We start from the raw sequence: 265,497 nt of genomic DNA, 5'->3' as shown, positions 1-265,497 counted from the left end.
TGTTGGCATCACACTTCCTGTTGGTTATGTGTGGTTTCCGCTTGCCTTTTTTTTAGGTTCAGTGATTTTTACTGGTGCATTGTTTAGGTGAGTTTTCCGCATGGACATGTGCAGCTTCAGGACTATTTTTAGGGAAAGACTGCGACGATAAATAGAATGATAAATGACAGAGCAGGAAAGGGGCATTGTTACTAGGAGATGTGAGAGATGGAGCTCCGAAGAACCAAATCACGTATAATGTCTTCCATCCAAAAGGAAATGATGTCTGAAATGAAATGTTTTGACTTGAGATATCACCGTGGCAGCTACTTACCCCTGAAATATCTCCTATATTTAATTCAGTGCTTTCCAAAATCCCTCACTAAATCCTCTTTTCATTTAGTGAAGATTTCCACTAATTCTAAGCTTCATATTTAGCCCTTATCTCGAACTACGTCACCACCATAACATGCTTACAGTTGAAGAAATGTTAAAAACTTTATCATCTATGTCTGAACTGTTATAAGTCTGGAGACTCGATTTCACAGCCTGGCCTTTTTCCACTTGGCAGGCCTCACCTCAACAAGACCTCCCAGCATTAACTAAACATTAACTTACACATGATGATTGCATTTTTTTTTTATTGGTAATTTTTTTATTCCTGACATAAAGAGTCCAAACAGGAAAGTGGCAGTTTAACTTTTGAACAGCTACAATGCCCCTGACACTTTGCATATCTTTACATGGAGGCTGATATCAGAGCAGTTCCTCTGACGAGCTTCCAGGTTTTGTTTAGCGAAGAAAATGAATTGGGTGCAATCTATCTGAGGCTGTTGCATGCTGTTGGGAAGATCACCAGAATCACTTCTCTTATATCTCTCGAGGAGTTCTCCCTTTTCCCTTATTATTTCCTGCTCCAGCCATTATCTCAATCGACCTTCTTTGCACGACTTGGACATCACATCAACACAATACCTGCACGCTGCATCCTCCTCTCCTTCGAACCTGCCTCCCCCTCCTCATTAATTTATCTCTGCATGACACCTCCCTTCCTCCTTCTTCCTCCCACTATCAGAATGTTTTATTGTCACAAAACAAATGCACCAAGCAGGCTGATACAGTAAAAGTACGACAGCCTCGATTTAAGACCTAAAATTGTTTAGGTTTTGAGGAAACTATTTAGCCTCTGGCTGACAGACATGCTATAAAACCTTGCTGACCATAAAGCATGGACTTAACAGTTTTATCATTGTTATGCTGATGAACATTAAACTTGTGCGTACAATAGCCGCAGTTGATTGGCTCCACCGTGCCGTGTGGTCATAGGAAACTGTTTAGTTGGAGTAACTCAAGACACGTTCCATAGAAATAAAATGAGCAGAAGTTCTACTAAAAATGTTTAATGTGTGCATTTAGTAGAGACTGAGATACTGCTGCTGGAACAGTTGCTTCCACTGTCGCATGAAGGTTTGTTACACTTAGTGAATTTCTTCTGAAAAGCTCCTTCTACCACACAATGTGCTTCTAATACAAGCTCCTAGCAAACAGGAAGTAGCCAAAGCTGAGAACTTCCTGTATAAGCCCATTTAGGGCCCAGCTTCTGCACTATGGGCACAGGAGGTTCCTGAATGTGTCTTAAGTGTGTGTGTGTGTGTGTGTGTGTTGTATGTGTGTGTGTGTGTGTGTGTGTGTGTGTTTGCCATTCAGTATTCCATCTCCTCTGCTTCCTCCACCCCCCCCCCCCCCCCCCCCCCCCCCCACTAACACACATTTCAGCCTGCTGATGCACGGCATCGTGGGAAAGAGTGAGTCGCACTTCCACACACCGAGCTGGCTCAGTCACCAAACACATAAAACAGCAGAGACGGGGGCAGATTTAGTGGGTGTTGTGAGCCAGATGTGATGCCATGTTGCACAACTATAGTGACATTTTGCTGTGAATGTGCCACCATGAGTCTATATATAGTGTTAATGACAGACAAGTCTGCATGCTGGAGACTGAAAAAAAGAAAGAAAGAAAAAAGAGAGATGAAAAAAAGGCGCTGCGTTACCCGAAACCTTACATTGCTACATTCTTTGCAGGGTGGAGGAGAATGTTCTGGATCAAATTTATACCCCCCAGAAGGATAATGCTACACAGACACACACCATCCCCTCGCTTTGTTTCATCATCTATAGTTTTCCAAAATGAAATTTGCAGCTTCATGCGACAGCAGTGACTGCTTTGTTTATGTGTGTACGTGTCTTGCGCACGTGTTATGGGATTTCTGAACCTTGGCCTAGCCTGTGAGGTGTGTGCTGGACACTTCAGAGGAAGAGGAAGATGACAAGGTCAAGTACGCCGGGGGAGATAAGTTGTCACTCAAGTCGGCCTTCTGGATCAGCTGCTTCCTGTTTATTGCTGCACTGATGCGTTGTTCTACGCGGCTTTGGCCTTTGACTCCACCGGAACAGAAGCACATCCTGCGACGGATAGCCGTACTGGTCACTGCACTGTCACGCCTCGTCACATGACCACTCTGACCTGACATTTACTCACATTTAGATGGTGCAAGTTTATTAGACATCTTTGGAAGCTAATGAGCAAAGATTATTGCATTTAATTAGGATTTTTGGATTATTTTCTCACCCAAAAATAATCACTTTAATTGTTTGTTGTTTATTTGTTTGTTTGATCGATTGTTTTGTTTAAGCTGTGTACGTTTACCCTGAGACAACAGAGTTGATAGATTATATTCACAGCTTTGCCTGTCTTCTTGGAATCATAAACCAGAAACCTAAGGCTACTTTGTGTCTGGAAGTTGATCAAGAAGAAGTCCAAAATCAGCTCTGTAACTCTCACAGCTGTCTGCGAATGGAGCCAGGGCAGAAGCTGGAGATTTCTTTTACGGCTTTCCTTGAGTGTGATTTATACGTCCAGTCTTCTCCTCCTGTTCCAGCTTTCTTTGATTGTTTGTTTCTTTGGAAGCATTTAGATGTCTTTTCCAAAAAAAATAGCCCTCCACAAAAGGACAATAATCAAGATAAGGTAATGCCGGTTTCCCAACTAGTGCCACACACAGTACAGGCCACAATATGTTTACATTATGGACTGCTGTCTGAGCTTTTAGAGGGATTAGGTCCAGGAGATGGAATGGCTCCAACAGAGTTCACATTTGTTCATAAAGATACTGAGGCTAGTCTGGCAAAATGACAGAACTACACAGAGGCTTGGAGAAAGATGGAACGCAATACTGAAGGCATGTAGAGGCGGTACCACACGTGGGGAACAAACTAGAGTAGCTTAGGTTCTGCACATGAGTAAAAATGTAAGGAAGCTGAACGGTGTAGTTCAAAAGTTTATTTTATATCTTCTGGGCTGCTGTCATAGAAAGGACACTGTTAACAGAATATGAGGATGATTGCGTGAGGATGTTGAAGAAACGGGAGTGAAAAAAATCCAGTTCAAATAACAAGCTGAGACTGATTTACTTGTAGTTCTTGAATCCCTCACAGCACCGCAGAACTTCTATATTAGATCTACTCGGGAACATTCGAGGCATGTCAGCCTGCACAGAGGGGTTTATTCATATCATCGAGTCCATCTCTACCAATGTGGAGCCTCTCAACATGTGATCCAGATCTGCATCTCTCAAAGTCTTCTTCAAAAAAGTGGTTTGTAAAAGAGTAAATATGGTAAACAAAGTTAAGTCTAGACTGCACACTGATAAGAGCTGGAGACAGGCACAAGGGTTCCTGATGATGTGGTAGTTTCTTATGACTGCATCGTTTCTTCCTAAAAGTATATTGCTAACGAAACGTAATTTTAAAGTAAGTGCTCTTGTCTCCTTACTTTTTTCTTTTATTTAGCAGATTATTTACAGATAATCAAAGAAAGTTTTGTAATAAAAACTCAACAAGTACATTTAAAAGCAGGCTCACTTTTGAACATATCATAGTTTAAAGATTAGCTTTGTGATATCATGCCAATTAATATGACAATTAGCACTGAGCTCATGTTGTGTTTTGCCCTGTGAGCCAGTCCTTGTGTTCTCTTCTCCAATGGCAGCTGGGCAGTCTGTGAGACCCAAATATTTACAGTGCCTTGTCTGTCATCTAAACACCCTTTCTACATGACACATTTATTCAATTATGCTTCATTTCACAGAGACAAAAACGAGTCCCGGCCAAGTTGTGAGCATTTTTCCACCAACAACTGTATAGTCCCAATGGTTTTGATTCAAAACAGGCCGAGAGAACTTCTGGACCCACGTATGACATTTGTTAAATCCTCCCTGTAAACCATTTTGACTGGTGAGGAAATCATAAACACTACTTTTGCACGATTCGAGGGCCAGGTACGGCGCTTGGAGCTCGCAATATGGTGAGGTGTTTTTTGGAAGCAGGCCTGTGGATTTTACAAAGAGCACTGTATGAGCTACCAGTGATTACCTACCACAAGGGAGGTATTCTCCAATTTACAGCCGTATTTCTCTGTTATTGGACTTTTTCTTTTTTCTTTTTTTTTTTTACCATGCATATATTTTAAAAGTTCAGCCCATAAGTACTGAGCATTCCTCCCTGCAGCATAAAAATGTCAAAATTCACCAAAATATTTATTTACAACCTTGGAATAGGTCCTCCGATCATTGCAACAGCTATTGGGTTTTACACCTCTTTTAAATACAGACAATTACAATCACTGGCCAAAAAGCTCCAACATTGGAAAATGTTTCTTTCAGCCACAGTGCCCTTTGATTATACATGTGCTGTAGGAAAATTATAGTGACTTTAGGTTCATCTCTTTGCATATATCATCTGTTTACATCACAACAATGAGTGTGACTGTGTAGAATTACAGGAAGGTTCTGCCTAGTGTTGCACATTGACTATTCAGATCAATAGGATGAAGTTGCTAGCTATGTTGGATGTTTGAAGCAGTTTTCTATTTTTTGTTAATCCTTCCAAGCTCTCGAGAATTGATTTCCCCCCTTTTGTGTCTTCCCGTGTGATTTCTATAAGGCTTATTTCACAAAACAACTACCACATTCTGTTTGTTTTTCAGTTCTTTGGAAGAAATCCAGCTGTTTCTCAAGCCCTTCCACGAAACATAATGACCCAGTCTTCATTTACCCGTTTTCTGTATTGCAATAATGGTGCCTATCAGGCAGACAGTGAGGTGCCAAGGACCTTTTAGTACAAGGTTGACATCATAATGATTTCATTTTTGCCTGCTCTCTGGTTTTCAAAGTCAGTCAAAGAGTTCTGTAAACCTGGATGCTCAGGGGTGCTGACATTTCTTATACGACCCAATCTCAGCTGGCAAACTTCTCTTTTTGTCTCCCTTTCACTCATTCCCCTCCTTTCTTAACCTAATTGCTGCTTTTCTTTTTGAGTTTGCCTCAAAGGCAAGATTTAATACTTTCTTCTGAAATATCCGTGTGCCTGTGCAGAGGCTGGCTGTTTTATGTTGGTGGAGTGCGTCGGGTGCTGGGTGCAGGGATTTTGGGGATATTGAGGTTGTGGTAAGGGGTGGTGGGGGTGGATGGTACTGTTTTATTCCTAAATTTTCCATGCATTAGACTTATTGTTTTACTGCTTCAAGTATCGTTACACTCACACTCTATACACATGCACGTGCCATGGAAGCAGGTCTTAGCACAGGGACCAAATGGCCACTGTGTTTCCCATCACTTTGTGCGCACAGATAGCCGTAAATTGAAAAGCAAGGTGGTGTGTGTGTCGGTGTGTGTATGTGTGCAGCCACAACCAGAAAATCTGCTACTCTGCTTAAGTTGCCCACGGGCTGTCCACATCACAGTGACCACAGATTCTTGAGCTTTGTAATCATGATACACAGGACTATTTTAGTGCAATCTGACTATGGATTAGACAGCAATTTGCCAGGGATGGTAAATGTTTCCATGGAGAGGGTAGTAGTTGCTTGTAAGGAATAATAAACAGAGATTCAGATTGGACTTGACGATCTGAGAGCAGCAGCAGCTGGCGGAGGGCCTTTATTCCAAGGCATAAAAAGGAGAGCGAGAGGGTTTTACATGGGACACAACACCAGAAAACAGAGCAAAGAAAAAATATTTCAGTATTATACTAAATCATCCCCATTTGTGCATGTCTAACTTGTGACTTCTTCCTTATAAACTATTAATCAGTTGGGCGTAATGACAAGCCGACATAGCCATAAATGTTTATACTCTGTCAAGCTTACACATATGTGCCCAAGGTCCACAAACTTGTCACAAGTCTTCTCAAAGCTGTATTCATTACAGAGTTTGTGGTTGCAGCTGTCAGGAAAGTCAACTTGACCCAGCAATTATGCCCTTTAATGAATAAAAACCCCAAAACTCTGTCAGAATCCCTCCAGTCTTAAACACTCAATCATGTTGCTGAGAGACCAGCATGCGACTCAGCCACACATGCAAACACAACAGCTATAGATGGCATCGGAACATCATGAAAATAAACTATATATCCCGGTTAGACAAAAAAGAAGCATTCTGAACTAGAAGCATGGTTTCTTTGGACATTGCAGTATGTCCTCACAGTTGTTTCCTATTGACTAAAAAGACTCCTCTCTCACAAATCACATCAACATGTTTCAGCGGGAACAATTGAAGAAGACGCACATCTTTTTCTATTTTTAAGTAGAATTTTTTCTAAAGTGGTGATGAAATTTGGTGCTATTTTGCTCTCAAATGTATATAAAGGCATGTCAGAGCTCATTTTCAAGACAAAGCATCCAGAGCACTTGTAGAAAATGTGTGAAAAGCACGTATGCAGATGGTATGTAAATCTTGCCAAAGAGGACAAATCTGCACGGGCTCTCTCAGTGATAGTGGTGTAAATCACTAAAGTTATAACATCACTGTACAATAATTCATGTCAGCAGCAGTGCTGAAAAAGCCAATATGTTACGTTTCTCTCATGAGGTCATTCAGAGAGTTTGTTTTTGTTACTCATCAGTGTCCCAAAAAACACGCACACACACAAAGAAACAGTTTTATCAAATGAAATGCAAGAGTTCATTCCTCCTTTATTAAGTGTTGGAAACTAAAGTAGAACACTGACACTTACTAAACCCCAAATCCCCCCATCCATCTTTTTATAGTTCACTTAAACTGGTCATGAAGCAGCGATGCTGTACAAAAGTCTTGAGTCGCTCTACATGCATTATGCTTGCAAGGAGCCAGGCTTTCTTGTAATTTTTTAAAAGTGGTCTTGAGAAATAGTTCTCCGGGCTTTCTGAAGGTCTTTCAAAGTTTTTCTTTGGACATTGTCTGTTTTTTCACTTTTTTTTAGCCCAGTCCATTTTCAGAGGAAGGTTTTCTTGTTTGTTTAGCCATTTAACACTGACCTATGAATCATTCAAGCACAAAAAGGCATCTCTCTCACGGGATCAATCAGTATCTACAAATAACAACTTGTCAACGAAACTGTATTTTTGCACCAACAAGGTGAATCCCAAAGGGCTATTAGCTAAATTTTGGGCACACATTGGAATGGTGTACCTTGAAAAAAATTTGAGGAAACTGGATAAGTGGAGGACAAAAGAATAATAATGGATTGCATTTATATAGCGCTTTTCTAGGCACCCAAAGTGCTTTACAATTCCACTATTCATTCACTCTCACACACTGTTGCAGGCAAACCACAGTTGTAGTCACAGCTGCCCTGGAGCAGACTGACAGAAGCGAGGCTGCCATATCGTGCCATCGGCCCCTCTGGCCAACACCAGTAGGCGATAGGGTAAAGTGTCTTGCCCAAGGACATAATGACCAGGACAGAGAGAGCTGGGGGATCGAACCGGAAACCTTCTGGTTACAGATGAGCTTCCCAACCACGGTCGCCCCCAGAAGCAGAATCCTTAAATGTAGCCTCATCAGGAATTGTCTCAGTGGACAGCTGGGTGGGAAACTGAGAGAAAAGACTGAGGTACACCAAATTACACAAGAACTGGACTGAAAATAAATGGCAACGTGAAATTTTGTATACATCACTCCATATAGAGAGGCAGCCAAGAGAAAGGTACAACAGTGAGTGCCTCCACCTGTAAAACACAGCAGCGGCTCTGTAAAGATTTGGGACTGCGTTGCATTTCAGCCAGTGGTATTGGGAATCGGACAAGTACCATCAGATCTTGATCCACCATGCAATACTATCAGGAAAGCATCTGATCAACTGCACACATCCCAAACGTATGGAATGCATGGAATAAAAGCATACATGGATAGACAAACACAAAATCTATCATGGTTTGGCCTCCCCAGCGCCCGGACCTCAATTTTATTTAAGTAGCCAGGGATCATTTTTAGAAGAAAGCTTCAAATACCAAATATTGTCTTTCAAGCTCGTTAGAATAATACAAACTATGTTCACACATGAAAAAAAAAGATTGCACCATGTCCCATTTTCCTAGAAAAATACAAAAAATAAATGAGGCGTGGCTCAAGACTTTTGCACGTCATTGTACATGTTAATAATTATGACCGCTGCCTTAGATGAGTGATGAGTGTTTCTTTTAGTTTTTGATCACATTTCCCAACAGCCAGCTTGGCTTCGAAACACTTCTAAAGCCTAAGCAGCGCACGCTCTCACCTGCACTCCAAATGGTTAATTTCCTGAACATCAGAGAAAGTTGGCAACAAAGACAGGAAAGAGTCTGAAAAACTGGGGGGCTTTGATAGTTACGAGGTTATTGTGCTTTGCTAAGCACTCTTTCTGTGTGTGCGTGTATGTGAAATATGGGTGCCATGTGGGGTTGAAGGTGTAAGAGGAAGCCTAGCAGTCCTTCTCATTAGATCCGCTGGCACATGCTGCTTTGATGACTGTTTGTGAACTTCACAGCGAGTTCCAGGTGTTCAGGGTGTGACCATAAAAAGACAGTGAACACAGTAGTGCTTGTTCACACCATGAGAATATCTCAATAATATTTCATTTTGCAATATTTCAATTAGTCCCACAGATTTCCTGTGAAGATTTACCAGGCTACTATTTATTTTCACAGTTGCTATGATGATTGCATTTCAGGGAGCTGAGATTTTTATGAGAGCCTTCACATGGCTTGTGGCTCTTCTTGTTCTTTCTTTCATTCCATCCATCTTTCAACATGCTGTATATGCCAGCATTGTTCAGTTCTGGATTACAGTAAAGGCTGGCGCCCACTGATGTGGGAGTTGTGTGACGAGATCTGGACTGGGGGAACAAGTACGATTTCTGATTGTTCTCGGTAGGAGGAAAGTAAACAGTGACTTTAAGGGATTTTATCAGAAATGTACACTAAGACCCGGAGTAATTCCTGTGTTCTTTGCATGTGCTGCTGTCGTGTGAATGTTAATATACAGCAGTTTTAGTTTTGCACAGTTCCCCTTCTCTGCTGTGTAGCTATCGGTTAGTGTGAGAGAGCCTAATTTGAAGCCGATTCCCTAGAGTAAACATGAGCCACCCGGGGACACTGTGATCAGTCCCAGGCTACAGCGAAGATTTGGGGGTTGCTTCAGTGATCCTTATTTGCAGGTGGTTTTCATTTAAGTGACAGTATCATCTTTAGATTCTTATCCTTAAGTTCTCTCCACATGGCCCCACCCTCTTTTTCCATGTGCCTTAACTCTTGTGTCCCGACTTGACCTCACCAAACTTCTTTTTTTTCTTTTTTGTTTTGTTTTGTTTGTTTTTTTATCCATTTTTGCAAGTCTCTTCCTAAGTCTCTGGCACGGCAGTAAAAGAAGACAGCACTCTTTAGAAGGCAGTCGTGAGTCATCCCAAATAAAAACACATTCAAACGCTTTATCACCTAATTGATGCCAAATGTAGCATTTTTACACAAGCTTATTTTTTTAAATGCTTTTTATAATTACAGCAATTAGAAATAAAGCATAATTACTTTAGTCTTGCTGCTGAGACACTGGCAGTATGTATCAGGCCACTGAATGTGAATTTGCTTGCTAATCCTCAGCCTATCCTGGGAGTGCAAATTTTCAGAACTAATCTAAATATCCATCCATCCATTCGCTTCCGCTTCTCCTTTTCAGGGTCGCGGGGGGCGCTGGAGCCTATCCCAGCTGTCATAGGGCGAGAGGCAGGGTACACCCTGGACAGGTCGCCAGTCTGTCGCAGGGCTAACACATAGGGACAGACAACCATTCGCACTCACATTCACTCGCACATTCACACCTAGTGGCAATTTGGATTATCCAATTAACCTATCCCCACAAGTTGCATGTCTTTGGACGGTGGGAGGAAGCCGGAGTACCCGGAGAGAACCCACGCAAACACGGGGAGAACATGCAAACTCCACACAGAAAGACCCCGGCCTGATGGTGGAATTGAACTCAGGACCTTCTTGCTGTGCGGCAACAGTGCTAACCACCGTGCCACCGTGCTGCCTCTAATCTAATCTAAATAAATAAATAAAATAAAAACTGTGAGGAACTAAAAAGCTTTGTTCCCAGTTTTTTCCTAGCACGCTCCTTTACCTTTATTATTTCCTTCTTTTGATTCAAAGGGATGTTAAAAGGCACCAACTCTGTCCAGGTGCAATACATGCATAGAGATTACAATTTGTATAGTAAATAAAACGAATATGATCATCTCTAACATCAGTGTATGGAAGAGAATGATTATAGCAGGAAGGCAGTTTGCGAAGTCAGCCACATAAAACGTCTTCGTTATTGGTTCAAGGACCTCTTATCTCATGCAGAGCTTCACTTTTAAACCAGATAACGAGGAGATTTTAGTGGTTTTTCAGTGGTTTTTACATCTGCACGGATTAGACACTTTTGGTGAAAACAGCTGAGAGAACACTGAGGAAATCTACCAAGTGATGGGCGTGGGTCTTTTTCAACTCTGTGTCCCAGAGTCAAACTTTCCTTTAAAATGTAATGTGTAAGGCATTTTAATTTGCAGCTTTTCTGATGCCACTGATTACCAACACATCAGGATCACAGTAGTGTTTAGCTGCTCCAGATGTCTCTGCCCTCTTTAAACACCACCATCATCGTTTGAATGATATCAGCAGGATATTATATACCAACACTGATGATCTCAACAAACCTCAGTGCACTTCATATGTAGCCTACGTGTGTGTGTGTGTGTGTGTGTGTGTGTGTGTGTGTGTGTGTGTGTGTGTGTGTGTGTGTGTGTGTGTGTGTGTGTGTGTGTGTGTGTGTGTGTGTGTGGCAGTGGACAGAGCTGTGTGCGCCTGCTATCCATTACACTGCATCAGAGAAAGTGTTAGCTTTTTAAAGCACTCTAAGCACAGGCTGTAATTTGCAAAATCTGTGTTTAGGATGTGTGCTTGAAGCTGGCTCTGTGCATGTGCTGGTAGACTGTTTGGCACACTGGGCTTTTTTTCCCCCTCCTAAAATACAGAGGGACGTAGCAGACCTCATCAAAGCTGGTCTACTGTTTAAAACTCTTGCTGCCTGCTAAAGTATTTCAAAGGTCACATACAACTTTTGGTTAAAGCACAAATTTAACAGTATGGATCTTCCCATTTAACTTTAGGCAAATAAACATATTTTCAACATGTTAAGAAAGAAATTTGCTCAGTTATGCTAAAGATGTCTAACGCCGATTAATAAAAGTTCAGCCCCAGTGAGAGAGGTCACTTGAGCCCGGTCACTAAGTGGAAGGAAATATTTCTGTTGACATTTTGTCCATAAATCAGACAGAACAATAGCATAGAGGACCCTTGGTAGATCTGGATTGGCGACCAGAAGGTACTTGGCTCCAAATATTTCATGGGTTTTCCTTTGCAAAGATTAGGAGTGCTGATTTTAGGAAACCGTAACCATTGTGGAGAAGAGGGAATGGAAAAACCAGTAGCATAAAACACTTTTCTTTTCTATTGCAAAACTGAACTTCCCTTCCCTTATAAAGGTTTTGGCACGACAAAGAGATCAAGTGATTAAAACGGGCTGGTCAGTGTGTTTCACATGGCATTTAATAGCATTTTTTCTCCCTTCAGAAATTCCTCCTCTCTTAAATTTACGCTTTGCTGAAATGTCAGCATTCATTTTACTGCAATTCTCCATTGCAAACTAAAACTAAACAATAGACATGAGGAAGCCAGTCTTGTAAAGAGATAATCAATAAGGTCAAATGATGGTTAACCATCCCTCTCTGCCTCATTTACTAAACATCACAGTCAGCACCACGCAAGCTGTATCACAAATACTGCATCTGGTACTGGTAAGATGATTGAGCCCACAGCCAGATAATATGGGTCACACAAGTTCACATTTCAAAATGGCACCACGTGTAAAGTCTAAAGCTGACAAGCTGCCAGCTTTTTGTCAAGCAAAATATTTCATGGCGAATGGAGGAAAAAAAACAGTTGTTTCTTCTTTTTCCCTTTTTTTTAAAATTAACAAATACATATGCTACTACTGGACATTTCTTATGCATGTAATGTATTGTTTTAGGACTTCTTAGGTATAGTTTTTGATTCGTGTCTCTTAACTTAATCCAGTGTCGTAGTTTCGACTTTATCAGCAAGATTGGTTAAAAAGAAAATTATCAAATTGTCTTTGCTTATGCTCGCTAGCATGACAGTTACCATAAAACCGCAACTTGGCAGAGGCTGCACATTTCCAGTGGCGTGGAAGTGGTAAGACAAAGTCTTGCAGGGAAAGAAACACACTGTCCTCAAATGCAACATTAAAGGTTACAAGAGTAAGTGAGGCAGACTGTGAAAACGATGGAGTGTAAATGTGTTTGCATGCAAGCTTTTATATATCCATCTTGGTTCTCTTGTGCGTGAGGCTGTGTGTGTGTTTATGGTCTGTGAGTATACTTGGAACTTTTGTCTGGCCATGCTTGAAGACTGACACAAATTGGTATTTAACCGGCGCTTTCCTCTTAGTGAAATGTCGGCTGCATCTGTTTAGCTTGGCACAAGGCAAACTTAATGCTATTTATACATGAAGCTGAAGCACTAGAACAGCTAGCATTAAGCAGCAACCGCATGAATACATGCACTTATTGGCCACTTCATTAGGTACACCTTTCAAGCACCAGGTTGAATCCCCTCGTCTTTACTTCTTCATGGCATTGATTTAACAAGGTGCTGGAAACATTTCTCAGAGATTCTGGTCCATATTTACATGATAGCATCACACAGCTGTTGCAGATTTGTCAGCTGCACATCCATGATGCAGATGGCTTGTTATCCTGCTGAAAACAGTCATCAGAAGACACAATGATCCAAAAAGGATGGACATGGTCGGCAACTATACGCATCTTGGCCGTGGTGTATAAATGATCCTCAACTGGTACCGAGGGCCTCGAAGTTTGCCAATAGTATATCCTCTACACCATTACAGCAGCCTGAATCACTGATACAGAGTCGAATGGATCCACGTTTGTCACAGCAGATGTTCAGACTCAAAGGAAAATCAAACCTTTTCTCAATCTTTGGGAAAAGTCCACAGTGGTGATAGTGTAAAGGGTGGTGTAAGGCTAGCTTATGATTACATTTCAGCAAGCAAAATAACTTTGAGGCAAATTTTGATTAGACAATTTGAAGAGCTTTATTTAAGGTTAGGGGTGAGGTCACTCCCTTGTTTGGGCAAGTAAAACAATAAAAATAATTTGAAATAATTTGAAATTTGAGAGTCTTGGCTTTCGATTTTGAGTAAAGTGAAAAAATATTAGAAAAATATATACAATATCGTATAATTCATTCTCAGTTTACCAGCTGCAGTCTTATATTTGACCTGTGGTCTACACAGCATCGGACAAAATCCTTTGTCTTGTCATTTTAGTCCTACTAATGATGTACAAATACAGATGTGCAAGATGACTTAAATGGCTGCAGCCAATAAAGTTATCATGCACACATGTTTGGTTGTCTGCGTGTGCATAGGCGGATGTGTTTTCTGTACTGTAAATGCATATGTTCATGTTCATATGTGTTTGTGTGTGTGTGTGAGATGCTGACATCAGTCACATGGCTGACATGTGAGCGCAGATGTTAGCAGTGTTCCAGTAGACTCAAATAATTCTGGAATAACAGCTGGCAGAAGAAACCTCTGAAACCAAGATAAAGGCAAAACGGCCTCTGGGGCATTATCTGTATCCTGAGACTTTCCATGCTAGTTGGAAGAGTATCTGCATCTGCAAATACTTCAGCTACATGGCCTCACACACACACTCCAGGAGGTTTATGTCACAGTCATTCTCTACTGGTGATGACACTCAGAACAAAGAAAGCCTCAAGGACATCTCAGAGGTTTCACTCCGGCTGTGAGAAATCTCTCATTGTTGGAGAGGAAGAGAGGACAAAGGGAGGACACCATCGGGGTTGCATGGACAATAAATTTGTAATTATATCCTGCTTTTCCCTTCATCTAAACTCCAACAGACACTGTCATCTACCACTGAACCGAAGGTGACTGAGACTTCCTCTCACTTATGTTTGGGTTCACAACAGAGGCCTAATAGACAAAATAAAAGCCATCTCAAATAACTGCCTTCATTAAAACTGTCCAGATGGATCATTTGACTCCGCTGTTAAACATCGAGGGATTTGCTAAGTCAAACAGATGAAAACAAAACAGTAATATTTTAAGGGTCAGTGACAAGGTTGATCCAACAATGTTGGTTTTATGGTGAATACACCACTTACAGAAACTCTCTTAGCATGCTTTTTATGAATTGGATTTCCATGTATAAAAGGACACTGTCAACAGTGAATTTATTTGTCTGCTTAGCCAAAATTTCATATTATTTGTTCTTCAGTGCCATAAAGCTCAGTCGCTGTCTAAATGCCATTAAAGTAAGCCACAAGTTCAACAGAGTGGCATGTTTTCTCATTACCATTAACACAGCCATTTTAGTTTATTGTGTCTAACCCCCTCAAACACAATCCCACATTTGAAAAAACCCCACTAGAGCATGTGCTTTACTCTACCCATAATGATCGTTCACGCAGATAGTTCTATAAATAGTAATAAAGACATTGTATTAAGTCAAATAAACTCAAAAGTAAAAAGACTATATAAAGAGGAGCTACTGAGATCCATTTTTGCAGGAGCACAGCAAAGTTCTTTACAATGTTTGCTATTGCTCAGTGAACACTGAGCATAGTGGAGCACTGAAGCCTCAGATGGGGATGAAAGCAGCAACCCAGCAATTGATTGACTGCCAACCACCTGAGGTTACAGTCACACTGGGGAAAACAGTGGCTGGAGGCGCTGCTCCAGTGAAAGTATTGCAACACTGAGCAATCAAAATGTGATCTCTTGCCTTTGAAATGGTCGCTTCAGACGTGGACCAAGTCCGAGTCCGGTTGCAGCCAACTGCCATCTTGCTACAACTTTAGTGGGCTAAGACAGCGGTAAAATAGCAATCATAGTCGGTGTGCAATCAGTTTTCTATTGGACAGAGTCCATTTGGAAATGACCTGAAATCTGTTTGCGATCACAACTGTGGTAAATCTCAAATCTACTACCGTCTACCTCAGACCTGAAGTGCTGTCCCGGAGCCAGGGGCGGACTCCCTCCCTCCAACGCTCCATTAAGTTCAGTTCAGTTCTGGTCTCTTTCTTCAGTAAAATACCAGTATTATTGTGGAGCAGGAATATGTGGGGCTCAGCTCTGCTCAGTGCTCACTCTGTGTTTTTTAAAGAGTTACAGGATAGAGCCAAAGTTCTGGCACTGCGCTCACAGCTTTGAGCCATCGAGCCGTGCCAATTGTACACTCGTTCTGATCACATCTCCCTCTCTCGTTCCAATTACACGAACACTTCTAGTGGCAACTTTCACACACATATTTGGTGCAAAACGAGTCATGCTTTTCGGTGCGAGTTTAGTGCAATTTATAGGAAACCGCCTGCCACAAACCTCTGTAAATTGGGTTTGTGTTTTTCATTATTTTAAGAGCAGGCGCTCATCGGTGCAGACAGACTCCGACTGATTACAACATGTTGGCAATTTGTCTGCAATTACAAATGAGATTGTGGTTAATTGCAAACCTCAACCATTCTGTTTGAGCGTGATTGCGGCCTGTCCGAGTCAGACCAGGTGACCTGAACAGTTGTCTTGCAATGGACGCCAGCAAGCCAAAAATAAATTATTTCCTTAATTGAATCTCATTTAATAATCAGTGCGGTCAATTGCCAACCATTGGTTTCTCCTGGTTGCATGGAGGTGCCAGCCTATTTTTACTCTAGTGTGATTGAGGCACAAGCTACCACTGCTCTGCTCATTGTATGGATTAGATTTGATTTAAAGCAATTTTTTGCTTTTTATCTAATTTTTCTAAACCACAGTCACCTGAAATTTAAAACAAAAGAAATGAGCAGTCAACAAGTTCTCTATCAATGAAAATATATCGACATTTACCCTAATAAAATGAAAAAATCTAATGTTTCAAAGAACTAGATAAGGCACCCCAGTCATACAATTCATGTTTAAAATGGTTGCTTTATTGCTGTAGAAGAAATAAAGTTTGGCATCTAACCTCTAAGGTCATCAGTTTATCAAAAAACGATTGAAACGTGAGAATAATGTAAAAAGATCCACCAGGGTCTATAGGTGGAATTCAGGGTTGTGGAGGTCAGGCATCGATGTAGGAAAGCAGTGGGAAATATGTTGGCTGAAATACCACCTTATGTTTGGTACACAAGGTGGTCGGGTTGGCTGCCTAAACTAGCTGTCGGGCAATCCAGCATGAAGATAGCTGACTAGATTTTTAGTCAAAATATAAGATTAATAAACTTTCAGAATCAGTATACTTTATTAATCTCTAGGGAAATTATGTGGCTTACACTTGCTCCAGTACAGTAACATTAACAAAAACAGACTATTTAACAATACAATATGTTAAGACATAAGGAATAGCACAATATATACAAATCACCAAATAATAAATATGTACAAGATTGATAGATGTAATTATAAATAAATATCAAGAAAATTGCCAGCACCATTACTAAGAAAAGAGTGTGTGCAAAAAGGATGTAACTATTGCAGTCTTTACGGTGTATTAGATGGAGTTGTAGTACAGGGAGATGGCCACAGGCAGGAATGATTTCCTGTGTCATTCAGTGGTGCTTTTTGGTAATCTCAGTCTCTCACTGAACGTGCTCCTGTGGCTAGCCAGTATGTCATGGAGTGGGTGGGAGGTATTATCCAACATTGTCTTTATCTTGGACAACATTCGCCTCTCCGACACCACCTTAGGAGAGTCCAGCTCCATACCCACAAAATTACTGGCCTTGGATCAGTTCATTAAGTCTGTTAGCATCAGCAACCCTCGACCTGCTGCCCCAGCATGCCCCAGCATAAGGATAGTACTTTATTGTCTGTGTACTCCAAGGTATTTATAGCCCTTAGCTCTTCAGTTTTTTCAAGCATGTTTATTTTGAATACAGTTAGTTTTTAAAAAGCATTTAGATTTTTAAAAAGCATTTAGCCTCAATAACTGGTTTTGGTATTTTGAATGAAATTGGTCAGTTATAAAAAACTATGACTTGTACATTTGGTTTTATTCGTTTCTGTTCTGAGACCAAACGCAAAGGCCAACTAAAATACTGCTAAGACAGAACAAAGTAGCATTATGTATCAACTGATTCTGAACTTTCCACACTGAGGCCATAACACTGATAGTCCTGTGGAAACTGTAATGCAAAGTTAAAATGAGAAACACTCTGTTAATAGACCAGCAAAAAGCCAATGAGGCCAAATGGAGGCTGTAAAAATGAATCTGCTGCAAAGAACAGGAGCAGAGGCTGGCTGAGAGAAAATCTGATAAATACAGATGTGACTGTGTGCTCTCACATCACTCCACACATAGCATGCCGGTTAATTGTTTTGCCCGTGTGGCTAAACCAGAGACTGTATATACAGCTAAACAGAGGGTTTACAGGCTGTGGTTTCTGTAATGTTAGAGTGAAACTGAAGAGCTTCTGTTTTGACCAGAGATACCTCTCAGTTTGTGTGCTAATGTCTTTGTGTCTTTAAGAGCACAGTCTAACCAACTGCAGTGAATGTGAGCACACTTAAGACCCATGTGCACATTAATAAACCCAAAGAGATAATAAAATCTTCACAAGGAAAACTGAGACCAGACAAAGGTCTGGATTCACTAAATGTGATTTTTTTTTTTCTTCTCATGGCTAGGATAATTATAAGAATTTATGGGAATTTCAGGAGGGTCTGCAATGCTGATGGTAATCCCTTCACAATATATTAAGTGTGTGCCCAGTCTATCACTGGTAGCTTTCTTCTTCTTCCTCCATCTTTCCATTTATCAGGTCCTGAGATCTCCCCCACCTTGGGTAGCAGGCTGATTAGTCTGATGCACTGAAGCAGAACCGGGCAGAGTATTGATTGTCACAGTGACCTTTCCTTTGCCACTCTTCTAGAGATGTGGGGGGTTGCATTCTCTAAGACTAAATGGCTAAAGACAGGAACCTTGCTCTGCACAAATGACATTCATGGCTTCCAAGACACTGGATGGTAATCACTGTGCTCTCAGCAGGATGACACAGCCAATCAACGGTCTTCAGTCTGGTCCTCCTGCACAGGGCCTCAACTGGAGCTTTAACAGTGTGGCTGCAATAAGTTTATTGGGATAATTGTGAAAATTGGAATTTTCTTCGTCTGACATTTTATATCCATCAACTTAATTTTGTTTTTCTAATCTTACTCCAGCAATAAATATTAAAACCTGACAGGAAACCCCTAAACTGCAGGTTTTTAAAGTGATACTTTGAAAAGGACACATAAGAATGAACATTTACAGAAATATTTATGCTAATCATTATCTTCAACGATTAAATATGACCCTATTTGATCATTGAGCCTATTTTTTATATCATAGCACCTTAATACGAAACAAGTAGCTTGCATTTGAATTTTGTGTGAAAGGGATATGAAACAGACATACAAGATATCCACTGTAAATTGGACCTTAAACAAGTCTAGAGTCAAAGATAGAAGCTAGGAAAGGCAAAGGGGAGATGAGGGGTCTGTGGTTAAAGCATGTGTCAGTAATAGTGGTTAAAGATCTATTTTTGAAACCTCTTTAAAAAAACAACAACAACTTAATTCTCTTATGTGAAGTAGTGTAGAGCAAATAAGATTGATGAGAAGGGAGGGAGGGGAATACAGGAAATAGTCATTATTGGCAGCTAAGACGGAAGACATCTGTGGAAGCAGTGGCAACCACATGAAGCCGTGGGATCCAGATGTGACAGAAAAAGGTGGGCAAATGTGATTATCTCAGCAATACGAGATGAATCAGAGAACAAACAACAATGCAATACTAAAAATTGGGGGAGCCAAAAATCCAGAACTTGATGTGGATATCGGTTTAGCTTCAAGGGACTAGAAGCCTCACAGAAAAAGGAGTAATTACTGCAGAGGCACAGAACTCAAACAAACATCCATCTAAACACACACACAGATAACATGTGTTGAGCATTGAATGGCCGCAGCAATGAGGGGGGAAAAAAAATCACCACCACACATCATCCACAGCTCGTGGCAGGAGGAAACCAACACAGCTGAGTGACCTTTGTAGAGAGAAAAGGGGTTGGAAGAAAACAAAAGATAAACGTCATACCAGCTGAGGGTTTAGATAACAATAGTGAAAAAGATGTGCTGGTATAACTTCTGCTGTCACCTTCATCAAAGGAATAAACCGAGACTGCAAATATTGAGCTATCAACATGCTTTGTCTCCCTCCCCTCACCCCCCAGGCGGTCGGAGCAGATGTCTGCCCCTCCCTGAGCCCAGTACTGCCAGGAGTTTCTTTCTGTTAGAAGGGAGTTTTTCCATCCCACTGTCGCCAAGTGCTTGCTCATTGGGCAGGGGTGTCTAACATAAGGCCCCAGGTTCCAGAATCGGCCTGGCAAAGACACCAATCTATCCCACTGGACAGCTTTGGAAAAAATGAATTGTCTTCATAAGTTTTATAACTTTTCCTAATGATAAAGATCTCCACCGTGTCCATTTATACAACATCAAAGTGCTTAACCAACATACAAGAAAATTTCTGTTTTTGTCTATTACAGAAGTTAATAATTAATTTTACACATTTATTTCTTACAATTTAAGTCTAAAAAGTTGTCCTGATAGCCTTCTCTCATTATAGAAATTGTACTTTTCTTATTTTAGGATATCTCTGGGATTCAATGTGTAGTTATTCTTCTTTACACTGACTTTTCAGTGCTATACTGAGCATATGCAGTGGATCATGGTGTGAACAAATCATTCTCAGATCATCAAATTGATCTCGACTGAGAAGCCAGGCTGTCCCGCCACCTCTTCGTTTAAATCACGCAAACCACCTCAAATGGGTTTTCATATTATTGTCAATTATCTCCTCCGGGGGACAGAAGGTTGAGATAAAGAGGTCTGCTTGCAACTTTCTGGATCAACATCTGAGATTAGGCTCTTGATCTGATGTGATGTGGTGCGCTGCACATGAGCGTAACTGCTGACTAAGCTACTTTAGAAACCAGAAACCAAAGACCCCGATTCCCTGCCTCCAATCTCAACCAGACTCTGTCAAACTTCCCTTTAATCGTCAGCGACCCCATGCATGCCAGACAGGCTCGAGCCACTACCACGACTGTCTCCCCTTGAGCCGCTTACCCCTGGGAATTCTGCGCAAACCAGTGTTACTCCTCACCACACCTCCGTCTCTAATTTAACCAGAAACCTCATGTTTGGTGCCAAGAAAGCCCTGCCTCAGAAGATTCCCTTTGTAACCTCCGACACAGACCTAATTCATACGCAGTGTCAACATTACCGTACAATCAAGCTGCAGTCACGGACCTCAAGTCTTGAGGATGGAAATCAAATAACTGCGCATTAAGGTCAGACGTCATTTGGGTTTCCACGAATCAAGCCAATTTAAACCGACGTGCCCTGTAGACCAATAGTGAAGATATTGAAAAAAAGAAGGGAAAAGTATATTGAGCGCACTTTAACTGTCATGTTTTACGTCTGCAATTTTAAAAAGCAACAAGATTGTGTTTCTCTTAAGTGCAAGGTGGTCCTCTATATTAAAGGCAGAAATAGCCTGGTCACCACACTGAACATGAACCTCGGTTGTAACATTTCCTGCTCTCATGTGTAAGTCCCATCTCTCAACATAGCTGCAATCAAAACACCCCAACAGCACAAAGGTCCAGTTTAAACTTTACCTAAACTATGTATGTGAAGCATCATGTGTAGGTTAATTAGATTTACATGAAAAACTCTGATAATTGAATTGAGATTCAAGTGTAAGACAAACTGTTTCATATGCATGTCCACTGAGTGAAGTTCTTTCTGTACAGAAGACAAAGAGGGATGGAAATACTGCGTAATGTTTGTTATTAACATCACACTTATTAGAATATTCTCCACATCACTTTGGGAGCATTGATTGCATTAAATGTATCCCAAGACATGATGTGGCTCTTAACAGGTTATCAGATCATTCAGTTAAACCTTGGCTGGACTAACAAGGTAATGAAGTCCATAGTAATACATTCAGCATATATACCGTAAATGAAAAGTTTAAATGTATGAGACGTTCAAAAGAGTTTTTCATTTTTGAAGACAATGCATGGAAAAAGGAAAAAGAAAACAAAGGAACCACACAGTAGTACTGAGATTAATACTCCAAGTTTCAAGCCTGGACCAAGAGTGGCATCTAGTGGTTGATATACAAAAGACATGACACCACTTCACCATTCTTCTGTTGTGGCCCAGAATATTTTTCCAAATGAGTGAGGTGTTGCAGTAACTTCTGTGATGAGAAGGGGCTGATTTGATAGTGACGTTTACTGGACTTCTGCTACTTCCTGGGCTCTGGATACCCCTGACAAGAGCAAGGATTGCGCTTTAAATGCACACCCAAAATCATTACCAAAGATTATTCAGCTTTTGTCCAAAAATTGCACATGCAGGTAAATTAGATCAGATTAGTTTCAATGGGAGGCTGTTGAATATACTAGAGATTTTAGGAAGGCCAAGAACATGTTACTCTTTTATTCAAGTCTGTTAAAATGCTATTAGGGGCTTTCCTTCCTTATAGTTATTCCTTAGAATATTAACACTAAAGAAGAACCATGAACTTTTAAAAAATATTTTAAGAGAAAATAACGATTTCCTCAAAAATCCCTTCTGGCTTATGAGCTGAACTTGCTCCACTTGTTTCCAGGTGTTTTCATGTATACTGTAAATTCTGCTGACAGCTTTGATAAACATAATACATCAACAATGCGCATCTGGTGGATTACATAAATGATTGAGTTCTAGATAAACACAAACTTGATAGGCAAGATTTTTATTTAACATGTATCAAAACAGTATTAACATTAAATCTGATGAATTTTATGCATTTTTGTGAGTTTGTCTCGGTCTTCACCTAGTTCAAATATATTTTATGGTGCACATTAATATTAAATATTAACACAAGTTCATTGTAACTTAAGTTAACCCAACGGCAATCTACATTAGCAACACATGAAGCCAGAAAACAACAAAGACGAATCCAAGAAAAATCTTAGACCAAGAGTCTCAGTTAAGGAGGACTCTGACTAGGACCTTCAAGAGGGTTCTCCTCCTCTAAGATCAAAGGATTTGTCATTTGGGCTTCTTGGGTAACATCTACTTTCATCAGAACCACCGCCCTGAAATGAGAACAAACAGGTGTTAAGCAGAAAAAGGATATGGTACTATATTAGCAGTTCCATCCAACTGTGCATCCATTTTTCCATATCATCATGCTTTCTTAATACATGTGTTCATTACCCTTCTGACAGGCACATGCCCAACATAGCTCCAAGAAACTACCAAAGTATGGCCATTTTTCCAATGTTACAGTAAGACATACATACGAAAGAGAACATCTGGTATATACACAGTGCTGTACACAGTTCACAGGGAACTACAGCAGACAGTTCCACATGTTTGATTTGGCAGATTTTTTTTGTGGCACTTGCTCTGGTTGATGCCTTTTATATAAAGCAGTTTGTCTTTTTCTTAAAAGACGCAATAAAAGCGTGTGTTTTTCATTTGATTTAAGTTATATTAAATAAAGCAATTGGTTCAACAAAGCTCAAAACTTTTGTTAAATAAAATAGACATTATGAGGATACTAGAGATGTATATTAACATGCAAAAGAGGAACTTGACCAGTGAGAAAAAGTTGGATTAGTAAGAGGAACTGAGTCCTCTAATTTCCAAGTGCCCAGTCAAGCAGAAATGCTTTTCTAGTCAAGTTAGAAAGCTTAAAACATTTCTGCCAAGTCGCTCTTAACAAGGAAACTGCCCCTTTTTTGGTTTACTGAATAAATACACCGTGGTTAAAATTCAGCAAACACCTTCAGGTACTTTACCTCAATGACATACTTCTATTGACAAATAATGTCACATGAAAGCAGCCTTGAATGTACCACCGAGTTTTGAGGATGCTACATGTATGTAAAATGCTAAAACATACAGTGACACAGACATACCGTTTAAAGTTTACGGTGATTACAGCCTATTTTTAGATGTCAATCATATACATTTCACCTCTGTAATATTCTTGATATTTAAAATTGAGCTATTTCTTATATTTTGAACTTTGAAATATATTGTATTATTTAATTAGTTCACTCAGTTACTGTTATTGTCTTATAATAATAAATCATTTTGTCACAACTCATGTACATCATCTCTGGTTTTTAGTCAAACTTGCAAAGGCAGTGGTATGATCCTTTGAAACTTTGTTACACTTAAGGCATAATTATTAGCTTACCCAATAACAGACAAAGGGATCCCACAGAGTCCTGCAGACAACAGGAACACAAAGCCAGGGCACCATGACACCGTAGCAGCATAAATACTGTTAAAGACTCCAGTCGATACCTTGTTGCTTATTATCTCCAGAAAGTACAAGAAGGCAAACAGGGCTCCTGTAAAATAAATAACAATCATAACAGTAACAACACCACCATGCTCAGAAGGTGAAAGGGTTACACAAACCCTAAAGATTAAGAGTTTAATTCTGTCAAATCCAACAGAAACTTAAAGTGCTTCGTTTTTAAGTGCACCCACAAGCTTCTGGAATGTGCCATCCTTCAATGGACTGACTCCACAAACACTCTCAGACATGGTTTTGTGGTTCTTGTAAAGCACTAAACTCACTCACCCTGCTCAGACTTTGAGATGATCTCTGACATCATGGCGCGCAGAACAGGGAAAGGCATTTTAGACAGAACCATTGATCCAATTGCTGGAGGGGAAAATGCATAACAGACAATTACTTTTTTATTATGCAAAATACTTCAGCATTATAATATAATTACATTGAAATCTGGGCCAATGAACATTTTAGATTTGTTTAATGTTAATTTCCTGTTCATTGATAAAGATGCACATCTCTTAGACAGCATTAGATACAAGAGGATTATGCAAAACAGTGGTAACTGAGGATTAAATTGGACAAAAACCCATTGGTTACTTCCAGTTAGTAATGCAGATTTATAGTGTTTGAGTCTATAAATCTATACTGTAGGCAAAGACAATTCAGAACTTTGCAGCTATGATGCGTCTGCAGTTGTAATCGCATCTACCTCACTGATTGTGCAAATAGAACAATATTCTACTGGTGTTGACATTAATGCAGTTTTCCTCTTTTTTTAGCTCTGACAAAATGTGTCGACTTGAGAGCTAATAGATTTTGAACAGTTTTACTAAAAACCCAAGATGGCAGAGTTCCAGTATTCTGATTGCCTAGTTAAGAGTGCTAAAATGTAAAGCCGCTCCCCCTCACCTACAAACATAAATAAGGTGGTCTCAGCAAACGCTGTCATCACCATGCTCATCACCAGAGACAGGATCCCAAACAGGACAATGAACAGCTGGGGCACACCACAGCATGTAAATAAGGACACTCCCACGAAGCTAGTCAGGAACACAGTGGTGGTCAGTGCTGAGCCGTAGCCAATCAAAATCTCAGTCCAGCACAGGGGCTTATTGAGCTCATACAGCGTTATCATAGAGACCCCACCAATATATGCAAAGGAAAAGCTGATAAAGATGACAATGAGGAGGGCCAAAGCAATTTTACAACTACGACTAGCCCCTGCAAGCATCTGGTAGACCCCACAGACCATCTGTTTTATGGCTGAGCGCTGAGGTGCCAAATCCATAATAACGACATCTGATGGAGGCTTTATTGTCTCCTCAAGGACAAAGACTGCATAGATTAGGCTCAAACACAGTATCAACGCAGATGTTAGGAAAGGCCAGTTAAATCCTGCAGTTTTCAGGAAGTAGCCTGTTGATATTGAAGCCCCGCCAGCCAACACGCCAATCATCATGTCTACTCCAGCCATGCGCAGAGTCTTCTTGCGACGGGTGTCACACAGGTCTGCTATGTAGGCAAAACAGCCACCCAGAAATGTGCCCAAGCCGCCACACAAAGCGCTGAGGATTGAGGAGCCAATGAGAAGGTAAATGTTGAGCTCAAAATAGGATACAGTCAGGTAGGCCAAGGTATTGATCAACATGCCAATCACAGGTATGATGATTGTGATTTTGCGCCCTGCTCTGTCGCTGTAGGTCACCAGCAAGAGAATGACCAACAAAGATGGGATTGTGCAGAGGACATCTGTGTAAAGGGAGAAGAGAGATGCCTGCTTCTGTACGCCCTAGAAATGCAGAGAGACACAAAACAGACTTAATTTTAACTGCAAAAGCAAACTCACCAAAATACAGCTTGGTAACTGTGTTTTTGGACACAGACATTTTTCAAGTTTTTCCTCTGTATAACCCCAGAGTGGATTTTAAAAATAAAACACAAAGATTGGTAAGTAAAGTCCAACTTTTAAGATTCAAATCATATTAGAACTTAATTTAATAACAATACAAAATTCAACTGTTTTGAAATTACAGCCATTTTTATATATTGCCCCATTAACAGAGGGTCAGAAGCTGACTGAAAAGCAGCTTCACAGCCAGTATTCGAAGGGATGCTCCCTGCAGTTGATTCCAAGTGTTTCAAAGCCATCCATATGGATAAAGCATACTGCAAAAGCAACCCAAGAGTTTCTTAATACCAAGAAATACTGTCTTGAGATATTCTTCAGTCACCTGATCCCTGAGGTCAGAGACCCAAAAACAAGCAACAATTGAAGGTGGCTGCAGTAAGGGGCTAGAAGAGCATCCCAACGTGAGAAGAAACTGTATTTGGCACTCTGTGCTCTACAGTTCTGTCATTCATCATATTATTCTCAGAGAAGTATTAGGAATAATCCTTATTTAAAATTGTTATTGTTCAGTTATTTCAAAGTCTCTGAAATGGAGGACTCTGTATAGAAATGGTTGTAATTCCTAAATCGTTCATGCAAAAAAACATTAAATTAAAGCCAAAAGCAAATTCAGTTGAAGAAACTTTCACATGCACTTGTAAATTTCTAAGTAATGCTAGATCTTATCTGAAATGAGCATTAAATATGAATTTTCCTGCTACAGTATCAATGACAGTATTCAGTGCAACAGTTTTAAGAAAAGTATCATGCAAATGCAGCTAATGCTGATTTGTGTTTTACGCCACTTAACTGATGGCTGTAACTGTGCATGCCCTCATTTTATAGTAGGTCCTTCCATTTTTGGTACCCATGAATCCTACCTTGGAGCCAGAGATTAATGACAAACCTCATAACTGCTTGAGCTGTTGCTTGTTGTACATCTGGATGTGTCAGAGATGGGATAGGTGGTGTTTGTCATCTGCGCCCAGAGTCTCCGGTAAACATACTGCTGCATAAGTGGAGCATTGAGAAAATAGGAAAAAGTGCACAGGGCCATCACAGGCTCCAGAAGCAAGAGACGCTTCATTCTGAGGAGGGCTGGAAAATGTCCTGAACAAGAAACAAGGACAATGATTAGATTTGAACTCAAGTGACAACTAAAACTTGATCACTCCACATGCCTGAAGAAGGCATGGCCATTCTTGTACTATAGTTTAAGAAAAGAAAGCAATCTAAAACAGGTGAAACCAGTTGGTCAGTGATTTTATAGTGTTGCAACTGTACAAGACATAGGATTAAAAACAAAAAAAAACAAAAAAACAAAACAAAAAAGAAAACAAACCCCACAACAGTTACTCTACTCCACTAAAAACTACAGTTCTGATTCAATGTATAAGAAACTGTCTGCATGGGCAATATTTGTTTGATTGAGTTTGTATTTTATTTATTCAAGAAAACTGCATTACATTACGGATCAATTGTATACTGTATCAAACATTCTGTGGTATTCTACTCCAACTGTGCTACTTTAGTGTATATAGCCAGCATTCAGGTTTGTGCGATATTTGGAGATTATATCAAAAAGACTGTCACAGACTCACTGGTATAATATCTAACCAGAGAGCCTGGAGTAATATACCAACATGGTAGAAAAATACTGATTAAATATAGAAATCTTTAAATTATTGCTCTGTTTAAAAAAAAAAAAAAAAAAAAAAGGTACTTAGCAAGATAAGCACAACATGACTGCTTATCTTGCCACACACACACACACACACACACATACACACACAGAGTGTAAAAACAGTTCTTGACTTTTTCAGTACAAAACACAGAACTAAAACAGTTAAATACATTTTTCCCCTAATCATAGAATGCCGTTTTGACTCAGCTTTTCCCCTCAACTTGTGACAAGGCATACACCACACACACCATGCACCAGTGCCATATCAGGGAAACTGAAGAAGCTGAAACAGCACCACAAGAAAGTAAAAGTTCACAACAAAAGGTTGTGAACTTACCCAATGCTGGCTTCCTATAAGCAGCGTGAATGCAAACAAAGCAGCCTTAACATTGTGTTCTTGGAGGAGTACCCCAGTGTGCAGTTGCCACCAGCTAATCCCCAGAACTGACTGGTTTGATGTTAAACAACCAGACTTTAGAGACTAAGAGGACTGGAATGTGCAAAAATTCAATCGTATGTATAACACAACCTCAAACTAGTCCTTCATGAAATACAAGCGGGATATAAAACTAAACAAGGTCAAACATTAACAATTTGTACTATGTATTATCTCCAATATTAAAAGCAATGAAAGATATTACTGAGGAAAAGACAGACAACTATTTTTTCCTTCTGTAAAACAAGACAGATTTATACGAGTTTTTTTTCCCCTCCTAGTAGGAGTTTGCATTTACACATAAAGAAAGCCAGTTTTCCAACATGACATTTGGGCTAGTGATCATCCCAAAAATGACACTAATAGTTTGTGAAAGAGGAAGAAAGCTCTAAATCGCTTCATTCGTTGATTTCACAGGTGTTCAATCAGACAGAGGGAAGCACAAAATAAGTAAATAAAGTAGATCCAGAACGCAGGTTTAAGAACCTGAGTCAAACTTCAATCCAACATGAGAAACTCATTTTCCAGAAAATCTGAGTTTCTTCAGTCTGCCCTGAGTATGTTTAGTTTGTGCTCAGAGTGTGCATGAGTAATGAAACAAAGTAGTCATCAGTGGCGCTCCAATACGAGGATTCACCATGGCAACAAGAAAATAAAGGGCAGAGCTTCTACTTCAATCCAGTCTACAGAGAAATAATAATACATACCAGTGGATCATGACATTTATCTCAAAAAGACCAGGATGGGAGGAGAGAGTGATTTTAATTAGTGAGATCCACTTGATTTTTAAATCTAATCATTCCACTATAACCTGAAGGGATAAAACTCACACAGTAAGTGCAGATGAGGCAGTTTAATTATGGACATAAATTTGCTTCGGGTGCTTTGCAGTTGAGGTTCAGTCTTCACATGTTTGGACATTTATAGTGAGAGTGGGGGAGCAGCTAGATGAGAGCCTGCAGAGGTGGAACTATGCTCTGGAGAGAAGAGGAATCAATGTCTCTCAAACCAAGTCAGAATGTGCGTGAACGAATGAGAAGGAGACCAGTTTAACAGTAAATATGAAAACAATAGAGGTTGTGAAGGAGGACATACAGAGGGCACTTTGAAAGAAAATGCATGAATTAGGAAATGAAACAGCATTTGAGGCAGCTGCTTCATATCAGTTCGTCAAGTATGTGACACATTGACTAAATTTCATGAACTGAGAGAACTCTCAGGAGTGGCAATAGTGAGCAGGTAGGCACCAGCCTGGGAGCGCATTGGGTGTATAGTCTGCTGCCCCGATAAGTGACTCAGTTTAAGATGGCCCTTCTCTGGAGTACAACGCTCATTTCCCCTCATCTCAGTATGAACATACTCAGACTTGTACGCTAAACAGGCTTTTTGGACGAAGTCAACGATCAATAAAGTCAATAGAAGTTGTTCCGTTTGCTCGGACTGAAGAAAAGAATAAAGGTCAAACTAATATTGTTAACACCATCAATAAAAGGTCGGGAGTTCTAGCCTTGGATAGATTTTCCAATATGACTAAAAAAACTTAAACACTCATTCACACGCTATTGTCACGGGGTTGTTGTCACGGGGACATCATAGCAGCTGACGTCAGTGTACTTGCAGATATTTAGCTGTGAGCGGAGTGATTTGTCTGGCTTACTTTATCTAAAGACCGTCAAGCCAAGTGCTGCAAAATTCAGGTTACTTTTGGTATACTTGATAGATTCTGCTTTTGAATTAGAGCTTTTGACCTTACCCTGAGGTCAACGATATGAATTAAACATGGAGTAACTAAAGCACGCGGAAACTCACCTTGTCTAATTTCTAGTAAATATGGCACCGAAGCACAGAGAATGGTGGTAAATCCGTGGCGTTAGGTATCATGAGGTTTAATATGTGATAAATCTATGGTGAAGTACCACACCGATTGAATAAAACACGACCAGAATTTTACCAAGTGCGGCCTTACCTTTTTTAGGACGTTGGAAAATGGACACTGCCAGTGGGCCTCCTGCCTGACAGTAAAAGTAAAAGTGAACCAGGCAGGTTGATTGGCCAGCCAGAGTTTCTGGAAATTAAAGTCCCAATTCAGTTCACCTGTGAGGCCGGCTGGCTGTCTGAAGCTCTCTGACGAGTTTTTTTTTTTCCATGTACTAATTTCATATAGAAAAAACCTAACATCAGGTGACCTAAATGGGACTATGTTAGAAAACAGTACACTTGCAATAGTGGTGTACATATTGGCTATCATATAATTTACAGACATTCAGTAAGCAGGAAAAAGTGATGAACTGCCAAAGCAATTAGTAATGCTTCTATGGTTTTTAAGTGTCTAATATCTTGATTTAGATTGGTAAATAGACTGTAGTCAATACGAATTATGGAGGAGCTATAAAATACAGAAATGGCCTGTTTTACAAGTACTCTGTGTTATTTTACCTACATTATAATTAATCCGGTCCTTTTTGGCCAATATATACAATATATTTTTAAAACTGTGATGTTATATATTACAGATCTCTCTTGAAAAAGACATTTTTAATGTCAATGACACTTTTTACCTGGATAAATAAAGGATGTGTAAAAGTAACCTCCCCCCCCCCCCCAAAAAAAAGTGACAGGAATGTTGAATGAATGAAATGATTTTTTTTCTGCAGAATCACATTGTGCTGGGATTTAGCTAGAAAATTAGAAACGATTTTTTTATGTTTGTTATGAAGGTCACTGGGTATAGAAAACAGTATTGCATTTAAAAATGTTCTTAGCATTTCATCTCCATCAGAAAAAAAATCCTACATATTTATTAAACATCACCTTGTTTGATACAGTTTTAAGAAGATAAATGATGTCGTGCTGATATTTAGTTGTGAATTTTCAGTCTGTATTAAAATACAGAAGCTTGGCCCACAGTGGTAAACATTTTTTATTTTTATTAGACTGTTGCGAATATTGTGTTGACACAATAATTAAGACTATTACACCCAAAATGTAGTAACTTAGCTACAACAAAACCTGAACAGAGGTTGAATCTTACAAACTTCAGGTATGTAGTGGCATAATTGTGCTGGTGCTTTCTTCTTCTGTTTTTCTCAAAAACCAAAGTGTGAAAGAAAATCCCACAACACTTTCCTTTATTTAGTTTGTTGATATTCTCCAGATAATTGGAAAGGTTTTAATTGATAGTATGGAAAACTGAGCTTTTCAACCTGGTCGTACCCCGAGGCAAGCAGAGACCTAATAAGTGACCAATTCAGTCCACAAGGTCTTCGGTTTGGTCATAATACAGAGTGGTGGGTTGTTTCCAGAAAGAACTTTAGTCCTCATACTTTGAAATGATTACCATAACTCTTAGTCCCCTTTACCATTTGTGGCTTGGTCTTTTACCTTTTCCCTGAGCAAAAATGTGATGTCAAGGTCAAATTTTATTTGCTACATTAAAAAAAAAGAAATAATATACATTTAAAATGTATCCATTCAAAATGTTTTTGAAAATGTCATTGTCATGGTCAGACTTCTACCTTCAGACCTTCGAGATTTCTATCAATTTTAACTGGGGTTGTTAAACCTGAGAGGTAGAGAAATCTGTTTACCCATAACTCCAATAAGCACAGCAACAAAGGAAGAAAATGTAACCTATATTAAACACCACATAAAATAAATCACACACACACACAAAAAAACAGAACAAATCTTAACAAGCAAGGTGCTGTTAGTGTTTGGTAGTCCTGGCGTCTCAGGTAAGAAGAGGGCTGTGGTCACTCTGATCTTGGACAGGATTCTCCTCCTCTGAATTGAAACGCTTTGGCCTTTGGACCTCTGTGGCAACATCCACTCCTATCACGCTCACCATGCTGAAATGAGGCGGAGAAAAGGGGGATGATATAAGAGCAAAATAGAAAAGGGAGATACATGTCTGCTAAAGCTCAACATAAACTGGCCAACTGTTTCTGTGTCCGTTTCTTCCATTACATCTCTAGTAGCCCTTCTTAAGATTACATCCATACACTTTCTACAACTACCAACGTGGTGGATATGTATATTTAAGGGGGGGAAAAAAAATCCCATTTTGTACCATCTGCTACATACAAGACTCATCGGCTTCTTTTTAGCAAATAAGCACAACAACAACCAAACCACATCAGTTTCATTTCAGTGCTGACGTGGCTTGAAAATGCTACCACTCTATGCACTCAAAAGGAAAAATATAGTCTCTTGTTGAATTCAATTAGTTGTTCTGTTGTTAGACAAAATTGCTAAACCAGTGCTTTTGTTATTCTATGAATAGCCGCTAAGTAATAGGAAGGAAATGTGACAACAGCTTTATTCACTGAAGGAGTTTTTCACTACACCCCAGTGCAATAAAGTTCAACAGGAAAGAAATTCAACTAAACTTCAGTTGAATTAAAAGCAAAGCCAAGGCTGTAACAGCCCAAAAATCAAATCGAAGGGATACTATGCATGTCATGAGTTATAAGGGAGGACTTCTTTTGTAAAAGGAGTTGGATAACGAATGAGGAACTAATTCTTCCTGCTTAAGCAGAACCACTTCCCTTTTCTAAATAACTGATAAACAGTGACTTGGCAGCTTGTAACTTGCAACTCCATCCACACAGTGCAGAGTTGTGAAGTCTGATCTCACTAGAAATCTGATCACAGATCACCAAAAAAAAAACCTCACATGCCTTCAGTCAAACTGAACATTAACATAATCCAGGACAAACAACATACAGGACAGTGAGTTTTGGTGGTAGATAATGGCTTCTGTGAGCAATGCATTAAAAATACACGGTAACATGAACAAAAGTAGCAAGACCTGAGGTGAGTAACCTTAAACTATGTCATGTGACTGATATTTATGACATAGTAAAATGAATGGAAACTAATAATGTCTGGGAGGTACAGCAGGAAATTAGTTTGGAAATGTATTACTCTACACATCAATTATAACTACCAGCTCAGAGAGCGTAACCCTGGTTACTTTTATAGCTACAGTTCTACAGCTAATTGCATCACAGCCATTAAGTAAGTTTCTGTTTCAAAAATAAAACGGTTATGAAAGGCGCAATGACTAAGGTTATACCTTTATAGCTGGAGACCTTTATTCCCTCCCGACTAAAATTACAGTTGGGTAATTTTAGTTGCAATGGATAAACTTAGGAGTCTGAGGCGTGTTGTACTGTCAATGATTGTCATCACAAAGCCCAAACAACATGCCTGTGTGTGCAGCCCTTCTCCTCTAGGTTAAACCCTGTGACTGAACAACTTTGAACTAAAATGACAACTGCTTATCTGCAATGTCTCAAATTGGACATTGCACTAATTTTCTTCACCATCGGCACAATGTGCAATTCCCTTGTATTCTTATTTATCCCTTTGTATATTCTGTATTTATATATGTCTCTGTAATTCTATCTGTGTATATATGGTATATTTCTGCTCACATTCTGTAACTTCTGTCAGTGCTGCGCTATTAGAAACCGAATTTCCTGGAGGAACCCACCCGAGCGATTAATAAAGTTTTATCTATCTATCTATCTATCTATCTATCTATCTATCTATCTATCTATCTATCTATCTATCTATCTATCTATCTATCTATCTATCTATCTATCTATCTATCTATCTATCTATCTATCTATCTATCTATCTATCTATCTATAACTACAGTTTGAAGTGGATCAGATGAATGGGCTTGAGTAAGGCTAACTGGCTGAAAAGTAGGACAGTTTTCCCAAATTATTAGTAAGATTGCAATTTGCAGTAAAAGATGCAAAAATGCTGGCCTGGCTATTTTAAAGTTGTGGGAAATCCATTGGCCTACTTATTGACTTACCCCAAGGCAGTCAAAGGAATCACACAGAGTCCTGCAGATAACAGAAAGACGAAGGCTGGGCACCACGATACCGTAGCAGCATAAATACTGTAGAACACTATGGACGATACATTATTGGACAAACTTTCCATAAAGGAAAGACAGGCAAACAGGGCTCCTGCAATAGAGAAAAAAAAATCAGAAAAACAGAAAAAAATAAATAAATCTGCAGGTCATAGGGTTACTAAGAACTTCTGGTGTATAGTTTTAAGATAACCCTCTGCTAAATTCAACAGAAACTTGGAGAGCCAAAGCTGCTGGAACAGGCAATCCTTCAATGGACTCTGGCTCTACAAACACACTCAGACATGGTTCTGTGGTTCATGTAAAGCTCTGAAAAGTCACTCACCCTGCTCAGACTTTGGGACAATCTTTGACATCATGGAGCGCAGTACAGGGAAAGGCATGATAGACAGTAGCATTGGTATCCTCACTGTGGCAAATGAAAAACAGAAGATCAGCATTATATAATGCATCACACTGTAGTTTTAATGTAACTGCATAAAACTATACATGAGGAAATTAATATTTGCAAAATTGTTTAGTTACTTATGAAAAAAGTATGTTGCATCTATAAATGTAACAGATGTGTGTTTTCAATTACGTAGATTGTTGCAATAAGATAATTAAAGTAAGCAAATGAGCGATAACATAATTACACCGTTTATAAGTTTACAATGCACTAAAAAAATTAGGAGTCTCTAGTAGTAGTTGTGCACCTTAAAGCCACCATAAAAAGTCCTATTCTGTCAATTAGTAATCCAAGTCACTAGCATGCAATGTATTTTGGGGGTGCCATTTCTCTGTTTATAATGCCTTATGTGCTTTTTCTGCAAAAAAATAAAAAAATAATAATAAAAAAGAGCACACAAGGCATTTCTACTTCCTGCAGCTAAAATTGTCCTTGTGCTTTTTAATATGACACATTCTGCGTTTTTACACCCAACCATTTAATATCGTGCCCACAATGAACACTGAAACGGGCTTTGGTTGATGCATTTTTCCTCTTTTCATACCGCATATTAAGACAAATTCTACAATAGATCAATGCAAAACACTAAAAACTAAATTTGTGTCAGAAACTATATATAAGCAATTTCCTAATTCAGGGTGTTAAAAACAGATACAACTAAACTATGGACTTAGTTCATGGCACACCTTGTTAAAAAATAAATAAATAAAAATAATTATCTAATTATTTTTTTTATTTAAACAAACATGGGTTAAAAAGTATTATCTCTTCATTTTATGTACGAGTCAAAACTACTGTACATTCCAATAGTTGCATTTTCCTCCTCACCTATAAACATCAACAAGGTTGTTTTAGCAAATGCCGCAGTGAGCATGGCTGATACAACAGACAGGATCCCCAACAGGACAATGAGCAGCTGGGGCACACCACAGTATGTAAACAGGGACACTCCTGCAAAGCTGGTCAGGAACACAGTGGTGGTCAGAGCTGAGCCGTAGCCAATCAAAATCTCAGTCCAGCACAGCGGCTCACTGAGCTCGTACAGTGTTATCACGGACATCCCTCCTACATATACAAAGGAAACGCAAGTGAAGATAATAATGAGAAGGGCCAGAACAGTTTTCCACCTGCAGCTGGCCCCTGCAAGCATCTGGCAGACCCCACGGAGCATCTGTTTCATGCCTAAATACCAAGGAGATCCATCTAAAGTAACGGCACTAGTTGGAGCCTTCTTCACAGTCTCCTCAAGGACAAAGATGGCATAGAGCAGGATCAAAACGAGCATCAGTGAAGAGGTTAGGAAAGGCCAGTTGAATCCCACAGTTCTCAGAAAGTAGCCTGACGATAATGCAGCCAGTCCAGACAACAGGCCAATCATCATTTCCAATCCAGCCATGCGATATGTCTTCTGACGATCATCCTCGCACAAGTCTGCTATGTAGGCAAAACAGCCACCCAGAAATGTGCCCATACCACCACACAGAGCACTAAGAATTGAGGAGCCAAAGAGCAAGTAAATGCTGAGTTCAAAGTAGGACACAGTCAGCAAAGACAATGTGTAGATCAATGTGCCAATCATAGGCATGATGATGGCTATCTTGCGTCCTCCTTGATCACTGTAGGTCACCAGTATGAGAGTGACCACCAAAGATGGGACTGTGGATAGGATGTTTGTGTAAACGGAGAAGAGAGATGTCTGCCTCTGTACCTCCTGCAAAAGCAAAAAAAAGAGAGAGAGAGAAAATGTGGTTAATTGTAAAGCCCTTTAAATTCTGTCAGCTTGCATTTATGAGGAATGCTAGATGTCCTCAGCTCTCCTCAACAGCAACTCTTGAACCTAAATTTAATGTTAACAGGAGTCCTGGAAGCAGTGCAGGGGTGCACAAATAGAGGATGTTGAAGGAGAAGAATTTTTTTTTTGGAGCCAGATCAAAATATCTTGATCATACCTTAAACAGTGGAAGAATTAAAAAAAAAATGTAAAAACTAATTATTTTCAGACATTTCATAAGAACTTTAATGTTCAGGACTAAAAGGGGAGGTGGGGGAAAAAAAAAAAGCTTTTTATAATACCACAGGTGCTGTTGTGGCCATTTACAGATAACACAAGTTTTGTCCTGTTGTGGTTTTCACTTCTCTTTTATGTGTAATTCTCATTCTATACATGCATGTTAAAGTAAAATGACATTGTTCCTCATAGAACAATGTCTTGATGCATGCTTAATCATCCTCCCACTGAAAGGACTATGTCCAGATGAACACAATCAACCTTTTGGGGCTCATAGAACAATACTCTTTTACATCCTTGTTACAAAATTGTTTGCTTATTGCAAACATCCTACAAATAAAAAGATTGTACCATCATATCTGTATTCTGTAAGATTATCACTTTTTAGCTATAGTGTAGCTACCACAGTATGTGGGTATCTGTATGAGCACAGACCTGTAGTCATAAGAAATTCTTTGCACGTCACCTTATTGCGCTAAAGAAATCTTTGTAACCCAAACTGTGAAAGAGAGGAAGTTAAAAGTTTATGGGAAAAATGTATGAATAAAAACGTTGAAAATAGACATGGAACTAGTAATGCTATTACAAGTTCTAAGTAGGCAACTTGTTATACCGTACATGTAGGGCTGTTCGATATAAGATATATATCGGATGGCGATATAAAAATGTCTATGTTTCATTTTACGCTATTGTTTGTTTCGTGGTGTAATAAACTGTTTATGGCAATATTTTTTCATTATTTTGATGGTCACTGTAGTGGCTATATTAATTTCTTAAAGTTCTCTCTTTCTCTTACATTTAATATAATCACACTACAGACAGACAAGCCTTTGTGGGTTTTTTTTTTTTTTGCCTTGTCCTTAGCAACAACGAAGGTAAAACCACCGCGTGTCCGCTTGTTCCACATAAACCTTTTACAATAAAGCTCAAGATCCTGTTGAGATTTTTCAAAATAAACTGAATTACGTGAAAGATGCCGAGTGTTTACGGGTAAGAAGCAAAAAAGAGCCGTCAGGTGCTAAAAAATAAACCTTAGACTCAAACGTTAGAACAGGCTTTTCCCCGCAGCACGCTGTGTAATAAATATTCAGAAAGAAAACAGCGCCAGTTACAACTTATGTCTAAAAATGTATAGTTTCATGCATCAGTTAAAACACCCGACTCCAGGTAGGCGACGTCCAGCTGGAAACACTTCACGCAAGTCGAGCTGCCCGAGATTCACAGAATTTACACAAAATGTTAAATTTTTTGTGATTTATATCGTTATCAGATGAGAGATGTCTTAATATCGGGATATGAGATTTTGGTCATATCGCACAGCCCTACGTACATGTACTAGTTATTATTACTAGAGTACTGTGCGAAAGTTTTAAGCAGTTAAAATGTCTCACACAAGACCATCGGAGGCATCTGATTAGTGTACAAGTCATGCAAATTAACATAAACATACGGAGTCATTAGGAACTACCTTCATATTGATAAAAACGTGCAAATAATCCAGAGTCATAGTCATAACATGTCAGTCTGTAATTAATATGTAAGAAACTCACATAGAAGCTCCAGACAGTTTTTTTTAGATGATTGAAACAACGTGCCACCCAATACCATGAAAAGCTGTTGACCTAAAAGAATCTGTGTCTTGGTTTAAAGGTAAATGTTTGCACCAAATATTGATTTTTTTTCATGGCATTCATTCTTAAACAATCCTTGCTATATTCAAAATGTTTTTAGTTTTCAGTGTGGTGGGAAAAAAGAAAGAAAATAAGATACTCCAAATTTCAGGAATGGATAACACGCCTTTAGTGATTAAAGACTAACCTCATTATAGTGAGACTGGTTGCTGCTGTTGCTGTTTGCCACACATCTGGAAGTGTTGTCAGAGCTCAGGTAAGTGGTGTTTGTCACCTGCAGCCAGATTCTCCTGTATGCATACTGTTGCACAAGCGGATAGTAGAGGAAAGTGGCAAAAGCATACAGGGCCACCACCGGCTCCACGAGGAAAAGCCTCTTCATGTTTAAGGGCTAAAAAGTATCCCGTGAGAAGATATGAAAGACAGTTGATAGTTAGATTTAAGCCTGAACACAGGTCACAAAAATTAACAATACACTGCACTGTCAGATATTTAAAACAATCAAATACAGCATAATACACAGCTATTGTTGTGGTAAAAATTCAAATGAGAATATCAAACCCAAACTTCTAAGCACATTTTATTTTGCTGAAACTTTTGGATCTTTAACAGTCGTGAAAACAAGTAAACAGGCACCTCCAAAAAACAACCAAACAAAAAAACAAACAGACAAACAAACAAAACAGAGTCTGGTAACAGAGAGTCGATTTAAATAATAAGAAAGGATCTGCATGGAAGCAAACATACTTTATTTGTTTGGTTGTTTTAGAGACATTGAACTACAACGTCGATAAACAACATATCCTGACAGGCTGAAACATTACATAGAATAGTAGACAATCTAACGACGTTCCTGCTTGACAAGCTGGAGGAGATCCCACCGGAAGATAGCAGATGAGCATTAACCTTCTCTAGCATGTTGTGAAAAACAAGACAGTGCTACCTCTGTTTGACGCCTACCTGTTTAAAAAATCGTCAGGGTCACATACATCACAATTACTTATGCCCCGGCTAATGTTGTTTATATGAGGAAGGTCGGAGCGCTTGTTTTATACAGAAATGTCAGAGGTTATGAAATGCCGACGTCCCACCTCTAGGCACACACGATTGGACGGCAGTGTTCTCTGTTGGACTCATTGGATTAAAGCAGCTGTCAATCATAGGTGGAATTGCTCAAAACATTTCATGGGTTCTTTTTTTTAAGTCGGGTAGTTCATAACTGCATATTAGCACGAATTTAAAATATTGCACGCTTGCAAAACGTTTAATTTACATACTCCAATGCCTTTCTTGTACTAAGGCATGCGCTTTACGTTTCCTTGGCTATTACGGTAACGTGAGGTAGGCGGACGTTTGCGTCGGAATGTACCATTTTGCCAACACACCGGGAAGGATTATGTTGTGACAGCGGAGTTACAACCCGGCGGGGGAGACGGTAAGACCAGATAAATTGTGTTACTTCTACATAATTTCTTTAAAAACCGGTCGGTAGTAAGAATTGCAGAAATGTAAATTATGTTTGCGTGTAAATGTTTTACATGGCCGACTTTGTTAAATGTATATAATAGTAACAGTTTGTCACCCCGGACATGCAGATAAGTGCCACCATCAAAATATTGTAGGCTAGCGAATCATAGCTATCCCTGTGATTCATCCAGCTAACTTGGCTAGCGTTACCAGTTAGCTTTGCAGAGGTTAAAGGCAGCTACTACTACTACTACTTTCGTTTTATACTGTCATCTGTCGTTTTACTTGTCGGTCTAGGATTGCACAAAACCTAACATTTGAGCTACCTCGCTGGTGAACGTTAGCGTTTGTTCTGCCGTTGCATTACGGAGTCGTGACTGTCCAATGGATGGTATTTAAGCCCCCCCCCCGGCCTAACTGTCAAGTACCGTTATCAGTCGCAGTGCTCCTGATACTCGCAATCTTGAGTTACCTGCAGTACTAATTTTTTATATTAGTTAATTATAGGCGTGGGCCTGAGCTGCATCTGCACTTGATCTCACGTTAAGCTTCGGATTTCGCAATGCAAGTTTACCCCCTTTCCGGATTAGGGAATTTAATTATTGCCTAATTATGAGTTTAAATAGAAATTTGAAAAAAATAAATAAAAGAAACCCCGAAATCGTTAAATTCACAATAAGAGTGTTACAAAATTATGGAAACGTTTATGTCTTTACCTTTGGTTTAGTCTGTTAGCTATACAAACTGTAATAACTTTGATATTGAGCCAGACATCTTTTTAAAAAAAGTGATCAGATTTGAGGTCACCTTTCTGATGCTTTCATCGTCATTAAATTGCAGGTGTTTTATGTGAGAATATTTCTTTTCTGATCTATTGTCATTCTTTTTTTAATTTCTCTTGTTTTCCAGGTAATAACATAGGGTTTTTTTCCAGCTTGGATCAATTATGGCCTTCAGCAAGGGATATCGTATTTACCACAAGCTGGACCCACCACCTTACAGTGTCATAGTGGAAACTAGGGCCAGGGAGGAATGCCTCATGTTTGAATCAGCAGCTGTTGCTGTTCTGTGTAAGGCATCTTGTTTGATTATACTATAATAAGATATGATTTACATTCTTTTTAAGCCATTGCACCAAATAAGGAAGCTGTAAAAGCAATGCAACTAAAAGATGAGTATCCCTTATTGTGTAGTGGTGGATGTGATATATTGCAATGATTTTCAAAGGAAGGTGGTGCAATATTTTCCTTAAATTTTGTTGCCATTGTTTGTCTTCTAGCGGCAGCAGAGAAGGATGCTATTAAAAACACATATACCAAGATAGTAGATGCCTATGGAATTCTGGGTGTTCTTCGCCTAAACCTTGGTAAGACGCGAGAATGTGTTTTGCTTGTTGCTCCTAGATGGGTCCATTCCTGATTGACTGTGAACTTGCTCTGATTATTTTCACCATTGCTGCTTTCTTCTAAGCTGCTTTCTCATGTCCTCCATGTGCCCTTCAAGGCTCTTGTTATCACAACAATAAAAAAGCACTGTAAGCAATTAAAGCTGTGATTTGAGTGGCTTGCGATTTTAACCATTTTTTGTCCAGAATTTAATTTTGTAATGTTTCTGTATTTCCTTTCTTAACACTCCAGCACTGCTTCTCCTTCTTTTCTTTATAGTGGATGTAAAATACTTTTTTTTCTGTCATATATATATAATGTTACAGTTGTGGATGCTAATATTAAAATTGTGTTTTAAACAGTGAGGTCAGATTATCAAGTTCTAAACATTTGATATCCAGGAATTTGTTTTCTACTCTTGCATCTTCATGATGTCAGAAAGAGAGAATATCCTTCATATTGTGATATCAGGCACACAACTCTGGCTGTGAGCATAGCAGCCCCACCCACCTGCTGTTCAGTCTGTTTGTTTGCTAGCCCATCAAATGATAGTTGGCTTAAAGGGAATTTGTCCTTTTAAAGGAGAGTAGCTGAAATGGCTTGCTTCAGATAGTGAATGAACTGAGGAGCTTCACCCATACCCAGTATAAGATAAAGAATTATTTTGAAGTTGGAAAGATATCTTAGTAGTGTCAAAGAATAAAAAAAAAAAAAAACCCAATATGAAAACTGGAAATAAGAGAAGGGTGTGCACTAAATATGGTAATTTTTTTTTTCATATTCACATTTTTTTTCACAGGTGACTCCATGCTCCACAGTCTTGTAGTTGTGACAGGCTGTAGCTCTGTGGGCAAGGTGCAGGATTCAGAAGTTTTCAGGGTCACGCAGACAGACTTTATATCACTGAAGAATGATCCAGGAGATGAGGAACGAATTGCTGAGGTGCGAAAGGTCCTAAACTCAGGACATTTCTACTTTGCCTGGTCTTCCACTGGAGTCAGCATGGACTTGAGTCTTAATGCACATCGCAGAATCATAGAAGACACTACAGATAACCGCTTCTTTTGGTAGGAACTTAAAAGCATTACTGTTCCAACATTATAGATATGCTATAATTTATGTTTTTTCTCATTTTGTGATATGGGGAACTTTTGTGATTTGCAAAACTGCTCTCTGTGTTTACGGTTACATCTGACTTTGTGAATCACTAGGAATCAATCTCTGCATCTGCACCTAAAACATTACGGTGTAAACTGTGACGACTGGCTGCTGAGGCTGATGTGTGGGGGTGTGGAGATCAGGACCATCTATGCAGGGCACAAACAAGCCAAGGCATGCATCTTCTCACGCTTAAGCTCAGAGCGTGCTGGCACGCGATTCAATGTCCGAGGAACAAATGATGATGGACAAGTGGCCAACTTTGTGGAAACTGAGCAGGTGAAATCTGTTAAAGTTTTTGGAACCTTATACTTGCCATAAAAATGACACCGTAAAAAGCTGAGGATCAAACATGTGTTGACAGGTTGTGCTCATGCCCTATAACGACACATAGTCTGTTTTATGATTTCTGCTTTACATTACGTTTGCTTCCTGAAAATTCAGCTACAAACCACACACGAGTATACACCTATGCAGATGGATGTTTTATACAATGTGTATTTTTTGTTTAGTTTTTTTCCCATCTTACTTATTTTAGGATTTAATTTCTTTTCATAAAATGTTACATTATACACTAAACCAAATTTGTAATCTTGTTTTGAACAGGTTATTTTCCTGGATGATAAAGTCTCATCCTTCATACAGATCCGTGGGTCCATTTCTCTTTTCTGGGAACAGCCGGGAATCCAGGTAATGAAAGCTAAATGTATCCCATACAACTGTTGATTGTGGTTTTCCTATATTAAGCCACACAGTTAAAAAAAAAATGAAAGTAGGCCTGATCTTTGGGGGGGGGGGGTTGTTTTGTTTGTTTGTTTTTTAAAAAGCTGGTCATTATTATCATTGATGCTGTAGTTATAGATGAGGCTCAGTTTGGCTTGCTGGAACAGTGTGCGTGAATTAAAGAACTGATGAAACTGGCACTGGTCATTTGCAGAACAAGCCAAAAAAAGTTTTACTGTTTAAAAATGGCAGATGTGTCTGTCTAAGACAGTGTGAAGGGAATGGAGTGCATATATTTATCACACACCTTTTAACACATTTTGTTGCTGTGTTCAGAAAAAGTCCATTAAGGGTGTTTTGTTGCAACTGAATGAGAATCGGCACCCTAATAGACTGGCTGAGAACCTCCACCTGGTATAACCTTTTTGTTTGTGTTGTGTTTTTTTGGCTTTGCTGGTGCTGGTGCTTTCAGACTGCAGATATGTGTTCCCCTGTGCAATGACAAAGGATATCTGTGGAAATCAGGGAATCCCTTGATGGAATTTTCTTCCTATACTCAGTATCTGTACAGAGTAAAAATATTTTTGATATTTTGATCAGGAAGTGGAATCACATATTTAATTAGCATCACAAAGAACACAAGTGGGATTTTCTTCCCTTTATCCTGACATTGCACAGTCTGGAATATTAGATCAGATGTGGGGGAGGTTAATGACAGTGATAGTGTTTGGTAAAGGGCATTCTTCTGTTTTCCTCAGCTCCCAGACATCTTTGGTCAGGTGAGAGAACCTGATCTGAAAACATTCCCGAAGCACTTCCCTTCATTGTGTCCGCTGATATTCACCAGGCAACTGGATGAGTATTTAATTTGATAATATGGACAGAGCTTTTCAATTTTGCAGGAGCTCTTAAAAAAAGCTAAGACCAAATTAATCACCTATTCAGTCCACAAAGTCATTGGTTTGGTCAAAACACTGGGTATTGGGCTTGGGGTTGTTTTCAGACAAAACTGTAGTCCTCCTGCTTTAAAGCACTGCCTTAGATCTTCATCCCCACTAGTTGTGGCTTTTAAGCTCTCCTCCTCATACTCTCTAATATCTCCTGAGCAGGTTTTGTACATTTGGTTTATCAATGGTAAAATTTACTGATTTATTTTTTTTCTCAGTTAGTGCACATTAGACATAGATATTAATTAGTCTACAAATCATATTTGTAGTGTAGTATTAAGGCTGTAAATCATTCAAATGATTGGTTGATCCCTCTTAGTTAATTCTAAATAATTTTGAAAATGTTTACTTAATAAGTTACTGCTTTATAGATTAGTAGACGAAATGTGAAAAAACTCTTCCTGTAGTTGGTGACAAAGCTTATTTAGTTAACGTTGCATAGAACAGTAGATGCTTTTGAATTCAGAGCAAGTAAGAAAACTGATTTGACTGCAGTTATTCTGCAGGTCTAAGTTGTACAGCTGTAACCTGAATAGTTTCAGATGCCATCTCAGGAAGTTATAAAATATGCAAAGCATAGACCTGCTCAACAGTAGAGAAAGAGAGGAGTGACAAATGACAACAGCATGGAGCAAAAATGTTAGCCCTTCCACACATGCCCAGGCTCGGCCACATTGGTGCATAGAAGCAAACAAAGCAGATTAATTCTAAGCTCAACACACACTGCAGAATAAAGGGAAATATAAGATTCTTAGGGAAGTAAAAACCTTCCACAACACAATGAAAGTCAATACTGAGGTCTATTACCGAGTACTATCTCCAGAGAAACTACAGTTTTTTTAGACACAGAAAGCATCCTGAGTCACTAGCTGAAATATGAGGGAGTGTTGCTGTATTTTTTCTTGTTTTAACAAGCTGTCACAGACAGTAAGAGAAATATTTGAACACAGAGAGAATCAACTTTTGTTTATACAGGAAGTAAAACTCTGCTGACTAAGAGTCTCTTTTGCAAGAGTGTCCTGGGCCCAGATAGCCAGCCTTAAGATGCCATGTTATTTGATGGTGGGAGAAACCACAGAAAACCAACATAAGCAGAGAAAACATGTTAACTCAACACAGCAAGGGCCCTTCCTGGGTTTAAACCCAGGACTACTTGCTATGCTAACCACTGAGCCACCATGCACAAATGAGAAGAGAAGATGTAAACTCAGAGTGAGGCAGAAATTGGTAGGGATAACAAAGGAACAAGTAGAGACATGCTCTGCAGAGTCAAGAGACTTGCGTAGTACAGTCACAATGCCAATGTCTTGCAAAGCCTATCCAGGTCTACTCGTGTGGTCATGTTTGCCTATGAGACTGATGATTTGCTCAGTATCAGCATACTTTCAAAATGAGAATTAATATGAGAAAAAGAGGCTAAATGTGGGAAAATGCTGATCAATTACAATGTATCATTTATCTGCTGCTCAGTGTCTTTGTTGGAACAAATCTCCCCGTTTTGCACCTATGTTGCTCTTTTCCTAAGCAATTCTCTTTTTGGGCCCTATTAAGAGCTCGTTTCCTCATTTCAGATGTCTACACTTTCTTTCCGAAATCCATTTGTCATCATAGGGTTTTCTGGTCATCTGCAATGTGTGTGTGTTTAGAAAACAGACTTTTTTGGTATCTTTCACCAAAGAAGGACACTGTGACTTGTGTCTCTCCAGGTTGGTTCTCATCGTGTCAAACTCTCAAGGGGATTTGAGGCAAATGCGCCGGCATTTGAAAGGTAATTAAATTGTTTTGTGTGCACAGCTCTTTTTGTGTGTAGCAGTTTCCTGCAGCTTTATCTGGCCTACCACAGATAGCCACTCCTCTGAACCACAGAGGAAATGCTATATTATTCCTGTATATCTCATGTACTCGTCACAGTAGAGGAAAAACTATTAAGGTCTGTGAAGAAGACATTAATTGCAGTGTGTCCTCAGAGGTTGGTTTATTAGTAGCCCTTATTTAGCCATCAGCCTTGATAACCTGTGGTTTACATTAATCACAGGTAGTTCATTCAATTTGGAAGTCATTATTTCAATTAATGAGTGTGTGTGTGCCTGTTCTTGACAGCTATCTTTATTTGTGCCTCATTAAATACAAACATTTTTTGGTTAAATTTAAATATCAAAAAAGTGAAAAATTAAACTGCTCTCAATTTCTTAATGTCCGTCTGCTAAAAATAAATGTTTCTTTACATACGCAAATGTTTTAATAATCATTAAATAAGTTAAGATTTTTCCCAGTAAGAACAATTTGACTTTAGTCTTTATAAAATGAAACTTTTTTTTCTTTTTTCTAGAATTACGCTGTGAACTGGCTTGTTACAGCTGTAGGGTTAACAACAGAACAGAGCTGCAAGTTCCTTTGCTTTAAGCTCAATGCATTGTTGCTGAAGCATACACTCAGGTCATCAAGAACAAAAATGATGACCCGAATCTGTGGGTTACACCTTGCTAGTATGAACTCCATTCTTATCAGCCCACAGCAGCTACCCAACCAGTCTCAAAGTAGCCATGTCATTCACTGTGCATTCCAGCAGATATGTCTTACAGAGTTCTGTCAGCACTTCTTTGATTTCCAGATCTTTTGGATTCTACTCATTTTTTGTGGAGCATTTTAATGGAGTTATGAATATGAATGTATATTAGACTTTAAATCATTAGTACTGTGTAACACATTATTTGTTTTTTCCCTCTAAGTAGTTGTCAGGGCTGCTAATCTTTCTAATATCTATTCAGCTAAGGGATGATGAGTCATCCTTTGTGATATCTGGTTACCGGTAGTTTTTGTTTGCAGCCAAGAATGTCATTGTAAAAGCTTTGCTTTTACACATGTATTCTATTCCATTACCGGTAATATGACTGCAGTCAAAGCTTTTACATATCACTTTTAATTCAGCACATATCTTAACAGTGGTGTTAACAGACAAGCTATAGTAAGATTATAACCCCCTTGTAAGAAATAACCAGAAGAGAATTCCAGGCAGGCTTTAAGGTCCTGTGCAGGCTTTTGGTTGACATGGATAGAAATGTCCTTTTTCTGGATTCTACCCGCATTCATTTGTAGAGGAAATCTCATAAGAGGGGCAAGGTAGATTAAAAGGTAGGAACAGGCCTTACAAGTGACAATGGAACAAGAGAGTGCAGCTCAGAACAGCTTTGAACATTTGCTTGAACAGCTTGAGAACATTTGAGCCACATGTGGATATATAAATCTTAAGCTGTGAGGAACATTAAGATAAGAGGCCTACAGACAATATTAAGTGTCTTAGAAAGTATTAGGCCACCAGATGCTGCCAGAACAGCACCTCAGCAGTTCTCCATAACTCTCAAATATCACTGGAGGGATTGAACACCATTCTTATAAAAGAATCCCTCTTTTGGTGTTTAGTGGTGATAAAGAGCACTGTCTTTGTCTCCTATAGATGTTCAGTAGGATTCAGATCTGTCAATATCTGCAAAGCTATAACAAGTTACTCACATCAGTTTTCAGTCACAGCCTCAATTTTTCGCTGTGTAAAACAGATTGTGGTGGATTGAGCAGCTAAAAAGTTTGCTTTTCTTCACGTTAGTTTGTTGATCAGGTGCTTTGATGAAGGACTACCACGAGCTTTTTCTCAATAAAGGCTTTTCTAGTGTTTACAGGAACAGTGCTGCCGTTTTGGACACTAGGAACACGTTTTCTTTCACAATCTCAGTAACGACTCTGCCACTTTGCACTTCACAGTGTGCAAAGAGGCTCATCATTGCTGCTGCTGTTGTATTATCAGTGTTGTTGTTAAGAACTGAGGGCTGCACGAGTTTAATGTTGTCAGACTATTTATTCATACGCTGCTTCTAAATAAGTTTTTATTACAGGTCCCATTTAAGTTGCAAATGTGGGTGAAGCGCTCGCGTTTGCATCGTTTAACACAACAGTACGCCACAGAGTTGTGTGTTAAGGTTGCTACAGTGACAGGACTTTTGATGCAAACTAGGCTGTTGGTGTTTAATCATAGATGAGTCATTTGTATTTGTCTGTCCTAATTATTGTTACAAAGTATGAATTTTTTATTTTATTTTAAGTGAAATTTGTAAAGGATAAGATAAATGTGCTTAATGTCATTTTTATAAAGTGCTTACTATATCAGATTGTGTGTTTTGCAGACACTTTACTGCACTGAGGCGGTTGTATGGTAAGCAGGTGATAATCAACCTGCTTGGAAGTAAAGAAGGGGAACACATGCTCAGCAAAGCGTTTCAGGTGAGAGGTCAATACATTGTCTGTTAACAGTGATGTGCTGTGAGATATTTATCTGAGGATGACATTCCAAAATACACTAGCAGTAAGCTATGTGTGTTCAAACAGATTCTCTCTGTTGTGTCCACGTAAGCCCACGCCATAAAGGCAGGGAAAAATATTTCAAGTGGGTGGGTACTGCTGCTCAAGAAAGACTACCTCAGTTTCTTACTGTATTTTCTGGTGAATGAGTCAGTAAAGAGCATTATTCATTTGTTTCTATTTTACATATTTGCACACCATAGCATCCTCTATTTTTACCCTTTATCATAAGATCTCGAACCCTGTCTTTTTCTGTGGTCTTGTAGTTGCCCTCAAACCACACAGGAAGTTTACCTAATGAAGTATAAAGCCCCATATAGCTGCAAATGCAAAAGATGTTACATGTTTTGCAGCAGCTAGAAATGTTGGGACTTAAGGTGTCATATGTTAGGGTTAATTGCCATAAATGCTGTTGATGTCATCAGTGAGCTGAGTTTGTGTTTAAAATATATAAAATGGTTTCTGACTATGCGACCGGGATGTTCACACATTACTATGACATGCTTCAAGAATTCAGGTCAATGATTTGCAATGCAAATTAATTTGCCCTTCAGTTAAGGCAACACACCTTACATGCAAAATAGTTTTGCAATAGATTTGATTTTGAGGAAGTCTACCTGTCTCACCATTTTAGAGTCACCTGAAAGCATCAGAACATGCTTCAGCAGTGAAAATGGTGAACTTTGACTACCATCAGAATGTGAAAGGTGGAAAGGCAGACAAACTTCACAGTGTCCTCAAGCCCCAGCTCAACAAATTCATAGAAGAGTGTGGTTTCTTCTACTATTCTGGAGAAACTGGGATATTAAGGTGAGAAATTGGTGCTTGCATGCCTGCGTACCTGACCTCTTACCCCATGAGCGATCTGTAATCTACTGTATAACATTGAAGTGGATAAGTGGAAGAGGATGGATTTAAAAAAAAAAAAATTCTTGTTACTGTTAAAACACAGAATCACTTTTATTTATGCAAAAAATCAAACCCAAAACATTCCGTTGTACCTTTTAATTTTTTTTTTGTTTTTTTTAGTTGCATCTGATTATTATTTGAGTTGAAGCTTCTGTTCATGATATGTTCACAAGTCATGCAGCAATTTTAGCACTATGTAAACTAATAAGTTAAATGCCTTTAATGATACCCTGTGTAGACAGGTGTTTTATTATGCCATTGTCACCAGTGAAAGTTTTAAGTGTACATGATGGGAGGAAAAAAAGCTGCAATAACTCTTTATTGTGTGGTTTTAGGACTCAGGGAGGGACTATGAGGACCAACTGCCTGGATTGTTTGGATAGAACCAACAGTGTCCAAGCTTTTTTTGCTCTCGAGGTAAGAGTACTGCTGAGCTTGTCTGCTCCTGTAGTCTTTAAAGAGGATTTTAGTTTGACCCCTGTCACCCTCCTTTCCTCAGATGCTGCCTAAGCAGTTGGAACAAATGGGTTTGACAGAGAAACCACAGCTGGTGGCCAGGTTTCAAGAGGTTTTTAGGACCATGTGGTCCGCTAATGGTGACTCCGTCAGTAAGATCTATGCAGGCACCGGGGCCCTGGATGGCAAGGCCAAGGTACAGACTTTTACTGCAGTAAAAATGCACACGATACGCAGGTTAGCAGTAATTCACAATTGAAGCACTTCAAATAATTTTTCAATTTCCCTGCCAGCAGCCAGATTATGGCCTACCTGATAAAGCACAGCATATTCCAGCAATCTTTAATTGTTGCTTCTGGATATATGATGATGATGATGATGATGATGATGATGATGATTATTATTATTATTTTTATTACTACTACTACTACTACATAGGTCACAACTTTTAATATTTAAAGCGTGTGACCTTTTTAAATATTAAAAATCTACATTTGATATGTCTGAACTGCAGTCATGTTACTGGATAGACATGCACCGAACCAAAGATGGGTTTATTCTAGTATATAAACAGAGGGGGAAGCATAAAAAGCTGTAATTAAAAATAGGAACGATCCAATTTTAAAATGTTAGTTTTAACTTGGATATTAAAGCATAAATTACAGTTTATAATACAAGTATGGACTTAGTAAGTAATATAAATAATGGGCATGTAGTACCTGCAGTGACAGTTCTGCATGGACAGCTGATCTTCTGTGTGTAGAACTGTGTGCTTCTGTTTCTTAACTCTTGTGTGCTGTCTCTTTCGGCTGTCCTCTGGACCTCTCTACCTGTGTGGTAAGTTAACAAGATAGTTGATGTTTTGTTTTGAGCCGTCGTGGTGAATTATTGATTTCCATGTCTGGGTCAAATGAGGATGGTGATGATGATTGAGGGTTAGTTCAGACCTCTGTTTATTTCTTTGTTGTATTGCCATTGAGGGTTCCCTGTCCTAGAAAAACCTGCTGTGGACACTCCATGGAGATCTCATCACTGATTTACATAAATATGAAAAGAAAAAAATGAATGATCATCGGGCACTGTCTGATATCTTCTTGGAACCTGAAGGAATCAGTCTAGATTATCAGTGTCTGTAAATCAAACGGTCTTGCGCATCAGTCAGTGACATTTTAAAGTTCTTCTGTCACAATCTGTATTCATTTGATCTCTCTGAAGTGGTCCTCTTTTGTTCTCTCCGTTGCTGGAACGGAAAGTACAGGCTCTTCACACCAAATGAGAGCATTGTTAAAAATTAAGGTGGCTTTATGTAATTGTTTTTTGCACTGTGTGTGAATACCTGTCGTTATTGTAGGCGGGGAAGCTGAAAGATGGAGCTCGTTCTGTGACTCGGACCATCCAGAACAACTTCTTTGACAGTTCAAAGCAGGAGGCTATAGACATCCTGAGGCTAGGCTCCACACTCAACAGTGATTTGGCAGACAAAGCTCGGGCTTTGCTCACCACTTCCAGTCTTTATGGTAAATGCTGGGGGGGGTTCATTGGATTAGTGGATGTATCTTGCCTAAAATTTGGGGTGAATAGTTACATTTTAATGTTCATAATATAATTTTATTTATCTGCCATCAAGAGAAAATTATTTGCTTAGATATGTTTTCTGTATGCTCCTGTATGTTATAGCCCTGTTAGCCAAAAGCTACTGTGTCACTAAAGTGGGAAGCTTAATATTAACGTTCTTCCGGCCTGACTGACTGCTTTGCCGGTATTAACTGTTACAGCGCTGGTTAACCCACACTTCTTTCCCTTCTCTCCCTCTCTGCTTTCGCACACAATTGTAGTCACTGAACCTGTCTTACAATCAGGTATAGTAACTGGCAGACTGCTACCAGTGGATGGATCTTTTTCTACCCTGTCATAACCTCGTCCTATAATTTGTTTTACTTTTTATTTTTCATTTGTTTGAAAACCAGTGTTGGTAGTGGTTTAATTGACTATCTGTTGCATATCATCAGGCTTCTTAAACTGTAATTTTTAAAAAAGATGTTTTTAATTTTGCATTGAAATGTAACACGCCTTTAAGTGGAATTTTACAGACAGCAGTGAACCATTACCAAGGTTGATTATGTGAACCTTTTGTTGTATTTCAGCACAAGCTCTGATTTGCATCCTTTTCTCCCATGCCCCATGTTTTATGACATTGTTGTGGTTTTCATTCATAGTATATGAATACCACCTTTCCATTGGTTTTGTTGCTTTTGGTTAGCGTTTCCCATTCTAGTTTTGTTACCCTGAGTGCAGCCGTCCATATATACATAAACTTACTAAACTAACTGTAGAATTACATTTTAATTCAAATCCTTTCCCTTCTGCAGCATCTCCAAGAGTATTGTTGGGAATGTGTCAGAACTACCATAAATACACAAGGCCCAAGCAGATTCGTGTTTGCATCGGTACCTGGAATGTCAATGGGGGTAAACAGTTTCGAAGCATTGCTTTCCGCAACCAGACGCTCAACGACTGGCTGCTGGATGCTCCAAAGAATGCAGGACATCCTGAGTTCCAGGGTATGTCAGTGTTTTGGACTTTTTGTATATATAATCTACAGATATATATTTATATATCTTTTGATTTATTGGGTAAGAGAAATATTTGGGTGGGGTTTTTTTTTTTTTGTTTTGTTTGTTTGTTTTCTGACAGTTTGCACATTTTTTCCCTTAGATGGGAAGAATTCTCATGTCTATACTAAATATGAAAAGTTACTGCTTATATAAGTTCACGAAACTGAGATACCAATTGGAATGGCAAAATAAGTTTGATGTCACATCTAAATCTGATCATTTAACGTTTAGAAAGTACAATAAATTGTAATTAATGCTTCTAGAAAAGGTGGATTGTTATGAATACATTTTCATGCTCCTTTTCTGGTACTTAATGGTATAAATGTTAAGATGCTGATATTTTCTGACTAACTTGTACAGTTATATACTTGCTTGCTGTCCTTTATCCGAACCCTGTAGGTACAGTATAGTTAATCACTTTTGCTGTTCCTACAGTAATTATGCAATACTATGCCAACATAATTTTTATTAGTTAAAATTGAAATAATGCACGTGTAGTTAAAAGACATTTATTGAAATCTAGAAACTACCTCCATATTCTTATGATGGAATATATCAAGGTATTATATTTTTGTCCTTTTTACAGACAGCAGAACAAACCCCATAGATATCTTTGCCATCGGTTTCGAGGAAATGGTTGAACTGAATGCGGGAAACATTGTCAGTGCCAGGTATGTGTGCAAGATCGTGATCTAAGATTAAAGAACTTTGTCTCGTAGTTATTACAACAACACTAGAGCTTCTTTTTTTTCCTTTAAAAAACTGAAGATAAGAAATATAAGCTTCAACGATACACTGATTGCTTTAAAAGTGAAAAATAAAGTAGAAAAAAAAGTTGTTTCCAGCAATGGCTGCGGATTTACAGTTTTGAGTTTGCTAAAACTTGCTCAGGTCATTAGACAATGCCAGAACTATGACATGAACTGCTTTGAGGGTTTTCTAACAGTTAGACAGTTAACATGATAATTTGGTTAACTTTATCATCTGCACTGTAATGCCTCATTTTGTTCCTGTCTCAGTACTACCAACCAGAAGCTGTGGGCTGCTGAGCTCCAAAAAAATATCTCACGGGACCACAAGTATGTGCTGCTTGCCTCAGAGCAGCTGGTGGGAGTGTGTCTTTTTGTTTTCATCCGCCCACAGCATGCACCATTTATCAGGTATAAGCTGCACAGAAACCACATTAGTAGTTATATAATTAGGGGTGTATGGTAGTAGATGTAATCTGATATACGTTGTGTTCCAGGGATGTAGCTGTTGATACTGTAAAAACTGGAATGGGTGGCGCCACAGGTAATAAAGGAGGTGTGGCAATCCGCCTGTTGTTCCATACCACCAGCATCTGCTTCGTCTGCTCCCACTTTGCTGCCGGCCAATCACAGGTCAAAGAGAGGAATGACGACTACAATGAGATCACACGCAGACTCAGTTTCCCCATGGTAATAACCATAACATTATTAAGTCAAGAAAACACCCTGTTGTCTAAGTTAAATGCTTAATAACAGAAATCTTACCCTCCAGGGCCGTCTGCTGTATTCACATGATTATGTGTTCTGGTGTGGAGACTTTAACTATCGTATAAGTCTGCCTAATGAGGAAGTAAAAGATCTCATCAAGCAGCAGAACTGGGATGCCTTGACAGCAGGGGACCAGTTGTTGGACCAGAAGAATGCCGGTTTGGTAAAGCCTACAGCACACATGCATAATTATGCAGATGTTATACTTTACGCATCCATGTTTGAGTGTCTGCTAATTTGTGGGACTGAGCCTGGACATCTGCTAACAATGTGATGATACCAGCAGAGCAGTATTTTTCACTGTTTCAATATATATTGCAATATGTCAGATTTACATAAATAATTTATGTTGTGATTTTTATGATATCAAACTTTTGGTTTGTAAAAAAAAAAAAAAAAAATTGAGTGTTCTGTGTTGTAATGTTAATTATATGAAATGACTGTATAGTATGGTCTCTTACTTCATGTAAATGTACTTTGGATTACAAAAAAGATCCTGTGATGAAGATATTAATCTAAAAATGTCTTCCACAGGTCTTTCGAGGTTTTATTGAGGGAAAATTAGATTTTGCCCCCACCTATAAGTATGACCTCTTCTCAGAAGACTATGACACCAGTGAGAAGTGCCGCACGCCCGCCTGGACTGACCGTATACTTTGGAAGAGGAGAAAGTGGAACTTTGACAAAACAGGTTAGATGCAAAGTCAGTGTGTATAACCTATCTAAACCAAATTATTTTTCCCTTTTATTACAGATCTCTAAAGCAACACAGGAAAAATAGAAATAGGAGCTCAGGATATGCTTGCATTGATATATATTTGTGTTTGTGTATTTTTTACAGCCCAGGAGATGAATATAGTAGCAGCAGCTTCTTCATCTAGAGATAGTGATGATGATGTAGAACAAACCTGGAGCCCTGGCACTTTAAAGTACTATGGAAGGGCTGAGCTGAAGACCTCAGACCACAGGTAACTCACAGCATGCATAAAAGTGTGAAGGTTTAGATTAAACTTTGTAAAGTTAAACTATCTCATCACATAGATTAGAAACAGAGGTGGTTAAAATGTGGCATTTTTTTGTAAATCAAGTGCCGCTATCATTGGAGTGACCTGCGTTCCCTTGTATCTATCTGTAGGCCTGTGGTGGCAGTGATAGATGTGGACATCCTAGAAGTGGACCCAGAGGCTCGGCATCAGGTCTACAAGGATGTCATTGCCCGGCAGGGGCCTCCAGATGGGACCATTCTGGTGTCACTCTGCTCCTCCGGGCCTGACGACTACTTTGATGATGCACTCATAGACGAGCTGCTGGAAAAGTTTGCTAATTTTGGAGAAGTTATCCTCATTAGGTGAGCCTGATATCTTAATACAAAGAGGCAGGCATATCACCTTCAGATGGTTAGTGTGTATTGACAGTGGCCTTGTTTGGACAGGTTCGTTGAGGAGAAGATGTGGGTGACTTTCTTGGAAGGGTACTCTGCTCTAGCTGCTCTGTCTCTCAGTGCTTCCACTGTAAGTCTTCACAAGTATAAAATTATTCCAAAGCTAAAAGACAAAACCTTTAAAATCACTATTAAACTCTCATATAAATGTCTATCAACCCTTTTTTGTCGGTGGCGTATGTGGTAACTACTCTCTTTATTCTGCCTTGCCTGTATCACCTGGTTTACATTTAAGGTCCTTGGCAAGGTGATCGATATCCGTCTGAAGAGTCCAGGCTGGATCAAGAGTCTGGAGGAAGAGATGAGTGTGGAGAGGATCTGTGGAAGCATTCCCACATCTGCCAGCTCCACCCTGCTTGCTGAAGATACAGACGTGGGTGATGATGATTACGACATGGAAGGTGAAGAATGGCTGCCAAGCAATCCCAGTCCTTACCCTGAAAAATGTGCACTATAAATGATGGCTGTAGGGCACTGTTTCCAGTTATTAATTCATGCCCTCTTGTGTCCCGTACCAGGTGATGTGGACGAGGAGGTTGAGGAGATCCTTCCTCAGCACCTGCAGCCTGGAGCAGGGACTGGCCCTGGATCTTCCCCTCTCCCTTCTCCCAGAAGTAGCCCCTGTCCCTCCCCCACCCATGGAGAACCTGCTGCACCCAGCAGACCTAGCCGTGGAGCACAGCCCTCCCGACCATCGCAAGGTAAATACGGCACTTAGTAAAGAAGTGCTTTCATGGCGGTCTGTGTCTGCTGGAATGTAAACTGTAATTTTGTTGTTTGTAATGTGTGGGAGTAGATTGAAGTCCATTGTAACTGAGGAAGGAATATCAGGGAATGTTATACGTGATGATGTAATTTATGTTTAGTGTTGGCAGATGATGTGTATATTACAGTAAACTACTTGTTTTCTTTTTGAGAGATGTTTAAGTGACATTTTTAACATAATCTTTTCTTAAGTCCAAACTAAACAGATGCTTTGTTAGATCAAGAAATTGTATAAAAACCGTTGGGGAAAATGTGCATGTTTTCACAATGTCTCTAAACTGGGCAGGAATACATTTTCTCGACCCATTTGGAAATGTGGAAAAATGTCACTTAATCTACTTACTTTTTTTAAATAAATAAATTTACCTCTTACATATATATCTTTTCCTCACAGGGCCTCCTGTTGACTTCCAGCCTGGTGCCCCCACAGCTCAAGGCCTGGAGCCCAAACGTCCACCTCCTCCTCGCCCCAACGCCCCCCCTGCCAGACCAGCACCTCCACAACGCCCACCACCACCTTCAGGTAGAGTAAATTCTGGAGTCATGCATACATTTCATTGAAGCCTGATTTTTAAGAACAGATAAGCAGGCAACCTTAGAGAAAATAGATGTCACTTTTAAGTGGAAGTTTGTAGATTTGATTTTTCTGGCTGGTATTGCATTGTGGAGTTTAACATTTTCACTTTCTCCCACGCTTTGCCTTATTTCTGAAGGAGGCATGAGCCCTCTGCCAGTTAGAAGGCACTCTGGAGGTAAAGTGATTGCTGTGCAGTTAAATGCTTAGGTTGCTTAAGCATTCCATGCAGTAGGCACTGTTTTATATGCCAGCTATACATCGATAAGCAGCTAAAAATTAACATTAATTAGAAGTTTGGATATATTTTTTTAAATTATTCTGCCTGGTTTTGTGACATATAGGCAGATAATAACATTTTCACCTTTTTTCCATGCTTTGCCTGATATCTGAAGGAGGCATGAGCCCTCTGCCAGATAGAAGGAGCTCTGGAGGTAAAGTGATTGCTATGTAGTTAAATGCTTACATTACGTAAGCGTTTGCTTTTAGCAAGTGCTGTTTTCCATTAGAGCTATGCGGAGAAAATTTGTTAAATAAATCTTTAATTTGAATTGGGATTTGTAGTTTAATTTTTTTCCCCGGTATTGTATGGCATGTAGGCAGATGCTAACATTTTCACTTTCCCGCATGCTTTGCCTTATTTCTAAAGGAGGCGTGAGCCCTGAGCCAATTAGAAGGCACTCTGGAGGTAAAGTGATTGCTGTGCAGTTGATGTGTGTAAGCACTGGATGTAGCAGATGCTGTTTTTCATTTGAATTGCACGCAGACAGGAGCAATGAATCGGTGCTGATTTGGGAACATTTAGTCTGTGTGTGTGCTGTAAAACAAGAATATGCTATGAGATTTCAGATTAATGTAAATATTGAATATTGTCATCATTTTGCTTCTAGAGTTTAATTACAAACAAGCTTTGTAGGAATAACATATTACAAAAAGCTTATTAATAATTACTGGCCATACATGCTCAGCTGTCATAGAGATGCTCTTGAGCAAATAACACCAGATATATAACTTAACATTATATAGTCTGAATTTTTTTTAATTTTGCTGAGAGCTGCTCAGACTTAAATGCATTTTTTTTTTAAATTGGCTTATAGTTAAGTTTAATTTACACACAATATTTTTCTCCCAAATGTATGGGTTTTTTTTGCTGAAACACTAATGCAACATATACCTGAACCTTAATGAATGCACACACATCTGGATGGACTGTGGATTTAGCTGGAGCTTTTCAGCTGGGGTGTCATGAAAACTTGAAATGAGATATTTGGATCTGTTTGGTTTACAGGGAGCAGCTACAAAATTAACTGTGTTTATGAAGTTTGTCAGTTGAAATGTGCTGAAGACCACTTAGGTCAAGTTTAAATGTGCATCCTCCCAGTACTCTCCATAGTGTGTGTGTGTGTGTGTGTGTGTGTGTGTGTGTGTGTGTGTGTGTGTGTGTGTGTGTGTGTGTGTGTTTTTTATTGGTTTGTTCTTTGTAGTTGATACAAATCAGGGATGTCAAGCTCATTTTACATTGCAGTCCACATGCAACCTATTTAGATCCGATATGGGTCAGACCGGTGAAACCAGTGATTTATGTCAGCATAAAGAAGTTTTATTTTCAACATTTTGTCTCAGTTTTGCTACGTTATAATGAAATGCTGGTGTGGTAAGTGAAAGAAATCTGTCCGTATGAATCTTTGGGCGTAAATTCTGAAAAGTAAATGTGTAACATTACTAATTATAATTTATTATGTTGATGTGTTGTGAATGGCCATGGTGGCGGTCTTCATCAGTAAGAAAAGCAGTGAAACTTTTTAAAACGTGGTTAAAAGATAAAAATGTATGACGTCCTTCACAGGTTAGAGTCTTGGCAGGCCAGTTATGGCCCCAAGACCTTATGTTTGATACCCCTGATATAAATTCTTATATAGTCATTAGTGTCTCCCCCTCTGTACTCCCTCTGTGAGTCCTGCAGTATTCTTAGTGTTTTAGACATTGGTTACTCTTTCTTGTATTTATTCGATTTCTGAGTAGTATGTAATATACATATATATACATAGTAGACATTGTCATGATGTTTCAACAACACCAAAACTTAGTAATTTTGGTTTTAATAAATTGGTTATCATGTGTCCTTCTGTGCTTTATTTTCAAAACATCGTTTTCCCTCTTTGACTTTAAGACTGTGTCCAGTTTCCCAAACCACGGCTTGGTAGGAGGGCCAGTCAAGGTAACCAGAGAGGAGTTGTTTTTAGATCCCTGTATTTTTGCGCCCGGTCATCAATGTGAATTAGACTTTTTTATGACATTGATGATTTACAGATGTTTTACTCTGAGTCTTCTTTTTAATCTTGTGTGTGCGTGTTTGAGAAAGAGAGATGTGTTGCAGGTTAGGTTATATTTCTTCCTTCCCATTTAATATTCACTGGCAGTACACGACATCCACCAGAGGTCATTGGGTTCTAGAAATATATTTTACAACTGTATAAAAAGTTGGACAATGAAAATAAATCAGGGGTCATGAGTTCCATACTTTGTTAAAAACCATTTGCACATACTGATGAAAAGGATACCTGACAAGTGTGTCTTTTGTCATTACGGACTAAACGAGTAGTTGTCTGATTGTTGTCGTCAAACCTGGGGAGATGATGTGAGTTGAAGGGAAATCTCTTGGTCTTTGAGGTGGTCTTTAATTCAGTTTGGCTAATCCCTTTTGATTAGTTGGAGGTGGCAGGTGGGTGTTCACAGCATCACATGCTTCACTGCACTGCTGCATTATTGCCAGCATATGCTTTTGCTACTGCTTTTTATACCGTACTATCCTTGGGGGCACGTATATCCCATCAGTACTATTCCAGTTTGTGTATAACAAAATGTGGTTTGGTTTCCTTTGTGCTGCAAAGGACAAAAAAGCCCTGCTCTTCCTCGGCCAGATGCTGCAGGTGAGTGCCTGATAGCATGCAAAGCTTCACTGAGCATCCATATACTATTAAAGACAAGGGAGCTTATCTTTGTGTTGTGTTTTACTTGGGTATGTGTTAATACCCTGATACAAAATACGCCTGTCCTGGGCTGGAGGATAGGGTTTGGATTAATAGCCTATTGGTGACCTGACTCATTTGTATGGTGACTCTGGTTAGCTAAATCTCTCTGTTACATTAAGGGTGCGTGTGGTTGGCAGGGGTGACTGTATAGTTAACGGAGTTAGTTAGACAGAGACAGACATCCAAGTGGCGTGAGAAAATGTTTGCAGGCTCTGAGAGGAGCTCAAGAAGAGAATAGTGAAAGATGAGGAGTATGCTTTCTCTGTGGTAAGCAGTTGGCTCACAGAACAAGGCCTGCCTCTCTCCCAGACCTCCTGCAGCTCAGGAATGACTGAGTCATCATTAATTATGAAGTCAGCCACAGGGAATTTGGTCTGTCATAGGTTCAGGTCAGTTTGCAGTCTGTTCGAATGATATTTAGTGCCGCTTTAAAATTTTCTTTAACTTGAACTTATTAATCTTAAAAGTCCCTGTTCTGTGAATCTCAACCTACAGGGCACACCCTGCATGGTCAGTATTGTTTGGAACAAATTATCTTACAGTTTGTTTGTCTCTCAGGTCGAGGGCAGACAGCAGCAGGAGCACCTGGACCAGGAGGTGCTTCCAGACCAGTGAGTTTAATACTTAAGATTTATCATCATTCTTTCTTTTTTTTCTTCTTTTTTAAATTTTGCCCACCTCCTAATTTCTATTCACTTTTCTTTCTTCACCCTTCAGAATATCCCTCCTCGAGCTGGGGTAATCAGTGTGACACCTCAGTCTCGCCCACCACCTCCATCTCACCCTGGAGCACCAAGGCCCATTCCAGAGGTGCATCCCGGGGCCCCTCACCCTATTTCAGATACCCACCCTGGAGCCCCACGACCTGTGCCCAGTGCCCAGACCAAACCAGCTGACCTGCCTCTGGGTAAAGAAATACGTTTTCATAGAGGTTAATGAATTGTATTATCGATAGTGGGGCATTGCTGAGATATTCCAATGTGAAAACTGTCGCCAAAATCGTTCTTCAAACTAAAACAGCTTCTGGTGTGTTTAATAAATTGCCATTTTGATTAAAGAACAAGATGAATTGGTGAAATCCACCTACCACTGTTTGTTTCTGTAAGGATCAAAAGTCTTAGAGGGGCAGGTTCCTTTTGCGAGCCAGTCAGGACATGTTAGGCTCAAAGGAAGGACAGCTAAAAGAGACGGGAGCTAAAACAGCCCATCTCAGACAGAGGCTACATTTAGAGGGGTTCAAATGGCCAGTTAATTTAATTATACACAGAAAAAAATAAACCTGGAAATTTGATTAATAAGTCTTTTGTTGTCACACAGCAACTTTAACCCTTAACTGTTTTCTGTTTCCTCACTCTTGCCTCACTTCTTCAGGTCCTCAACCCTCAGGAGCACCTCCTGCAGCTCCACCTGCAGTGAAGCCCCAGGTTTCATCACCCATGCAGCCTCCCATGCAGCCTCAGCCAGCTGCCCCTCCAGCTCAGTCTCAGCTTCCACCTCCAATGCAGCCCACACTTCCAGCTCCTCTCCAGCCACAGCCAGCGCCAGCCCCTAAAGCAGCAGGTCCTTCTGCTGCACCTGCTGCTGCCGCCCCCGCCGGGCCTCAGCCGAGTTTAGCCTCTCCTAAACCCCCACCACGTTCCCGCTCCTCTCATGCTCTGCCGCCTGACGCTGCCAAGTCTGAGACTGCCCCAGCTGCACAGGTAGTTGCCAACTTTCTTTTCATTTAATTATTGGAAGTAGTGAACACACACTTATTTAATTAGTACAGTGAGATTATTTTTCCAGATTGCTGTTTGGGTTCGCTTTGACAGATTTTGAACTCCGGTTAATTAAATAAGATGTTGTACACCTACTTATGAAACTGCTGTGGGTTAAAGACTACAAAAATAGAAAAAGATCTTTTTCTGCTTCCTTTTCTGTCAGATGAGCTGAGTGTTCTTTGTCTTTCTTTCTGCTTTACTCTTTCTGATACATTTGTCTCTTTTTCACAAGCTGGAGAAGCCCTCAGGGTGAAAGGTACTTGATATTAAGCCACCTTTTTGTCTCATCCTCCATAGCACAGTCCTGATGTTAAAACCTTTCATACATTAAACCCAGTAACTTCCCTTTTTCTTATTTTGTAATCGATTTTATCTTTAATGCCAAACCTGAATGTTTTGCTCTCCTATAAGGCCTTGCATATTTTTTGTGTTTGTGTGTTAGGCTCATAAAGCGGAGCGTCATTTGTTTTTACTTCTTTTGTCCGTCAACATATCAAACCATAAAAGATTTGAGAAGGATGGGAAAATAAGAAAAACAGATGAAAATGTGATGCTTGCTGTTATCCATTTCCTGTCACTTGTCCTTTCATATGGGTTCACTGTGCTGCAGATGTTGAGTGAGCTCATATCCAATGACATCAGAATTTATTTTGACATTTCCTTTGATTTGTTTTATTTTAACCATTTTTTGTAGTCGTGCGTGCGTGCGTGCGTGTCACACCATTTATGGGTGGGGAAACAAGTTGGAGGGGGAAAAAAAGCTTTGGCAATGTTGTGTTATGAATGTCATTCAAGTCAAGTTTGTTTACAAGGAATAACCAAGGGGTCAACATTTGTTTCAAAATATATGGTTCATTTGATAGTTAAGTACTCCAGTCATAATTGTGCGTGGTTCATATCTTCACAGTGCATTTGTTGTTGAAGCATTTTCTTTGTTTTGTCCTTTCTTAGACAAACGGACTGAATGGGATTCAAGGAGAAGCACAATGGAAGCCCGACCCCTTTGACACACTTACATCTGATTTCTTGCCCTCCTCATCCTCTTGGCACACCACCCAGTCACTGACCAGAGGATCCTCCCGGCGTACGCCAACTGTCTTTTCCTCCACCACTCTCCCATCATCCTTCTCCCACCAGTCCTCCACTCTAGCAGATTTGCAAGCCTTTGATTCATCCTCCTCTTCTTCACTCTCCACCCCGTCACCATTTGCCTCGACGCTGCTCCCTCCTCCTCCGGTCCCGTCTCGCAGTCGCTCTCAGGAGACGCTACGCGCCTCCCCCAACCCTTTCTCAGCTGACCCACTTCCTGCCCGACCTAGCAGCACCAACCCCTTCACTGGCCCACTGGTGCAGCAGCAGCAGCGGCGCCCGCTCACACCTGACTTCACTTTTCAGCTTTCGCCTCCAACAGCAAACCTTCAGAGAACTGTGTCTCTTACTCCACCACTGATACCCACCCCAGCTCAAACAGGAGCTCCTGCAGCTGTACCCACCACCCAACTCCAAAAGACCATGTCTCTGTTTGGACCATCATCCAGTCTTAATCCTGCTCCTGCTTCTTTACTCCCTCTTGCCCTTAACCCATCTCCTCCTCCCACTTTACCCATGGTGGCACCCTCATCTCTTCCACCTGCCGTTGCGCCTCGACACCAGCCACCTGGCCCAGTAGCAAAGCAAGCTAAGCAATGGGTCACTTTCGATGATGATTTTCAACCTCCAAGCAAAACTTCACAAAACCCAGTCTTTCCTTCCAGTTCCCTCGTGCCCCAAACTCAGATGCAGCCTTCCAGCTCTGTGTTTAATTTAGAACCAGAGTGGTTATCTTCCATGCCTGCAGCAATCCCGACCCTCTCTCCTCCCATCCCAAATAGAACTGCAACCAGTAACCCAAAGCTCCCAGAGGGACCCACTGACAACGGCTTATTCCCCAGGGATTCAATGGAAAGATAGAATCACAGTTCATATGTAAAGGGCATATCCAGATATGTATAGATCTATGATAAATGTGTATATGTGTGTATGTACAAAAGAGACAGTATTTAAGAAGTATAGACCAATTCCCTTCTGAATTACAGGAAAGGCTTTGTATCTCAAGCAGTACGATGAGAAGAGTATGAGCCCAAAAGTGTGTTGTTGACTTTACGTTCCCGGATATTAACACTTATTTTACTAAGAATCATTCTGACCGTTATTTTTTATTCATGGCAGCAAACATGTGCCTGTGTCTACAGTATGTTAATCAAAGTATATCTATACGCACAAATCATTTGTGTATTCACTTGTGCAATATCAAAATATTCCTTGGCCGTGCACCACGCTGCACTTGCCTGCGAAGTTTTACCTAAATCTGTGTAACTTTTAAAATTGCACACCACGGTTCATATCCTTCATTTTGAATGAGCTCCTCGCCGGAGTTGATGCTAATCTACTTTTCACAGTATCGTCACAGAAGGTTATGCACTGCAGGTTTACATTTGCCCCGATGTTTGCTGCTGTCCGCAGCAGTTTTCTTTGATTTGCAAATATAGTTAATTGTACGTTTTATTTCTGTTCTTTTGTATGTGAGATAAAAAATTATAGCATTACATGGTATGCTTGCTTTTATCATGAATGTACTTTATTTTGCACTGGAGGTTGTCATCACCTCCTTGCTAAAGCCACAGTGTGGAAAAAGACAGCACAGGTCAGTTAATGTGACTGCTCACCCAGGGAGCCATGCTCTTTAATATCATCTCATCCAGCGGATAGAAATGCATTTTGTTTTCTCTCTGTTCATTCAGGTTTCTTACGCTTAGCTGAACATATTCTGTAGCCCTCTATCAAAACCTATACATAGAAGTTATGTATAAATGTGTGTTTCCAGTATGGAAAATAATTGGGGGGGGGTGTGTGTGTGTGTGTGTGTGTGTGTGTGTGTGTGTGTGTGTGTGTGTGTGTTGACCAGTGTCAGTGGTTTGCATAGAGTAACTGAAATGCACTGCGTGTGCGCTCCTGGCTGTTGAGCCTGAAGACTGAGTGAGCATAAGAGGGCTTTTTTTTTGTTGTTGTTGTTATTTTGATCCTTCTTGATTCATCCAAAGCATCACACTAAACTATTAAAGAATGTGGTGTGTGTGTGTGTTACAGTACAAAGAGGATGTGATCTGTGTTCATGGCAGCAAGCACATGCCATGCATCAACAAGAGGGCACTTTTTTTTCCCACTTTAGTCTTTGTTTAAAATGCTTCTTATTTCTAATAGAACTTATTCTGAATAATCGTAATGTTACTGTGGTGAGAAGTGATGTGTTTGAAGTGCATAATCGTCTCTTATCGTGTTTGACAGTGTTTGTATTTGGATGTGAGTGCGTGTACAGACTTAAGAGTGGAATACCGGAGCTTTTCCCTTTTGAGTATAAGCGGTGTATTTCCTTACAGGCTCTGCACTAACAGCTACTGTATTCACTTTTTCCTGGCTGCAGCTGTGTATGTATTCCCTCAGCCTGCCAGAGGCTACACCCAGGCTGTTACGCAGCAATGTTAACAATACAAGACAGGACTGTTTCGTGGGGGGGGGGGGTCTCATGCCACTCTCCATCTAAATAAGAATGCCTCTGTACAATTGAGTACTCTGAGTACCATCTTGACTGACTTCATTAGACTGAACTACACACTCTGCTCAGACCCAGATGCGTCAGCAGAACACATTTCCAGTGTGGCCCACATTCCAGACAGAAGTTTGATTTGAGTGTTGGGTGTCAAAATCTCAGCTTTTTCTGATCCACATGTGATATCTATCCCTTGGTTGTTTGAGGGTGTTTTATGACTGAGCCTCACTGATATCGTAACCATTCTTCAGGTGTGTGTGTGTGTGTGTGTGTGTTGTCAGAGGTGATGTGTCAGTATTTTGTCCTGTACTACCTACTTCACTTTTTCACTGCTGTTAGTCAGCGTTAACGTTGACGGTGATGATAAGCAATAGATTTGCAGAAGGATGAGCAACAGGTACCATGCCTCGACACATGCCATTTCCCCCAGCCTTCAGGAATTATGTTATTTGAAAAGCATTACAGTGGTTCATGAAAGATGAACATCAGATTTAAGAACGCGCCACCTGACTAATGCTTCTGCTTTCTGTTTAAACACTTGTAAAATACGCAAAGATAATCTTCATTCACTGCAATGAAGGCAGTAGCTCTCTATGTAAGCAAGTGTATCGGCTGCCTCTGCTTACATGTAAGTGTCATCTCTAAAATGCATCTGTGTTATTCAAAGTGTGCAGTAGATACTGTATCTGCATTAACAGTAGGTGACTAGCCAGCGCTTTGTGTCATGTCACAGTTCGAGATGACATTTTATAGGAAATAAAATGCTCCTTTTGTGAGGTTGGTGTCCCTTTTTATGGCTATAATCCATAGTAACTAAGAGTCTGTGTTGTGGAACATATTCTGTATGTATTAAAGTGAAAACTTGGAGCTGTAATTCACATTAATATCCAATGTTCCATAATTTATGTGCACAGCAGACAGCACATTTATGTATGAAGCAGTTTATGTTGTATGTATGCAAAAAATAAATAAATGTATGTTGACATGAGTACTTGTTGGTTTTTGACTGCATAAAAATGCCCCTTATTCCTGGATAGTCTTTTGAAATTTTAGAAACATACAGTACATTGTTATGCCATAATATTTATTTTAAATTAAGGACTTTTAAAAGATCCTAATTATTTCCTTAAGATGCCATCATGAGTAACGAGGAAATTAAAGGATTTTAACGTGACGAGCATGGCAAACAAGGTGAGCGCTTCTAGCCGGTTTCTCTTTGCACAGTGAAAATGGAGCACAGTGTTGCCGCTGTGCTCCATTAGGGGGCAGTGTCACAGCTTTTATAGCACGAAGTGTCCTCCAAATTACAGTCGAAGAAAGCAGCCGGGCTGACCAATCGTAATTGGGAAGTAATGCCACCGGTTGTAAACAGTGTGAGCTGTTTAGTGTGAGCGCAAGTTAAACTGGAGGGACCGAACACAGTGCTTCACGTTTTACTGCATAGGTACGTGTCACCGCTGTAGGTCACTGTGAGAAAATAACAACAGACAGTATCACTGTGTCACTGTGAGCAGCCATAACAGTTAGCTTCCATAGAGCTAACGTTAGCTACGTGTGTTCTGGAAGCATCCGCGACAGGCACGGCTGTCGCTATGGTTACGCACTGTTGTCCTACTGAGGGAAAGTGGTTGGTGGTGTTCAAGTTTCATTCAGGCCCCAACTTTCTTCTCTTTCAAACCTATCTTTCAGGAAGGTGGGGTAAGCAGGTGTTGCTTAGCGAAATGGTGCAACTTCACGTGAAGCGTGGAGACGAAAGCCTTTTTCTTTTTAACACCACCGTGGACACCCCTCTGGAAACTCTGATCCAGCAAATTACTGCCATTTACAACGGAAGGCTCAAAGTGGAGAGACTATGTTCAGGTGAAAACACACCCTCGGTGCTGCCACGACTCAAACCTGCACCTCACTACTGTTGAAACTTAACATCAGTGCTGGTGCACTCTATTTTGACCAGTTTCGTGTCTCTGAGTTCCCCAAATAGCATAATTCAACCCTGTAAGTGGGCCTCTGACAAAGATCTGCTTGTTCCTCTGTGTGCCCTCAGAGATTCCCGAGCTTGCAGACCATGGCATCTCACTGCCACCCAACATGCAGGGGCTGACAGAGGAGCAGATTGAGGAGCTAAACCTGAGGGATGAATGGGGAGAAAAGTGCATCCCCAGTGGAGGCTCTGTGTTTAGAAAGGATGAGATTGGGAGGAGGAATGGACAAGGTGAGACTGTAACATCCGTTTGGGTTTGCATGATTTAATATAGCTCTGTAGTTAAAGCCTGGTTTCCTGACTTTGTGCAATTATATGAAATGATATCTGATAGCACGTAACAGCTGTAGATAATACTACACAAATTTCCTTTACAAAGATGACAATTTTGCAAGCAATCCTTTTTATTTGCAAGAATGCATGTTTAAACCATCCCTTTGCCTTCTACTAGCGCCTAATGATAAAATGAAAGAGGTGCTGATGAGAACGGTGGAGGCTGCAACGGCGCTCATCTCCAAAGTGAGTTATTTGCTTTAACGGTTGATCGTTACTTTTTGCTTTGTTCAAAAAGGGCGTCACAAACAAATTACGTCATTCTCTTTATCATGCAGAAACAAGTTCAAGCCAATGTTTGTGTCACTGTGGAAATGATAAAGGAAGCACTGGATCAGCTAAGGGGGGCGGTCATGATCGTGTACCCCATGGGGCTGCCTCCTCACGACCCAATCAGGATGGAATTAGAGGACAAGGAAGACCTTTCAGAAACACAGGTGAAACAGCTGAAATGGAGGCTGATGGCCACATAAAATTAGGAATTTTTATCTTCCATTTATGGTATGATCATTGGAGGTGTTATTTTAAAAAGGTGTCTTATTTTTAAATTAATTTGAAGCTCATGAAATTGCCTTCGCCCTCTCTCAACTGTTTCTGCTACTTTTCTCTTCATCTCAGGCGTCTCTGCAGGTGATCACAGACGACGAATGCCAGCTGTGGTGGGCTGCCAAAGAGATGCAGAGGGGCAAAAAACTGCAGGACTACATTGGCAGAAATGAAAAGACAAAGCTAGTGGTTAAAATCCAAAAGGTGAGAGCCATTTCAATCTAAAGTATGTTTGAGGCCCGTGACCTTCATCATATGTTTTTGAGGGTTTTTTTTAAACCCTTTTACTATTCACTTTAGAAAGGACAGGGGGCGCCAGCGAGAGAACCTGTAATCACCGATGACCAGCAGAAACAGATGATGATGCACTATTACAGAAGGCAGGAAGAGCTCAAGGTGAGGAAATGTGTCACATGTTATAAACATTTGGCTTTGAACAAACATTCTAATCTTTTCTTTGTCACATTTTTAGAAACTGGAGGAGGCGGATGATGATCGCTACCTGGACTCAGAGTGGTCAGACAGGCAGGCCCTCAAAAGACAGTTTCAGGGTCTCACTAATATCAAATGGGGGCCGAGATGAAGACCAGCAACACTCTACAAACCCAACTCGGAGCCACTTCTGTGATCTGGAGTTCAACAGCTCTGTATTCAGCTGGACAAGTTGCCTTTTCAAAATCTTAAAATGAGCTTCCTCTTGGTCTCATGTGACATCATCCAGATAGTACTAATGATTCAGCCTGTGTGCTCTTATATCTTGGAGTTTCTCCTCCTCTGTAACCGTCCTGAAGTTCAGATCCTGACATAATGTGAAACTGAGGCTGCTGTTTGATTTATTTAAATATAAATTTGCTCCCAGTGTTCCTTTATCAGTTTCACCATGTTGTTTTTTATTGAGTCTGTACGAAAAAAATAAAGTTTATTCTGTGTTTTATATTTTGATCACGTGAACACAAAAATTGATCAATATCAGTAGTTTTACATCCCTGGGAGTGCAAGGACAAGGATGCTACACCTTTCCTCTCTTTGTCTTCTCGGTAATGAGACAAACAAACGCCTGTGAAAGTTGCTCGCAGTCAGGAAGTTTCCACACAGTTCAGGTCATCCCAGCAGGACTGAGAAAGGTGTAGAGTTCAGACTGAGTTGTCATCCCCTTGAACTTTTGACGGAGACGAAGCAGTTATCCAGAGAGTTCTATCAAGTTTCACAAAATGCCTCCAAAAAGTCTGAAATTCTCTTAAAGTTTTTTCTTTTTTGATTGGTCAAAGCTTTACTCTAGAAGATTATATAAACCTCATCACCAAAGGTGCTGTCACTTGCTTTGTATTAAGTCCGCAGTGGATGATCCAATCAAAGAATATCTAATAGGCGATAAGGAAATATCTGTCATAAAATTATCACTAGTCTCAGGGAATACCTTACACTTGAACATTAGTTATTTTTCCTTGGAATGTTATCCCCCTCCTCCTGATTCTTGTTTTTGTAATACATCAAATGGTCTTTACATGCATTTGTATTTCTTAGTTTAGTGATCTCTTTAGATTACAGGATCTGTTCCCTGACATGTTCTTCGGTTTATATCACAAACACAGCCGCTATGAGACTGCTTGATCAGGAATTAGTGCAGTAATACACCCTCTGGCCGCTTAATTAGCTACACCTGTTCAAGAGATGCAAATATCTAATCAGTCACTCACATGACAGCAAGTAATGAATAGCCAGACTTCTTCCAGCTGATAGGAAACAGTAGCTCAAATAAGCATCTTTGAAGGAGAGGGCCACACTGCTGCTCCTGTCAGCTACGAGCACGAAACTGAGGTTACAATTCACACAGGGTCACCGAAATTGGACTGTAAAGACTGTAAAATCACGGTCAGCTGTGACGTTTGGATTGAAGGTGAGAATTTGGTGTAAACATCTTTAAAGTATAAATCCATCATGCATTGTATTAACAGTGATGGTGTAATGATGTGAGGAATATTTCCTTGGCACGGCTGGTGCAAATATTGTAGCTGACCATGTCCGTCCCTGTATGACCACAGTGTACCCATCTTCCCATGGCTGCTTAACGAGCCGTGCCACAAAGCTCAAGTCATCTCACACTGGATCTTGAACTTGACAGTGAGTTTACAGCACTCAAATGACCTCCCTAGTCACGGGATATTAGTCCAATAGATGTCGTGGAACGAAGATTCCACATGGATATGGAGCTGACAAATCTGTAGTGACTGTGTGATGCTATCATGTCAATATGAACCAAATATGGATCAAAATGTCAGCATCTGTGCTGAAGAATTAATGACGTTTTAAATGCAAAAAGGGGACCAACCTGGTACTAGCCTGTGAACCTGATAAAGTTGTTGGTGAATGCTTTTTTGTTTGTTTGTTTGCTGGGGTTGTTTTTTTTATAAATAATGTTTCAGCCTGAAATGTTAAAGCTATATTTAGTGGTGAGTCTGTATAAATACAAAAGACATAAAACTTTGTTGATCATGGAAACTTTTGAAAACTTTTTCTTCGCATATTGTTCGCAAAAATGGCAAAACACAACAAACTGCAATGTTAAAAAAGGAGCTTCTTGTGGTGGTGATCAGTATACCTGATGGGAAAAAAACACCAGATGCTGAGTAGCATCCACAGGTCATGAGTTATTTAACACGAGCTGCCATTCAGATAGGCGTTCATCCAGATCTCCTGCATGATCATCTCTCTGCGCTCAATCCTCTCCGCCCGCTCGGCCGCTTCGCTCACATAAGTCACTTCCTCCCAACCGTATATCGCCTTCCTTTCCGTGGCTGAGAGCAAAGATCTTCCCGTTCCCTCGTGGTCATCTTCTTCTTCATCTGTGTCATCCTCATCCTCGTCATCTTCCTGATACTTAACAGTAGGGCTTCCCGGCTTGGGTGCAAGTCTGTGATCTCTGACCCAGCGTGCCCTGCAGGTCACTCGAACAGATACAGCCAGCAGGGTGAGCAGGAGACCAACGCACACGCTGGAGGTAAACAGCAGAGCTGCCATTTCAGGATGCTCTGTGTAGGAAACAAAGAGGGGGAGTTGCGATAAAGCATGGATTGGGAGTTAGTTCATGAGCGCATGTGTGTCAATACCTTTGATGTAAGCATATGTCAGGAGAGAGTTGCTCATCATCGCTCCTGAGTTGTCAGGCCTTCTTGAGCCTTTAGGAAAGGGCTCCTCCAGATCTGCAGGAGAAAATTGTGAAGATTACAAGTACGATGTGAAGAAGTCACAATAAAATCTTGGAACTGCGTGGACGGCATGACGCTGTTGTACCTTTTTCTGTGCCCACGCTAGGAGATGAGGTGAGGCTTACTATGTTGGGGTCTGCCACCCTTAGTAAACTCTGCGGTACTATTGGGAAAAGGACAGAAGAAGTCTTTGTATCGCTGTGAACAAAATGACTCAGTGGCTCAGTAGACCGTTTTAAACAAGCTACTTCTCACATCCAAACTGAGCCAACAATGGAGTTACACATTCAGATCGAAAATACTTTCCCTACTATTGTATTAATAATAAGCGCCCTTCAAGGCTAACACACATTGTTTTGCTCTATATGGAGCCAACACATCCAGTCAGAAGAATTCTTTCAACACCAGGCTCCAAATTACGATGCATGAATGTGACCTCGATGGCATTTGTGCCAATCACAGGAAGTTTATCAGGATGTCAACTCCAACTCACAAATCAGTTGCTCACAGTCCAATCTTCCCCTGCTATTGCGCTCTTGGGTGTGATGGGATAAGAACAGCTGATGGCTGGGATCAGCTGATAAGAATCCAGAGTAGGAAGTTAGAAATGTTCACCGATGGAGCTACCGCGTAATGAACGAGGCCAAAACAAAAACCTTCCTTTGTGTACGTGCTCCTACTTTAAAACAGCTATGTTCAATTCATCACAGGGATTGCAATTAAGGTGAATGAGGAAACAGAGAGGGTCCTACCACAAGAATAGATCACACTGAGGTACTTCCTGGTTCCTGGAAAGCATGGGTCCCTAAAGGTCTGGTTGCTGACGGGAACAGCACACTTCTGTTTGCTGTAGCAGGACTTGGAGACCAAGTGTACGGCCTCATGGTTCAGACACTCTGCAGGGAAAGAGTCAATTGCAAAAAGAGTTACTGAATAAGAAACATGGATTAACTACAGTTAATCCATCTATTGGCTTCCGCTTATCCATATCAGGGTCGTGGGAGGGGCTTGAGCCTATCTCAGCTATTGTAGGGCAAGAGGCGGGGTGCACCCTGGACAGGTCACCAATGTGACACAGGACTAACATAGTTGTGGTTAAATTTGAATAAAATCAAAAGCATCCAGAGACCTAACTGTATCCTGTCATTGTACAATGTGAAATCAGTCACGTACAGTTTGAATGTCACACCAGGAAATGTTCCAAGAACGAAATGATAACAATGGCTGGGACACACTCCAATGAGCAAATGTATTATTCCATTATTCATGTTATTATCTGCACCTGCTTTTTCATGCTATGGGAAATGTCAAGACAAATGTGAATAGATATTTGTTTATGATAACATCAGAACATTTTCTTCTGCTTAACCAGGTCTGGGAACAGCAGCAATTAAATAAGTATCCCTCCACAAACTGCCACCTTATCACGGTCTCACACACAGAAGTTTCACAAGATTATACAATGAATTATTTAATTCTATTGAGAAGCAATATGTCGCCCTTTTTAAACTTTCACAGTGCTGTACTCTAAATGTAAAACAAACTGTGTCCTCTTTAACTTATTCGTGCATCTTGAGACCTTTCATTGCTGGAATCGTCTGCTAGAAACTCACCAAACGGGGGTGGTCTTGTCAGGTGTGAGGGGCAGGTGTCGGTGTGACCCAGCCTTCGCCCGTAGACAGCTGCATAGATGTTCAGCGCCCTGGGGGGCTTACAGCGCAGGACCATGGTTTCTCCTTCACACACCACATGTCTTTTGTGTTCAGCTGAGTGAGGGGGGGGGAAAAAAGGAGTAAAGACGACTTGGAGGAGGGTCTGATGGTGGTAGGAAACTGACGGCTGAAATTGGGTGTGGGGAGGATTTTTATGTGTGGCTGTGTAGCTATTCGCTTAAGAATGTGTGAGGAAACTTGTGCTGAAACAAAATTTGACCCGATGAACTCACTAGGTTTACACTTGTAGTCCACATGGAGGTATTTGGTAGTGCCGGGGCAGGGGTCCTTCCCAAATAGCAGGTGATTGACAGGCATCTGGCAGTCTCTGTGGCTCTGACACTCCGACAAAAGCTTCTGCACAATAAACATGGACGACAGTCAGCAAACACCATCCACAGTGAAGGAAGGACAACCAAATCAGATGCAAAGAGCCAAGCTTATGCACCGACTGGTTGACATGACGATTTTCAGACTGCGTGAAAGTGACGAGCAGCCACTAAGTAACAGCTGACCCAGTGAGAGTGAAAACAGCTCTTTACCCCACATATAAAATGCACCTGTAGGGCTGTGAAAGCTGAGCAGCTGTGATTGTGTGGAGGGTGTGGAGCTACTCCGCAAAGCTGCATCTCGCTGCTCCCGTAGAAGGCAGACTGGATGGAGATGGTGGAGTGGCGTGGACAGTGGAGCCGCAGAGGTTGCCCATCACACGCGTGGGCAGAGTGGCTGGTAATGATCCTGGACAGGTAGTCTGTTAGACAGAAGACATGTATGCATGCACAGAAGGGAGACTTTGCTAATTTTACACATTACATTCAGAATTTCACCTAATCATACTGAATTAAAAAAAACTAAACTGTAGTAATTTATTAGCTACATAAATAAAACACTCTTTTTCTTGGATCTACTGCATCAGTAGCTGCGGAGCAGGTTGCGTGGCCTCTTTGGCGCTCTTGCAGGTGTCTCAGGTTGCTTTAAAAAAAAAATCACTGTGGTCTTGCCTCACTCACTGTCTTTTTTTTTTTTTTCAAAGTGGCATATTCGGCGAACCGGCATTCAACAAACATAACCGCCCTGTGCTGTACGGTTATACATTACATTACTACTGATTCCAAGGTGTTGAGCTGAAGCTGTGCACAGTGTATCCAAAGATAAATACATTTATAAATCCAACACTGGGGAGATGGTTCAGATAAAACACAAGAATATGAGAAGAAATGCTGCGCAGTCATTTTGTCAGCTTTACCAATACAGCAAGAAGACACAAAATAGAGAATTAAGATGTGTTACATTATACCATCCAGACTTTCTTGCTGTATCATGAACACTAGCAATGAGAAAGAGTACAGCCACATTATCTATAACACCATACATAAAAATGGCAAACAGAAGGTTCACCCCCCACACACACACCCCAGCCACCCAACCCCACTGGCAGCTGTTATTACACACCATATAACAGTGGGGCTCATACCCAACCTGCTGTAACAGAAATACTTCGTGTTCTCATTGTCTGCACGACCACCACCACCACCCCGTAATCCCCCACCCACCCACATCACCATCATCTTACCTGAGAAGTCAGCCAGTCCACTCATGCTTCTGGTCCACAGGAGTAAAGTCAGACAGAGGAGGCTGTGGCTCCAGTCCAGTCCGCGACAACGGGTCCAGCTCATGACTCGCATCCCCCGTCTCACTGATCATATTAAAAGCTGGGACGCTTTAAAAAAAAACCCACCGTAGGACTTCCCAGACTTCACAAGAACCCACGCCAGATGGTGAAGGCGCTCAAAGAGGCCGCGATACCGAGCTTCATCTCTGTGTCGCCTGAGCTGAGATCAAATCACTTCTTCATCCGTCTTCACCTGCAGCACAGGAGAGAGAGAAAAACAGCGGCCGTTTGGGGTTGAGTAAGATCAGCCGCTGTGTGCAGCAGCAGCAGCAGCAATGGACCACAGAGGAGGTTGGGAATAGCAGCTGCGCAACAAGTTGTTCAAAACTGACAGACGAGGTGACGGATCCGAGCGACGCGTGGAGTGGCGAGTCTCCCACGGCGACTTCCCAAACGCTCAAGCCCGCAGATCCGTGAATGGATCCATGTGGAAACTGAAGACGACCCACAGTAACAGCTGAGCGGGAATCATAATGTGGGCGTGGCGCATAAAACTATTTTAAAGGGAAGAGGGGCGACACGCTCGCTGGTAATGACGCACTGGCTCCCTCCCCCTCCGCGAGGCACATGTTTACTTTTTGGAACTTGCTGTTTTATTCTGCCCGTTTCCTTCGCCTTTCTCTACAACTCCTAAGCTTTATTTTATTTTTCCACATCATAGCTTTAGACCAGTGTATTATATTTGGCGGAATATTTCGGCTTTCTTCGCATATTAATCTTACATCTTCACAAAAGTAATAGAAATACTCTCATAGGACATTGTGCAAAGGTTTAATCAGTAGAAAACCTCTTAGAATTAGAAGTGCCAAATTTTGAGGTTTTAAGTGACATTTTGATTCAGTTTCTTCTCATAATCTGACACCCTAACCATGGCGCCTTTCAGTGAAGCTGGGGGCCTACTGGGTAAACTGCTCCCCAGCCCACATCCATGACCCACTCCATGGTAACCAGTCAGTCTCCGTGTCAGACTGCACAGCAGACGTACAACAGTCAAACTGACAGAGACAGTTGGGGTCTCCACGCTCAGCTCCACATAAGTGGGAGAGGCAAGGGTGGGTTTGGATCACAAGGGGGGTATTTTGCATATAAACTGGACAAGTTTGTTGCATTCTCCGTATTTTGGCTCCGGGTGCTCAGGCAGTGGCCCCAAAACCACTTTGACATGCCATTATCCTTCCAAAGCCTGTGGAAGTCTGCTGTCTATCACAAAAGGTTTCCTGCACTTTGTTTTTAAGAGGTAACATAGCCATCTAGGCCAGTCAGTAAAATAACAGAGGCACATGGGTAAACAAGAAATTCATGTAATGAGGTAGTGGAAAGGCTTCTGAAATGTGTTGATGATGCAGTCTTTTTTAAAAGTATAGAAATAATGCTTTTTATTACAATTTCTTTTGTTCAAGACAACTATGTCAACATTCACCACAGGAGACCCATCAGTAATAACACAGACTATAAATCAGGGGTGTCAAACATAGACCTGGGACCCAGAATTGGCTGAAAAAAAGCTCAAATCTGACCCCACTGGGCAGCTTTGGAAAATTTCAAGGAAATCTTTGGATTTTTAACTGTATATTTACATGTTTTACAGCTTCTTCTACAGATAAAGACCTCCACCATGGCCATTTATACTACACCAAAGTAAATAAGCAATAGAAAAATAATGAAATAATATAAAGTTTCACTTTTTTGGGCAGTGAAATACCACAACCTTTCCTGTTATTTTCACACATTTACTTCTTACAATTTAGTTGTGTTGGCAGATTTGAGAAGCTTCTCTGGTCCAGCCCACTAAAGATCAAGGTGGGCTGTATGTAGCCCATGATGCAAGAGGAGTTTGACATTCCTGCTAAAAGTGTTTGGGAGACAAACATCTTTTGCGTGGTTACCAAATCCTGTTTTTTTAAATATGTTGCCATCACAACAAAGCTATTCATTTAATGCCATCTACCGTCTCTGTATTTGGGGAGAAAGATCAGACTCTCACGACATGTTGTTAGTACTTCTTCGGAGGGGAAACAACCCCTCAATTAGACTGCAGTGAACAGAAAATAAAGACAACGCTCTTGATTAGTGTTAATGATGTCTGTAACAAACAGGAAGAGGTGGAGGAACAGAAAACAGATGAAGCCAAATGTTTTTGTTCTCTAATAAATACTCTAATAGGTAACTGTGAAATAAAGAGAAATATAAAGAATAATATTGACAAGACTTTAAAGCTGGAAGTTTTGAAAAAAGTGCCTCTAAGCAGCTCTTACTTTTAGAGCACAAGGAGACTTGTCTCTGCACAGATCTGTTGGGTTGCATAAAAAGAAGCCAGAAGGTGGGTGTCAAAGCAAAGAAATTTAAGTGACTTTTATTATTTAACAAACACAGTAAATAATACAGTAACATTAGACAAATCTTCATTTAAAATCCACATTCATCTCAAGCTGGGAATCAAGTGCAGCCTGAAAACAAAAAAAAGAAATAGGATCAAATTCAATAAATCAGCCACCACATCTCATCCATTATTGAGCGAGTTTTTAGGATGCTTACCAGCTCTCTTTTTGCCTCTTCTATCTTCACTTGAGCCAGAGACGGGCTCTGTTTAGAGGAGGAAAAACAAAATTCAGAAACCCAAATTCAGGAAGTTTGTTTCCACACGTCTGAACACGGTTCAACCCTTTCCTTCAGGTTGGTTTTAATAAAGTCATTTGTGCACAAAAAACATTATCCAAAAGGATAAAAACAGATTAAGGGGTTTGGTCGTGGAGTATTTAAAAGTCAGTAACAGAGTGAAAACAAACATACCGGGCTCAGGTCCATGTAGGGCTCCAGTTTCTTCTTTAAGGGGATTATTTCTTTTTTCAGCTCGGTGACTTCCTGTAGAGAGAAAAATAAGATGACACTTTCAGACCCTCTAAGCAGACGGTATTACATTTTCATTTCCATGGCAATGAATGGGGGCGCATGTGGAAAAGCTGAAATACCTCTGACAGCTGCACAAGAGCCTGGTGGGTGATAGACTTGTCCATGTTCCTGGATACAAGCTGAGCCTGCAGGACAGAAAGAGCAGAATAAAATCAGTGCTCTTTAGAATATCTGCTCCCTCCTGACATTAACAGGAACTCTTGGACCTGTTCTGCAGAAACATCTCTGTTCTCTAAACTGTAACGTGGTGCACACATTATATCTGGGAGATCAAACACTGATGCATAACAAAAAAACTGGAAAACTGGTCATCCCAATGAGGAAAACAGTGCATTTTTCTACACCTTTTCTTATATTTTTTGAAAACTATCTCTTTTTTGTGGTAGTGTCGTCAACACTTCATACCATCCCAAACGTTTTTAAAAAATACTTTTTCTTCTGCATCTTTTCTCCTTTACTATGACCATTCTTAGAGTTTTATATACATAAAATTGATCTTTTTGGCTTCTGATGATGGATATTTTTACTGTAACTGGAGGGTAACTGTACCTCTAAAGCTGCAGGGCAAAAACTTATTTGTACATTTTGTTATAGTTTCTCATCCAAAGCAAACCTCCAATTAATTGAGTCAACACAAAGAAACACAGAGCACTTTTAAATATCTTGATGAGTTCTGCAAAAATGTTACAGGCATTATTATCATTAGCTCTTCTTTCTTTTTCAAACTGCCTCAGATATCACTGCAATATACACATTATTCAGTCTGCCTACTGGAGTACTGGTAATGCAAGTACAAGTAGCCAATCACAACTCAGAGCATCAAGACCATCTGCTGAAGTTCAAACACAGCATCAGAATGAGCAAGAAATGGGATTAAAGTGACTTTGAACCTGGTTGATGGTTGGAGGTGCAGACAGGAGTACTGTATTATTCTAGCTTCTGGCTGAAAACGCCTCATTGATGCCAGACGGGAAGGACCAGACTGCATTGAGCTGACAGGAAGTAACTCAAATAACCACCCATTACAACCAAGGTATTCAGAAGAACCTCTCTGAATATAATACAACTAAGCTTGCAGCAGATGAGCTACAGCAGAAGAAGACTACACTGGGTGCCACTCCTGTCAGCTAAGATCAGGAAACTGAGGCGACAATTTGCCTGGGCTAAGAAAAAATTGGATTTCTAAAAAAAGATATGAAAAATGATATGAAAAAAAAGCCTGGTCTCATGAGAAAAAAGGGGTCCAACCCTGCACTAACAAGGTATACCTAATGAAACACAAACAACATACCTCCCACCGCTCCCGTCTGTTACTGAGCTCGTTCGCCTTTGCTGTCACAAAATCCATTTTGAGCAGCTTCTCCTCAGCTTTAGCGCTCTCCACTGCCTGAGCTTTGACAGTTTTGTTGATATCCCTGAAAATTAAGATTGCCAGTATTACAAAATATGCTACATATCATCCATATAAGAACAGGTGAGTTACCTACTCTTGTAAACTTCCCCGGAGCACCAGAGTTGCCCCGAGTCTCTTTCTGAGGGCCCGGAACTCTCTCTCAAGTCTTCTATTTGACTTCTCCGCTTCCAGAAGTTCACTAGTGAGGTTGTTTACGGCTGGCATAAAGCTGCACACAAGATGACGAGACACGAGCCAGTTTATCTCACCCTGTTTTTTTAACCTGGCCAACTTCATTGAAGAAAAAAAACAAAACAGACCTGCCCAGTGAAGTGTCTCTCACTCCAAGCACCATAGCATTGTCTACTAAAGCAGATAAGCAGTCAGCAACTGGCTTTGACAAACTGGCAGAGGACAGGCCAACACTTTGTAGAAGAACATCCTGGAGATGAGCACCTGAGTGGAGAAAACACTGAAAACTTTAAGGTGGAAGTTAATGTCTCACATAAACAGCACAGAGAAAAGTAAATCATTATAAATAAAGGCTTATTAATATTATTTGTAACAACTTGGATTTTTTTTAAATACTTTTGGCCGATATGCATCAGAGGAAGAGTACCACAGTGCAAAAGTAAAACAGATGAGGCATCAGGCAAACATACAAAGAGAAAACTAAGATGAACAGTTAAATGGTTTTAATGTAGAAATCATTGTATACTGTTTATTACTTCACTATCAGTATCTGTTCACTAGTTTAAGTCTAGACAAATGTGTTTCTGTATTCCAAGTATAATGTAAACACACTTTATAATACACCACACGTTACAGTGTAAAGGTTGTAGGCACTTTGAATTTTTAATTTCTCATCCATCACATAATAGCCATGTGCAAAAGTCAGTCCTGAAAGAGTTTGGAGTAACCATGGTGAACGTTTCATTGCCTGCAACATCATCTGTGAGGAAAACGGGACGCTGGTGGGAGGACCTGCCAGTTCTGGTGTTCTCAGGCGAATGCCAGTTAATCTGCATGGTGTTCGGTTGTGAGCACAGGTCCCACTAAAGGACCTTAATGCCACCGTCATAGTTTGTGTGTTTAGGTTTGGTAACAAAACATGCACATGATTAGCCCACTGGAGGTAATTTTGCAGGGCTCTGGCAGCACTCCTTTTGTCCCTCCTCACACAAAGGGGCCGATACTGATCTCACTGCTCGGTCGATGCCCTTCAACCCTGTCCAGCTCTCCTTGTGTCACCACTGTTTTGAGACCACGATGGAAGATACAGCAAACCGTAGTGATGTACCATCCTGGAGAAGTCGCACACTCTCTGCTGCCTGTGAATGACCTGCATCTACCCTATCAGCAGTTTCTGCCTCCTGCTCGGACAGACTGATATCCCTGAACTTTAACTGTCCTTCTATTACACTGTGACCTGCTAAATGCCTTTAAAATTAGTGCAAGTGCACTTGGATGCTGTCTTAAACCCACAGCATATTTATCTCCCCTCCCTAGATTAAATGAACTTTGTATAACTGCCTGTAAATTACTCACCCTCAGCCTGGTACTCTGCAGCTTTCTGTTTGAGGTCCTCTATAAGGAGGGCTGTGTCACTGCAGCGGGCTTCGCTGGACTGGGCGAGCTGGTACAGGATGTCCACTGTCCGTGTGTTGACTTCAAACTGTGGCACAACCTGCTCACCAAACACGGCGCCGAGCCAGCTGTTCACCTGAGGATGCCACAACAAGCAGGAACATATAAACACGGGGCAGCAAAAGCAGTCAGCGGGATATGCTCCCGAAACAGAAAAATACCTTCTTAATCTTCTCACACATGACTACTGAAAGGTCGTCACAAACCAAAACAAACGTCTTCTCGAAAACTGCAAATGTTTTCGCGCCCCCGAAATCATCCCAAAAACTTCCTGGTTACCGGCCAATGAGAACACAGGGCAAAACCACGTCAAGTAACAAACGAGAGACATATGTTTTTTCTATATTTTCTAAGATATTTCATAATACAAAATTAAATAAAAGATAAACAGGCGTAATCAATCACAGTTGGTAAGTTAAATAAAAATATATATTAAAAAAAACTTTTTCCAAAACACTGTTTCCGGTTCACGTTTCCTGTGGGCAAACAAAGATGAAGAAAAACTTAAAATAGATCGCTTCCATTTCCGTTCAGTTCGACGGAACTAAAGAGACTTGTAGACTTGGATTGTTAGAGCTAACCAAAGCTAAACTCAAAGCTACAACTCTTGAAATAAAACTAAAAATTACAATTTCAACAAATTAACAAAACAACATGAACCTACCTAAATAAAAATGTGGAGGGAATGTCTTAAATTTTTAACTTTTCCAATTTGATCACATTTTTCACAAGTGATATTGGCTCTTTTGTTGTATTATTGTTCTGAATCAGTCTGGATTCAGTCTCACACTCTGACATTTTCTTCTTCTTTCAACTCCTTACTTTAGGGGTCATTACAACAGACCATATGCTTCCATCTCATCCTATCCCTAGCATCCTCTTCTGTCACAACAACCTTCTGCATGTCTTCCTTCACTACATCGCTGAATATTCTCTTTGGTCTTCCTCTTTCCCTTCTCCCTGGTAGTTTCATATTCATCATCCTTTCCCCACTGTGTCCACCATTCCTCCTATGTCCAAATCATCTCAGCTGTGCTTCTCTAACTTTGTCTCCAAAATGTTCAACCTGAACTATTCCTATGAAGACTTTAGTATCTTCAGTTTAGCCACCTCTGGTCTTTTTGGGAGTGCCACTGCCTCCAAACCAAATATCATGGCACATCTCACTAGAATCTTCCAAAGCTTCTCTTTCACGCTCGCTGCTATCCTTCTGTCTTTACATTCATATCCACCATGCTTGCACTGTGTTCTTCACATCTCATGTGTATTGTTTGTTGCTTTGGATGACTGATCCTAGGTATTTATTCTCATTCACCTTCACCATCTCTACTCATCTCTGTGTGCGTTGAGACAACAGGTTTTGTGATTTGGTGCTGTATAAATAAAACAGAATTTAATTACTCTTTGGAGTTTCACTACTTTTAGTAACGTTTTACCTGACCTGCTGTTTTTATTGTTGGTGTCAGATTAATTATAACACAGTGAATGATGAATGTTGGTTAGAGGTGGCCCCTGTGATTTGTTTTTATTTTTCATTTATTTATTTGCCCAGAGACCCAACAGAATCGCCACTGATATACGCTTTGTTCTCACCGGGCTGAGTGCCACAAGCTAATAAATAAATACGTTAACGGCCAACAAACAACAACAAGCTAACAAATATTCATATTTAAAATTATTATTTAAAAAAAATGCATCCGAGTGGAAGGACGAAAGCGGAAGTGCGTGCAGGTTAACGTTTCGTATCGTCGGATACCTCTCGGATGGTTACTTCACCGTCAACAACCCGCCGAAGTTCAAAATAGCTTGTTTGAAAAAGCGAGTAGAAATGGCGACGAGGAAACAGTTGGAAAAATCTTATAGTAAAAGTGTAAATAACTCCACGTTTGACGCGTCCAGCATAGACTCCACCACGGTCGGGGAAAAGCTTTTCCGCCCCACCGAGAACGAGGAGGAGAACGGCGATGACGGACCTGTGGTCTTCATCTGCGCGAAATGCAAGCTGCCTGTCGGCGATTCATTGTCCTGGGATGGAAGTGAAGATGATCTAAACCAAATCAGACTGAAGCGTAAGTTTGGCTTGGGAGATTGTTTGCCCTTTTAGCCCAGAGCCGGCCCAAGTTGTTATGGGTCCAGAGTTTGATTTGGGGCCCCCTTGTAGGCTCAACGCCTACCACCCACCCCAGCACCAGCAATATTAACTATATGTTATCAATGCTTGATTGTTTGTGCATTGTACCCATTTTAGAAAGTTAACTATTTAAACTGCTTCTGAAATTTTCAAAAGGGCAAAACAATCATAAAGAATTTAACAGAAATGTAAATATTATTTTCTTATGTGAACTTCAAATGTAAAAAATGAAAAAAGTTAATAGATTAAATAAGTATTTGAGTAAAAACACCCTCTACTTAAAGTCGGTGTTAATATATCTGTAACTTTGTGCCTCAACTAATGAAAGTGCCCTTCTGACATGCATTTTACCTTTCATATTTATTACTTTAAAAGGAGATACATGTTAAAATGAATGAAAAGACTGATGGCCTGGTGTGCTTATTTACAGGATGTGAATTTACAGATTTCTGAGCTGCGTTCAGCTGACCTATTTTTTATCCTTAGGGGTCACTGACAATGTCATGATTGGAAAGGAGAACCGACTGTACGAAGCAAGTAAAAAGTCTCTCTGGTAAGATGATGCCCAGCAGTAAAATATGTATTCCAGTCCTTTACTACCACCTAGTTTACTACTAGTTAATACTAGTGTAGCACAAAACTTACAATGTTCACAAGTGGATGAAAGCACCAGAACTTGCACATAGGAGTCTTTTATGATTTCTTATTTAATCAAGTCCATTAGGGCAAGGACAGAGAGACTCAAGAGGAGCTTCTATCCCCAAGCCATCCGTGCCCTAAACACACACACCCGCCCTCTCACATCATCTATAATTGACTGAGACAGGACTCTCTTCCAGACACTTAACCAAGGAACAATGTACATTTCAAATTCCTTTAATTTTAAATATATTTATATTGTCTATTCTGTAAAATAGTCAGATGTCTATAATAATAATATTTCCCCCAGGGATCAATAAAGTATTCTGATTCTGATTCTGATATTAATGTACAGAATTCACCTGCTTGCTGCTACCATTGCACATTCACCCAATGTATATACTATATATATATATATATATATATATATATATGTTCTTCCTCTCCCCCCCCCCCCCATTTTTGCACATGTCGAGGAGCGTGTCAGGTTACATTTCACTGTGTGTTATACTTGTATAACTATACATGTGACAAATAAAGAACCTTGAACCTTGAAAACTCAAGATGGTCTCTAATTTCAGTAAAGACTTGGATTTCCCTTTTTTGATTGATGCTAGTGTCAAATTCTACACATCCAACCATGTGGGAGTTGACTTTAGAAGTCTGAAATTACTCATAAAAACTTCCTGAGAGGATTGTGGAATCAGGTTGAACAGATAGTGTTTTTGTTTCAGTCACATCACCTGGATGGACCTCTCACACTCCTCACTCAGTTCTGTGGCCCTTGAAAAGCTTGATGCATAGGTAGCAGGTGATCATCTTCTTGCACTGCTGAGGTGTTCTTGAAGCAAAGGTTGCTTTGATGGTGGCTTTCAGCTGGTCTGTGTTATGGGGTGTTTGTCATCTTCCTGTTGACAAATCCCCACCGATTCTCTCTCTGATTCAAGTCAGGGGAGTTAGCTGACCCATCGAGCACAGCAATAACATCAGGTGATCAGCAGATGGAAGAATGTGCTGTAGATGCTTCAGTTGTCTCTAGCCAAGGAAAGGCTTGATATGTGGAGTACAACAGTTGCCGGTCCTTCGCCGAGGATGTCTGTGTGTGGTGACAGCAACCTCAGAGCACTGTGAAGATCTCCCAAGTTCTTGAATCAACCTTTCTTGACAATCAAGTCTGCAATGATCCCTCCTGCTAGTTCACTTTTTCCTACCACACTTTTCCTCTTCATGCAAACTTTCCATTAATATTCAGTACTCTGTGAACAGCCTTTTCAGCTATGAAAAGTGTTGATAGTTGTCAGATAACTGCAGTGGACTCTGAGATAGATCTACCTCTGAAGCGTTGCAGTTTTAGTACAGGTAGAGCAGTAATACCACATGTGCATGCCTGATTCCACAACGTCCATCGGGGCAGGAGCAGGGTAAGCCATTCTTTTGGCATTTTTTATATATATGTATGTGTGTCCTTGTTGGAGTAAATCTGTTTCTCTGTTTGAATGTTGTGTTTTTTCCTCCTTTAATTTCTCTACAGTTTGGTTGTGGATCTCATCTGTCGAGGCTGCCATTCTGTGCTTGGCATGGTGTACACATCCACCCCTAAGAACCTGGACCACAAGAGGTTTACCTTCTGTTTCAGTGTCGCTGACATCGACAGGTGCGTTTTTGGGACAGACTTTAGTTTAAACAACAACAAAACATGGTTCATGAATTCACTACTTTTCTGATGACTCCATGCGGATAATGCATCACATTGCAAAGCTCAAATCATCTCAATCAAGTTGGTTTGTTGAACCTGACAATGAGCTCAGTGCATTATAGAGAAGCTATAACAGAGAAAATTTGGGATGTGGAGGAACGGAAAATTAACATTGATGTGCCAACAATTCTGCAGCAACTGTGTGATGCCATCATGTAAATATGGACCAAAATATCTGAGGAGTGTTTTCAGCACCTTTTTGAATCTACAGCAAATCTTGTGGCTCTTTTTGAACCTTGAAGGCAAAAAGGTTGTCTAACCCAGTGTACCCAGCAGTGTACCCCCACTTAAAACATGGATCTTTAGTATATACTCACGATGAAATAGAAGAGGAAGAAGTAAAATCTCCCGTGCAACTTTTCACAAAGATTTAAAGAATAAAATATTTTGGTGATTTGTTAAAGTAGATTAATAACTGAGACACAAAGCTTTGACATTTTACATATCAAACAGAAGAGATGAGACATGTTGTATATTGTTATTTTAGAACAAATTTTTATTAATATTTTAGTTATTTTGCAATAAGCTGTACTGTCTCTGGTCATGATATTGTATTTAATACCATTAATCGTAATGTGTTCATGGTGTGAATCCTCCTTTTACAACTTTATTGACAGTGGAAATCTTTTTCAGCTACGTGCTCGGCTCTGGAGGCCAGATGTTGGCAGCAGAGGGCCCCAAAGAGCAGCCAGTAACACTGGAGTACAGAGGCATTGTTGAACAACAGCTGACAGAGGTAAATTACTACTGCTGCTTCTCTTTGTCTGCTTTCCCTGATGATGTCTTGCTTTGGGAAAAACAAAATGTTTCACGTAATGAGCAGATTTTCTGCTCTAAAGCTCACTGTAAACTGATTATATCTCCAAACGCAGGTTGACATTAGTCCTTAAAATTGTATTGTTGCTTTGCAAAAAGTATTAATGTTAAAAAATCAAAATCTGGTCAGCAGGTCTAAACTCTGAAATAGTTTTTCTTTATTGACCTGTCTCTGACATAGTACTTTCTCATTAGCAACAAGCAGCGCTTTCGTTGATGCCCAATGCATAGGTTGTACTAACGGTGACATCAGCTTACTTTTGGGAAACCCTTTGTGCTGTAACTGGCAGGCAGACACTAATATCAGACATTACCTCATCTATCCGTCTCGTCTTATGCAAGCACTATACCATTTTCTCTGGAATAATAGCAGTGATGTTAATATGTTTAGGGTTCAGTGTTGACATCCAAATCTCCTGTTTGCAGTTATCCAATATCTCAATTTTAATTTCCTTACCCTAATTTAGTGTCATCTTATAATTCTCATTATCACTGCTCAGGAATTCTAGTCAGGTTTTTCACGGGAATCGTGGAATGACTCCCAAAGTTGAAGTCTAAATCACCCTTTGTTTAAAATATCCCACAAAACCACTAATTGGCCAGTAGGCGGCGATAGCGCGCAGGAGCGCCTGCCAGCCCTTCCACACTCTCTTGCACCGGGGACAATAGATGTGATACAGACCATGCTGAGGAATCTTCGCTGGAGAAAAACATGTTTTGGTCATGGAGTGTTTTTGTCACGGTAGCTTGGTGTGTGTGCGCGGTGCTCTGCTTTCACTTTGCACCAACCTGTGAGTTTTCATCACAGACCATGTGAACCATTGCATTTTGAGATGTTATCTGTGCAGCAGTATATTAGGAACAGGTTATGCTGATTATGGGACAAGAAAAACAAAGCACGAGCAGCGTATGTCTTTTTAAATATCTAGAAAGACTTGTAGGTGTGTCTAAAGTTCGTTAAATGCTTTGTTAAATTTTTTTGCCCGTGACCTGAGTATTTGTGTATAATTGCCTTCCCTCTTCCTTTTCCATTTTTGTGATCCACCAAAAGATATACGTGAAAACCCCCCCAGTTCATCTGATTAAATTAAACCAGTGTCACTGCTATGAGAATATTACTACACTGTGTGTGACGCAGACAAAGGGATACCCCAGGAAAGTGCATAATGAAGTGAAGATATTTACCTCATACTGGCTTTGGTTAATATTTGGGTTGGATTTACTTCTTAAATCCATCTTGCTTTGAGTGTTTAGTGCTTGTCTATATAGATTACAGATTAATCAGACTATAACTACACAACAGTTATATTAATTTCTGGTTATAGGCAGGTTGTCTTGTTAGCTATTGGTGCATTGTAACAAGATTATAAAGGTTTTTTGATCAGCTCAGATATTAACATCGCCGCTTTCTATTAATACTTGTTTGCAGACAAAACCCTACATCAAGATGATACACTTCAAAAACCCAGTTTCAACTTTAAGGCTTCAATTTTTAAGATATCTAGCTGGGTGTTTTTTAAATCCAAGGCTCATGTAGGTATAAAGTTAAACGTTTTATTGCTCAGTAAAATGTTTTGATAGTAACAGGTCTGAACTTTCATCAGTTGTTAATGTTTTTGAGTTTGAAAAGTGTCATTTTAGTCTGTTAACTGAATTTTGGTTTATGTTTATGACATTTATTGCTAACCAAGTTAAAGTACAGGTCAAGTTTTACTGTTTTCTGGCATTTTATATCAGGATTGCCTCATTATTTGGGGAAATAAATGACAGAACGGTAACTCAGATTTTCTACATGTGCCGTTATCGATTCTGCTCATAGAGCCTAGCCTTTATCGAGTCCTAAATAGTTTTCTGCGTCAAGCATCCCATAGCTTTCCAACAAACAAAAACCACAAACAAACAAAGAAACAGAAAGCGTAGGAAAAAACGGCTGGCAGGTAACTCAGGTGTGCAAAAGCTCCATGCTTAACGAGTTTGACATCATTGTCTTCCACTCAGTTAGAAAAACAGAAAAACACGTCCCTGTGTTTGCAGCACGGAGTGAATAATTTGGCGTCTGTTTTTGTTTTACCAGTTCTCGTACACTGACTATGAGATAAAAAAAACAAAACAAAAAATTGTTGCGTGCGCCCATTTTGTTAAATGAAAGGAAGGTGTGATAGGAGGATAGTTTTTATTCTCTTTGCAAAATGTAAAACGACAAACAAAAATCGTGCAGCAGTTTTGGTAAACACAGGTGGCATTCGTGCTCTCTCTCCGAACCCTTTTGCTCTTGGTCTTTGTTCTCAGCTATCTGATGATGCTCGTGGCTCCTGATGCCATGCTTAATGTATTCTGTCTGTCTGCCTCCCTGTCCCTCCGTCTGTCTGTCTGTGACTTGCAGACACTTGTTTGGGTTTTTAATCTTCTACCCTCAGTGACCTGTCTCCCCCACCCCTCCCACTCTCTCACTGCCCCTCACACCCGTCTGCCCCTGACCACTTCCTCTCTGGGTTACCTCATTCTTCTTCACTGTCTCCCTGTACCAATTATCTTTACTCCTCCTCCCCACTTTCTTCCTCACTGCTGCTCCCCGCTGCTCCCTTCATTTCCCACCTGTTCCGTTTCCCCCTTTGTTTCTTCCCCGCTCTGAATCCCTCCCTCCTCTCTCTATCCTCTACCTGCCCAAAACGCAACACAATTTCTAAACCATCCTTTTCTCTCTTTCCATGAACCCCCCCCCCCCCAATCTTTTCTAGATGAAAATGCTGGTCATGTCCATGGCACACAGGCTAGAGGAGATCGAGATTGGCCTTCAGGAGGGATGCGATGACGCCTGACAGCGATGTTTAATATCCACACCCCTCAGCTGTACCTTTACATTAACGCTTTTATCTGTGACATATTCCTCGAGTTATATGAGTCGTCCTGACCGCAACACCTAAAAACACACACACACACACACACAAAGCTTCCACTCTGCTTTGTCCTGATTACCAGTGGTGAAACAAAGCCTCCCTGCACTTGTAATCAATCACGTTGCCAGCTCTCGCGGCTCATGGCACCGTCTTCCCTGTAGGTCGTAGTGCAGAATGAATGCGCGCTACGAGCAGAATGTTTATTTGTTCGGGATCTCATCAAACAGGCTGCTCACTCAGCACAATGCTGTATTGATCTGGCCACTCGACTCAAGGCCACACACACTTTTTCTTTGTTCTCTCCCTCAAGTGTGGAGCCTTGAAATCAGGCTCGGATACATGCTTTTAAACGTCCAGTCGTCGCAGGAACTGATGAGTATTTGCATTATTCTGTTCCAATGATGACTGAATTTTCCAGAATGGGTGGAAATTACCATCTGTTTCTCTGTGCGTTTACTCATTGTTGGATTGTTCGTTTTGTTCTCAAAGTTACATGTTTTTCTCATCTGCGTAATAAAGCATTGAAGTTTCAAACATGTTCCAGCATTGTCAGTTTCACATTGCAGTTTAAACCAAGCGAGACAACTTTAAACTGTCAGGATAATCTTTTTAAATGTTTCTTTTGCACTTAAATTGTTTGGGGATCAGTGGCTTATCCTGCTTTGTCTTTAATTAGACGTATTTCTTGGATTTAAGAGTTAAACAACCAGTTTAAGACCATCAAAACTGGGAAGGTTGCTTAAGTCGGGGTCAGTGGGTTGATTAAATGTTAGAGCATTAAAAAGTGTTTGTTTGTCAGCTGACCTCTAATGTGCCTAGCAACACTTTCTACCAAAAAGCAGCTCCACGCCGTACCGCTTGCCCTCCCTCACCCACGAGGTTTCATCAGCCTCACACAACAACAACAGTGAGAAACGGCCAACCAGCACGCTGTATCCAAGGGCAGGTTGCGATGGCAACTGAGAGCACGTGCTACGCTGACTGCCTGTTGCCATCTCGTCATCGTGTTCACCGCCGGAGGAACAGCCAGCCAGCTCGCTGGCCAGCATGCCTGTCAACAGACGTTAACCCCCCCCCCCCACTCGTGTTCAACCACACACCACACACAAGGGAAGAGTCGTGAATGAGCTCACCCCTCCAGCCCCCCAACCTTAATCTCTGTGTGATGTTTTTCTCTCTCTCTCTCTCGTAACTCCACCCTTGGTTCTTTCTCCCTCCCCCTCCCTCTAATTCTCCCCACCCTCTACTGTTGTTGTTGGTAGTGGGGGCGAAGTCAAAACAACAACAAACAAACCGCATGGTTTTTGTTGTTTCTGGTAGCGGTGGTCGCAGCAGAAGTGTTGTCTTTATCCAGCTCTCGCTTAAGGATGAGTTGCCTGTTCGCATCCTGCGGATGGATGATGCAAGCCAGCCGACCAGTCCAGATGTGCGCTGTTGCACCCTGTTACACAGGGTGGGTAGCAGGCTCGTTTTGGAATACATTTCCCAGTTTGCTTTGTTTTTTCCCCATAGAATGAAATGAAGCTTAAAGGCTGTTACCTCTGTTTAAAGTCTGCATCTCAGGGAACGGCTCAGTGGATCGCCTCTGAACTCATCTGGCCGTTTTTATATATAGACTTGGTGTTGGTGGATGTGTTGCACTACTGAGTGCAATTATTGCACCGATTTCACCCCGTTCACCTCTTACTTCTGAACCAATCGTTACCACCCAAACCAGGACCAACATAGAAACACACGTCTGTCAGTACCTCTCATTCTACAAGCACTCGGGGACAAAGGATGAATAATGCAGAGGTAGCGTCTGAGTGAAAGTCGCCTCCCCTCTCTCCCCTGTTTTCACCTTCCCTAAGCAATAAGGAAGCAATGTTGCCATGGAGGCAATGAAGCCTCGGCACGGCAGCAGCCAATTGAAGCCTTTTCTGTGTGAAACAGAGGACCAATGGCTGCTCAGACTGATGCTGTTATTGCCACGGACTCTGCGAGCTGATTGGCTGTGCTCTGCTCTTTGATTGAATTTCTGATCTTGTTTTTGGAGAGGAAAAAATATCTCAGGGAGTGCCACCTGTGCCAACTTTGAAAATATGTTTGGTTTTTTTTCGATGGATAGAAAAGGATTATCTTGTGAGAAGGCAAATGTTTCAGTTTTATTGGTTTTGAGAGCATTAAATGATGCTTCTTGTAATTTGGTTCTGATAATACTTGAGGGATGAGGGTGAGAGTGGTAATGAGATGGTTGTGTGTCAGATGTTTTGTTAAGGAAAACATTGAAAACATTATATCTGTACTATTTTTTTCAACCTGCGCAATAGATGACTTTATTTAATCCTCGTTTCTGCCTTTTCCTATCCTGGTATTTGGTTTTCCTCCGACAAAGGGACCACACCCCACCAGTTGCTCACAGCTGGTTTTGGACCATTTCCTGGTTTAACCCTTCATTTTACACAAAACTGTGCATGTTCACTGTGCCTCCTAACACTGAGTGCTTTAAAAATATTGTTTAATAAATAATAATAATAATGATGATGTAATAAACAGATAATTATTAAAAAATAAATTAAATATCCCACTGGACTTTTGCCGTGGCTGATTGCCCCTACTTTTCCAGCGTGGTGGACTGACCAACAGTATGCTTGAACAGAATCTTTTTTTTTTTTTTTTTTTTTTTTTTTACATTTAAGTCATGGAGACAGTCTGGAGCCATCTTTGTCTTTGTTTCCCACAGATTTGTTGGAAGGTCGGTTAATAAACGTCTTCATCTGGGAGGTTCCCAAATGTAGGATGATCTTAGGTCTTTGTTCAACTTCACCCAGTTCAGATTAACTAATAAAACGTCTCTGCCCTCTCAAGGTTGATGACCTTCCTCTGTGTCTGTGATGGAACTATATAACCGACCAGTCGGTGACTCGTCTGACGGAATAACCCCAATCCCCTCTGAGTGCTCAAACAAAGCCTCCTACTTCATTAGAAACATCTGCTTGTTTATTTCCCCCTAAGTCTTTGTGTACAACCGTGGCTGCCAGGTAGTCTAGCTGCCTCTCACTCTCTCCTCCTCTTCCTCCTCCTCCTCCTCTGCTGGTGTGAGCGCTGCTGAGGGAGGCTGCACTGGTCTGTGTGGCTGGACCTGGATGTTCAGGTTGTCTATGTGCAAACATCCCTGGTGTGTGTAGCAGGTTAATCGTCTGTTTTTCTCAGACACAAAGCCTCGTCCCTTTGCCAGTGACACCCTGGTGAGAGTGTGTGCGTGTGTCTATCTGTATATGTGACGAGCAGGGGGCTGAAAAAGGGATTAGTGTCATCAGGACCTAAGCCTCAACAGACTGACAAAACTAAATTCCTGCTGGACAGTAAGTGGTCAGTTTGGCCACACATTAAAAGGATGCCAGCCATCTGACTAATCAGAATTCTTTTTTTTCCAAAGAGAATTATTAATCATGCACAATTTTGAATATTGACAGCAAAGTCACAATTGTTCAACTTCTGTTCTAAATCTGGCAGGATAGGGTTTTATTAAATTCAATTTCGGTATCTGCTGTGTAACCAGACAACAAGAAGAAGTGTTACAATGTCTTCATATTTATAAATGTAATGATATGTAACAAGCTGCAATGTTAGCATTCCTCTAAAGTGATAAAAATATCCACTTATGCTCCATTCATATGTTGGTGGGGTGTTTATCACAAGCTTGTTATTGCTACTTGATCCTTTTATACGCAGATTGATTTGAATAATAATCCGTTTTTCCAATAATGCTTCCTGAGACTACATAGATTAATGGCTCTATAGTCAGATTCTTACAAAACGCAGTCTGAAGCTTCAACTCACCAAATACTTTTATTAAAACTCTGCTATTCTTTGCATAAATTGTTCAACCTTGAAAATGTGAGAGGTTAAAAATCATTTTCCTCAAAGTTACATAGGGACTCACAGTCTGGTCCTCCAATATTTGGATGATACTGGGTTTTTTGCCTCTGTTCACCACAATAATGGACATGTTGCAATAACACTTTACAGCCATTTTCGCAGACTGAACAGTAATTTGAGAAACAACTCTGGTCAGTCTGAAAATGATGGACACCAAATGCTGAGTTTCTTGCCATGCATTATCTTCAGTTGCTGTTTGTTTCTGGGTTTTCCCGCCCTGAGTTTTGTCTTCAGTAGATAAAGAAAGGTCTAATCGGGTCACATCACTGGCTCAGCTCAGTCAGCTTAGAAACAGTTGATAATGTGTGGAAAATACAAAAAACCAAAACAAGAAGCACTCCAAGAGGACGGGGTTTACTTTTAAGGGAATAGTATTGTAGTTTAAATACATTTATTTTGTTTTCTGCCTTCTTGTTAAACATTAAGTTTGCAGTGCAGTAAAAACAAGTGGAAAGTGCAAGATTTTGTTATTTGTCCTCTTAAAATTGAATTTAATATACTTATAATAATAATTTTGAACATATTTATTTATTGGTTTTAATTTATCTAGAATTCTTTTTGTCTTGACAAGATTTTCTTACAAGATTTTGAGGTAAACTTGAAAGAAAGGCAGGTGTGAAAAGTTAAAGTGAGGTCAGAGGTCAAATGTGACATGATATTTGGAGGGAAACTATAAATATTTGATATTTAGAATTTTCATATTCCAGTATAAAAGTTTCCAATACAAATAAAGGCAGTAGAAATTTTAAGTTCAATTTTAAAGATAAGACATTGTATGAAAGTTTGAGTCTAGTTTTATCTTGATGAAGAGATCAGAGGTAGCAAGTTCAATATTTCATTCATTGCTATCAGATGTAGGGTTGAAATGTTCCCATAACTTATTTGAGCTGTGTGCATTCTTTCAAAAAGGTCTTATGGAGTGATGAATTCAAATGTAAGATTTTAGGGTTAAATTTTCATCAACATGTAGTTCACTAGTGAGGTACAACAGTGAGTGTCTACAGCTACCTGTGAAACAGTGTGGAGGCTCTGTCATGGTTTGGGGCAGCATTTCAGTGTTGAAGAATAAAGATCGTCATTTAGAATTTTAAGCTTGTTAAAATTTTACAAACTCTCTTTTCACCTTACATGCTGCATTTCCATGTGTGTTCACACATTTCAATAAGTCACAGCTCCTTTTTCCTATTTTCCTTACAAAATATAAAGAAGAAAGTGTTGTCTAAAGACGTTTGCACAGTATGTTATGTCAGTGCGCCCCAGGGCAGCTGTGGCTACAATGTAGCTTGCCATCACCTGTGTGTGAATGGGTGAATGACTGAATGTAGTGTAAAGCGCTTTGGGGTTCTTAGGGACTAAGTAAAGCGCTATACAAATACAGGCCGTTTACCGTTTACCATTTAAAATGGGTGTCACAATTCAGATTACTATGATACAAGTGGTAGATGACAGGCTATGAGGTGGTGCATGCACCCAGGCACTGGGGATGTGGGAAATGGTGGTATTTATGTCACTGGTGCAATGGCAGAAGTAGTCAGGCAAGAAAAATGACTTTGATAAACAGTATCCAATATCTATTTGAGAGAAGCTATGTTATTTGTTTTTAATGCCTTTTGTCTTGCAAATGTATTCAGAGTGGTGCCGTTGAAATACTGAAAGGTTTCTGTCCATCTTTCCAGTTCAGCAGGATTGTTTTTTTAGCGACTGTTAGAGCTGTTAGTGTAATGTGAGTTGCTCACTTTTCAGAACTTGAATCAACAGATGTAAGATCTCCAAGCAGAAAAACAGATGAGAAAACTGCAAATGAGCTGGTCTGGATGAGTTAATGTTGACTAACTGTTTCTACTCCACTTAACGATTATTTTTTTACAGCAGCTATTAGGGCTTCTTGGTGCATATTATATTGTATATTAAACAAAAAGGATTGTTGTGGTTAGACCTTTATATTCAATCGCAGGTATGAATGTCACTCCTAAATTTGAGCTTTTTTTCATGATTTGTTTTGAACAGTTCTTTTTCCAGGGTGGAATGATTGTCAAATTAAAATGCATTCAGCTCTATATATTAAAAGATGTAAGTAAAAGTATGTATATATTTTAGCCTTTATACACTTGACCCTTTGTGGATTGGAGTGTGAATTATTTCACCCTGAAAAAAAAAACTATTTTAAATAAATCATTAAAAGTCACATAATAACCATCCCCCATAATGAGTGTTACAACATCTGTTTGTGCGTCTTTTTAGAGGTCTCCCATTGACTACTAATTTTATCTTTCTACTGTTAACGATGGTAATGCTAAATTTATTAAAGCATCACTTGATCGTAGACTTCGACCAGGTTACATGTACCTCTGTGACAGTGTTTTACACTCTGCTACATGCTGTGAAGAGGTTTTATCTATGCCAATAATTCCATGCTATTCTAGGTAGTTACAATGTAGTTAAATTGCCCTAGGTGTGTTTTCTTTTCTTCATCCCACTGAAAGCGTCCTTTACTTCCTAAATTCCTGTGAACAGTTAACGAAACAAAATTGCCCTCCAGAGCTTTTACTTTGTAGAATTTTTAATGAAATAACAAGGCCACACCTGGCCACCAAACCACTGCTGAGTCATTTATCTAATTACTTTGGAGCCTCAGGAAATGCAGATACTATGTTAAGAAAAATTGCTCTAATTCATAAATATATTAAATGTTAATATCATTTAAGCCCCTTGAACTAAAGCTACAGGTCTACACTTCAGTTATATCTTACCGGTAATTGGTTTCAGTCCTTTAAAGTGGATTTGAAGTGAAGCAAATTGCATTGCCCTTCAAATGTTTATGGTTTTGACTGTATTTTGTTCAGCCAACAACGTGTGAGATTCATATTGACACCAGAAAAAAGCAAATGCTTGCGTTCGGGAAATGGGCAAAGGTTTTCGTGCATTCGGTTACAGCCACGGTTTATTTTGCCGTAAACGTGATTCATCGATTTTGCTGAAATAAGAGGTAGAAACTGTTACAACATGTCCTTCACCACCACAATCTCTCACCTCACTTTCTGGAAACAATACGTGTTTAGTCAAAAGCGGCGCCTTTTTGGGTCCTTGACTTTATCAGTTAATGGTAAATTACACAATTACCGCAGCAACACTAAACTATATTTTATGATATTATCTGTCTGTGTGCAGTAATATCCTTCATGCGTAGTATTCCTGGTCAGAGCTTGTTTATGTCACCAGATCAACCAGGGATTTTGAGTAACCGTTGGCCTGTCGGCGATAAACAAAAGGCTCTGGCTTTAACATATTTGAGGGCTCCTCTTGCCCCTCTGCTTTTATCAGCTTAGCCACGCTGATTTAATCGGACAGCCCTGTTTGTGGTGTCCTGTGCATGTGCTTGTTTGTCTCAAAGCTCTGGTGATCCCCCTTCTGTGTCTCGACAGGGCAGCGTCACCCAGAGAGGTTTAGGGAGGCACAGCTGAGTAGATTAGTGTCTATAACGTATGTGTTCGTGAGAAGGAAGGGCTTGTAGTGTATGTGTGAGTGTGTGTGTGTGTGTGTGCATGTAGCCAAACCAAGGATCATTCAGCTGTTGCATGGGAGTGTCATGCTTTTTTTTTTTTTAACCTCTCATAGGTGTTTCGTGGGAAATGCATATGGTATGTGAGATAAGTGGCACATTCAGTAACATAAATCCTTTCACACATCGTCATCAAGTCCTCCAGGAGATGAGAGCTTTAAGGATGAAGTATAGATGTCAGACTTTAGGTAAAGTGTACATAAATTAGCAAGAATATTGGATTCTGTTGAGTACCATATTATTACTTAATGATCATAATTAAAAGTTTGCATATTTTCAATACGTCTCAGATGAGCCATGTGAACATGTGACGTGCAAGAATGAAGCCAGACAGCATGCAGGTGCGTTTAAAGAACTAGACAGACACATAAAGGATTCCTTATAAATATTTAAAATACTTTATACAGCATAGAAATCTCTTGACACTCAAACAAAACCATCCTTTACAAAATCTTAAAAAAAGACACCCCCCACCCAAGTCCGTATCAATCTCAGTATCAACCAGAAAAAAGGTACAAAGACATAATTTCAAATGCTGACAACACAAGTTTGACTCATGCAACTTTTCATTTGGACATGAAGAGATTCTACAGTATTTTAACAGTGAGAAGCCTCGTGTGCCCGTGGAAGCCTTTTTTTTTTTTTGTTCGTTTTTTTCCCCCTTTGTTTTGTACAGGCAACTAATTTGTGACAGTGTCGGCTCAGATAAACGTCTTAAACTTCTGTTCATACAGAACGGAGTAAGCAACAGGAACACAGGAGCTGCACTGTTATTTACAGGAACATTTTTCACATGTCTCAGAGCTCTTGGCAAATACTCATCATTGCAGTTAACACTTAAGACTATTGCACAAACTACAGCGTTAAGACAAAAGGAAGTGAATTATTTCCGCAGATGATCCTAGTAGCAGTTCTTTCCACTTTCATACACTCAACCTGTGGTGAGGTTGATCTGTTTCATAAGGCTTTTGATGCTCTATTCTTTTTTCTTTTATTTATTTTTTATTACAAACTGACTAGGAACAGGCATATCCTGCTGTGAGAAAGTCAAGACTTTTACAGATTCCCTGTGAGTCTTAGAGGTGAAGCAACACTTGTGGATAAAAAAGTTCAGTGCTGAGTGAAGGTTTATGAGGACGTTTATATAAAAGTGAGAATATGCTTCTGCTCTTGCAACCTACGGCTATTTTAGTGTGTTGATTCTAATGGCAACACTTACACACTGCTACACTGTGACACGATCCACACAAGCATGTCACAACCGACTGCCGTTCCACATTTAATGCATGAATAAATGCAGTGAGGTAAAAGATGTTAAACACCGTTCTAAGTATACGTTTTGGTTTTCAAGAATAGTGCAGTGAGCTTCTTCATCCGGTCAGCATAGGACATAGTGCCGGCTGACTGGATGTCAGTGGCTATTATACAGAGTTTTCACAGAGACAAAACATTTATACATGTAAAATCAGGGTTAGGGTAAAAGTTGGGGTCTGTTAGCTGGTGTGAATCAGTTTGCGGCTCAATTAGTAACCAGTTACACCAATGTTACATAAGAGAGTATCTCTAAGTTGGTCTATAATACATCGTTCAGTGTGTACTCATGTGTGTGCTTGTGTGTGTGTACAATTGTTATTGGCAAGGCTCATATTACACAATGTCCCATGTCCATTCCGTATTTAGGACACAGAGAGATTTAGTCATTGCTCATGGATCCGTTCAGATCTTATCTCCTCAGTGTCACTTCTCACATTACATAATAAGTGTTGTAACAAGAGGTAATACATTTTATATTCTCACCACCTTTTCTTTTTTTCTTTTTTCTTTTTTTTTTAAAATAAGTCTGTCATGAAAAGTGGCTCAGTCGCAATAAAGGGACAGTTCACAGTTCAAAAGGCCACTCTGGAAGACCTCTCCCAACATAAAAATGTTGAAAGGGGCATCGAGTTCAGTCCAACTTTTTTTTTTTTTTTTTAAATCATCTTATAACTCAGCAGAGGGTCTTTAGTGCACCTGAAGCACAGAGGAGAGTCTGCATGGGGTAGGGAGGAGGGGACACGACTTCCTCGATGACTTGTTCTGGACGAAATGTAAATGGCTGCAGCTGGACCTTCTTCTTTAGGATCTGTCCGATTCCCATCGAGGGGAATTTGCTGCGATGCGTTGGGCTCTCCGGATCGCTGCTACCGCTGCTGGAAGGAGGACTAAAAGCTGAGGTAGGATTGAGGGGACTGAAAGCAGACTTTGGAGGGCTAAAAGCTGAGCTCCCTGGGGGACTTCCTATAGTGCTGGGAGGGCTACCACTAGTGTCAGAAGAACCACACCAATCTGTCGAGGTGCTCTTCTTGGGCTGTGGATTGACAATGAGGACGGGCGGACTGGGGATTGTGGCTTTTTTCAAGTAAGAGGAGTCAGGCTGGAAGGCGGAGACGTGGCGGGGAGGGGATAGGGTCCCGTTAGTCAGCTTGTACCAGGGCGAAGATGGGGTGTCTTCGATTTGTTCAGCTTTGGCGAGCGAGCCGAAGGAATGCATGCCAATCGGCGACGGCGCGGGAGGAGCGGGAATGTTGTGTTCTGGGCTCGTGTTGACTTGCGGAAGGGTGGCCAGGCGCCTTCGTTGCTGTGGCGTGTTGGGGAATAGAGGGTGGATCTCTAGGTACTCCATGGAGGAAGAAGCAACTGTGCCCGGAGGTGCCAGAGGTGAATTACGATGCCCACCAGTTATGGCACGCAGTAAACCTGAGGATGAAATTAGAAGCACTTTAGCTTTTGTGAAACATTGTTTTTACTGTAATATTTAATGAAAATTAAAATAAATTCATTAAAAAAGTGAGAACCCCATCTTTTCTTAAACCTCTGCCTGAGTAGCCATTGTCTGTATGCCATTAACAAGATCCTGACAGACACAATGATCTGACAGCAGACGTAAAGCCAAAGGTACAGAAGACAAATCTGTAATTTCTCAATACCACTTAAAGGTAAGTGAGAAGGGAGTTTAGGTGTGTGCTAAACTCTCTCTTGCAAGCTTGAGTCAGTTCAGTTATTTCTATATCATGAACTTACTTCTGCACTATGCTCTCTTAAGTAATTTCTGATTAAGATTTTAGTGTTTGTGTTTGCTCCACGAGTGACTGGCAAGTTGTCCTGGATGTTTCCTCTCAGATGGATGAGTGGGTGGTTAGATGGATGGACGAACAGACAAACAGTGGATGGATGGATGGATGACTGGGTAACTACGTGTGTGTGAAACAGGTTGCTGTACAAGAACATGCATGCTCAGTCAACCTACCCTGTATGAATGAAAGTAAATAAAATAGATACAATAAATAAAGTGAACATTAAAAAAAAACTGCTTCCTAATTGTTGTTTTCATTATTTTTGCACTCAACTGTGCAAATCCTCACCTGTTCTGTGCTTCTTCTCCTTGCTGGGCCCCTTGCTGACAGCCAGGTAGACGGGCGTCTGTTTCGGGGGTATGGTCAGCTTATCGACGTGCTTCCTCCACTGGGTCTGGAAGTATTCGTTTTTCTGCTTTTCGCCTCTCTTTTTCTCTTGGAACTGCATCTCCTTAACACACACACAAGCAACATTTGTTGTTGATGACTAAATGCTTTGTGTCATCCCGTCACAACAGTTTATTGGTGTGAAAAACACTCCTGGTCCTTTTGAAATATTACTATGACAAACTCCTTGGGAAAAGGATGTGCAAGTGACTAAAATATTTTTTTCTCTCTAAACTCACTTTGCTCACTGACGTCAAACCGGAAAGTATATGAATATACATACCCTGTATTCTTTGGAGAGTCTCTTCATTTTCTTGTTGAGGAGGAAGTAGACCGCCAAAGTGTGGCAGGCGCGATTGGTGAGGACGGCGCTCAGAACTTCACTGTGCTTGTAGCCCATCTTCTCCGTCATATGCAGCAACACTGTGTGGTTGATTTCTTCAATGTGGATCCTTAACGCAAAAAAAAAAAAAAAAGGAATATTTAACAATGCTTGACAAATTAAGCTTTTAAATGCAAACTACAACAAACACAAACTCAGAGCAATTTAAATCTGTGTACATCTACCTGTTGAGGTATGGTGCCCCTGTGTTCTTATTGGCCAGCTGAAGCCAGGAGTCAGCCATCACCTGGTGGATATTGGGACGCTTGTTGGGGTCTGGCTCAAGTAGCTTCTTCAGAAGACAGATGGCAGCTGAGAAACGAGAAAAATCAAAATGTGTATTGTTATTCTTTCTGCACGCTCATCAACACATAAAACAGGAGCAGCTTTCTCGGTGCTGAAACATGTTACGACATGTTGTGTTATCATTGTGTTTATTCCCAGGCCACAAACTTGGCTCTCTTCCTCCACATCCTTAAGGTTCAAGATTCTTTTGAATTACCAACGCTGCAAAGTGAAACTGCTTATGCAACAACAAAATAGATGAAACTGATAAAGTTATCATTATTAAGTAAATTGTTTCGTAACGAACCCAGTTGCGAAGTCAGATACATGTCGTTATAGTATAATAGGTGCTTATAAAAGTGAGTTATGGTATCGCCCCTTAGTTTGCATATAAGTGAAATGCAAACGACTGTTCTGACGTGCCGTGAAGGAGTGACTGCAGAACGAGTGCAGAGATTGTGAAATGAATTTGACACCGTCATACCTATGCACACCCTTTCCACAACACACGCAAGCTTCTGAGGAACTACCTTTGAATTTATCTGTGTAATTATATCTAAATATATGTGTAGGACATTTACACTATATTTAGTGACTCTAAGGCAAAGTCAAGCCTATGAACAATTTTAGTTTCCTAAAGTCTACAAAAACATTGACCAAACCTCTCAGGAAGTGAATCATTTGTTTTAAGAAACAAAAAGAAAAAACTGTAGAAAAAATCTGAATCTGTGCCAGCGCCTTTACTGGAAGAGCCACCTAATCCCTGATAAAGAGGCACAAAAGGTTATCATGTTTTCGCCTCTGATGGAAAGGTTACTAGTGAAATCACCGAGAATTTCTTGCTGTCGCGTGCAATGATGTGCATGAATGTACATCCCTCCGCCCGTCACCTGTTTTTCTGCTTTTTTGCTTTTCGGTTTTTAACTGCATTTAAGCAGAATAAATGAAAACAAAACTTCTTTTTGAAGGGTTTAAAATAAGATGTCATAAAGAATCTTAAATATGTCAAAGGCACTAAGCCTCAAGTTATTTATCCTTTTGCTTCTAGTTTTAAGTAAGCAGCTTTTAAAATCATTTTTCGAAATTCTGAAGGCCAACCAGTCAGATTTCCTTCACCCTCCACTTTTACGTTTTATCTGCACACAGCAGGTTTGTGCCGTCGTGTTTTCATTCCTTACCTGTTGACAGCGTGGGAGGTAGCGGGTTCATCTCCTTGTCCACCATCTTCTGGTGCAGCGCCCGAAGACTGAACGGCTCCACGGTGAACGGGAGTGTCCCAGTCAACATTGCGTACATGTTAACACCACTGGAAGACCCAAATACACACTTCAGCTCTCTGTGCACTCATTAAATAAAACTGATGTTTATTATCAAATGTCTTAAAACAACTTTAAACTCACATGGACCAGACATCCACTTTTGGTCCATACTTTTTCCTAGAGAGTAGCTCAGGGGCGGCGTAAGCTGGACTTCCACACTGGGTGCTGAAGGGATCAGAGTATCCCAAGATGCCAGCACAGTTACTTAGGCCAAAATCTGAAGGAAAGGAGTGGTGGGGAGAGTGGGTTTATTATTTTAACTTGCCCATTAAAGAAACACAGGGGTGTTAGCACTTAGGTGAGAGCTTAGGGAACATTACTCTTTTCCATGTGGATTCTTTTATGTCTGAATACATGTACAGAATTTCTGTATAACGTTTTGTGCACATAAAAAACACTGAGAGCATCGGGGCTTACCTATAAGCTTTATGTTGTCCTGCTCATCCAGTAGGAGGTTTTCTATTTTGAGGTCCCTGTAAAACAAAGGTCCATGTTTATATTAGATAACCTTATATTAGATGATTAGATAACCTTTAGTATCACACAATCTACCCCCTGCTTCTTGAACCGTGACATAACCCCTCCTAATTTGGGTCATGCTGCTTAATTTTCATAGTCTATTGTGTATCTTCAGATCCCTCCTCAGTAGCAGAAATCCTGTTATCCACAGAGGCCATCTCACTGTGATAGAAATTCAGTTCCCAGGCTCTAAATAACAAAAACTATTCCTCACAAGAGCCTTGGGAAACAGTGCATGTTTTTTCCATAAATCTTACATAGATTTTGATAAAATGTTTGAGAAAACCCTAGAATTAACAATACTGTGACTGCATTTCTGTAATGTTTTTGCTCTTCACACCTAAATGGAAAACATTAAATTATTACAATGTAGTTATTGTGAAGACAGATCTGCTTTCATGGATTAATAGTCATGTGCATAAGAAAGACTTAACCCACACTTTGGGAAAGAGGATCATGTCTGACCCAGAAGTCTTAAAGTTAACTTTGACCCACATCGAATGGCACAGTAATTATATGCTTATATACTAATGTTTTTGGGGTTTTTGGTTTTGTTACCTGTGAACCACACCAGCCCTGTGCAGGTGCTCCACAGCCAGCACCAACTGCCGGATGTACTTCTGCGTCTCTCTCTCATCCAGGCGTTTCTTGTCGTAGATGTGGTTCATGAGGTTCCCACCGGGACAAAGCTCCATCACCAGGTAGTAGCTGTTCTCTGTCTCCAAGATGTCCAGCAGCTGAGTGATGTTGGGGTGGCGGATCATCTGCTGGATGTGACCTTCTCTCCGAAGGTTCTTGGTAACATATGAGTCCTTCTTGGCCTTCCTCTTGTCGATCACCTTCACCGCCACCTGAAAAAGAAAATGCAGGAGGAGAGAGGAGGGTGAGGTTATATTTATATTTTACAAAGTACTAAGTTAACAGCGATTGTTGGCCTTGTAAACTGTGCAGCATGCAATATTGTGAATAGTATCCATGGAGAAGGGAGCACAGTGCTGATTTCAGAGCGCCTAGGCGTAACAGGTGAAGAGCTGCTCGGAGTATGTAACTCAAAACTGACCTCTCCCTCACAGCTGTTACTAGTGGGAGAGCTACAAGGCCCTGCAGCTGAGGGGGAAGTGTGTGTGTGTGTGTGTGTGTGTGTGTGTGTGTGTGTGTGTGTGTGTGTGTGTGTGTGTGTGTGTGTGTGTGTGTGTGTGGACATGGAGGGGTTAATGAACCATCATAAACTGGGATATGTTACCCTATATGCTGAGAAGGCACCAAGGCCAAATGGACAGTTAACATTCCCCCATTTGTCTAGGTTTAGTTGCAGCCAAACACACAAAAAGCTGAGACAAATACAGATGGAAAGCCACAGAATCTCCTCACGAACGCCCCAGAACATGTCCTTTAACTCAATGACTCTCCTTCAGTTTTATTGATAATTACATTCAATAACATACCCATCTACTCTATTTCATCCATGTCTCCTTGTATCCCGTCTAGACTGAGTTCAAGAGCATGGCTACCACGCACAACAAATCATCTCAAGGAGAGCCCACAGACATGGAAAGGCATGACAAGTGAACCTAATCACCATATCCATTAATGAAATGGTGAGGGCCAAAGTGGTAGTGTGTGCATATGTGTGTGTTTTTTCTTTCTTCTGACCTTCAGCTTGTCTTTCATTTTTACTTTCATCCTTTCAGGACTGGTAATTGATTCAGTGCTGAAAACCTTTTTACAACTGCTAATTAAACCTGCCTGTATGTGCATGCATGTGTGTGTGTGCAGTGTTCTGTCACGATAATAGATGGCCTGTGTTTACACACTCCTAATAAGGAGTGCAGGGTATGTATGGGGTGGGGTGGGCACTGTATTTACAGTTGGCTACTCTATATGAGGAGGGGGTGGGATGTAGAGGGGGAGGGGTGTGCACTCTTGCCTGGGGGCTATTGAGGGATTCGGTTGTTTATCATCAGGCGCCCCTCAGACAGAAAGGGGGTGGTGTGTGTGTGTGTGTGTGTGTGTGTGTGGGGGGGGGGGGGTATGGAGGGGAAAGTGGGTTACAGACATTAAAAAAAACCACACATATGACCTCCTGAGCTGCCTGCCCATGACAGCCCCATCTCTCGCCTCTTCTCACCCCCATACCCCTTTTCTGCTTTTTAAATTCCATGCATTTACTTTGACTTTCTAGTAATGTAAAACAAACAAAAGTGGGGGTGGGGGGATCTGGGAATCCTCATGCATTTCCTTTTCACCCCCATGTACTTGAATAAACTCACTACCCTCCTGTACCCCGCAAGCGCCTGTTGGACGCCTGCATTCAAATGAGTGAGGGAGAGTGTTTGGATGTGCGATTGCCAGCGTTTGCATCATCCTCAACAAAGACAGTGTGAGTGGGTGGGTGAGAGGAACGTTTGCTTTACAGCAAGGGAGGAGCTGGGTGTGATCCGAAATATTTTTAATATGCAAATTTAGGAATTTTCAGTGACAAATTATAGCCTGTGCATTACCTATAGAAATGGTATGCATTTAATGCAGGAGCGAACAGTAAAAAAGAAAGAAAGAAAAAAAAGGAGACGTACTTGTTTTTCTAATATGCAAATTTTTTGGCTCCTTCTCAAAAAAGCCTGAAGAGACAAAGGCAACCAGTGGCCAATGGTAGCCCGTATCAAACCCCCCCTGCGATGGCGGAATCATAATGAGGTTGAAGCCCATTTATCAACGACAAGATTTCATATTCAAGTAGCAGCTCTGCTCTCTTATAGGCCCGGCAGTTTTCTTCTCTGGTCCTGTCACACTCTAGCGCGCCCACCGCGGGGATACGGTGAGATCACCAGCAGCAGCAAACAAAGCATAGGTTCAGAAACGCAGGGCGATCGACGCGTTATCCGCAGGGTTGGAGAAGAGACAAACACCCATAGATAACTGTGTCTCTCTCACGCACAATTAGCAAATATTGTCACTAGAGGAGCTCCTGCTGTGCACAACCTATACTCGGCATTCAGCAGCTGCTGGTGGGACGCCGCATGCGCTAATTAACAAAGGCGCAGCGCAATCAGAAGAGCTGATCACTTTCTCTGAGGAGAGAACCACTAATTAGGAAGTCCTGGATTGGCGGATTGCATCGCAATATAAACAACTTTTCCCACTGTTCACATGCAGCCGAAAGGAATGCGTTGCCAAGCACGCATGGCATCTGATTCTGTCCATTGAAATGTAATTTAAAACCACTACAGACGCAATAAATGGTGAGGCACAGTCAAAATTAAAAAGAAAATTCATTAAAATGACAAAAAGGCAATGAACTATAAGAGTCAAGCTAACTGTTAATTCCAGATGACATGTCATGACATCACAAAATAGATTAAAAAATAAAATATATGACATATATGACACACACACACACACACACACACACACACACACACACACACACACACACACACACACATAGATATATGTACAGTATATATACAGTCTGTTGCGGTCCGCTTACCTTTTCTCCTGTTAACGCATGGAGACCTTCTCTAACTTTGGCGAACGACCCTTCTCCCAGCTTCCTCCCGATCATGTAGTTCCCGACCCGTTTGGTGTGGTAAAAGTTCTTGAGGATGTCCGTTACAGGACTGCATAGGGAGGCCGGGAGGATACTCTCATTCCCGGCACTGTTTGGAATTTTACCCTCGTATAACCCGTGCCCGTTGTCCACTACCATGTCGCTGTCTGCAACAGGCATCACAGCTCCCTTGTCAAGTGTCCCCTTTTAACAAGGGAGGATAATACGCAGTCCGAATTACACCCACTTTCAATGCAGGTATTAAATGCTTAACGTCCGGTAAAGTATCTTAACTCCGTTATCTGCGTAATAACAAATTACGAGTACCGGAGCTTGCGCCACCTGTTCACCCAAAGCACCAAGTGAGCTCACTCAGCAGTTTCCGAGACCACTGTGAAGTTAATGAATGAGTTTAGATTAAAAAAACGGTAGAAAAAAGGGGGAACAGACTCAGTGACTTAAGTTAGTAACCTGACTGCCACGATCTATTTTAATACCTTGGTGGGTTTTAAAAAAAAGCATAACAACAAGCATCGGCTCTAATGAAGGTGTGCTCTGCCTCTCTTCTCCAAACACGTTCGTCTCCTGATTAGTCTGAGAACAAGCAGCGTGTTTTGCAGTTTGAAGCGACTTTCCCGGTCCTCCGTGTGGGCGTTGCTTAGTGCGAGAGGGTAAGAAAAAAATGCACATGTTGTTGGTAGCCGGGGTAATTTTCAACCCAATCAGCGAAGGTGGGCGGAGCACGGGTACAGCTCCACCCGGTACCACCGCCTCGCCGTTTTGCTGCATGCGCTTGGTGGTGCGCTCGGATTGTAGGTGTGAACAAGAATACACGTGTAGTCAGGAGAGGGAGACAGCAACAGAATAACTATACATATTTATATATTTGTTTTAGTCCTCTTTTATTTCTGAGTGATTAATTTAGGCACAATTGTGCGTAAAGTAGCCTTCTAAACCAACACACCCATGCCTGTGCGCCAAGAGGATTCGCTTTAGTTAGCTGCAGTGGCACATATACAATGACACATATGCCACTGGCAATAAATCATCCAGTTTAAACATTGTCTCTGACCAGCTAGCATATATTCGAGGATTTTTATCTCTCCTCTCTCGTGGTTGAACCCGGAGCTCTGCCAAAAATGGAAAGTTGTACTCCAGTAAACCAGAGTCAGACAAAGAACAATTTTCCTCCTCGGTGGCTGAGGTGTAGTCTCTGGCCTAATTAACGCTGGTGTTCATCACTCAAAGGAGGACACCTGCAGGGAGGGGCGAGATTTTCCTACTCCGTTTGTCTTCGGCTCAGGTTTGCTTGACCTAGTGTATGTTTTCCTACTCGGTAAACTTGCAAGCCCTGAAAAAAATAAAATAATAATAATAATAATAATTATATATATATATATATATATATATATATATATATATATATATATATATATATATATATATATATATATATATATATATATAACACCTGACAAGGAAATTTATCTAATCAAAATTGTTAAATTGTCCCTTTCAGTTTATATTTAAAAAAAATCCTGCCAGCATGAAGCATATGTTTTGAGTTTGTGTGAGAAGGTGTCAGTTTAGCTTCTTACACGGGTTTAGTTTGGGTTACTTCTCTGTTTCTGCTGTGTTTTGTTTTCCTCATTTCACTCGCATAGAAGGAGTGAGAGGAGTATATCTAGATATGCATATACAGTGCCAACTGGACCATGCTTTCTAGACACTAAACCAGACATTGGGGCAAAGAACTGATAGCACGAGTGCACCATCTATTGGAAGATTTCTATACTACAAGCTCAAGCACTACATCCCATACATTAAAAGTAATAAGACCGCAGAACTTTAATGAGATCATCGGGTCAGTTTTTTTTTTCTGCACAAGTAGTGACAGGTATTAAGTACAAACGTACTGTAGGTCATTTTTGTTACTCTGCACAAAACAGATTTATTTTGAAATAACACACTGAGACTTGGAAGTACTTCTAGGGTTAGGGTGGTCATCAGTGGTCAGATTTTAAGTCTGATGTCTTACATTACTTGTTTAAATGTCATGCTTTATTTTAGAATGTTTCACAAAGCGAACAGATGAAAGTTAACAAAATATTTAATAGTTTAATTATTTTGATATGATTCATTGCAGCTAATTTTGTTAAATAAGCGTGGTTTGGACTCTGGGGGTGGGGGGTTGATATTGCTTTCTGCTGAAACACCTCTGGTGTTTTCTCAGTGATATGATATCACAGACACTTCATGGAACTATTTTATTTACTGATTTGTGGTGTGATCATTACTAGTCTGTCTGTCATTAATGGAATCCAAACCCTCAGTGATCAGACAGTGATCTGAGTTATTTGAAACAAACAAATGTTATCTGATTAATGACACAAAGTCACACATAAAGCAGGCTGGTAAAAGTAAATGAATTTTTTTGACAGCAGTAAGCAATCTGACTTTTCTTTTTGCTGCTTATAAGATTTCCACAACAGTAGAGAGGATTTGGACTGTTCCTCCCCACAAAGCCTTTCAGATTATTAAATTTCCTTAATGTTTTGATTGTACATGCATCAAGCTACAGCATTTTAGGTGAGTGGAAGTTCAGCACTCTGACTTGGCCATTAGAAACATATTTTTTCCTCTTTTTCAACCATTCTGTTGTTGATTTGCACTTGGGGTCATTGTCTTGATTCGTTAGCCTCTTTTAAACATCAGGATGGCTGCAGTAGCTGAAGCCATGTCGTCTCATATCTGCACACTGTGTTTACATTAGTGATGACAATAAAGTTTACTTTGACTTCAGACTGATGCGTTGTTTCTTCAGTGACTGCCGAGTGTCCAGGTCCTTAGGTAGTTAAGCAAACAATGGTGCCACCACCACTGTGCTCAAAGCTTGCCTAAAGTTTTGTAAGTGTAAGTGTTTTTGTTTTGATTTTTTTGGCTTGAAACATTATGTTGTGAACAAGGACTTCATAGAAATGTAACATTTTGCGGAATCTCTGTCACATTCCTTCTATTCTTCAGTCATGTTGACTGAAACATGGTTCAAACAAATCTGTTTTCCTTGAAAAAGGCATTTTATTTAGTAACTGGAGTTTGTAGTTAATGCTTTTATGCACAGGGAAGGACATCGCCACAAAACCACACTTTCAGGCACATCTCATTAAATGGAACATCATCAGTGGATCATCAGTGGACAGATTTTGGAGATATAACCCATTCTTCAAGCCTCCACTGTGAGTAATGACTGTGTTTAAAAAAGACACAAAAAGTACACCTTCCTGGTTAATTTCTTTAAAGGAAACTAATTTTGCATAGAAATAATTTAATTAGTACTTCATTCAGCACTTCTACTCTAAAAATGTCTAGAAAAGAGACATATTTCTAAAAATCTAGTGCACTTGTTAATACTGTATCAAAATCTACTAAGACTGAATTTATATTTAAAGCACATGATGAATAAATGCACCATTAAAAACCTTCTGTGTATTTATGTGGTAACATTTTACACATGCTTGTCTTATTGAAGGAATAGTATTGTAAATGAAGCTGCAGTTTGTCAAAGCTGTTAATGTTAAATGTGTTATATTAAAGGCCAAATTGTTTAAATATATTTTGTCTGGTTTTCTTATCGTACTACTAAGACAACAATGAAGACAAATCAAATGCAACATAATTTCACATGTAAGAAATAATCCTGCAGGTTTGAATCCAGTCTGGGGTTGAAATTGTATGTTCTCCTCTGACTTCCTCCAATATAGATTTAGATATAGATACAAACCCAAACTGGATTTGAGTTCAGAATTGAACCAGTAACCTTTCACATGTATAAACCAGAACACTATGGAACCGCCTGAGATGGTTACTTGGTGAGTCTAAAATGACCATGGATGTAAATGGTTGTCTCACTCCATTAACACTGCGACAGACTGGTGACCTCTGTGGGTGCACCCTGCCTCTTGCCCTATGACAGCTTGGATAGGCTCCAGCCCTCCTGTGACCCCAAATTGGATTAGTGGGAGACAACGGGTGAGTGGAATAAATAAACCATTTAACTGAGGTATAGATAAAATACAAAATTGCTTAAACAATATAACCAAATATTTATTTAAGTACAATATATATGAGTTAAAGTATATTTTTACTCAAATAATTTAGTTAAAATGTGGAATTTAATAAATTTGCATTAACTGAAAAGCATTAAGCTCAATTGACTAGAAAAATAAAAATGCATCTGGATTTAGATGATTTTTTTGTGTACACACATATTGATGTATTGAAATATCTTGATTTAAAAAATGTTCTTATTGTACTTCATAACATGTTATGCATAATATTATGCATAATATTATGCATAATATTATGCATAATATTATGCATAATATTGCATATGAACATTCTACTAGTGATATAACTTAAGAGAAGTGTAAACAATGATGTGCACATTAAAGATATTTACTTATTAGAATTATATTGATGCTACTGAGGAAAAAGTGCACTTGTTAATAATAAATCTGAATGTATTTTGTGACAATATTAATATATATATATATATATATATATATATATATATATATATATATATATATATATATATATATATATTAAAGTACGATTTTAGTATATCATCGTAGAATAAGACATTTAAGGAGTAATCAGTGCAAAAAATCTTTTATTGCAAAATTATGACAGCAAAGCACACCTGCCATTTTTGATTTGATTCTATAGTCTGCTTGGAGTGCAGTAAAGATGACAGTGGTCAAACCCAGGAGTTGCCAATTCATTTTCGCAAGGGGCCACGAGAGCACCAATGTAGTTATAAACAGATTTTAAAAAAGAACTAATGTTGACCAGAACTAAGTCCAGCTTATTGATTGGGCCCTCCACAACAATCCCAGTTTCTCATAAGGCCACTTGGGAAAATCCATTGCCCAACCCAGTCAAAACAAATGTTTGTGTCGATAGCTTGTCTCCTTCAAAGGGCACTATGTACACTGTCCACGCAACATGCTGCCCCCTTGTGGACAAAACTTAGAACAACAACATTGAATCCCATCATGCTTTGCCGTACCCGCCGACCCGAACACCTCCAATGCGAAGCTAACAGGCGTTAGCTACCGGGAGCGGACATGTTGTACCGACCCTTTCTTTAATAAACATCGCTGTAAGCGGGGAACCGGGAATTTAAGGGAAGGCTCGGAGCGTCTGGCAATCATGGATGCCGTCAACGCCTTTAACCACGAGGTAAGTGGCCTTCGCTGAGTGTCTGAACTCCCCTAGTGTGGTGCTGCTGATCATGGAGCTGCTGCTGTTGCACTGGAGTTAGCCTAGCTGGTCGAAGCAGTGGGCCTGCTCGGTGAGTTAACTGGACATCTTATTCGGCTTAAGTGTTGCGCTTGTTTGGCACCCCTGAAGTAAACGAATGCCACTGGAAGGAATAGTTGGATTTTCGGCCACCCACTAAGCTTACACAGTAATATCCAGTCAGTAGCGTTTCCAGTGACTGCCGCTTTGCTAGCTTGTGGGAGTAAGTTGTGGTTACCAACACAATGCAAATGAGAACGCGCAACCACAGGTAGAAAGATCAATACAGCAATAGCTTGTTACCATACTGTACACAAACAGACTGAATGTTCATTACAGCCTCGTTAATGTTAAAACCAGTGCTCGGTAAGAAGATGCTAGGCCAAGTTACTACAAGGCCTGACTAAAGGCGGTTGATGTTGTTAGGAGTCCAGTCAAAACACTAGTCAAGCCATGTTTTGGTGTTTCTGCCTGCACCCGCGAATTTGACTCACCACAGAGACTGAGGGGCAGAAAGACATTTCTTGTCGCATCTTAACACGCTTGTTCAGATCATGTTTCTTGTACCATATCTGAGCTCTCGTGGTTGTGAACAGCCCACGATGCTTCTTGAGCGATATCGTCCAGTTTCAATTGTAGTTTCTGTCTCACACCCAAGCAGAGAAAGTAGTGGCTGACAATGAATGCACATCACTATTTGATACATATAGATACGCACACACGTGTGACTCATATTCGAATACAATCTTAACCTTGTTGTCAAAGGTGTATAGATGTCTAAATTACATTTTCTCCAGATCCTCTCCATCTTGTCTATTTTATTCTGAATAAACATTTCGCATGCTAAAAAGCACACACTGTCACAAAGCTGTATGTTGTAGCTAATGTGAGTTATGTTGCAAACCATTCAAAAAGGCCAACTGCACCTTGGCAGAGTTGAAATTTTGTTTTGATGTGAATTATAGTGGGAAATACAATACTGCATGATTCTTTGAAGTGTTTTTATTTATGAAAACAAAATGGAAATATGCCTGATTTTTGCCCATTCATTTTCATCATAGTGGTCCTGGTGTTTTGTGAATTCACCGTACCCATTTATTTATGCGGTTTCCTTTTTCAGTATGACTAAATAAACTCAAGTTACCCTGAGCCATGCTGTAGCATCGATCAACAGTTACAGCAGATGGGTTAAAAAAGATCCTCATTAATCTTTATGAGTCTGTATAAACTGGGATATTCATTGCTTGGATACCACCTGGTCTGCATCTATCATTTAATGCAATTATAACGTGAATGCAGTAAAGACCCAAATGTGGCTGTTTGATATGGGATGAGGAGTAGTGATGAAATAGAAGTGATCAGCACCACCCTGGACACTCCTCCAGCGTCGTGACTCTCCATCTCACAGAATGATTATCTTCTATGTCTAGTTATTCTCATTGATGGACTCCAAACCCCCAATATCTCGGGCAAAGATGATCTCCATCACCAAATCTGCCATCAAAGCAATGAAAGTAAGAATACGACATTAGAATGATTCTTGTATATTTATTTAATTTGTTATGTTTGGGGTCTATAATATAACGGCATGCTCATTTGCTCCTCTCTTCCTCAGCTTTACAAACATGTGGTCCAGATTGTGGAAAAGTTTATAAAAAAGGTGAGCCGAGTCTGTTTTCATTAAAGTTTGCAGACTGTGTCTCTTCACTAAATACCAATGAACTCTGCTGTTTTCTTCCTCTTTTCCCTCCAGTGTAAGCCTGAGTATAAGGTAGCAGGCTTATATGTGGTGGATTCCATTGTTAGGCAGTCCAGACACCAGTTTGGACCTGATAAGGATGTGTTTGGACCAAGGTTCACCAAAAACATTACAGGAACTTTTGAGAACCTCTGCCTTTGCCCCGTGGAAGACAGGGTAAGAGAAGAGACCTGGTGACAATTTAATTGCACTGCAAATTAACCCGAGTATTTGCCGCGTCTCAGTGTTTCCCACAGATTTACGTTCTCCTTGTGGTGGGTGGTGCAGGCATATGGGCGCGTGTGTGCAGGAGCAAAAAACTGGTAGCATATGCACACTTTCCCAAACAAATTATTCAGTATACACTACTCCTGTGCAGTAGTCCCAGTGAGCTTGGCATTGCAGCACATCAACCAGTTCTACCCCTGCTGCAGGTTCTGGTTTAAGGAATCCTGTCCCCAGCTAGAGATATAGGAGCTGGAGTTTGCCCAGGAGGCAAGTGAATGATGATGGTGTGAGCCTATCGTCAATCCCAGGGTTGATGGTTTGACCCACAGCTCCTTCACTTCATATGTCGAAGCATCCTTGGGCAAGATACCGAACCCCAAATTGCCTGTAACATATCCATCAGACTGTGATATTGTGTGTGATAGATAGAAAGCATTTAAAGCACTGCATGATTGTGGCTTCTAGTAGAGAGCCACTCTGAGTACTTAAAGTGGAAAAGGGCTGTATAACTTCCTATCCATGATGACTGGAACTACCACAGTTGTGACTTTGAAGAAAAAAAAAAGGGCTTTCTATCTATAACTGATCTTGAGATGTGATTGTTCTCTTGGCAGGATAAAAGACTAAAGATGTTAATAATAAAATGAGTTGCCAGTTATAGTTTGGTGGTGGTGGGGGGGAAGGGGGGTTGTTAGTATATTTGGATTACCTGCCTGCCCAAGTTAAATCTGTTCATAGGTAGCGCTCCATTGTAATGATAAATGTCCTGTGCTAAATATTTTCATTTATAGAGTAAAATTGTGCGGGTGTTGAACCTGTGGCAGAAGAATGGGGTGTTCAAGATTGAAGTTATTCAGCCCCTCTTGGACATGGCAGCTGGCTCTGGCAGTGGTGCTGCACCCAACACAGGCGCAGATGAGCCAGGTAATTTTTGAGGTTGTGCATTGCTTTATTAATATAATATTAATATGTTGATGTATGATGTTGGCATTTGAAAACAAACGTTCTCTCTTCTGGCAGGTTCTCCTCCACCTCCAGCCAAAGAGCCAGTTACAGTGGTAACGGCAAACTCCACCATGATACCTGCTGCTCAGCTGCACAACTCTGATGCCTTTGCTGCCGTGGCACAGCTCTTCCAGTCCTCACAGGGTCAGCAGGTATGTTTTTACTAATGCGGACTGGCATTAGATTGTTGCCTTATTCACTTTCTTGTATTTTTGTTACTTCTTAAGCATCTTTCACATCTTTATTACTGACTCTTCTTTCACTCTGTTTTGGGCATCTAGCTCCAACAGATCCTGCAGAACTTTCAGCAGCACCCAGTGAAGCCAGAGACCAACACCCAGCCTTCACCGCAGATTATTCAACCACAGGCCCCAAATGTTTCTGCTGGACTGGGCATGGTCGCGCCACAACCTCCCCTTCCCTCCCAGCCCGCCCAACTAACCCAGCCTGCCCAGCAGAAGACGGCCTTTGACAAGGTGACAATGCATTCTTGTATTTGCATGATGTTCTTTATTTTATTTTATTTTCTTTACCGTCAGGCAAGAAGGTAAAGATGCCCACCTAAAACCTTTTCAAATTTATATCATAGGTGCATCTGCTAGAAGGCTGAAGGGTATCACACGGTATAGCACAGTAAAGGAAAAGTAAGGCTGAAGAAGCGTTGCCACATGAAGAAAACATCATTATTTGTGTGTTTCTCTCGCAGAAATTGCTGGACCGTTTTGATTATGATGATGAACCAGAAGTTGGAGAAGAAACAAAGAAGGATGAAATCTCCTCTCAGCCCCCCTTGTAAGCTTCTTAATTTATTTTATATGCTGCAGTCTGTGATACCAGAAAGCAGAAAGCTTTGATGAAAATGTATTTTTTTAACAAAATAAAAGCTGTGGAGCTGATAGTGTATTTTTATCATCGCAGTATGCAGCAGCCTCCAGCCTTTCCACAGCACATGGATCACTTTAAACCACAGATTAATATACCACAGGACATCTCACAGCAGGTAAAAAGAACAAGACTTTTAAATGAAAAAGAGCTTCTTCTTTATTGACAAATCTTAACATCTCATTTTGTAGCTTGATTTAACAATAGGATTACATAATACTACGGCTTATTATAAATGCACATACAACTGTTTACAGTATATGCTCTCTATCTGAAATAAAACGGAGAACTGAGTTTGTTACTGAGAAACTGATTTGAGGGATCGTGTTATATGTTTTTCTTCCCCTCAGGTTCCTCTTCCTCCTAATGGGCAGCTCCAGGTCCACGGTTTACCACCAGGACAGAGCTTTCCTGCTGTGATGCCTCCTATGGGCCACATGCTGTCAGGGATGTCCCTCTCTGGTTCTTCTGGGCCTCCAGGCTTCCCTGGGGTTTACCATCACCAGAATGCAGCCCAGCAACAACAGGTAGGCAAACAGTAGCATAAAGATGTCACAATAAATTGTAGTTGGGCATAAAATTGTAGCAAATTGAGAAAAATGTCAGAAAATTAAATTCTGATGTTTTGAAATAGTTTTGTTTTTTGGTCTTCTGTAACTTTGACTTGCACAGAGATGTAGTTCTGTCGCTGTAATAGATTTTACTCATAATGTATCTTCTCTATACTGTGTCAGGATTTGCCAATGGATGTGGACCATTCATCCATGAGAGATGGCAGACATGGCCGAAGATCACACTCAGGCTCCAGGTAAACGTCTAAAACAGGATGTAATTTTTCAAACTAGGTTTCCTTGTTCACACTGTTATATCTTATTTCCTGTTTATTTTGCCATATGTAGATAATCTTCTTAGTATACACTGTTTAAATATAATGCTTTGAGTTGAAATGTCTTCTCCCCCCGCTCCCCAGATCTCCAAAGCGAAGGAGATCACGGTCCAATTCTCGTACACGTCGATCCAGGCACAGGCGATCCCGCTCACGCTCAAGGGATCGGCGTCATCACTCACCTCGCTCACGCTCGCAGGAGCGCAGAGAGAGAGAGAAGGAGAGAGAGAGACGGCAGAAAGGTCTTCCACCAATTAAGAGCGAGACAGTCAGCAGTAAGTCATCATCTGTTTATTATCGTAAGACTTTCAGTTACATTCTTTAGTTCCTAACTCTTTGCTCTCTTCTCCTGTTTAGTTTGCAGCACTACTCTCTGGGTAGGCCAGCTGGACAAGAGAACACAGCAGCAAGATGTCGCCTGTTTACTCGAGGAGTTTGGGCAGATAGAGTCCATCAATGTAAGTTCTCTCACAGAGATCAGCTTTCAGTTTATCTAACTGTGAGGTCATCCTGCAACCGACACTTTGTTGATTAAATCTTTCAGTCAGCTTGTAGTAAATTTGACTTTATATACTTTCTTGATTTTTATAGAACTTGTTACACAGACAGCTCAAAGCCTCAACTTTGTTATTTGTATTTGATACAGTTTGTGTTAATAAGTGTGATGAAAATGGAGTAAATGCTGACATCAAATTTGCACCAAAGGCTCTACATGTTTAAAAAAAACAAACCCACTAATTACAGGCTCAATAAAGTGGATGAGTATGACTTGTTTTTTGTTTTTAAACACTCGTTTTTTTGTTGTCTTCTCTCTTTAAGATGATCCCTCCACGTGGCTGTGCTTATATTGTTATGATACATAGGCAAGACGCCTTCAGGGCTCTACAGAAGCTCAGCAGGGGAACATTCAAAGTTAACCAGAAAGCCATTAAGGTGAATGAGCAACACTGATTGTTGCTTTGTCATGTATTAGTTTTGTTAGGAAAGGGCAAAACTAATAAGTTGCTTTTACTTATCAGATTGCTTGGGCTTTGAACAAGGGCATAAAGGCTGACTATAAGCAGTACTGGGATGTGGAGCTGGGTGTCACCTACATACCTTGGTCTAAAGTCAGAGAGGACCAGTTAGAGGAGCTTAAAGAAGGAGGAATGCTCGATGTGGACACTTTATCACCAGGTAAAAAAAGAAAAAATGAAGACACTTTATTTTGAATTATTTAGTTTAATTCATTTTTGTTATTTAATTAAAAGATCAAATTACTTTTAGTGTTCTTATGTTTTATTCTGTCTTCTGTGTACCTCATGTTGCTTTTACCAGTTTTATTACATTTGCTCTGCCTTATTATTGGCTTGTCAACTGTAAAGCACTATAAGCTGAACCAATCCCCATGAAAGTTATTATACACATACAGTACGATTTTGTAGGGGTTAAGGAATCATGCTGTTCCTCAGAGATATTGTTTTAATTTAAAAAAAAAAATGCTGTCTTTTCTAGAGTGGAGTGGCACGAGGAAGGCTCTCGACCACCCAGAGGAACTCACTCACAACGGCCGTTCAGAGCAACAGCAGCCTGAGGAGACACAAGCTGTACCTGTACCTGCCCCAAATGCTCCTCCTACACAGGTTAAAAAAAAGCCATATAAACTGTTACCAGTATCGTCATATCCTAGACTTTGAGAGGTGTTGCTTATTGCTAATTTAAAAGAAGCAGATTCTGAATCTTGACGGAGTCAGCTGTGTTTGACTGCTATTGTTGTGGGTATGTAAATGCTGAGTGGACTATGTTGATGAGAAAATTGGAGAATTGGTGTTCGAAAAATAACATAAAAGGTAATCAGTATACACACATGGTTTTATTTCAGTCTGGTCCTTGTACCATAATGTTTTTCCAGAAATGCGTTTTTGCTAAGCTAAAACTACATGTAATGCTACATGGCTAATTAAGTTGTATCTTTACACACTTTATTACTAGCAGCCTGTTGCAGAAACATGAAATAGTATTTTTGTACAAAATGGGTGATTCCCAAAGAGCTGCTAGCTGCATGCTTTGTGATGTGTCCATGAAACATTTGAGGATATTAGACAAGTGGAGAACAGAGGGAGTGGCAGGCCTGGAGATTGACAGAAAGTCAAGTCCTAAAGAAATGGGGAACAAATTTTGCTACTGTTTTTGACCAATGCCAAATTTTATACAAGAACGGGACCGAATGGCAACAGGTCTTATGGACTGATGAAAAGAAAAAAATATTTTCAAACATGTATGTACAGAGGAGGGCAGGAGAGGGGTACCAGCAGTGTGTCTACAGCCATCTGTCAAACCTCGTAGAGGCTTTGCCATAATTCAGGGCTGCATTTTGGCCAGAGGTGTTAGAGAGCTTGTCCTAATAGACTGAATTATCAACATGCAAAAGTACTGTCAGATTTTTGTCCACCATCTGGAAAGTGTCTGATTGGCAGCAGTTCCATTTTTCAGGATTGCAATGATCCCAAATGCACTGTCAGTGCAGTAAAGGCATACCTGGATAGAAACACAACATGAAACACTGTCTCACACTTCTCTCATTTAAAATCAACTGTAACTTCTAAATGTTCTCAGGTCCCTCCAATGCAGCAGCCAATGGTTGGTGTGGGTTCTCTCCAACCTCCTGTCTTTCCTGGGCCTATAGGCATGCCTCCACCTTCCTTCCCTCCAGGTGTCCCGCTGCCTCCTTTCATCAGACCTGGCTTCAACCCCATGCAAATGCCTCCAGGTAACAATTTCTATTATTTAATCATACTTTTGTTTGTGGTCTTTTTTATACAGTGTCTGCTCTCAGGTTTGTGTTTTTGTTTTCTTCTTTTATATACCCCTCAGCCATAAAAGGCTGATAGAGTATTGTTGTTGGACACCCAAGTTTGTGAATGCGATAACTGGAAAACAAGGCGATTTTCAAATTACTACTTAAAATCTGGGACAAGTTTGAATCTCAGTGACCTTGACAAAAATCTTGTGAATGTGATAACTTGAGAATAAAGCGACATAAGTGTTTGAAATTGATACCATCAACTAGGAGGCTGAGGGGCAGCACTGGACACTGCCAGTAATAGAAATAAGAAAAGGACAAGAGTCAGTTTTAACTTGTGATTCATTTTATTTAATAATGATGGCAGCTGGGGACTGAGGTATGTAATGATGACAGTTAACCCATTTATTGAGTCATTAAAAAGCTCTTAATCGTTTTGCTTTCATGAGTGAATTGTGACTGAAAGCAAATCATGCAGGACATGATTTTTTTGTGTTCCCATCATGTTGTCAGAAGGAGATCAAAAAGTTCGTAATGATAAAGATTTAAAGGGTAAAACAGAACAAAATCCATGTTTCTTGTATTTTAATATTTATGGGGGATAGTGGATGTTGACTAGTGTTATTTCTCTCTTTTCACATTTACGTTTATCAGAAATACATTTATTCATTTGCTAACTTGCGTGCATGTTATGAATGAGATTTTGGCAGTTTGATTTTGCTGTTTTACTTCAACAAACTGCACAAGTGCACCTTTTCAGATTTTACCCATCCAGCTTAGTCCAAGTCATTTTTAATTGAATCAAACAGGACCCTAACTCCTTTTATTACTCTTCTTCAGGTTTTCCTCTCCCTGGTGCTATGCCTCTTGGTCCCCCTCCTCCTTCTAAAACTGGAGTTGAGGACCCCCCTCTAGACCCAGCAGGTCTGGGAAACCGGAAAAATGACGAGGCCCTCGAGGCTCCCAACATCTTTAATAATCAGATGGGATCTATGGGTCAGTCTGCCTTTCTTACCTATCACAGAAAGTGATGTTTCCCTTCTCCTCTATCCATTCTAAAGAGACTTATGTTTGACCATTAAAGTGTTATTTTCTTGCTAAATAAACATAGAAAAGTGCTAGAAGTCACTTAGTTGTTTTGCAATATAGTACCAAAGATTTTGTAGTTAGTGTTTGTTTAAATATATTGTTTATTTGTAATCATAAGTACATTGTAGTTATATTAATGCTATACTTTGGTTTTCGTCTTTAGTTAACCAGGTAGGCTTGCCTCCAGGTGGACCTCTGGGTGCTCCTCCAGGCGGACATCTAGGTGTTCCTCCAGGTGGACCTTCAGGTGGACCTCCAGGTGCTCCTCTGGTGGGGCCCCAGGGCGGCCATCCCGGCAGCATTCCACCCCCCTCAGGTGGTCTTCTAGGGGCACGGCCTGGTTTGATTCCCCTCCAGCGTCCTCCTGTTCCCCCACCAACACACATGCAGCGTTTCCCACCACCCCATGGCTCAAGGCCACCTCACCCCGGCATGCCCCCCATGCCCCCACAGATGATGCCCAGGGGGCCACACCCTCAAATGATGCAGCACCATGAGCCACCTCCGCCTAAAGGAGCCTTTGGGATGCCCCCGCCGCACAATTTAAGGGCTCCTTTCCCTCATGGGCATGGCCCCCCTCCTCAGGGTCCACCTCCTTTTACCCGACCAGGCGGTCCTCGGAGTCTAGAGGGGCCAGAAGAAATGGATAGCAGACCATTCAGGGGAGACAGGCCTGGTTTCAGGGACAGAGAGCTAGAGAGGGACAGAGACTGGGATCGAGATAGGGAAAGAGGTTTTGGAGGTGGCAGGCGTCCATTTGGCGATGGAGGGAGAGGAGCAGGTGGTGATAAAATGGATGGTAGGGACAGGCTTGGAGGATGGCAGGAAGATGGAGGCGATCACCGGGGTGGAGGATGGGAGAGAGACAGAGACCGAGATCGTGACAGGGATCGCGACCGGGATCGAGAACGAGATCGGGACAGAGACAGGCGGGACTGGAGGGAGAGGCGAAGCAGCCTTGATAGCGACAGGGAACGTGCCAGGGGCGATGATGGAGATAGAGAGCGAGCGAGGGGGGAGGGAACAGAACGAGGAAGTCGTGAGAGAGGCAGAGGAGCCGAGGCAAAAGGAGACAGGCCAAGGCGGTCAGAACGGCGTGAGAGGGCCACACGCTGGGACAAAGATGACCGTTTAGCCGAACTGGAAAACATGGACAGATTTCAGACCCCTAACAGTACAGAGCAACCTTGCGTGACCCCTGAGGTTACCAAGGAAACCAGTAAGGAGCCAGGTGTGGAAGCTTCTGAAAAGAAGCCAGAATCAGAACTTATAGCTCCGCCTCCAGAGGGAACTGCTTCTACAGGAGAAGAGGCACCCTCTGAGCCGGCTCAAAGTGAACCCACAGAAGCAAACGAGGAGGCTGCATAGACTGCTGCGAACCACTGATGGATAGGAACGTGTCTCTGCCATGATAGTCAGTCTGTTCTTGGCAGACTGATTCAAACTAATCAGTTTGTTCGTCACTGACTGACAGTTTCTGGGCAGTAAGTCGAGAAGATCTCCCACAAATGTTGTTAAGCTTATGAAAATTGATGTCGTCAGGCTTCACGTGTCAAAATTAGGCCTGTGTTTCAAAACAAGTGAAAATCACTTTGGATAAATGGCCGTAGTTTTTCTCCTTCCTGCAGGTTATAAGAACGGACAGTGTTTGCATGCTCATGTAGCTCTATTTGTTTTTGCTGTAGTTGGTTTGCCAACGAAGGAAACGACTGATTTGTATGACACATTTCTTTTACTTCACGGCCCTAATTTACTGGAAAAAAGGATGTTTTCAAAGATGTAAATGGTATTGTTTTAGATTGTTTTTAAATTTGCCAAATTGTCATCATGTCAAACACTGAATAACTTTTCAAGCAACTCCATTATACCTAGGCTTTTTTGTTTGTTTGTTTGTTTTTTAATTATCTCGTTGCTTTTTTGTGTTCTAAATTCTCATTGCATTTTCACATCCAGGAAGGCACAGGTTTGAAAGGAGTTGTTGTGGCCTTAAAATCTAATTCAGTTACTTGCAGGGCTTGCAATTTAAAAATAAGGAAAAGGAAAAAAAGAAGACAAATGGAAAATACAAACTCCTTGATGTTTGGGTAATATACACTTTGAGTTAGACGTTGGAATAATAACACAGCCCTTCTTTCAGTTATGTCCCCACTTTCTGCCTTTGAATCACATCAGTAAGAATAAAAACAGAGCTTTAGTGCAATAACTGATGATTTTGTGAAATATACCGTATCCTTAAAAAGTCATAGCATAACAGTTTTTTTTAAATATTACCGGTACTTCTAAAGACATGCTAGTACAGGATTTCTTTAAAAAAACAAACATAAAACTTGTTGTTATCGAACTGTATCGTCACAACATCGCTGATCCCAGTGTGTTAGCTCTCAGAATCTTTTATTGTGTTTGGATTTGATTATATGATACAAACCTGTATAACTGGTCATAACCAAGAACCTAAACTATAACAGAGGCAGTATAAATCTATAATAAAATCTGTAAAGTAGATTAAGCTTGATATTGACATGAGGTCAATAAAAGCCCGAGGTTGGCTTTGTTTTGGTAGTCAGAGTGATCTGAACATTCAGAAATTGTCTTGCTTAAATAAAAGTCCTTTGCAAGCAAATCAACGTGTCACCTTGAATAACAGATCATCAAAAGTAGAAACAAAGAAGACGCTACTGGTAAAGTTAAGAATTATACTGCCTGCCAAATTTTGAAAACAATGTTTGCAGCATAAAGTTGTGCAAGTAAAATGCCACTGAAAACGTTATCCCCCCCCCCCCCCCCCCCCCCTCCGGTCTAAGACATTCGTACCTAATGTGCGTGTGTGTGTGTGTGCATTTTGTTTTTTATTTCCTCAGCTAAAGAAAGACTTCCTCAGATTCAGCAGATAAAAATCTTATTTTATTGTTAACTATGCAGAATGTGCAAATATTCAGGCCCAAGCTTAGGTGGATATTGAGCATTTTGATTAACCCTGTGAGGATCAGAAATAACTCATAACTCCTGTTTTGCTGGAAAATAACCTAACAAATTTCAGGGGAGGAAAAATGTAAATAGCTTTAGATTCTTGTGAGCTAGAATGTTTAGGGTTTTTGTTTTTGTTTTTTTTTGTCCCCTAATTGCTGAGACATGGGAGAACAATTTTCGTAAGCCAAATACTAATAACATAGGGTCCCGGGTTTCTTGCACTTCTCACAAGGATAGATACAAGTTTCTGTGTACGTGGTTGTTTGTCTCTTAGTAGAAGTCCATTTTTGGATCACACACAAGAGTCCTGTTGTGTTTTGGAAGCATTTCCCATCTTTCTCGTCCATCCATCACAGTCATAAATTAGTTTTGACTACATGGAAATACAGAATGAATCCTGTGGCTATTTGCTTTTATGCTCTTTGATAAAACACAGCTTACTAACTAGGTCTCCGTATCACTGTAGACATACTGTATCTGATATTGTTAAAATCACAAGCCCAGATTCAGCAAGCATAATACTTGTTCCCGAACAATTTCACACAAACAGAGACAAAGAGGGTATATCTAACGCGATGAGATGAAGAACATTGCTTGGGACACTGCTGTAAATATGCTTGTATCACTGACGATTTTGAAAGACTCGCAGTAATTTCTGTTAATAATCTGTGATTTCTTTATCTGAGAGAAACGCGTCGACTTGGAAGGAACAACAGAGGCCCTTTGCTTTAACGTTTTTAACTCCTAGTGGTTTGAAAATTGACAGATGTTTCTATGATTTGTTAAAAAAAAGCAGAAGACATGGACATTAAATCTTCAATATTTCAACCATAGGATATTGTTTTTAATAAACTATTTTTGTACCAAATTATTTTTGTGTTCAATTTTTTTTTCTTATGTAGTATGATGTATGATGTTTACTTATGATCCTGCCACAGCACTTGAGGCAGGTTGAGGTGTGTACTTTGAGCCATTGTGGCACCTCGAATCTTTTCATTTTCAGCCATTCTGTTGTAGATTTGTTGCTGTGATTGGGACCATTGTTTTCCTGCATGACTCAATTTTGTTCAAGGTTTAGCTGTAACATAGATGGCCTCACATTTGACTGTGGTACACGGAGGAGTACCACCACATGGTCTGCTTGGTGCCCGCAGTGATAAGGTGCCAGATCATCACTCTTCCATCACAGTGCTTGGCAGTTAGTGTAGTGCTCGTGCTGATATGCTGGCTTTGGTTTTGTTTGGAAATGGCCTATACGCCTTCTCAGATTGATGGGCAGCAACAGATGCTCCTCTAAGATCATTGCTGATATCTTTCTACAAATTGTCAAAATTTCTGCTTTTGTAGCAGTGTTCACACTAATCAATTTAATTTGATTAGCAGCTTGATTATGATTTTTTTTTACTCTCAACTCCTATGGCAGCAGTAAACATATACTCATGAAGTGTGATTTTTTTTTTTTTTTTTTTTTTTTTTTATTGTGGTGGAAGCAAAACGGCAAAAGTAAGAGCGAGTCCTTGACGATGTTTATGTGAAGCTTAGTTTGGATCTTCTTTTGCTGCTGGTTCGGTCAATATTGTTCGGAGAGAGATAAAACTAACAGCTTTAGAATCAGGGCAAAAGGGGCGTAAACACAAAGCGCGGACCCGCCAAAACATCAGAATCAGCGAGCTGTCGGCTTTCAGCCCCGACCGTGTCCGTGCCGTCGGGTGAGAAAGGCGACATCTCACTGATTCTGATCCGCGGTCTGCGCTTTGTGTTTACCTCTTTGTGCAGAAGCCATGTACCTGCTCTCATTTACTGTTTTAAATGTTTGGTGGTTGTCAAAATTTTGTGAGCTGAGATTCTGGAATTTTGGGCAAAATACATTTATATAAAAAATCGATTCAGGATTTTAATGAATCGATATCACGTTATCCAAGCCAGAATCGATTTTAATCGATGAATCGATTATTAAAACCCACCCCTACTCACAAGGATGAATATGACATTTTTTAAGTACAGGGAACTTTCTCAGATCTACTCTCGAAAAAAATTATATTTCTCACTTATCTGTGTATTTTATATATTTAATTATTTTTATAAAGTCGTTATAGAGATTTTGTTCCGTCTGTCTGATAAGACACTGTCTTAGCGGTGACCAATCAAAATGTGCCCTTTTTAATTTTATTTGATTCTGATTGGTTGATGTAGCATACACCCGCCTATTAGTTACGTAGTATCGCGTAATCGCTTGTCAAAAGCAAGACCACGGCTGGGTGTAGTGTCTGAAACTTCTGCAAAGATGGTGCTGAAAGCTGTTTGCGTTTTGAAGGGAACTAGCGACACTAGTGGGACAGTTTATTTTGAACAGGAGGTAAGACGGGCTATTCTTCTTTGAAGTTGAGAGAAAAAAAACATCCCACAAACTACGCATTTAGCCGTTTAAAAGCGAAACGCTACCGTTATCGCTGACGGCTAAGCTAGCCAAGTTCTGCTCTCTTTAGCTTGTCTAATGGTTAGTTAGCTGTTGGCTTGCTAGCCAGGTACGCGTTAGCTTGTGAATGACAGCTCGTGCACAATTGCGTGGGTTTTCTTGCAGTCTGGTCTCATATTCAACGCCACCCCGTTGCTAATTAACCTCAGTTTACTCTGCACTTCAAAGTAGGTTGCTTGTGTAAACCACGCATTTAGCAGGATATATGAAATCACTGGCTTGTCACTATAGCAGTAACCTTTGACCACTAAAGCCTGTGCAGTGGTAATGGTTAAAGGTGTGTTTTTTAAGGGCCGCCCAGGCTGTTTGTATAAGAAAGACGCTTGTTGCGTAAATTTAACGTTAGCAGGGCCAGTATAAAACAGACGGCCAGATGTGGTTTCATTAACCAGGCAAGCACTTCTGCATGTAATGCTTTTGCTGTAACTCCGAAACAGCCGGCAAAATGCTTCGATATTATTGTGATCCGTCAAAACGAGCAAACGCGAATTTGCTCGTTATTTTTTGCCGAGTCATTGCCTGTCCTTGTTTTCGTTGCCTTTCGTTTATTTGGCCTTCTTGATAAGGGTAAAGTGCACGGTGCAACCGTCAAAGACACATGGTCCACTATCAAAGAGACGGACTCATTCACATCAAAGAAGACTTTGTATGTAAATTACAGTGTATAAGTAATATTTGTAACCAATCATTTGATTTCAGTTCAGTGCATTTTAAAATTTTTAGATCACCAAATCACAACAGTTGCCTTAAGGTGCTTGGAGGTTTTCTAAGAGATTTCCTGCTGTGTAGACGTGATGAATGATCACCTGTCCTTTTCCATAGAAAATGCATTGCACCCTCCAGTAATAACTTTCAGAAAGCATGATTGTGCAGTTTAAACTAACCGTACCATGCCTTAAAACAAACTTATTGAACATTACTGTTGTTGTAGTTCGATTTAATAAGATCTTTTAGGTTTATATTTGAGAGTATGCCTTTTGTAGTATATCTGAAAGGTCTGTTAATTTTTTGGCACCAAATCCTACAGCCCGGTTTTGTTTTTCCTCTCCTTACCTGATTATAAGAAATGATTACTTCCGTTCAACAGCATGAGTGGAAGTAATCTTCATTCAATGTTCCTGTCCTTCTAGCCACCTGGCTTAGAGAGCTTCTTTTGTATTTGTGTTTTTGATCTGCTAGAATGACTCAGCCCCTGTGAAGCTGACAGGAGAAATCAAAGGCCTTACCCCTGGTGAGCATGGTTTCCATGTCCATGTTTTTGGAGATAACACAAACGGTAAGTTTCTGTGTGTGAGAGATTCAAATCCAAAGAGACTTGGATTTCTTAATTTTCAGAATTTGATAATGTTACTGCATCACCTAGGTTAGGTAATCTAGACTAAATTTGCAATAGTTCAATATGTTTAATATATATTTTCTTTCCCAGGGTGCATTAGTGCAGGTCCACACTTCAATCCCTACAGCAAGAATCATGCTGGACCTAATGATGCGGAAAGGTGAGTCGAGTCTGAAGAAAAAGTATCCGTATAAAAAGTTAATATATTGCATATCAGTAGTAATGTTACGTCTGACACTGAAGTCCCAAGGCCCGTGTTAAGCAAAGTGGGTGTGTCCAAATGAAACCTTTGTCTAGGCCTGTATTCTTTAGAATATCACGTGGCCACTTGCCTGACTGCCTTGTTATGTGATTCGAGCTGTTAAAAAGACGTGGGAGTTAATTTTTTTTCATGAACTGGATCTGAGGTCATTCTGAGGATCATCACGAAGTTACAAGGAGATTTTATGCACATTATGGATCAACAAAAAGGCCAAAAAAAATATCAGCAGTTAGGGAGGATTTTAACATGATACCTCCCAGTAATAACTAGAGATGGACCGATCCGATATTAGGTATCGGTATCGGTCCGATACTGACCTAAATTACTGGATCGGATATCGGAGAAAAATAAAAAATGTAATCCGATCCATTAAATATCACGAAAGCACCTCACAAAACTTGCAACACGCCGTAACTCGCCTCAGAACGTCGGAGCAGTATGCATCACGTGATAGAGCAGCTGTGGCATGCGGGACCTGTCGGTGGTCTGGATAGCATGTGGAGCTTCGCTAGCAACCTGGCATTTCATCTCCGACAAAGTTATCCCCGAGAGAAGTAAAGCAAGTGTGTAAGTCCATCTCTGAATGTTTGTAAAGCATTCCCAGTTAAGCTTAACTAGCGACTGCCTCTCGCTCTCCGGCTGCTACTTCAATCGTGAAACTGCTAATGATCAGCTGATCGGCTTTTCTGTTGTGAGTCCGTCTCTCTTGTTTGTTTTTGGTCCACTTTGCGCCAGAAAGAGCAAACCAGCGGCTGAACAACAGCAGCACGTTTAAGCTTGATCAGCTGTTGTTAGAATTTATTTAATATTACTTTCTACACCAGGATCTTTTTCTACGTAGCTGACGGCTGGTAACTGTGCAGGGGCGGATCTAGCAAAGTTTAGCCAGGGGGGCCGATAGGGCATTAACTGGGAAAAGGGGGCACAAAGACATACTTTTCTTTCTTATTCTCATTTAAAATGTCTAGCTTTTAATAAATAATTATCTGACACCCAAAGTTTTAATTTGATGTAAAATGAATAGAAGTCAATTACTGTATATAGTGACTATTAAGTCTAATATATATACCCTAGTAAGCTATAGTACATTTTCCTTTGGGAAGGTACCATCTGTGCAGTCTGCAATTTTGTTGAAGAAAGATGTTGAATCTATTTAATATTTCTTGAAAAATAATTGATTTCTGTGCATTTTTTTTCACACTGCATCAAATTAAGGTTGATTACGTTGATTAAGCATCATGAGGTGGAGCGTGAGGGGTGGTTCCCTATTTTTTATTTATTTATTTTTGTTGTTGCTGGGAGTTGGAACCCTATTAGTTAGGTTGCTTAATATTTACGCTAAGTACTCTTTAAAATACCAGAATAGGGAGGATGGTGTAGGTCTAAGTTTATTAGATTGATCAGTATTGCTGAACTATGAAATATTTTTTTTGTATACAGGTATAACAGAATAGCTTTAGTGTAGTTGTTGTTTTAAACTTGAGTATGAACTTGCAGACTTGCAAAATGCAGCAAGATATTTTAAAAAACAGTTTTGTTGATTAAAAAACACTATATCGGATTCATATCGGTATCGGCAGATATCCAAATTTATGATATCGGTATCGGTATCGGACATAAAAAAGTGGTATCGTGCCATCTCTAGTAATAACATATCTTTTCAAATCAATCTCTGAGGTATATATTACATTTACATATTCACTGGTATGTAGCACACATGTATTATCACAACAGAGCTGCTGTACATTGAATGACCAGTAAATGTCAGTACTTTCAAATGAGCTTCTTGTGATTTGCCTTCTGGCGAAGCAATTGGCCAGAAAGATTCAACACATTCACGGGGCTTCATTGCACCATCACTACTTCTCAGCAGTGGCTACAATAAGAGGTAATATAAATGGTTACAAAGGACTGAAAGATTCAGTAGGGTGCTTTAAAAATAAGCTTCAGATCATGTCAAGAGGGGCCCTGTTGTGATATGGCTGTGTCATTTTAAGGAAGACCAAAAATAGCCTTGGATTACTTATCATTCAGTTAACTCAAAGTTGCAAATTGTTTGCTTGAATAGATTGATTCTCATATAGAAATGGCCCAGGTGAGTTTGCAGAATTTTGCATGCAGTCTGTGTTAGGTGATGATGCTTAATACTTTCACGTTACACTAGGTTTGACTGTAGCTTTGATTTGCATGTATGTGGAACAAAGGTTAAATGTCACCAGTTTAGGCAACCTGTGATAATTAAAAGTGATGCAGGAAAGTCAGAGAAGGGAACGTACAAACAATATGCTCAGCTGATTTCAAACTGGATAGATTATGTGGAATGAATCCTAACTGTAAGGCCAGCATTATGCCATCGTCACACTCTGCAGTGTTGTATCATTAAAACAAAATTCACCACAATAAAAGAGACTTAAGCAATCTTAAGGTGATGTTTGTAAATCTTAAGATTTTTGTAGGTTATATTCCATCCATGAAATATTTATTATTTATACACATGTGGCTCAGAGCGGTAGTGTAGGTGGTACAAACAAACAAAACAAAAACAAAAAAAACTAACAAAAAAACTCTTTGAACTATTACGTTTTATTTATTTACTTATTTTACTTTTTAACTATCTGTCTTTTGACTGGTACTTAATTACTTTGCTGTAGTACAAATGATCATGGGGAAAACCTGCATCAATAGGAAAAGCTGTAAAAAGTATGAAAACAGTTACTATTCCATATTTTCTCCTTCATATTTTCCATATTGACACCCCTGGATAAAAGCAAGGTTGTTTTGATTTTTTCCTTTGTAAACAGGCATGTTGGAGACCTGGGGAATGTGACTGCAGGAGCAGATAATGTTGCCAAGATTGACATCACGGACAAAATTATCTCCCTCACAGGTCGTGACTCCATCATTGGAAGAACTATGGTGGTAAGTGAAAAATGACAGTCCTTTGTCACTTTGTTCATTTCCTTTCTGCTTATTTTCATTTCCCTTTTATTCTCATTATATGTGAAAGTGATATATTCCAGATTGCGAGCCTCAAGTTACTGTATGTGGCTTAGCTTTGAGAACTGTTTATGAAAACCTTTTTTGCCCTTTGTATTAGATCCACGAGAAGGCTGATGACCTGGGAAAAGGAGGAAATGAAGAGAGCCTGAAGACCGGTAATGCTGGTGGACGTCTGGCCTGTGGAGTCATTGGAATTACCCAGTAATCAACTTAACAGAACATGAAGCACTGAGTTTAGTTTTGTTTTTCATAGAGCACTTAACAAGACCAATAGAGCTACTTGATGTGACAGTTTGTCCTTTTCAGTTCTCTGTGACTTTTAGTCACCAGTGAAGTAGATGAGCTATGCTTTGTCCTGTTTGTTCCTCATGACAATTGTATGAATGGGGTTATGTTTCCATGTGAGCATCCCAAAGAATTGGTAACGCACAAGTGATGAACAATTGTATACTTAAGGAAAAAAATAAATAGTTCATCTAAGTTGTTTCTTTTTGTGTGTGTGATTGATCTTGTAGTTGAAGGTGGCCCCTTTTTAACCTGTTTGGATCCTCTAAAACATGTAAGGATGAAACACCAGTCAGTTACTGGAAAAGGGCCCCATAGATTTCACTGACATTTTCAATGACTATTTTATGGCTGAAATCTTCCAGTTTTTCTTATGTTAGCTTGTTCAAGAAAAGCAGTGAGAAAGATTAAATATTTAAAGATGATAATTTAGGACTTCAACATTAATACAAACAGCAATGGCCTGTATTTATCAAGCGCTTTACTAGTCCCTAAGGACCCCAAAGTGCTTTACATATCCAGTCATCCACCCACACACATTCACGATGGCAAGCTACATTGTAGCCACAGCCACCCTGGGGCGCACTGACAGAGGCGAGGCTGCCAGACAGTGGCGCCACCAGGCCCTCTGACCACCACCATTAGGCAACAGGTGAAGTGTATGAACCCTGTTACCTGAAATGGTTTTCCAACAGTCTTGAAGTTCCCATCCTGAGCACTTGTTGGCCCTTTTGCCTTAACTCTGCAGTTCATCTCATCCTGAAACCATCTCGACTTGGTTTTGGTCAGGTTACTGTGGAGGCCAGGCCATCTGGCACTCCATCACGCTCCTTCTTGGTCAGATAGCCCTTACACAACCTGGAGGTGTGTTTGGGGTCATTGTCTTGTTGGAAAATAAAAGATGATGTAGGATCCGTGCAGGTGATTTATCTCCAAATATCTCAAAGGCAATGAGAAGTATTTAAAGGTTGGGAAAAGCTGGCTTAATATTGGCTTTAGATGTTTCACTACAATACAGTACAAAACAAAAAATCAGGCAACTTTAAAAAGACATTTTAATATTTTGTAAATTAATTAACCTCACATTTACAACACTATGAACAGGTTACTGTAATTTTACAGTAACTTTTTTTTGCAAATTTAAATGAAAAATCTTGCTGTAAATCTAATTTACAATAAAGTTACTGCAAATGAAAGTCACAGTGATTTCCTTGCTCTAAATGAAATTTCATTTTGCTGCAGGGAATTCCTGCAAAGTGGTAACAACAATAAAACTGATGAATATAAATTCTGCACTGTGTAATACCCCAATCTTCCTCTAGAGGGGGCACTTACTCTTCGCGAATCAGTTGTAACAATTAGCTGTTGGTTTTGTTCTCCAACACAAATTAATCCAAACAGCTTTTGTCTTTTTTATTAAGATTAAAAATCCTGTCACACAGTTTGTGCATTTTTACTTAAAGAAACTAAAAGAATACGTATGTATCAGTGGAGGCGAACATCCACAAGTTAGTGTGTTAGTGCTGATCAGGACCTACATAAGGGAAAAAATCCTTACTTTAAATTATTAATTGCTATTTCCTGTAAATATAAACTTCTGGTGTACATGTCACACAGGCGATGAGTGTCAAACTGCTGAAATATCACGTTGGAAGCTGGGCTGAAATTAAAAAATCTTGGGCTATCCATTCATCCAGAAACCTGACTGAACAGCTGTGACCCATGCTGACCAGCATCCACCCACGCACGCACGCACGCACACACACACACACACACACACACACACATACATACAGACACAAACAGTGTTTCTATCTCAGACAGTATGCACACCTCTGCCTACCGATAACAAGTGCGTGGCTGCTTAAATTGCATTTTCATTTGAATGTAAGTTGCTCCCATGTGAGTTGACATGACCGTACTCTTCTTGTGGGTAAATGGGAGATTGGAGGCTCTTTCAGTGAAGTCCATGCCTCAGGGAGCAATCCAATGGCAAGCTGCAGCGTGTGCAATTTAAATTGCACATGAAGATGTGGAGTAGAATAATCATATACTCTAACAAGGCACATGAAACAAAATTTATGTTGCTGTGCTTGCTACTTAACAGTTAATATATTGCTAGTGAACACATTCAGGTACTAGAAATGTTAAAAAAAACATGAAAGCACCAAGTATTTTATGAAAAGAACTTGAATTTGCAGGGTTTAAGATTGCAATATTCTTTTAAATGGGAAAGCATTTAAACTTGAAGTGATTTTGTATCTGGCCAAGAACTCTGAGGCAGCCTAAAATTGTAAGCTGAGATAGCTCTATTCAAGTAGATGGATGCAGCCAGTCGAACAGAAAGACAGGCTGGCTGTAAAAGTTGGTATAAATAGCCTGGGAGTGGAGGTGATGAATAATAGACACTACCAGTGCAGCTGGCATTGAGGTAGGGAGGCCATGGCAGCCGGAGAATCCAACAAAACTACACAGAACTTTATGGAAAAACAACAGAGACTCTAACCAGCTGCTGATTGAAGATCATATTGGAAGATTTATTTTTATTCATTTATTTGTTTATTTTTGTCACTGTCACCTTTACACTATACGGCTTCTCATTCTTCGAAATCTTTTAGTGTCAAATAAAGAAATGGCTGTCAGCACATTCACTGAAAGGTAGTGCTTAGAATTCAGAGGCTTTGTATGTTCTTCCCCAAAATACCAGTCTTACAGGAATATTTGTTTCTAAAGTAGTTGCAGTGACAAATGTATCTGCGTGTGCATCATATGAGAAAAGAAAGGAAGAGATGTCAGCCTATTAACTGATACCACACACCCACATCTACATAGTCATACTTGTGATAGTAAAGCCTTCCCTCTGGTGTTCACATAGGGATGACTCACAGTTAGTTCTTTTTAACTAAGTTATGCAAGCTAAGCAGAGGGACAGACACTTTACTGGCATGCCTAAGTGTCTGTATGAGTGAGTGTACTGTACTTGTGATTTTGTCTTTTTGTATTTTTTAAATAGGCATCCAGCTTTGTGCTTTGAAACGCCACAGAGGAGAACCAGTGTGTTCACATTTCTGGAGGAGGGCTCTTACTGTTACTCCCCCAGGCTGCAGTAGAACGTGTATGGCCCAGCACTCCAACCGAACAGCCTGTACCGGCTTTTCTTTAACAGATTCGTGTTTATGAATTGCACACAAAACGCATGGCCGCACCCCTGCCTAATAAACAGCTCTATTCCACTGAGAAATGGACTCCAAGAAGATACTGTAAAGGTCATCGGGGTGTTTTCTTAATCTCTGAGCATATTGTTTTGGGCTCACCTGTGTTCCCAGTCATTACACATTTGTGTCTTTTGTCCATTCCTGGTTGTCGAATTGAGAGAATAAAAATACTAGTTTAGATCTGTGGTCTCCTAACTGGTGTATAAAGGAATTTCTTCATATTCAGGTTCGTAATGAAAATGCAATCACCGATAAATTGGTAATGGACTGTGCAAAAGTCTTGAGCTACCCTTCATCTCTTTATGTTTTGCATCCAAGGTGCTTTTAAGAGCTGTCCAAGCTCTCTGAAGTTCTTTTTTAGTTTGTTTTATGAATTTTTATTATTTGACATTGGATGCTTTTACACTCACTTTCAGTTTTCAGTTTAGTTCTTCTACCTTTAAAAAGGATTTTTCTTTGTTTGTTAAGCCACTTAAACAAGCGCAACAAAGGCACCTACCTCAAGGGATGAACCAGTATTGTGTCTACCTAACAGACAGCTTTGCAAAGATCATCTTGACAGAGAACAGAACAAAAGTCAGGCAACATCCAAAGAAGAACTCTGAATGTCCTTCACGAAGTCTGGAGCACTATTCCTGAAGACTACCTACCTTGACGTTCAAGCTTGTTAGAATTGTTTGAATTCTGTTTTTGGATTTTAAAATATATTTGCATGTTTGTTTGCTTGTGTCTCAATAAAACACAGCACCTATGGCTGGCTTATGACGTTTACTGCAGTATTTGTGACTTAAGGTACACTCCCCCTCTTGGGATTTAGGCACTACATTGTACGCTTACCGATGAAATTAAAATTGAAGTTTAATTCTAGTTTGAATTCTCATGTTGAGGTATATATAGTAACTCCCCTTTGAGGTTCTGCCGTACTCTAAGGTGAAAGTTCACTTTCCTGTATACTGTTTACCACTGTCTACCACGGGGATATTTTAGAGACTAGGAGCCATAGGTCAGGGGTGAGATGCCATAAACGGTGCTCATGCTATGATGCTATTCTATGCTTTGTAGCCAGACTAATTACAAGGCCCCTGTGACCTAACCTCTGACCTCTGAGTTATGTGTCATGTGATCATGAGAGTGAAGCCACTGAATACTCTCATGATATTTATAACGCCAATATACATTTGTGCTCTCAACCTTTAATAAAAGTAATGTTAAGGTTCATGGTTTTGTGTACTCAAGGAGATGCTTATTATTCTTTCTAGAAAGGATGGCTTTATCTCTAGCTATTAGCATGATCCAAATCTGCAGTTTCGGTATGAACAAATTATTTTTGCCTATACTTTTTCACTCTTATAAAGCTTTTGCGTGCAATTATACTAGCTTTGTAAGTTTTGGCTTACTGTTCCAATACTACCTTATACTTGAGATGTAACTATAGTCTATATATATGAAATATGGATGAAATCTGGCTCTGAAAAGTGAAATTGTTTGAAAATGCATTAGTTCTATGCTGCAGTTGGGTAAGCTTATGGATGCAAAGAGTAGTACTGTATGGTAATAGCATCACTTCCCAATTAATTAATGCCACAGTAAAGACTTTTATTATGAATCTATAGTCTCAATCACCAGTTTAAAGTCTAATGCACTGCAGAATAGTGTTTATTTTATAGGTTATTTTCGAATACAAACTAAGACAGGAGGTAAAGTGGCGGTGTACTTTAGGACATGAACTACCTCATGAGCATGCAGTGTTCTTGATATCATGTTAAAAAGCCACATGCTGCTTGTCATAAAGGGGAAAAAAACAGGGAATGACTTATCTTTTTCAATGATTATTGCTTTTTAACCCATGTTAAACAAATATTGCATTATATATCATAATTTAATAAGACTGTTAAAGTGAAATTAAGTCTTGTCTGTACATTAAAAGTTTATGGAGTAGCAGCTTTGGAGGCTTTATGTATTATATAAATGCGTACACAGACAGCACTTACATTCTGGTCACTATGTTGTGTTTTCACAGCCGTTAACACGACATTTGCATCAAAGCACAAGAAATAAAAGGGACATTTTTGTCACTTATCCACATATTTTACATATATAAATGGATTTGAATAAGTTTTAAATATTACACAACCCTTTTTGTTCTACTAGTTGGTTCATTCAGATTTTCCCCTGCTAACAGAATTCTGTTACGGAAATTCATACCCCCATTAGCTGTTATCAAAGCAAATGTCTATACAGGAGCGGAAAAGGGGAAGTGAATTAAAGGTTTTGCTGCCTGGAGAAACTTTACATTCTGTCTTTATTTGAACTTTCATTCTGTGCTGTGGGCACCTGTGTGTATGTTTGAGATTTTTGCATTAAACACTCTTTTGCGTGTGTGCACGAGATGTCCTGCACAGCTATGAAGTGTTCCCAGCAGGATATATATATATGTGTGTGTGTGTGTGTGTAGCTGCTCCTTCCCTCACAGTCTTTTTCTTCTTGTTTCTGTCCATTCCAGATAAAGGAGAAAGTCTTGGCTCTGACCCCCACACTCTCTGAGATGAAGGAGGAAATTACTGTGCTAATATGCGCATATTTTGGATCCTTTGAAACATCCAGCCTGGAATTATACACTTCTCACCATGCTTCGCTTAATTATTCATCTACTTGTGAAACGTTTCTGGAAAGTAAAATATGCTCAGGCAAGTTGAACTGGAAGAGAAACATGAGGGCTGCATCAGCTGGGTAATTTCTCACTTAATTGTTTGACCTATAAAATCTCAGAAAATAACATGAGTTATTTAAAATTTGGTTTTGTGCAAACAAAAATTGAAAACCCCCAAATATTTTATTTTTTTCATTAATGCAAAAAATTATAAAACTAAATAAATCAGAAAATCTAAAATTTAAGAAACCGAAGCAAACATGTTTTTTCCATCAGCAACTAATTTTCTGTTGTTAATTTCTGAATGCACCTCTACAAACGATTTAGCCTCGCATGTAGTCTTAGATGCATTTTTCTGTTGTGCTGTGTGGACTTTCTTTTCTGCTTGATCTTCCTCAACTGAGGTGTTTTCATTATTTGTTTGTAAATCAGCAAATACTATGGAACTAAACTCTATGAAATTTGGTGGAAAGGTGGAACACAAGGGGAAAACAAATGACATTAAATTACTTAATTTTGTTGTAGATCTGTGTAACATTCTGAAAACCGACATATGCCATAAGCTCTTGAGGAGGATACAAGACCACTTGACCTCCACTGTGCACCAATATATATCAACTGATGCAAATTAGCCAAAGGTAACCCATAAGCAGTTAAATGCAGTATGTTCTTGTTACATTAATGTAACCATTAATCAGAACTACACCTTAATTGTATGATTAGGCTGTGTTTCCTGCATAGCATAGGAGCATAACTCACGCTGTGTGCACACAAGGGATAGAAATAATCTCTTGCTGGTGTTTAAAGTTATCTCATTAATTACTTGTGGTGCCCCCAGTCTTGTTAGTTCTGGACAGCAATTAACTTGTTTTAATTGGTCTCCTGTTGCTGAGGGAGGTGAGTCAAAAACACCTGCAATTACACAGAGATGGTTAGAGTGAGGGTCATCATTCTGCCGACTGGCTTCAGGTGAACAATCTGTTGCTGGTGTATATGAGCACGAGAAAGGCTGAACAGTCTATCTGTGCTGTATAATTTCGATTTTTTTTAATTGACCAAACTCTGCTAACAAACTAGTTAACTGTACTAACTGATGGAGATGTTTTCTAAAGCAACATCTAAATTACACCCATACAGTTGTTATTCTATTCTCCTTCACTATTTACTTACAATTTCTTACATGAACACAAAGTCTTTATAACAATTTATGTGACTTGATCCCAGCTAATACTGACCATAAAATTTGATGGGACCCAGCTGCTGATCATATGTCATTACCACTGGTGAATTTAATCTTGTTTGCCAGTACGCCAGTCAGCCAGTTACAGTTAACATGGTGAATATCAGCCGATACCAGATCATCAACTCTAATTCAATTTTTACCGTTTCCGATATCATCACACCCAAAATAATACATCATATTATGTCAATCAGTTGAACACACCCGGCAGTCTACACAATTCCACCCTTTTGACCTGATAGGCTCTTTACTTCCGTACCATCAGAGTGAGAACAAAGGGAACTTTGTAAGGTAAGAAAAATCTGCTTAATCTCCAAATCAGCTGGTTGCTGTTTAATGTAAAGGGATATCATATCAGTGATCATGTATATTGGTTGTATATTAATTGTGTTACATTAGATTCCTTTATTTTGTTACTTTAAAAGTCGGTGGTAGTACCAAAACGGTGGATGGATTGGTGATGTAAGTTGAGTTTATGATAACTTGTTTGTCTTTGGTTTTATTTTTAAATTATACAATTAGTCCATCCATCAATCATACATAGGTTTGTGAGTCAGTGGAACCAACTTTGCTGTATTTTTTTTTCAGGGTATTTTTATTCAATCTTGTGCTTACAGTTGCTCAGCTGTTTACAGTAAATTAGCCTGCAGAGCTCTTAACTTCCTATAGAGCAGAGGCAAAGGTAAAGGCAAAGGATTAAAATTCATCCATCCATCCATTCACTTCCGCTTATCCTTTATCAGGGTCGCGGACAGCTGGAGCCTATCCCAGCTGTCATAGGGCGAGAGGCGGGGTACACTCTGGACAGGTCACCAGTCTGTCGCAGGGCGAACACACAGGGACAGACAATCATTCACACTCACATTCACTCGCACATTCACGCCTAGTGGCAATTTGGATTATCCAATTAACCTATCCCCACAAGCTGCATGTCTTTGGACGGTGGGAGGAAGCCGGAAAACCCGGAGGGAACCCACACAAACACGGGGAGAACATGCAAACTCCACACAGAAAGACCCCGGCCTTATGGTGGAATTGAACTCTGCCAGAATTAAAATTATGAATGAAATTCTTTCCATCCCTTCAGCAAAAGAGGATGAAAGCAAGGAGCGAACCCTGGAAGATAGACAACTACCCCCTAAACAAAATCAGAGGGGAATATATATTTTAGGAGCAAAGAAATCCTGTCTACTCTGCACCTCTCCAAATATACCATCGCAAAACTGCACCTGGTGCAAAAGCCCTTGATCTGCAGGCTATAAGAGTAACAGCTGTGACAGGCAGCTCCTGGTATACCTCCATTCTCCTGGGAGTAAACCAGCTGCTACAGATGTTAGAGAGGCAGATAGACGTAAGAGGTGAGATGCTTTATAGAAACCTACAGAGAGATTATGATGTTGAGTGTGAATTACAATCACTTGTGGAGTGGAGTTTTTCCTAAAAATAGAGTTCCATCCATCAGCAGCAAAAACAAACAAACACAAAAAAAACATGGAGAAAATTCCTGCCAGATCAAGTGACTGTCACTTATTCCACACACTGCAGGAGAAATAAAAGACATTGATGTGATATGTATATCTACACAAACTAGTTAAAAGCCCATGAAACAGCAATGAATAAATTAAGCTATCAAACACAGTTAGACTTTTATTTGTTTATTGCTCTTAATTAATATTGCTATTTTATTAAAGCAGTATCATACACGGTTATATTCCTATACTGAATATGAAAACTTGGCCTCCATTCTCATGTCTGTCACCAAATCACAGCTGTGCTGATAGTTACTATGACAACACTCCCTGTTCAGCTTAAACAACATTTGGGTAAAGATTAAAATTAAACCTGTGGATAGAGTGGTTAGTCTTGAACTACATATTATACACTGATGCCCTTCAACAGGATCAGCAGCTGCTCGCTAACTGTGACACTGAAGCCACTGACCCCGAGGTTGTGGTTCAAACTTTTTGATCACTTAATCGATTTAAAGGTAAAGAGGAAGGGCAATTTGACACTCTTTTAAAAGTATCGTATCAAGAGGAACAATCAGTTTGTGTCTGACATGAAAAACAGCTTCTTCCGCTTCACCTCACACACGTAAAGATCAGCATCCATTGCTGTCACATGACCGAAAGCAGCAGATACTTGCGTTAGCAAGAGAGAAACTGAGAGCGTCTAGAGAGGGCCCATCTTTCTATGATGGGGCATAATTGAGATATATGACCAGTGCTTTCCATTTAATTCTACTAACTGAAAAATCAATTCACTAATCCAGTAATTCAGCATCAGATCGCCTGTTTAAATGCCACAGTGATTAGTGTAGAAGCATTTTTTTTGAATGCGAACAATACAGATCCTACAAAGAACAATGACGATAGCAAACATGTCCTTAACAGAACAATCAACAAGTAATCTAATATACAAGACACAATGTTATACTGTTTTTGTTATTATGATATTTGAGATCTGAGCACTTTTCATTTGATGTTGTGAGACATTGCATGTTTTTTTTAATTATTCAGGATAAAAAAAAGGGACAATAACATAATATTTGTTGTCTGTTTATTATTTGTGGTGTCAAATTATCAAATGAAATATTGGCTTTTTCAGTGGCTTGGCAGCATCTTTTAGTGTCGCTAAATCCCATCCTTGTCTGCCTCCTGTTGTCTGCATTTTTCTGGCTGTTTTTACTTTTAATTATTTGTGCTTGCTAGACAGCATAAACCTACCAAACGATGTGTAAGTAGGGTTGCAGCAGTCCAAGTCTGCCACAGACACAGCAGCAGAAAAACACCCTCAGTCCTGTCTTCTTTCTTTTTTCTTTTCTTCTGAGGGCACAATGGCCCTTGGTTTTGCTGATGCATACAGAAAGCTTCAAGTTAGACGATGAGGACACCTGACACTCTACAGCACAATACCTGCCACCTATGCACTCTGGAGGATTTTGTCATTTAGTGTCTGCTTGTTCAAATTTGTATATATTTTATTTTTCTGATGATTTAATTTTAGCACCCAGATGTAAAAAAGAAAACTGGTCTCTGTCTTTGTGTATAGCTTCTCTGTGGTCCCAAAGCTGTGCATCAGTTTATTGTCTGTGCTTGCTGTTCGTGTACATATGTGTGCATGTCTGTGTACATGTTGTGGTTTGTGTAAGTGTGGGTTGTCTCTGTCTCTATGTTCCTCTCTCAGTGGGTGGTAACTGTTAAACTCTTCCATTTGCTGGGATTACTCCTCCAGTCAGTCCTGTGGGAGCAGCCATCAGCCCGTCATCTTTCAGAGCAACACTATACCTTCTGAGGCTTTAATCCCTTCTTCCCTCTCCTTCCCCTCCTTTTCCCACACTCAACCTCTGAACCTCATCTCCAATTTTCTTTTCCCCCCTCCCTCGTTGGCATTTTTTTTTTTTTTTTTGCTGGGGCTGTCAACTTTTAGCTGAACTGGCTAAAACTCAGTGGATGCAGCAGTGATTGCATTAAAAGCTGTGATTTTACACCTTTTAAGATGCTACTGTTCTTAATCCTTTTAGGGAGAAACTGTCGGCTTTTTAGCACCAATCACCAAACTGATAAACAAAATGCTATAGAACAAAAAAACATTTATTTCATTAGTATTAAATATGTGCATTAATTTGTTAATCGTTGCAAAATTCGTAATAATGGTCATATTATACAATAATATCTTGAATGCTGAAACTAAACTTTGCCTGTAGCACTATAGGCTAACCCTGTCCAGTACAGGCAACCCGGGGCTAGATGATGTGGATTTGAGATGGCTGTTTGTTACAGATAAAGAGTGATGCAGTGAGACAAGCACAACTGGAGGACAAGAAAGGGTCTAATTCTGTCTCTGCAGCTTGACCTGGAAACAACCCATACATAAAAATTTCTTAAATGAGCAGGAAATGTGTGTGTGTGTGTGTGTGTGTGTGTGTGTGTGTGTGTGTGTGTGTGTGTGTGTGTGTGTGTGTGTGTGTGTGTGTGTGTGTGTGTGTGTGTGTGTATTGGGTGGTTGCGTAGGAGAGGTTTTTGCAGGTGCTTCCATTGGGCAGCTACCAGTTAGCTATCTAAATCATTACTGAAATAATAATATATATGTTTGTAGTTTTTATCAATTATAGTAAGGGTTTATTATTCTGTTATTAGGCATCCTTTCATTGCCTTTGAGTTCTTTCTCATCTACCTTGCTGAGCCATGTTACGTGACATATTAGCACTTTGACAGGATGTCACATCTGAATCCATTTAAAGCCTTGTCCAAGAGTCCCTGAGTGGTGAACTCTTTTGATGTTTGAGGCTGTAACCACACAAGAGTTTGAGCTCATGGGTCTCATAACAAAAGAGCAGTCTGGTGTGTGTATGTGTCAGTGTATGTGAGACTGTATGGGGCAGTGGAAATGATGCTGTGCAGTTTAGTGCTCATGAGGTTGTGACGAGGTCAGAAGGTTATTTTGTGTGCACAGTCATCTGAGCACCCCCCGCCCGCCCAGATGACAGACCTACATGGTGCATTGTTCTCCATTTTTTGCTCACTCTGTCTTTGGCTCACTCACTCACTCACACACACACACACACACACAGATGTCACGTATTATTTTTTGCTGCCGCTTGTTGGTACGTATTTATTTTACAAATAAGCGTAAGTAAGAAAGCTGAAGTAAGCCAAAAGAACATAGAAACAAATACAGTGTTTTCACCCCTCCCATGTCCTGCTATCCCACATAATTGTTTTTTAATCCATCACCATAATTATCTCTGTTCTTGGTTTACATTGAAGGTTATTATTGTTGTGAGTATGATTTCATGTATTTACTCTGGTGATCTGGGCTGAGCTATGCTGAGTGACAAGTGATTATTTCCTGTCTTTTGATCGCTCAGAAAAACTGCACATAGATACCCACAACTTAATTCTGCATCTGGCTTAGTCATCTTGGAGTATTAAGAAGAGTTTATCCTGACTAAACATTATTAATGATGCACTGTCTCTTCAGGTGCCCTGTGTATATTTTAATGGATTACTATGTGGATACAACTGGCGTCTCTACTGTATTAAAGCATCCCTGTTTCGTGTAGACCTCTGTTGAAAGATCTCCATCTCTGCTGACTCTTCCAACACACGTTACATATTTCTTTCCCTTTGCGCACTAATTGACTATTTTAGTCTCATCTCAACCCAGATTCGTGCTCCTACCATTGTGTCTTAAACCCACCTGATTCCAAAATAAATTCATGTTGACTGTAGTGCCCATCTTGTTTAATTTATCATGCTGTTTATCTCAGTATAAGCTACAAAAAGACATATGGTAAATTAGTTTAGTGTAGTAATGATTTTGTAGTGTCTCCAGGGAAAGGATTTGTAGTGGTTCTGCTGTGAGGGTCTAACTGCTACTTCAGTGTGTTATCTAATTAAGGGCTAAACATTGCTGCCAGTGTTTTTCAGTGAGTGCTTTATTAGTATGGACTGAGCTAGCTGTGTGAGCTAACTGTAATACAGCCCATAAATTTACAAAGGGAATCAGGGATTTACTGATTTACTCCAAGGCAGGCCATCAATGCCTCTGTGTTTATGTTTGTCTTGTACTGATTTTGAAACTGTTTAAAAATACTGGGTCTTTATTCTTAACATGACTATGTTGCTAGCTTCCACCTCACTTACAAAGAATTATTATGAACACTCTACTTTTCTGGGAAATCCAAAGTTGCTTAACTCAACTTCACGGAGTCTTCGGCAGATTTAAATGCACTGTGGCAATAGCACACTCCTGCATCTGACACAACAATGATGTAAATGACTAACTCCATTCTTTTAGACAGCAGGCAATGGGCTTACGGTCATGTTTGTCTTTGCTGTAAAAGCCTATTAACAAACCGCATAAGTGCAGCAGTGGTTTAGGAGCAGTAACATGAGAGTGACCAGAATAAAAAGAACAATATATAATGTTCCTGTTCGATAACCACACCGCAGGTAATGAACTAACCTCTCCCACATGAATATTCATTATAGACTCAAAGCTTTAGGCTAATGTGGTACTGTGTGACCTTGCAGTCTACGGGAAATAACCAGCTAGCCCATTAGTAATTGTTAACATCAACTCACCAGTATATTTGCTCTTTTTGTCCATCTGCTCCTAGGGGCTATCAGCTCCTAGGCTGATAACAGTGAAGTAGAATTCATTCACTTGCAGCATCTAAAATAGAATTGGAAGCATATGTACATCGCATCCAGTAATGTGGATCTTTATAGTGTTTCTCTTTTGCTGTTGAAATGATTACATACATAAACATTTATTTTATTGGTTGAGATGAAGATATTTGTCAAGAAACTGAGATAAATAAACAAGTGAAGGTACAGTATGTGTGCTCTATGTGCATACATGGTTGCATGTTGGGGTGTGTATAACCCAGTATACTTGACGAATGGAATAACAAATATCACATTTTTTGCCAAACCCAAGATATCCAGCGTACGCGATATGAACAGTAATCTTTGAATTCAGCTGTCTCATTGCCAAATGTTTATAAAATCAAGCACCTAGCCATGCAGTCTGCCTTTACAAGCATTTGTAAAAAAAAAATAAAAAAAAAGGGGTTATTCTAAAATGCTTACTGAATTTAAGCGTGGTACCAGTGCAATGAGACAGTTTGTTAAAGTTCTTCCCAGTAGATAATTCACATTCACACATGGTACTGCTACAAAGTGAAAGCATTTAGGAACCACAGCAACTCAGCCATGAAGTCACACACCAGTATTTACATCAGCACAAACAGAGTGTGATGGGAGCTTCATGGTACAGGCTTCTGTGGATGAGCAGCTCCTGTGTATGTGTCATAATGTTAATCACTAGACAACCATGCAGTCTAACTACTGATGCTCACCTTATTTTAAAAGTCCAGTCAGTCAGATCTGTTGTCACTATTCACGAGTGAAGTTGTGTCTTCCTCTGTAGGCATGTCCATGTGTCTGTCTATTCAACACATGCTTTGTCCACATACTGCTCTACATGTGTCTTTATAGTGATGTCCCCTGCTAATGGAAAATGTAATAGAGACTAGCTATTATGACCCTAAGCAGTGGAAAGAGCAACCAGTAGCTAATATGACTCCTGGAGAAAGGTAGAAGGCCAGGAGGAATGTGCTATTGTGGACCAGCAATGCATGCATTATTCAACAGTTCTACTCGCATGGCTGATGATAATGATTTTATCAAATCTGGCACGGTGGATGTTGGCGGGTTGGGGGTGGGGATGTGCACTTTTTTTTTGTTCCCTTTCCAATACAGTATGTTCATGAATTTCAATATGATATGTTTCGCAACAGAGATGGCAGGAACCATCAAATGAGAAACCGATCTCATCCCGTCAGCTCTTAACTGATATTGCCACCCACACATACACACTGTGATGACATCTGATAAGGATCAAAAGGTGGAGTCTATTGTGCTGAAAGGCCAGCTCAGGTGGGGTGGAAGAGAGAGGGGAAAAACACTTGTGTAGTGGTGCTCCTACCAGTGTTTATTCAATAGAAAACTCTACTGGTCAATGGGCTTTGATATTCATTTACCCTGCCCTATCCTAAACTCTGACACACAGCTGACAGAAGACTGTGTGTGCGTTCTTATTACACAAAGATCCCACCAGATGATGAGTGCAGACAGAGCAAAACAACAAAAAAACACACCCCAACATCCTGATGTTTTTGCAGCCCCCCTACTTCTCTACTTGCATAACATTCTCCACCTGCAGTTGTTGTTTTTACCAACTCTGTTTTCTACTTTTTCAAACATGCCATCACATACAGTACATAACTTGGAGTTATCATTAAACTACTGACTAATTTCTTCCCACTCCTTGGATAATTGCATTACAGTCCAATAAAGGAATGTTTGGGTTGGAGTGTGGGAACAGGTTTCTGTTCATCCTCCAGGACCGGCTACTTCCTGTCTCAGCCAGTTCACAGCACGACACTACCTTCCCCAGTCATGCTGTTAGATAACACGGAAGACTGGGAAGGTAATCGGGTCTGATGTGTAGACAGGGAAACTAGGAGACAGATACATAAGTGCACGTCCATGCATACAATCCTACGCAAAGGAATTATGTCATGCAAGAGGCACAGTGGTGGGATAGTCTCAGTAAGGTGCTGAAATGTCATCATGTGCCTGGGGGGGAAAGTGCTGTGAATGCATGTGTGTGTCTGTGTGTGTGTTTTGTCTGTGCATTATCATGTAGTGACTTTGTACTTGTGACTGTCTCCCCTCTTTCCCCTGTGGAGACTGTATGAGGTCCTTTTGTTGGGTAGATCTGTAACCTCTCCTGGCCTTTGTCCTGACATGTTTGCCTGCATAAATGCTAGACACCTAAACACCAGCTATTTCAGTAACTTCACAGTGCAGAAAACAAAGACAACAGGGATCATTGGCCTATTATATAAATGCGGTTGTCTTTCCTCATAAATGTTCTGTTTTTGGTGATTAAGTTTGGTAATATTAAGAACTCCGAGAGCTCTTTTGGCAGACAGTAAAGAGCAAATTATCTGCAGACAGAGAGACAGTTACTGATTGTTGTAGAGTAATTTACGCATTTTTCTTACTGGGATTTGCAGAAACACTGAGCATATTTTGAGATGGAAAACTTTCACTAGTTCTGGATGAAACTCCCCACTGAATTTCCCGCACAACCGACAAATCAAAAATGTTCCTTTTGAAAAAAATGCCTGAAGGATATTACTTTCTTTCTTGATTGTGCTAAACCTGGTTTTAGCTCCATAAAAGCCCAAACGATCATTTCTTTGCATTTCCTGCTCTTTGATCTTGGCATTCCTGTTTGAATCTTAAATGAATTAGGTTAAAAAAGCATAAAACTATTAGTTACTAAAGAATAAACGAGGAGCCAATTGGGAAATACCTCATTATTGATACTGCTCATTATCATTTCTCAAATCCAGATCCAGGATATATTTAAAGATAATTATTGTTTGCCAAAGAACTGCCTAGAAGATGCTATTGCTGAACCATTAGGGAATAATTGGTTTAAAATATCTCTAATCAATCTAATTCCCCATTTTCTAAATGAATCACACCTGAATAACTCAGCAATAAAAATTAAGTGGTACAAAACAATACTCAAGATTACTCCAAAGTCAGTTGTTCTTTTTTAATGCTCAAGTACTGAGAAACTACTGAGTATGATTAATGTTTTTATGACTTTTTGTTTACTGCCACTTAGTTTTTGAGGCAGAGGCAATCAGTATTAAATACAGTGGGCAGTTAGATCTAAGTCTTACCTAATGATTCGCTTATTTAGTGTCTTACATAGTTTATCCCCAGTTAATAATCAGCATCTCTTATGAAGTTGTACTTAATGACTTATTAAGAACTCATTGATGAATAATTCTTTCACAGTTTTGTTTCTTGTTCTTGCTCTCAGTAATTATGAAGTATATATTATAAGGTGTGTCTGTGTGTGTTTGCTTGTGTTGACCACAAGGCAAATAGCTATCCCATATATGATGTAGTCCTGCAACAGTGATTTGGACTTTGAGGGTCCACCGTAGATGATGTTAATCCAAGCTGACAACCCATTTCAGAAGGCTGCAAAGGTTCAGCACCATGTTTCTTGATATTCAAAATAGTCAAATTGAGAGAAAATAGTCAAAAACATCAGAAGAGACTTAATCCTTTTTTATTTGATACTTGAAATAAGAATGCTGGCTGGGTTATAAAATAGTAAATACAGAAATGATGGAAGAAAAGACAAGATTGCAGCAGAAGCATAACATGAGCAACAGCAGCTTGTGCGAAAGGCTTCAGAGAGACAGAGAGTGAGAGAGAGATGCGTTTTTCATGTACTCCACCACGCAATATCTTCACCTTTCTATTCAAAACCACATGTGCCTTGCAGGGTATTTTACTTTTCTCAAGTTAGCTAGCTGATAAGTATTTCCTGCTAGCTTACCATCAGTAGAGCGTTGGTTTGGGCTATCTATTATCTTTCCCCAGAATTACTTACTATATCAGCCTATCTTTCCTTGCAGGCAAATATCGTTTTCTTGTGTGTTTGTGCATGCCCATGCTTGTCCACTCCACTCCACTGTGCCTTTGTTTGTGTTTAGAACGAGTCCAGAAAGCCAGCAATTAAAAAGAGGACTGGGACATTTAGGCTTAGAGGCACAGACCCAGCATACACGCTGGCAAGCCAGAGGAGGCGAAATTGGAGCGAGAGAAAGAGCGAGTGAGCTGTAGATGAGAGAGGGGAGAAGGAGGGCTGGGTTGGAGCGCATGTGGGAGAGAGAAAAGGGGAAACCAGAAAAAAAGGGGCGGGCTTACACTCAGTACACACACACCCTCCACTACTAAGCCTTCAGTCTGGTGTAGGCACGCAAAAAGACAGCAAGTATTCAAGTATGAGTCTGTGTGTGCGTAAAAGCTGCGCTGAAGTCCGGGAGACGTTTCACTGATGCAAGGATTTCCCTCTTTTTAATTCTTGAAGAGGACGCACACAGGCTGTGTTTTTACCAGTTCAGGGGATTAACTGCAACACGCACGGGGACCTATTAAGTAAAGGTAAAGAGACCTGTTTCTTGTTTTGAGGACGTTTGGTGAGCTTTGTGAGAGGTAGAAACTGTTGCCTATGGTGACTGGCTTTGTGTTATGTGTGATTAGATAAGTTACTAACTGTGTGTAGCACGTGTGCGTCTTCATAGAGTATACGATTTGTGGCATACCTGTGTGTACGTCTTTATGTGTGTTAAGATATGCTGTGCAGTCCCACACATGGTGTGACTACTCTTCTTTGCTAGTACAGTATAGGCTCTGTTACTGTTTGGGGGATGCCTTTTTCTTTCTTCCGCTCTTTAGGTTCTTCCGCTCACTTCTTGTCACACACAAATTGAAATAAATACACGAGAATTGCACAGAAAGCCCATTTTGCTTAAATGCTAATCCTGCATGGCCATTTTATGTGTGACGATGAAAGGAGCTTATCAATCATTAATTTTCTGTGTTGGGACTTTGCCTAGTTTCCCAGTGGTGCTAATTTAATGATGATAAAATACCTTAACAGCTCTGAACCCACAGCACCTGGCAGTGCCCTTTGAGCTGTGGCGTTTGTTCTCTAAGAGTAGGGGAAACACGGTGAGGCGTGTTATATCCAGTGCATGTGTTTGGTTGTGTGCGTTCACATACTGTAACAGATCTGATATGCAGAGTTATGAAATTTCTTGAGATAAAAGTGTCATTACTCTCATTTCAAGATCAAAAGATCAAGTGCTGCTTTCAGTAATTATGGCCTGTCAGAAGCTTGTTAGCATCTGCTCTGTGAAGAAGCATAAAAAGCACTCAGTCCTCGACATTATACCATCAAAGGTTCACGATGGAAGATGTAGAAAGACAGATTCACTGAGAAATTTGGATAAAGACATCAGCCTGCTCTGTGCATGTGCGTATGTGTGGGAATATTAAGAGAGGAGAAAAGCAAAAGCAAAAGAGTGAAGCGGAGGATGAGACTGGCAAAGAGGGAGACTTTAGAGCTACTGAAAGTCTTGAGGGAACAGCAGTTAAAGGCAGATTGGTACAGAAGACTTAGCAGAGTTGCAGTAGGCAGCAATACATGATAAAAAAGTAGGGAAACATTGTAAAGTAAGGGAAATACAGAAAAATTGGTGGGGATTCCTCAAATATCCATTTCCTACTGAACACTGCAGGCATATTTAGCATCTGTCACTCAAACGTGTGTGCATTAGAGGAGGTGTGAGGTCTCAGCTGTGCCAGGATCCAGACAGCAAAAAAATTACAGCGGATCAAAGGGCAAGTAGCCTCTGCTGTCCTTTCCTCCACCCTTAAAATCCCTCTTCGTTGCTGGGAAGGAAAAAAAAACCTTTGGTGGTTGGCTTGAGATTTTTCTCAACACCAATTATCTACTCAGCAGAGACCATGTGAGGAATCCTTTCATTTTGCTGTCATTTTGTTGTTTTGGGACCTAATAGGGAAAGCAAACGCCTCACTGCCTATCAGCAGTATTTACAGTAGATGGTTTGATATCGGTGTGGTTGTTTGATAAGCCAAGCAAAGGGCTAACCCCAAAAGATATCCCTGTTATATAAAGTCAAATCATAACAGCTCAGTAGGCAAACTTTTAAAGAGACTGTTACACGCCTCTCTTCCACAGAATCCCGATAAGAGCTGTCACAGCACATTTTTGAGTCAAACTGTAAAACAAAGAGCTCTACAGCAAATCAATTTCCCCGCTCTGCCTTGTAACTTGGTGAAAAACTGTGTTCATTCTGTTAATATTTGCTTTTCTCTCTTTCTTCTGATGACTGTTAAACCAGATCTCTGTGTCGCTTTCTTGTGTTTTCTTCACCTTATCTGTCTCGCCTTCTTGCCACAATTCAATGCCTCAGTTGCCATGAGGAAGTTGAATATTGGCAGGGTCTTTTGAGGAAGCGATCCGTGAAAGGATTTACAGTGACAGATAAAAACTGGTGTGTGTGTAAGCGCGTATATATCCGCACACTTTTGTTTATATATATATATATATATATATTTATTTATTTATAAAAATGACAGACTTTGCAAAAGCTGGGGGAAAAGAGGAGGGATGGAGCCATTATCCCATTCAGGTTTTTTTGTGTCCATTTACTGTGTACGCAAGCGTGTGCACGGAACAAATATGTGCACATCCACACAACCACACTGTGCTGTGTATACTGTAGGCTAATAATGTGTGTGAGCATGAAAGGGGGATGGGACTTTGTTAAGTGAACCCTCTGGGTTGGTGAGTGTGTGTCTGTTTGTTAAGGTGTACATACTGACCCAGATTGATACACTTGCTCTCATGCTCTATCAGCTCACTTTTAAGGCCTGTGTGTGCTCAGTTCAGAGAGAACATTGAATTTACCGACAGCTTGGATAGGTCTTAATCACAAAACAAGTTAACTTAACAATGACGAGTTTCCTTTGGGGGAAGAGAATTTTGCTTTCTGATGTAGTCCATCTCACGTGACGACATTAACACATATTCTTTATAAATGCACTGATACGTAGGTATAATTAGTGTATTAAATAAGAGTCACCAAATCAACTATACACTCTGATCTTTTCATGTAAATTTCAGTTTCCTGCATACATTAAATAACAAATATAGTATTTTTCTTCATCATCGTCTGTTGTGTGTTGTCTACTGCAGTGAATAAATCTAATAATTAAAGATATAACACACACGATGCAGGAACAGTCTTTATATGTGTCTTATTTTCTAAATTTACCTTTTATCCCTCTTCCTCTGTGGTCCACTCATTTCTGCTGTTAAACAAATGTGGGGCTTATGCTCTTCCCCACCAACCCCACCACCATCCCCACATGCAATCAAGCTGTTTAAATGTTTGTATTTCAGTGTGCGCCTCTGGGTTCTCTGTGTGTGTCTTCTACGTGTGTGTGTGTTCATGTTTCTCACTGTCTGTTGCCGTCATTTGGAGCCAAGTAAGAAGAGAAATATCGCTGAAGTCTGTTTTGGGAAAAGCAAGGGAAAACTGACAGCTGAGGGTGGGGGGAAGTTAAAATGTTGTTTTTTCCCTCTCTCTTCTCTGGCTTCACTGAGTTTCTCTAATTACGCTGCTGGTTCAGTTCCGGCTATACGCAAAAGCAGAGGGAATCCCTTTGCAATGCAGATTGTAACAAAAAAGGCCGTAGCTCTGAAACCGAGCGGGTCAAGATCAAGTGGATGAGATGAATCTGTGGGTTAGTAAGATGAGTTACGGAACAGGGGAAAATATGTTTATGCTGCAAAAAAATCAAAAGCAAAGATACATTTTTCAAATATTCCCCCAGCTCTTCTTTCTGGATAATTTAACTTCCTCAGTTGTATTTAATAAAAATGACTCTAATAAAATCTCGTAATGTCATAAACCGTGCTGTGGGGGTTGATGGGTCACACATGTTTCCCTATTAAAGTTGAATAGGTTGGAAATCATTTGGATATCACATATACTGCATACACATCTGGATGTTTCTGGGCACTTGTGAAATATTTGGAAATTATGAAATGCGTATGTGACTATGCGTGATTATGTCATACTAACGTCTTTGCTTTTCCATTATGAAATGTCACTAGTCTGGTTGAGCAGGACTACTTTGTTGTTACCTAAGCACTGCAGATCAGGTGGAGAACATTGTCCCAGACTCCTTAACATTAACCCCCTGATGAGAAGTAAAAAAAAGCAGAAGGGATGCCTCTAATTTGTAACGGGGGTCTAAGCAGGGGAGGGGTGTCTGACATGAGCTGGCATGTGCTCTCATCATTTCCTCCCTTTTGTCTGTTCTGTCTGCTGATGAATTAGGAGTTTCCTCCTTCCTTCCTTCCTTTACTCCCTCCCTCATTCTCCCATGCTTTATTTTCTCTTTGTGTCCCTCTTTCCGTCTCTTGCTCCATCATGAAATATTTCAATCCTTACTCTCTGTGTGACAGCATTACCACCCTTGTCATGTCTGCCCATTATCTCTGATCAGTGTGGTGTTCCAGCCCACACATCAGCTCCGGATACCAGCTGATGAGGTTGAAACACGTTTGCGTGTGTGTGAATGCATTTTAGCGGTTAGATTTTATTTTCTAGGGCACCCTCAATTCATAATATGTATAATTTGGTATACTTTGCGATCAGTCTCCACAGGATGTGTGCAGTGTGAGATTATACCTGTCCTTCTAAAGAATATCGTTTCAAAGTGTGTGGTTTCATGGAAAAAGGAAGCTTTGCTTTGAGATAACCTGAACAGGAAAATGCTTTAAAAGACCTCAGAGTGCGAGAGAGGAAATGCACGTGTGTGTGTGAAGTGCTGAGTAGGGATTTAGAGCTAGTATTACTGCGGCAGTGCAGAGAACTTTTTCAATGACTGTGTTTATGCTTTGTTTGCACTGGGAGATTTGGCCTTCCTGGGATCTTTTTTTTGTTTGTTTTTTTATCTCTGATTGGAAATCTTTACTCTCCTGTTTGGAATCTGTTTCTCTGTCTAACTTCACACTCACTGGCTGTATAATTAAAGCACAGGAAACAGGCCACTTAGCCATTGTCTCTTCTCTTTATTCCTTCTTCGGCCCCATCGTTCTCCTCAACCCCCTCATAAGAGCTGGCAGGCGACTCAGTTCTCATCACACAGTCGCACTTTACGTCCCTGCCTGTTGACCTGGAAGTGATGCAGTGGGATATTGCAAGGCAGTCTGAAAAGCCTGTATGTGCATTTGTAAGTGTGTGCAAATATGTACGTGTATGTACAGTATGATGTGTGTGTGTGAGAATGACAAAAGCAAGGGCTTACAGGCAAAGCTGCATGACTTTTCTTTGTTCTATGGAGCGAGTTTCTTTGGGGTAAGAATAGAAAAAGCTGTGATGAGTCCTTTATGAGGGCTCTTTCATATTGAGTGATTTTGTTATTGTCCTGTGGTGTGTTAGCTTTTAGGCACGTGAAAGTGTGTGCATATGTGCCTGCGTGATGTCAGGTTGTCTTTGTTGTTCTCCCCTCAGGCTGGCACTCAGATGTCGGTCGTGTGGAGCTTTTACAGGTCACTAATGCACTGACAGAGGAGGATCTATTCACTGTAGCCACTCAAAGTCCAAACAATAACCCCCTAGCTTTAGCCTGCACAAGAGATCAACTCCAAGGAAATGGACCCATTGACCTAGATCCAACCCCATCCTCCGAAGAGATGCCCCGTAAGTAACATGCCGTTGATATCCTCATCTCAACAACAGTGTTGTGTTTGCCACAAGATATCTCATCCCCATTGGCTCGAATCAGGGTATAGTAATGTGAGGATCCGTGTTCTAACAAGCCCACTGTGGTTTACTAGTCTTCATGATGTTTATGACAGGTTTTAGAACTGATAATCAGAAAAAAAGAAAGATGACTCAGTCGTGCATATAACCATTAGTTTCAGCCCTAGACTTATTTTAGTCTTCCTGTGTGTGGGAAACTGACCTATTGTCTACTAGAATTACTGGTGTGTGTGGTTTTCAGCTGGTGAAATTTGCAGAACTGGGCGTCGGTCCCCTGTGTCATTCTCTGAATGCTTCACACCTTACTGCCACGCAAGTTATGTTTCTGTTTCTGCATGAGATGAACAAATGGAGAAAGAGACCACAGTTTGTGTGGTGGTAACTGAGATAAACAAATTAGATCATATTGAAAATTATAGTATGTGTGTTGCAAACCTAGCCTTGAAATTCCAGCTTATATTTTCAGCTACTGCCATAGTTTTGTGTTTTTATTTTCATGTTATTTTGAACGATCTCGTCTTCTAATTCCTTTGAATAGTGTATAGGTTTAAGTTTCCCAGAACTAAACTCTATTGTTTTTGGTGGTTTGTGACCTGTGTTGACCCGAGAGCCGGCACAGTGAGCCGATGTTTGCCTGTCACATTCTTCCTGAGCATTTGTTACCCCTGTCCCTCGCTGCAACACATTGTCTCCTGTGTCTCCTTCAAGCTAAACTTTGTTTGCTATCCTTGCTATTGACTCAGGTGCACGGATGCACTAAGATAACTTCCAAATCCTGCTGTTCCCCTCCCCCAACTCCCTCAGGCCTCACTCTGTGCTGCCCATTCCTCTGCTGCTAACATATTTCATTACATTACCTCTGACAGGTTTATACTTTGATGTTTTCCCCCGCTTTTGTCTCAATACCGTCTCTTCCCTTAATTTTTAATTTTCGCTTTCTAGTACTCCCACGGTACCCACTAATCTACGCCTTACCTAGTTTGTTGTTGTGCCAAAGCCTCGCTCTTGCTTTCTGGTAATGATTAGGGTAGTACTATAGCTTTAGCAGTAATCTTAATTAAGTGATAACAGTGTTGCTTTGTGTATTATTAACTCTCTTGGCATTACTCTGAAATGTTGAATCATTTTCAATAATATAAGTAAACTTGTACTGGTATAGTTGTAATAATTAAAGATTAATCCTGCTGTTTTTGTTTCACTGAGCTCAGGCGTGGAATTAGCACAGAAGTCCATTTACATATCTGGGTTAATAACCATTTTCAAGCAGATCGTGTAAACTCGTATTTGTTAGAAAGACTGGATCCTATAAGTCCTGTGTAAACAACTCAGTCAAAGAATTACATCAATGTGGATAATCTCAGTTTGTGTGCAAAGATTAATTGTTTTTGTGTTTAATGTGCATAACTCCCATTTTCTGCAAGCAACTTTTATTTTGAAAGGTAATTAAAGACTGCAAACATATTTGAGCTTTTTCATCAAAACAGTAGCAAACTACCAGTTTTCCTGGAACAATTGCTCCCATCATTTTTAGAGACAGTGGTTTGGTCACCTCCTAACTCACTGTAACACACACAATGGCCTCTTCAATGGCTCTCTTTTCTGATAGTCTTGCAGTCATGTCATTACTGACAACAAATCAGGTCTGTTCACGTCTGGCCTACTTTGAACTGACACAACATCCATCTCTATCAGCCCCTCAGGACCTATCAGCACCACTACACCTCTTTACCTCTCGTGTCTCCTTCCGCCTCAGCACACATCATTCTCATCTGTCTACCTGTGGCCCAACACTCGATTCCACCAGCTCCCCGCCGCATTAACAGCCTCTCATCCCCCTTTCACCACCATCATCATCTTTTTTTTCAGACTCTCTTGCCTCTCTCATCTCATCCCCCTGTCTCAACCTCCCACCTCAATCAGTCTACCTTTGCCTAAAACCCTCTTATCCCTCTCTCACACCCACTCTCACTCTGTTTTTTCACCGTCCCTTCCGCCAGCACAGAGCACAACAGAAGTATTACCCGCCAATTTGGCTCCATTGAAAGCACTTTGTGGTTGTCTTTGACTGTTGATGTGTGTCAGTGTGTGACTTTGTGGCAGTGCCGGGGTTTGACTTACATTTCTGAAGATGCTAATATAAAGATTGTTTGGATTTGGCCATGATTTTTTTTTAACCTTGGTGAGGTGATCAGTTCAGACTTTATTCGTCACCACAGTTTGAACCCTTTTAGGCAAGCTTTCTTGTAATTTCAGGAATAGTTTTCCAGGCTTCTTAAAGGATATTCAGAGCTATTATCTGTATGTTCCCTGCCTTTTTTTGTTCTCTGTCAAAATTTCCCACACTGTTTGATTAATGGTAAGGTCCGAGCTCTTGGGAGGCCATCACTGATATTTATGCTTTTACTGTATTGGCAGTGTGTTTGGGATCATTAACATACTGAAAAATAAAAGTGCTGCCAATCAGATGCTTTGCAGATGGTATTGCATGTGTTAGTAATTTCAATTCAAGTCAGTTTTGACAATACCACTGACTAAAAAGCAGCCTCAAACCATGACAGAGCATCCGTGTTGCAGATAGCTGTAGATACCTCACTCCTGACCTTTCCTGTTTATATCGCTGATGATTTGAACCCAGACATTTGAATTTATCACTCTGTAATTCCTGTTGTTTTCAGCCAAGTTCTGGTGTCTTTTCCGAGTTAAAAGTGTATTCTTGACAGCTATCCTTGGACTGAGATTGTTTCTGATGAGGCTTTGGCAATCTGTAGATAAATCAGCTGAAGGGCACGATGCATCTCTCAGGTCAGATGTTTAGTGGAGTTTTTCCACCAAGTTTCTGAAGGTCTTGACTTTTTATCTGGTGGAGATAATATGTTAGGCCTGCCATGTCTTCTGCTGTCTTCTTTCTTACAGCTCTTTGGGATTCACCTTGGTGCAAAAATACTATTATATGCCTGTCAACCTGTGTTATCGTTGCCATTTTTTGGAGATATAACAAAAGAATTGTGGATAAATTGCACATTTCTGCAACAGGCTCCTAGTAACAAATCACCTAGGGGGTCAATTTCAAAAAGATTATTTGCTGTTGTCTGTTATATCTGGTGATCCCTTGAGTTAGGTTCCATTTATGATTCATAGATCAGTGTTAAATGACTTAACAAACAAACAAAGACAATGAAACTGAAAATTAGTGATTGCCAAAAGATTCAAAACTGTGAAAGACCTACAGAAAGACTGGAGAACTATTACCCAAGAACTTCTTTTAAAATCATTTGGAAGTCATGCTCCTTGGAGGCATAATATTTGAGACTTTTGTATAGTACTGTACTTGATTAAAAATAGTAACAGATTAGTTGTATTTTTGCCTCGTCTTGACTCCAATTTTTAGTTTAATGCGTTATTCTTTTTTCATCTTTTTCTCCTTCTTTTGACTCATCTTCCTCCAACATGTTTTCACGCCCATTTCTTTTACTCCTCCTCACATATTTGAAGCAGAAAATCACCACATGAATATTCAGTTGATTGGTTTTGATGACTGCGAACCGATTGTCTGCGCAATCACCATCTCATCAGGAAGGACGAGTGAGCGTTGATTGAGCAATGGCAAAAAAGGGGATGATTTATTAATATTTAACAAACCGCACACGGTAGTTTTTCACGTGCCAGTCAGTCCGCTACAACATGTGGTTTTGACCTTATCATGTCACATATTAACCTACAACAAGAGTCTGAGTTGGATGTAATACAGAGATATCTTGATCTTCTAGTGTAAAAGCCTTGCATTGTAATGGAGGTTAAATTGTGGGGTTTCCTGACTTTGAATTCATGCAGCGACTCCTGATAGTTGAGGTTGTAGCAGTAGCTACAGAGCAGAGCATCAAAATCTACACACTTTCATTGACTCTTTCAGGCTCCTCGCTCAATGGAGAGCGGGAGGTAGAAGAAAATCTTCTTTAAAATATGGTAATCCCTGACTGCACCCTGCTGCAGAGACAGTCAGCTGAAATCTGAGTTAAGGAGCATACAGCGTAAGCTCTTAGAAAGCCAGAGGAGCGTATTTAATGAGGTTAGTGACACTTGAGGAGCCAAGCAGAGTGAATTGGCTGACAGTGAATTCCACTGGCCTTTATCTTTTTTTTTTAAACATGATCCTCGGTTGCCACACTGACCCCAAATCTCAAGTCTTTTACGTCACATTGCCAATCTGTGCTACATTTTTTTTCCTAGCTTTCCAAAAACATTTTTTTAAGGAATTGTTTTGTCTACTAAAATAAAACCCAGTCTAATTTTCTCCGCTTCTGTGTTAGAGGATGACAAGCAGTGGGGAACATAGTGAATGAATAACAATCATCTCATATCCTTCCACTCCACTTTGTTCTGTCATCTCTGCGTTTTGCTTCTGTGGCCTCAAAATGAAAGCCCTCTTCAGGAAGGAATTATCAATTGTCCCTCGCCAGTTAAAAGAAATTAATGTTTGATTTAAGGAATCGAGACTCGTGCTTGCAGCCACACACTGTTTGTGTATCTGCATGTGTGTTTAAGCTTAGAATTGGGGCGCGTGCCTTGTCAGATCCCGGAAGGATGAATAGAAGCTAATCTCCCTCTTCCAGGGAATTCTGCTGGTGATGTCTCAGGCAGTCCTGTCTCAAAAGAACTGTGGGAGTGCGGCGGAGCGTGCACTGCCGTCGCAACAATGGTTTAATGCTGATTTTATCTGTTGTCACGCTCTGTTTTGTAATTTTAACTTATTTTATGTATTTTATGACTATTGTTCCTTTTATTAATTGTGTTTTTTGTAAGGTGACCTTGGGTTTCTGAAAGGCGCCCTCAAATAAAATGTATTATTATTATTATTATTATTATTATTATATTTTCAAAAGCATATCTGACTCTTGTCTTGGCATTAGATAGACGTGGTTCCTCCTCAAATGTGAACAATGTGCCCACCTATGTTTGCAAACAGATGCATACTTGTGAATAACCCCAGTGATTCTTATTCATTTGGACCAAGAGGCTTCCTGCACCCAAACATGCTCTTATTTTGGTAAGTTTGGTGGTTTGCTAACATGTGGTGTGTGCAGGTGCGCATGGAAAAAAAGAGGAGCATAGAGATCCTCTGATAAGGCCTTGTTGTCACATTCCCATGGCAGTCTGTCTGGACTTGTTTTTGGATTGAATTTTCCTCCAATAGTAATTCCTTTTTTTTTAACTCCCCAGAGTAAGCATAAAACCTCACTCCGCCAAGTGGGAGGAGAAATGGTAACAATTCAAAGAATGTGAGAGGTGCAGGAGAAAGGCCTCAGGGAAGGGTGATTCCAATAATTACGTCATGTGTTTTAGAGCTTCGTGGGGGGTGTTGTAGTTTGAAGATGTAAAGAAAGGTCAGTCAAGCTGGGAGCTTTTCTGGTTTCAGCAATGTTTAGCGTAGTCACTGTTGCAGTCTTTAGCAGAGATTGGATTTATTTCTTTTGATCTCCTTTTTTAAGCATCATTTTTTAGGTTTTTGGATGAAGCACATCTAAAGAGTGTCGTTAAGGGCTTCAAAGCGGCCCAAAAGCATGTGAGAGACTGTTTGCCGCCATAGAAGTAAATTTGTAAAATACTATGATGTCGTGATGAGTTGTTGTCTTTAACAGTGAGCTCAGTGATTCACTTGTGAAAATTCAGTGTGTCTGGTTGCAACATTTTTTTCCAGAATACAGTCAACACAGTGACGAGATGAAAGACAACAAGTGACATGTTTTGTTTGGCTTCAGTTGCATACAGTGTAGAGCTACATCAGCATCACGTACAGTTTGCGTCTGCTGAGCTGAGCTGTGTGTCACGTAGGGCGGTGCTGTGAGACAGGTGCAGAGATGAAAAGATTGGCAGGGGAGAGTAGGGTGTGTCTCCTTTGAGTGTGTTCTGACAGGCCTTTGGTATTTTTCCAAAAAGTGTGAGTGCATGCTGTGACTCGGAAAAACCAGCTCTCATTTCTCTTGGGATCCTGCAGGTGTGTCTGACTGAAAGTGTGCGCCTGCCTTTATTCCACAGTACTCCGCCGTGTGCCACAGCAAACTACGTTCATGCGTTAGGTGATAGACGTGCGGGCCTATAGGTGTTGAGCAACTGACTAATGCAACAGTCACAATGTGGCACAATGAATGTGACAGCTCCAGTAGAGAGCTGTTATCGGCAGCGCAGGTAAAAGGAGCCTCCAGTCCCGGTAATCCTCGGCCCTGTGTGGTTTGTAGTCAGACAGATGTGAGTGCTGCTGTTTGTGACATATTTAGACAATGCTTACCTTCTTTATCTTCAGTTGTGGAGATTAAATATGGAATTTTGTTGTCTCCAGTTTTCTTTCTTTGTCCCCTCTGTGTGTGTGTGTGTGCATGTGTGTGCTTGATTGCGAGTGGGCATGTGTGCATGGTAATGATGCTTTGGCGGCTGTTGCACGGTGCGCCGTGGTAATACACTCTCCCGATGCGTTAATATACTGCGAGAATGAGAGGCTGAGAGAAAGAGAGCGAATAATTATGTTTCCCCTTTTGTCTCGGCTCCCTCAATTAAGCCTGAAGAGAGGCAGACTGAGCACATGTCTACTTATCCACTTAAAGCTCAGCAACAATAGGACCCCCCAATTTCTCTGACTTTATCTCTCCCTCTCACGCCGTCTTTATTTCTTCCTCCTTCCCATTTTCTCACTTTTCCCTATCAAACTTCTTGTCATACCCCAGTATTTTTTTCCCCTCCCTCTCTGTCTGTACCAGACTCGACCTCCCCCCACCCCTCTTCATGTGTTTCGCCTCCAGCCTCGCCTCACCTCTCAGCTCTACAGGGGTTTAACAGAGAGCTCTCCCTCCTCTCCTTGTTACCCTTCTCCCTCTGCGGTGCCTTGCTGGGGGGCACCGGGAAGAGGAAAAATGAAGAGACTAAACATTTTAGACTGTACACTGCCAGAGGAAAGGCAGTGGTTTGATTTCCCCTGTGTTTTGTCACTCAGGATTGTGTTGTTTGTTTGACCCCTGTGCATTTGTGTGTGTGTTTTGCACCTTCCCGACATAGCCTGTATGTTATAGAATATATGGGTTTGCAAAAAGGATGTAAATTCAGTGAAAGGGTCATCAGTGTTTTTGTGTGTTAGTGATTTGCATTTACTCCACATGTTAATCTATCTATAAAGCACTCCAGCTGAGACAATGAAGTCCTGTTTTTATAGTAATTGTTAAAAATGAACCAGCAGAGGAGCCATAAGCCCAAAATGAATATTCAGCCTATTTTTTTAAGGTGGGTGGGGGGCAGCATGTGGGTCGGCCTCAGTGGGACAGAGGGTGTAGGAGAGATGAGATATAAAGGACTGCATGAGAGGCAGGAGAGCTGTATCAGGGTCAAGTTCAGCTTATGTAACTGCTTCCCACAGCTGGGGTTGGGATGCGCTGCACTAGCCTATCTCGGATGCGTTTGCACACATGGTGTTGTGGTGCAAAGTCAGAGTTGAAAATCCTCTTTGTAGTTTCCATCAGGTTTCTGATCAGATGCCTTCACTTCTCTTATTGTCCTGTTTACTTCTTGTTATCTAAAGTCTCATTTCTGTGTCATTTCCCAGAACTGTAACACGGTTGACTTATTGTTTTTGTGCCCCAGAGAATTTAAAAAAAAAAAGATTACTGTATATAGAACAACAACACTAATAGAAAAAAATAGCAGCTGCAGTCAAAGTTTAGTAAAATTAAGATTTTACTTAAACCTGCAACATAGACCTCGGGGGAACAATTGATGCTTTTGCATTCGAAAAACAGGTGACTCACCAGATGTGGTATCTCAAAACAGATGCTCCAAACAGTGCGCTAGTGGCCATATGCTTTGAAAGTACATTGTTGTACATGGCAACACGAGGGCTTTCTTCCATCATTTTCCTGCTTATTGGCTTATCCGGCTGCAGTCAAATGCGTTTGCAGCAGACTAACTACTGGGCAAATGTTCACAACAGCAAGCATGTTTGCTCTTGCATTCCTTCACACTATACATAGCACATTATGGAAATCTCGGTCTACTCTACGCAGCTCAGGGCTGGTATTAGAGAAAATTAGGTCGTGTTGGCATGGATCATTTAATTGAGTCTTAAGCACAAAATCGTTCCCATAGCTTCTTTCATCTTCTGTCATTTTGCTGTTGGTGTGTATGTGTGTGCGCTTCTCTTTGTCTGCACCGAAATAGGGGGTGTTTCCCAAAATGTTTTGTGCACACGCCGTTACACGTCTGCGTGGATTTGGTGGGCAGTGAGTTTCAGGGTAGAGTTAGAAGAAATTGTGGTTGTTTGTGAGTCCCCCCTTCCCTTCCCCCCAAAAAAACCCTTCAGGCTCAGACAATACGTCTTTTCTTTGTTTCTGATGAGCTGTTTATATGTGTGCATTTGATTATTTCTTGTTTCTCTGTCTTTTTTTTAGTCAAACTGCATTATCTTAAAAACCATTGTGATTTATTCCCTTTTATCATCCACATTCATATTCTACAGACCGTCTTATATTGCATTCTTCACAGCTGCCTTTTCAGCTTTACTTGACCAGCTTTATGTGACATACTGGGCAGGTACTCCTTCCTTCTACTTGTCTTCTCACTTCTTCTCTGTGTGCGTTTGACACATCAGGTCACTTTGAAGTTGTGAGAGCACTGCTAAAGATCTCTCTCTCTCCTTGTTTCTGTCAGGGCAGACTGACACCACCGTATGAGGATGTGTGGAGGATTATGGGATCGCAACGCTCTGATGCGGGGAAGCTGGTGATGTGGCTGCTTAATCATCGGTAACTACAGTTTTCACACTTCAATGATGCACAAATCTCCAGAAATAATAGATTTTTAAGGACTGATAGACTAAACAAGCAAAAAAACAACTACTTTTTAAGGCAGATTTTTTCACCAGTGTCTTTGCAGCTCGAGCCCACACTGAGAACCTGATGGTGTGGGTTTGATGATGTGTGACTCTCTGAGGACAAACTGATCCGACAGCCTTTGACTCAGCACTTCCATGTGCTTGTGTAACAGAGAGATTGAGGTGAAGTGGGCTGCTGAGATAACTTCATGATGAAAATAACACAGCTCTAAAGTGATTTCTTTGATTGTTTTGATTCTCTGTGTTGGGAATATAGTTAGTGCATAATTTGAACACTGCTCAGGGAGAAAAGGCGCTGCAGTGCATTTGTGTTGGAGTTCAAAAGTGCACTGGCAGAACACTTAAATTAGTCAGAGTTGAGAGATTTATAACTTCAGCTATTTCATTTTTTTGAAGATTTTATAGGCACTTAGAAAAGCAAAGAAGGTTTTGATGCATTATGAACAGCAGGCTGGGATAAAATGGAAAAGCAGGAAACTTTTAACAAACCTTTTATATAATGTGCGTACACATCCAAGCATGCTGTGCAAATCAAATGAGACCACTGATACTTTTGAGCCATAAGTTTTAATGTGCCATCAAACCTCTCATGCAGCACACTGATCTACTTCATTACCAGCAATTTAGATCTTGCAGAGGGCTGGTTCAAACCTTTTTACTTTTAGAAGTATGGCACACAAGGAATATTTGTTTAAATGTTTTGACATTGCAATTAAAAGACAGATTTGTCAATTTAATATTGATTCAGAAACAAGTTGTATATCTAAACCACTACTTTTGCCAGTTGTGAGGTTATTTTTCTTCTTTTCTTTTATCAAAATCGACTGACCTTACATAGATAGATATTCTAGTACAGAATATCTGACCAGGGGTCTGGCACCTGCTTTGAGTATTTGACAGTTTTTGTAGTTGAAATGAACACATTTTAAGGCTACTAACAAAATCTCAAGGCCAGACGCCTCCTTTAACAGAAAGGACTGATTAAGTTTTTAAATCTTTTTTAATTTTCTTATTTAATTCAAACTCTTTCTTCTTTCTTTGATCTCCACAAAGCAAGTCATCCATGTACAACAGATGGCAGATATGCGTGTTGTCTAAAATCTGTGCTGCTACTTGTGAATTTGACAATGTTCACTCACCATTAGATAAGACACCAGCTCCCATTTATGCAATTTGTGTGTGCTAATGACTTTCTGTGATTCATAAACTTTGTGCATACAAGTAAAGATGCAAATATATTATCTTATACCGTATGATGTGGCAAACATTACGGAATAATTTTAAACTACTTTTGTATCTGGTTTCTGATCTTTTAAGAAGAAGTTGTCTAAATTATGTAATATGCAAACTTTATTACTTGATCCACAGTTGAATCATGGGAAACGTGGAGAGTCAAAATGGAGAGAGTAGTATCCATGGTGATGTGCCGAGACATCTCTCCCGTAAGCACACGACCCGCTCACTCCGTGTCTCCAACAAGCAGCAAATCAACCGCCGTTCGAGGCACTCTTCCTCAGTGAAGCAGAATCACAGAAACTCTGAAGCCTCAACCCGTTCCTCCAGCACCCCGAGCATCCCTCAGTCCTTGGTAGAGAACGGACTAGAGTTTTTCAATGCAGCAGATGAGTTTGACAAATTTGGCATCAACCCTCACTGGACCCAGCGTGTCGCTATGACAATGAGGCCGGAGTCCTATCAGCACGATGATGACCCCTTGGCCACGCCGACTCCCGAAACCTCAGAGGCAGACACCATTGCCCAGGATGGAGGAGAGGACTCAACGGGGGAAGGGGACACTATTGCAGAGGAAAGGTTCCTGCAGCAAATGACTGAAGGACCCCGAGAGGGAGCAAGTAATAAAAAGAAGCGATCAAAGTCAGCAGACATGTGGAGAGAAGACAGCTTGGAGTTTTCTATGTCTGACCTCAGCCAGGAGCATCTGACCAGCACAGAGGAGATGGTCGATGGAGGAGAAGAGGAGGAGGGGCAGTTTAGATGCCCTAGAGGCAGCAAAGGCAGCACAGGTGAGAATGTACACAGAAGCAAAAGCATCATATTTACCGGTAGATTGTATAGACCTGCAGAAAGCATGTGTAGTTTTCTCATTCAGAAATGTAGACATCATTAGTGACAGGATATGTGGGGCCTATGCTTTTATTTGATGACTTGAAGTCTTCACCGACATATTTTCTGATACAATAGAATTAAAATATATTTCAAGATTTCTATTTGTATTATTTAAAAAACAACAACAAATAAAAGCAAAAGACAAGACAATGTAGCTGTCCAAAAATAACGACAGCTACACTGGTGATGGCTAATAAGTGGGGGGAAAAAAAGTTCAGGGGAACATGTTCAAAGCTGTTGATTTGATTCAGTGAACAGGTGATGAGGGGGAGGGTAGTGGGAAAATTGCAGGCACTCACTGAGTAGGGAGAAAATGATCTGAGAAAATCTGCTGATTGAAGGTTAGCTGCCATCTATCAGTTGCAGCAGTTCAACTGATCACAGGGTTGTTAGCTTAACTGGTTTTGTGCAGGAGCTGCAGGGGTTCAGTGTGACAGCAGGCGGTACCTGGTAACTCAACCGCTGAAGGTCTGAGCACTGCCATAGGTGGTCGTCTCATTCAGAATAATGTATGGGTTTGCCTCACACACACACAGATTCATAATCACTCAAGAAAAATCACAGACTTTCACTGAAGGACACAGGCACATATGGAGAAGGTCAAATGTTTCAGAGGTAACTGAAAGTACCTGACAGTAATCAGAACTCACCTTGCCCACAAATACACACTGTGCTCTGCAATAACCACCTGTGTGTGTGTTCCAGGCTCAACTGAGAGGGCATCGTCTCTGGACCATCTGTGCAGCCAGCAGAGTCCGGGCTTCAGGGGGCAAAGGAGCCGTTACATAAAAAACTGCAGAGAAGCCGAGTGCGACGGAGACGGGGAAGTGGAGGAGGGTTTGATGTCTCCAGCAGAGGATGATGGTGGGGGGTATGGAGCTTTCACGCTCCCCTGCCGACGCTCACACTGCCTTTCTGAAGGCTTGACTGGGCTCGGTATTCCGGCTACACCTTGCCCTACCTTCCAGGGACGACGCGCACAGACTACTCAGGTATTTCATGAATATATATACCGATAAGTATTGAAAGCAGATGGAACAGGACTAAGGGTAAAAGTCTTCTTGCTCTATTTTTTTCCAGTATTGGAAAAAATACAGACTTCTAAACTTAGAATAATTGAGGACTTTGTTTACCAGTGCTGTCCAGGAAGTTCAGGGGCATCACAGACATGACACCAGTTCATCAAGTAATTAACATGTTGTTGACAACCAACGGAATTTCCTGTCTGTGCTCTGGACTGGTGTATATGCATGTTATATCTTTGCAAATCCAAGCATCCAAACATGTTTGTATATTTGTGCAGTTGGGAAGAGGATTACACAGAAAGATAGTCAGATAGAAAGTCACCGTGGGACTTCTGCTCACATACTGAGCTTTGAACGACAAAGACATTTTGAACTTTGAACTTTATCTAGAGGATTTTCTTTGTCATCTTACTAAAACAGATAAAATCAAAGGGTAAGAGGAGGAAAGTAAAGTTTATGTAACGTTCATGCAGGTAAACATAAAAGCTAAATTAGTAGAATAAATAATAATATCCATGCCTCCCTAGTTGCCGTGCGTCACTGATAAAAACAAAGTTGCTAAACAAAAAGTACCAAAATACTGAACCAAGCTTTTCTTTCAATGCATTCCCAGAACCCCCAAGCACCCTTGGATAGAGATCGCCATAAGTGCTTATTATATATTCATCTAGTCAGGCTGAGGGGGTTGTTAGATATAAATAGACTGACAGCACAGCGAAACAAAAAGAAAGAACAGAGGGAGACTCAGTTTGGTGAAAGCACAGAAAATTTCATACTCAAAGTGGAAAGCCTTTTTTAAAAATCAGAAATTCATACAAAAATGAGCACAAAAGGATATTAAAGTGCACTTATGCAACTGCCAACTCATGTATACAAACAAAAGTAAACCCAGAAACCGCTTGTGCAGCCTACGCTGTCAGTTCTGTGTGAGAGAATTAACGTCTTGTGTTATGCAGATTGAAGCTGTTACTTCTCTGTCTGATTTTGTGCAAATAAACCAGTTTCCGTCCATTAATAATGCTTAATCTGTTTCTACCCTGTTTTTCTGGATGACAGGACATCTCTGGTGTTTTAGGCGAGGGGAGCGAGTATGGCGACAGTGGGATTGATGGCGTTGCCCCTGAGATAGATGGAGAAGGAGAACTGCTCTCCCGGCGGTGTAAGGCCATGTCTGCCTCTTTTTCAGTGTACTCAGCTACAGAGAGCAGTTTTTTTAATGGCAGCGACAGTGGGAGCAGCAGCGCTGGAGGAGTTGACGGAAGAGGAGGCGAAGGAGGCAAGGGGGGAGTTTATGAAAATTTCCGGAAGGAGCTAGACAATCAAGCCTGGGTTAGTTACACTTTTCCTATGTTATTAAAATATAGGTAAATTCCGTGTATTTCTAATTCCTTAATCTTTTCTCGTCAGACAAATCGGGGCCGAGACTGCACAGAGGAGGCAGGCTCTGCTGTAAGTGATGAGCAGAGTAGCGGCACACTCAGTAGTATGTATCCGCCTGACACTCTGATTAGCTGTGCACACGGCACAGTCAGGAAAGCAGGGACTCTGGCTGTGAAGAACTTCCTGGTTCATAAGAAAAACAAGAAGGTGGAACCTGCAGCGAGACGCAAGTGGAAACAATACTGGGTTTCTCTGAAAGGTGTTGCACAGATTTTCAGCACTATTATGTTTAATGTTTGTGTTGGATTTTACCTGCGTGTGACTGATAGATAGGCAGAAACTGTAAGGCAGCAGGTGTCCATCCAGCTTCAGTCTGAGTACTTTATGAATGCTTAACTAAGCACAATTGTTAGTACATAAAAATGCTTCTGCACCTTTACTCTTTTGGCTGCTGCCTTTAGGGGTCCCCACACTGGATCATCTGCCTCCATCTTACTCTATTTCTAGCATCCTCCTCTGTCACGCAAACCAAGCATGTCCCTCTTCACTACATCCATGAACTTACTATGTGGTCTTCCTCTTTCCTTCCTGCCTGGCAGCTCCTTATTCAACATCACTTTTCCAAAATATCCTCTGCACATGGCCAAATCATCTCAGCCTTGCCTCTGGAACTTTATGTCCAAATCCAACCTGAGCTGTCCTGCTGATCTACTGATTTCTAATCTTTCTATTCTCTCTCCTTCCAGCAATAAAATCTTAGCATCTTCAGCTCTGTCTCCTGTGTTTGTGTCTGCTCCACCGTCTCCAAGCCTTACATTATAGCAGACCTCACTACTTTCCTGTAAACCTTCACTCTCAGTCTTGCTGCTATCCTTATCTCACACATTACCCTTGACATTTGTCTCCACCCACTCCACCCTATGTGCATTCCTTTCTTTAACACCTCTCTTGTGCCACATGTTTGAGTTGGCACAGATTTTAAGTTGAATGAACTTGCTGCCGCAATCCGACCGACACTAGCAGCTTCCTGGCTTGTGGCCTCTGTGGCTGGGTTTCAAATGCTTCTGCAACTAAGAAAATAATCTTAATCTCATTCAGATAACCAACCCAAAGCTGTTTAATCTTCCATACACTCTCTCTGCTGTTAAACTACATTCATATAAGCTTTAACACATTCCCTGCCCTTGGTTTTCACCTCTGCTGTCCTCTCTCACACTCTTCAATGCAGCCTTGCATTTTCCTCCCCTCAGCTTCATCACAATTTAATTTTACGGCGAAATCCATGCCTAATCCGATCCTGTCCTGTTGAAATGCATAAGATAGAGCATCTCTTCTATGCATCATGCTAAAAATAAATCAGTCTTATCTTCATAATGTAATGTTATAGGTTTAGTTGTACTGATAGCAAAATAGGTTCATGTATTAAACTATTACGTTTTATAATCGTTGTTTAAATAAAGTTCAGGGAAAGGAAGGATGTTTAAATTGATTTAAGGGTACTTATTATAACCTCTGTAAAAAAACAAAACAAAACAAAAAAAACATATTTTTGTCTTTTTTTTTTAACTCCTTTCTTTTTGTGCGTTCTTCAAGGCTGCACCCTCTTCCTGTATGAATACGATGGCCGTTCAGGTATCGACCACAACAGCGTTCACAAACACGCGCTGTGGGTGGAGAACAGCATTGTCCAAGCTGTACCTGAGCATCCCAAGAAAGACTTTGTCTTCTGTCTCAGCAACTCAGTGGGAGATGCTTTCCTCTTCCAGGTGAGAGAAGCACTGGAATTTAAAACATCGGCTACTCTTAAAGCTGAGTTGGCATGACAATATTTTATGCAAGTTAAAGTTAAATCAGGTTGGCATTCATGCATACAGGTCAAGTGTTTTTATATCCTGTCTTTGTTATTTGGTGCTACTGTACATACCAGCATCAAACATAAAGAGAAACAGGAAACTGGAAGCTATTTTCCTCTAGGGGATTTGCATGTGGCACACCAATACATGTTCATCATGTGCTGGAGATAGGCAGCCCTGTGTCCTTGTGTTTATGTTTGACATGTTTAAAGGCCACGCTGTCACACCGTGACAGTGATCCACCAGACTGACCATTGTGTAATATTAAAATCTGTCTATTTATATTCATGACAGCTCTCCTCACTGAATGGGAAGAAAGTAATAAAATGATGATGAGATTATAATGACCATTTCCTCCCAGAGGCCGATATTGGAAGTCATGATTAAATTCTTTCAGCTGTCAGTTTCTTTATTTTATCTGCTCACTATCGTTACTCACTTTGTCATGGTCCCTTCCTTCTGTTCAGACATCAGGCCAAACAGAACTGGAAAACTGGATCACGGCGATCCACTCGGCGTGTGCTACTGCTCTTGCTCGGCAGCACCACAGGGAGGACACCGTGCGATTGCTGCGAACTGAAATCCGCAAGCTGGAGCAGAAGATTGATATGGATGAGAAAATGAAGAAAATGGGAGACATGCAGTTGTCCACTGTCACTGATGGCAAGAAGAGAAAGACCATACTTGAGCAGGTATGGGGTCAATCGGGTGGTCGTTTGGGGCTAAAAGTGGAGCTAAGTGTCAAGGAGTCTGACATACTGAAAGCGGTCAAACAGATTAAAGCTGTACATGAGGTGGTGGAGCATTACAGAAACAACACCTATGAGACAAATGCCCTTTAATTTTGTCATATTATTGCAAATTAATAACACTTTATGCCCATAAAATGCGACTGTAGGGAGGTTTGTTATCTCATGGCTAAAAACCGTCCTCACCTCTTTATCTTCCAGTTAATTTGAATGAAAACACCTGAAGGCAGTTTATAGATGTGACTTAAACTGCACCGACACTCTCCGGCACTGAAATCATGGCACTAAATCATCTTTACAGCATGCCGTCATCCAGGCAAAAATGCTCTAAAGCAGCCTTTCCAACCAAAAATGGTTTCACTTATTCCAGCTGGCGCTCATTTAGAAACACATGCGAGTCCACTTGCACGCAGTGCATACAGACACATAGCACACAGGTAAACCTGACTAATCTTTTTAGATTCAAGAGGTCTTTTAAGAACATTGCAACTTTTTCAAATCTTTTCCAGAACCCGTTTTTGTTCAGTTTCAAAAGAACATTGATTTAGGCTTATTCCATGCAGGATGTCTGGAGTTGCTGGTGATGGTAGCCAGTACTGACTGGAAAATCTTACAAAAAGAAAAAAAGCCTAGAAGTGTGGTCATTAACAATAAGCCTCCTTGTCCTAGCAAGTCTTTGCATCTGTCTTTATACTGGTGTTGTTGCATAATGCTCTTTCTATTTCTTGTTATATGTAACATAAAAGGAACTAGAAAGCACTTAATCCTCATCAAGTAAAAGAGCTGCAATTTAAAAGGAAGCACTTTGATTGCCTGCTGTAAAGACATAGTAACTGAAACTGTGGCATCAAAGAAGAAAACAAGCCTCAAGCAGGGTTTATGTCATTGACTGACTTCTTTCAGTTGAGTCACGGAGCTGCCAATAAGGATATAGTTGTGGGAAAAAAAGAAAATGGGGATTAACCACAGAGATAAAGAAAAATAAAAGATCAAAAAGTGGAAAGTGTGGAAATATAATGACATATAAAACATATAAGAATTGTTGCAATTATTTGAATGATAATTATATTTATTTATTTTATCTGTACATATTTATGTAAACTTTATAAATAAATCTGAGGAGAGGTGAGGGGAACAAACAAATGTGAAAAAACATTCAAACTTCTACTTCCGTAATTCTTTATATTTTTTAATTGTGTTAATATTTTCACACTTCCACATAGGTGACCACGGGAACTAATGCAGCGTTAAGTCTAGTTTTGTGTTTCACTGTGAGTGTGTGTCCCCGTGTTTCACCTCCCACGGCCCACCCTGTGATACATTGCACGTAGAACAGCAGGTCACCAACTGGTGGGGGCTGTGTTGGTGAGTAATACCTCTCCACAGGGGCTGCAGTACTCCCACATCTCACTTCTCCTGAAACAGCCGAATAACCACCTAACACAGCGTCGGTTCTTTATCTTTTTATTTTTTGTTGTTGTTCTCATTAGAGATAAAACTGAATAAATCTGGATCTCATCAGCAAAGTTTGTTTATATTGCATAATCACACACGCATGACTTTTTACTCTGTAATCTCTGCTGCTTATAGATCTTCTTGTGGGAGCAGAACTTGGAGAGATTTCACATAGATCTCTTCCGCTGCCGCTGCTACCTGGCGAGTCTGCAGGGCGGTGAACCTCCCAATCCCAAACGCCTCCTGGGCTTCGCGTCACGTCCCACAAAAGTTGCCATGGGACGACTGGGGATCTTCTCTGTTTCCTCCTTCCATGCACTGGTATGATTAGACATGTTTAGTGCTGGTATCTGACTATTCACTCCAGGTGTTTTTCAGGTTGCAATTTTTTAGTAAACTTGATCGGAGCTCATGAATCCAAACCTGAAAAGTCAGACTCACGTGTCTCTACATGTTCCGTGTAGAGATTGCATGAGAGGTTTCCAACTGTCGACCCTCAATAACAGCCCAGCTTGAAGAGTGGGTGTGTTTATCTGCCTGTGAGTGCCTTGTCACATACGCCTACTGAAAGCAAGAATTTCTGCTTGCCTCACAAATGTTCAAAGAAATAGATACTGCCATATACCCCAAGGTTATGAAACAAATGAACAAACCAGGTATGCTGGTTTGATTCTCAGGCCCAAAGTTAGCATGAGCGCTGTAAAGTGGAGTGAGTTTTTATCTGTAACACGCAATTAGCCACAACATTAAAACTGGTGAACAAGTGAATTATAGCAATAATTTTCTCATTATAAAGATTTTGTTTAAGTGATGGAATTTAAGTAGATATAAGTAAGTGCCAGCTCTCAAAGTTGATGTGTTGGTAGCATCAAAAATGTGAAATGAACACCTGCATTATTTCTGCTTTCTGTCATAGTGATGCATGCAAGTTTTTTATTCTAAGTGTGCAAAAACAGCTGTGACTCTTAAGCCTAACACTCAAGGCTAAGGTTACATAGATGGTTTACTTTAACAAGGTTCAGAGATTCAGACTTGGGTAGCAAACACACACCACATATTAAAATGTATCACATACACGCTATCCTAAAAGCTTGAGAGAAAAGTGAAAGCAAAACATTCTACCTATAAATCCTCTCTGAAACCCAAGTTATTATCTCAGTGCTGCAGAATGTACAGAATGAAACCCAACCTGATCTCTATGCGATTGTGTGTCATTGAGCTGTAAGCTCTGCGTAGTATCATCCAAAGAAGAAAGAGCAAAAACGAAGAGCAAAACATGGAAAACATTTCTCTACAGAGCAGTTTTATACGAGCAAGGTAACGGATATGCCAAACATACACTAGCACGCACACACAACATCAAGCACTGACAGTGTTTTTTGTGATTGGTCGATCAATACAAACTCTTTTAGCAAGCTAGCATCCCTGAGGCACTTTCCCACAAACAGGCTTAACACTCTCTGGCCCTTGCTCCCCCTCCTTTTACTGCCTACACCCTCACTTCCTTTCTTTGTGTCTCGCTCCCTCAGTGTCTTCTTCTCCTTATCTGCCATATTTTATACCGTCCTTTTTTATGTCTCTCCTGTCCCTTTCATATTCTTTTTACTCTATTTATTACCACATCCCTTCTGACTAATTTGAAATGTCATTATTGCATCGCTTAAATATGATAAATGTGGCATATTTATAAGGAGAATCACATTTATAAATACATGTAACGCAAAACTACTGAAATGAAATGAAATGCAATTAAAATAATTGTTCATGGCTACTAATTAATGAATTGCAAAAATATTCAAATGAACTCATTTGTCTTGCCTAAAGGGAAATATAATTGTTCTCTCTCTCAGCTCTGGTATTCAAAGTTTTTGGTCACAAAAGCAATATTTCTGTTTTTTCCTTCATTTACTTTCTACAGTAGATTTGGGCTGTAATAACAGTATAAAGGCCTCTCATGTGGGGAATGAGAAGATGAGTCTAAAAAGTGGTTTAAGATGTTATGTTTGAAGTGTACGTGTCTGATGTCTGACCAGCTCTATACTAGTGTAATGCATAGTTGCTCATACTATTTGAGCTCTGATTGAACCCAGAGAAGTCAAAAAACGGGAACGAAAAGTTTCCCTGTGCCAAGTCGTAGGTGACTGAAGGGGATTAGAGGTTGAAAGTATTCAGTAGCTGCTGCAAATGATTGCTTTTGTGTGTCAAACTGTTTTCATTCGGGTGTTAAAGGTGTCTGTTTCATTTCTGTTGTGTTTTCTGTAACTGTCACTGTCACAGGTGTCTGCCCGTACAGAGAGCAGCATGAGAAGGCGGAACCAACCTTTCCCTCGCACCTTCAGTAAACGTCGAAGCCGTTTCTCCTCACTCTGGGGTCTGGACACCGCATCTAGGAGAAAGAGCAAAGGACACCCTTCAATTGACCAGGTACGTCTGACTTTGAGTGACTTTGCAGTGCTTGATGTTTAATTGAAATCTGTAAAATTCGATTTTGGTGAATAAATATAAATACTACTGCAGCTAAATATTGTGTGTTCGTAAGTTTATGCTTGAAACTGCTTCTTGGTGTCAAAGTAATAACTATACTTATGTGTGTTTTAATTTTGCGGTGCTTTGTGTTATTGCAGGTGTTTGCTGATGGGGCGGAGCCAGTGAGAAAGTCTTTGCAGAAGGTGTTCGAAGACTCCTCCAGTGAAAAATCTGTAAGCTTTTAACTCTGTTTGTGTAAAAACCTACATTAGATTACATTTTGTTGTCGATGTAATATTTTATGTCTGCCCTCTTTTAACATTCCAGAAGATGAAGCAGTTTTGCTGTTTCTGCTGAACATTAAGTAATAGTGCAGCTGAACGTCTCCTCACTGGGTGAAATTAAGTGCTAAATACATATAATCCAGTATCAGCGTGTTCCCACTTCTGCTGTACAGTGCAATCATTTCCCATCAAGAAATTAAAGGGAGTTGACAACCACATTGCACCATTTACAGTAATAACCTCCCTTAGGCTAAACATGAAGCTCCTCCTCCCTTTATTAGTTTGGTATTCACCACAAATCAGCAGAGTTCGTGTGGCTGTGGACTCATTTCTTCTCATTGTTTGCTTTTTGCATACACCAAGAGGAAAAATCACTGGAGCATCAGATGAATCTTTGTTCTTGTATAATGGGTAATGGGCTTCTTAAGACCCCGAGGCCAGCTACATCACTAGATTTTCCACCTCCTTTCACTTAACTAAGATCCTTTTGGGGCTCTGGCTCTTTGCAGGGTGGGTTATCTAAGGGAAAGCACAAAATCCCTGCACCCTTCTGCACCATTGAGCATTTTTTTTAGGTCGTTTTTAAAGCCCTTGCTTTAATATTTTCAGACGTTTGCTTCTCTCCTCGATGAAGAGTGATTGGAGACATTTGCAGACTCATAAAGCTTTAAAAGCGGCAGAATATCTGTGTCTCTCTCAGCGTCATTGGACAATGCTCAGGTTTATTTGTGTTGAATAAACAACCCTTGTCATCTTCTGCAGCAGTTTTTTAATATTCTGAGCAGTGTGGACAGAGTCCCTTTATTTAATTTGCTTCAGGCAATTCCATCTTTATCAGTATCAAAAAGGCTATCAACTGGAGGGATTTTCTGTCTGCTAATCCCACAGAGACAAATTTAATCTGATATGTTCACATCATTAGTGTTCTGACGTTTCAACAAATATGCAGACATTTGCTACCATAGGACTCGCTGGTTTCACACCATCTGTGTTCTCTTGTAACTGCTGTACTGACCACACTTGCACACAATTGCAAATAATTAGCTATATATCATAAGAAAGAAAAACATGTTTCCTAAGACAACCATATCAATGTAGTTTTCCAGTATGTGACAAATCTATATGAATTTTAAGGAAAAATGTCCAGTTGCACATAGGTTGTATAGGACAAGCCTGCTGGATCCATATTTTATGAGCACTGGTAAAAAGCACCAGAGATGAGGAGAAGAGAAAAGATAGGCTTTAGTCTGAACGAAGCAGACAGAAGCTAAGTCTGCAGCAATAACCTGCTCTGGCAGTGCAGGCCCCCAGTGGCACAAAGAGAGATCAATTTTTTTTTTCCACCCACGCCAGGCTTCAGCTGGCAGTGTATGGGATGACTGTAAAGAAAAGCATAAGATGTAACGTGCTGTAGTTGGCAGTAAACTAGAGCTGGAAATGCTTTATCAGTGGCAAAGATTTTCCTCATTGAGCATTTCCAGCAAGAATAGCTCCAAATGTTCACATCTGATTGACTTTCCCAGCTTTAATTTGCTGTTTGTTCTGGGGAATCCCTTTGTTAGCATAAGCTGGAAAGGAGAGTTTAGCAGGGATCTGAGAACCCCGCCGCCCCACACACACCATCACCACCCTCCAGCAGAGGCATCCTAGATAGGCCAGGAGGGGAGCCAGATGGTGCTGAGCAGGACTGGGAGTTCAGGGAGTTGGGGGAGGTACTACTTACAGGCCCCCCAGTCTGTTGTCTGTCTGAGATAATGTGTGCGCGTCTGTATTTTGTTTGCGCATGTGGCCTGTTTGTGTTTGTGAATATAAAAATGTGCTGTTGCATGTAGTTTACTGTGGCTGTTTCCCTCTTTGTTTCACTTTATCTCTACCACGCAGATTCACACACAGACACACACGCGTACAGATACAGCCAAGTCGAAGTTCATTTCGACAGGGACCACCGGGCCTGATTGTTAACTGCCGGCAGATTGTATGGCGTGAATGAAAGATGGGGAGGAGAGAGCTGATGGAATGATGTACAGATAGGGGGAAAGGGCACCAGAAGGAGAGGCAGTGATTAATTGGAGGCTGGCGTGATAGAAGAATGAAAGAATAAATGTGGATGCTGTTACTCGATAGGTGGAGATATATTACAGATGGGGGGAATAGAAGCCAGCAAGGCGGCTGACAAGGCTGCCAGATTGTTGTAGGTCAGACTGATGGGCCGAAAGGTTACAGATTATGCTTTAAAAACAGTAACACACCCATAAAAATGCAAGTGTAAGCTATATAACATGTGCTACATGCAATGCAAAAAGCTTGTACTGCAGTACAAGTGTCATTACTGAATTACTGTTTGTGAGTTTCACGATTGCATTAAATCTGCCTTGTCTGTTTATGCTTTCTGCCACTGCAGCTGCTCAAAGATGCATAAACTTAAACTTGCTGAGTGTCTGTGCTTGTTTTTATTTTCAGAAGGAGAGAGAAGCTTCTGTGAAAAGTCTTCCTCAGCAAAATGTAGACAGTGATATTTGGGTTCCTGAGTACCTGAAACCCTCCTGGGTGTGTTTGCCGAACAACCAGCCCATCCTGGCCGTCATACAGCCCGGAGAGACAACACTGGAAGTCTTGAACACTGTCTGCAAGGTGGGCCATTAAAAACAGCATTGATAATATTGCATTACCAGAGACTGCACATAAGAGAAATGCATTTTACACAGTGCACTGCATATAATCACCAATGTAACACTGATGTACTTTAGATTGACAGTTTGCAAAGTGACAGACTGCACAATGTTTCCTCTTTTTATTGCATACACAGTAGCACTTTATAATACTGCAAATTTTAGTATTGATCCAAAGTAAATACAGGGCCAATATTGCCAATACCAATACAGTCACCGATACTTCAAACCTGTAAAGGCAGCTGAGAGAATTATGTCATGATTCATGTGATAAATCATCATTAATTAGCAAATTCTCAATGGATTTTATGATCACTAAATCATTTGTGATTTGGAGGCTTTGGAAGTGTGGCTGTCTGTCACCCACCTCCAATATGCAGCTTTATTACCTGCTAGCTTGCAGACGCAGAATGACACACACAGCATTCAAGCGGCTAGGAATGCAATTAATTCTTCTCAACAGCTTTTTCAAAACACAGGCAATCCCCAAGGTATTAAGAAATTAGACACAGCCCTGTAGAGAGGTCAGAATACCATTAAGTTATATGAGGAAAATGAAGATCTGCCATATTACTGTCAGCTGTCATTGTTGACAGCACATTGATGCACATTATCAGCGGTTCATATACGGTCTTCTTCAATGTACATATATGAATTTGAATGTAACCGAGTTCTTTCAGTTCTACTTCTATGACAGTTCTCACAGAGTCACAGATCTTTTAATAATGCTCTTACCTTTCAGGATACACTGTATATTGCTGTCATTCACAGTCCATCACTTGTTTTAACTTCATTACCTTTTCTCCTTAATTGGCTTCAGCAAGAGACACATAATAGGCGTAATATTGCCTAATGACGCAAATGTGCATGCAAGTCACAAACGTAACAGAGTGAAGCAGAGCATCCATCATCATCATCGTCCATGATTTTGGACCAGCATGTTAGACAGCATTCCCCAGCACTATTATTAAAACTCAATATAGGGAATGTCTTTTTGAATAGAGTTCCAGTCATTTGTTGAACTGATGTCAAAGTGGACTGAAATTTGAAGTATCTGTGGTAGGCGGTGGCATAACATTTTAATGACACACTTTATGTTGGTTTCTCTTTACCTTTCTCCTTATTGCCAGTCACCAGATACTTTAAAGCTTAAACATGTACTCGCATGTACAAGTAATATGTTCTTGTTGCCCCCAGACCCATAAGATCGATCCCTCTGGCCACTACCTGCGTTTGAAGGTGCTGGTTGACAACCAAATACTTTATTATGTTCCCACATTTGAAGAGGACATCTCCGATCTGGTGAGGAAATACACACTAAGCCACATTAGATATATATTTTTAAGTAATAACCAGGTGAATATCCTAGGTTTAAATATCCATATAAGTTAATCAAAGACATGCAGCACACATTATTATGCTGTTTGTGTGATTCTAAGTTTATTGCAGTATGTTATTTGGATTTGACATCTTCTTATTCATATTTTTATTGTCAGATATGGATGAATGCTTGTGCATTTTTCATGAGTTGGTTGCCGTTTTGATTTGCCGTGCATACAAAATCACCAGGATGGAAAAGAAGCACTATTGCATAAACTATAAATTATGCAAAGTAGCATTTCAAGTCTATTGTGTGCACTACGAAGTCGCCGTTTGTGTTTGTGTGCGTCTATTTAGCATAAGAACAGTCACACTCACTGAAAGTCCCCACCACCACCGCATTATTCATCTGCTGTAAACCCCAAAACAAATCCTCTTTTTGATTGCGCCTTGTAGGTGATACACTGAAATCTTTCTCAAAGCACAATCATTTTTATAACTCGCTCTTTTCCTCAAGAGCTCTTTTATCTTCCTGCTTTGATCAGTGACTCATTTCACCCGCTTTCATCCTTAGTCTATGATATTACGTTATTATTTCTCCTCAGCGAAGGCTACTACACACTGCGGACTTCTGTTCCTGTCTGTTGCTGCATACACACAGCTGTGTCCATGTTCTAGGCTTTTGTGAGCTCAGGGTCTTGTCTGAGCACCCACTCACTTCATAGCCCTGACCTGGATTTTGACCCCACAACCTTCAGATACAATTGCTTGGCTAAGGAGCCAGAATAATACATGAACCTGTTCATTTCTTATTAATAACAACAGCATGACCTTGACCTTATCTGTCCAACAACACTGCTACCCATCCATTTTCCCCTATATATAGATATATCTATCTCTATTTGTTTGTTTCTCTTTAATTACAATTATTTATTTATATATGTGCTGTTGTGTGTTTACAGCTCTACAAAGAGATTGAGATTTATCCCAAAAGTACCAAAGTCGTCCAGTTTGACAAAGCCGAGTTCTGCAACAACGGATATGGTATGCTTATTTCTGACAATAGCAGTCAGTTCTTGACACACCCATAAATTCTGTTTCAAATTGATTTTCTAATGGACTTCATCTAGTCATGCTTTGTTAATGAATAAAAGGGAATTACCCAAATGAAGGGCACACATGATATGGAGTGGATTTAATTGCTGTGGTTATACAGCAGTTTACGCTGTCAAATAGAAATATTTCAAAGACGACCGAAGGAATTAAATGAATTTCTCTGTGTCTAACTATCTATGTCTGCAGGTTTTTCTGTGGCAGTTTTAGAGGAGGATGGGGTGCAGCAGCTCCAAGTTACTGAAGTGAAAGCAGGAGGAATGGCTTCAGCGAAAGGTACACATTTTATGCATACGTTGACATGTGTAAAGGAGATTAACCCGTTACTGTAGCACACTTACAAGTGATGCTTATAGAGAACGCATTCCCAGCCAAGAGATGCTAGAGTCAAGAACAATGGCCAAAGTGATGTTTTTATGCTTTTATTCTGAAGGCATGACGTTCCAAAACCTTTATCCATAAAATAAAAAAAACAAACAAACCATAAAACAAGAACAAAGAGATTTTATAAGGCGTTGATTTGTGGCTGTTTTCTATTCTACTCTCTGCTTTGCACTGCTGGGTCTGGAGATCAACCCCCCCCCTTCACCGGTCCCTATCTTCTAACTGAGACAGTGACACTCTAATGGGTTTGAGAAACATATGGCTGCTTGGTAGATACAACACTAATGTATAGAAAATAACATGCTCCAAAACTAAGCCCCAGGGTCAGACCAAGGTTACTCAAGTGTGAGATTGTGCCCTCTAGTGTATTAGCAATCTGAAAGCTGCTATCTTAGCAGGCTGCCAAAAGACACAGGACTCAGTTGATGTTAGAAGTAGAAAAAGATTGAAGCATCCACATACGACAAAGCATCTTATTGCAATCTGGGCACGATATTCTGCTGAATCACAGAGTTAGATGCAGTTTAGTGGGTCCACATGAACACTGTGATGAGCCTGTGTGTATGTGTGTGGTTTATTAACAGTGCAGAGAGTGAATGGGGAATTGAAAGACATCACGCTTGATTTTCTGCAGGGTACATGCAGAAACCAGGCCAGCACTGGACAAGGAGCCCCAAAGGGTCTATTTCTCTCTCACTCCCGCTCTCGTTCTTTCACTGTAATTCCCGTTTCCCCTCCTCACACAGCAGCACACACAAAGGCACATCCATGCATTGCACACAGGCATACACACGCAGCCGTATATGACCAGAGGGGTTATCTCTCTCTGCCCAATAAAGCCTCTGCTACAGCTGACACTTCACATTTCAGACAACTAGGTCATAACTTAAGGCTAAATGTGTGCCTTATGCGTCTATATGTATGTAACTGTGTGTTGCTGTTCTATGAGAATCCTACTGAATAATGTCGCTGCTGTCTCTGTTGCAGCAAATAATTTAAAATGAGACTGAAATAGGAAGATAAGCTCATACTCACAGATGACTGCAGTCAAAACATGTCCAAAAATCCCCTTGTGTGTTACTAGATGAGATGAGGCTGCTGCTACATCTCTAAACAGCTGTCACAGCCAATTGGGTTTATTGATAAGGTTAGCTGCTAATTGGATTGCTGATTGAGTGATGATTCTCAATTAACAGAATGGGGCACAGGTGCTTGAGAGGAGGAGCAGCAAGACAAAGAGCAAGGCTCAAACTGAAGCTATGTTCCAGTGTTTTGTTTGTTCACCTATTGTACCATGAAGAACGTATACACACAGTGGGCAGGACAGGACAGGACAGGAATAGACAGACATTGTACTTTGCCTCTTAAACCCACCCCGTCTTGTTAGATCAGTATTTGCCTCAGGCAAGCAATCATAGAAGGATGCATTTTTGATGTGATGGAACACATTTGCATCTCGGAGCACCTGATTAGTCTCCGAGGTGCTGCTGGGAAGTATGGTGCAAAAGTTTTGTTTACATAAGTCATCTGTGAGCAGTGCTTTTGAGCGGCCCATAGGAATTCTGCTGTTGGTTGGATGTTTTTTGGGTCATGAACTCACAGATAATGCTTTTACTGACTGTGCATTGTTTGAAAACTTTCTCTACAATAATTTATTTCATATTGACTTTGTTTCTTAAACTGTTTTTTACCATATGCTTAGTGAAATTTCACATTTGTTACATTTTTTTTGCCCGATTCTCTGTCAGGTTTGAAAGCAGGGGATGAGATTCTGTTACTTAATGGTAAAGAGGCATCTGCCCTCCAGAAGGATGACATGATGTCTGCATTTACAAACCAAACCCTGACCTTGAGCATCAGCACCCTGCCCCAGTTGGATCCTCGGATGGTGTGCTCCTGTCCACCCCGGCGCTCTGATGTGGAACAAAACCTAGCCACAGACATTTTTTCCCAGAGCCAAGGTAAGGTTTCCTGTCTCAAAAGATTTGGGGATCAGTTGAATAAGCTGTTTGCTTTTTAAAATAATCTACATGTAAGCAGTTTTTCTTAGTTGATATTTATATACTGACATATTTACTTAGACATGCATAGTTCTGAATGAATGACAATAAAGGAAAAAGAACAAAATGATTCTTCCTTTTTTTGTCCTTAGCATTGCATTCACATATCTTGTGTTGCGTGATCATTCACCCTCTAAAACCCAACTTTCTGTGGTGAAAAAGAGAGGTTTCAGATACATCTTTTGCATGCAGTGAGGTGAACAGGGCGATCTACTAATTATGCATGGATGCTGTCTGATAACTAACCTGCAGGCAGCCGCCATCCTTCCTTTGACCTGCTCTTTTTATTTGTGCAAGGGCATCATTTGTATTCCTTATAAACCAGGACTTGCAATGCGCAGCCTGACAAGCTGGCATTGTTTGGAACTCGGAGCAATATGAATATTAATATGAATCCTTCAGCAGCGTGGAGCTGTCATCATGCAGGATATGCCATATGCAAAGGGTCAGATGGAGAGAAAAACACTTAAGCAGCCAGATGGAGGTTATTGATGATGTCATGCTTTGAGGACACAGGTGTATAAAAGAGTTCTTCAGCACAGAGACTTTAAAATGGAAGGAATAATAACTAATTTTACTAAACAGTGATATCATAATAAGAAACACTAAAGGTTATAGGAATCTTTAATTGCTGTCACTTTAATCCAACACAAAGAGGATGCTATTAAATTATTATTTTCATTAAAAAGTTACGACTACATACTTGTGACCTTTTAAAAATCAGCCAGACTCACCCAGGCTCTCAAAGTAAATGCAGATGAAGTGCACAAATAAATGAAAGCAGCTTGGTATAGGTATGTGTATGTGTAGTCTTCTTTGTCAGCTTTGCCTTTTGTCCTTTTTGTAGAAGACATCCTGGATGATGTGTCAGGTTTGCCACTGGAGAGCCCAGATGATACTTATGAGGAGGAACCTTGTCTGTCCTTGCAGAGCCACAGGGATCATCCGGAAGATAAAACTTGCATTGGGACTGGATACAAAGTAAGATATGTTTTACAAAGCCACAGTTTCACACACCAAGCCAGGTAAAAAATTCAGACATGCAAAAATAACAGTTTAGCCCAACAGAGGATGGAGTTTTTGGTGCTCAGTGTTTGATGTTTTGGCAGCTTTAGTCTTAGCTTTCTTAGTCTTTGATTTGTTGCATTGTCATCTTGCAGCCTGACATCTTCGGGGACATTTCTTACATTTCATGCCAGACAGCAAAGGAAAACACAATCATTTGATCAACAATCCAACACAGGCTGGATTTATGTTTGAACAAATTTCAGCAGTCGCTTTGCTTTCATGTTTTATATAGGAAGAGTTTGCCAAACTAAGTCTGAACAAAGATAAAAGGTTCAATAGAATGAGTGCTGGATGAAAAAATTCAGCAGATACGAGAAGTGATTGACCGGCACACCAGTAAGCCCTAGCATGATACTTAATGTGCGATGCTTTTCCTCAGACTTCTAAAGAAAAGATGCACTATGATCTCATCTCCCCTGGGTTACAATTGATCAAACAATGTAAAAAATGCATCACTATCTACACAACCAAATGTATCCAAGTTATATGTTATATACAAGGTATCTAGTTTAACATTAAAAAAAAACATACACCAATTATTGTTTGTGTTATATACAGGACTATATACAGGAATAACACTATGGGCAAAATTACACATACAAAAAAAGGTGTGTGTAAAACGCCACATAACAAAACAGCAGTGTGGTTATTTTTGCAAAAGGCTGTCACAAAAATGTTGTAATATCAAATTTCTTATTTATTTCTTTAGGCATGCAGTGTGTTTCTCCAGAATAGTTTGTCTTTCCCTCTGCGTGAATGATTTATTATCTCAGCTCCTACAATATCCAAGAACATTGTTTTGCTGAAAAACTCACAATTAGTTGTTTCTGATGCACACTGTGGTGTTTAACTATACCTTTTTAATGAGCTAGTGATTTGCTAATCTATGCCAATCCATAAGGATATGTATGCATGTATATGATGCAGAATACAAACTGACCTTCTTTATTTTGTAGTTTCCCACATAGGGGTCACTGAATAACTGTGAAATGGCATTGTTGGCAATGACCACATGGGTCATTTCCACAGGGGGTCACAATGACACAATAATCCGCTTCAGTTTCTTTTAAACTTGTAGTAGCAAGACACAGTTAAATACGTACAGACACACAACAGTTGATTTATGCTCTTTTTTGTGTAATTTTTCCAGATCCTGTTAAATGCAGGAACGTGTGTGGATTTTCTGATTACTTTGCTTTGAATTGTTTCTGCATGTCACATGAAACCAGAAAAAAAGTGTTGGTCTAAAAAGATGGGAGATTCTCAGTGGATTTTCTGTTGTCACAGTCATAATATATAGGGCATATATAAGCCCAACATGATGGTTACAGTGAGTCTGTGAATCCTACGGATTTAACACTGTAATCATAACCATATTCTTCCTCCGATAACAGTTTTCTGTGGTGCTGACAGCATATTGCATTAGCAGCACCGTATTCATAGCAAAATGTAGTGTGTATGTGTCTTGGCACATTAACAGATGTGCACATAGTACGTGTTGGGTGCGAGTGTGCGTTCTGGAACACTGAACTGGAGACAGGTGAGTGAACAGCATCACTTTCTAATTAAGATTATGTCTGGACTGATCAGGGTCGACGCAGTGATTGCTGGGACAGGCCGTGTGCCATCCACTCTCCCTCTGATACGCTTGTCACTTCCATTACCATGGCACTGTCTGATAGCCAGTAACCACCGGAAACATTTTTTCCTTTTTTGGACCAGTGTTGATAACCTAGGCATGAACAAAGAAGAAAGGGAAGGGACATCGCTGTATTCACTCTTCATTTTGTGTCAATGAGTTTCAATCTCAAGGGAGAGCTAATGGGTGAGGTCAAATGCAGCTTCAGTGAAGACTCCTCCATTCAGTAATCAGTCAAAACTGGGATCCGAAATATATGGCCAACAAATCCAAAGCCTTTTCGGGGAATCGACCTCTTTCAGCCACACAGCCATACAGACTAATGTACTTGACTAATCGGGATTGTTTATAAGAGGAAAAAATATTCACTGCAAACCAGTAAACAAGAATAGAACACAAGTGTTAAGTCAGTGATCTTCATCTCAGCTTTGTGTCTTTCACCTCCTGCTCTCGTCTAACACGAGCTGTCTGATTTGTGCCCTGCTGCTTTTTTCCATCCTTTCCTTTCATCTTTACCTTTGCTGTACCCCTAATTTCCTTAGATTTTTGATTTACTGTCATATTATTTTCCACATTGAGAGCAACAATGTGACCATGACCATCAGACACAGCAGCTCTTTTCTTTTCATCCAGCACCTTCATCTGCCGTCTTGTTTTGAATGCCCTTTCTTTCCTTCTGTCCTTGTAGTTTCATTCTGATCTTGGGTCTTTTTCCACCCTCCTCCTCACGAACCCCCTGCTGTTCATTACCATAAACAACATGAGGATGCCGTTGGCACTTAAAACAGCCCCGCTCCCTTAGCTCTCCAGCCGGCTGTGGGCACTGACCTTAGCCTGAACACTTGGATGCTCAATCCAAACTTGCCACAGACTGCCAAAACTGTGGCATTTTCTTCAAAAACAAACACACATTCACCCAAACTATTTGTCCTTTCTTTATGTTGATCAGCCTTTTGTTTCTCAAGTCTCCTGTTTGGAAAAGCTTCGAAGTGCTGCGGATTGCGTCTTACCTCATTTCACCCAGCGCCTGCGGTGCCATGGTGGCAGAGGAGTGAGGAAAACGAGGCAAAGTGGGACAATTTTAATTATCCCCACATTCTAATTACTCCATTCTCCACAGTGTTTCACATCATTTAGTGGAGATAAATGAGTGTCTGGCTAGCCGGGGGATATGGGAATGTTCATTATTTTAGACAAAGCACAGAGCAACCTCCCCGCTATGATAAACCGACCAGAGAAAAAAGCGCCGATTTCTCAGGATAACGGTGATAGTAGAGATGTCGGTGATTGCTAGTGTTCTCCAAGGTGTAGTCAGCCTCACTGACAAGTGTGATAATAATTTACAAATGTCTAATAGTTTGGCTTGAGGGCATTTGAAATAGAAAATACATTATTCAGTGTTTGAAGGGTGGTGTGCAATTTTTATCAAGGTTTGTTTTTGATTTATTCTTGATGATATAATTCCAGTTGTTCATTTGGAGTTAGTCTATTTGTTTAATATAATTATTATAGCTTCTGGCTATTATGACTGTATAAGTGGCACAAGTCTTCAGTTATGCTTTCACTTGCCCCCCTTCCCTCCAATCGGGCCTTTTCACCTTTGTCTCAGATGCTGTTGTTCTTCCACAGAAATTCCACTGGAGGGAGCACTGTGCTGATTTATGAAGCCTCTAAGGCAGCAATAATCTTCACAAAGTCAACACTGAGGATGCAGAAATAACACATCAATTTGTATGTTAGTGTTAGAATATTTTGGTAAACACACACCAAGAAAACACATTCTTTCTGATGGTTTTCCAAAATTTAAATAAATTCAAATGTACACGACTTAATCCTCTAATGCTGTGTTATCAGAACTGGCTGGTTGCTGCTGTTTAAGGGAATAAAAAAAGTGCCTCTAACTTTTTTCACCCATTACAACTTTGAGTTGAAGCCTGTAGTCTGCAAATCCACGGCTCTGAATTCGAAATGTTCCTGTGCAGATTTATGAAGACTCATGTCGTAACATAATCATGCTTTCAGATTATATGATTTAAGTCTCTCTCTGTATATCCCATCAGTCCTTGCAGGGATTTATGGATTTGCATGTTTTCCTGATCTCCAGTGAAATTGAACTTCAAGACATATCCTCCTTTCCTTTCCTTTCCTTTCTCCTCCCTCCCTCCTTCCTGTCCATGCTCAAATATTGACAAGTAAATGCTTGTTCTTTTAGACAAACACTGTGCAAGGAGGCATTGGAGGCACGTCCGTAAGAATTGCTAGACATTTCCATTTACTTATACGTGTGTGTGTTTATTGCATGTCAAAATTCACTGCATAGCTGTGAAATGATGTGTGTGCTGTGCTTCTGTGTGCCAAGTGTGTGGATATGAGCAATCTCTGGTTATTCTGGCTCTCGCTCAGCATGGTTTCAGCTGATGGGTGTTAGAGCAGGTTTGTGCTTGCCTCCATGCTCCTCTGTCATACTAGACTTTCCTCCCTGTCTGTTCCGAGTCAAGGATATAGTACATTTAGTCACTGTGCTAATAAAGACTGCATGTGCTGGACTTGGAGAAAAGCTGCGACTCTCTTTCTCCACTCCAACTGTTGTTTTTATAAAAAGGATTAAAGTTTATCGTTTATGTGGAATATACTTATTTTTTGCCATTTTCAATGTTCAGAAAGAACTTATTCTGACCTGTGTGACATAGTTTCTGGAAATGGCAAGAACTGGTTTGACTGTGGGATGCATAGTTGATGCATTAGGGCACAAACTTTTTCTGAGTTGGTTTCCACGTATTCTTTTTGTCGTTATTCTAGAAATAATTGCGTTAACCACGGTATTTCTTAAAACCCATTTCCAAACGGAGCGCAAGTTCAAATACAAGCATGTAGTGACATAAGTCTTTCTCAGCAGTGATGAGTGAGAGAAAGAGAGAGAGAGAAAGAGAGAGAGAGAGAGAGAAGGCAGATGCCTGTTGGAGTGTTTGGCTCCCACCACCCACTGCCTCTTCAACACCCATTCTCTCCTCCCTCCTTTCTCCTCCCATCTCTTCTTACATCTCTCATGAGGGTGTGAGGTTTGATCTTGTTATTTAATGTTTTGTTCTACGCCGCCTGCCACCGCTCCTCTCAAACACCTGGACAGAAAAGTGGAAGAGGCAACGAGGACAGATACGAGGCAAAGAAGAGAGTGGAGACTGGCGCTCAGGGCAGCATGCAGAGACAGCCGGTGGATTGAAAAAATAGAAAGTGATTGGATAGACGCTGTAGGATAAGGTGACATGGGAGTGCTGTTGTTCATTGCAATCTGTTCTGTTCAGTCTGCCTAATGACCCATTTGTTCAGCTGCCACAGTAATGATTTTACCAGCTGCAGTGTTTTGCAGAGCAGGGTGAGTGTTGAATAGCAGGCATCTCCTTTAGCACTTCTGATCAGTTTAGCTGGACAAGTTCGGCAACTCTACATTCTGCACAGGGCAGAAAAACACAGCCTTCCCGGGGCAGAGGAAGAGTGGAAGCACTCTGGAATTGAAAAGCAGGACAGGAAATGAAAACCTGATTTCTCGTCGAAACTTCACCTGCCGGGATGTCCGCTTTTAGGAGAAGAAGAAATTCTAAGCCACCGACCGAATCCATCTATGACATGTTACAGCTGGTGAGCTGTGTGTGTGTGTGTGTGTGTGTGTGTGTGTGTGTGTGTGTGTGTGTGTGTGTGTGTGTGTGTGTGTGTGTGTGTGTGTGTGAGGTGGCTTGTGTTGTGGATGCAATCCCACAAAGGTTAGTGATAATGTCATGGTATTGTACCAGCAATGCTAAGCTTATGCTTAGTGCAATCCCTAGTTGTACAACCCTTTTTAATATTTTATGTAATATTTGTATCTTATGACACATTTTGAGTGTATGAGCTACCCTTTTTTTTTTTAGACATTATTATTATTATTATTTACTATATCGTGTTTATATCTCAGTGGCATGGGGAGTAAAATGGCATCGATTCTGGACGAGCTAATGACTGTTATACTGCACATTAGAATCTGCGATCGAAGCTTGCACTTGTTTGTTTTGGGGTTTAAATAAACCCCAGATAAATAGTCATTGAATCCTATTAGTTATGCTCTTCACAATTTTCTCTATGTCACTTAGATTGCCAGTGTGAAAGTTAGTTATTGGTCATGGTGCGGCATCATGTTGCCATTCTTCTTCTCCTTCCTCGTTCCCCATCTCTTGTCATCTGTCTCAGCCACTGCCCCATCTGCCACTCGGCAGTCAAGGGCGAGACCTCGCTTTTAGGGCCAAAAATGGCAGTGTCATTGCTCGGCTTGTTGTGTTTAGAAACACGAAGGAATTCTCACTGCACAGATCGCAGCACATTCATCCTTGCATGCTTTTCCGGTCCTTAGTATTCTGTTTTCGGTGAACAAGATTTAATGTCTGATAAAACTTGTTCTCGGCGATGTGTAAGGTCAGTTTGGGGAGTTTAAAGGGTCTTTATTGTGGATATGTTTTTTAATGCGGTTATTACCTTTGTAAGCAATGTAAATTATTTGGATGCTACACAAAATTCAGTTACCTGTGTCATTTTACTTGTATTCAGACTTTTAGTTCATTTTGTGGTAAGTGTTTATTATTGTGACTGTAGTTAGTTAGTGATAGGAGGACTGTCGATAATCTTTGTTTGCCCAATTCTGCTGTGCAAACAAGTGTGTGTGTGTGTGTGTGTGTGTGTGTGTGTGTGTGTGTGTGTGTGTGTGTGTGTGTGTATAGCAAACTTGCAAAACTGGTTTGAATACCACAATGGAAAATTATGTTTGTCATTGCTGCAGTCCAGCAGGAGACAAGGCATTGAATCAGTAAAGACAAGCTACTTCCCCAGCTGACCAGTTTATGTAAATCAGCTATCAGCAGCACACAGTGAGGTGTACTGCCATATCAGAGATTACAATAAGTAAACACTTTCACTGAACCCATAAAAATGATAGTTTTGTAACATATGTTCTCAAAAGCGCTTCCGTGAGTAACACTGGTGGCATCCCGTTTAAGTAAATGGCGATTGAAATAGGATCAAACCTGTTTTGTGCTGCCTACAGATAATACAGATTTAAACTTGCATCATCAATCAGCTTGACACGACTCAGTTTGTAGTTTTACTTTGTGATGGTTTTAGTGTCTTTGTTTGTCCCTTAGAGTTTAAATTACCTGTAGTTTTCTTCTCGATTACATTCTTTTGCCTTTCTTTAAAGGTTGCTTTATAAATGATTAACATGTACACTGGAAATAAACAATAAAGGTTCAGTGTCATCTCTGGACAGGAGGACTGGTAATTAATGAGATTTTTAGAGTTGAGCTCTCTTATAGTTGGTGTTAGAAAGAGAATCTATAATATGCACATGTACATCTATTTTTTTCTAGATTTCTCAGAAGAACTCAGTCCTTGTGACAGCCTGCCTGGGCTTGCAAAGAAAACTATTGTACTCTGGGTTTGAATTCAGAGACACCTCTTTACCTACAGGAAGTCTGTTGTAGAAAGTATTGGCAGATGCTGGAAAGACTCATAACCATTGGTGCAGCAGGGAGACATGCTGCTGTATTACTTGTAGAACATTAGATTTTTTTTAAAAACACACTCAGCCTGTTGGTTTGGATGCTGCTGCTTTTTCACTTTGTCCATTTTTCAATATGCAGCGCTCTGTTGTGTTCATGTTCATAATATATTCTTCTCAGTATTTGGTTCCAGTGTGTAATGTTATGGATGATGTGTGACATGTGTTTCTGGTCATTACTGAACAAGTTCTAAGAGTAATATCAGAGAATGCTGGTTTTATAGTTGCAGAAAAGGAGCAGGAGGCGACAAGTCCCTTATTAGGTCTGCTAACAATCTGAATCTAGCAGGTTTCTTCATGTTTGGTATGTCTGTGAAGGTTCTCAGTCATCCAGGCCATTGTAGTCTAAGGAGCTTGGAAAGAAAAGCTTCTGGACTTCTTTAAGTTGTTTGAAGACGTTTCACCTCTCATCCGAGAAGCTTCTTCAGTTCTAGGGTCAAATGGTAGAGAGTCCCAGTTTTAAACCCTGTGGGAGTATCCCCCCAAGAGGGACAATGGACCCCCCTAATGATCCTCTACCTAATCGCACGAGCCAAGGTGTCAAAATGGGTGTGGGTCACAATCAGCCAAGGTTTCGGGTGGGCTCATTGTGAAACCTAACCACACCCTATCATTTCCTGAGGTCAGATGGCCCAGGATGTGAGTGGGCGTTAAGGCGTCTGGGAAGGGATCTCAGAACTGGATGGCAGACAGTTCGTGTCGCAAGCCACCGCCTCTGTTCAAAGATGGTCGTTCACAGAGGACATAGATGGCTTCTTTCTCTTCCTCAAAAGAGGACCCTCATTTGACCCTAGAACTGAAGAAGCTTCTCGGATGAGAGGTGAGGCGTCTTCAAGCAAATTAAAAAAGTCCAGACTCTTTTCTTTCCAAGCTCCTTAGACTTCATGTTTGGTGTCTTTGATACATAGCAGACTGTAGGAATGCGTTTAATGTCTTGTTAATGATGAATGCGTACGTCTCAAAATAAACCTACATATTATAGTCATTTAGTTATTTTATTAATTTTTGTGAGTGGTTTTTAAAGCGGTCCCTTAAAAATTCTGCATGCTCTGCTTCCTTTTCTTTCTGAGCAGAGCACAGAGCAGGTCACTGTTTTCTGCCGCGGCCTTCATGACATCAATCCCCCCGAGTGCCCGATGTCGTCGTCCTCCTCATCGTCTTCGTCATCCCTTTCTCCGAGCCCTGTGTCGGTTTTACCACCCACAGCAGCCGCGGCCACACAGAAACAGCTCTCCCACGCTGACAAACTGCGCAAGGTCATCAATGAATTGGTGGAGACGGAGAAGACTTATGTCAAAGTGAGTACAGGGTCTCTGAAGTGTTCTTTGAGCGTGCCGCAAGAATGCAGCTACGGTCTCAGACTCACAAATGTTTTGCCAAGTGTGTTCCTGTGTCATCGTCGCTGAAATACTTTTGTGTCAGTGTGAGTTATGTTGAAACCCGCAAGCGGTTGACTTCTATCCATTCTTTAAAATCTTTGCAAATGATTCATTAAATAGCCTTCAAATCAACAGACACAAGACATGCCTCATTCCTCCTCGAGCATCTGATGACAGGCTGATCTTGTTTATATCTGTCTCATTCAGGATCTGAACTGCCTAATAGAGCGCTACTTGAAACCTTTGCAGGAAAAGAGCTTCCTGACTCAGGATGAGGTACTCTTCACTTGATATTTATTATCCAAGAATTGAAATAAACTGCTTAGATACCATAACCTATACACGATTTTTGCTCGAAAGTAGTGCTGACAGTGATGTGTGTTGCAGCTGGACGTTTTGTTTGGTAACCTCGGAGAGATGGTGGAATTCCAGGTGGAGTTCCTACGCACGCTGGAAGATGGAATCAGGCTGATGCCAGACCAGGAGAGGCTGGAAAGGGTGGAGCAATTTAAGGTGAATGAATGTTGATTTTAGACCCAACTGCTTCATTTGGCTTCAAATCCTCTAATTATTTTGTCTCATTTAGGGAACACTCCCCCTTGGTACTGCTGTTTGTATAACGCATAATAAAGAGCTTATGTTAGTCAAAAAAAAAAAGAAAAAGTTGAGACTCTTTCTTATTTAGCAGCTTCTCAAAATTGGAATGTCCACATAATGTGCGTTGCCATCATTTAAATGCGATCATATAATCTTATGATTGTATGTTATGCTCGTCTGTTTTTGCAGAAGGTGCTGTTCTCGTTGGGTGGGTCATTCCTGTATTATGCTGATCGCTTTAAGATTTACAGCGCCTTCTGCGCCAGTCACACCAAAGTCCCAAAGGTCCTCGCTAAAGGTAAAAACATTAACAGATTCTTGCCTCATGCCAAGCATGCAGTCACCCCTTACTATTTTTAAAAGCAAGTCTTTGCGTTACCTTGTGCCTTACACAAAATAAATTGGTGTTTAAATTTCCGCTCCTCCAGCAAAGACCGATCCAGAATTCAAGGCCTTCCTGGCTGAGAAAAATCCCAGACAGCAACATTCATCCACTCTCGAGTCTTACCTGATCAAACCAATCCAAAGAGTGCTGAAGTATCCACTTCTGCTAAGGGAGCTCTATTCTCTCACTGACCCGGACAGTGAGGAACACTACCACCTGGATGGTAAGTATCCTTTTTTTCATTGAGCATTTAAAACTGTGGTGAAATGGTACATCATCATCTACTCGCCTGCTACATAGAACTTTGTATATTCAGGATATGGTGTTGGTGAATCAATGATTTGGGGTTTTAACTATAAATATTTGCCCCATGTAGTTGCAATTAAGGCCATGAACAAAGTTGCAAGTCACATCAATGAGATGCAAAAGCTTCATGAGGAGTACGGCGCTGTTTTTGACCAGCTGATCAACGAGCAGACTGCTGATAAAAAAGAGGTAGAACACATTAATGTATCAGCCTTAAGCCCAGTGAATGATCCTGTGACTTATTTGCTTTTTTTGTTAACATGTTGTTTTTTTTTACTTTATGCATCACAGGTGGCTGACCTCTCGATGGGGGATCTTTTACTACATTCTACAGTGGCATGGATAAACCCTCAAACCTCTTTGGCCAAGAGCAAAAAGGACCCGGATTTAGCTGCTTTTGGTACGGTTTTATGTAGATTATACCACCTGAAATTCAGGCTGCCGGGAATACCTCCTTACATAACACAGAGATATACCTACAATATAACAGAGTCTCCATAAAGTGGGGATTTGTTGTACTGATGTTTAATGTGATTACAAACCTAAGCTGATCAACTGTCTACATTTTGAGTTATCATAGGTTTCATTTTCAGTCTCAGCTCTTCTTTATGAATAATCAAAAAAGGTCAATATACAGTTTGTGTCTTTATGCACAGGATAGATTAAAAACCTGTGTAGACCAAGCATTGCTAATTCTAGTGCACTCTGCCATAGATGCAGCTGAAGCTGGAAGTTTGCATAATGGACATGAATGTCATTATTATATTCTATTTTTCATAATTTTAACAGGGTTTTTTTTTTTCATGGGGCAGAATGATTGTAGAACAAGCACAATTAATAGAAATCAACACCCACATGAGGGACTGCAGGTGAAAAATTGCTGTCACATTTACATAATGGATCCAAGTACTAATGCTAAGTAATGTGCCGTCCTGTTTTAAATTGAAATGACGTAAACTTAGATTATTAATTCAGTGGTGCTGAAAGCTACTTAACTTTACTTAATGTCCTTGTTCTTAACTCCCCTTTAGTCCTCACAGTTCACAGCTAGTAGCTTCTCTATCGCAACCCTCAAAGAGTTAATTTGACAACTCTCATTGGCTCAATTGGCACACAGTGCAACGGGAAAGTCTCAGAAACTCAGTGTAGATATGACTGAAGATTAACACAACTCAAGAATATCTCTCGGAATAATCTACAACCCTCAGCGCAGAAGAACTTGGTTCTGATGGTCAGGATCCTTAAGAGGAACCTGAGTTTGCAGCTAACTGCACTGAACCCAGTATAAATTTGAGGTCAGATGAGATAAAGAGACTGGAGGTATGTTGGAGAGATAAAGGTGATGCATTCAACTCAATGAACACCTGCACTGATGGATGAACGGGGCTAGGATAAACATTTTAGAACGGTCTCCACAAATGATGGCAAATATGTGGTCTGTCTGTGAAAGTTGGGTATTTCCCAGGAAACTATTGATGCTGCCAAAACAAGTTGTTTCAAATATGTGACCAAGCAGAACCTGTCATGTATGTAATAAACCACAACTTTTGCACCTTTTTTTATGTCAAAGATGTAAAAATATCATCCCAGAAAATAAACCAGTGTTGCCATGACATTCTTGTTCATCATGAACATTTCTAAACTTATCAGAGGAGCTACATGCAGTTACATTTTTATGAAAGAGCACTTGCTCTGCATTTATGAATACTTTACTGTTTCGTGTGAGGCTTTACTGTCAGGCTTTGGTACTGCTCGGTGCTATTTCAGTTAATGGGCAAATGGACCCAGTCATGCAAACTGGGATCTTTACATTGTTTTTCACTTTTTGGGTGAAGTGATTATTAATGGTGTGATATGCAGTTCTCACACACCTACTCAGAAGTGCCTGGGATGTGTTTTAAAATGCACTCAGCTGAGACACTTTTGACAATAAATATTACATCTGCTTATTATATGTGCTTTCTTGGGCAAGGCGACAGTGAGTAGAAGTTGCTTGTTGCGCAAAGAACGAATGCAGACCCTGTTAATCAATTCTCTCACTTCTTTTCTCCCCCTCTCTCTCTCTGCCCGCATGCAGTGTTCAAAACAGCAGTTGTATTTGTCTACAAGGACTGCTCTAAGCACAGGAAAAAAATTGTAAGTACCTTTTTTGGACTTTTAATTTTAATTGCATTTTAAGACACAGTGATGGAGGGTGCACATCCTCTGAAGTGCTTTTAACGTGTTCTCTTTTTACATTGCATGCGGGACAGAAATAATTAAGCTAATGTTTCATGGTTGTGTGAGGGCAGTTATTGGCAGCTGCAGTAACTGCGTGTGTGCACGCTCCCCATAGTACAGTATAGTAGATACTTGTGTCTGTTCAATGAACCCTCTCTCTCCCTGCACTCTGATGCTCTCTGCTGTCATGTTGATGCACTGCAGCGGTTATGCATTAAATATCTGACCAGTCTCTATCTTTCAGGGTGCATCTCATCGCGGGTCTGGGGGCGATGAAAAAGATCCCATCCGCTTCCGTCACATGATTGCAACCGATTCTCTGCAAGTCCGAACCCTCCCAAGTGAGTATATTTAAATATACTAACATGCAGCAATTTTTAATATTTTCCCGTAGGTACTGTTAGCATTTTGAGGACTGATTTGGAGTTTTACATAAACATGAATGGACTAATTACACCAGAAACACATGGATTTAGTTATAGCATATCTTCAAATAGAAGACCTGTGCAATAAAAATGTATTATTTGACCATTAGTCTATAATGTATGAATGTGTTGGACAACAACATATCAACATTTTTTTTATTATTTTTTTTTTTTAGGAAGAGTAGCGATAAGCTCAAAATTTACATTAATAAAAGTGTTTTCATGAAGAAACGAGAAAAAATCATGAAAGGATTTTGGATTTTCTATGTGTTAGAGGCTATGACTTGTTTAATGCATTAATTAGCCTAACCTTAAAGTGCCTAAAGCCATTACCAGACTATCCAAGGCAAACTTGCTCTTTTTTTAGTTTTTATGCCAAGATCATTGAAAAGATCATTTGCATGTTACCCTGTTCCCCAAAATAACCGCGGTTATAAATCAGCATTTTGTGACAGACGCTTAAGATGCTTTGGAGGCCTGTCAGTGATGCTGCTTTCCTCTCCTGCAGAAAATAAATAACCTTTTGTAGACACAACAGATAAATACTCATTAGTAGATCTGCATGCCTTCTTTCTCACATCTTCTCTGTGTCCTAAGTGAACTTTAAATCACCCTCCGGCGATTCAGCCCAAACAAGGCTGTTTATCTGCCTAATGGCCTGTTGTTAAGGGAAAAGAAATTGATGATGGAAATTAACTGAATACTTCTGCAAATGTATTTCACATCTTTTCTCTTCTGGGCCTTTCTCAGACTCAGAGGCCACGGCGGACTGTGAAATTGTCCACACGAGGTCTGAATCTGAAGGAAGACCAGAGAGAAGCTTCCAGTTGTGCTTCAGGTAAAACTGCACATACAGATTCAAAACGTATGAACACGAATAATAAGGTTATTTGTATAGCACTTTAAAAAAACATTTTTTTAAATTAAATGTACATATTTATACATGTTTCACAAAGTCATGGTCATTTTTTCCTGCATACACACAAAAGGCCACAGATAATTGGCAAAAGATTGAAGAAAAGAGAACCTATAGAAATTATTTTTAGTAGTCTTTCAAAACTAGGCACTGATTCAGCTGACCTGATAGGCTGAGGAAGAGCGTTCCAAAGTTTAGGCGCTCTGGTTTTAAAATAAGAGCATGAAACAGTTAGCAGACCCCCAGCAGTTACAAAAATGAAGATTTGTGGGGGGGAGTTAGAACCCCATCAAACTGAAGCTACCTCTCTCTTACAATATTTTCATGGTCTTTCATGTTTTCTTGTCTGATCTGCAGTTCTCCAGAGAGTAAGAAGGACTTCCTGAAAGCAGTTCACTCCATCCTTAGGGAGAAGCAACGACGGCAGCTGCTTAAGACAGAGTGTCTTCCCCCCAGCCAGCAGTATGTCCCATTTGGGGGCAAGCGTCTTTCTGCCCTTAAAGGGGTGCGGCCCACCATGAACAGAGCAGGTGACAGAGTTTGAATATATGTTCTGTTTCAATAGCAATGCAGACAAACATGCTTAGGCAGTAACAGATTGATTATAGTTCTGTATATTACTTTTTATTATAAATGCATCATATTTTGGCATTAATTAGGAAAGACAGGAAAAGTCTAATTTGATGTTTATTTCAGTTAACTAAAATCTTCTCAGTTTAGTTTGGGTTGAGAGTAATGACCTTGACTGGTGACGCCTTCCTGTCTTTCTCTGTTTAGCCTCAGCTCCATCTCGAACGCTAGCTCGCAGGCGGTTGGTGAGGAACCGCATCACCATCGATACCGACTTGGTTTTCCACGGAGACAACAACAACAGCACTCATGAAGACCCCTCGTCTCGTTCTTCCCGCCCTTGCTCCAAATCCGACTTGTCTGATCAACTTCAGCCTTGCAAACCTCAGGGAGAGGACACGGACCGCTGGGTGGAAGAGCAGTTCAACCTGGGCTGCTATGAAAATCAGTGTGAGGGCACCGATGTCGGGCAGGTGAAGGAGACGGACATTTTGAGCGACGACGACGAGTACTGCACGTCTGTCCGAGCCATGTCGACGAAACTGGACAACCTGGAGGAGCAGATGAAAGGACTGAACCTACAGGGCAAAGACATCAGCCTGAATGGAGGAGCAGAGTGTGAGATCACGCAGGAGGAGGACGCTGATCGAACAAAGCATGGGGATGACTCCAGCTTGGTAGACTCCATTACTTCCTGCGGTGCTTCTCTCCCGAGCAGTGCAACCTCAACTTTAAAGGTCGCTTCCTTGAAGCAGTGTGCTGTGGAGGGGGCCACAAACCAGGACCACGATGTCATCTGGGTGCGGCGGGACGACTTTGCCAACAGTGACGTCTTCTGATAGATGATGAAGATTATGTAGGATAATGTAGGAGTCAAAGAAAAGGTGTGAGGACAGATAAAAGCTTTAAAAGTGTAGAATTTGGGGAACCTCAACAAATCCTGCCTGTATCTCTGCACAACCCTCTCCTTCCACCTCACCCACATCCTCCCGTGTTCTGACAATCCTGAAGTACTGAAGCACCCAGAGGGGGGGAAAAAGTAACAAGGAAGTGCAGGTAAACATATGAGGAACACAGCACTGGATGTGCACGCGAGTCAATGAGCAAGCGTGTCTTCATGTGGATAAACAAACAGTAAGTGCATGTGTGCACAGACACAGAAAGTAAAGGCAGCTACTGCACCACGCACACATTTTACAGAGGAGACATCACCACTGAACTGTGACCTTCAGGCCAAAAAGTCTATTTTTCAACACAGGAATGTGGGTGTTTATATTTTTCTGACGTTTGTATTCGAACACTCAAGGGCTGTGTGTTACTTTTTTTTCCGTTTTTTTTCTTCAGGGGCTTTTGGCTTAACGACTGCTGCATAAAGGACGGTGACATCTAACTAGCTTTATTGTGCTTTGTAAAAAAAAAAAAAAATTTAACTTAATATCAGCTACACAACAGTGTATAATCAGGAGAACAATAGAGTGCTGTTGACTTGTATAGCTGTATAAAAATATCACTGTCCCCTCTCATATCCTTACCTTGTTCTTTATTTAATTACTGCCTTCAAAAAAATACTGTAATTTTTCAATGTTTACATCGCATACAGATGCCCAGTGTTACAAACTACCTTTTGTGTGTTTGCTGCCAGAAACAAGCTTCTATTTTTCCCTTTGTGTGAATGATGAGTCTTTAATTGTGTTTCTCAAATAAAATGTCTTTTTATTTTGGTAACTAATTGATTTCATCAAGTCCATTATTATTCTGGACTCTTCTTTTTTTTGCCACTGAGGCCATGTCGTCGTCATGTCTGTGATAAATACCAGAGTAATTTCTATAGTCCTGTTTACTTGAATTGTCTCTTGTGTTTGAAAGGACCGTGTTAGTGACTGTACTATAATTTAAAGGGGGGGGGGGCAGTCATGCAGTTGACCAGCTTCACTCAAATACAGGACTGGGCGATTCACCTCCCGTCAGGGGTCACAAATTGAATACTGATCAAATCCATTCTGCTCAGTATTAATCAATAGTTCCAGCTTCTCATGTGGCCCCTTGAGGAAAATTATTTGCCCACAACTGCTCTAATGGATTCAGACGTCATCCTCAGCTTTCATCTGTTGCGTTGACTTTTGTCGTGTGGCATTTTCTATATATATTTCCACTTCTGCGTTACTACTCCTGTCCACCAGGCTGTGCTGTTTCACTTTGTCGTCACAACAATAACAACCTGCTGATTGCTGTGCTCAACATAGTCATGCGCACCTTAATGGATGTATTGAACAAGCACTTAATACCCAACTGTTTGTGTGTGTGTGTCGGGGGGATGTGTAAGCAGCTACGTTTCAGAATGAAGGGAACATGGATGGAAATGATATACTCTCTTCTTAATTCTGTCTTTTTAATGATGAAGCTGGTTTCTTAGATTTTAGCCAGCTGGCTCAGAATGGTCAGTACGGTCTTGAGACTGAGGTACAATCACTTGTCCTTGGAAGCAAATGATTCCCTTTGACCCCCGACCCCATCCCTTTTGTACGTTTAAAACTGTGGAGCATTTTTGATTTTTTTTAAATGTAAAAATAAATCTTTTTCTAAATGTAGTTTGGTGTGAATGTTCCATTTCTTCATTTTCAAAGGAACTCATTTTCTGCAGCCAACAACCACAATTTATTGTCGCATTATCTGTCGTAATTAATTTTCCCCACAAAGAAGCTGTACACACCAATTCTGTTTAAAATGTATCCTTGTTGTGGATACAAGGATACATTTACCCTTGCTTCTGCTGGAGTGTCAGGTATTCTACATGTGTGGCACAGAAAAAAACTTTACAAGGAGACGACTCTGCTCGGTATTCATATCAGACGAGGTGCCCCTCCCCCCCTTTATTTTTTGTCCAGGACCATTGCCCGAGGCCTATTTCTGGAGACACAGGCTGGTCATTTTCCGAGTTAATTAAGTTTGTCTATAGGCTGTTTGTCAGGGCTCCAGGTTGAGCTAGCTGGTTGTCTTAGATCACTTGGCTCCCAGATTTTAAAGAGCTCGCAAACATCCTGATAAACAAATGTCATTTCTGATGTGATGGGTTTTTGCTTGAGACTTGCAAGATTGTGAGATGCCAGGTTGTTGGTGTCTTTGCCCGTTTTTAAATGTCACAATATTAAGCAGTAGCGCAGAGTTGGCAAACCCCATGGAGCTTTCAGTCAAGTAGTGGACAGATGAGTTTCCTCCACAAGGTAATAAAAATGATTCTCCACCGGAAGTCATTATGATTGAGCCAATTCTCTTTCAGGGATGTTAAAGCGCATTACACAACAATTCGTTATTTTTGCTGCCTTGTGAGAGTCATGGGACTGAATGGGAAGGCATCCAGTGATCCAATCAGATACAAACCTCGTTTTTGCCTGAAGTGAGAGATAATCTGGCCTCTGCCCTGTAACCTGAAGATTATTCTCCTCTCATCAGGACCGGTGGGGAGAACCGCTGCCAATCCATCTGCCATGCTCCTTAATCCAAAGCGACTGCAGCCAAACTAGCAAAAACGAGCTGAATCAGACCGCGAGTACCTTCAGAGTAAAAGCTTTGAAAGTTTGACAAAATTATTTCTGATTACCATTAGGAAAAAAAAACATGATTCAGTGTGATTCCAAATAGTTGATTGAAATACGGTAATAAATGTCAAAATCTTTATTCGAACGTTCATAACTATCGTCTACACACTTTGGGTCAATGCAGATTTTTAAAACAAGCAAAAAGAAAGAAAGAAAGAAAGAAAGAAAGAAAGAAACTCCATCCATTGCCTACTACGTATTTTTGCAAAACCTCCACGACGAGGCAGGTTTGAGTTCTATTCTGAAAATGCTCACCGGAAGCTAATTGAATTTAAGCTCGCTTGGCCCGACTCGTGCGCCCTCACTCCCCTCTGGCATCTGCATCCTCGGAGGCGCACGGACTCTCGTGGACGCGTTTGCTGTAGCCCACCGCAGCCAGCTATGTTAAGAAGACGTGACTTGATTTGACTTTGCATGCGAAAGTTGGACACGTGGAAATTGTTGTCGTCGTCTTTGGTTTCTTCTGCGCGATGGAGTGATGCAGAGTGGGATCATCAAATTGGGAATAAAACTTGGGTTGCGCGCTGGCATGGCGCGTCAGGTGTGCCCGGGCTCGTTTAGAAGCTGCTTCTGTCTGTCATGGTCTCGACATTTGCCGTGACTTCGAGAACGAGAGGGAGAATAATGGAAGAAAGAAAGAGACTTTTTGGCTATTTTCTTTTCGCGGCTCAGCTCTTTCTGAGCTCCACGCAAGTCCTCAGAATCGGTAAGCGCAACAGTTTACGCACGGTGCTGATGTCGTTTCCCTGCGTTTGTAAATTGACTGAAAAGTCAGAACGAAAGTCTAGCGTTTGTGTGACCTGTTTCATTTTCCCTTTGAGATTTAAGAACACTCTGGGTCTGCGATGACCGTTTTGCATCCGAATTTTCAGCCTTTATACACATCGAAAGTGATTGTGCTATTATCATTAATGATTGGGATTAAGCTTCACTGAGGGTCAATACAAAGGAAACGATTACCGTACAGCTTAAAAAAAATACTTTGACAACTTTACTCGCGTATTTAAGGAGATCGATTTGCCACAGATTCAGTGTTTTGCATTTTCATTACTATATAAACAGCAATGTGAGAAAGATAGTTTACATAGAAATCAATACAAGATAAATATCCCCTCTGACTAAAATAAAATTAATTTAAACTCACACCTCTGTTTAATTCATCATCTTCACTAGACACCAACTTGCTGGTAAATGTAATTATATAGAAAGTCTTGAAATGCTGCGGATCAATGTGTTTTTAATTACAAATGCTGCAGTTCTGACAGAAACAAGCTCGTGAACAGTTGTTTCACCAACAGTGGGTTTGCACGAGGTTTCACACAAACACGTAAAAGTAATAGATTATTGATTCTTCTCTGGATGTTGTCATGGCTTCACACACTCTTGTTGGAGACATTTTCATTCAAAATATGCCCGCCAGTTATTCTCAATCCTGCTGTCATCAGCTTAGTAGAGGTGAGGAGTCAGAAGGCTACACCTAGATTTGATTAGACAGGAGGAGCTTGGTGAGCACTGAGGGCTGTGTTCATTATCCAAGCATATCACTTTCAGGCTTTGAGTCAGGCCAGACTCGAATATGTGGATCTAATTGACTGAATACATTTAGGATTGCTGTCACTGCCACCCATTTGAATCTTTGGGTTTAGCAATAGGCTAAAGGAGTTATTTTATTTTATATTTTATGCATCTAAAGAATAAATGTTAAAGTTCCATGATGTTCAGCCACCCTTCATTTAGTCATAATTTGCTGGGAAAATGGAAACTAGATGCAGTGATTAATTGAATTATCTGCAAATATGCCTGAAAACACAGTACTTGAGAAGTCTGTGCTATTATAATGAGCTTGAAAGTCTAATTTTTGGTGTGAAAACCTTTATGCTTGAAATTCTTTTGTAATTTCTGTTAGTAGTCTTGAGAAATAGTTCTTTGGGCTTCTTGAGAAGTATTTTTTACCCAGATATGTTTTTTTTTTTTACTGCATTGGCAGTGTGTTTAGGATCATCATCATACTGGAAAAAAAAATCATTGGCTTCCTCCATGTGATGGTACTTTCCTGTGTTCATAATTCCATCAATTTTGACAAAATCTCCAACACCACTGGATGAAATGCAGCACCAAACCAGACAGTGCCTCCACACTTTCTATGGACTGTTTTCCTTCTTTAAGAGAGACTTCTTGACAGCCACCCTTCCACTGAGATCATTTCTGATGAAGTTTTGTTGATCAGTTGAAGGGTCAGATGCATCTCTCAAGAACCAGGAAACGGGCAGGGAAAATCATCACAGACCCCTCACACCCTGGACACAGACTTTTTGATCTGCTGCCCTCTGGCAGATGGTACAGAAGCCTGCAGACCAGGACCACCCGACACAGGAACAGTTTCTTTCCCCTCGCCATCTCCCTTCTTAACAGTTGACCTGTCACACTGCTCCCACTGCCAGACTGCAGCTGCACCTTATGTACATTTTGTAGTATTCATTCCACCTCATTCATTTCTGTAGTTTATGTATATAAGTTTAGATTCATTATCTATAGTTGGTTTACACAGCTTTGTGTATGTATGTGTAATGTGTATATATAGACACGTGTGTGTGTGTGTGTGTGTGTGTGTGTGTGTGTGTGTGTGTGTGTGTGTGTGTGTGTGTGATTTACATTGCTGTGCTTGAGAGCCACCATCTACCGGAACCAAATTCCCTGTATGTGTCTGCACATATACTTGGCCAATAAACACGATTCTGATTCTGATGTCTTATCTCAGTATTTCTCCTATTTCTTAAGGACATGACCTTTAGATACTGTTCATCTACTATAGATAGATTTTAGCCCTGCAGTGTCTGTTCCTGTTCTCACTTTTTCAGTTTCCTATTATTTTTAGTGATACTACCAAGAGATTTGCCAAGTTTTTGTGTAATAATGCTTAGGGAATCATATTTTCGGTGAAAAATACGATTTTATCCCTGTCAAACTGTGTTATCTTTGGTATTTTTGTAAACTCAACAGAAGAATTTGGAAACAAATATGTTTTTGCAACAGACTGCTAGAAACAAAGTCCCTAAAGACACTATTTAAAATAAGCTCTTTGCTAAGTTGTCTGTTAAGACAAGGATTAAGGATTCTGTAAAGAACTGATAAATATTCCATTTTTGTTCTGCTTTAACAGCCACACTGTCTCTACTGAAAAGCCCAGTCTTGTATGTGGCCTGATGTTTCAAGTTTCCACATTACATTTGTAAATTGTATATTGGATCTACTATGTATTTAAGTTGTACAGTGAACCCACATTTGGTAAAGAGGCACTTTGGTTCTTCTGCAGATTAATTGGACAATATTGTCTCTTGTGTCAAGCTCAGCAAAACTATACATCAGTCTACAAAGCAGAGGTTGCATGTTTAAGAAGTGAAGAAAAAATAAATATGAGACATTTCTGAGTGTTGGGGGTGGGACCTGGGTGTTATAACAGGTTGCTAAATGGTTGATTTCTAAAACAGAGCTTACATTAGCCAAGTGGATTCCAACCTGTCAGCTCCAATTATTATTATCTTTTAATAATCTTCATGCCCACACATTTAAATTTTGTTTTGCATGCACAGCATTGGTTCCTGTTTGTTGTGAAGTCCAGCTGCACATGCACATGGTTTTATCATCAGGAGTGTAGCCCTTGGTTACACATTAAAATTCATGATAATTCAGGACCGATGTGTTTAGTTTTGGTGGTTCAGACTTCTTAAACAACACAAGCCCAGAAATAATTCACAACTCCAAAACATTTACATACAGATAATATCAATGTCTTTGTGTGTGTGTGTGTGTGTGTGTGTGTGTGTGTGTGTGTGTGTGTGTGTGTGTGTGTGTGTGTGAGAGAGAGAGAGAGAGAGAGAGAGAGAGAGTGAGAAGAAGAAGGAGAAATCAAAGAACTGCAACGTTTGGCTCCAGGTGTTGCCATCTATTAAATCGATTTGCTAAAGCTGAGCAGGAGCTGTAACCTACATTTATAAACAGAGGACCTGATTAATATTATAGATTACCTGATTTTATTCCAACACTTAAGAAAAGCTATTAGGAAAATGAATGAATGTCTTCTCGGGCAAATTACTTCATTTTGGCACGTTATTGGCTTCTCTTCATTGGCTTCATTGTTAAATCTAGAAGTGCATTCAAAAGCTTCTCACAAACAAAGTTTTAAATAATGTGACTCCAACATAAAGACCTCATAGTATTATATCATCCCAACAGAGAACTTTGCTCACTGACGCCAAGCTTACTGATTACTGGATTTCCAAAAGTAGGAAGGAAGCCAGAGCTTTCAGCTGTCAGACTCTTCTCCTCTGGAAGCAGCTACCATGTGGAGTACAGACAAACACGCTCAAAACTTTTAAAACTTTATTTGTTGATAATTCTTATATGTCTGGATCAAGTGACCCTGAAGCATCCTTATTATGCTACCATAGCCTTAGGTTGCTGGAGCACACCCCACGATGCAATATGCATTAGTTGCCTACGCCTCTCATTTCACTCCTGTCATTAAATTTTTTCTTCTCTCTTCCATAATTTGCATCTTTCCCTTTTTTTCCTTTTGCCGCAGCTGGTTGAGGAGTAAGGGGAAAAGAGGCACTGGTCTTGCGAGAGGTTTTTGTTCATGTTAAAAGGGTTTTTTCTTCCCACTGTTTCCCCAAGTGCTTGCTCATAGGGGGTCAGCGTAGGGTGGGGCTCTTGGTTAAAGTTTTCTCTTTGGTGCCTTGAAGTGTTATATAAATACTATAGATAGATAGATAGATAGATAGATAGATAGATAGATAGATAGATAGATAGATAGATAGATAGATAGATAGATAGATAGATAGATAGATAGATAGATAGATAGATAGATAGACTATGGCTAAATGAGCTCTGTCAGAAACACAGTTATCAAGTAGGTAGCCAGTATTTTTGTCCTTGAGACATAAGAAGAAGCTGCAGTCATGAAACTACCTGACTGACCTTATTTATTTGTATGTATTGATCCTCCAGTCTCATAAAACTCAGGATTGCGAGTAATAAAGTGGCATCTGTACATGTCCAGCATGCTGGCAGAGAGACTCTGTCGGGCATGATTTCAGCTATAAACATATGGCTTTCATATCTCAAAACCAGGGCCAAGATATGGCAAACGTCAACTAATAATTTATCTAAAGTCTCCTTCTTAGACGTTTATGTATTTTAAATTTGTCAAATATAGAGGATGTTGAGTGTCTTGGCTTTGATTTTCGAGATTTCTCTCTGTTACTAAGCAATATCAGACATCATGACATCATTTGACCTCTCAGAGTTTTTGCACTTGTATTGAAAATGTTTTTAAAAAACTCGCTCGGTTGACACAGTACACCATGACTTCACTCCTTGCCCTTTCGGTGCCCTTGCAGTAATTTCTTGGTGTTGTTTCTCTCTGTGTCTCCCTATTTTCTCTTTCTCTCCTCAGTTTTTACTTCCCCAATTGCACGTTTGCCTTGTTTGCCCGTCACACAGCTCCCTTGATTTGCTCTTGAGAACAAAATGTTTCCTATATTTTTCCTCAGCCAGAACGACAGTGCGACACCTGAGGCCCCTTTTATATCCTCCCAGATGTATTTGCCCTTACCTGTGGCTTCATAGCCTGTCCAAAGTGTGTGGCAATGACTGTTTTCAGAGTAACTGATGGCTGTAGTTTCTGTCATCGTGAGCAAAAAGATGAACTCTCTTACTCATCCAGCTCAGTGATCTTTCGGAAGTGTTAGAAAGTGCCACCTTTCATCTACCTCTGGTACTGAGTGGCAGTTTGACGTCTAACTGCCCTCCGGTGACTCAACTACAGTGTGTGCCAGACAAACCTCTGCAAACAAATTAGGACTGAAACAGCCGTTTTAATAATCATGAATAAGAGTAGAGAAGAAGACAAGAGTTAATGAAAGGCTCTGAAAAAGACAATAAAAGAAAAAAAGAAAAATATAGTTTCTTTTACAGTAAAGTAAAAATGGTGAAACACCTTAATGGATGTTGCTGTTTCCCCCAGTATTCATATTTATGTGGCAAAAAGGCTTTTGACATGTAAAATAGCCACACTAGATTTTAGTGGCAGTCCCCGGGACAGCTTGTTACAGCTTTAATGACTATACTGGCTTCAAAGAAAATTGATTTCTGCATAAGAAAAGAGCGCTAACCCATCAAAAACAATCGTGACTGACCAATAAAATCATTAAAATAATGACTGCTAATTTGTAAGTGTTACCGAAGCCACATTATTTGGATGGCTTCAGGTCTGATGAAAAATCGGTTAAATCGATCATCATTTGGAACTGTGTTGCATAAAAACAAATTGGGACTTTGATATACTGCAACACAGCAGACTAAGCTTCCCTCATTTGTGCACACAGTTTGTATCCAGATTGTGCCAGAGTACTGAAATATCTCAGTAATCTTTATGCAAATGGAAAATGAGCTCATATTGTCATCAGATCAAACGTCTTTTTGATGAAAAAGGAGAATCTTGTGGCAGTTCACTAAAACACATTGTTAACGTCTTGGGTTTTGTCTCTGATCTGGGATTTTTTTGGTATCATATTATTGGTCGTTTTTTATGGCATCAGAATGATCATTAAAACACTGCTGAATAACACCCATCTTAGAAAAGCACTAATTTTCTCTTAATAAATTAAAAAATAACTTAGATTTTATGTTTATGGTCACCCTTATCTACACAACCGCTGTTCAAATGCATTTATAGAGCCTGTAGGTCCCCCGAAAACCTTTCACGTCCATTTATGTGCCAGGCAGAAGCGCATTCCTGTGACAAATTATTCTTCATTATTGGGATTATAAACGAATGCTTTTAGTGCTCTTAGTTACATGAATTCATTTGCTTAAAAACAATATATAACTTTTGTAAGTGCAGCAATCATAAGCCACAGGAGAGTTCAAGCTGCTCTCCAAGAAGGAATCACACATGACGGATGTAAAACATAATTGTTTGTAATTAGAGAGCAAAGTGAAGATGGATCATTCACAGTTCTTCATGCACCGACACAAACATATTTATCTCTCCGCAGTGGGTTGGTGAAGACGCTGATCAGGTCTGCATGGCAGTCTGGCACAAAGATCAGATTTATTCTTGAGTTTTTGGAGCATCAGTGGCTACTCAGACACACAGTTTGTGCTACTGTTTTCCTCTGATTATAATTGGATTTGGTGTCATTTATAATGATTTATTTTAGGGATCCACCAATTGTGAAATTCTATGCTGATACTAATGATTTGCTGGGTAGAGGATTCAATTTGGTTACTTGTTTATTTATTTTTGATATCAGATTATTAGATTTTGGCTATTTTTTTTAACCCCATTATGCAGCAGGGGGAAACAAACAATAGCTGACCTGTTTAAATGTGACTGTGAATTTTATGCGGGTGCGTGGGAATCTGTGGTGTTTGTGCTCAAATTAATATTCATTAAGCATGCACAGAATGCTAACCGTGGTTTTACAGATAAGTCATTTCTTATAATCCTGGAGTGGGCATTGAACCAATGCAGACCCAGTGAATACCATTGTTCACTTGGATTTGAAAAGCCTTTGTGTTGCATTTATAAGTGAATGCACCAATAACACCGTTTTTGAAATCCAAAAAACATAACGACTTGTGAAGAAATTAGTTTTTTCTACTTTTAAAGTCCATTTCACTGAGATTGAGATGACATAATTATAATAATTAATAATATGCTTTCAGAAATGTTCGCAGCTACATCCCATAAAGCCAAACTTTTTCTTTTTGCTCTTTCTTTTTTGAGGATTTGTACAAATTGAAGTGATAAAGCACAGCTTGATAATTTGTATGTTTTTACCAGAGTATTATTCAGTTGTTTGACTCTTTTCTGCCTTTTTGCTGCTCGGAACTTTGATATTTTTTGTACAGTATGGTGTAAAAGTCTTGAGCGATCCCTCATTTCTTTATGTTTTGCTAGGAAAATGGGAAATAGGTGCAGCAATTTGTTATGAAATGCATGTATAGTCCAAAGCTCTTCTTTTGGATGTTTGCTGCCCTTTTTCCATTCTCTATCAAGATGATGGAGGCCAGTTCATGACTGACAGTGTTATACTGTGTGTAAGTACGTTTTTACTACATTGGTAGTTTGTTTGAATGACAACAAAGTTGTTGCTAATAAGATTTTGTGACAGGCTGCTAGTAACATAAATATACCAGTTAAAATGTAAAATTGTTGCTTGAACAATAAAATGTCTGTAATGTGCAGACACAACACTGGTTCGTCACTTTGGTTAGATTAGGTTTCTTTCATAGGTCAGTCTTAAGTGGCTTAAAAAGAAAAGAAGGGAGAATCCTCTGAAAATGGTCAGGTACAAGGAATGGACAGAAAACTGGTGAAAAATCAACCAATGACCAAAACAAAACTTTAAAAGATATCCAGAAAGCCCGGAAAAGTGTTGCTCAAGACCACTTTTAAAAAAAACTTACAAGAATATCCGGTTGCTTGGTGCACTGAGTGTTTCTTGTTCTTACACACCACTCTTCATTTACAGTCATCTTTAGTTATTATTTTTCTCTGTCTCTCTTCCACAGTGTGTCTTTTGTCCTGTCTCTCTATCATCACTCCCAACTGGTTGTGGCACGTGGCTTCTCGTCTCTGAGTCTGGTTCTGCTGAAAGTTTATTCCTTTTAAAAGGGAGTTTTTCTTTCCCACTATCGCCAAGTGCTTGCTCAAAGAATCTTTGATGATTGGGCTTTTCTCTGTATTATTGTAGAGTCTTTACCTTACAATATAAACCATACAGCAGACAACTGCTGTTGTGATTTGGTGTCATATAAATAAAGCTGAATTGAATTATTTAAGGTATTGCTTCTCTTCTGTATGCTGCCTGTCACCATATCAGCATTAATATCATAAAAATTCAAATATCTTTACAACATCTCAGCTATAATTTAATGTGATTTTGTGGATGTAGTGAAATCTGCCCACTCCTTATTTTATCTCAGGCTGTTGTTGAACACCATCCTTGGAGCTAAGCTCATTATCTGCTTGGCCTTGACCAACACCACACACAATGTGGTGAGCTGTATTGTGAAGCGTGACAGCCTATTGATCAGTGATACAAAATCCCTGATCCACAGGGTAATATTATTCACATGTTACAGTACTGTTTATTTTAAGACATGCAAACCCATTAACTTGCATTTGAAAACCAATAAATTTGTAGAAATAACTAAATTGCCCTAAAAATGTTACAATGTTTTTTAAATTTCATTTTGTTTTAGGACCGGGCCAATAATTCAATATATAGATAATAGAACGTGTTTTAAATCAAGAAACTGCATCTGCAGTCGCAGAAAATTATCCTGGTTATCTTTGTATTATTACAGGTCATTGGGCTTTTCTTTGTATTATTGTAGAGTCTTTACCTTACAATATAAAACGCATCGAGACAACTGTTGTTGTGGTTTGATGCTATATAAATAAAACTGAATTGGTAAAAGTGAAAAAAACCTACTAAAAGACTAACAGTTACTTCTGCTTTTCCTGACTGCGATGCCTTGACTCATCTCAGGAACTCCATAGCCTTTTTTATTTCTTGCCCTTTCACACAGTGGAAGTAATTATACTTTCATTTCATCTGCCCTTTGAATTCACCCAGATCATTGGATGTTGACGAGGAGTTTAAGGGCAATTTCTGTCTGAAAAGCATTGTTCCTACGACGTTACATGCAGCTTTGGGTCTCTGCAGTGTAAAAGTGAGAGTGGAAGAACAAGTACTTATACGAACCATCCTTCCTGTGTGAGAAGCAATAAGTTCAGAATGTCTTTTATGGCCGGTCACAAACTTTCGATTATTTACCTCAAGCTCTTAATATTCATCATCATTATCATGCGACCATGGCAATTTCAATTTCCTTCTCTGCTTGTAGAAAACTCAGGCTGAAGGCAGTGAAACTTTAACTGTGCGCATAATGGATTTACAGCGTTTTTATGACTCAGAGATATAGCTTGCGTAAAAAGAAAGTAAAATGTGACCACCATTAATGCAGAAAGCAGAGAATAGATTGTGTAATTGTGAAGAGGCTGTGTTGTTGTTGTTGTTGTTGTTGTTGTTGTTGTCTTGTTGTTGATTTTTACAACAAGTATAGGACTTCAACCTGTCTATACCATCTATTAAGGAAAAGAAGTCTATGTTTTGTCTACTTTAATATCATCTCCTTATATTTTGACATGGCACATTTATCTCTTAAAATGTTCTGTCATTGTTAACTGTTAATAATGTTTCCATTCATAACTTTTTAGAATAGAATAGAATAGAATTCAACTTTATTGTCATTGCACATGCACAGGTACAGGGCAACGAAATGCAGTTTGCATCCATCCAGAAGTGATATAGATATATTACAATATATATTAGCAATAATATAGGTATGTAAGTATATTACAGAAATGGGTCTATTATGGTATGTTATAATGTACACGGTATGAAGTATGTTATGAATATTCTATAACTATAAGTATGTACAGGCTATGAACAGGATATAAATATGAAAAACTATACAGAAATGTTAACTATGCAAGTTATAAACAGTTGTACGATTAAAAATTATCGTATGTACAGAATGATTATTTACACAGAATAAAAATACTTTTGCTTGTCAATTTGTGTTTTACTATTTAGACTTAGTCCATTCATTATTATTATTATTACTATTATTATTATCCTATTATCTTCTACTACCAAGACTGGATGAATATTAATGACTTATTAACATTTTTAACAGCTTGAAAAGCTGATAATATTGTGATGATGTTTTTTCTAGTCCTACTGGCGTTGCATCTCATCTATATAACATCTTTAATGAAGCTGTTACCGAGAACAAAGCACATCTTGACTTTAATTCACTTCAGCTGCTGACTGAGGTCATGATGTTTGGTCTTCTGGTGGTGGTTTCCTATGTTTGATCAAGTAAAATAAAGTGAAACTCAGTGCAGTAAAAGTGGTTTGGTGCAGAACACGTATGCACTAGGTGCGGTCTTTTGCAGCTGTCTCCTGATCTCAACACAAATGATTTATTTTTAACCTTCTCGTCTGTCTCAATGTTCAGGTGGGATTTTTGAGACCCGAGAGAGCGAGTTAGTGAGTACGGACGAGCTGGCCTTCAAGTTTGCTGTTAACAACATAAACCGCAACAAGACCCTGATGCCCAACACCACTCTTACCTACGACATTCAGAGGATCAACCTCTTTGATGGCTTTGAGGCTTCCAGGAGAGGTAGGGAGTTAAAGTCTAAAACGCTGACTTTAACTAGTTTAAATGCATACGTTTTCCGCAAAATCCAAAAATGAAATGTTACTGGTAGATTCAGTATTTATCAAGCACATAAAGAACCACTAGCTTCTGGTTAAGAATCTGGTTAAGACGGACATGTTTTTTTGACAATTTACTTGTGATCACAATGAAAATAATAGCAAGCTATAATTCTGTCCTGTAGCTGGAAGACAACTTACTTTTTAAATCAAAGTCTAATGCTATCCCTTTAAATTACATAACCAGTTTAACACTTGAATTTGGAAGCACATTAACAGTCTTCACCTGTAATCAAGAATCATCTGATTGCAACAATCAAATCCATCCAGCTGCTTTTCTGCTGTTCTGTTTTTTTCCACTAGTGTGTGACCAGCTCGCTCTTGGGGTGGTTGCTGTGTTTGGCCCCTCTCACAGCTCCTCGGTTAGTGCTGTTCAATCTATCTGCAATGCTCTGGAAGTCCCTCACATACAAACACGATGGAAACATCCATCGGTGGACAACAAAGACACCTTTTTCATCAACCTGTATCCGGAGTACACCGCTATTGCCAGGGCCATCCTGGATGTAGTCACGTTCTTCAAATGGAGGAAGCTAACGGTGGTCTATGAGGACAGCACAGGTAGGCTCTGTTAGCTGTTGTAGCTTTTAAAATTGATTCACAAGCACTTGATTAATACATTACTTCAAGGATTCAAATGTGAAGAAGGTCAAAGAGAGCACTTTTAAGATACAGTCAGGTGGTTTTGGATTAAGTGAATTTGTCAAAGCTATTTCACTATTTTTCAGTTTATCTGTATGCAATAAATCAGTATGCTCAAGAAGAAGATTAGCCAATTCTACTGAGCTAACAACAGCCACAGTCATTGTGATGTTACCTGTTGCTGCACAAAGTCCCATTTTAAATTCTCAGTTTTCTCTTTTTGGACATCATCACCTAATTCTTTAGAGCCAAAAGCCAAAAAACCCTCAAAAACCTAACCTACACTGTTCAGTGACTCAAATTAGCAGAGACTAAGTGTGCTAAGTCATTGCAGCCACTCCCTAATACTGATATATGATACAAATACTTTATATAATTGGTGAGTTTGAAGAAAAGAAAAAAAACTGCTTTTCAAATAACTTTAGTGACCAAAACTCCTGTATGCACCTGACTATGAATATTTATAATTCTGCCATAATGGTCCTTGCTAATGGAAACACCTGCAAGTGTCCGTTTGAGTAACTGCAGTATTTTAGTATTTGGAGCTTGGGCCATGAGTTATGTATGTGTGCATGTATTTTATGTAATTTGTTTGTTTTTTTTTTTGCCCTGGACGTTTCTGCTTGACTGCACCTCAGTGATTAATCGCTCACAATATCTTATTTCCATTATGACTTTGAAAAATAACTTTTACACCACGTGACAATAACCAGAAGTGCTATAAACATTTATCATCCAGCTGTAAAATATGAATATAGATATTTGTTTAAAAACAAAAAAACATCGTTTTAAGTTTCAAGTTCAGTGTTTTAATAATATTTGACTGAAGACAGCATTTTATCTTTGATTTTATTTCCTCCTGTAAGGCTGGTTGTCAACCTTAAAATGGCATGGCATTTAAAGTGAAGAACTGAGAGGGATAAGAGGTCAAAGGAGCTAGCTGGCGTTTTCTGGACCTGGCAACATATTCATATGTCATGGTCGTAATTACAAAATAAAATTCTGTCTTACAAAGTCACCTCCATCGCGTTGGCCAGTGAACCCAATCTGTGACAGGGCACCAGGGCCTCATATCAGACAGCTGCCAATGTTCCTGCCCTCTGACTTCCAACTGCAGACATCCAGACCACAACACTGATAGCCTCCACATCCTGCGGTTTCCCATAAACAGCAACTGCCCACAACACAGAGAATATGAAATTCTGTTGCTAAAATGTCATAGCTTATAGATTTTACAAAGATTTATTCTTCCTGAAATGTCACATAAACACACACCTGCGCATTTACACTCTATTGTGCATGTACACGTTCAGGCTACAGGAAAGCAAGGCGTGCGTCCAGCTTATGTAACAGAATAGCGATCAGTCTGGGGAGAAGCTAAAATGATGTAGTGTATGTTTTGTATCTGACCACAAGAAGGAAGTAACAATTAGAATTAATGAGGGGGAAAGTATAATTTACTGTTTTTAACTTTTTTTAAAAGGTCTGATGCGGATGCAAGAATTGATCAAAGCGCCAGCAAAGTTCAACTTGAAGATCAAGATCCGCCAGCTGACGCCGGGTAACCAGGATGCTCGACCGCTGCTTAAGGAACTGAAGAAAGACAAAGAGTTTTTTATTCTTTTTGATTGCTCCTACCGCATGGCTGCTGAGCTCCTTAAGCAGGTCTGTGCAGTACTTTATCTAAGATTCATTTCAGTAGTTTATTTGTTTAGACCACGGATTTTACACCACATTTATTTATCTTTTGGGGGACAGGGGACGGGACGGTGCCCCGTGCACTGATTCCTACATACAGAGAGCTGAGATCGTCTTGCATATTTAATAACAACCCATTTCTGCTGTCCTGGTACTTGCTGGGTTTCTCACACTACATTTGTATTATTTGCTATTGTATAGCTGTACCTCCATTAGTATCCATTGTCTATTATTAAGTAATAATCAATTTGTTTCTTTTTTTTTATCCAGATAGGTTTTGGTGTCAATCTTACAGAAACAGAAACTTAGAAAAACTTTCATTGTCCTTTTTATTCAGCTTCGGGGAATTCAGCTATTTAATTCATACCTAAAGACTGATAAATTTGATGAATACTCTTAAAGAAAATGCATGATATATTTGACGTGCTGTGCAAGAGAGAAATGACCTGCCAAATTACTTTGTTATCAAGCTCCTACATTAGCTGTAGCACTGGAGAAATCATGATATTAAAAAAAATAAATTGTTTGGCAGTTTCTTTTTCTTACTTTATTTTTTCCTTTGTTGCAGCTTTCATCAATGGGAATGATGACAGAGTACTACCATTTTTTCTTTACAACTTTGGTGAGTTAGAAAAATGCACAGCTGAAGTTTTATTATAGTTTTTTAAGGCGATAGTAGGCAAATAAGTAAAATAAAGATCTGCGTATTCATTTTTCCTTTAACTGGCTTTTTAAATTTACTGGTTACACCTTGAACCAGTCCTTACATTTGTACATAACAGCACATCCTTCCTGCCATCTTGCACCTTTACCTTCATCTTGCATCTCTTGCAGGATTTATATGCCTTGGATCTCGAGCCATACCGCTATAGCGGGGTCAACATGACTGGTTTTAGACTGCTGAACATTGATGACCCTTGGGTCGCATCTACAATGGACAGGTGGGCCATGGAAAGACTTCAGGGTCCCAAACAAGAAAGTGGTCTGATGGATGGAGTCATGACCGTAAGCTGCTGTTATTTTACATAACAAACACCTGCACCTGCAAAAAGCCACATCTGTTCTATAAGCTGCATCATACAGTTGCAAACAAAAAAGTATGAGCTAACATGTAATGCTTTTGTAAGCTTAGTAAGAATTGAAATGCTGATTTTCTCAGTTATATTCATTTCATCGTTATAGCCAAACATTATATGTTTTGCACATTTTCCCAGAGGAACTTTTAGAGTTTTTAGAGCATTTTTATCTGCAAAACCTGCTCTCTTGGTTTCATAATTTAGCTGTTTACAACTGACATTTAAGTGCAATTTTATTACACAAAAAAGCAACTTTCTCTCACTGCATCCTCTACAGACAGACGCAGCTTTGATGTATGATGCCGTGTACATGGTTGCTGTCGCGTCCCAGCGGGCCACTCAGATGACCGTCAGCTCCCTGCAGTGTCACCGCCACAAGCCTTGGCGCTTTGGTCCGCGCTTCATGAACCTTTTTAAAGAGGTCAGTGTTAGATAAGTTATTGGGAACTTAAAAAAACATGCAAGATCAGCAGCATGGCTTAAGGAGCTTCAATTGCCTTTAGCCTAAACACGATGCATTTTTGATGCATGTTTGTAACAGATGCCTCAGATGCAAACATAAAAATTTACCAAAACTGGGTGTCAGATCATTTCTTCTGATATAATATTTTATAGGTCCCTTCTGACAGTCCGCGCTTTGCCTCTGAAAGCTCGCAACATGAAAATACACGGTATTTATGTACTTATAAGTTTAAAGCGTGCGGCTCAGCCCAACAGTCAGACTTGATGCCTACAGACAGAAATGAGGCCTTTGATGCACGAGTGTTTTGATCTCTTAAGTCTTAAATCCAGCAGAGGACCGTTGCCTGCCACGGAGAAGGAACATTATCATTCAGGCGCCTCACTCATATTTTCCTCTTCATGCCCCCCGTCTTCCTTCTCTCACACTTTTTCTTTATCTTTTCTTTTTTTCCCCAGCATCTTAGTGGCTCTCCTCTTCAGCTTTTCATTTTGTTTTCCACTGCTCATTTTTTGAAGCATCTGTCCTCATGTGCTATTCATCACTTGATAATAGCCTTTTCGGGGGGGAAAATCCCATAGTGATATTTCTCTCACTACACTCAATTAAAAAGCACTGCTGACAAGAGAGCACAGAATATGAGGACACAGCTTTTATTTCAGTGACAGAAATCAAATCCTGGGCACTTTAACCCAAATGTTATCACTCTCCTCTGGCGATTGTGTGTGTTTCTGTGGATCAAATGAGCATATTTCTATTTGACATGTCTGAACACTTTTTTTCTTAGTCAGCTTTAATCAGGAAACACAGAACAAAGAGCCACATTGCACACTTTAAATGTTTTAGACATGTCCGTTTCTACAGTTGTGTGTTTTTTGTTGAATTTCTTTGAATGATGCTAGCAAATTACACTTCTGGCATGCATCAAAAGATTGTATTCAGTTTTTCTCATTATAAATAAGTAAAAGGTGGAGTGAACTTACTTTAACTTAGTTTGTATTTTTAGTACGCAGTTAGAGCAAAGGTTTGGGTAGATCAGAGAAAAATGCACATTTTGTGGATTTTGGCCCCAAACAGATGTTAAAAAAGAGTTTTTTGTTAAATGTGCATGAAATCTGCAGACAGATTAGAAACGGCAAAAGTCAGGGGATGACTGTTGCCACAGAATGTCACAAAATCGTATGTAAGCCGGGGTGGTTTTGCAGACAAATGCTTTGGATAGATGGAGTCAAAAGTGAGCTCTTTGGCCACAATCAACAAAAGTAGGTTTGTGAAAAAACAAAGGGGAGAAGAATTTGTCAGAAGGACAAAAATATTATGCTTTGGGGTTGTGAGGCAGCCTGAGGCACAGGAAACAGTGCAGAGATAGAGGGAAGAAGGGATTCCACTAAATCTGAGTAAATTCTGGATGCAAATGTGTAGTCGGTGAAGAAAGTGAAATGAAAACAAGGCTGTCTGAAAGGACAATGATCTAACACAGACCTCAGACTCCACCATCAACTACTGCTAGAAACACAAGCTGAAGCTTTTGGAGCAGTTCTTACAGTCCCATGATTGAACAAATCTGTGGGTAGATCATAAACCTGTTGTTCCTAATAGACAGCCCTAAAAATATCTCAGCACTTGACGTGATCTGCAAGACAGACTCGCAGACAGTTCCTAAAAAGGCGACACATTATATGGTTGCATGTGGTGCAATTATTTTTAATGTTTGTGAAATAAAAAGGAACAGTCCATTAACATTTCAATTTGAAGTGCTATAGCTGTAGGGTTTATATTTGTTCTCTTCTCTAATAAAAAAGAGGTGCCAGATGTACCTCCATCACAGTCTGTCAATAATCAGGACAAACAAGAAAAGAATGGTATACATGCAAAGCAAAGGGAATCATCCAATAGGAAGTATATTCAGAAAAAGGTAAAATATTTTTGGTTTTATTTGATTAAGCGAGAAAAAAAATGTATGCATATAATTGCTTTGGCTATTTTAAACAAAAGCTTTCATGCGTATTGAGACTACACAACCTGTTGATCTTCACTTGTTGTGATCCCGTGAGCCTTCAAGCTTCCTCTCTTCTTGCATGGACCTCCTTCACTTCTCCTGCAAGCAGCCTGTTCTAGAGTCCGACTTCCAAAGGTCTGGATAGACGAGGAACTCAGATGGTCTTCCAATTCTCTGTAAATCTCTCTCTCTCCCCTTTTTGTAGGCACAGTGGGATGGACTGACAGGGCACATTGTTCTTAACAAGACAGATGGCCTGAGGAGAGACTTTGATTTGGACATCATCAGCCTCAAAGAGGACGGCATTGCCAGGGTGAGCACAGAGGCCTGGAACAGCCAATTACAACGCTCTCATGCTGCTTTCGCACTGGCTTATTCGTTCCATTAGGGCATGTGTTTGTGTTTGTGTATATGAGAGACAGAGCGAGAGCGAGAGCTGATTAGTCATTTAGTTTTCTGTACTTACATCCTTTTAAAACACACTTACTAGCTGTTTTAGATTGTCCAGCCATGAATATTAATAATGCTGCACTAACTGATTATTAATTTCCACGCTGTCTGTGCTTCACGTTGCTCTCATCACAATTCCTAAAGGGTGTTGTGGAGGGCGGAAGCCGCCTCACGAAAAGGTGGATCGAGGTTTGTGCCAGTGCCTTGTTTGGTGGAAGCCTTTGTTGTTTGCCCCCTCTTCTTGTTTGCCCTACTCTCACTCTACATGCCGTGCACCTTGCTGCTCCCTGCCTTGTCAACTTTGTCTCTCTTCACTGATTTTGTGTGCAGCAATGCCATGTGTTTGACGTTTCAGTTTTCCCCCTGTTTGGGTGCAGGCATTGCTTTGACACTCGTCAAAACTTTCAGGAAAAAAAGTACAAATTTACTTTGTTTAAATGCATATAGCTGTACCTCCATTAGGATTAGGAAGTAAGTGCTGCAATTTCACATTCTTTGATGGCAGGAAAGACGTAAGCAAATATATAAAAATAGCTCTCTGTCAGCTACTAAGCTATAATTTGCTTCGCTATTCTGAACACCACTAAAGAGGACTCTAAATCACATATTCAAAGTGCAAACTTTAAGCTTTAATTCAAGAGGTTTAACAAAAATATTGAATTAAAAATTTAGTGATTAAAACTGTTTTTATACATAGTCCCTTCATTTTAGAAAGATTAAATATAATTGAACAAACCAACATAACTGTAAATATAAAGGTTGTTTCTAACATCTGGATGAAAATCATTTGCAATCAACAATTGCCTAAAATCTAGAATTCAATTCAGCTTTATTTCTATAGGCCCAATTCACAACAACAGCTGCTCAAGGAGCTTTATATTGTAAAGACCCTACAATATTTAAACGAAAGAAATGCCAATAATTATATCATCCCCTATGAGCAAGCACTTGGCAGTAGCGGGAAGCTATTTTTCTCTTCCCATCATTCTGGTATAAATACATCTTTGTTTTATTTGTCCAAATAATTAGTTTCACAGCTGTGCAGGCCCCTTTAGATGTTTTCTTGCAAAGCCTAATCTGGTCATCTTGCTCTTGAGTGTCATAGATGGTTTGCACCTTTTTGTAAAGCCCGTGTATGTAATGTTATACCTACCCGCTTTTAGGGTGTTTTTGACTTGGTTTGATGTTGTGAAGGGATTTTCTTAATCTTGGAAAGATTTATGCTATGATCCACTTTAGTAGTCTTCGGTGGTCTTTCGGGGCTTTTGGTGTAGCTTGTCAGTGCCTTCTTTTTAAGAATATACCAGGTTGTTAATTTGACCACTCGTTAAGTTTTTGCTATGTTTGCAATGTTTTTTCAGCCAAATGATGGACTCCTTCACTTCACTTGCATTAACACATCTTTGGACCTCATATTGAGAGTTCAAGTGACCAGTTACCAAATACAAGTGAAGCACTTTGAATCAACTCTAGATTTTTAACTTGTCATGGAACAATGAGGGAACAGACCTCACCTGGTCATGAGACTGGGTTGTCATTTGTCCAATTAGGTTTCAGTTTCTGAACATGGGACACAATGTATAAAAATGGCTGTAATTCCTAAACAGCTAATGCAACACTTTGGTTAAACTTCTTGAATTGAAGCTCAAAGTCTGCATTCCCTGTGGTGCTCTACAGAGGCGAAAACACAAAAATGTGCCATTGTCCAAATACCTTTAGATTTATTTGTACCAAAAAGAATCTGATAAGCATAAGCAACACCTCATCTCAAGTTTAAAAACTTTAAATCTATAAAAGGAGTAGATTTACTTTCCTGGCCTTTGATTGGCACAAAGAGCAGAGTTATAACACCCTCTGGTGCACTGATTATACAACAAATCAACTTCATAACTCCATTCAGATTCCTTTCTAGTTTAAATTAAATTAAATTTTAACAGCAATTATGCAAAAGCAATGCTTTGATGATTGAAAGAGTGAATGTTCGATTCATTCATAGCACCTGCGTCTGTTTCAGTTGTCAGACAGGTATGTAGGCAGGCAGGAACTGTCAGTTTGCAAAAGCTCTGATTTATTTGTAATTTTAATTCCATTCAATACCTTCAGTCCTCAAAAGCCTCACCTCAGAGGAAATGCCACTATATAGTAAGCACATCACATAAATTGCCTGGCTTTATGGTAATAAAAAATGAATTATCAGTTGTGTTAGTTCTTGGGCACTGGAGTGTTAAATACACTCTGAAGAGGATGATGAGACAAAACAAAGTGAAAGTCTCTTGAGGAAAAAAAAAGTATTTTTTTTTTTAAAGTTGTTGACTTCCTGAAAATATATATTTTTTTCTCCTCAGCTTTCTTGGCCTGGCTTACTAAGTCTGTGGTAACGGTTTTCCACTCTGATTTGGTTCTGGATGAGGATGAGCGTTAGGATTCACAGATAACATTTTCCTCACAGCATATATGAGCCAATTCATGTCAGTTTTTATAGCACACTTAGTTGTTGGGAGCTCCTCTGGTGTACACGATAAAATTGCAAGGCTATACACAGAAAATCCATGACTCGGGGGTTTTAAAGATGCTGGCTGCATGCGGTACGGATGTCCTAGGCTATATTTTAGGATTAATTTCATTGACTTGGCTCGATTGCTCTTTTACCTAAACTTCAAACTGTGCAATCATACTGTTGATATTCGACAGAGGAGAAGCAGCCCTCTACAACAGCATGTAACGCAAGCTAAATGATGCAAGACCAAACAATTTTAGACCAAAATACTCTCCACATCTTTAATATTCTCACTCTGACAAATTATCTTGGAGATTGAGGACAATGCAATTAATTCAATCCATCCCCACTCACAGTGTTCCTCATCTGCAGTGTCCACAGATAAGACAGATTTATGGTCCCTTGCAAAAAGTAACTCGGTGGAGATATGGAGTGCTTTTAGCGAGGTTATAAGTGAACACATTTTCCATCAGTCGGACTTGGTTAACAGAATAAGACAGAGTGTAATGAAGAGTGAAAAGCATTTCATCTTTTGGAATAGGTAATCCCACCCAGCCATTTTCAGAAAAATAAATTGTAAAAATAAGACTGTACCTTCTGCAGAGCTCAGTTTAATGAGAGGTACTGATGCGTTCACTTCTCTTCATCCTCTTAGGCAGTGAATGAATGGAGAGGGCATTGTTTCTGAATAAAAATACTAAAAGGCACATTTTTGTTCACAGAATGACTCGCCAGAGGAGAAAAGCTTATCTGGCACTTACTTTAGTTCTATTAACAATAAGGCCTAATAATTTAATGTTCTTAGCTTCATTCCAGACCTGTCATGACCTTTGCTAAAGCAAAGGGAGTTGAAAGGTTAAAAAAAATCCAGCTGCCAGACATCTGTTCTAATCTGATAACTGTCTGGATTATGCCGCCTGGTCTGATGATTAAGACAATCTCATTCACCATGTTGTCCTCTCTTCCTCCCAACCCTATCTACCCTTCTTTTTCTCTTGACTGCTGGTGTAATTTCCCTTTCTCCACTACTTATTTATGTTTACTAACTGAATTTTTTTTAAATTAATGTTTGGTTTTGATATTATTTTTTGTAGTTATTAGAAAAAAATGGTCAGAAATGTAATAAATCCAAATTAATGCAAAAATAATTTCCCAAAGCCCAGCGTAATATCCTCAGATGTCTTTTCATGTAATGCTTTTCATCATTTAATTTCATGATCACATAAATAAAAAAGACAAAAAAAAAAATCCCAACAATTCTTATTGTTTTTGTTTTTTTTATCTGAGATGAAGCATAATTGTTCATTTTAATTAAAAATGACTTTTTTGTCACGCTGGTAGTCAACTAATTGTTTCAGCTCATTGTTAAAATGACAACATGGAGAAAAATAAATTGTTTAGCAGTTACTGGATGGTATTGTTGTAACACGTTTGCACTGTAGTTCTACTATTCAGTATTATATATTTATATATTTAAACTGGGCTTCCCTTTTGCTGTCAGCAGCAGTTATTTCAGGTTAAAGTAAAGGATGTATTTCAGTAACATATTCAGTACTGTGCAAAGGTCTTGATCCATCCCACATTCCTTTATGTTCTTTGTATTGAAACATGTTCAAACATGGAAATAAAACAGGACCAGCGTTTTTATAGTTCTCCCAAACTTAAAAATCAATTCTTGATACGACCACCTTTATTCTTCAACACGCAGCCTGAACTCTCTTAGGAAAGCGCTTTTGTAATTTTTTGAAGTAGTCTTAAGGAATAGTTCTCCAGGCTCCATTATAGATATTCAGAGTTCCTTGGATGCTGCACTTTATTCTGTTCTCTGTCAACATGATCCCACACTGCTTTAATAATGTTGAGGTCCGGGCTCTGGGGAGGCCAATCCATAACCGATAGTGCTCCATTGTGTGTTTTTCTATCCAGTTTTGATTTTACGGCATGGCTTCATCTCTCAGCATGAATCATTGTCATGCTGGAAAATGAACAATATATGGATCAAATGGGGACCCAGATGGATCTCTCAGGTCCTGTGTCAGGTCTTAGCTGGATTTCTTTTCCTATTATTTAAGGGAAGAAATAATGCTCATCTTCTGTGGAAAGCTCCTCGGTCTGCCACATCTTCTTTTGTCTTCTCCTTTTTCATCTGATAGCTTTTTGAGAATCAAGTTGTTGGAAAAATACTATTTTATATCTTTCAAACTGTGTTATCTTTAGCATTTTTGTAGCTAAACATAAGAAATGGAAACAAATGGTATGTTTTTGCAACAAGCTGATGGCGTCTAAAGATATAATTTAAATTGGGTTCTTTGCTCACATGTATGCTATGTGTATACACAACCCTGGTTCATCCCTTGAGTTAGGTGTCATTTTTAATGCTTGAATGATTTATAGGTCAGTGTTAAGTGGATAAACCAACAACAAAAATAATTTATCTAAAAACAGTCCGGTACAAGGACTGCACTGAAAATGAGTGAAAAAGCAGCCAATGTCCAAAGAAACTTTAAAAGACCCTCAGAAAGCCTGGAGAACTATTCCTCAAGACCACCTTTTATAAAAAACTGCTCAAAAGTCAAGCATCTAGGTTGCAAAATACAAAGAAATGAGGGGTGGCTCAAGACTTTTGCACATCACTGGATGCTACTCAAATACGAGTGCTAACTGATCCAATAATTGTCATAATGAAATTGTTGTACTCAAAATCTGTTTGGTCCAAACTGCTCCTTCAGTTTCATATTTGCTGTATATAAAATTACATTTTTTAGCTCTTTGCCCAAAATCATCAGAGCAAAGCTCAGCAAAGGGAAAGGCTGTAGAATAGTGAATGAAGCAGAAAGTTGAAAAGGAGGCAGTGTCAGGTCTTTAAACCTTTATACTTCTTTTTCATTTTTCTGTTCGGCGAATCAGAAAATATGATTAATATGCGGTGTGTCAGAGCAAGTTCTATTTTCCCATTAAGATCTGGAGATTAAATCAACTTCGTTATTCTTTATTTTTCTGAAATAAGTGGAGTAATCAGTCAGCTTATTTTCCTGCACAGGTGATCGCTAATCATAAAAACGCAGCGTTGTTTAAAGCTTAAACAGAAGTAAAGGTCTATACGCTGCAAAACAGTCTTACACAGAGACTCCAGAAGGTGTCAAATGTAACATCCTGTGTTTGATCAAAGGAGCAAATGTGGTTCAATAATTCTGAAGCCCTGTTTGCTTTTGCAGATTGCTGTGTGGAACTCGTACAGGGGGATGAACCTGACGGAGGAGTCCAGGCGCGACAAGAATAACAATGTGACAGACTCTCTGGCTAACAGGACTCTCATTGTCACCACAATACTGGTGAGTAGGAAGGTTAAACAGAGGACAGCATAGAAAGAAGAAGGGAAGCACATGTGAGATATGGTTAATGTAGATAGGGGGAACAATAGATGGGAATGCAATGAAAAAGGAGAAGGATACAAAGACGGAAAGAGGTGTTTAGGAGATGTGGCTGCACAGTTTTTGTCTCGTTTTGTCAGCACAGAGCGAAGCCGATTCTTTATTAATCCCGTCCATAAAATAATTTGCACGTGCTCATGCAAAGGATCTACAAGCTAAAATAACAAAACTAGTTCATTTAGGATACTAAGCATAAAAAAGGGTCAGAATAAAGAATATACCATAAAAAGATGAATGTTTTGTTTTACACAGGAAAATCCTTACGTGATGTTGAGAAAGTCAGACAAGGAGCTGGTTGGGAATGATCGCTACGAAGGCTACTGTCTGGACCTTTTGAAAGAGCTCTCAAACATCTTGGGTTTTACGTATGAAGTCAGACTGGTGGCTGATGGGAAATATGGAGCCCAGAATGATAAAGGAGAGTGGAACGGGATGGTCCGGGAGCTGATCGACCATGTGAGTTACTAGATAAAGTGTAAACCCCTCAAATTAAATTGGGAAATAAAGTAGAGTAACGTTTTCCACGGTTGAATTCACAGATTTCATTCAAGCCTGTTTGCAGGCCTTGTTTAAAGACCAGTACAAGCTTCTTTCTTTGATAAAAATCAATGCTCCCTCTGACTATATTAACAAGGCTTCTAACAAAAACAAAGCTATCTGACCAGAGTTATGAGCTATAAATAAATATTACATTACTTTCTAACAGTTTTCTCAAGTAAAGAAAATCTTTTAACGAGGTGTATTCATCATGTGAATACTGATGCACCGATGAGAGCCCTTGAACAGTGCTCACTTTACCTGCAGTGGGTTACTTTTGTTTGGTGTTTTTTAGGTTGCAGACCTTGCCGTGGCCCCCTTAACCATCACCTATGTCAGAGAGAAAGTTATCGACTTCTCCAAGCCCTTCATGACCTTAGGCATCAGTATCTTGTACCGGAAACCTAACGGCACCAATCCAGGCGTGTTCTCATTTCTTAATCCCCTGTCTCCGGACATCTGGATGTACGTGCTGCTGGCCTGCACAGGGGTCAGCTGCGTCCTCTTTGTGATTGCCAGGTGAGAGGATGCACTGATGCTTGAGGGGACGAGCTGAGGTGTGATGAACTGTCCAAAGCCCCAGCTCAGCTCTGCCACACTCTTCTTTGGTTACTAAGGAATGCCACCACAGAGCTTTTTAGAACAATAAAAAATGGGCGAGCCTGACAAGAATCACAAATCAGCTGTGATGTTTTGGCTCGACTATATTTTAGCAAATTTCTGCTACTCAGAAATAACGGAGAGTGTGCTTTTAGCCATCAGCTGCCAGAGTGGATTTGATTGTGGCTGTTAAGTAGCTGGGAGTAATTGCAAACTCTCCACCTTTTTCTACGGTAGTACGAAAAAGAAATCTGCCAGCTGGTTGCACCTTGCAATCTGTAAGTGACAATGAAAATGTGAGACTCAAAATACGTGTTTTGCATTCTGTGAAAGTGCAGATTGCACTGAAGCACTAATGGAAGCCTGTTTTAATGTGAACTGCATGACTGAATTATGATTACCTGCAGCACACTGGTTCCGTACTTCTTTTAATCTCGCTTCCTTTCTGTCGTTGTCTTGCAGGTTTACTCCTTACGAGTGGTACAACCCACACCCGTGCAACCCGTCCTCGACTCTAATTCAGAACAATTTCACTTTACTCAACAGTTTCTGGTTTGGAGTTGGAGCGCTGATGCGGCAAAGTAAACTATTTTTATATAGTCGGTTGATGAAATTGTATGTTGACTGTCAAATTAACAAAATGCTTTGGTATGTACGGTGTCTTTGACAATCATGAAGAACGTGTTTCTGTTCAGACACCTGGCAAAACGTGCATTTACCAACATGTGTGTGCTTTAAAATTTTTATGCTATTAGTGTGTCCCTGCAGTCAGATCAAATCGGAGGCCACCTGGATATTATTCATTTGGGGCTCTATAATCATTGACTCACTTTGGAAACAACCTTCACTGCAGTTTTTGGTAGTTCTGCAGTGGCTTTGTTTTCCCCCCAAAAAATAATAACCTAAAAATATTTGTGCATTCTTAAATTCTTTTTTAAAATATGGTTTTCAGCTCAGACAGATTCGATCTCACTCTTTGTACACTATGTACCCAGCAGCACACAGCAGACAGACAGTTAGCACAACGATGGTGAACATAACAAGAAACATCAGTTAAATGTTTGATTTAAATTTATCAGGTTAGGACACAAGCACACACAAACCAAAAATGCTATTGTTTAAAAAGTTAAAACTTTACTAATAGAAGCAGCAAAAACTGGGGTCTTACTGCAGAGCTACAGTAAATGAAAACCCTGCACAGCGGCTCGGCTGTGAGCTGTTTAATGCCAAACATCAATATTTTCCTCCTATTTTCTTTGAATGCCCTTTCCATGTATCCTGGCTCCAGTTCACATGAATTGCATCCAAACCCTATTATAAGAATTATGTTGCACATCATAAGGACTTTATCTCTCTAAAGGCAGGAGATTTGGGCAGGCAAAGTCTGACGTGCCTGATTGAGTGGTCAGCAAACCTACTGACAATATCAGCCGAGTGCAAGCCAAGTGTAACTATCAGTAAGCTATGTGTGTAATTTGTTAGCTCTTTAGAAAGGCAGAAAATGAAGAGATGAGCAAGTGGGGCTCATTTTGGATTCGTGCAAATTTCAATGTTGGTTTATTTTCTTATCTGTAAATCAGATTGCCGATAAAGCTTTAATTACATGTCTCCTGCTGCACTGATTCCCTTTCAGCATTTATCAAAAAACAAGCTCAGGCAGGTTTTATACTCTCCGCACTGTATTCTGCATATGAGCTTTTTGATGCTGTGGGTTCTTCTCTAGAAGCACATTTAGGGATTCTTTTCACTCAGAGTGAATAAAAAAACGAGCACAGATGAATCCAAACCTCAAACCCTAAAAGTGGCAAATGTATTCTCCAGTTATCTGAATATGTTTTCCCCAATTTCCTTCAAATAAAAATATAAAGCACTTTGCTTATTTTGGTGCTTAGGTGTTGCACTTCATTACTTTTTACATGTGCTGCTACATTTTCTTTACTTTCAGCTTTCCTTTGTCAGATCTTCTAAAGTGTACCATTGTATTTACTGTGAATCTCACAATTAGGATTAAGAAAAAATATTGCGATTAAGAACAATGTAAATCGGTTTCTCCCATCTTTTAAACATGCAAACAACACCTATGATTATTCTAGTTTCACTATTCTGATATTAACAAAATGATTCCTGCATTATCAACATGTTTCTCACTCTCCCTTTCTTAAACCTTTACCACATGTGCTCGTTCTTAACCCCTTGGTTCTGTTTTCCGTGCTTCCAGGCTCAGAGTTGATGCCTAAAGCTCTATCCACACGTATAGTTGGTGGCATCTGGTGGTTTTTTACCTTGATCATCATCTCATCCTATACGGCCAACTTGGCAGCCTTCCTCACAGTGGAACGAATGGACGCACCCATCGACTCAGCAGATGACCTGGCAAAGCAGACCAGGATTGAATATGGTGCAGTTAGGGATGGATCCACTATGACTTTTTTCAAGGTAAACCTGCTGTAGTGTCTAGTATGAGGCTTTTAGAAATATGTGACGCAATACGTATTACATTATATAATCTGTCTTTCAAGGGCTTTTCTCTCTCTTTATGTTTATATTAAGCTATATGTTTTCCATGGTGACGAACTGAATATGTGGTAATGCTGCTGGAGAGGAAAGTGATTTTTCACACTGAATGCAAACCATAGATATTTGATTTTTGCATCCTTTAAGAAAATGTTTTGTTATCTTTCAGTAAAACTAAGTGCTTGCAAAAGGCTGTTTGTCCATCCATTAATCTTTTTCCATTTCTCTCCAATTCGGGGTTACATGCGGGCAGCAGGCTATACCAACTGTGCAAAAAGCAGGATACACCCAGGACAGGTCACTGTTGGTTAATCACAGGGAGACAAAGAACCATTCATATCTATTGCCAGTTATCCTAATGAGCATGTCTGTAGATTGTGGGAGGAGGCCAGAATCCCCAGAGAAGATCGTCAGCTGGTTGGTGGATTCAAACCCAGGATGTTATTGCTATGGGGTGACAGTTCACCCCATAGCAATAACATCCATAGCAATATTTCATATTTCTTAAAACTATGAGGTTTTAATATATTTAAATACATAACTCAGGAGTCACAGTACCAACCAAAATTAACATCAGCCATTGGGCATAGCCTTAGTGCCTCAACACTAAATTTGTAATTTACCTTTGTCAAAATGAGTTTATTACAGTTTCTCAACATAATTCACGGGAACAGATACTTCTTAAAATCATATAATTTCCTTTCTGTATCATCCTGCATTTTTGCCAAAATTCTGTTATAATGAAATTAAATAAAAATAAATAAATAAATTCTTTCATGGCTGGTGATGTGAATCCATCAAGAAGGATTGTATGATGGGAAATGGAGAAGATGCATATCGAGAATTTGGGAGTGTCTGTGTTGAAGTATACGGTAATTTGTGAGTTCCTATTATATAATGCATTAGTGTACTAGTGTCCTTGGGTGGGCTGTCACTTCCTTGCCTCACAGCTACCCTGGCTCTGTGCCTCCTGTGGCTCAGCAGGGGTGATCCATGCACGGCTTTATCCTCGCAGATTGCAGCCAGTGATTATGGCTGCCTCGATAGGAAGAAGCAGGCTGTGTTGATGGCTTGAACAAATTGAATCAGCTGGAGGAGATTTAGAACACAGCTGTCCCATTTTCTCTGACTGAGCAAAGCGAAACACACACTCACACACATCGACTGAGACTCCCGCTGAAACACAGTCCCACACAGCTTGCTTGTTAAACTTGTATGCATTTATGGAAGCGTTGAAATCCAGTTAAGCACATATAACTGCGCTTGTGTAGACACGAACGCACAAAGTCTATTTTAAACACTGTACACTTTTTATTAACTTTTGGCTGCTTTGCTCCTTAGAAATCAAAGATCTCCACTTATGAAAAGATGTGGGCCTTTATGAGCAGCAGGAAGAACACCGCTTTGGTTAAGAACAACAGAGAAGGTATCACCCGCGTCTTGACAACAGACTACGCCATGCTGATGGAGTCCACCAGCATCGAGTACATCAGCCAGAGGAACTGCAACCTCACACAGATTGGGGGTCTCATAGACTCCAAGGGCTATGGAGTAGGAACACCTATTGGTAGGATGAACAAGAAAGATGTTTATGCCTCAACATCATCTTTGTCACCTATCTCCGAATGAAAAGCCCCTGAAAAAGTAAAGAAAAAAGTCATGTAGAGTCACATATTTTGAATTGAGAACTCCTTGTGTTTGACATATTTCACTGCAGCAAGACTCATTTCTTATTAAATAAATATATCAATTAAAGCAAGCCATAGACAATTACTGCATATCTTCAAGCACAACAAATTAAATTCTGATTAAAAGATCCTGGTGGTCTTATTTTACTTGAAAATATTTTTTATAGAAACGTCTGTAAATGAATGTTTTGCATGAGAGATAGAAATTTTTATTTCATTAGGAATTTGCATATTTTTCTCAGGAGTTCAAGTGCAGAGCAGCTACCCTTTATCCTCAAAATGCAAATACCCTTCCATCAGAAAGCTCTGCCAGCTGTAAGGCTTTAGGCCAGTTTGTTAGAATTTGAACTGGAAGCAGGTCAACCTCTGCACTTGATGTCAGGACTGTTGGATGTTTACTCAAGCAATACTTAATATATATCTCTCTTTCTTCTCTTCTCTTATCAAGATGCAAAGGTATTGCAACTGATGTAGGTTTGAAACCCTCCGTCAGAGATTCAGGCTTATTTGATAACAGCAAGCCAACCTGACAAGCCTGTTAATTTTCACTCTGCTGCTCCTGTAGAAAACATTCTGCATTGTTGAAAATATTAAAGGCCACCACAGAATGGAGGAGCATCTGTAGCATAGTATGACAGAGAGGGCCAATAAACAGAAAGCCTCCCTGGGTAGTTAAGTTGGCATTAACTGTTCTTGTACAGGATTTTTCTAATCCAGTCCAGTTTGATGTTGACCTATTATTTCTCTGAATTCAGTTTTACTTCCCTGCTGGCCAAAAAAGCACAAAAATGAGATGTGCATAGAGTGGTAAAAGCAAGAGAAATGACAAAGCATTATCTAGGAAGGCCAGACCAGGACCAGTCTCTCTAAATACTTTTTTTGCTGTTGTAGTGGAGAGTAGTGGTTTAGTGTGTTTGGTAGGATGTTTTTTTCAGAGCACGGGAACTCGGTACATGGTCAGGTTTAGGTTAAAGACATCCTTAAGAGATAAACACAGATGAGCGGCTCACTGCTTTAGGCTAAATCCCTCAGAGCAGAGGTAGCTGTGCCCACGCTGTGCTAAAAAGTTAGTCCATTCAGCGCTTTTCTCAACTGATCAATAGGCTCTGATAGAGTGAAAGTTGTGTATGAGTGTGGAAGTATAGCAGGAAAAGAGGGGGGATGCAGAAAATAACAGGAAATAGTGATTATAGGGTGTAAGAGTTCTTAATACTGTTTAAGAATTCTTAAACCTTATATACATACATATATATATATATATATATATATATATATATATATATATATATATATATATATATATCACGTTTATTGGCCATGTATATGCACAGACACATACAAGGAATTTGGTTCCGGTAGATGGTGACTCTCAAGCACAGCAATGTATATCTCAACAATCTAAGCAACACAATTCACCCACACACACACGCGCGTGTGTGGATATATCAAAGACTGTCGACTAGTTTTACTCAATAAAAATGTACAAAACTCTGTATACTGCAATGTAAGCTCCAACAAGGCAAAACAACAACAGAAAGGACAAACAAGGAAAAAAGTCTTCTTCCAGAGCTGGTCAACCTGAAAAGCCCAGTGTAGTACAGACAAAATAGTTATTCTGGGAAATCTTGTGTGCAGCCTGTAGCCATGTTCCTTCTTTCTTCGCAAACTAAACACAACTCTTTTGCAGCACTTCTCACAGGCCAAAAGGTGTGACACACTGTTCTCGCACGCAAAAAATACCTTCCAAATTTAGCGGCTGGAGAAAGAAAGATATTGGCAGTGTTTAGTTTTTAGAATTTTTAGTTTCTTGTCATCTCAAACGCGTAGGAAAATAAAATAAAAATGTGCAGAGTCTCATGCAAGTGGTGACTGCCATCATGTTCACATGCATGTGGGTGGAGTTGCAGCTAATTGTTATTATTATTCCTGTTCTGCTAATCAAATTATGGTGAATCAGGTGGAAAATAATCTTCATCACTTAGTATTACAGACTTAGATCACTCAGATAAATTCTGCTTTAACATGAGAATGTGCCCTCCCCATCACATAGGAATGATTTTTTTAAAAGGGCAGACGAAGCACATGCAGGACATGTTTTGACTTGCATGTGACATATTTTTTTTGCATGTTATGTCTGCAAGGTTATGACTGAGTCTTATGTCACATAAAAGTAAGGCTCCAGTTCTGGGGACTGTTGCTGTTTCTGAAAAAAAAAATACTACTTCAGAAAAACACAATAAATATTTATATCCAATTTAATAGCATGGATATTTAATGCTAGATAATGGTATTCGTCAACAAATAATAATGAGCAAATAGTGGCATATAAATGTAGTGATGTAAACTGTAAAGATTGACTTTAAAAACTTTTTTCTACCCTCCCTCTCACCAGGTTCTCCTTACAGGGATAAAGTGACCATTGCCATCCTTCAGCTCCAGGAGGAAGGGAAGCTGCACATGATGAAAGAGAAGTGGTGGAGAGGAAACGGCTGTCCAGAAGAGGACAACAAGGAAGCCAATGCCTTGGGCGTGGAAAACATTGGCGGTATCTTCATTGTCCTGGCTGCCGGTCTGGTTCTCTCTGTGTTCGTGGCCATTGGAGAGTTCATCTACAAGGCCCGCAGGAACGCCGACATAGAGGAGGTAAGTGAGGTGATGCTATAAACTGCTGTGTGATGATGCGAAATGACCAGATTAAAGGTTACATTTTGCTCTGAGTAGAGGGTTGGGTTTTTTTTCTTTTCTTTTTTTAGAAAAGACCTAGTTTTTCTGTAGATCGTTTAAAAGCAGAAGTGATTAATGTCTGGAAGTATGCACTGACAACGAGCAAAATTTTGTTCATTCCTCATTCTGCGTGTTGGAAGGTATGTTTTTTTGTTGAAATCAATGGCTCATCTGAGTGATATTACTCAAATTAAAATTTGCAATTGCTGCCGGTGTCTTGGCTAGACAGTCATTAGAATGATTTGTGACTTATTGCTTTGACACAGTGAATGCTAGGTTTTGATACAACTAGAAATTGTAGACAAATAAAACACAAAGGTCTGTGTGGGGTGTTTTTTTTATATACTACAAATATCAGTACTGGATTATCCTTCAGTTCACATGATTTTAATCTTCTTTTTGGAGGTAACAAATATATTTCTCAAGAAAAGCATACCATTTCACACGTAACAAAGGCAGTATTATATCATGAAAGATCAACAATGCCATGCGCATGATTCGTGTTTTCAGTCTGCCTTATTTTTCTTTCTTTCATGTTGTTTCCATATTGTTATTTATTATCAGAATATTTTTTTTCAAGTTTTTCTGTGTTATCTTTTCTCATCCATCCCTTTTTTTTCTTTGCATCAGGCATTTTGTTTCTTTTATGGGGTGCAGTCTCGTCAGTTTCAGCGCCGTGGCTCCACCTCCTCCTCTGGCACTTCCTTATCTACAGATCTAGAGAGTGGCAGGCTACTGGGCGATGACACTGAGTAGCCATGACAACACAAATACAACACATGCTCACTCTTATTGATAGGTTTGTAACCGGGTGTCCTTCTCCCTGCCACTGTTCCCAAAATATGCCAGCATAGCTAAACCTTCAACCTTCAGCGTCACCTAATCCTTAATCATTTCTATAGTTGACCCTTTTTTCCTTCAGCGTGTACCTGCAAAGTGCTTGTTTATTTCCAAAGTGCTCCCACCACCCTCCCTCATGCAGAGCTTAATAAAATTATATAGTTCTCTAGAAACTTAACAGTACAATTTCAGTAGTTGGGTTTACAGTACTTGCAAGTGGTTTCTGTGGCATCGTGCTGGCGTGTCTCCGTGATGACTTGCCCTCCCCTCTCATTTGTATGCTGTTTCTTATCTGTAAGGAGCAAATTAATGATTAGAGCCTTAAAATACAGCCTCCGTTCCAGAAAGCACTCAAAATAGTTGCACATTTTTGGTAATGTGGAGTCTAAAAATCCTAAAAATTCAATATAGCTTTAAATTATAGCAACTAGTTTTACAATGTGCATTAAGTGTGGCACTATAGGGGAGACCGGGGATAGTTGTAATGTGGGTCAGTTGTAAGACTTCCAATTTCTCCAATCAGGGCCAAGTTTCAAATGATGTGATTCATCCTGTACATGCCCGATTCAGTTCTTCTATCACATGTGAAAAATTAGCACATTTTGGCAAACACAGACAATCTAAGAAGATAAATAGTAATTTTTTTAAACTTTATTTCAACGTTTAATAGCATTATCTGCTTTGCAGTTAAACTCATCAAACCTAAATCATGTTATTTGTATGTCTATGGGGATATATTCTGTGTAGGTCTTTAGTGCTAATGTTTTAGCCGTTGGCTGTAATGTTAGCTAGTTCATGGCTATAGGAGTCTGGGTCATTTGTAAAAGAAAAAATCTGGGTTAGTTGTAACAATAATGCAAATGTTACAACTTACCACACTACTACTTTAACTTATATTAAACAAGTTGGGGCAACGACATCAGCAGAGAGGTTCACTGGTCACCTTTGTATATGCGGTTAATGCCATTGGCAACACAATTCCTCCAATGTTTGTGCTCCCACACATACGTTATGCAGACCACTTTGTCAGAGATGGGCAGTAGGAAGTATTGGTAGTGGAAATAAATCAGGATGGGTGCGAGAAACAGATTTCCTCATCTTTCTGAAGCACTATGCAAACCACACCAAGGCCATGAAAAAAAGTATTTCTTCCCATGGACATTGCGATGGAATTGCGATACTGGCGCACAACTACATTTTTTCAGCTTCATTGTTATGTTCAAAAGTTGGTGCAAGAGTTGTAGGTTAGGGGTTAATTGCAACACTTCACTCTTTGTGTTTGAGGCCATACCATGTAATGAGTAATTGTGCTGCAGAGAAAATAGCTGCACTATTTAATAGCAGAGACATGTAAATACTTTGCATTACATTTTGAATCCACCACCTTAAAAGAGCTCCAATTTACAGACAGAAATGTCAAAAATGTTACAACTATCCCCGGTCTTCCCTACTGATGTTTTCTTCACTCTGGTTAAGTACCCTTTCTTTTGGCAGTGTAGTCTCAGTAGACTTTTGTGTATACTCTCAATGCCTTTTGGGAAATCAAAAGATAGGAAAACTCATTTGAATATTTCCTCCTCATTAAGCTCATTAGTAGACTGGTTTGGTTGGCTGAGGTTAGGATAGCAGTGACTGAACAATGTGTTGAGTTAAGATGTCCCTTGACACAAATCCGGGGCCAGAAGTAAAGTCGTCCTTTCATTAATAACTTATATTACTGCAGAGAATTCTCAGCGAGGAAATGATGGATGGTATTGCAGAGGAAAATAATTTTCACTTTATCCCTGGACTGACCTTGTGTTCCTTTTCTTCTCTGAAAGGCAGTATGAGAGTGAATGCAATATTCAGTCAGATAAAGCAAATATTAACTACTACTGTGAATTAATAACTTTACTACTGTTACAGGGCATACAGTCGGTGCATGCAACGAGTGCATATCCTATAACCTACTTAGTAAATTGATAAGATACTTAAATTATACAAGAATGAACATTGTATTTAATGTATGCATATCCAGTGATAAATTGGTGTTTTCACAAGTAAAGTAAATATAACTTTTTTGTTGTTGTTGTTGTAATCAGGTATGATTTTGTTTTTACAACTAGTCACCAAAAAACTTGAATTGTCAGTTGTTCAGGTCAAAAAAGAAGAAGTTTTTTCTGGTATTCATAGGAAACCCATACTAGATCAAGAAGCCCGAAGCCCAAGGATGGAACAGGAAGGTTTTCTTCTATGTTGTAAAGCTCAGCAGATAAAAACTGGATGACTTTCTGCTGTGAATTATGATTTCATGAGCACGTCATCCAGAGTAGGGCAAAATAAAAGGCAAATAACTGCGATTGAAGATTAATGTGTTCAATGCAATGTACTGTTCTACAGATTCAGATAAGCCTGAGGCTTTTCATTTCAGATGGCCTTCTTTTTTATAATTTCAAATGATTACCATACTATAAATCCATAGCTCCCTGCAATAGAATGCACAGCAGACACTGTGCTTTATCTCTGTCAGTAATTGGTTTTCATGATGAGACAACAGAGTTTATAAATGTTTCACAACTCTTTCAGAGAAAATTTACAATATATGTGAGTTTTCCCATTCCTGGTCACCTGACTCAAACCAGTTCTCTAATTCATCTTCACCCAAACTCCTAGTAGCATGTATCTACTGGAAATCAGTTTATTTTGGTGTCTTAACTCCGGCCTTTAATTCTTTATCTCTCTGGCAGTGTGTGTCTTTTAGCGCCGTGATGGAAGACTTGGGGATCTCCCTGCAGTGTTACAAAGGCATCCGGAGGAGGTCACGACCTCACGGCGGTGCGAGGTCCGCTTGCATCTTCTGTCAACCCAAACGTACTTCAAAGAGGGAGGGAGCGAGACGAGATTCCAACACTTAAGCTTTGAATCAGAAAAGAAATGGAAATGCAGAGACTGGTATCTGATCATTTTCCAGTTCTCTTATTTTTTTGTGTGGGCCACCAGCAGCTATGACGTTATTTCCTGAGCACCTGTAGACTGCTTGTGTATGGATAACGCATTAAATACTGTACCGTAAATGTAGTTGACAACACTTTAGCCTTGTATCAACATTAATAATGTTAAAACAGGTGATGACCGCAAGAATGAAATCCCTGTCATAGTGCAAACCATCGATGTTCCCTCATGGCTGTAGTTTGGGTTAAGGCGTCCGCAGAGTTGAATCTGCAGACTTTATAGAACCTCCCATCGTTTAATGACAAAAATTCACTGATTTTAACAATAAAAAGACTTTTGCATTTTTTTAAATGGTTTTAAATGATTTCTTGCTCTCGTTTCTTGCTGGCAGCAGTGTGTGTGCGTTTCTTGTAGGCACACACTGAAGTAGCTTCAGGGAGGATTGCTGAGCCAACGCTGACCTGCGAAAAGAGATAACGACCTCTAAGGAAAGACACAAACACACCTGCTGTTTTATAGCCTTCCAGTACCAGCATCTCAAACATCAATCCTGACACACAGACACACACACAGACTCCTTACAAACACCTGTGATCATGATGTCATCCCTGAGATGGATCAGAAAAAAGAATATAATACAGGGAGAATGGAAGGACAAAGTGAAAAGGACGTTTTATAATGCTGTAAGCTGTAAGGAGGTCAAAGACAAACACAGTTTTTTCCTTCCCTTGAGAGTAACAGTCTTGTTTTTCAATAAGCCTCCTTTTTTTCAGCGTGTCTTTGTCAAATTTGACAACGTGAGGAGAAATCGTGTCTTCCAGGAGTGACAGTACATCCCAGTGGATGTTTGCATGCCACAATGAGATTTATTACATTTAAGTACATTTTAAGCTTGACATACACGCTGCAGTAGACCCATCAGCAGATTTAGAATTTACAGCACCAAGCCTCAGACTGAACCATAAAATTAATAAAAGCCTATATTTTGGAAATACAGAATATTCCCATTAGTATTCTTTATAAAAGCTTGGTTTTAGGGATGGAGGCTTATGACAGCTTCATTTAAATTTAATATTGTTTGACTACTGTACACATTCAGTGTGTCTTTATTCCCCTCTCTTACTCAAACAAGAGATGTCTCAACTGACAGGTGAGGATTATGCTGATGAAAATGTTCTTAGGAGCCTCAGCAGTATTATCTCTCAGCATTACTAACTAATTCACGCACCCCTGCTGGAACTCTACTCCTGAGGACACGGTGAAGGATACCAACTTTGACACTTGACACACATCAAACGGATACCCCGGCACAGCACTGATTAACATATGTGACAACAAAGTCTTTACTGACAAATCCAACTCTCATTCCCCTTTTGGTCAGTCCCCACATTACAGTCAAAGCTTCCCCATATCAACTTTTGTTCCTGTCCTCTTGGACTTTTTTTTAAGATCAAAGACTGAATAACCAGCTCTTACCCAACCTGTGTACTTTTCATGACTGTGTCCTCCTTTTACCATTTGAGGCTTTCCGCTCACCTGCCCTGAACTCTAGCTGGGTGTGTGCTCTGTCCACCTTTGTGCCTGAAGCCATCTGCTGTTCCTTTCTTTCAGTTATTGTATAAACATTACTGCAATCGGTTTTAGAGTTAACTCCAGAATATTACAAACCAAATGATAGTAAGGAAGCAATTCCAAGGGGACAGAAACTAAGACAAACTGTTAATGGATCATCTTAAAGTTTAAGTCTTGATAATGTCAGGACATTCAAAACTGACCTTCACTTCCCTGATCTTAGCAGCTAATGCAATGACATTTCAAACAGGACAGAGCAGTAAATGCTGTAAATAGCTTATAAATTGTTGGAGTCAGAGGTTTTGTGCTGTCGTTTCTCTCTGTAGACTCTGTATGCTGGTTTGTGTGTATCTTGAGAGAATTCGACCAAGCGTTTCTTAATCTCTTCATGTAATGAGTTTTCTCTTTTTTGGTATTCAGATTAATTCTGGGATTGGGCTCAGTCCAACGTAGCGTTTGGTTGCCCCTAATCTCCTAACCCCATAATTCTTAATCAAAACCAAAGGCAGTATTTTTTTTTTATCATTATCTAATCCATCACGAATGAGGCCATGGATTACAACTCCAACCTTGGCATGCTGCTAAACTGACCGTTATTGCTAAGCCAGGATGTCCTCACCTGACTAATGCTCTGTTGTCTCTGGCTTAAACTCTTCGTCGCAATGATCTCAAAGCACAGAGCTCTCAACCTGGGGAGGTGAAAGAGAGATGTGGAGACATGAAGGGATTGTGGCGTCTGTCTGTTTTTGCTGTCAGTAAGTTTGAAGTTGTGGGGGAAGAAGAAAGCTGTCAGAAAGCCTTCAGAAAACAAATAAAAAAAAAGGGTAAATTACAGAGCCTGCTGTTTTCCATTCAATGCCAAAATGGAGAAGTAGAATGCACTTTCTCTAAGGTGGTTTTGAGAGTCTTTAACAAAGAACAGGAAAAACTCAGCAGGACAAAGTTTAAATTTGATTTCATCACATTTCTGGAGAAAAGCTTGTTTCTCACCAATTTAAGTCCTTCAGACCTGTCAGACTTTGTCCATGTATTACAATATAAAGCTCTTAACTGTACATGCAAGTACAGAAGGCCCAAATCTAAATAATGACTGCGGAATAAAAGAGGCACAGACATTTGAGTGCATCCCATCCATCACAATGTAATGAACAGTCTCTGGGGCTGATAAGGCACATCTCTGTCAACCTTCCTGTCAATGAAGACAAACGAGAGGGAGGAGGACTCTTAGAGGCGCAGAGCATTATTTATCTATCCCCTTCTGTTTCTCCCTCCCTGCGCCTGCCTTTCTCTCCTGCTATGTGAAGTCCTGGCTGCAAAAATCCAGGGTGAATGCTGCCATCTGCTGGTGTGCAGGGGAACTGGGCTTGTGAATAAAAAACTGAAAACTTTTGAAAACCTCTGCAGTTCTTACACGGGACGTTCAGTTATTTATTTATTTTTTCTTAAATAGACTTTGCAGACTCAAGCTTTATCTGGCGCATATTATAAATATGCTGGGATTTATAGTTAGCGTCCGATTTAGGACCCCTCTTTATGCATTTTCAGTAAAGCATTTTACATTTGAAAGCTTCATTAAAAATTGGTTCTCCGGTAAAAACTCTCTATGTCTAAATGGCTTTTTGGCTTTTAAATGGTCCCTATGCTACTGGGTCACAGCACAGATATTTCTAGATACACAGTTTTCCCTTTAATTCTCTGACAACGATGGGATGATGAAACCCCAACTTTTAATTTGTATCTAATACAATAAAAAAAAGCATATATCATTCTAAAGCACAATGTAATATTAACTTAACCCTTATCCACTACCAGTATACAAAACATGTTTTGTATACTGTTAGGTATACAGGTATTAGGTGCACCTAAACAGTGTATCACCTAACCCTTTTAGGTTTGAGCTGGAGGCTACTGCAACCCCATAAATCAAAATATAAACACACAAGGATGCCCTGTTTTGTCGTCCACATGAGCTATCATAACACGAGATGCTCGTTCTGAACAACTGCCTCACTGCACAGCTATTGCAAAGCCCAACACCATCCGAGCGGTGTGACCGTGTCACTCATAGCAGTGCCGCAGCTATGGGCATTTTTGCGGGCTAAAGTCATGTCATCTGAGACTTTTAATTGGGCCCGGGCCGCCACAGGGGGACAGCGGACGGCATTCCTCCTCTGCCTGCGCCCTGTGTTGCTCTTCGCTGCGTGGCTCTGTGGATAACATGCACATGCCTGCGCAAACATGAGCTGCTGGAGTCCCTCTGACTGTCACTAATGTATTGACGCCTTGGCTACGTGCTGGAAAACGTAAACTTTGATAATTACAAAATAATAGAGTTATAGTCTCAAGATAGCGGAGGTAAGCTCTCGAAGAGACAGTGGTGCCATCTTTGCTGGGATTTGCGGATTGACGGCTGAGACGCCTTTCTTCTGAAGAGACCTCAACATTGACCTCACGGGAAGCGGACCGAATCGGTGTTGAGGACTCACACTGCTACCTGATTTAAAACTTTAACACTGACTTTTCTGCGTCGAATTCTTGCTGCTTCAGGTAATAATGACTTGTTGGCACAGACGGTGCATTTCAACTGTTGGGTGCGTGCAGAAGAGGTGCATATTTATGGAATATCCTATAGTCTCCATCACAGTTTTGATTAAATAACGTATAATACGGTTGCATTTAGATGCATCACCTGTGTTGATCTGTCGCCAAAATCGGACCTTCTGTTTCCCTACAGAAGGACGCATTATGGTTTCTTTGCAGTAGAAGGTCACTGAGGTGTGTTGGCTGAGACAGTGAGTGTACCAGGGTTAAAGCAGGCAAACGCACTGTTATAAAAAGCCAGTACATTCACTGGAAAGCGGAATGCAAAATCCAGACCTCAGAGCCAGTCTGTCAAAGCTCCCAAATTATTTAATCCCACAGCTACTCCAAATGCATGATGAAACCGACGGCTGTGTGCCTGTATGTGTGTGTGTGTGTGTGTGTGTGCTCTGATAGGGCTCCTTTGTAGTGGTTTTAATATCAAAGGGTTTGCTGTACACCTGCTGAGTTCAGTGTTTAGTTTCTCTGGTGAGGTAAAATCACATTAATATGCTGGGATAAAAAAGAGTTTGTGCGTTCCATGGCAGATAGAAAATTTCTAGTTCTACATTCCTGGTCTTACTACCGATTAATCTGCTGATCTGCTGAATGAGCTGAGATGTGGAAACAGTTAAAAAAATTATGCCTTTGAATTTCTTAGACAGAAGGAGACATTTAAAATCAAGAAAATGCAAATTTCACATCATAAAACATTGAAAAGATGGAAACTGCTACATTCATGAAGCTGGAAACTACTTTCAGTTAGAATCTCTGAATTTATTAACAGTCTATTCGGATTTCTTTATTTCTTATTAGCTGATTAACTAACTGTGTCATTGTAGCATCATCACTTGTCTCTCATGGGGTCATTTGGCTTGTGTTAACAGCTTTGTTGTGTGCCTGTGACCTTACAAAGGGATAAATGATCACCTCAACCAGAAGAGTGTCTCCTGATAAATCTGAAGTTAGAATTGCCTTCAGCCTTGATGACAACTCAGGTAAACACACACAAATACATACTGTAGGTGCACACTCATATTATGCTTAGTTCACTGAATTTGGAAAGTTACTTTAAAAATGATAACACGTTACCGATAACTTCTGTTGTCAATGTAAGCAATCTTTTTAATCATTTCAATAATTTAACAGTCACTTTATTTTTTATAACAAATTATTTTAATTTGTGAGAAAACAGAAATAACAACAACTTTCAGATGCTGTAGGCTGTAGTCTAGGTGTTTCCTCAGGTTTGCCACAGATGGTGTGCATGTGGGCCTGTGCAGGTGCTATTCCATCAGGGATGGTTAAATGTGAGTTATACAGCTGTCAAATCAAACCTTACCTTTACCACCCTTACTCTAAAAAATGCTGACTTCATGTATAGACAAAAGTGTGAATCTGTTATAGATTGAGGAGTTACATTATCCTCCAGTACGGTCAGTGCTGTATGTTTCTCCCAAGAGCTTAAAACACACTAAAAAGCAGCATAAGAACAAATATATATCACATTGTCCAAAGCTATGTATCCACAAGGTAAAATAACACAGTTTTATGATGAGCTTATAGTTTCTGGTGCACATCAGTACTTCCAGTGTGTGTGCATTTTCATTGTTTTGAGGTGGTTGCGTGCCTTCCAGTTTTTATGAGCTTGTAACGTGTAACCTCCGTCACAAGTCTGTGAGCACCTCTGTCTCTACTCTCTAAAATGATCAATGCAGATGACACAGAAAATGGCAGGAATTGTGGCTCAGCAGTGCATAGTGGGTATTGATTCTGGAGAGTATGCCAGTGTTATGGTTATCTATCAGCAATTTGTTGTCATTGTACAGACCTCAGTCCAACACTACATTACAAGGGCACTAACTGTGGATGTGCCCTCCACGTGCATTACTGAGTACTATGAGGAGTACTATAAGCTAAGGAAATTTACATCACTCTAATCATAGCAAATGCACACATATGTTCAAATGCTTCGGGTATAGCACTGGCAGGTTGTTTAGACCATTTAGGATTTATTTGATTGGCAGGTGGAGATTAGTAGCAGTTTGGTGCAACAGTTAGCACTGTTTCATTTCACCAAGAAGATCCTGGTTTAGAGACTAGCAGCCTGCTGTAGGCAAGTAGGTTCTCTCCAGCTTCCCTCCACAGTCCTAAGACATGCTTGCTAGGTTTAATGTTGTGAATGTGACTACCTGTGTTAGCCTTGTGATGGCCTGGCAACCTGCCCAGGATTTAAAGCACCTCTAGCCCAGTTACTGGTGGAATAGGCTCCACCTCCCCCATGACCCTGACTTGGAAAGCAAATTTTCATAGAAAAGGCCAAATGAAAAATTGTCAAAATGTAAGCCTATCTGTCAGCCTAGCTACGATAGCTTTGCTATTTCATTTTTTGGAAGGATTCCTTGCACAGCCGAAAAACTGCAAAGTAATGGTAACATGTTAAATTCTACAAGTACTTGGATTACTGCACCTGTGTAATCACAAAAAATTGAATTAATAAATGTAATCAGTCTGCATTTATCTCACGGTAACTGTAAACAGATGTAAATGTTTACTTTGTATTTTTTTATGTAACTGTTAAATTTAACAAACACAACACCAGCTATCGAATGACACACGCACAAATCTGTGTTGCAGTATCCGAAAATGAAGTTAACACATTATTTTGAGGATAGTTACGTATATAGCATTCAACACCAAATAAATCCCGAGGTTCAACTTTCACTGCATTTCCAGTATGTGGGGAACATGTGAATGATACAACCCTCACACCCTGTGACTTTGACTGTCTTCATTCTTCTACACTGTAACTGAGACAGGTGCTCTCTCTATTTCTGTATGACCATAGCATATTAAAGAAAGAAAAAATCACACGCGTTTGTGTATGTGCAGCTGTGTGCTTGCATGCATCTGCATGCGCAAACATATACAAGTCAGCTGATAGTCCGTATAATATTCCATCATTTATTAGTACAAACATAAACAGTTGTCTTTGTCCCTAAGTAACACACACATACAAACACCTACACTACCTATGGTTCTAGGTGCTGTCTGTCAGGATATTTTACTGCAGTGGGGCCAGGCACTGGGACAGCAGCTGCAACTATGCAATGCCAGAGTCGGGTTTCCTCTCTAATACTAACAGTGTCCCGCTGCCTGATTCACTGTTCAGCTTTTAGAACACTGGTCTAAATTTATAAGCAGTTAACAGTTCCAGTCCAGCTCCACCCTCTGATCCCCCCCAATCCCTTGTCTTTCTCTTAGGAAACAAGATGAGGCCACAGAAGAAAGCAGATACTCAAATATGTCTTTCAACAGAGACCGATCGTCTCATGATCATCTGCTTGTAATTCAGTGTCTCTTCCTGAATTATCATTTTTTTCATTATACTATATCAATATCCATTATCATTCATATCCTCCTGATAACTGAGGAAAAATGAATCTTCCCATTGAATGTTTTTTGTGATTTCCTTTCTCTATGGAGCTAAAAGAGGCCACCCAAACGCATGAGATATCAATGGAAAGACCAGAGTGTCCTCTATTTAGTCCATCTTATTAGGATAGCTCAAATAAGTCAAAAGATATAGACCAAAAACAATTGTTTATTACAGAGGACATAAATGAATAGGATGGTTCTCATGAGGATATTATGAGGATAACATATATGGATGAATGGATGAATGGTCACAGAGGTCTTTGCTGTACGTAGGTGTAGCTCTGGAGCTGCTCAGACTCTAAACCTCCAAAGTCCAACTTTGGATCTTCCCTTGGCAATCATGTTGTTGTGTCTTTGAACTCATGTTTCTCAGCAAGGGGGCTAAGAGCTGTGCTCTGTTTGGGGATCATCCCCTAGGCCTTTCATGGCTTCATGCCTGGCATAGTTATAACCCCACACTGTGTCAATTCTAAGCATGAGAACTGTATTTATTCCACATCATAATTGCCCCCATGGTTTTTGGCAGGCCGTCTAATTCTCCTGCTTTTAGAAGGTTGCATCATCCTGGGATTCTCCACATGTGTTCCACAACTCCAGGGGGGCATTACTATCAGGGCAGAAGCTGGGGCAGACAACCTGTCTGTTTCTGTCTGGCTTCCTATTTATCTAAACCACTCGCTGTCTATACATGTGGTCTGTTTGTTCTGCTTACTTTGTTTGCCCTGCTTACTTTGTTTGTCTGCCTGCCACATAGATGTCCCTCTGTATTCTTATCCTGCCTGTCTTTCAACCTGACATCTCATTACTCCTGTTCAGTAAGAGGACGTGGCTCATTTATAAGTGCAGCACTATGTTGCTATGTTGTGGTGTCATACAAGAGACCCATATAGTGTTTCAATTTTGGCCACTGTAGAACAAGTGGCGCATCCAAGGAAAACACTGTTATCTGTCTTTTTATGGGAAAAGTTATAAAAAGTTATAACTAAAAAAGCAATAACAATAATAATATTGACACATTCTTACTTTACTGGCACTAAATTTAGCCATTAATGTTACCATGCAGAGTTTAAGATTACAAGTTTTCATTCACACTTTCTTTTTTTTTTTTTAAGAGAGGCCTTATGCTTCAGACTGTCCTTCACCAACAGCAGGTGAAATGATAAACCGTGCATTGTTTGTCTTCAAGGTTTGATCATTTAGAAAGTTCATACAATTCTTGATTTTGCAGTTGTTGGAAAATTATTAGTTTTGTGCAAATTCCAAGCTTCTGTAGATGAATTATGATAAGACCTGATATATATGAGTATCAGAAGGAAGGAAATCAGCACTGGGTGACAGTGATCAGTAACAGGAAGAGACTTCTGAGAGAACCGGGCTGGTCCTGCTGTGAACAGCTGGAGATGAGGGGGAAGAAAAGATAGAAAACAGGAACGGTGAGGAATCATGAACAACTGCAGAACAAAATGCAAACTATGGGAGACAGCAGACAAGAAAAGTGTAATCTTAAAAGCAGAGAGGGTGTCTGTCTCCTGAACCCACACTGGGAGCTGGTTCCACAGGAGAGTCCTGATAGCTTGATAGCTGAAGGCTCTGACTCCCATTCTACTTTTAGAAACTCTAGGAACATAAAGTAAGCCTTCATTCTGAGAGCAAAGTAACACAGTACAGTGAGACACTGAAGATATGACGATACGTCATCATTCAGGGATTTCAACAGGATTTTACAGGCTCAACCGAAGGCTTTTCATTGAGGTTTTAGAACAGCCAGATAACAGGTAGTTAAGCCTAAAAGTAGGGTATACGTTTTAGTTTTTCAGCATCACTCTGAGACAAAAATATTTCTAATTTTATCATATTTTCCATGGATAAAGGCAGGTCTAGAGATTTGTTTAAAGTCAAATGACATATTTTGGTCAAAATGACACCAAAGTTGAGCTCATTCATACTTTTACTTTTACTTCAGTGTATTTCAGGTGAAAATGTTGTAGGTTTCGGGCAATTAAAATTATCTGACATCTGCAGTTACCGCGGTTACTTATTTTTAGGATTTTCAGCTAAACGTATAACTTCTCTGAAGAAGCATTTTACATATTGGAATACTAAGCAGTGTAAATTCGCATCACCATCTCAGATTTACATGTGGTATACAGTATGTTAATGCATCATTAATACAGCAATTAGCACTAAATAAAATACACAAAACCTCTGTGCTATTCTGAACAGTTTTTTATCATTTAAATTCTTTTGTTTTTTCAGTTTTCTTTACAGTGTTTTCTGTTTACATCTAGTAGACTCTAGTAGATCTATACTTCTACTAGGTGGCAAAGGTAGTATAATGTTATAAGTTTTATATCATTTGAAAATCTACAATTTCACTGTGACAAGCTTTCTTTTGCTATAAATGTATTGTAACATTATTTTGTAATGTTACAACATTATGTTGCGCAACATTGTAACATTTTTACTCTAATTAATTCTAAATGAAAGATGTCTCAACAGATGTAAAAGATGTGGAGGACCTCTCCCAGACTTTCCCAGATCTTGAACAGCGGCTACAGGTATCTGTTCACCATGCTGCATCCTACAGCAGTACTGATGCATTTGTTTGCAGTACAGCACACAAGAGGATGAATACAGCAGAAAATTCACAAAGCTAAGAATGTATAGCACTGCATGTGGATTTCATTAAATTGCTTTAATCTCACTGTTGTCATTGTTATTTGCTCCATATTGTACAAAGTTACATCTATAAATACTACACAATTTCTCCGACAACATTTTTACTGAGGTAAAAGAAGCAGATCAGAAAATATGTAAAAAATAGAATAGAAAATAAACAACAGTTGAAAAGAAAAAAACATACATTGGACATTGCTGGTTACAAATAAATTGGATACTGCTGGGATTTTCCTTCAAATCTCCATTGTAGTCAGGGAAGCAGTTGAATCTTTAAATATGAACCAACCTGGGTTGTAGTAATCAACCTCTGTAAATTGAAAAAACAAAACAAAAACCCAATTCACTCTTTGCCCTCCCCATACGGTTAGTGTTGTCATTGAATTATCCTTCATCGAGTATCATTGACAGGGGCACATAAATTGTATGTGGAGTACCAAAACAACAAGAGTATCAAATGATAATGGTACCAGACCATTAAATATAGCTTTCAGACAGTGTATTATTACACACTACATACAAAGAAGAGGCTTTGGAAAGTTTGGAAAGTGTTTTCTTGTTTACACAATATACACATATTAAAAGGATAACTTGTGGGACCTTCTGCCTTATTTAAGACAGGATTTTAGTGGTTATAAAAAATAAATTTACTCAAGCTGAAAGAATTAAATTAATCTAATTGGCTGCTAACTAAATGTTCTTCTCAGATATGATGATTTTAAAGCAGATTTACTCTTTTGGACTGTTGTTGAGACAGCCAACAACAAAACTGACGGCTCAAATTCCAAGAAACCGTAAAGGACACGGCGTACCATACTCTGATATGATTCAGAACTAATACTTCATCTCTCTCATGTTGCATGCTTTACATCTTTTATTTCTCTCTGACCTTTTGCAGCCAGTGCCTCCTTGTGTGTCTCTGAGAGAGAGCGTTCAGGTGTACAAGGAACACTGCAGGATGGCAAGAGAGTTCCACCAGGTCAAAAATGAGATTGCTGTGCTCGAGGATCGCAAGTAAGGCACTAGTACAGTCGCTTCCATGTTAATCGCAGCAACCCTTTTAAGCCATGTTAAAATACAAAGTCGAAGCTCCCTGTCACAAGGAGCTTCGACTTTGCGCAGCGTATCTCACTCCAAATTAGAGTGCCAGGACGTGTACTACTGAGGTCGAATTATTGCTTAAATCTCTCCGAACTCTCCAAAGATTTAGGAGTTCAATTCCCACTATAGCATTACATTCACTAAAAATAGAACTGCAAAGTATTTTGGATCAACATGTCCACCAGATGGCACAGTTAATAGCCTGTATACAGTATTTTGCATGGAAACCATCAAGAGCATTTCCCTTAACATGTTGTTTTAAAGGGTGATAATTTAAGACTTTCAGGTGTATATTTCCATTTTTGTTTTTTAATTTAATTCTTTCTAATTTTGTTAGAAACAACATCAAGCACATGCGAAAATTACAGTGTGCTAGGTTTCTTTGATTAGTTCAGAATCATCTACTGGGAGGATATTACATAAAGTGCAGCTCTGGTCAGGTTTAATTGAACAAGAACTATTGTAAGCTTTAATACACAAACTCATTGTATGTTGGCATAAAAGTGGGGATGTGTTACACGCACGCAGTTGACAATGCACCCTGTGTCCCCAGCAGCTGCGGGTAGTTTTAGCAGTGGGATTTTCATGGGCCTTACTCTTACCCCACCACCACACCTACATACACACACAGACATGCACTGACACAACCGAAACCACTTCACAGTTCCTAAATAGAGAACAGCATGCGGACTCCGACTTAGCCTTGAATCTAGACGAGGTGGGTAAGGCTGGTAGAAACTCCTGTTTCTTCACGCTAGCAGTCGGAGACATTCACGGTCACATTTATACTACATGACAATCTGCTTTGTAATGCTATACTATAAAATTTGATATGGTGACTTAACTTTAAAAATGTGCACACTGTTGTCCTCAAAAATAAATAAATACCTGCAAAAAATGAGGTGCAAGTTATACTAATTTATTTTGAGTTTGCAGTAAATAAGTTACATGAAAGTAGCGATACACCAAAATAAATGAGCCTGTATACTTCTTTAAGTTAAATACACTTTATACAACCAGCCCTAATTTTAGAAACAAACTCAGAAAGTCAGTCCACATGATCTAGTTTGGTTTAGATAACCAAAAGAACTTAAACACTATATTTACATATTGTGTTTTAAGAGACAGAGATCTCATGTTGGGTTACATTCATGTGTTAGATACAACATGCACATACAGGAAGAACCGGTTTTTAACATACGAGCCACAATCCTGAACATGAGCACTAGCCAGGACTCCTTCAGCTCCACAGTCATGGATGCCTGCTCCACTTAAACCTTCACAATCTTCTAAACCACACAAACATATCCCTAAAAAACAAAATCTAAACCTGAAACAACAACAGTACTTATTCAAACACTACTTATCAAGCTTAATTTTAACATTAACACCCCCATGAGTTCTGTCATTGAAGAAGTTTTAGAATCAGTATATGTCGGCTTTAAAAACTATTGCAAATTAAGCTAAAAGCTTTCATTGACATTAAGTCAGTACTTTGTGTTTACGGCATAAGATTTTCCTGATGTTGAAACTTCTCATTAATAGAAATGTTTTTTTCACCAAAAGGAGGATATGCTTACTCTCTATTCTGAGCATTAAGAGAAATACATCATACAATACTTCCTTTATGGGGAAGTGCACACAGAAAGAGGAGGGCTTGAGACATACAGTGAAGTTTTGCAAGGATGACTACAGGAACAACGCTTTAACACAGTGGGGAGGGATTTTCCAGGACGTACTGCTCCTTTTAGTCATTCTCAGACAAGTACACACTAGTTTGATGGAATTCATATTTCATTTACCTTCCAGTTTCTAGATCATCTCTACGTTCAGTGTTTTTGTTGCCAGTGGATTTAGCCTTATTCCAGTAAGATACACAAAAAGGTTCAAAGTTGGTCAAAGGGAAATACAAGAGTTTACAAAAAGTTCTTTGACTAATATTGGGGCTTTGGTTTTTTGTTGGGTTTTTTTTTTTTTGCGTGTGATGAAATCGTGACATGGCAGATTATGCAAGATAGAGGAGCTGACAAAACTGGTTTTATAGCCAATATCTCAGACAGTGTGTGAGATATCGCCCCCTCCCCCCCAATTTTTATAAACTTTGGTACACAAAAGTAACAAACAGATGCTTTAATAATAAGTTTATTTGTATGTATAGCACTTACACATGATTTAAAAGTACTTCACATTTTAGATTAAACTACCCAGTAAGAAAGCGTTCATGTCCCAACATACAAACTCGGTTGACACATACAGTATTGCTTTAGTTCATACACACTACCATACAGACAGGTCAATTGAGATATTAAGCCTTTGTGAAACATCATATTGTAATACTGCAGGAACCATAAGCACTTTGCTCTTTTTATTCAAGCAACAAAGCATCCTAAAAGTTTTGCTTACTAATTCAGATCAATTTTCAGTCTGATTTAGTCTAAGGAACTGAAAAAAAAGAGTGTGGCTGTACATGCTTTCATCATACTTTGCATACTTTCGTACTTGCATCATATTTTCAACCAGTTTCTTTGTTTGTGGCTCACACATTTTGTTCAGGAAATAAATTGTGCAGACCTGTTTTAGAGTGTGATCCAAGACCTCAGTGTATACCAGAGCTTCCCTAATACCAGCATTTCAACAATTTAAAGTCCACTACTACTCTCAGTTAAGTATGCTTCTCACTTAATGCTTTTATCCCATTAAAACTCCTCACTCTACCTGTTGTGGATAATACATATCATTTTTCTTTTTTTTTTCTTTTGTTGCTGTTCTGTAACCTAATAGTAGCTGTAATACAACACTCACATACATTCATAGATGTCAGGGCGTTACACGTAGTACCACACTGTACACATAGCATGTCCATGCAGTACTGCTGACAATGTCTTTCAAAGTCCAAAGGCTGTTCGTTTTTTTTTCGCCAAAGGAAGTCAGATCACGCCGTCTAAACCTGCTCTACAGTGTTTCAGTTCGGGTAGCTTTATTGAGGATAGTATTTATATTTGGTTTAGGAGGTTATTGTGAGCCCACATGGACTGGAATAAGCGTTCCAGTGGGCAGAGAAAGATTTTATTTCTGTATACATCATTATGCCTGAAGAAAACATTAGAAAGGGATGAGGTTTTATTGAAAAGAATAGCTCTCGGAGGTGCCATCAGTATTTTTTATGTTATTTAATAGAATACAAAGGATGGAACAGAGTTTATTTACATCTTCCAAAAAACGGATGCATTCTCCAAATGTAAAAGAAATCTATTAAAAATACATAGGAGCGGGTTTGTGGTAGCCACCATGTTCCTCTACCATATTTGAATACAGTGCCTGGAAAGGACATCTCTCTTCCCGCTCGTGCTGTTTTACATATGTGGCTAGAGACCGGCCACATACGTAGTAGGCAGAGGAGAAGTCAAAGGCATTTGTGTGCCATGCAGGGACATTTGATCCATGCTTGCACCTTCAGACTCAAGATATGACTCATTATACCTATGTTTTATTGTCAGAGGAGTCCCCGTTGTCTCTGTCATAAAGGACAGAGACAACACCACTGGCCTCTTAATAAAATATTATCCTCTTTCTACCTCTTCCTTCCAGCCTAATCTCCCAAATTGAAGTCAAGGCTCTAACACATAAAAACATGCATAAAAATACTTATTTATTCCCAATATTGTCGCAATTACTTATTGTCAGTAGATTAGACAGCTGACAACAGGCTAAACAACAACAGCTGATTATAAGCTAACATTATACCAGCTAATGCTAGGAACTTAAAAAAAAAATCACACTTTCCCACCGATAAACAAATTGATTAAACTCTCACATTGTATGAGAATTTATTCACTAAATCCCAGAGTGCAACAAAGTTACGTCCACTTCAAAGACAGTTTCACCAGTCCTGGCTAATAGCAACTAACATTGGCTAACAGAGGCTAACATTAGCAAAAACAGCAGTGTTACTGACAGAAAAATTCAAATATCCACAATAACTCATCTCAGTATGAATGGTCAACAATGAGCTCTGACTCATTGACCTCTATTGGACTCCTTTCACAAAGTTTTACAGCCTTTTCCAGTGTAAATAAATGTGGATGCATTGACAGCTGAAGTAAACAGTGGACTGACAATCTACACAGATAGTTTTTCCTCTATCTACCGAGAACTACCGATATGAGGTACAGGCTAAATTTAATGTTTTGCATCTTTCTTGGCTGATTAAAACATGTTTATCCTAAACCAGCCACATAGCTAGGATTATGACTGCAATCTGAATCCTACTGACATTTAGCAGTGAAAAAATTTACACACTGTAAGTTTAAGTTAATAAACTGTGATCTTTAAAACATTTATTTTGATTTCAATCCATTTCAGTGCCATCATGACCATGAAGTCTTTTTGTTCAGGGAGCCAATAATAATGTACTTATGCACAGATAGATCTTTGATCTGTGGCACATAAGCCTTGGAGCGCTCAACATACTTTGTTATCTGCATTTATACCACTCATCAACAAACTATATTTTCCTACATGTGGAAAATGTTGTGAATAATACACAGTATTTACTTCCACATAAAAATGTTAGTTATTTTTTCAGGTCTGTGAGTGATTTCCCCTCTTGGTCCTTCCTGTGAGTTTGCATTGTTTCTGTGTTTATTTTGGCTTCCCCCCCAAGTAACCAAAAAGCTGAGTACTCGAAAATGCTCATCTGCATGAATTTGAGAAATCTGACTTTTCCATGAACTGGGAACCTTTCCTGGGTATTTCCCTGCCTCAAACCGAGTTTATTCTTGGATGTCAATAACTGGCTGTTAACATTTTCCCATTCATCCATTTAGGCGCAAGTTGCTGGCGGAAATGGTGGAGGATGAGAAGGTTGCCATGGAGATCGCCCATTTGGAGGAGGAGTTTCGGCGTCTGACAGAGGAGAACCGCACCTTGGTCACAGTCCATAAAGAGCGTGCTAAGCAGCTGGAAAGGCTCTGCGTTAACAATCGAACGAGGCAAGACTCCTCGTGACCTCGGCCAGAACCTAAGACCACCAGACTCTAAGCTGACACTAGGGCCAGGAACCAGGAACAAATACTCAGCTAGTGCTCGTTTTACGCAGTCACAGTCTGTGAATCAGCTAATTACACAGAAAGCTGTGGTTTCTATTCATGTCTGAGTCATTTGTTTGAACCACATACATGCAGTTATCAAGTTGTTTTAGTGATTCCACCAAGCTATTACACACTGCCAGTTAACTGGGTACTGCTTTGTCTCTATATGATTATGCATAACCCTCCTGGTTGCCAGTGGAAAATCTAAAAATACAATATTTCCATACATAGTCAGTTGCTGTGACTCTGATATCTGTCTTAGGTCCGGTGGAGACTCAAATGTTTTGTCTGAGATCTGCTGAGGGAGCCAAAGGTGGTACGATGTGGTCCAAGTATTTTATTTAAGGAGTGTTTAACCTCCTCTCCCTCTCTCCTACACCCAGCTCATGGATGAATGTTTCACACACTGTCAGGCATCTGGAAAATATAAGTATTTGTGAAGAACAGAAATATAATGGGTGACTAAGTATTTCACAGTATATGCTGCAACACAACACTGTAAGACTTGTACATTTTCTTTTTTTTCTTTTTTTTTTTGAGGTAGTGTATGTAGTAGAAACAGGGAAATGTACAGCATGACGAACTGTTGGTTATTGTCCTCATACAAATAAAATGTGTTTTATTTTGACACTCGCATCAGTTCCCTATTTTCATTTCTCCAAGCCAGTGTTATGTGTGTGTTTTTATGTCCATAGTGATTACAAAGAAAAGGGAACTAGATTGTTTTTTTATGTCAAGATTAGATCATTCTGGAGTTACGAAACTGTCATCTGATTGGCTGGTTTGACTCTTGACAGGCTTCCCTGTTTCTCCAAATCATGTGATATTAGAAACAGCACTTTGTAGTTTTGCACTGCTGTAGCTCCTCCATTCACTGAAGCTGTCCCTTTTCTTTACAGAAAACCCATTGTCTACAGTAACATTCACACCATTGTCTGACGTTATGACTTTTCACCTCCTATCACAGCAATTTCATCAGTATTTTCTTGGCCAGTAAAAGTTGCTGACACATATAATTATATTAGCTATTCAGATACTGTTTGATGCATAATAATGATAATGTGTAATTATATGGGGCAGCGGTGCTCAAACAGGTGCCGTGTGGAACCACTGGAGGATGGAACACAGACAAGTGGGTGAAAAATATGAAGTGAAACTAATGTGATTTTTTTTTTTTTTTTTTTTTGGGGGGGGGATAATAACCAAACAACATTTTGCTGACTGGATCTTCTTCTCTTTTTTTGCAAATGATTCATGGAAATTGTTGTGTGTGTTTGTGTGTGTGTGTGTGTGTGTGTGTGTGTGTGTGTGTGTGTGAGTGAATTGGGCACTGAAGAAAAAAACTTAAGAAACCCTCCTCTAAGACATATCACAATAAGGGTGCAGAGTATTTTACACCAAACATAAAGCCTACCATAAACTAGTAAAAAGTAGATTTAAAGTCATTCATAAAAACACCCAACAGGAGTGGAGTGTAAAACACAAGGCGTGTGGTGATGCTTAAAGTAGAGCCATGTAACTTCAATGATGAAAATAAAATGCAATGCAATAGGCACAGCTGTGACAACTGTTCAGTTCCTGTACCCCTGCCAGCAAAGGTTTTCTGTGCCTCTCTCTGGTACAGACGCATTTGCACTGAGCTCACACAAACACTTGGTGCTTTTAAAAACTGCAGCTATGAAGCAACACGGACCTGCTGGGAAACAATAACCGTCAGATTAGTCCCTCCTCCCCTTTTTTTCACCAAGAGGTGTTTGTCTTTACGCTTTATTTTTTCTACAACAACCGCGTCTCATAATTCACTGTGTATGCAAATGGTTGAGTAACTCCAGGTAACCTTCAAGCCAAAGATACACACGGAAAACAATATCCTGTTTAAACACGAGCTTCGCTTCCCAGCCTGCCCCTTAATCTGTGAATTGTCCGCTCAAGGTACGTGTATAAAAGGATTTTCTGGGGAAACAAAGCTGTTGGTTTACCAAACAGATCTGAGGGTGGGATTTGGTAAGGACGGGAAAACTGCTTGCTCATCCTTTATCAGCAAGAGTGCATGAGTCAGCGCCGCTCTGATACACCCAGGGTTGTTACAACACACATAGGCAAGCACACAGACGCACACTCCCTCTATGCCTCTCCCCCTCCTCCTCTCTCTCTTTCTCTCTCTCTCTCTCTCTCTCTCTCTCTCACACACACACACACACACACAGGCCATATGACTGAGTCAAACTTAGATTTTCGTTTGTATCTGACTCGCGATAAGGATTTATGGGAAACATAGTCCGGTTAGACAGCATTCCATGTAGAAAAAACATGTGTGTTAAGCTTGCTGGGACTTAGTTACACACCCTAACCAGCGCGGAAATCTACTCCAGAGTAAGACTAAGGTAGGCATGCTTTCGTTCCTTTGTTTGTGGTTGTGTTGTATTTTATGAAGTAACATTAAAAGTATATCATGTTGTTGTGACAGAAGGGAACTGGTGAACTCTGACGGAGAGACTCTGTGTGTTTGCTGTACAAACAGATATCTATCGGTGGCCATGTCTGCCCCACGGTCGTCTGTGTTTACATTCGAGTCCACCGCTCATTCCTCCCATGTGCTGAGCTCCCTGGACGAACAGCGGCGGCGGGACGTGCTGTGCGATGTCACGGTAGTGGTGGAGGGCCAGAGTTTCAGAGCCCACCGCTCGGTGCTCGCTTCCTGTAGCGAGTACTTCGCGCAGAGGATCTCCTCATTCACACAACATGGGGCGGTCGTCACTCTTCCCCAAGAGGTGAGAAATCACGTCGTGACGCCACAGAGGTCGAAATTATTACACATGCACAAGCTCACGATAACAAAATGTTTTCTGAAAGTGAAGTGAGAAAGGCGCTTGTGAGGCTCGTTTCCTCACAGGTAGTCGCAGAGTTGGGAATTTGTTTGTTGTTGTTTTTTTAAATAATAAATGAGACCGACTGTTGTTTTAAAACGCACGGAAGCGCCAACATATAATCTCTGGCGTCAGTGGACAAATCCATATAGGAAAGATCAGGTCAAACCGGTTAGTGGCTAAATTTTGGTTAAAAAGTCAGACTTAGAGTACTTTTTTTATTCAAGTAAAACCTGCTTTCATAGACAGTCAGAGACTGTCATCATATTAACAGTTAATCCTTTTTATTTCCCGAAAGTTCTTTAGTTGGCATAAATCAATCTATTTTCACATGTGGACATACAGTACTTTTCCCTTCATCGTCTACTCTTACAGGAAGTACAGAATTAGGCAGAACATGCTCTTTTTAAAAGAAAATATGTATTTGACCTCTTTTACAGGTGACAGTCACTGGCTTTGAACCCTTGTTGAAGTTTGCCTACACGTCCAAACTACTCTTTGGAAAAGAGGACGTCCTAGAAATCCGAAACTCGGCGGTCATTCTTGGCTTCAAAGACCTAGATGAGGGATGCTTTGAGTTTCTGCTCCCTAAGTTCCTCTCCACCACCACCAAAGGTCCTCCTCCATTCAAGAGAAAGACCTGTTGTAAAGAGAAGAGCAAGCGGCTGCCTTCAGAGGAAAACAGCAACACAGACTCTGACAGCGTATTGTTGGATGAAAAAGAAGTACAACCAGTTGCTGAGTCATCATGCCAGCGGGAAGTGGTTCAGGACTGTAACAAATCAGTGAACAACAAAGTGGGAAGTCAGAAGAGCACAGACACAAGTGCACTAGTAGCTGAGGGAACAAATGACAGTTTTATGCAGTGTCCAAAGTATCGCAAGTTCCAGCTAGCTTGCGGGAAGGACGCTTCTGTCACAGAGAAGAGCCTGGTCAAAACAACAGGGGTCAGGAATGACTGTGTCATCTCTGACTTGCCGTGTTCCAGCAGTGCAAACAGTAAGAATGAAACTAAGACTGAAATCTCTGGAAATTCAGTCTTAAGTGGCTACAGACAGAATAAAGGAGGGACTGATGAGCCATGGAAAATTCAAATAAATGATGGGAAGACAGAGAACTGCTTGGGCCGAGCGACAGCTCTTATGGTTAAGAAGAACACAAATGAAGGAGGGGGCAAATGGAGCGAGAAAGTACGAGAGAATGATATTGAAATGGACGACGGGCTAGAGGGTGCAAGTGCAATCGCCTCCTTGGAAATATCCAGTGTCCAGTCAGACTCCTCAGAGTCAAGCGCAGTGCTGACTGAGAGGTCATCAGGGTTAATGCTGCACCATGGCCCTCAAAGGGCCTTGAATGAGGGTCCTGTAATCTGTAGACCACTGAGGCAGGAAAGGTTTTGTATGGACATTGAAGAAGTAATAAGCCCTATTGTACGATGGCCAATCTCCAGTCAAAACAAGGCAGAGGATAAGATAGAGGGAGAGGGGAAGAGGGTAGATAATGGCTTTCAAGAAGCAAGAAAAGAAGGAAGCAAAAATGGAAGAGTAGCCTTGCCTGTAAATAATATCACTGCGGAGAAGGAAATGGCTGAGAGCCTGGCACGGCAGCTGGGATCTGATATAGACCACTGTCAGCTCAACTTTCATGACCCCAAGGGCGGATGTCCCACCAATATAGGGGCCCAATGCCCACAGAGCACATCTTTAGAGTGGCCGAAGCATAACACCCCCAAAACAAGCTGTCCCCTTTTCCAGGATCTGGACCAAAGGAAATATTCATGGAAAGGAGAAGGGCTGTCTGAGTGTGAGGGGGCATCTCAGTCAGGTGTGTCCTCCTTTAACTCGGGGGAGGACGGCGACTCGGAGACAGAAACGGAAGGAGACAGCGAGTCCTCCGCAATAGAGAGGGCCAGGCAGGTGAGAAGTTAAAATGAATCTCTTCTCCTCTGTCCGGCCCTGCTTAGCCACGACACCTTCTTCTGTAGTTCACGTTGTTCAGAAACTGCAGTGCCTTGAGAAGCATCACCACCTTGCCTGTGGGTGACTTCACTGTGCTTGTTATAGATACCAGTTTTTGGCACATTTTATCATATTCAAATTTGCTTTCAGGCAACAGAAAGGAGAGTTGCCGTGGAGGCTGGTTAAAAATTCACCCAGCTGCGTGTGCGTTGGGACCGTGTATATGCGTCCAACCAGCTGGTTCAGAGTCCAGTTTAGCTTACATTCACAGCTCAGCCTGTTGAGTTAGTAATAAGTGTGAGTCAAACAACAAGTCTGAAGAAGCTCTCAAGTCCAAGCTGACCACTCGGATTGGACAAATAAGGCAGTGAGTGTGCAGACGAAGCTAAGGTCATTTCAGAGGAAAAGCTTTTATTTATAGTAGATAAAACAGTACATGGCTGATACTGTTCCAATATTTCCTGTCCCAGTTTAGCAGCAGCAGGTTTTTAGAGTTAACAATTAACACCTTGGTAAAAATGTAACTCCTTGTTCACTTTTTTTACCCGTTTACACCACTTACAGGAAGTCCCACAAGGGACTTTGACTAAAAACAAAGTAAATGAATTAAATTAAATTCGATAAATTAAAATATGCATAGCCATAAGAAATACACACTGGCCGTAATCATTTCATACCAATAGAGAAACAGTTGTGTTTTTTCTGTGCCATCCTGTTTTTTTGTGGGTGTTATCTAACTTCCAGCTTTCTTTGTTTATTTATCAAAGCCTCTTGTAAGACAAACAGAGACAGTCCTGTGTTGTGATGTTGCGTAAAGATTTAAAAGTATGTCATTAAGGAACACTCTTTGTCTCATTTTAGAAACGATGTCATGTAACATTTTCTTCTTCTTTTTTTTTCCTGCTGGGTTTCTTCAGGTGCAGCTGCCATTCTCTGTAGACTGGATAGTGGAGCTGAGCCGAAACGACTTCCAGCAGCTGCTAAAGCAACATGCCTTCACGCGTGAACAGCTGGACTTTGTCCATGATATGAGACGACGCAGCAAAAACCGCCTCGCAGCTCAGCGATGCCGCAAGAGAAAACTGGACTGCATATATAATCTGCAGTGTGAAATCAACAAGCTGGTAAGTATGTTTCGTTTTGTTTTTTTTTAATCAGTAAATTTATCCAAAAGATGCTCTCGGTCGTGCTAATCAGATTGTGTGTTTTGTGTATGTGTATCACAGAAGACGGAGAGGGAGAAACTGATGCTGGAGAAGAGCCAGTTGAGCCAGCTAAAGTTGAAAACGTGTCACAGTGTTTCTGCTTTATGCCAGAGGGTCTGCAGTGAAGCAAATCTACAGCCAGAGCAGCTGCAGGTGTTAGCCAAGTACACCTCCCCAGACTGCCCTCTGTCCTCTTTCTGTCCTCACACAGACACTCTTCTCTCACAGCATGGGTTGCCACTCCAGCCATAGGTGTCCTCTGTGGGTGTTGAACAGTATATGACAAATGAGGAAGCTCCATGAAGTTCCAGCAGGGACACAGTCACTGGACAACATTGACTTTAGATACAGAACAAGCACACTGATGTGGCGATACAGGGTGTCAGAGGACTGCGGCTCCTGAGGTTTTTTATTTCAAACTGATTTTGAAGCCTTACTGTAACCCTTCTCATACATTATCTGAGGGCCTTTACTGTGTATTGTGGCCTGTGTGCAAGCTCCAGTATGAAGCAATGGCTTTGCCAAGTACGATTTTAATTGTAATCGAAAAATTAATTTGCAAATAGAGGACCACAATCAACTGCATTTTTTATTAACTACCCTTTGATTTCCAAATGTATATCGAGTGGGCGGGAATGTGTTCCTTGTGTTTAAAATCATTTCGATTGTCCACCGGTTAGAAGTCCTTCGATGGCTGTAGCAGATGGGTTTTTTTAACACTGTAAATAGCTTACTATAGTTGAATGTCTGGGGAAGCAAAGCAACACAGTCAGGGAGACATTTATAGTTTTAACTGTAACCGAATGGGGACATACATTTATAACATGCCTCACTGCCTGACTACCTCAGGATGACGTGTACATACTTTACAACACAGGTCTCAGGTGTGAACAAGACTATTTGGCCAAAATTACCTCTTGCCGAGGGTGTTGGTTCAGCCCTCTTACTCAGAGTTAAACACACATCAGCATTTTGCACCAAAACCACGCAACTCAACTAACAAAACAAAAAGGACTTGACATAGTGTGGCATGTTTACTTTTTGTCTGGCTCTCAGTTTTCATTGTCATTGTGGTTTTATATCATCCGCATTCCACAATGACACAGCTCTTTTAAACTGCAAACGCCTCTCACAGTTTTACTGTAACTCAGTGAAACACACCTCAGGAATTTTAGCTGAGTCTTTAGCTCCACTGCGTGAACAAAGCACGCCCGTCTGAGGTAAGGGTGGAATTAAAATGATTGAACCAGCCTCCATGTTTGTCTAACCTTTCACTAAATGGAAATATTGTAAGTTATCCACAGCCGATAAAGTTATCTTTATCGTTCGTATCTAAATTATTGGAAAAGATCAATAAGCACGCAATAAATAACGCAGTGATAGATTCAGATGTACAAACTGTTTTATGGTTGTCTTTTAGACTTTATTCTAGCAACTGCACTTTTTTTCCCTCTATTCAACATTCCGTTTATTAATCTGCTTTCTGTAGTGTTTAGCATTTGTTGCTTTGCAGCTACTCTTCTGGTTTTTCTGTTCACTATTTGCTGTTATTATATGTTTGCATTTATGAAATTGTTGTCACTCATAATAATCACCTGAACGTAGCTGGACTTGAACTGATTAGTGTAAAATGTGATTTGAACAATAGTGTAAATCAGATATGCTGAGTAACCACACTGTGTTTTCGATGACAGTAAGCTTTGAGGGACGATGACAAAACAATCCTTTGCTTTCTCTTTCAAGCTGACTGCACACTGCACAAGAAATGCGTGATAACTTAGGTGCGTATTGCCCTCTAGTGGCAGTATGTGTGTTTATGCAATCATTCCACTAAGTACAGACGAGTAGTTTGTACTACATTGAGCTCTTCTATTGATTGTGTGTGTGTTTTAAGCCATGTTCCAAAAGTACCATTTCTTTCTATGAACTTTTGCAAGTGCATTCCCGATTTTTCTTATTTTTAGACCATATGTAAAAACAAACCAAAAAAACCCCAATATTAAACTGAATAAAGAAGCATAAAGTTTCCCAAACAGTAAAATATGTTTCTTTGTCCTTCACTTTTAATCCCGGAAAACATCAGTAACGTTAATGAGATGTAATATTTCTTAGCATGTATGACAGATAGCTGAGCTTACGGGGTCTTCAGAGGACTCGTCTTTCAAATTGGACAGACATATTAATGATTTATTACTACACTACATTGTCTACAAATTTAAAGGGACTAATATTAACAATCTCTACCACTTTGTCTCACCTCTGTGCTTTTTAATCTCCTGCCTGATCTTCCTTTGTTTTCGCCTCTTTCATCACTGCCCCTTTCCCCCCTTTTTTCTCTGTCAGGAGGCTGATTTAATTAGCAGCGTCTTTATGTCATCTCTTAGTTTTCTTTTATGTGAGCAAAAACAGCACGATAACACTACACCAAGGTTTTTTAATTGCAGCAATAACAGTCATTCTCACAGCTTACTCAGGGTGAAAGAATGTATGAAATTGGGTGCAAAAGGTCAAGTGGGTTAATTTGGCCAAATTGATTGGGTGGGAACCGACTAACGATAAGTTCCAAGGGCTTAAAGATGAGGAAATCACCTTAAAGCAGGTGGTCCTAAGCCTGGGAAAGATTTCACGAAATGTGATTAAGTTCAAAATCCAGTCATTCTCGAGTGGCTGCACTTTTCTTTCTTTCTTTCTCTTTGTCTGCAGAAATTGGACAGCTTGGAAATGCACTGAATGAGTCATATTTGTTTACGACCCCAGTTTATTGCAAGTAAAGTTTAGGATTTGTATAAAAATACAAATGTAATTCATATGAACTGTTTCACTTCTTGGTCACTAACTGGTATCTGAGTCTTGAAGTAAAAGCAGCTGCAATGTGCCTAACGTTACAAGAGGTGGCTCCACATGAACAATTCTTGGCAGTGACCACAGGGAGAAAGGCACTGTCAGATCATCAGACCAAGTCATTTTTATGATCTCCATACTCGTAACTGATTTATCAAACTTGTCACATGAGATTAATTAAGGTAGCTGATTGTGTGCTAATAAAGTACAGAGTGATCTGTTTTAATCAGTGTGAAATGTTTAAATGTTTTTTTTAAAGCAGTTGTGATGACAACTTCAGCGTGTCTGTTGGTTTACCTGCACTGACTCCTTGGTAACCTTTTGTTGCTGTAACATTTAAGTGTCTCTTCGATCTTCTCTTACTACCACCTTCTCTCTCTTCCTGTCTCACAGAGAATATATGGGCATTTTCTGTAGGTGGATCTTTGGCAGAGCCCGAGAGCCACACAGGTGTGCCTTAATGTGCTCATGATTCCAAATTCCAGAAATCAAGAGTTAAATCTACCCCATCTCTCATCACACAGTGAGTTTAAACTTTAAGAATAAACAGAGAATGAAATAAAAATGGCCATTTGTTTTATTTTGTATGCCATATTTTGTGACTAATAACCTCAAACAGCTTTTCAGTGATTCATTTACAGATTGGTGACAAATTAAAGGAAAAAACAAACCCTGACCTGTTTACAGTCGAGGGCTGTTTTGCTATTTGCGGATATTTTTCTGGTTTGATTTGGGATCTTAAGCATCCTAAGTGACAGAAATGCCATGCTGTGTTTCTATCCTGCCCCCTGACAGCACAAGACAGCACAAGAAGGGTCAAATGAATGGTATAAATATGAAAATTATGATTTAGATGTTACAGCCTTCCAGAGTTAGACAATCCTCTTCACCATCACCGTCAGAACATCAATTGGAGAACATAAGATTTTTCAGGACACCTGCACAAAGTTTCCTAAATAAAGAATTGTGTTGCTGGAGGTTTCATAGAGAAAAAAATACAAACCATTTTCATGTGTTTTGGACTTCCCCACAACTCCAGCAACACTGGTCTCAGCTAAAGATAGCTATAGGAAGAATATTTAAGATAACAGTCCCCTTTTCTTTTGAGATCTTATATTTACGTTTAAGAGCAGATACACTGGATGAGTTCGAAAACAAATATCTGTACAAAATTTAATTGACTCCGACAAGAAAATGGTGAAAAACTGGATTATTGTAGTTCACGACATTTACATGATTGAGAAGCTGACATTTATTTTAAGACAGGAAAAGGAAAGGAAAGGAAAAGGAGTAATGTTTAAGTCTTGGGATCCTGGATTGACGATGTATTATCATTTAGAGCAGATACTTCCGCTCTCTACTTGCTAACCTCCTCAAAGTTATGTTAATATTACCTTATTTACTTACTTTCTTCATTGATGTTGGGTTTACATGTGTTATCAAAGAAAATTATAATGTGAAAGCTGTTGTGGTGTGAATAGCATGTACACCCCTGATTCCAAATAAAAATTTAAATAACAACAACAACAAAAGATCAAATGGGTGTTTATCCTTTGGAAAAATACATTTCCATCCCTAGATTGTCTATAAATCTGCGGAGCAGCAAAAGACAACTGAACCTCTTCTGGCTGGAAGCACATGGTAGCCCAGTGACTTTCTTTATCTTATTTTGTCCTTTGTCACTTTTCTGGAAATCCTGTTTCGTCAAAATACAACTTGATGGTTTTCAGATGACTGAGCTCTAAAATGCTTTGATGCTTTCTTGGTAAGGATGCCTTAACATGCCACAAGCAGATGACCTAATCTTCTAAACCCTCGGGCAGAGATTAATCAACAATCATGTGGCTTCCTTATGAGAATCTTAGAGTCCTGATTCAGCCTCACACACACACACACACACACACACACACACACACACACACACACACACACACACACACACACACACACACACACACACACACACACACACACACACACACACACACACACACACACACACAAACTCAGTGTATAATTTTTATTAAACTAATAAAAGTTAGACACTGATTTTCTGTTCACTGTCTTACAGTGGTCCTCAGAGTGATCAGAAAATAAATGTTTGTTCCAGGTTAAAGTGGATGAATAAAATCATTGTTTTATGAAGTTTTATGAAAGTGTTAGAAAAACAGATAACATGGTTTATATGTGTTAACTGATTTCACAGCTTTAAAATAAATACACAAGTACAATCTGCACACAGCATAACAACTAAAGAAGGGATGTTAAGTCTTTCTTTGCTTCTCAAAAACACCATACAATGACTTCTCACAGCACATTTTCCTGTGCCTGTAAAGTGTAACGCTGCCATTCTGATATCATATGAGAGATGCATGATATTTAGACGCTCTCATGATGAGCTAAAAAATGTGACATTTTTCTGTGGAGAGGCCCTTGTTTAAATCCACCCTTATGCAAGCTGTAAATAACCAATAAAAACTCACACTACCACATGACACTGCCATATAAACCTCAGTCAGCTATGAAAGCAACCTCTCATAGTACATTTGCAGAAATGCCAACAAACCAAACAATTAATTTAATCCAGATTAGTGGGCTGATCCAGATCAGGATATGAGAGCTAACTTAAATTTATGTCTTAATTCACAGAAGAAGAAGAAGAAGAAGAAGAAAAAGAATGGCATGAATTGAGAGGCTAATACTAGCAAGTAGTACACAGGAGCAGGCTCAATGCAAGGCAACTGGACAATCAGGTTAAGTACTAAATCCCACAGTATGTAGAAGATGCTGTATACAGTATCTGCATAATGTACCTAATGTATAAAATGTAAATCAAAGAATAGAAGCAAGCAAAAGGAAAAAAAAAAAAAAAGCAGAAAACATACAAAAGAAAAACTTCAAATAGCTAAGCGAGTAAAAAACACAGTGAAACAATAAAAAGAAGAGGAGAACAGGAACAAGGATGCAGAGATTACAGAAACCTGCCTATATGGGTATGAGCGTTGATGTGTGCCTGCAAAGAGAGAGAAATAGCTTCACAAAGATGTTGGAGGATACTCCAAAAAGACTCCAGTTACCATGGATACAAGGGGTTAGGTTCTGATGAAGAAAAATTACATACACAGACACTTAATAATCACTTCTGATAAAAGTGTGACTCAGGAGGTAGCGTGGGCCAAACTAACACTGTGAAGTTTTGGTAATCGGAAACTGATGGTTTGGTCCACGGCTCCAGCTGAAATGAACTGAACTGTCCTTGCGAGTAAGATGCTATGTGAGTGTAGCTTGTAGTGTAAGGCACTGTGAGAGATCAATAACAAAGCAGTCCATTTACCATTTAGATGTTATAAGCCTAAAACCCAGTGTTTAGCAGTATGACAACCACTCCCCTACTATTGACAAAGACATATGTCTGGGAAATCTTTGACCACATAAACTTGAATTGCTCCAGCACGTCTGTTCCATGGCCATAAAAGTCTGTTTACACCAAGCAGGCTCCAGGATGTTTGTGTGCCTAAAATATTTCACTCCACTTCTTTGCAGCTTCTTGCCACAACCAAACTGTTATTACAGATATAACCAACAAATTAAAGTTCGTTAGTTGTGTGACAGATTTGAAGCAGTTTATCTTGATACATTACCCAATGTTAAATACTCAAAGTTAATTATATAAACAACCTATTTGATTTTTTTATTTATTTTTTAAAAAGTGAAAATTTCACATCATTAGAAAATAGCAAAAAAATAAATAAATAAATGGGATCCTCTGAAAGAGGTCAGTACTGTTTTCTTTGGCTAGTGCAGAATAAAATTAAAGATGTGTATTTGCATTGAGTCCTTTGGGTGTGTTGCATCAAGCGTATCGGGAGAACTTTCATACCATTCATGAGGTGAAGATGTTGCCAGTGTTTTTCCAAAGCGAGCTGTTGTTGTAAGAGTAAAAATTTAATTAGGTTAAAAAAAAAATAAAAAATAGGCAGAGATGACCAGAGATTTGTGTCTATGCTCTCTGGCTCAACACACCACATCGTGACGAAAAGCACAGACAGCAGTGTTATTTCATTATTCCGGCAGAAACTTCACACTCGCAGCATGGCACGTTACAACAAAAAGTGTTAAATAAATGAGCAACTTCAAGTGACTTCAGTCTGCAAGCTTTGGTTTGCTCCTCAAAAGCGCAACAAACTAAAATGTTCAACTCTAGTTTGGACCAAAGAGCCTAAACTGTTCCAATCGTTTCATAGTACACACCACCACTGCTCCCCTTTCCTTGTAAGATTCAGATGGCTTTGCCTCTTAGTCCTGCTGTGCATCCATTCTTTTTCAGTTCTCACACTGATCTGTCCTTTCATTATTTCAAGCAGCCAGAGCAGCTCATCTGCCTGTTGGACTTGAGCTGCGGAGAGATTGTGTCGGGTACCACAGTTTTCAGGATGTCGTTTTCTGTGGCCATGATGTGCTTGACTAGGAAGTTTGCAGCTTCACTGATGTTGAGATTGTCCTATATGAGAGAGAAGAACTCATTAAAACAACGTCCCAGTTTTGTTAACCTTGTGTCAGAACACTAACAGAGCATTAGAAGCATTTACATGATCCCACCTTTAAAAATGTGACCGATCGGACTGCTTTTACCGTCACAGAAACACCATCATGTATGTACGTCTTTAAATAAATGCAGTAAACGTTCTTCTGGCTGCTCCACATAAGGAGTGGGTACATCTGTTTGTATAGTCTACCTCTGACACTTCTGGGCAAATCTGCACCTTATAAACTTTGACCTTTCAGAATGTCGAGTCTTGATGCCACAAGCAGCTCCAACACGTCAGTGTCAACAGCAGATGTGTAAGTGCATGCGATATTAGCAGAATTCTATGCAGCAGCATAAAAGTAAAACAATTTTACGGCGTTCTTCTGGAAATGTCGACAAACACACCGAGTACTGAGCGTGAACATTTTATTTAAACCTAGTAATTTAAATGGTCAAGATCGCAGAACACCAAATGCATGTATATCATAACTACAGCAAATTATATGGTGCCTAAAACACAAATTATCCAGCACATTAAGCAGGTAGAAAATGTATATGTCATCAAACTGAGGTTTTATAATGCCCACTCAAGAACAGAACTGAAAACAGTTCTGTTTTGATTGGAAGCAGAACTCCCCGTAGGATGTGGGAGTTTTTGAACACCAGACAGTTAACAATAACTTATGGAATTTCTTCTAACCCTGCACTGTAAATGTATCTCATGAGCATATAAAAGCCCAGTTAGCTCTATGGAGATGATCATTTCTGACTAAAGTGACCAGAGTGTGACTCAGAGATGGCTGGGATTCTTTCAATCCTAAACAGTGCTTATATTTTGAGAAGTATCCCTAGATGCACTCTTGCTCGGGGTTGTATGTTTCTTTAATGGTTGCTCTGGGAAGTAACTGATTACCTTAGCTTGGCTTCTCTTCTGACACTTAGGAACAAAGCTAAAAAAAAAAATAAATCTCTGTTTCAGTCAGATAAGACTATTTTAAAATGACTGATTGATTAAAGGAGCACAATATAGTCAGCATTTGGCATCTAGGCTCTTGGCTCATTATTCCCTGCTAATATATTATATGTAAAATTAGGGAGAGATGAGTCAATATCCCCCAGGGCTTACAGTTGGGTGCTATGGTGCTGGTGGAGAAGGATGCAGGGAAGCTGTGGCTACATGTTGGTGGGAGAGATGGGAACTATAACAGCTTAAAAAGACTTCCAATAGGAAGGGTGTGTCTGTTATATGATGTTAGGAAAATGAGGTATGTTCTGTGTTTGTTTAAGAATCTGTTTCATTCCATACTTCGGAAATGACTAGCAAACTGTAGCAAACGTATTATAACTGTACTTTGGTCGCACCTTGGCAGAAGTCTCAAACCAACCGACAAAGCCGTGGTCCTTGCAAAACTGGTCCATTTTAATGCCATTGTTGGTCAGCTCCCTGCCCTGGTCACACTTGTTGGCCAGCAGCACGGTG

The 265,497-nt window shown here is 40.0% G+C and overlaps 15 protein-coding genes across 43 annotated transcripts in view; 9 read left to right on the top strand and 6 right to left on the bottom strand.

Moving 5' to 3' along the window:
• Positions 1-22,247: 22,247 nt before the first annotated feature.
• On the bottom strand, positions 22,248-29,942 carry LOC113031205 (solute carrier family 46 member 3-like). Of its 2 annotated transcripts, none has more exons than XM_026183182.1 (6): positions 29,804-29,942; positions 26,625-26,827; positions 24,739-25,618; positions 24,115-24,198; positions 23,722-23,878; positions 22,248-22,609 (listed from the first exon to the last, which is right to left on the bottom strand). In XM_026183182.1, the coding sequence occupies exons 2-6, from the start codon at positions 26,802-26,804 to the stop codon at positions 22,501-22,503; spliced, it is 1,410 nt and encodes a 469-aa protein (XP_026038967.1). In that variant the 5' UTR covers positions 26,805-26,827; positions 29,804-29,942; the 3' UTR covers positions 22,248-22,500. The 2 variants fall into 2 exon arrangements, with proteins under 2 accessions (XP_026038967.1, XP_026038968.1); XM_026183183.1 differs by lacking the exon at positions 29,804-29,942 and adding an exon at positions 29,647-29,781.
• Positions 29,943-31,281: 1,339 nt separating this feature from the next.
• Positions 31,282-38,914, bottom strand: LOC113031033 (solute carrier family 46 member 3). 2 transcript variants are annotated; one of them, XM_026182878.1, is made up of 7 exons: positions 38,778-38,914; positions 38,005-38,208; positions 35,306-35,889; positions 35,007-35,137; positions 34,056-34,139; positions 33,668-33,824; positions 31,282-31,685 (listed from the first exon to the last, which is right to left on the bottom strand). In XM_026182878.1, exons 2-7 carry the CDS (start codon positions 38,197-38,199, stop codon positions 31,568-31,570), a joined length of 1,269 nt encoding a protein of 422 aa, XP_026038663.1. In that variant the 5' UTR covers positions 38,200-38,208; positions 38,778-38,914; the 3' UTR covers positions 31,282-31,567. The 2 variants fall into 2 exon arrangements, with proteins under 2 accessions (XP_026038663.1, XP_026038662.1); XM_026182877.1 differs by having other exon boundaries at positions 35,007-35,889.
• Positions 38,915-39,033: 119 nt separating this feature from the next.
• synj1 (synaptojanin 1) lies at positions 39,034-65,487 on the top strand. Of its 17 annotated transcripts, XM_026181595.1 has the most exons (36): positions 39,034-39,252; positions 40,194-40,354; positions 40,564-40,650; positions 41,469-41,736; positions 41,881-42,106; positions 42,434-42,517; positions 43,309-43,329; positions 45,204-45,265; positions 47,673-47,769; positions 48,482-48,657; positions 49,092-49,173; positions 49,256-49,408; positions 50,564-50,729; positions 51,048-51,071; positions 51,582-51,773; positions 52,414-52,498; positions 52,847-52,987; positions 53,074-53,266; positions 53,349-53,507; positions 53,879-54,035; positions 54,186-54,312; positions 54,480-54,692; positions 54,777-54,855; positions 55,021-55,186; positions 55,304-55,486; positions 55,945-56,073; positions 56,264-56,302; positions 56,520-56,558; positions 56,774-56,812; positions 58,295-58,342; positions 59,016-59,054; positions 59,715-59,767; positions 59,874-60,063; positions 60,528-60,856; positions 61,149-61,172; positions 61,868-61,929. In XM_026181595.1, the coding sequence occupies exons 2-35, from the start codon at positions 40,231-40,233 to the stop codon at positions 61,167-61,169; spliced, it is 4,191 nt and encodes a 1,396-aa protein (XP_026037380.1). In that variant the 5' UTR covers positions 39,034-39,252; positions 40,194-40,230; the 3' UTR covers positions 61,170-61,172; positions 61,868-61,929. The 17 variants fall into 17 exon arrangements, with proteins under 17 accessions (XP_026037380.1, XP_026037364.1, XP_026037362.1 ...); XM_026181579.1 differs by lacking the exon at positions 61,149-61,172 and having other exon boundaries at positions 39,042-39,252; positions 50,573-50,729; positions 61,868-65,487; XM_026181577.1 differs by lacking the exon at positions 61,149-61,172 and having other exon boundaries at positions 39,042-39,252; positions 61,868-65,487.
• A 313-nt stretch (positions 65,488-65,800) lies between these two features.
• Positions 65,801-68,231, top strand: cfap298 (cilia and flagella associated protein 298). Of its 3 annotated transcripts, XM_026182358.1 has the most exons (8): positions 65,801-65,946; positions 66,192-66,362; positions 66,547-66,714; positions 66,935-67,002; positions 67,095-67,253; positions 67,435-67,566; positions 67,663-67,758; positions 67,835-68,231. In XM_026182358.1, exons 2-8 carry the CDS (start codon positions 66,224-66,226, stop codon positions 67,943-67,945), a joined length of 873 nt encoding a protein of 290 aa, XP_026038143.1. In that variant the 5' UTR covers positions 65,801-65,946; positions 66,192-66,223; the 3' UTR covers positions 67,946-68,231. The 3 variants fall into 3 exon arrangements, with proteins under 3 accessions (XP_026038143.1, XP_026038142.1, XP_026038144.1); XM_026182357.1 differs by lacking the exon at positions 65,801-65,946 and having other exon boundaries at positions 66,088-66,362; XM_026182359.1 differs by lacking the exons at positions 65,801-65,946; positions 66,192-66,362; positions 66,935-67,002 and having other exon boundaries at positions 66,637-66,714.
• Positions 68,232-69,844: 1,613 nt separating this feature from the next.
• On the bottom strand, positions 69,845-76,249 carry eva1c (eva-1 homolog C (C. elegans)). 2 transcript variants are annotated; one of them, XM_026182356.1, is made up of 9 exons: positions 76,208-76,249; positions 73,854-74,145; positions 72,841-73,031; positions 72,514-72,637; positions 72,182-72,334; positions 71,321-71,464; positions 70,654-70,731; positions 70,470-70,562; positions 69,845-70,391 (listed from the first exon to the last, which is right to left on the bottom strand). In XM_026182356.1, the coding sequence occupies exons 2-9, from the start codon at positions 73,963-73,965 to the stop codon at positions 70,015-70,017; spliced, it is 1,272 nt and encodes a 423-aa protein (XP_026038141.1). In that variant the 5' UTR covers positions 73,966-74,145; positions 76,208-76,249; the 3' UTR covers positions 69,845-70,014. The 2 variants fall into 2 exon arrangements, with proteins under 2 accessions (XP_026038141.1, XP_026038140.1); XM_026182355.1 differs by lacking the exon at positions 76,208-76,249 and adding an exon at positions 74,285-74,428.
• A 40-nt stretch (positions 76,250-76,289) lies between these two features.
• haus1 (HAUS augmin-like complex, subunit 1) lies at positions 76,290-80,208 on the bottom strand. The gene is made up of 9 exons (XM_026182360.1): positions 80,064-80,208; positions 79,804-79,978; positions 78,576-78,711; positions 78,350-78,484; positions 78,154-78,277; positions 76,922-76,987; positions 76,743-76,814; positions 76,488-76,535; positions 76,290-76,399 (listed from the first exon to the last, which is right to left on the bottom strand). Exons 1-9 carry the CDS (start codon positions 80,082-80,084, stop codon positions 76,355-76,357), a joined length of 822 nt encoding a protein of 273 aa, XP_026038145.1. The 5' UTR covers positions 80,085-80,208; the 3' UTR covers positions 76,290-76,354.
• A 1,426-nt stretch (positions 80,209-81,634) lies between these two features.
• On the top strand, positions 81,635-88,679 carry mis18a (MIS18 kinetochore protein A). Its single transcript, XM_026182281.1, has 5 exons — positions 81,635-81,971; positions 82,520-82,586; positions 84,204-84,326; positions 85,062-85,164; positions 87,983-88,679. The coding sequence occupies exons 1-5, from the start codon at positions 81,731-81,733 to the stop codon at positions 88,061-88,063; spliced, it is 615 nt and encodes a 204-aa protein (XP_026038066.1). The 5' UTR covers positions 81,635-81,730; the 3' UTR covers positions 88,064-88,679.
• Positions 88,680-95,996: 7,317 nt separating this feature from the next.
• hunk (hormonally up-regulated Neu-associated kinase) lies at positions 95,997-105,868 on the bottom strand. Its single transcript, XM_026182687.1, has 9 exons — positions 105,114-105,868; positions 102,185-102,477; positions 101,525-101,580; positions 101,189-101,324; positions 100,967-101,094; positions 99,689-99,815; positions 99,405-99,573; positions 99,023-99,185; positions 95,997-98,357 (listed from the first exon to the last, which is right to left on the bottom strand). The coding sequence occupies exons 1-9, from the start codon at positions 105,351-105,353 to the stop codon at positions 97,609-97,611; spliced, it is 2,061 nt and encodes a 686-aa protein (XP_026038472.1). The 5' UTR covers positions 105,354-105,868; the 3' UTR covers positions 95,997-97,608.
• A 4,305-nt stretch (positions 105,869-110,173) lies between these two features.
• scaf4a (SR-related CTD-associated factor 4a) lies at positions 110,174-122,925 on the top strand. Its single transcript, XM_026182192.1, has 19 exons — positions 110,174-110,417; positions 111,908-111,991; positions 112,093-112,137; positions 112,231-112,392; positions 113,235-113,367; positions 113,464-113,600; positions 113,730-113,924; positions 114,155-114,240; positions 114,367-114,448; positions 114,681-114,857; positions 115,065-115,138; positions 115,301-115,491; positions 115,574-115,674; positions 116,036-116,149; positions 116,236-116,392; positions 116,711-116,838; positions 117,812-117,965; positions 118,839-118,994; positions 119,251-122,925. Exons 1-19 carry the CDS (start codon positions 110,388-110,390, stop codon positions 120,453-120,455), a joined length of 3,411 nt encoding a protein of 1,136 aa, XP_026037977.1. The 5' UTR covers positions 110,174-110,387; the 3' UTR covers positions 120,456-122,925.
• A 1,345-nt stretch (positions 122,926-124,270) lies between these two features.
• On the top strand, positions 124,271-129,613 carry sod1 (superoxide dismutase 1, soluble). The gene is made up of 5 exons (XM_026182739.1): positions 124,271-124,410; positions 125,710-125,806; positions 125,957-126,026; positions 128,930-129,047; positions 129,226-129,613. The coding sequence occupies exons 1-5, from the start codon at positions 124,339-124,341 to the stop codon at positions 129,331-129,333; spliced, it is 465 nt and encodes a 154-aa protein (XP_026038524.1). The 5' UTR covers positions 124,271-124,338; the 3' UTR covers positions 129,334-129,613.
• A 17,228-nt stretch (positions 129,614-146,841) lies between these two features.
• LOC113030261 (T-lymphoma invasion and metastasis-inducing protein 1-like) lies at positions 146,842-197,703 on the top strand. Of its 4 annotated transcripts, XM_026181516.1 has the most exons (30): positions 146,842-147,071; positions 152,024-152,212; positions 160,961-161,055; positions 162,513-163,168; positions 163,977-164,263; positions 165,353-165,625; positions 165,704-165,935; positions 167,270-167,442; positions 167,997-168,221; positions 169,869-170,054; positions 172,011-172,157; positions 172,358-172,432; positions 174,944-175,114; positions 176,350-176,454; positions 177,435-177,516; positions 177,775-177,861; positions 179,718-179,930; positions 180,877-181,010; positions 189,391-189,615; positions 189,904-189,972; positions 190,084-190,209; positions 190,483-190,591; positions 190,722-190,901; positions 191,055-191,173; positions 191,276-191,384; positions 193,062-193,120; positions 193,449-193,545; positions 194,380-194,467; positions 194,903-195,075; positions 195,323-197,703. In XM_026181516.1, exons 4-30 carry the CDS (start codon positions 162,520-162,522, stop codon positions 195,952-195,954), a joined length of 5,025 nt encoding a protein of 1,674 aa, XP_026037301.1. In that variant the 5' UTR covers positions 146,842-147,071; positions 152,024-152,212; positions 160,961-161,055; positions 162,513-162,519; the 3' UTR covers positions 195,955-197,703. The 4 variants fall into 4 exon arrangements, with proteins under 4 accessions (XP_026037301.1, XP_026037302.1, XP_026037303.1 ...); XM_026181517.1 differs by lacking the exon at positions 152,024-152,212 and having other exon boundaries at positions 160,966-161,055; XM_026181518.1 differs by lacking the exon at positions 152,024-152,212 and having other exon boundaries at positions 174,947-175,114.
• Positions 197,704-199,000: 1,297 nt separating this feature from the next.
• On the top strand, positions 199,001-234,512 carry grik1a (glutamate receptor, ionotropic, kainate 1a). 4 transcript variants are annotated; one of them, XM_026182212.1, is made up of 18 exons: positions 199,001-199,417; positions 209,812-209,979; positions 210,378-210,635; positions 212,200-212,381; positions 212,983-213,036; positions 213,249-213,419; positions 213,768-213,911; positions 216,155-216,262; positions 216,544-216,588; positions 222,112-222,228; positions 222,580-222,783; positions 223,160-223,383; positions 223,927-224,045; positions 225,683-225,900; positions 227,320-227,545; positions 230,059-230,309; positions 231,021-231,189; positions 233,957-234,018. In XM_026182212.1, exons 1-17 carry the CDS (start codon positions 199,291-199,293, stop codon positions 231,144-231,146), a joined length of 2,742 nt encoding a protein of 913 aa, XP_026037997.1. In that variant the 5' UTR covers positions 199,001-199,290; the 3' UTR covers positions 231,147-231,189; positions 233,957-234,018. The 4 variants fall into 4 exon arrangements, with proteins under 4 accessions (XP_026037997.1, XP_026037996.1, XP_026037999.1 ...); XM_026182211.1 differs by lacking the exon at positions 231,021-231,189 and having other exon boundaries at positions 233,957-234,512; XM_026182214.1 differs by lacking the exon at positions 216,544-216,588.
• Positions 234,513-237,833: 3,321 nt separating this feature from the next.
• Positions 237,834-251,254, top strand: map3k7cl (map3k7 C-terminal like). 2 transcript variants are annotated; one of them, XM_026182791.1, is made up of 5 exons: positions 237,834-238,280; positions 239,201-239,311; positions 244,239-244,309; positions 245,326-245,441; positions 250,355-251,254. In XM_026182791.1, exons 2-5 carry the CDS (start codon positions 239,236-239,238, stop codon positions 250,533-250,535), a joined length of 444 nt encoding a protein of 147 aa, XP_026038576.1. In that variant the 5' UTR covers positions 237,834-238,280; positions 239,201-239,235; the 3' UTR covers positions 250,536-251,254. The 2 variants fall into 2 exon arrangements, with proteins under 2 accessions (XP_026038576.1, XP_026038577.1); XM_026182792.1 differs by having other exon boundaries at positions 237,856-238,280; positions 244,251-244,309.
• Positions 251,255-252,810: 1,556 nt separating this feature from the next.
• bach1b (BTB and CNC homology 1, basic leucine zipper transcription factor 1 b) lies at positions 252,811-260,055 on the top strand. The gene is made up of 5 exons (XM_026182500.1): positions 252,811-253,002; positions 253,140-253,389; positions 253,926-255,401; positions 256,361-256,567; positions 256,670-260,055. The coding sequence occupies exons 2-5, from the start codon at positions 253,156-253,158 to the stop codon at positions 256,898-256,900; spliced, it is 2,148 nt and encodes a 715-aa protein (XP_026038285.1). The 5' UTR covers positions 252,811-253,002; positions 253,140-253,155; the 3' UTR covers positions 256,901-260,055.
• Positions 260,056-263,122: 3,067 nt separating this feature from the next.
• The window catches only part of rab38b (RAB38b, member of RAS oncogene family), a 4,417-nt gene continuing 2,042 nt past the window's right edge, over positions 263,123-265,497 (bottom strand). Inside the window, exons 2-3 of the mRNA XM_026183187.1 lie at positions 265,380-265,497; positions 263,123-263,990 (exon numbers count right to left, since the gene is read on the bottom strand). The exon at positions 265,380-265,497 is cut by the window's right edge and continues 160 nt beyond it. Coding sequence (XP_026038972.1) covers positions 263,841-263,990; positions 265,380-265,497 — 268 coding nt within the window. The 3' untranslated portion in view covers positions 263,123-263,840. The remainder of the gene's footprint in view (positions 263,991-265,379) is intronic.

The sequence above is a fragment of the Astatotilapia calliptera genome, chromosome 10 (assembly GCF_900246225.1).
Source record: "Astatotilapia calliptera chromosome 10, fAstCal1.2, whole genome shotgun sequence".
Taxonomy (NCBI): Eukaryota; Metazoa; Chordata; class Actinopteri; order Cichliformes; family Cichlidae; genus Astatotilapia; species Astatotilapia calliptera.
The sequence above is the reverse complement of the archived record's forward strand: the minus strand, read 5'-3'. Positions and strand labels throughout refer to the sequence as shown.

Bases quoted from the DNA above. Each gene is read 5' to 3' on its own strand.
- LOC113031205 (XM_026183182.1), bottom strand. From the start codon at position 26,804: ATGAAGCGTCTCTTGCTTCTGGAGCCTGTGATGGCCCTGTGCACTTTT. The intron at 24,199-24,738 runs GTGAGGGGGAGC...TTTCCCCTCCAG, and splicing joins CACCTTATTTATGTTTGTAG to CAATTGGATCAATGGTTCTG. The intron at 23,879-24,114 runs GTGAGTGAGTTT...TTTATTTTACAG, and splicing joins CATCTCAAAGTCTGAGCAGG to GAGCCCTGTTTGCCTTCTTG.
- LOC113031033 (XM_026182877.1), bottom strand. From the start codon at position 38,199: ATGAAGAGGCTTTTCCTCGTGGAGCCGGTGGTGGCCCTGTATGCTTTT. The intron at 35,890-38,004 runs GTTAGTCTTTAA...TTGCTTTTGCAG, and splicing joins ACCAGTCTCACTATAATGAG to GAGGTACAGAGGCAGACATC. The intron at 31,686-33,667 runs GTAAGTCAATAA...GCCTCATTTCAG, and splicing joins ATTCCTTTGACTGCCTTGGG to CATGGTGAGCGTGATAGGAG.
- synj1 (XM_026181577.1), top strand. From the start codon at position 40,231: ATGGCCTTCAGCAAGGGATATCGTATTTACCACAAGCTGGACCCACCA. The intron at 50,730-51,047 runs GTAAATGCTGGG...ACACAATTGTAG, and splicing joins CACCACTTCCAGTCTTTATG to TCACTGAACCTGTCTTACAA. The intron at 54,856-55,020 runs GTAAGTCTTCAC...TTTACATTTAAG, and splicing joins TGTCTCTCAGTGCTTCCACT to GTCCTTGGCAAGGTGATCGA.
- cfap298 (XM_026182357.1), top strand. From the start codon at position 66,095: ATGGTTACGCACTGTTGTCCTACTGAGGGAAAGTGGTTGGTGGTGTTC. The intron at 67,254-67,434 runs GTGAAACAGCTG...TCTTCATCTCAG, and splicing joins AAGACCTTTCAGAAACACAG to GCGTCTCTGCAGGTGATCAC. The intron at 67,567-67,662 runs GTGAGAGCCATT...TATTCACTTTAG, and splicing joins TAGTGGTTAAAATCCAAAAG to AAAGGACAGGGGGCGCCAGC.
- eva1c (XM_026182356.1), bottom strand. From the start codon at position 73,965: ATGCGAGTCATGAGCTGGACCCGTTGTCGCGGACTGGACTGGAGCCAC. The intron at 72,638-72,840 runs GTGCATTTTATA...TTTATTGTGCAG, and splicing joins CAGCTTTCACAGCCCTACAG to AAGCTTTTGTCGGAGTGTCA. The intron at 70,392-70,469 runs GTATTGACACAC...TTTCCTACACAG, and splicing joins GACATATGCTTACATCAAAG to AGCATCCTGAAATGGCAGCT.
- haus1 (XM_026182360.1), bottom strand. From the start codon at position 80,084: ATGTGTGAGAAGATTAAGAAG. The intron at 78,485-78,575 runs GTCTGTTTTGTT...TCTTGTGTGCAG, and splicing joins AGAGACACTTCACTGGGCAG to CTTTATGCCAGCCGTAAACA. The intron at 76,988-78,153 runs GTATGTTGTTTG...TCTGTCCTGCAG, and splicing joins ACAGACGGGAGCGGTGGGAG to GCTCAGCTTGTATCCAGGAA.
- mis18a (XM_026182281.1), top strand. From the start codon at position 81,731: ATGGCGACGAGGAAACAGTTGGAAAAATCTTATAGTAAAAGTGTAAAT. The intron at 81,972-82,519 runs GTAAGTTTGGCT...TTTTATCCTTAG, and splicing joins AAACCAAATCAGACTGAAGC to GGGTCACTGACAATGTCATG. The intron at 82,587-84,203 runs GTAAGATGATGC...ATTTCTCTACAG, and splicing joins GCAAGTAAAAAGTCTCTCTG to TTTGGTTGTGGATCTCATCT.
- hunk (XM_026182687.1), bottom strand. From the start codon at position 105,353: ATGCCTGTTGCAGACAGCGACATGGTAGTGGACAACGGGCACGGGTTA. The intron at 101,581-102,184 runs GTAACAAAACCA...TTTGTTTTACAG, and splicing joins AGGGCTGGTGTGGTTCACAG to GGACCTCAAAATAGAAAACC. The intron at 101,095-101,188 runs GTGAGTTTAAAG...TGGGTCTTCCAG, and splicing joins AAAGTGGATGTCTGGTCCAT to TGGTGTTAACATGTACGCAA.
- scaf4a (XM_026182192.1), top strand. From the start codon at position 110,388: ATGGATGCCGTCAACGCCTTTAACCACGAG. The intron at 115,139-115,300 runs GTAAACGTCTAA...CCCGCTCCCCAG, and splicing joins AGATCACACTCAGGCTCCAG to ATCTCCAAAGCGAAGGAGAT. The intron at 115,492-115,573 runs GTAAGTCATCAT...TCTCCTGTTTAG, and splicing joins TAAGAGCGAGACAGTCAGCA to TTTGCAGCACTACTCTCTGG.
- sod1 (XM_026182739.1), top strand. From the start codon at position 124,339: ATGGTGCTGAAAGCTGTTTGCGTTTTGAAGGGAACTAGCGACACTAGT. The intron at 124,411-125,709 runs GTAAGACGGGCT...TTGATCTGCTAG, and splicing joins CAGTTTATTTTGAACAGGAG to AATGACTCAGCCCCTGTGAA. The intron at 125,807-125,956 runs GTAAGTTTCTGT...TTTCTTTCCCAG, and splicing joins TTTTGGAGATAACACAAACG to GGTGCATTAGTGCAGGTCCA.
- LOC113030261 (XM_026181517.1), top strand. From the start codon at position 162,520: ATGGGAAACGTGGAGAGTCAAAATGGAGAGAGTAGTATCCATGGTGAT. The intron at 191,385-193,061 runs GTACGGTTTTAT...GCCCGCATGCAG, and splicing joins CCCGGATTTAGCTGCTTTTG to TGTTCAAAACAGCAGTTGTA. The intron at 194,468-194,902 runs GTAAAACTGCAC...TCTGATCTGCAG, and splicing joins AGCTTCCAGTTGTGCTTCAG to TTCTCCAGAGAGTAAGAAGG.
- grik1a (XM_026182211.1), top strand. From the start codon at position 199,291: ATGGTCTCGACATTTGCCGTGACTTCGAGAACGAGAGGGAGAATAATG. The intron at 223,384-223,926 runs GTGAGAGGATGC...GTTGTCTTGCAG, and splicing joins GTCCTCTTTGTGATTGCCAG to GTTTACTCCTTACGAGTGGT. The intron at 230,310-233,956 runs GTAAGTGAGGTG...TCTCTCTGGCAG, and splicing joins GGAACGCCGACATAGAGGAG to TGTGTGTCTTTTAGCGCCGT.
- map3k7cl (XM_026182791.1), top strand. From the start codon at position 239,236: ATGATCACCTCAACCAGAAGAGTGTCTCCTGATAAATCTGAAGTTAGA. The intron at 244,310-245,325 runs GTATCTGTTCAC...GACCTTTTGCAG, and splicing joins ATCTTGAACAGCGGCTACAG to CCAGTGCCTCCTTGTGTGTC. The intron at 245,442-250,354 runs GTAAGGCACTAG...TCATCCATTTAG, and splicing joins GCTGTGCTCGAGGATCGCAA to GCGCAAGTTGCTGGCGGAAA.
- bach1b (XM_026182500.1), top strand. From the start codon at position 253,156: ATGTCTGCCCCACGGTCGTCTGTGTTTACATTCGAGTCCACCGCTCAT. The intron at 255,402-256,360 runs GTGAGAAGTTAA...GGGTTTCTTCAG, and splicing joins CAATAGAGAGGGCCAGGCAG to GTGCAGCTGCCATTCTCTGT. The intron at 256,568-256,669 runs GTAAGTATGTTT...TGTGTATCACAG, and splicing joins AGTGTGAAATCAACAAGCTG to AAGACGGAGAGGGAGAAACT.